This window comes from Triturus cristatus, chromosome 4_1 (assembly GCF_964204655.1).
Source record: "Triturus cristatus chromosome 4_1, aTriCri1.1, whole genome shotgun sequence".
Lineage (NCBI taxonomy): Eukaryota > Metazoa > Chordata > Amphibia > Caudata > Salamandridae > Triturus > Triturus cristatus.
This window is the reverse complement of record NC_140585.1, coordinates 1,201,144,235-1,201,430,721: the sequence shown is the minus strand read 5'-3', so window position 1 is coordinate 1,201,430,721 and position 286,487 is coordinate 1,201,144,235. Positions and strand designations below refer to the sequence as shown.

At 45.9% G+C, this 286,487-nt stretch overlaps 1 protein-coding gene across 1 annotated transcript; it reads left to right on the top strand.

Annotated features, from left to right (window-relative positions):
• The first annotated feature begins 74,749 nt into the window (after window positions 1-74,749).
• LOC146856383 (retinol dehydrogenase 16-like) lies at window positions 74,750-203,061 on the top strand. The gene is made up of 5 exons (XM_085654499.1): window positions 74,750-75,017; window positions 165,740-166,066; window positions 187,197-187,455; window positions 187,845-188,008; window positions 201,595-203,061. The coding sequence occupies exons 2-5, from the start codon at window positions 165,754-165,756 to the stop codon at window positions 201,810-201,812; spliced, it is 954 nt and encodes a 317-aa protein (XP_085510625.1). The 5' UTR covers window positions 74,750-75,017; window positions 165,740-165,753; the 3' UTR covers window positions 201,813-203,061.
• Window positions 203,062-286,487: the final 83,426 nt, after the last annotated feature.

Here is a 286,487-nt window from a genome sequence, read left to right as displayed (position 1 = left end):
GGCAATACGAGGACAGGTCCCTTGGTGGGCGGCCGGGCTTTAAGAAAAGGACAATTTCGGCCTGCTATTCTAGGGCTTCATGGATCGCACCAAGTAGATGCGGGCCAAGCGCGGCAACATGTAAGCGGAGGAATTCCACAGGGAACCCATTGGGGCCTGGGGCTTGACCAGGGTGCAACACATTGACTGCAGCAGACAATTAGTCCAATGTAATGGGAGCGTCTAATTGATCCCTCATCTGGACAGATAATCACTGAGGGGGAATATCTAACCGGAACTCTGCGATGATATTGCCGGATGACCTGTTCTCTCTGGGTATACAGCATGGAGAAGTGACGTACAAACTCTCCCAGTACCTCCATGGGTGTAGCTCAGAAGGCACCGTCCTCACCCTGAATGGCAGGGACCAAAGCCGGGCCCAGCCTGGCTTGACACAATCTATGCAGCATTTTGCTTGACTTATCCCCCCACTGGTAAATCCGATATTGGGACGCCAGCCAGATCTCTGTGGCCTCTTCCGTCAGATGTTGATGCAGCTGCTGCTGCACCAGAGACCGACTCCTCTGAAGGGTCGGGGTGGGCGCCAACGAGTATTCCCTTTCCAGGGAAACACACCGGGCCTCTAATTCGTGCCTCTGAGCGGCACGTTTACGCTTATCGTTAGTTCTATAACTAATGACTATCCCTCTAATGGTAGGTTGTAGGGCCTCCCACATGGTAACTCTGGAGGAGGTGGACTCAGTATTCAAAGAGAAATACTCCTGGATCCGTGCATGAAGGCACTCTTGGTACTCAGGGTTACGTAGATGCCATGGGGACATCCGCCAGCGAAAAGGGGGCTGCTGGAACTTCAGAAGGAGTGTCACCTGGACAGGCGAATTATCCAACAACCCTCTAGGGAGGTGTGCGACCGGGAGAACCTATGGATATAGCTCCGTGGCGTGAACAAGTAGTCTAATCTAGACAAAGAGCCATGGACCCCCGACACGTATGTAAAGCCCATCTCAGCTGAATGGTATTCCCACCAAAGGTCGACCCAACCCAGTACCCGGGCCAGCGATGACAATTTGGAGGTGCCTACGGGGGGACCCACCCCTAGTCCCGTCTCCTATCAATTGGTGCCATAATGTCATTCCAGTTGCCACCCAGTGCAACCAGACCCTCTGGAAGCTCGCCCCATACCAGAGTCAAAACCTCAACGAACATAGCCCCAAGAGGTGGAGGAGCATAGACACTGCCCAACATGAGTTGTTCACCATAGAGCAGTGGTTCCCAAACTTTTGACTCCCTGAGGACCCCCATTGAGTCACCACTGGGAGCCGGGAACCCCCAAGCAATTTGTATGATTTAAATCTCAAACATTAAAACAGTGATTCGAAAACAAACACGTGTGCACACAAAACAAATACTCAAAAATACTAAGGATTTTAGTATTTTATATTGAAAATTTGCAAAAAACAAGAAAGTTAGTTCTGCATCTCTGTGACTAACTTTTAAATGGTTTGTTTTATTTTGCAGTACAAGGCTCCTGCCAGGGCCAGACTGGAAACCTAAAGCAGCCCTGGCAAATGTTTTCAGACCAGTCCCCATACAGTGCACACCAAGTGCAGTGAGTGAGCCTAATCACTACAAAGGGGGTTTTGGGAGGCTCTCCCCACAAGATAATTTAGGAAACAATGGTGCATTCTACAACAAATTTATCATAATATATTGAATTGTATCAGCTTTTAAAGAATAGTAAATGATGACCTTACTATGCACCAGGATACGACCAGCTTTGTTGGGGTTCTTCAATGATTCCCTTATCACCCTCCAACAGTGCCTCTCATCTCTCCATAGCCCCTCTATCAAATGTATTTCATTTGTTTTATAGCATCTATCATACCATTGTACAATGTCAGAGCACTTTACATCACACACATATGGGGCAGATTTACAAGCCCCTTATGCCACGGGTGTATCACATAAAGTGACGCACCAGTGGCGCATTTTAGAGCCCCATATTTCCAATGGTAGGAAGAGCCACCCTGCGTGACTTTTCCTGGTCTTGTAAATATTGCCCATTTGCACACAGCACTTTGTGTGAAAGGGGCGGTCCATGGGTGTTGCTGTGGGTGTTCCCACGCAGCACCCATGAAACCAGACACATTTCCTGATTTACTAGAAATCGTAAATCTGGAAATGTCTGAATGCTATGCCTCCCAGTGGAGGCATAGGGAGGCGCAACAAGGAGAAATGTATTTATTTCTCCTCGTTTTGTTCCTCTTTGTATGAGTGTTGCATTCTGCAGCATCCATGGAAAGAGGAAATCGCCTCTGGTGATTGTTTATGTACAGGAAGGTGTCCCTTCCTGCACATAAACAATCAGTAAAACAATGACGTTTTGCAAGTTCTATGTGTGTTAATGCAGCACACTTAAAAGTTGAAAAACGCCGTTTCTGATTGTTTTTGTGCAGGAAGGGAACCCTTCAACAATCTCTCCACGATGCAGGCATCCTTGCACCATGGTGCAAGGGTGCCTGTGCAGGCGCATGGCAGTAGTTTGTGCCCCAGCGCAGGGGGAAGCACAGAGATGCAACATATTGTTGTAAATGTCGCATCCCTGTGCTTTGAAAGTGACTCAGTGCGGCGCAGCCAAATGGCTTGCGGCACACTGAGTCACTTTCCTTGTAAATCTGCCCCATAGAGACAATGATTCATACGTGTAAATCAGTGTATAGAAAATGTTACATAAGGCAAATGCGACTACAAGGTGTAGGATTCACATGTCATTCATAATGGTAGGCATTTTTAAAGAGTTCTTGGTCTGGAGAAGCACAAACTCAGGATTCAGAACATAACACAGTAGTTAGCATTGACTTTAACAATAAAAATGTATTTCCACCCAAAAAAAACGTTTTAGCAGCATCAGGATAATGAAAGACTTAGAAAAAACATATGTTTCTAACTTGTATCATGCAGTTTGCAAGCAGCTCTTTGACAATTAATAGGTCACTGTGCTAGATTACGACTGTCACTTATGAACTGCACAGTAACAAAATAATATCTGTGACAAAAGCAGTAACCCACTAACCTATGCACATAAAACACTTTTTTAAATGCATGGTACACGTTCTTTGCAGTAGGTATATTAAACCTCTGTGCTACATTAGATAAGTTAAATGCTGCCACCGGACAAAACTCATCTCTCCAGCAGGTACATTAATCACTGACGCTACCTTGACACTTTTATTGTTGCTGGAAAACTGCTAATTCTACAAGGAACTTTATTGTGCTTTTAAAATTGCTGCCTGAGGACCCCCTGGGAATGTGTCACAGACCCCTGGGGGTCCGCGGACCACAGTTTGGGAAACACTGCCATAGAGTGTCTCCATCAGGAAGACGTACCTACCCCCGGGGTCAGCACAAACTTTGTTATGAATGAAAGGGACTCAGGCTTGAATAAGGATGGCTGTGCCACGAGAACCCCTGGTAAAACAGGAATGAAACACTTGCCGGAATCCAAACCTGCCAAGGCAGGGGGTCTTATTACCCAGAAGGTGAGTCTCCTGCAGGAAGAGAATATCAGCCCCATATCATTTGGCCTGCCTGAGGATTGCCCCCCTTTTCGGGGCCTTATTACCCAGTAGTTGAGACTCCTGCAGGAAGAGAATTTCAGCCCCATATCGTTTGGCCTACCTGAGGATTGCCCCCCTTTTCACCTTGTTGAACAACCCCTGGATGTTCCACGTCACTATCGTCAATTCACCTATAGAAGAAGCCATAGGCAAGGAAGCCATATGTCTACTCTGGGTCTAAGAGCAATAATCTACCAAATAGGGAGTGGGATGTGTCTCCGCGTGTCTAAAACACAATTAACATAAATTTACAAAACAGAACTCTTCCCTCCCAACATCCCCCCTCCCCCCACCCGATACTGCCAATAACAAGGAGCACCTGTCGCAGTGAGGGGAACCTCAAGACCCAAACCACAGACCCCAAAGCCCCCCCTCCAATGGATCCCAACCCCCTCATAGAACACGAACCTTGGGGAGCGAGAGACAATGCAGGCCAGCCACCACTTTTAACATCGAACCTCATTTATTGTATACTGATAAGAGTAGATCCAACCACTGGAAATGCAGTCATGTATTTGTAGAAATATCACCGGCCAGGAGTCTTTCCAGAGGCCTGCACAGGACTAGAGGAACGGTGCTCTGAGCCAGAGCGATACCGTCTTTTGGACTTCGTCCTGCGCGATTGACTCTGCTGCGAGCCCACCGAGGCGTTTGTGTACAGGGGATGCGGGGAGTGCAGCTTTAAGTGTTGCCGCTCATCAGTCCACGCAAAAGCCGCTTCAGGTGAGTAAAAAAAAAAAGGGTTTTAGAGTTATAAATCACATGGAGCCTTGCCGGGTAGAGTAGAATGTAAGAGATGTTCAGTTCGCGTAGCCTCCGTTTTGCTGCGGTGAAAGACTGTCTTTGCTGCTGCACCAGACGGGTGTAGTACGGGAATATCATTATGGGCCTGGATTCAAAGACAAGCTTATCCCATGCCTGTCCGCATAGTTTAACAACTTGGCGATGACCGGCTGCGGACTTCCCCCGGGGGGCGGCTTCGTTGTGAGCGCCCGATGGGCCCTCTCGACAACAAAACACGCCGAAATCTTTTCCACCGGTAGCAGATCCTTGAGCCAAGAGGTGAGGAAGTGATTCATGGAACTGCCCATGAAGTACTCTGGAAAGCCAACGAAACAGAGGTTATTGCGCCTAGCGCGACCTTCTACGTCTTCGACCCTTGTCGCCAGCTCTTGGGAGATCAAAGTCAGTTTATTGACTTGATGTTGGAGGGTCTGCACGGTATCTTCCACGGACGGCACACGCGACTCGGCCTCAGTAATTCGATCAACAGCCTTGCGCAGATCCTCCCGCAGAAATGAGACCTCAGTACCCACTGCGCCAATCTTGGCCTTCACCGAGTCCCTTGAATCAGTAATGGCCATCAGTAAGGCTGCATTATCTGGAAGGGAGCCCGACGAAGGCCCCCCACTTGCAGACGTCGCAAACTGGTCCAGGGTGCTCTGTTTCGGGCCTGTGGCACCCGGCTTATCCTTCCCCATTTCGGAATCCGCAGGTAACAGTTCTTATCTCCTCTGGGGAAAGAAAACTTGATCCGGCGGGTATTCTGGATAGCTAGGGCACCGAACCGCCACCTCGGGAACCTCTCCAAGTGGCGCCTCACCGCCAGTCCTCACAGATTCCTTCCACCGCCAAGTTGCATGCCACACTGAATCTAATCCAGCCGCTTCCGCAACCAGCCGTAGACAGCCAAGCTCGCCCCTCTAACGGGACCTAGCTCCCCGGACCACCAGCGTACGGGGCACACCTGATATTCAGCGTCTATGAGCTGCGCCTCCTTCAGCAACAGAGATTATCTTGTGTAGCGTGTTGCTCATCTTCCCATGACTCCACACTGAGAAAGTTCTCTTTCAGGGCCTCCGCCCAGAGCACGAACCAGTAGCGCAAGCCAAAGTGGCGGCAGGCTTATGTGTTAATTGGCCCCAAGGACCCAGGTCCAGGCCCCAAACAGCCGATGGATTCCACTGCGCAGGCGAGTCCCCTTTGCATTATTACATGGCCTGGTTCCCAAATTGTCCAGCAGAGGACATGTCCAATGGCCGGCGTAATGGCTCGAGTGGCTGCTCAATCCAAGTTTAACAGGTGGGCACTGCCGCCCCACACCAACAACAGCAGGGCCTCCTGTGCGACCCAGCCGTGAGCGAATGGCTGCGCCTCAGCACCCAACGCCCAGACGCCCCACCCGGGAGAGACCTCGCGCCACGGCACCAGGGGGCTCCACGGACACAGACCACAACACCGCTACCCCCCGCCCGAGACCCCAAAGCAGACGGCACCCCACACCAACCAACACCCGGGCCAGAGCAGGCCCCACGGCCGTGGCCAAGAATCCAGCCGGGCTCTCGAAGCCCCTCCCCAGCCAGAGCACCAGCCGGCGACTGGACTGCTACACAGGGAGGCCCCGAGAGGGAGAGGACGCGACAGCCGGCCCCCCCCCGCCAAGCCCCCCCCCACCCGGGACAGGACAGGCCCAGGCCCCGGATGCGAACACGGCCTCTCGGATTCAACCACCGGGAAGGGGAGGCCGAGCTCCGGCTGCTACGCTCCACTCCTGATCTACGCTCTGCCCTCGGTCGAGCCACCAAAGAGTCTTTTAGGGCTCCGCTGCCTCGGCCGCCTTCTCCTCCGTCCTGCACACCGCTGGTGGCCTAGAAATGGGTCGAGTGGGGTAGGATAATTTCGGATTTAGGAGGCGGGTACGGGAGCTTCCTCAAGCTGCGTCCGCCATGCTTTCTGGCCAAGCCATGCCCCCTTTGCAGGCCCGTTTTATCTTGTACAATTTTGACAACAACTTAGAAGGAGAAAGCTTGTAGGTTATTGTGAACACTTAGCTTCTTTTCAAAGGTAGCAAGCATGACTGGAAGAAACACAAAGCAAGGATTTAAAACATAATGCAGTGTTTTTGTTTGTCTATATGAATAAGGCTTTATTATTAGCCATAGAAATCGTTTTAGCAGCCTTATAATTACAACAGATTGAAAAGAAACAATAAGATTCTAAACCCACATCTTGCAGTTTGCATTCAGATTCTTGATGTCTGTTTATAGCTCAGTGTGCTATAGTAGAAAGATTGCAACTTATAATGTGCAAGTAATAAAAGCATCTTTGTGTCAGAAGCAGAAATCCACTTACCTATCTACATAAAATAACAAGCATTGGCATAGCCAATAGGTCTCGCTTTCGGGACCTTATAAGTATTTAGTTATGCAGCACAATATTCTTGGTGCAACAACTTCAACTGTTGCATGGCCAAACACTTATAAGGTCCCAAAGGCGAGACCTATTGGCTATGCCAATGCTTGTTTTCTGTTTAGTTACAGATCAAATCTGGATTAGTAACTTAAAATAAAATGCACCACAACTTTCTTTTCCTTAAAAGCCGGATGGGGAGTAGACACTAGAGGGGATGGTTAGAAGCAATACAGAGTAGGGCAAGGGGACACCTAACCTACACAGAACTAGTAATTAAGACCGGGAGGGCGAGTGACACAGAAGCAACACAAGTGAGAGCGGGAGGGAGTTGAGGCAACACAGGGGGAGGGACAAGCACACAGATGACAGAACAAGGTCTGGTGGCTTAGCTGACTAATGCATCCACGGATGTATGACGTTACAACGCATACATTTACATCGCGGTACATTACATCGCGGTTTTTACAACGCAAGTCGTTACAACGACTTGCGTTGGAGGGCGCTGGACTTAGGAGTAGTATAATTTACTATTCCAACTCCAGTCTACGTACAGTAGGGAAGGTGTTGGATAGTAAATTATACTATTCCTTGTCCTAGAGCGCCATCCAGCGCAAGTCGTTGTAACGACTTGCGTTGTAAAAACCGCGATGTAATGGCATCGCGATGTAATCCCCGCGTTGTAAACGATGTTTCCCTTCTACGGTTGATTAAATGAGTACTATTGAGTTGGGTAACAATAAACACTTACTATTCAGTGCCGTGCTTCTGTCTAAGTGCTTCTAAGAGCAGTGTCTCGACTCTGGGCAGCAGGGGAAGCTGTGGGAGTCACTATCACAGGTTCGAGAGGGAGCACCGCAGGCGGCCTATAACGAGTCTTACAACACAAAACCCTGCCTTGTTCAGTGTAACTCATCTCAGGCTCCTTATAAGTTTACTTGCTACTGTCATAAATAAATCGCACTATGGGCTTGATTTAGAACGTGACAAGGAGGCGACCCAGCACTTTTGCTGCCTTTATTCTTAGCACTGAACACCTGGCTACAAGTGCACTCCTCACTGGGCACCAACCGTCACAGTCCCACTCACTTTGAACCGCTTTCTATGTACATCCGTCTCATTACTAGTGCAAACACAAAAGTTTCACATTTTTAAAGCATGTGAATGGATGACAGGCAGCAACACAGGATTGGGGGTATGGGGGTGGGGGGCGGGGTGGTACGACATGAAGGGTGGAAGCGACACGGGTTGACCAGAAGCAACACGAGGGCATGGGTGGAAAGGGAAGAAGCAGAGGGCCAGCATAGGGTGAGAGAATAACGACAAAGAGCAATATGGGGAGGGGGGGGACTGAAATAAGCAATGGGCAAGACAGAAACAGGCATTTCATGTAAGCACATTACTGCGAGCGCATCACGAGGGGCAATGGGGAGAAGTGCAAAGGGGAGAATAATCGACGAGGAGAGAGATCAGAACAAAGTGCGGAAAGAAAAGTACACCAGGGAGACCGCTGGAAAACAGGCGCAATCCCTTAGCGTAGGGTGAGAGAATAACGACAAAGAGCAATATGGGGGGGGGACTGAAATAAGCAATGGGCAAGGCAGAAACAGGCATGTTATGTAAGCACATTACTGCGAGCGCATCACGAGGGGCAATGGGGAGAAGTGCAAAGGGGAGAATAATCGACGAGGAGAGAGATCAGAACAAAGTGCGGAAAGAAAAGTACACCAGCGAGACCGCTGGAAAACAGGCGCACTCCCGGAGTGCTTAACCCCTTCAGTGCCCATGACGAGCTGGACTCGTCATGGGCCGCGGTGGCGCTGTGCCCATGACGAGTCCAGCTCGTCATAGACCCCGCCCGCTAATGCAACGGCCGGCACTGGGCGGGGAAAGGGGCGGGCACTGAAGGGGTTAAACAACAAGCATTGGCCGCACGCGAGCCTCGCGCTTAAAGTTAAAAAAAAAACAAGACAAGTCCGGCGTGAGCGTGGCGCGCGCGCGCTTGGGGGCGGGGGAGCGCATTCCAGGCGGGGGAGCGGACCCTTTGAAGTGCTCCCAAAAAGCAGATTGCATGGCGGCACGATGCGCATGATTGTGCGCGTACTAGCCATGCAATCCGCTTTTTGGGAGCACTTTTCAAACCCGCTTACAATAGTCTCGCTTTGCGATCGCTTACGCGATAGCAAGGCAAGACCTAAAAATCTGTCATCTGCATGTTAGCGTTGTGCTTTGCAGGAGACACATTAACCCTTTATGCCATTTTATGAACCGAAACTGTAACAAGACAAAACACAGAACTCTCCAGCACATGTATTAACCACCAGAGTTACCTTACCATTATTATTATTCCATGAGATGTACTGGCAAACAAAGCTCTCTGCAGCACATGCCTTAACCCCATATTCTAAAATGCAACCTTTGCAACCAATTAAGCTGGAACAAATTTATTGTCACGTTTCTCCATTTTGCCAATTTCTTTGTGGCAGAGTCTTTTTGTTTCTTTCAAAAATGGTTTTGAGGTTGATTGTCAGACTGCTTTTCATGACTCTGCTCCCTGTGACTCCAACCACTTTTAGTTGCCACACCTTCAACCCAATTTATGGTTTCCCGGAGTAAAGTTTTTCTAATTCCATTAATGCTTCAAACCGAAGAGTGATCCTTACATCCAGTGAGTGAGACTATGTTCTAGGTTGTGAGACTCATTCTCAGTGAATATGATAGTAGAGGTGGGCAAGCCACTGAAAGCTTGAGCCAGACTCGAGCCGGGAAGCCTGGTTCTAACTAAGCTCAAGGCCCTGATAGAACCTCGAGACCATAACGAGCTAAGCTTTCCTGTGTCTTCTGCCAGCCTCCTTTCCGGTACCCCTGGATTTGGCATTAGGTACAGAGCTCCTGACTTTGAAACTGGGTTCAAGTCTCTGTTTTGGCTCAACATTCTGTGATTATGGGCAAATCACTTAATCTCACCATGCCAATAAGCAATGAATATGACCTTGTGTAATGTAATTGGCGCACATGTAAAGCGCTCCAATGTCAAGTCAAGTCAAATAGCTTTATTTCGATAACAAATATCATTAAAATATCAGACAATCCTTTATAAAAAATGGAATTTGAGCAAATAAAAGTTATCATAATCTGTTACATGGTGTCTACTCGGCCAGAACGTGATAACACATAGTTACATCACTTAAGAATAAAAAAATTATTGCCAAGACTATGTAGCACAGATCAAAGGGATTCAATAGTAAAAATATTTAATTTTGAATAAAAACAGGAATTTTAAATATGTGGGTAAAACAGTGGTACCCAATATAACTTATATAAGTGACAGTGCATAAAAATTAGTTCTTGCAATGTTTGGTCAATCAACTTGTGCTCAGATATATTCTCCATGGGGCCTGTGATATAAGATTAAATCGCCCTTTGCAAGGCTTTATGCCTAATTATCCAGGCACAGCTTAGGAACTTAGCCACTCCGCTAACAAATAGTGTTCTTACATCAGACTTCAAAATGCGTAAAGCAGCACGATGGTCTCGGGAGCCCAATTGTCTGCAGATTCGTTTTAGCCATTTAGACCTTGCTGTTTCGTACGCTGGGCATGCAAACATAATGTGGGCAACACTCTACATCTGTGCCCCTCAGCAAGTACAATCTTCTGTTGTCTGTTTTGAGGAGCACCATTTTGCGGTTAGTTCATGGACCAGAAGCGATCCAAGCCTAAATTGGATATAGAGCGCCCTATCTCGTGGTATCTGCATTATATCCAGATATGGTTCGAGACATCTACGCTGCTTGTGCTGGTAAAATTCTTCCGATAGCCTTCCCACATTTGGATTACTAAGCTCCCGGGTATCGATCCAGTCCCAATAGATGCGTTTAAGCTCTGCCTTAATAGGGGGATTTTGGTTATCCTAGAATTCCTTAAGGCCAAGAGCTGTCATTGATTTCCTGATGTTAGTTATCCAATTAACCCTTTGGTTGACATCTAAGCTCATTACCTCAGTGAGTGCTATGGCATATTTAGTGAGTTCAGGAATCCGCCTAAGGCAGGCCCAAAAAAGCAGTGGGGCAGCTTACCAATATCACTAAATGAATGCCTGCCCATCCCATACATCAAAGGTGTTAGTAGGAAATTCCGGGGGAGCATCACCAGATCCCTCAAGAACTTGTGCTCTGATCTGCAGATCTCATCAACGTTGTCAACTCCCCATAGCTCGGCTCCATAAAGGGCCGAGCTAACTGCCTTCGCGTCATAAACCGTGAGTGCCGGGGCAACTGGCCTGCTTTGCGATGAGTGATGTTCTTTGCCTAGAACCCCGACCGCACATTTATGATTCAAGAGCATTTTGTCAAGGTAGGACCTCCAATGCATTATTTCTGAGTGTCGAATACCAAGATAGTCAAACGTACTGACTCTCTCCAAGTGGGTCCCATCTAAAGTGAGATTGTTTCTGAACAATTTGTGGGGGTTAAATGTCATAAACTTGGTATTAGAGGTGTTGATGACCAGTCCCCGGGCATTACAGAAAGATTGAAATCTTTTCAATAATTTTTGCAGCCCGGCTGGGGTCTTAGAGACCAGCAGTGTGTCACCGGCAAACAGGAGAGTTGGTACCTTGTCACCCCGCCAGGGCCGGGGCATCAGCTGGAACTTCTTGCAAGAAGCTGACCACCCCATTCACATATAAGGAGAACAGGGTGGGTGCCATGACCCAGCCCTGGCGGACTCCCCCGTTAACTGGAATCCTTTCCGTCAACTGACCTTGGAACCCCCATCTCACCTGTGCATAGTTGCCCTTGTGAAGCCAGATCAGTAGGTTGAGGATTAGGGGAAGGATGCCCATATCTCCTAGTATTTGCCACAACCTTTTCCTGATAACCAGGTCAAAGGCAGTCTTTAAATCAATAAAAGCGAAATAAAGACTGCCTCTGCCGATCACAACGACTTTCCAATATATAGGGAGCTGCCTGAATACCTGGTCGACTGTTCCAGTGTTGGCCCTAAATCCCGCCTGATATTGAGAGAGGACCTCTTCGTCCTCAGCCCAAGATTGAATCCTCTGTAGCAGGACTCTGCCAACTACCTTCTGGATTGCGTCAATCAGACTAATTGGTCTGTAGTTCGCAGGGTCCTCTCGGGCACCCTTTTTAAAAATCGTGACCACCTCCGCACCCTTCCAAGATTCTGGTACTGGGCAACCATTAGAGATGGAGTTAATTGAAAGCAAGATGTACCGTGCCCAGTTTCAGGGGTCTGCTAGGGACAAGTCTCCTGGGAGGCTGTCTGGTCCAGGGGCTTTGGCGGGGACTATCCTCCTTATGGCAGCTTCTACTTCAACCAGCGTGAAGGGTTCTGTGTTATTACCATCAGAGAGAGTATGGAGATGATCGCATGGCCCTTCCAGGCAAACATCATCAGTCCCGGAGTAGAGTTTCTCAAAGTGATCGTGCCAATCTTGGCTTGAAATATGGTTGGGATTAGATCTGAATCCATCTGGTCCGCCTGTCTAACAAGGTTCCAGAACAAATTGGTGTCCCTTGCTATGCTAGCATCCTTCAGATCCTGCCAGTGAGACTCATCCCACTTCAGCTTTGCTTGAAGCAGAGCCGCTCTATACCCTTTTCTTGCGATTTTGATCAAAGGGCAGTTCTTGCTTCTAATTGCTATGGCTAGTGCCTGCCTCTTGTGCCTGCAATCCTTAGAATACCATGACTGCTGACTCTTTGGTTGCACACCAGGTTTACTACGTTTATTAGGTGCTTGAAAATATACACCTAGCTGTTAAATTGTGCGCGAATGGATTGCAGGGACGTCTAAGTCTATAATTGCCTCCTGTAGCTCTAAAGTGTTCTTGCTCAGGACTTGCCTGATTCCATCTATTTTTGAGTCTTGTACGAAAACCTTACGCCATTTAAGGAAACTTCTACAATTTGAGGGGACCTCCTCTTTAGTCAGAGATAGCGTGTGAGTGCTCGGAGAAAGATAGGGGAGGACCCCTGGGATCTTCATGTTCACACAAAGGGGGTTGTGGTCGCTATCAGTGGTAGTGCCCATTACCATGTCTATCATATTTTCCCATAGCCTTACGTCAAATAGGATGTACTCAATGCGAGAAGGGCAGCTAGCTCTATTGTAAGTGTTTGCCCCCTGGGCATCTGATAAAGTTCTACCATTGGCTGCCCTCAGGCCAAACTCCAAGGTAAGTGCGTTGAGTTGGATTGCATTCTGAGACCATCTTTTAACGGGAGGTATACTTAGTGGGGGAACAGCCTATTTTCTGTGATCTTCCTCAACCCCCAACATGTCCTCTGAGCTTAGAGGCTCAAAGGTACAGTTAAAATATCCTGCAACCACAACTCTAGAGTGGGACGGGCAACTGAATAAACCTTGTTTCAATAGCGTGACAATGGGTGATGGTTTGCCCCCTACGGTCCCCCTTATGTAGACATTAAACAAGTCAAGAGTTTGTCCCCCCCCCCCCGGGTCCCTTAATAGTGAGCCTCAAGATGTCAGGGCTCGCACTTTGTTGAAAAGTGATTCTGCAGCCCAAAGCGATGTTAACCCAAATAATCAAACCTCCCGAGGGGCGTCCTCTCCCCATGGTGGTGGCAGGTGAGTAGAAACCAATATAACCTGATGGGACCAAGCTCCAAGTTTCCTGGAGAATACAAATGTCAAAGCCCTCTATCAGTTCGTTCCAGTGGGGCAATGACAATTTGCTGCTGAGCCCTGCAACGTTCCAGGAAATAATCTTTAGCTGTTGGTGTAAAGCCGGAACAAGGATTGCGTCTCTGTTGGGATGTGTTGGCAGGGCGACACTGGGACAGGAGGCAAAACAAGGGGATCTGGAAGTGTGGAGGGATTAACCTCCTGAGCCCTCAAAGTATCAATAGGGTGGTAGCTTTGGCCAGCAATTCCAGAGCTAGTTGTCAATGGCTCGGGACCAATACGCAGGAGTAAGGTGTTTTGGAGACTATGTTTAGTCATTAGAGGGATAATGTGTAGTTCCTGATGTAGTTGCAATCTGTGTTGCAGTCAATCGATGGCTTCCATGGGGGTCCCGCCCCTTAGGGCCATCGATGGTTGCTTATCATGTGGCCTGGCTACTGTAATTATTGGAAACCGCCTGAATTGTATAGATGAGGAGCCCGGAGGGCAAGTACGATACTCCAGTGCAAGAAGATTTTCAGCCAAATCGGCCTTAGACAGAGTAAGCTCAATGCAGTCCAGGGGTTGGGGGAGGGACGTGCATCTCCGGGCACTAACAATGTCTTCTGGTATGACTGAGCGGCAGCCCCTAACGTGGCGGATCCAGTGTATGGATTTGTTGGTTAAGGAGTCTTCATTTTCGGGGCCACCCGTTAGATCTAACTTGGGGACATTAACCATAAAAATGTTTTGCGCCTGTGGGAGAGGGGGGTTTACTGGGTAGCTCCTCTGAAGGTGATCTTTTGCAAGGGGGCGCATGACCAGTGGTAAGCTAGGAGGTCTAGTGCAGTTTGTAAGGACCTGAGAGGGGACTTGATTTGGGTGTTTTTTAGACGTGTTGGCTTTGAGATAGTCTGCCTGATTTGACTTAGAGGTTGGAGGGACATGCTTAAATGTTGCTAAGGGGGATGAAGAACGCCCATTTCCTTTTGGGCCTCTTTCTTTATGAGTAAGTATGCATGCCCGGTGGTCTTGTGGGCATTGTTCGTGCAGGGGATATGCAGGCTGCTTATGGGGTATGTCCTTCGAAGATAGGAGTTTGACCGTGACAATACGTTCTTCGATCATATGTCTCATGGTTCCTATCTCCAGCCTGAGGGAGCTGACAAGCTGAAAAATGTCATGTGACGGTGGAATTTGCTCTTCAATAATCTCAATAGGGGTTGTAAGAGATGGTTGGGACATCTGATCCCCAGAGGCGTCGGGCATATCTGCCCAAGCTGCAAACCTATTTAAACAAGGGTTGGGTGGACCAGTTTGACTCTCATCAATACTAATAGGGAAATTTGAAGGGTGAGAACAAGAGTTCTTCACCTGTCCTGCTGTAAGCTCCACTGATGTATCTTTGCTATGTGTTGGAACTCCCTTCCGGGAGGGCTTCCGTAACATTGTGGGAATAATAGTTGAGCGGAGGGGGCTAGTGCTTTGGGGGGGGGGGGGGTTGGTCGTTAGTGTGGGGAACTGTTGGTTCTGCTTCAATGATGCCTTCACATTCACTAATGAGGGTGTCTATTGTATCCATCACGCAGTTGTTAGCAGCATGTTTGTGGGCTTTCCTTGAAGTTTTCCCCTTTCCTGCCACCCCTCGTTAGGGCCATTTCCCGCCCCTGTTCCCTCCATCGTTTTCCTTTTACCCATGTTTTAACCTGTGTATAGTTATGTATAGCTCGCTGCTTATAGTGACCCAAGAGATAACTATTGCCCCGAGGTCCAAAATCAAACATTACGTTTGCAGAGGTTAGTTAATAGTACCGGGGGCTCGGCTTAGAGTTTATAGTCATAGAGTCTTACTGATATCTTGGTTCTACAAAGAATCTCTGCGGAAATCGTTAGTGCTTAGCACAGTACCTTGTCGGGTTGCAAGTGACTCTGCGTTGCTGCTCTGGAGTTGGGTGAAAGAGAGTTGGCCCTACCCTGCCTCTTCCTAGCAATGACGGGCAAGGACGGACCCGCCCTTGGCCTGGGCTTCGCTCGTGCGCGTCCCGCTCTGTGGCGGTCTTGGAGTGTTTTTAAGCGTGAAGCTGCGGGCTGGCTCCTCCCTACAGGGAGAGCAAAGGATGCTGGTAACTGGAGTCCCCAGGCAGTTGGCAAACAGAAAAGCGCATCCCGCGTTGCGGGGGTCTTGGAGCGCTTTTAAGCGTGAGGCTGCGTGCTTGCTCCTCCCTCTAGGGAGAGCAAAGGATGCTGGTAAATGGAGTCCCCAGACAGCTGGCAAACAGAAAAGCATGTCCCGCGCTGCGGGGGTCTTGGAACGCTTTTAAGAGCGAGGCTGCGGGCTTGCTCCTCCCTCCAGGGAGAGCAAAGGATGCTGGTAACTGGAGTTCCCAGGCGGCTGGCAAACAGAAAAGCGCGTCTCACGCTGCGGGGGACTTGGAGCGCTTTTAAGCGCGAGGCTGCGGGCTTGCTCCTCCCTCCAGGGAGAGCAAAGGATGCTGGTAACTGGAGTCCCCAGGCGGCTGGCAAACAGAAAAGTGCTCCAATGCCTTCGGGTTGAGTTCACACGAAATAAAAAGGCACAGAGAGGTAAAAACAAAGGTAATACAAAAAGATACCCATTTTTACAAAGTGAAACCACCAAACACTTATCTTCATTATCGTGTGTACAAAAGTAGGAACTACTTCTATGGTTACCCCCACTTTTTCCTGGTGCTAAGCTGTATTATGACTAGTCTGAATGGGATCATGCTAATCAGGACCCCAGTCTATCTGCCTTCTCCCTAAATTGTTGTGTTGAGTACTTAGGTACACTCAAGATTGGATACTGGGATACCCTTATCAGTCCCTAGTATGGGGTACTAAGGTAAACAGGGCATAGGTACCCCAGATGTCTCCCATTGGCTGATGCATGCATTATGCCACCAATAGGAGACCATGCAAAATAGATCTACAGGCCTACCATTGCAGCCTGTGTAAGTTGGTGCTTGCACCACTTACTTAAGATATAGGTTTACTATATCTAAGGGTCACTGCACTTAAAACCTATGTCAGCCCTAAAGCTCTCCTTTGCAATCCTGAAGGCAGGGTGCTTGGTTCTGAGTGAGAGGGTTCCCCTGCATGAGCAGGACACCCCTGCAGCCTACGGAGTCCATTCTCCAGCCCCGACCCGTACAGGTAAGAGCGTGGGGACGGGTGAGGGGGGATTTCGACGAACGATGACCCGGGCAAACTAATTATTTATTTAATTTTCATCTGTCGAAATACCCCTCACCCAGCCCCACCGCTCTTACTTGTAAGGGCCGCGGCTGCCATTCTCCCGGGTTTTCAGTGAAGCAGCCATATACTATATAGAGGGGCACTGCGTAATAACACGATGATGATCTCGAAAATGGCTGTAATGAATCCTATCATGTTTGGTATCAAATATGTTGGAATTATACCCTCACACCGTAAACAGTGTGGGAGGTATGATTCCAAGCACTGAGAGAGCCCTCTGTTAGGCTCTCGGTGTTCCTGGTACCAGTCTTCTAGGCCAGGACAGCACAAAATGGTTGCTGCCAACCAGAGACACATTTCTGCCCTCCTGCTGCTGAGCCAAGCTCAGGCAGAGGAAGGTGGAACAATAGGCATCCTATCACAGGGAGGTGTGACCACCTCTCAGACAGGATTTAATGTATTGGGACCGGGTGGGTGCGCTTGCCAGAAAGTCTGAATGAGGGGCACACTTGGTGTCCTTGTGCATAGTCCAGTTCAAACCAGTTCTGGGAACCGTTGGCTCTCGCTTTGGCATGAAACTAGACAAAGGACATGGGAGTAGCCTCCCCCCTATCCAGACCCTCCCCTAGGAGGGTACCTTTAATCTACCCAACCCTTTCCCTGGGGTACTTGAGGGCTTACCTGGGTGTAGGTCCCTAGATTCATCATGGGATAAGATTCAGATCAGACACCACTGCACTTCTACCGTCTGGGCCCTCTGGACTTCTCTTGACTTTGTTTGGGCCTGACTTCCTCTCCCTTCCAACCTGCTGCATCGTATGTGCCTGTGCATCATACAGGAACCTTCCAAGGCCTGTGAAGCATCAAAGACAACCAAAGTAATCTCCCTTGGAGTGAAGGAGTCACTCCCCTGTATTTGCAGGCACCGCAACTAAGTTGACCGGTTTACCAATCCTGAGCTCCTCCGGAATCCGTGGGTTCTGCAACACAACTCCCGAGGCCTACTCTACCCTCTCACCAAGTTTGAGGCCGGTATCCCTTGTGGGGGTTATAATAACCAAACCCATGTGCACCGCGTCCAACTTGCAGTTGCAAAGGCTTCTTGGCTTCTATGCAAGAAGATCTTCGGGCTTCAAGTAGCCCCAATCTCTAGCATCTCTAGTGACCGGAATCTTCAGCCACACCCCATCCTGTGCATCACGGCCTGCATCTTTTGGTGAGCTGTTTGAGGTCCTCTCGCAACTCCAGTGCTTCCGGCCTGTGGATCCACTTGAAGGTCACACTTATTTCTTTTGGGCTCCCCTGGTTGCTTGGGGCCTGCCATGACTCCCCTGCCTATGGTGAGTCCCCTGGACCTTGCTGGTCCCGATATTGCACCTTCTTGGATTCCAGCTTGGCTGGCCTTTGCCAAGGCTTGTAGGTGGTCCCGCCGGACTCCAACCCCTCAGCACTCGACATCCTTTGTGGGATAGCGTGCCCAGGTCCTGGTCTTCTTCAGCATGGCCTGGTCCTCACAGCTGCAGAGTCAAGGTCATCGTCATCTTCCATCTTCCCTGAAGCACCCGACATCAGAGGACATTTGTCTTCCAGGTCTCTTGGTCACTCCTGAGTGACATAGACTCTGTCTCCTCTGCTTTTAGATACTCCTCTTCAAGAATCCACGTTTGGATTCCCATGGACACTTTCTTCTCTTCCAGCAGCGGCACTTTCCTGAAGTCCTCCATTGGGTTCGACAGTGGCTTCCGACACCACTTCACACGTATGCGCCTGGCTTCCCTGGTGTAGGTAACTTGGGTATTAGGGTATCCACGGGTGGGGTGGCTCTCAAACCTTCTATCTTCCAAGGGGTTTCTTCAGGGTCCACTGGGAAGGGTCCTTAACCTTTAAAAATCCAACCGTGACTTGCACATAGAGTTGTACGGAGCATGCAGTCGTGTTTCCACACTGCACACGCTCTCCGTGGGGTCCCTATCTACTCACCTTGGGTGGTTCCTTGGGGTCCCAGCACTTCTACGTATAGAAGTATATGGTTTGGTCCCCCCCTATGGTCACAGTGTATTTTGTGATATTTACCGTGTTTCTTTCCTAAAGTATTGTGTGCATTGTGTTTATCTCCATGTTGGAGATACTGGAACGTACCAGAGAGTATTATATAATAATACATATTTTTATAAATACTTGGTGTGGTTCTTTTTCACTTAATTTATACTATAAGATTGCATTCTGGTAAAAGAAGCTGCTTTACACTCCTTCTGGACTAAGCCTGAAGGCTGCTCTCCACAGCTACCACTTAGAGAGCTTTCTAAGGTTGTCTAAGACCTCTTAAATCACCATAAGGGTTGTCTGGACTGGTGCAAGGTGCCCACTTACATTAGTGGACATCATATACCAGGACAGCTCCTCACATCTCGTGTATGAAAGCACTTTCAAATATGTGAGTTTAGCATACCAGTTGGGCCAAAACCTAGAGTGTGTGTGTGTGTATATATATATATATATATGTATGTGATCAAGGACACTGTGGTGTCCGAAACGCGTCATAAATGGCTTTGAAGAACAAATAAAGACCCATTTGCCAATCATCATTGGAGTCCGGATCTTTCTCATCGCCGGCTGTAAGTTGAGAAAGTAAACACTGTGGTTGTATGTATGTGTATATATATATATATATATATATATATATATATATATTACCTACTGGCGGTCGCCAGTAGGTAGTTATAGTTAGGACCACGTTTCCATAGGAAAACCTCAACATTCTATTTTGAATAACTTTGGCGCCGGTCGACGAATCCTCGCGAATTTCTCAAAATAGGTGGGGCGCTACGCTCCGCTCCTACCCTGAAAGTCTCGGGGGGATTCGTCAAGCGGGGGCTGAGATAAAAGGGGGGTCCCAAAACGCGTTTTTCCCATGCATTTTTCCATAGGACCTTTAGAACGAGCTACAGCCCGAACGGCTGAACAGAATTACTAGAAATTTGGCAGAGAGGTAGTCCCTAGGTCAAGGAAGTGCCTTTTGTAGGTTTGGTGTAAATCTGTTCAGTAGATTCTGAGAAAATAGCCTTTAAATCAATATATATATCTGAGCCCGCTTACGGTACGCTTACCGTACGCTTACCGTACGCTTACCGTAAGCTTACGGTGGCGTGCGCAAGCGCGATTCTGATTGGCTCTTAGATCTTAGTAAACATTCGAATCGGCCGAAACCAGGAAGCGGCGTCCGCCATTTTGTCTCTCGCACTGAGTGTTGTTTATCAAACATGATGGCCAAAAACATGTTACGGGGCTGTTTTGACAACTCCCTCCCACATAGTCATGTTGAGGGAGTCCCCAAACATCCCCCAAGAGCAAAAACGGTTTTATTTTTTTTTCGGCAATTTCGCGGGGTACGCTTACCGTACGCTTACCGTACGCTTACCGTAAGCTTACCGTACGCTTACGGTAAAAAAATAAAAATAAAAAAAACACTATCCACACTTACCCCACCCCCTGTGCTTTTGGTGGCCGCAGGCCACCAAATGTGCAGGGCTTATTAATAGAGAAAAAAAACGTAATTTTGGCAACATGAAATTATAAAATCGAAATAAAAAAAACACTATCCACATTGACCTCACCCCCTGTGCTTTTGGTGGCCGAAGGCCACCAAATGTAAAGGGCTTATTAAAGTTGATAAAAACCGTGCACGGAACGAACTGCGTTAAGTGGGCGCGCACGCCACAAATGGCGTAAAGTAACTTAGCATTTAAAAAACCGTACAAATTCACTGAAAAAACCATAGGTTTCACACACGTTATAGTTAGGAAATAGCATTTAAAAAACCTTGCTAATTCACTGAAAAAACCATAGGTTTCACACATGTTATAGTTAGCTGGACATTTTACTGATAAAAAACCAATGAAATTCCCCCGTTATAGTTACTGTAGGCAACTATAACTCACGCGACCGTAATCCTCTGCTGATGACATATGTGTCTTTATGAAAAAAAAATATTTGTAATATATGTATAGCTAAAATTTAATGGAAGAAGATATGGGCAAATAAGTGTCTAAATACAGTATTAGCATCAGCAGAGGATTACGGTCGCGTGAGTTATAGTTGCCTACAGTAACTATAACGGGGGAATTTCATTGGTTTTTTATCAGTAAAATGTCCAGCTAACTATAACATGTGTGAAACCTATGGTTTTTTCAGTGAATATATATATATATATATATATATATATATATATATATATATATATATATATATATATATATATATATATATATATATATATATATATATATATACTTGAAGATGAAGGATCACAAGAAAACAACAGCCAGCCAGGGCAAAAATCGGGATCCCAAAGGATACAATGAGTCACAAAGAAATAAAATATCCAAGAAAGAAGTGACTCAAACAAATAGATTCACCAAAGAAAAAAATATATTTCCACTACAACGTTTCAGCTTCCGCCTTCCTCAGGTAGTACAAGATGGTTTGCTCTGTGGCTGCACAGATGACACAGCTGAATTTTCAAAAAGCATCATGAGTGAAGATTCAATTTGGAATGTGGAATCAATGCAGTCCTGAGAGCTCTTGAGATATGCAGGATTTAGGTTGTGTTGTCAGTAATGTTCAGACCATCTGGATGCAGTGATTTTAAACGGTACATCCAGAAGTTTTCCCTGGAGTCCAGTAGTTCTTCCTTTGTAACATGTTCCACGGGAAAAATCTTCAAATCTGATAGTGAATGATCCACAAGGTTGAAATGATTGGCTACAGGCTGGTCAATTTTCTTATTAATTATTGCAGATTTGTGGTTCCTAAATCGTGTACGGAGGTCATTCACTGTTTGGCCTACATATTGTTTTTTACAGGTTTGCCGTTGGCACTGAATCACATAAATAATGCATGTTGAGCGACATGTAAGATGCTGCCTTATTGCATAGGACCTTCTCGTAACAGAACTAGTTACAAATGATGTTTGTAAAAGATATTCACACGTGATGCACCTTTTAGAGTCACAGCAATGAACCACTGCATTTGTTACAGCTTGCTTGAGTTCAGCTCTCACAATAAGAGATCGCAAATTTGGAGCTCTGCGGTAAGCAATGACTGGTGGTTTTGGAAAAACCTTTTGCAATTTTTCACAAGTGGACAGTAAGGGAAATGTTTTTTGCATTATATTTCTGTAGTTAGGAGCTGATGGATGATAGTCAACTACAAATGGAGTTCTGTCACTTTTGTTTCTGCCGTTGGTATGCCAAATAAGTGCTTCTCTGGGTAACTGCAAAGAATTGTCAATTTGTTGCTGTATGATATGCAGAGGATAGCCTCGCCTTATAAATAATGTAGCAAGCTCCTGTAGATGGTCTTTACAGGTTTTCTCATTGCTGCAGATGCGTCTTATTCTGAGTGCTTGGCTGTAGATGATGCTCAGTTTAGTGTGGTGTGGGTGACATGAAGTCCAGTTTAGATACAAATGAGCATCTGTAGGCTTGTGGTACAGATCAGTTGTAATTTTGTTTTCATGAATGGTGAGTAGCACATCCAGAAAAGGGAGATGAAGTTTCTGTTTAGTATTGCTGCTGGTAAATTTGATGGTAGGATGGATATTGTTGATATAAGCTGTAAATTGTTCCAATGTTCTACTTCCTGCATTCCATATTATAAATTTGTCATCAATGTATCGTAGCCATACCAGTGGCTATATATCACTGAATTAGGAATTAGCATTTAAAAAACCTTAGAAATTCACTGAAAAAACCATAGGTTTCAGGGGTGTTATAGTTAACAGGACATTTCACTCGTACAAAACCATTGAAATTCCTCCGTTATAGTTAGTTCTACTAACTATAACTCATGCGCCCGCAATCCACTGCTGATGATGTCACATATTACATCATTCATGACATGATTTACTACATTTCATTAAACTATTTATTTTTAGATATTTTTTTATTTAAATTACATTATACATTACATTATAAAACATACTTTCTCAGAATGAATAACTTTAGTTTAAATACTTTGCAAATAGGCAATAGACTTTTAAGTACAGTAGTTACAGTTGTTGCAATGCGCAACACAATTTCAGACACAATGCAACATTGAGCTCGATGTGAATTTCTAGTTAAATGGAATTAGTTACTTTATGGATTACTTTTCTAACCACAGGACTGGATCCTAGATTCAGTCCTGGGACATCTCCTGTAAACAGTTGAGTAAAAGCGTTTTGGTGACACTAGTGATTTTTAAGGAATATTATTGTATTTTAAAAGTTCACACTTAGAAACTTTTTCACATAGAATCACCAATGTTATCCTATGGGAGGAAATTCACTTAGCAGGTAAGTAGTGTTATTGTTACTTTTTCTTACTCAGTGGTGGATCCTGGATCCAGCACTGGTGCATCTCCTGTAAACAGTTGAAAGAATGCGTTTAAGTCATACAGGCGATTTTTTAGGAATATTTTTAGCTTGTGAAAATAGACACTTACTTTTCAGGTGAAAACCAGACAATGGATTCCTATGGAAGGAAATACAAGTTACTGGTAAGTACGGTTAGGATTACTTTTCAGGATCAGTGCTGCGCTAAAAGATGCAGCACTGGGTTCTCTCCTGATAACAGGTGAGTAAATCGGAATTCGTTGTTCGGATGATTTTAGGTGAATGTTTAAAAGTTCCAAAACTCCACACTTAGAAGAATTTCCAAGTAAAACCAGTCAATGTTAGCCTATGGAAGGAAATACAAGTTACTGGTAAGTATGGTTAGAATTACTTTTCAGGATCAGTATTGGGCTCAAAGATGCAGCACTGAGGTCTCTCCTGATAACAGGTGAGTAAATCGGAATTTGTAGTACATCCAGTAAGCGCCACAGAGCTGCGTAGCAGAGAGATGTAAAAAGGGGCACGACCTGCACCACCTCTTTGCAACACAGCGCAGTGGCGCTTCCTGGAAGTACCTGGTGGGCTACCATGGTCCCTCAGGTTTGAAATGGATTTTTTTCCCCAACTTAAAACGCCACAGGGCGTGTTTGCACACATCACATCAGGCCATGTCCCCTCCCTTCACCACTGTGTAAACGCGACCTGTCTAAGTTGAGAGATTAAGTCCCCTTCAATCCTAAGGGTCCCTAGGGTCAAACTAGCCCACTAGGTACATCCAGTAAGCACCACAGAGCTGCGTTGCAGAGAGGTGTAAAAAGGGGCGTGGCCGCTGAACACCTGTCTGCAACGCAGTTCCCTGGCGCATACTGGAGATACCTGTTGGGCTATTTGGCCTGTTGAAAACTAAAACAGCGATATGATTAAGCATTCACTAAAGACATGAATTCTCTCTAGTTAAAACATGTTTCTTGTCTTATGTTGACTAAAGTCTGGACTCCATTTTGTATTGTCATGTTTCCACGTGCTTTGCACGAGAAGAGTCCTACCTTTTCGCTAGTTGCTCTTGTAATCTGCCTAGTAACAGTCTATAAATAGCTCCTTTGTCCGTCTGGCGCATGCCCAGACTTGACCACATCTGTTATCAGTTAGTCCTTGTTTGACCATGTTTTCGCGGGCTCAGGAAATTGTTAACTCCGCCCACATATTGATCCTGTATCGAAAATGTCCATAAATGGTAATGAATTTTGCTCTATGTTGTATCCACCCACTTATGAGCCCCTCTGTTGTGTATAAAAGGGGACCACGTACGCAAGTTCTTTGTGCTACTCTATGCAATACTGAAGAGTGTTGTGTGGGTTGTAGGACCACCCTTAAGGGTTAATAAACTCTGTCTTTGTATTTGCAGTTTCCGTGCCAACTTCCTTCTAGCTTTTGTTACAGGAGAGCGAACCCTTGTATTTTGCGGGCCTAGCTGGGGCCTGTACTCATCAATTGGCGCCCGTCACGTGGGGCTCATCGGCGACTCGGATGCTCGAAGGACTGGTCGTGACGAAGGTGAGGAATTTGGCCGGGGATGTGATCACTGCCAGCGGCGTCTTTTAGTCCTGGCATCCCGAGGTTTCTTCCTTCCCTTCCGAGCTGACCATCTGGGTGGCGCCGGTCCTCGACTGAGACCTCTTCTGTTGGTTTGCCGTGTGATAGCCGTTTGGGCGAATTTTGGAACTTGGCAGTTGGAATCTGGACACTCTTGATTGGTAAGAACCGTTGTACGGTACTTGCTCCGAGTTTTGAAGCCTGGGTTGGCTATTTGAGTTTGATTTGTGATGACCGGTCATATTTTGTATTGATTACTGTGAGAATATATGCGTTGCAACACATATAGGCAGGTAATGTGGAGATATTTCTCCAGAGTTGTTTAAATCTGAACGGCGCAAAGTTTAAGTGCCATTTTTTTGATAATACTGCATATTTTGCATTATTTTTGAGCATGCCTGCTTTTAGCGCACTCCGTAAGTGGTGCTGCTGCTTTGGAAACCGGTTAAATCTTGAGGAATCTGCTCCAGCCCCCCCAGAGGGGACTCCTAATAGGGATATGTATGTGAAGCATGGTCTTTCCTCTATAATGTACAGCACAGTGTGGAGGAAATACACCAAAAAGGATCCTGAGTTACGATGGCCTTTGTATGGATCGTTTGATATGCGTAAGATTGAGTATGTGGAACAGTGTATGTGTAAACGGCGTGCTCGACAAGACATGTTTGAATGTATACGGTTATGGGTGAAGGAAGTGCGTGAGCGAGAGAAACGTGAGAAAGCGTTGATTGATAAAGAGCAACGGAAAAATGATCATGTGAGAGCACAGGAAGCGAAGCGTCGGGAGGAAAGAGAACTGGCGGAGAGACAAGAGAAAGAGCGTAGGTTGCAAGTCTCGGGTCAATATGCTGTCCGTCAGCCACTTTATCCTGTCCTTACTAATCTCGAAGATGATTTTCATTTATTAGATCGCTCTCCGCCCCCTTATGTTGGTGCGTCTGCCCCGAGGTCACAGGATTCTGGATCGGTTTCGGATAAGGTAGACACGCGGTCCATGTTATCAACTGATCGTATGGGTGAGCTTCGGAAAATTTATTTTCGCGCGCTTAAAGGCAAGCTATCTCTTACTGAATTATTGGAATTTTTGGACAATTGGCAGGATAGAGAAAAGTTGTATTTTGTTGAAACTTTTTCTCATGAAGTGATTACTGCCTTTCGGAAATATTCTGATGTTTTTGAGCCTGATGAGGTAGTATCAGATTCTAAAGCATTACGTAACGGTGTCTTTTCTCCCTCCAAGGTACCCGATGCGGTTCGACGGCTGTTTACATTGCGGGACGCGATGCTTGAACTTAAAGAGAAAGCACGCCAAAAGACAGGGGAGAAGGAGCAATCGGATTCACACGTCAGCGGAAAACAATCGTCTATCTCCCATTCAGATAAGAGCGAACTAGTGCATGCTAAACCGATGCGAGAGGCGGCACCTTTGTATGTTCCTCCTAAAGGAGCAGGAACTAGTTCAGACATGTCTTCCGCCGATGCTAGGGGATATTTTGTGTATAATTGGGTTTATACTCCCTGGCATAGGACTGATGTTATGGCATTAAAGAATGCATTGCCTGACCCCCGCAAGAATCCAGCGGCCTTTTACGAAGAGGTCGAAGGGGCCTTGAATTCTTGTACTATGACTTTAGCGGATATAGATTTATTCTTTGGGCTTATTTTACCACCGGATATGTGGCGATCTGTGCGGAAGGTGGATGATCAAGCCGTTTTCAAGGCCAAGTGGTCTGAGATTGAGGATGAGGATAGGGAGAGAAAGCCCGCGCAAAAACCGCCCCAGCTTATTTTAGATCTCCCTGCCGCTATCTTTACCAAGTTGAAAACGATTGACTGGAATATGTTAGCCTCATGTAAACAGAAGGTTGATGAATCAGTTTCAGACTTCTTTACGCGCTTTGAGGAAACATTTCATGATTTCAGTGGTCAGTCGCTTACGGATGATACGGGTCGACACCTTTTTGTTGATAAATATGTGGCGAATTTATTACCGGGAATAGCAGCTCGATTAAAGGCGAGTGAAAGTTCCTGGTCCACCTCGTCTCCGGCATCCCTCCTGACTATGGCTCAGTATTATGACCGTCAGGAACAAGAAGCTAAGGGGAATGAGGAGAAGAAATCGAAAGATTTGAAAACTAAGGTGATGCTAGCACAAGTGTATGGTCCGCCTCGTCGGGGTGTCGAAAGAGGTAGAGGAGGATTCTATGGTCCCCCTTCGGGTCGGTCAGATGTTAATAGAAATCAATGTGCGTATTGTAAACAGCTGGGTCATTGGGACAGAGATTGTCCGGTACTATATGCACCCCGTCAGGGACGTGGTCAGGGACCGCCGAGAGGTAGAGGGGGCTTTTCGAATTTCAGAGGGAATTCCAATGATCGTGCTCGATTTGAACCTAACGTGCAGCAACGAGACAGACCTAATGTATTTGATCGGCAAAATCAGTATCAAATGGCTGGGAATGATCGTTCTGGGTACCATGATTCGCAGCATGCGTAGGATTGCGTTGGATGGGGGTTGGAATCAGTTGAAGTGCCGGTTGATCAGAGGGGTCCTTATGTTTCAGCAAATGTTCTGGGTTCTACTGATCGGTTCCTAGTTGATACAGGAGCTACTCGCAGTGCACTGTCCAAACAATTGGTTCCGAGGGCTCCCCCATCTGGCTTAATGGTTACATCGGTAGGGTTTGATGGTACACTCTCTCGAAAACCTCTATCCCGACCCCTTGCATTTCGTGTTGAACACCTTTCTGCACCTTGTCCGTTTTTGCTTGCCCCGAACACGCCTGACAACATTATGGGTCTTGATATGCTTAAGCACTTCCGAGCTACGATCCGCTGCTCCCCTACTGGAGTACGTGTGATATTAAACGATAATCCCCTTATGACAGAACGGGTGTGTGTGGTTGCAGAGGATACTGTATTAGCTTCTCTCCCTCGTACTTTGTGGGCCACTTCGGATACTGATGTGGGACAGATGGTGATTCCGCCTGTCCACATTAGTGTCCAGGAGGGTGCGGTATTACCACGCCTCCCTCAGTATCGTATTTCCCAGGAGGGGGAGGAGGCACTCATACAGATTGTACAGGATTTGATTAAGGTGGGAGTAGTGGAGGAAGTTCCCTACAACGTCTGCAACAGTCCTATTTTACCCATTTTGAAGAAAGATACCGATACTAGGGTTTATCGTTTTATTATTGACTTAAGGGAGGTGAATAAGATAGTGATACCTCAGTATCCAGTGGTTTCTGATATCACGACGTTACTTACTCTGGTCCCGCCAACGGCGACCACATTTTCAGTTATCGATTTGAAAAATGCTTTCTTCTCGATTCCTATTCATCCTGATAGCCGGTACCTCTTCGGCTTCACTTTGAATAATAGGTCCTATAGATTTTGTAGAGTCCCTCAGGGTTATACAGAGAGTCCTAGTATTTATAGTCAAGCATTGAAAAGACAATTGGATTCCTTTGTTCTGCCTGATGGTGTCGCCCTTATACAATATGTCGACGACATCTTGTTGGCAGCCGACACTCCTGAGCTGTGTGAGACGTGTACGTTATCCTTGCTTTCCTTTTTGGCGTCTCACAATCACAAAGTGTCGAAGAAGAAATTGCAATTCTGTAGACAAAAGGTGACTTATTAGGGTCACCTTTTGTCTAAGGAGGGGCGTGCACTCACACCAGATCGTATTCAAGCAATTCTGGACACGCCAGTACCTTCCACACAGAAGGATGTGCGTGCATTTTTGGGTCTTGCTTCTTTCTGTAGGCAGTGGATATTGGGGTTCTCACACATAGCTAAGCCATTGTTAGCACTTCTGACAAAAGATACCCCAATTCCTCTTCCCTGGTCAAATGAGTGTGAAATTGCCTTTCAGCAATTGCGACAAGCCCTTTGCTCAGCACCAGTGTTAGGGACCCCTGATTATACGAAGCCCTTTACATTGTATGTACATGAGAGAGATGGATGTGCATTATCAGTTTTAGTGCAGATGCACGGCGACAAGCAGCGCCCTTGTGCATATTTTTCGGCTGTACTTGATCCTGTTGCCCGAGCATTGCCTGGTTGTTTTCGCTCGGTTGCGGCGACAGCTGTGTCAATACGCCAAAGCGAGGGAATTGTGTTATCTCATAAGCTGTTGGTATTAGTCCCCCATGCTGTTGATGCTCTGCTTAATCAGACAAAGACGCAGCACTTGACCAGTGCTCGTTTAACGGGATATGAGTTGACGCTTTTGGCTCCTCATATTACGATAAAGAGGTGTGCAACGTTAAATCCAGCCACATTGTTGCCGTTCCCGGAAACTCAGTCTGAAGCACGAAAAGCACATGACTGTATTCTTGTGACTGAGGAACAGACAAAGGGTCGTATTGATCTCCAGGATACGCCCTTTACAGATGTAGATGGAGAACTGTGGGTGGACGGATCATGCCTGAAGCTACCAGATGGTACGACCTCAGCAGCGTATGCAATTACCACATTACAAACAATAGTGGAGACAGCACGCATACCGCAGAAATCAGCTCAGGCAGCGGAACTGATAGCATTAACACGAGCATGTGAGCTCAGTACAGGATTGTGTGTGAATGTTTATACAGATAGCCGCTATGCTTTCGGAGTAGCGCACGATTTCGGCCTACTCTGGAAGGAGAGAGGGTTTCTAACGTCACATGGAGCACAAATAATGTATGGGGAGTTAGTTCACAACCTTTTGACTGCATTAACATATCCAAAGAAGATTGCTATAGTTAAATGTAGTGCCCATAAAAAGGTGGTTGATAAAGTTGGAGAAGGGAATGCTTTGGCAGACCGGGTGGCACGAGAGACGGCGATGCAGCCTGACTCTACTGCAATGTATGTTGTGAAGTCACAAGCAGAAAGATGGCACGATGCTAGGAGAGAAGTGCTGGAGATACAGAGGACCGCTTCCGATAAGGAACGGGAGCAATGGTCCAATGATGGAGAATTAGATGATGAAGGGTGTTGGAGAAGTAATCAGATGGATAAATGGAAGTTACCCACAGCTTTTGTACAACCTATGGTTCAGATGGCACATGGACTAGCGCATGTCGGAGCTTCCGCAATTGTCAAATTACTCACACGAGTTTGGGAGCATCCGGAGATCGCTAGTACAGCAAAGAGGGTAGTGCAGACTTGCATGATTTGCCTGAGGTATAACCCAGGAAAGGGTACACGAACTCCAGCAGGAGGATTTGCAACACCTACTGCACCCTTTGAGGTTTTGCAGATGGATTACATTCAGCTTGAGCGCTGTAACAATCTGAAGTATGTTCTAGTAGTGGTTTGTGCCTTCAGCAAATGGGTTGAGGCATACCCTACGAAAGACAATACTGCAATGACTACAGCCAAGATGCTATTGAAGGAGTTCTTCCCTCGATATGGTGTTTGTAGATTGTTGTGGAGTGATAACGGACCTCATTTTGTAGCAGACATTATCAAGTATGTCCTGAAAGGACTGGGAATCACCCAAAAGTTCCATGCAGTGTTTCACCCTCAGTCTGCAGGATTGGTTGAGAAATATAACGGTACTTTGAAGCTTAAGATCGCTAAGATCCAAGCTTCGACTTCTTTGACTTGGCCAGACGCTTTACCGCTGGCATTATTGTCAATTAGATCGATACCGCATTCTCGGACCGGTCTCACACCCTACGAGATCGTGTTTGGACGCCCAATGAATATTTGGGGTCCACCGAAACCAAAGTCAGTGTATGATGTACCTTGTGTAATGATGAATGATTATCTGACACAGTTAACGGATAATTTGGTTTCTATTCATCAACAGGCTCGAGAAGCGCTCCCTGATCGGTCCACAGGTGAAGGACATAACCTCCGGCCTGGAGACCATGTTATGATCAAGGTGTTTGAAAGGACGAACAGTCTGGAGCCGAGATGGGTTGGTCCTGAGCAGGTCTTGCTCGCAACAAGGACAGCTGTGCGAGTCTCCAATCGGAAGAACTGGATCCACTCCTTGCACTGTCGTAAAGTACCGCCTGGATTAGTGGAGCCTGCTGTATTGACCGACCATCGAGAAATCCTGACTGCAGAGACAAGCCGTGCTGTGGAACCGAACGACACTGAGGAGCTCTTCCCGGACCAAGCGATTCCTGGAGGCAGAAGGTATCATCTCAGACCAAGGAAGTGATTTCTTTCTGTATCAGGACACGTTGTCAGAACGGCCCTTAGGTTAGTGAAACGGAGAGCCAATGAGGCAAGGGGGGGGGATCAGCCCTGCATTAGTGTAGTGACACCCGTCTTGGCCCGCTGGTGAAGAAATCAACGGCTGCCTAAGGGGAAGAGTCCTGACAACCTTTTAGTTTCAGGAAGATATTGACTTTTGCTATAAAATGGAGAAGAAGAAGATTTTTTGTGCGACAAGCTTTATTATCATTGTAGCTATTGTTGGTATAACCACGTGGTTTGTTGAGGATGTAACTCCTGCCCGTGAGTTGCTTGTTTTGACCACTCCAGTGCCTGAGGAGCACTACTTTTACACCCTTCCGTATCAAGAACTGAAGCATCGTCAGTCTTATTTGAATAATACTTTTATCCAGATGTTGCATCATACCCATGTTGCTACAAATGCTACGAACTGTTGGATATGTGGTATGATGCCAGCTCATCAGAAGAAAGGAGGAACGCCGTTCATACCTCTTCCTTTCTCTCATAATGGCTCTTGTAGAGCATGGTACACTTTGCTTTTTGCCACACGGAAACCTACAGTGGGACGACTGCTTTTTAGACTTAACAGGGAATGTCATCAAGATAAAGAAGGCTATCCACAAGCGAATGGGACAATATGGAAGTGGGAAGAATATCGACCAGACAATGAATCAATCCCCTACATCTTCACGAACACCAGAGACACTGCTGGGAATGAACAATTTGTGATTCAAGTTGCACAAGCTCAAGCGGATCTGTGTGTTCAGAGTGTGGGTCATATTCCTGTTGGTGTTAGTGACTGTATTATTGTTTTGAATATAGATGGATTGAATAATAGTACTTTCTTAGCTTCCCATAATACATATTTCGTATGTGGGAATAAAGGTTATTATCGCTTACCAGCCGGCTGGTCCGGAGTATGTTATGTAGCGTTCTTATTACCCCCTGTATTCTTAGCACCTGCATCCTATCATAAAGACTTGAAGTTATTGGATAATGTAACTGTAAAAAGGTATAAACGTACTTTATCTATTGATGATGTTGACCAAACTGACACTAGCTTACAGCAGTATGTCGATTTTAACTTAGGATTGTTTTTCTTTGTTGGAGCTGCCTTAAATAGTAGGAAGGTTCGACGATTAACAAGAGTTGTAGAGGCTGTAACGAATCAAACCGCTGCTGCTCTTGGGAATCTTACGGAAGAATTGCAAATCACTAGAATTGTTGCGTTACAGAATCGTATGGTATTATATGTTATGTTAGCAGACAGAGGTGGAGCATGTAGAATCATCGGAAGTAGTTGTTGTGTATTTATTCCTGACCACACGCCATCAGTTTATAACGCTATTAATAAATTGCATAAAATCGCAGCTGAAATTCATACAGAAAATGGCACTTGGACCTTTTCTGGATGGTTTTGGACATTGATCACTACATGGGGATGGAAAGTTTTGACTGGTCTTTGTATTATTGTAGCAGTTCTGTTTTCCTGTTGCATCTGTGTTCAGTGTGGTCCTTTACTCTGTTCTTTATGTGTATCATTCTGTATTCCTGATAAGAAAGCTATTGCCAATGTCACCTATCAGAAACATTTACACAAAGAGGTGGAAGAGATTATGAAAATTGACATATATGATGATTATCCCAACAAGCCGAATGTCTTCAGTAAATGCTGAAAGGGTCGTCTGTTGAAAACTAAAACAGCGATATGATTAAGCATTCACTAAAGACATGAATTCTCTCTAGTTAAAACATGTTTCTTGTCTTATGTTGACTAAAGTCTGGACTCCATTTTGTATTGTCATGTTTCCACGTGCTTTGCACGAGAAGAGTCCTACCTTTTCGCTAGTTGCTCTTGTAATCTGCCTAGTAACAGTCTATAAATAGCTCCTTTGTCCGTCTGGCGCATGCCCAGACTTGACCACATCTGTTATCAGTTAGTCCTTGTTTGACCATGTTTTCGCGGGCTCAGGAAATTGTTAACTCCGCCCACATATTGATCCTGTATCGAAAATGTCCATAAATGGTAATGAATTTTGCTCTATGTTGTATCCACCCACTTATGAGCCCCTCTGTTGTGTATAAAAGGGGACCACGTACGCAAGTTCTTTGTGCTACCCTATGTAATACTGAAGAGTGTTGTGTGGGTTGTAGGACCACCCTTAAGGGTTAATAAACTCTGTCTTTGTATTTGCAGTTTCCGTGCCAACTTCCTTCTAGCTTTTGTTACAGGGGAGCGAACCCTTGTATTTTGCGGGCGTAGCTGGGGCCTGTACTCATCAGGCCCTCAGGGACCCTCAGTATTGAAAGAGAATTAATTCTCCAACATAAAACGCGCCACAGGGCGCGTTTGCAGTCGTGAAGGAAGGGGGCGTGGCCTGAGGTGATATGTCTGCAAACCCACCCTATGGTGCGTTTTAAGTTAGAGAATTAATTCCTCCTCAATCCTGTGGGTCCTTGGGGGCCAACTAGCCCACCTGGCACCTCCAATATGCGCCAGGAGGCTGCGTTGCAGAGAGGTGTTTAGAGGCCAAACCCCTTTTTACAACACAGCTCCGTGGCGCTTACTGGAGGTACCTGGTGGGCTAGTTGGCCCCCAGGGACCCTCAATATTGACAAGGAATTAATTCCCCAACTTAAACCGCGCCACAGGGCGTGTTTGCACACATGTGAACTCAGGCCCCGCCCCCTCCCTTCACCACTGTGCAAACGGGCCCCGTGGCGCGTTTTAAGTTGGGTGATTAACTCCCCTTGAATACTGAGGGTCCCTGGGGTGCAACTAGCCCACCAGCTACCTCCAGTAAGCGCCACAGAGCTGCATTGCAGAGAGGTGTAGAAAGGGGCGTGGCCTCAGAACACCTCTCTGCAACGCAGCTCCCTGGCATATACTGGAGGTACCTGGTGGGCTAGTTGGCCCCCAGGGACCCCCAGTATTCAAGGGGAATTTGTTCCCCCGCTGCAAACACGCCAGGGGGTGCCCCTCTGTGTAGCCCCCCCTCTTTTTCTAATTTTTTGGCCCTGGGGACCCCATCCCCCAGGACCTGCCCCCAATTTATTTTGTAATAATAAATCATTGGGAAGGGGGCCGCGTGGCCCCCCTCCTGAGGCCATAATCTGCCCCAGGGACCCCATCCCACAGGACATGGGCGTTTTTTTAAAAAAAAATTATTTGGAGGGGGGCTGCCTTGCCCCCCTCCTGTGGCCACTTATGGCCCGGGAACCCCATCCCCCGGGGACGGCCCTATTTATTTAAAAAAAAAATAATCATTTTGGGGAGGGGGCCGCGTGGACCCCCTCCCGGATCACTAATAGCCCTGGGGACCCCATCCCCCGGGGCTGGCCCACTCCATTGGGGACCGTGGGGGGGGGGGGGGGTCCCCAATCCCCCCATGGTCCCAGCCGGCTCCCCGCATCCTGCGGGAGCAGGCATTGCTTTTCCACATGGGGAGCAGCTAACATGCTGCTCCCCATGTGGAAAAGCAATCTGCTTTGCTATTTGGAAGAGAGAGCAGTTTGCAATGACAGAGTGGGAGCCGCGAGGCTCCCGCCCTGTCATTGGAAACGGCAGTGTCCCGGGGGTGGGCACCCCGGGACACTGCAGGAGCCGTCCCTGGGGGGTGGCGGTCCCCAGGGCCATCAAGGGATCCAGGAGGGGGGCCGCGCGGCCACCCTCCCACCTGTTTCAAAGCCCCGTGGTGTGGTGGTCCATATGCAACGTTAATTACAACTTTAGAGACTAGTTAGGTTACACAACACTGCCCTGTGCATATTACACTCCAAGGCGCATATCGCATAGCACGCGCTAGTGCCTGTGCTATCTCGCGCTCTCCAATGAATCTGTCATTGCGCACAATGTATTGCATATTATATTTCACGCCCCGGTTCATCTTATATCACACTTTTTGGTGCATAGTTTATACCATATACTATATCTAGTTTTCATTTTCAATCGTGCTCTCAGGACTATGTTCTATATACCACTGCGTCCACCGACCCTTTTCACGGGCATTACATTTTGCGATGGGGGGGTGGAGGGTCAGGGGTGTTTCTGCCAAGTGAGCCCAGAGTCACAGTCACAAACGTCCTCTTCTTCCTGAATAAAAGTGAGATTATGCTGCATACTTGTTCATATTTTAAGTAGTTGGCACAGACACACATTTTAAAAACAATAACGTTCCTAATACCCACCTTCTCTGAACAGTTAGCTTGCTGCCCCATCCACCTCCTCCCTATCCTCTGTTGTCTGAATCCATGGACTAGTCTCCTCCCTCCTGCCATACATGGTCTGATGTGCTGCTGATGGAGCAGGGTTTTTTCTTTAAAACCGCAAACCTGTTTCATTTTCGCATGTTATAACTAAAAGTACTACTGATTAATTATTAAGTATAAAAAGTTTGTCAAATGACGTCTAATCAACCTTATTAACAAGAGAATTACATGTGGGAATGCTATTGCATGGCTACAATAATAAGTGAACTAAGTTGGTGAGCAAACTGACAGAAATCAATGTTGCTTATGTGATGTTATGGTGTTTGCGCTTTTAATTAATATGCATTAATGGCTTTTGATGTCGCAAATGGCTAGATAAATACACACACATAAGGGTATTAGCAGGGGAATAACACTGTATAATCATTTCTGTGCAGTAATTCTGTTTTATGTTTATTTTTGCTTAAGTTGTCCAATGTGGCCTACCCGAAAATGGCTACCATCTACAGCCTGCACTCGAGTAGATGGAAATTTACAAAAAGGCTTCGCTCTGCCTGTGACCTTGCACCTCCGATGAATTGAAAAGCCATAAACATGATGACAAGTCCAGGAACTCAGCCAAGTGCCCCTGGAAGATGGAAATGTTGCATATGAACTTATGATGAACCCACTATTGAAACAAATTCACCTAGTAGAGACATCCGTAGATGTATCGAATTAGTCATGGACGTTCAATTCTGCTATTCATTATTTGGGACAATCTAGGTGTGAGAAAATCTCGCACAATATCGAAAATGTACCAAGATGACATTATTTCCGCCATTCATCCGTTCTGAACAAAGAATTGTAACTTTATAGAATGTAAATTTTAGTATAAATGATAGTAGGCTAGAGAGGTCTAGCGCCACTTCTTCCCGAGCTGATGATCCGAGGTCCCTATGCTGATGGAGAGGACGACGACTCTACATGACGGCAGGAAACTCTAATTCTTCTACAGAGGACCGGTTCTGACTTAGGATCTGACATTTAGACAGAATAGGTAAATATGAGAGAAATGAATTTTGCATTTAATTGGCCTTTCCTATAATTTTAGATAAAATGAACAATCTGTTTGAATTTCTGTCTCGGGTGGTTATTTCTTGTCACGTTTATTGAATTTATTTGCATATTGTATGAAATATTCTCGTTAGATTTACAAGCAACTCAGCAGATGCCATTGACCTTAAAGTACAGGCAGATTGGATAGAGTTCATGAAAGGGGTTTCTCCTTTACAGGGCATGGATAGAGTGATTTAGGGTGAAAGTTGGTGTAATGGGCCCCACCAGCGTGTGATGTGTGTATGCATGTGTGACTGTGAAATCATTCCGTCCGTGGAAGTAGAGGGGATTCAGAAGCTCTGATCTGCACCACTGCCACTGCCCTCCATTTAGCATGATGTACCAGTCCACTCCTCCTGCCCTCCATTGCCCAATTCTATGCCCAATCATTGACCTCCTGCATAGCCTCTGTGCTTAGCTTGCTGCCCCTATTCTCCTTCCCCCTGCCCTCCGATGTCTTTGTGCATGCCCCTGCTCCATCCTTTTCGCCCACCATGTTCCATGGACTCGCCACACCTATCTACTCTGAGTGTTCTGTTGAGCTGCCACTCCCCTCCCACCTGCCTAGCATTGTCAGATGACTGTAATCTGTCCCTGCCACCTCCACCCTTTCCTCCTGTCCTCCATGGTCCATTTTACTACCACACCCTTCTGCCCTCCCTTGTCTGTTGTGCTGCAACTGCTCCTCCTGCCTGCCCCGCGTGGTCCGTTGTGAGGCCCCTTCCTCTGAACTCTCTTGTCTGTGCCCAGGTCCTGACCCTCCCTTCTATCCTCCATGGTCCTTTGTGCATGCCCCAGCACCCTCCTTCTTGCCCATCATAGCCATTGTGCTGCCACTAACCCTCCCGCTTGCCATGCATGGTCTTCTGTGCTGCTACGGCCCCTCCCACCTTCCCTGTGTGGTCAGCTAGCTGCCCCTGACCCACTCCCACCTTCCTTCCATGGTGTGTCTTGTTTTTAGTGCCCATCCTGCCTGACCTCCATGGTCATCTTGCTGCTCCTGCCCTGCCCCCAGCCCTCTGTTTCCATGTGCAGACCCCTATTCCCTCCCTCCTGGCTTGTCTGTTCCATTGTAATGCCCCTGATCCGTCCCTCCTGCCCTTTATGGTCTGTTATGCTGCAGCTTTCTCTCCTGTTGTCCATTATGGTCAGCTAGCTACCATTGCCTCTTTCCCCTCTGTTCTTTGTTGTCCATGTGCATAGTCCTGTCCCCTCCCTATTGCTTTATATGGATTGTTGTGCTGCACTCCCGTCCCGCATGCCCTGTGTGGTGTATTGTGCTGCTGCAAACCCTGATGCCTGCCCTGTAGGGTCAGTTTGGTGCACCTCTCCATGTCCCTAATGTCCTCTGTTATCCGAGTCTATGTCCCTACCCCAATTCCTCCTGCCTACCATGATCCAATGTACCATACTTGCGAACATTTTGAACTTGGTAAGAAGGAGATTTTGTAAAAAAAACTGGGGTATTGATTTTCCCCTTTGAGTTACATTGAAAAAGAGGAGATTGTAGACAGGAGACAGATCAAATAAAGCCCATTTGAGCTTAAAAACATTGGACGTTTCATGGCTGAAACGGGTCTGTTGGCATGTATGGTTGTACTACCACTGCCTCTTCCTTCTGCCCACAATGGTCTATTATATTGGCACAGCCTCTCTTGCCAGTCCTGTATTGTTGGTTTGTTGCCCCTACCCCCTTTCCACTGCCCTCCATAGTCTGTTGTGCTGCCACTGCCCTTCCTGCCTGCCCAGTGTGGTCAAATTGTTGCCTCTGCACTCTCCTACCTGCCTTCAATTTTCAGAGTCCGTGGCCCTGGCCTCTGCCTCTCAACAGTATCCCAGTGAACAACTAGATTGCTACATTCTATATTTATTACAAAAGTGTGGAACGCCTGACGTCATCTTGATGTAATCAAAACTGTAATACCTAGAGCATTTCCTTTAGAAATTACATATATGAGAGGGTCTTATTTGCATCAAAATTATGGTTAGTGCTCTAAAAAACTAAAATGAGGACATATTTTCTGAGTTTTCAAATAGCGACAAAGAACTTTTAAATTATTTGTAATCTTTATGTTTTTTTATCCAGTTGACCACTTGATTAAATGTTGCACTGAGGAGAGAGGATGTGGTGTTACTTCCAGAGCTGCAGACTTTGCAACTGGTGAACCAGGTTGGAGTTTCTGCTTCAGCTCGGCATTCTGTGATTCTGGTCAAATCACTTAATCTCCCCATGTCTACAACCAAGATGAATTTGATCTTGTGTGATGTAACCAATGCTCATGTAAAGCACTCCAATACCTGAGAAGTCTACACTATATAAAACTGCAAATACACTAAAAATAAGGGTTTTGCACACTACTGTCATTGGGCTACATGTGGGCTACATCTGGGTGATATTTGGGCTGCATTTGGGCTCTTTTGTCTCTGGTGGCCATCTTAGGAGATTTATTTGTTATGAAGTTTCCTAATTTCCTCACTTACTAAAGTCTCCTCAGTAGGAAATGCTTTCAGTTTTTTACTTTGATTCCATCAAGAAGGTATTCAGATATGTCACACATTTGCCATAAATTCTGAATGTTAGCACTCTAGTTGCTCGTTAGATCACTGTAGTAAAGCTACTGCTCACCGCGGAAGTCTGCTGCTGGTATTCAAAGTGCATGTTTCAGTCTGCATGTCAGAATTGTTTTATGAAATAGAAGAGGATTTGAGAAGTCAAAATGTGCCCTGATTTTTCTTTCTGCAGCACTAATCATAATTTCTACGGCAAAATGAACCCCCTCATTTTGTTCCTTTGTAAATTAAATGTTTTAAGTGTTACCACTTTATTCCAATCAAGATGGCTTCAGGTGTGCCATACTTTTGTCATAAGTAAGACTGTTAGCTCTCTAGTTGTTCGTTAGAACACTCTGGGACATTCTGTCATTAGGCTATACTTGGGCTACATCTGGGTGATATTTGGGCTACATTTGGGCTCTTTTGTCTCTGGTGGCCATCTTGGGAGATTTATTTGTTATGAAGTTTCCTAATTTCCTCATTTACTGCAGTCTCCTCAGTAGGAAATACTTTCAGTTTTTTACTTTGGTTCTATCAAGAAGGCATTCAGATATGTCACACATTTGCCATAAATTCTGAATGTTAGCACTCTAGTTGCTCGTTAGATCACTGTAGTAAAGCTACTGCTCACCGCGGAAGTCTGCTGCAGGTATTCAAAGTGCATGTTTCAGTCTGCATGTCAGAATTTTTTTATGAAATAGAAGAGGATTTGAGAAGTCAAAATGTGCCCTGATTTTTCTTTCTGCAGCACTAATCATAATTTCTAAGGCAAAATGAAACCCCTCATTTTGTTCCTTTGTAAATTAAATGTTTTAAGTGTTACCACTTTATTCCAATCAAGATGGCTTCAGGTGTGCCATACTTTTGTCATAAGTAAGACTGTTAGCTCTCTAGTTGTTCGTTAGAACACTCTGGGACATTCTGTCATTAGGCTATACTTGGGCTACATCTGGGTGATATTTGGGCTACATTTGGGCTCTTTTGTCTCTGGTGGCCATCTTGGGAGATTTATTTGTTATGAAGTTTCCTAATTTCCTCATTTACTGCAGTCTCCTCAGTAGGAAATACTTTCAGTTTTTTACTTTGGTTCTATCAAGAAGGCATTCAGATGTGTCACACATTTGCCATAAATTCTGAATGTTAGCACTCTAGTTGCTCATTAGATCACTGTAGTAAAGCTACTGCTCACCAGGGAAGTCTGCTGCTGGTATTCAAAGTGCATGTTTCAGTCTGCATGTCAGAATTTTTTTATGAAATAGAAGAGGATTTAAGAAGTCAAAATGTGCCCTAATTTTTCTTTCTGCAGCACTAATCATAATTTCTATGGCAAAATGAACCCCCTCATTTTGTTCCTTTGTAAATTAAATGTTTTAAGTGTTACCACTTTATTCCAATCAAGATGGCTTCAGGTGTGCCATACTTTTGTCATAAGTAAGACTATTAGCGCTCTAGTTGTTCGTTAGAACACTCTGGGACATTCTGTCATTGGGCTATTCTTGGGCTACATCTGGGTGATATTTGGGCTACATTTGGGCTCTTTTGTCTCTGGTGGCCATTTTGGGAGACTTATTTGTTATGAAGTTTCCTAATTTCCTCATTTACTACAGTCTACTCAGTAGGAAATACTTTCAGTTTTTTACTTTGATTCCATCAAGAAGGCATTCAGATGTGTCACACATTTGCCATAAATTCAGAATGTTAGCACTCTAGTTGCTTATTAGATCACTGTAGTAAATCTACTGCTCACCAGGGAAGTCTGCTGCTGGTTTTGAAAGTGCATGTTTCAGTCTGCATGTCAGAATTTTTTAATGAAATAGAAGAGGATTTGAGAAGTCACTCAAAATGTGCCCTAATTTTTTTTTCTGCAGCACTAATCATACTTTCTATGGCAAAATGAACCCCCTCATTTCATTTTGTTCCTTTTTAAATTAAATGTTTTAAGAGTTACCACTTTATTCCAATTAAGATGGCTTCAGGTGTGCAATACGTTTGTCATAAGTAGGACTGTTAGCGCTCTAGATGTTCTTTAGAACACTCTGGGAAGCTACAGTAGAACACAAAGGAATCAACTAACAGTCTCTGCCCTTGTTGGATGTACATGTTTTACTGAGAATGTCAGACTTCATTCTCACATGACTGAGAAAGATAATGTGAATTTACAGAAAATATGCTCTCAGTTTAGCTTATAGAATACCTTCCAAACCTCTGTGGGAAAAGCATGAGAAAATAGTTTTCTCTGAAACATGATTCATGATATCACAGCAGAAGGCTTTTTCACATTGTAAAATCACCTTAGAACACACCACAATTCCGAAAATGAGTATGGTACCATCAACAAATGATATATAATGTAACTAAAGTCTTAAAACCTTCTATTAACTGCAATGCTTTTTAATTAGGTGCTATCATGTATATTGGTCCCAAGATGGCAGCCAACACTTCTTGGATGAAGTACTGACAGCCAATCAGATCTCACGATGAGATGTGTGGTTAGGCTCCGCCCAGATATATATGTGATTTCACTTTTGATTTTCTCAGGAACTACTGAACGGATTTACACCATTTAAGCAAAAGGCACGACTCTGAACCAAGGTCTACCTTTCAGCAAAATTTGGTGTAATTCCGTTCAGCAGTTAGGGCTGTATCTGCGGCTAAAGGTCCGATGGGAAAATGCATGGGGAAAACACGTGCATATGTGTGCGTGTAGAGAGAGGTAGAGAGGTAGAGAGGTAGAGGTAGAGAGGTAGAGGTAGAGAGGTAGAGGTAGAGCGGTAGAGAGTAGTAGAGAGAGAGGTAGAGAGTAAAGAGTGAGTAGTAGAGAGAGTAGCAGAGAGTGAGAAGTAGAGAGTAGTAGAGTGAGTAGTAGAGAGTGAGTAGTAGAGAGTAATAGAGGGGGTAGAAGAGAGTAGTGGAGTGTGGGTAGTAGAGAGGAGTAGAGAGTAGTACAGAGTGAGTAGTAGAGTGAGTAGTAGATAGTAGTAAAGAGTGAGTAGTAGAGAGTAAGTAGTAGAGAGTGAGTAGCAGAGAGAGAGAGAAGTAGAGAGTGAGTAGTAGAGTGAGTAGTAGAGAGTGAGTAGTAGAGAGTTAGTAGTAGAGTGAGTAGTAGAGAGTAGTAGAGAGAGAGTAGTAGAGAGTGAGTAGTAGAGAGAGAGAGTAGTAGGGAGTAGTGGAGAGTGAGTAGTAGAGAGTGAGTGGTAGAGGGTAGTGGAGTAGTGGAGAGTGAGTAGTAGAGAGTAGTAGAGAGTGAGTAGTAGGAAGTATTAGAGAGTGAGTAGTAGAGAGTGAGTAGTAGAGAGAGAGTAGTAGATAGTGAGTAGTAGAGTAGTAGAGAGTGAGTAGTAGAGAGTGAGTAGTAGAGAGTGAGTAGTAGAGGGTAGAGGAGTAGTGGAGACTGAGTAGTAGAGAATAGTAGAGAGTGAGTAGTAGAGTGAGTAGTAGGGAGTAGTAGAGAGTGAGTAGTAGAGAGTAGTAGAGAGTGAATAGTAGTAGGGAGTAGTGGAGAGTGAGTAGTAGAGAGTGAGTAGTAGAGGGTAGTGGAGTGGTGGAGACTGAGTAGTAGAGAGTGAGTAGTGGAGTGAGTAGTAGAGAGAGTAGTAGAGAGTGAGTAGTATAAAGAGTAGAGAGTAGTAGAGTAGTAGAGAGTGAGTAGTGGAGAGTGAGTAGAGAGTAGTAGAGAGCGAGTAGTAGAGAGTGAGTAGTAGAGAGTAGTAGAGAGTCAGTGGTAGAGAGTAGTAGAGAGTGAGTAGTAGAGAGAGTAGTAGAGTGAGTAGTAGAGAGTAGTAGAGAGTGGTTGTAGAGAGTAGTAGAGTGAGTAGTAGAGAGAGAGAGCAGTTGAGAGTAGTAGAGTGAGTAGTAGAGTAGTAGAGAGAGTAGTAGCGAGTAGTAGAGAGCGAGTAGTAAAGAGTGAGTAGTGGAGAGTGAGTAGTAGAGTAGTAGAGATTAGTAGAGAGAGAGTAGTAGAGAGTAGTAGAGTAGTAGAGACTAGTAGAGTGAGTTGTAGAGAGTAGTAGAGTGAGTAGTAGAGAGTAGTAGAGAGTGAGTAGTAGAGAGTAGTAGAGTGAGTAGTAGAGAGTAGTAGAGAGTGAGTAGTAGAGAGAGTAGTAGAGAGAGTAGTAGAGAGTAGTAGAGAGTGAGTAGTAGAGAGAGTAGTAGAGAGTAGTAGAGTAGTAGAGAGTGAGTAGTGGAGAGTGAGTAGAGAGTAGTAGAGAGCGAGTAGTAGAGAGTGAGTAGTAGAGAGTAGTAGAGAGTCAGTGGTAGAGAGTAGTAGAGAGTGAGTAGTAGAGAGAGTAGTAGAGGGAGTAGTAGAGAGTGAGTAGTAGAGAGTAGTAGAGAGTGGTTGTAGAGAGTAGTAGAGTGAGTAGTAGAGAGAGAGAGCAGTTGAGAGTAGTAGAGTGAGTAGTAGAGTAGTAGAGAGAGTAGTAGCGAGTAGTAGAGAGCGAGTAGTAAAGAGTGAGTAGTGGAGAGTGAGTTGTAGAGTAGTAGAGATTAGTAGAGAGAGAGTAGTAGAGAGTAGTAGAGTAGTAGAGACTAGTAGAGTGAGTTGTAGAGAGTAGTAGAGTGAGTAGTAGAGAGTAGTAGAGAGTGAGTAGTAGAGAGTAGTAGCGTGAGTAGTAGAGAGTAGTAGAGAGTGAGTAGTAGAGAGAGTAGTAGAGAGAGTAGTAGAGAGAGTAGTAGAGAGTAGTAGAGTAGTAGAGAGTGAGTAGTGGAGAGTGAGTAGTAGAGAGTAGTAGAGACTGAGTACTAGAGACTGAGTAGTAGAGAGTCACTAGTAGAGAGTGAGTAGTAGAGAGCGTAGTAGAGTGAGTAGTAGAAAGTAGTAGAGTGAGTAGTAGAGAGGGAGTAGTAAAGAGTAGTAGAGAGTGAGTAGTAGAGTAGTAGAGAGTGTGTGGTAGAGAGTCGTAGAGTGAGTAGTAGAGTAGTAGAGAGTTAGTAGAGAGTAGTAGAGAGTGAGTAGTAGAGAGTGAGTAGTAGAGAGTAGTTGTAGAGAGTAGTAGAGTGAGTAGTAGAGAGAGAGTAGTAGAGAGTATTAGAGTGAGTAGTAGAGAGAGTAGTAGAGAGTAGTAGAGAGAGGAGTAGAGAGTGAGTAGTGGAGAGTGAGTAGTAGAGTAGTAGAGAGTGAGTGGTAGAGAGAGTAGTAGAGAGTAGTAGAGAGTAGTAGAGTGAGTTGTAGAGAGTAGTAGAGTGAGTAGTAGAGAGTGAGTAGTAGAGAGTGAGTAGTAGAGTAGTAGAGAGTGAGTAGTAGAGTAGTAGAGAGTGAGTGGTAGAGAGTAGTAGAGTGAGTAGTAGAGAGTAGTAGAGAGTGAGTAGTAGAGAGAGTAGTAGAGAGTAGTAGAGTAGTAGAGAGTGAGTAGTAGAGAGAGTAGTAGAGAGTAGTAGAGAGTGAGTAGTAGAGAGTGAGTAGTAGAGAGTAGTAGAGAGTAGTAGAGAGTGAGTAGTAGAGAGTGAGTAGTGGAGAGTGTGTAGTAGAGAGTAGTAGAGACTGAGTAGTAGAGACTCAGTAGTAGAGAGTCACTAGTAGAGAGTGAGTAGTAGAGTGAGTAGTAGAGAGTAGTAGAGTGAGTAGTAGAGAGGGAGTAGTAAAGAGTAGTAGAGAGTGAGTAGTAGAGAGTGTGTGGTAGAGAGTAGTAGAGTGAGTAGTAGAGTAGTAGAGAGTTAGTAGAGAGTAGTAGAGAGTGAGTAGTAGAGAGTGAGTAGTAGAGAGTAGTAGCGAGTGAGTAGTAGAGAGTCAGTAGTTTAATATAAAAGGAACACAATGAGGGGGTTAATTTTGCCATAGAAATTATGATTAGTGCTGAAAAAAGATACATTAGGGCACATTTTGATTGACTTCTCAAATCCTCTTCTATTTCATTAAAAAATTCTGACATGCAGACTGAAACATGCACTTTCAATACCAGCAGCAGACTTCCCTGGTGAGCATTAGCTTTACTACAGCGATCTAATAAGCAACTAGAGTGCTAACATTCCGAATTTATGGCAAATGTGTGACACATCTGAATGCATTCTTGATGGAATCAAAGTAAAAAACGGAAAGTATTTCCTACTGAGGAGACTGAAGTAAATGAGGAAATTAGGAAACTTCATAACAAATAAGTCTCCTGTGGGAATCTCCTTTGCATATAATAAGGACACTTGACTCAGGAGATTCATCAGGAACTTGCAGGTTTATTCCAAGGTATAACAGGACCCATCCAATACCAAAGCCAGCTCTCACCATAACAGCTTCTCACTCAACAGCTCCTGCTGTTGGAACCCACTTTAAATCATTACATTCTCTCACCTTGGTAACACATAGAGCATTCCCATGTCATAATAATGAGCTAGAAGAGCTAGGTGTCACAGGCCAAGTATCACCATGACACCCAGGATACCACACACCTCCCCCGTTAACAAACCCAAAAAAAAACATAAATTAAATGCATGAGTTAGTCCACGTGTTCACAACATGTATGCAAGGGAAGATAACTTTTACTATAAAGGAAAACAACAGATCAAGAAATATAATCTTTCAAATATTCTGGCTTCCGTTGAACTCTAGAGGTCTTGCGTGGAGACTCAGATAAGACAACTCCAGAGGATTTGCGTGGAGAGTCAGATAAGACAATATCATCTCTTGAAATATTCTCTCGATCCACATTTAAATCAGAACACACAAAGATTCTTCCTAAATTCCAAATCTTATGGTCATTGGTTCTTACTGCATTATTAAACACTTTAACAACATGAATAGGCTTAGAGAATCTCACTTTAGAACCTGGAAGCCTAACAACGACATTATCTCCAACCTTAACTTCTGTACGTTTAGTAGACTTTCTTGCATCAAAATTTGCCTTCCTACTTAGACATTTGTTCTCTTCTCTTTTCTTCCATCCTTCAGTGTTCTTTTTGAATGATGAACTACAAACAGAATCTCCCAAACGTCGAACCTATGAGTGTTCAACTTGAGTACAAGGAGCCCTCCCTTTAAAAAGAACAAAGGGAGACTGACCCGTTGAACTGTGTGGAGTCATCCTATAATCTTCAATTTTCTTCAAGACTTGTTCTTTCCAGTTTTTTCCAGAGCTCTTTGCTAAAGAGATTGTCTCCTTAATCACCCTATTGAACCTCTCAACCATTCCATTTGTTTCAGGGTGATATAGTGAACATTGTTTATGCTTTATACCTCTATCCTTTAGAAACGTTTCCATTTCTTTTGAGACCAACTGCACCCCTTTGTCTGTTAAGATCGACTCTGGGAATCCCTCTCTAGCCATGAGGTTTTCAAGAAATCTAATTACATGAATAGTTTCTATACCAGATGTAAACTGTAGCTCAGGCCACCTTGAAAATAAATCCAAAAGCACCAAAATAAAATGTTGTTGCCCGTTGGAATAAATGGGACCCACAATACCCAGAGCTACTTCTTTACAAGGCCCACTGGGAAGTTCCCTGATAATCATAGGTTGAACTCTAACCAGTTTTGACTTTTCACTAGTGGCACAAACCAAGCAATTTCTAATAACCCTTTCAACTTGTAGGTCCATACCAGGCCACCAATAAGCAGAACGAAGCCTCTCTTTGGTCCTGGACATACCTGAGTGCAATTCGTGAGCTATATCCACCAAAACTTTCCTGATCTCCAAAGGGGGTATCAACCGTGTCCCATGTAACAAAATACCATAACATACCCAACTCATCTTTCACACCCCAAAATTTTATAGCTTCAATTGACTCAGCATTTTTCTTTTTCCATCCATTCTGAAATAAACACATTACTTCAGACAATACAGGATCCTGAGATAACTTAATCCGCCATTGATCCTCATCAATTATACCAGCATTGACCAAACACACATGTGAGTCATTCTCAACTATTAACAAAAGGGGGAGGACAGAAGGGCTTTTACAAGAGGTCCAGCATACATGCCCCGGATAGACTATATTTAGAAAGGGTATGCAGTTCCTTAAGGGGATGGTTTGTTAGTGAGGTCAATTCTCAAATCCGTCGATATTGATTGGACTCAAAGAACCTATAGGTAGGGAAGGGAAGTTCCCATATTCGGAACTAACAAGCTAGGTGTCATGCTTCATCATCTGGGCCTGCGCCTCGTCGGGCCGGCGGTGCAATGCCCGACGGGCACCCGTGAAGGGGCTCTTTAGCGGAGATCTTTTGTTCCTTGCCATTGAGTGCATGGGAGTGAGGGGCCTGAAGCAGTGTAGATGAGTAGAGTGAGTTTAAAAAGGTTGGATAGTCTGTTGAATGTGTTTATTTAGGACAGCTGTCCACCTCATTAAAAAGTTAGAGGAAGATGGACAGTTAGTGTGACTTGTATTTGTCTCTAACTGTCTCCTACTCTAGTGGTCGACATGTTTCATGCCCTCATGGCATTTCGTCAGGACCTGTGTGTGTTTCTATCTACAGTGTACAGAGGGTGATACTATCACTATCTGGGTCTGGCACCACTAAGGTGTGCCAATCATCGCAGTGGAGCAACCTGCGGAGAAGGGAATATCAAAATTCATATCAGAATCATATTTGCTTATGTTCAAGGTTGCAACTGTGCATACCTCAAGCCAACCAAACCATCGTGAGGTATATGACATCAGTCTAGTTCTGTGCCCGTTATTGTTTATGTCAGAGTGCAGGTGAACACCTGAGTGGATGATCAAGACTAGGGGTGGAGTCATTCATTAGACCCTTAAGTGGTAGACATCTCATCACCAATTTAATTCATCGCATAGGAGAATAAGTAGCAAATGATTTTGTTAAGGTGAAACTCACCTAGAGCGACAGGTATTAGTGCTTCAATCAGCTCTTGGCGGTATCACAGGCTAGCCCATTAGCTATCTGTGAAGTGAAATAAACGTAAATCCACGTGTTAAACAGCAAAGGATTTGGCTATTCAGGTATAGGATGCTGTTCCTAACATGGAATATCTTGTTGTAGTGTGAGGTTGTGTATGGAACAAGGAGTACTAGGCATCCAAACGTTCTCTTAGTTAATAAAGAAGAAAATTAAAAAGCGGTTGTTATAGCTTTAAGATGCCTTGTCTGAGCTATACTACGGTACAGTGGTTGCATGTCCCAAGGTAGCCTGATTGGTAATGCCAGGAGTTATAGTCATGTAATATGTGGAAATATGGATTTTTCTGGTCAGTTATGTCCCCTATCTTGGACCCCAACGGTTCTATGTGCATGTTACAAGTACATGTATGTTCCCTCCAGTTCCAGTTATGAAGACGCAAATACATGTGCGTCCACCGTTAACATGTCCTCCGTCAGATCCGCCATGAATAGGCCGGATATTCCATTCCTAAGTATGAAAGGCCACCGGCTTTATATGGTTCACTTATGCCATTTTACAGTCCAGGCAAGTAGGCCCTGATTCTGTCATCAAACTTTTCTTGCTTTCTGCCTCTGAAGCTCCAGTCTGAGCCTGCATCTGTGACCATGAACTTTGTCTCATTCTCTGCGCGGCTCACGAAGCCTGACATCAGCCTGCTGTCTGCCAAAAACTGTATTTCACCTTCGAAGTTATCTGCTCCGTTCCCTGCCCGATGCATTCCTGTCTAGTAGTTTAAGTAAACATTCTTCCAGCTACCGAGCAAAGGCCCGGCTTCTCCGTCTTCATGCAAGTAATTCATAGCCCTGTTATTATGGAAGATTCCGCCCTCGCATCTAGTATAGACACTTAGACGCTTGTACACGCACTAACAGTCAGTATAGTCAGTATAGAATAAGATTCTACTCGAAGAGACCTCTCTTTTGGATAACATAGTTCTTTAAACATAGGATGTTAGATATGATTTGGGATTAGGTTGACTTGACCCTCCAGACTTCTGTCGCCACATGTAGAGCTAAATGTCAAGTCCCCTTCACCCCCTAGTTGCACGTCAATTACACGTCATGCTGCTGTGCGCGCATATCTGCCAAGTATTTCTGCTGACATTGCGAAATTCTTTCATGTAACCACCCTCTTATGACATCACATCTGATGACGTTCTTTAAATCACTCCCAGTTACGCCTATTTTTGCTACGTACGAATATATTATCACCACTATCAATTGTTACGCCTCTTGTATTTGCTTCACTGTAATGCCTATTGTATAAAAGTAATTGATTGTCAATAACGTATGTACTTCACTTCCTGAACCTTCGTGGTGATGGAACCTGGAGCAACCGATTATAATCGACCACTGGAATAAAGCCCATTCCTAACCTCTAATACCACGGATTCTGCCTCTTATTTACTGAGCTATTTTATTATGTTTCTGTATCAAATTAAGTCCCGGTAATTAAATTATTTACCACAGAATGGCGCCCGAACAGGGACACTTTCTCATCTCACGCGCCGGCGGTGCGTTGCAGGCCCGGTCTCCTGCCACAGCTGGACGGACAACAACGCGTACCAGCAGGATTTCCTGTATCTCCCTCCGGTCAAGCGGGGGCGACTGAGGCTGCGATCAACACCCAGACGAGGCGGTGAGAAGTGCGAAGTATCCCGACCAGAGCCTAGCTGAGAGAGCAAGATCCGAGGTATACAGAGGCCCACCAGTTTCCGAAGTCCCAAGTCGAGTCCAGTGTCCGAAGTGTTCGAGTCGAGTCCAGTCCGGTTCAAGTTCAGTTCAGTTTCCGAGGCCTTCCGTTTCCGAGCTACCCGGTGAGTACCATTACTGGGGAGGCGTTCTGGCGTGCACATAAGTTGTGCCGGTCCAGACGGGTTTGGGTACACAAATCCGGTCTGCACTGTTCCAGCAGTGTATCTGTACTGTTTAGCAGTATATCTAGTATATCAAGTATATAAATTCAGAATAATTCAGTTCAAGTCGAGTATTATGTTTAGTGATTAAGTTTTCCTTAGATCGTCATCATCATTGTTGCTCAGTTTAAATGTTAAATGTTAAATGTTTTTTAGTACGTTCTGCATATTGTGGTATGAATGACTGTTCATTATTGTGATTACTGTATTAAGTTTGTTCAAGATCAAGTATCAGATCAGTTCTCAATATGCCGCTCTTTTCGAAATTAAGACAGATCACAACTAGAAAAGGGGTACTCGAAGAAGCCGTTCCTATTCCTCCTAGGGACACTCCAGGGTACTTCATGTATCATAAACATGGCTTAGATGCTATATTATTTCTTGATTTATGGGTAGACTACACTAAGGAATTACCAGAAAGTCAGAGGTGGCCCGCGGCTGGGACCTGGGATGCAGAGTGCATCGTGAAAGTAGAGGAAGAATTATGGAAAAAGAAAGCTAGACAATCACAGAAAGACGCCATTGAATTATGGCGTAAAGAATCGTATAGACGTACAGAAAAAGCACGTAGACAGGAAGAGAAGAGTAAAGAGAATTCAAATGAAGTCCGAGAAAATCTATTAATTGAAGAAGGTGCACGAGTGAAATCAGAACAAGTAGACAGACAAAGACATGCCCTTATGAATGGTATGTATCCCCTTCTGGCAGAAGGATTACCTAAGGCTACTCCAGAGATACCAAAAGACTTACCAACCCCATTATTTCCAATAAAGGTACATCCCAAGGGGCATCCTAGAACCGCAGAAGATGTTTTTCTTTCCTCATATTTAGATGACGCAGCTCCCGAGTATGCTAATCCCGCCCCACATAGACCGCCGGCCAGGGAGGTTCAACGCCAAGATCCAGTACCCGTATCCCTACAGCAACAAGTTCTGACACAAGTTCCGGCAAGCACATCTGTTTCCACATCTGTTCCTACAGCTACTTCTATAGCTGTATCCACACCTATAGTTGCTGTATCACGTTCAACGAATCCTTTCACACCCGATACCCCAGATGGGGCTACGGGAGGCGCTACCAATATCTTTTCTACGCCACCCAGAATAAATAAACTTACTTTTCAAGAATCTGCACATTCACGTACCCCCAAACTCATAAATGCCCGTACGCTTAAGGAACTTCTTATAGATTGTAGATATGACCCTGTGCCCGGAAAAGAGGACAAAATGACCCTGGCATCATTACGTATCAGACGAGCCGCGGTGTATTTAGGGAAGTTACCAGGAATGACTGCGCATCTAGATAATATATACCATTTTGTCCAAACAGGGCGAGATTCTGAATGTATTAACAGAGCTATGGAATACCAGAAAGTGGAGATACAGGGGGAACTGTTACGTTTCCTTATAAATTGTGTGATCCGAAATCAAGACCGACCGGGGGTAGACCCGGAAGCAATGCAAATTCTTACCAGATGGAGCCAGAATATATCAGAAGGGAGACATGATAAGCAAAACTGTATAATAGCCATGTGCCGAAAGATCCGTAAAGAAATAGAACGCCTACACGAAGAAAGGTTAGCGGTAGACCAGTTCGAACAAAGCGAGGAAGAAGGATCAGGACTGCCCACAGGACAGTCAGAAACTATAGCCTATGTAGGTAGAGGAAGATCTTGTAATAGTACTAGATGTCTTACTGACCCGATACGTCCGATATGTCTAGAAAATAACAGGAATTTCCAAACACCAATAATAAATATAAGGTCTAACGAGCACTCATTCCAAGCAGCTGACAAATTACTCCGAGAACGAAGGGGTTATCATTTTCTCGATTCTATGGATGAACAAGAATTAGCCAGGTCAGCTGTCCATTGGGTTGACAGTCCCGGGAAGTATAGTGATGATACAATAACACACACATTTTTGAATCTCACCCCAGATGAACAGCGTTTAGCTGGGATTTATATGATCCAACAACTTCTTATACTATATAAAAGCCAACATTCAGATCCTGGTCCCTTACCTGATATATTGACTGAATTACTCACGAATAGATGGAGAGGTTCAGGTACTAAGCTAATTAAAGAAATACTAGAATCAAGAAAGCAGTACATTCTTTTTGTATGCCCAGAACATGTCTCATTGCCCATCAAGGAAAGAACCACGTATTACATGGACAGACAGAATCCCTTACGAGAAGTGCACCCAATAAAAGGCGAGGACAATGAGTTTAAACGCGTATTTGTATATACGCCCATATCGAAAATAGAATTGTTAGAAATGAAGAAAGTGGTACCCAGTCATGACAAAGACCCAGCGGGTTTCCACCGAGAAATTAAAGACATGTTACTCATGGGAGAGTATACCTATCCCGACATTATGACCATATTAAAGGTATTGATGCCTGCTGGCATTTATGAAAAACTCAAGGAAAAAGAGTGGGAGGTGGGAGACCAAAAGATAGACTGGACAGCATTAGAAAATGAAGAAAAGGCCCGAGGTCCAGGTTCGGGGCTTGGGGACAAAACTAAAGCACTACCAGGTTTACTAGTACAGGTACTGCCACGCTTATTAACCACGAAAAAGGAAGACTGGGGTGCAATTTCAGCCTGTAAACAAAAGCAAGATGAAGACACTAGTGATTTCTATGCACGATTTGAAAAATGTTTTGGTATAAATAGTGGCATAAAAGCAAGTAGCGAATCATACCCACATCTGTTTGTGACAAAATTAGTTGAAAATTCCTTGCCCCAAGTGAAGAATAGAGTATTAAAATTCGAGAGTACCTGGCAAGGTAACACTCCATCACAAATGTTACAAATGTTACAGTATCATCACAATAGAATTAGAGAGGAACAAGATCATGAACAAAGACGCATGAAAGACACGAAAATGAAAATGCTAGTCTCCCAGACAGTTCCAGCTGAAGGACATAAAAGGGGTACGACACATTCCGGTGATTCAGCAGGACCTGTAAAAGGGACATGCAACTATTGTAAACAACTAGGTCATTATGTACACGATTGTCCAGTCCTGAAGCGTAATATCGCCACAGGTATTACAAAAGAAAGATCACGGCCACTTAGACAGGATCAGAATGAACAAGGAGCCTTGCAGCATGCACAGTCCATGCCAGCTCCACAACAGTCTATACAGTTTGTGCCAGCCGCACCAGCGTTGCCTGTTGCTGCCACGCAAACCACGACACGACAGCTGTACCAGACCGCACAGTATGACTATCCTGATTATCAACGATACGCATGAACCAGCCTAGAGAGGGAAGTTGACTTACCCCTTATCGAGATCCCTGTAGATCAAGAAGGACCTTATGTACATAGTGAATTATTAGGCCAAGACCGAAAATTTTTACTCGATACAGGGGCAAGTCGAACAACTATAAAACGTAGTGAAGTTCCAGGGGTACCCCTCTCAGGCTCACAGAATATTTCCCTTGGTTTTTCAGGAAAACCTATTGTTAATGAAGTGTCACAGCCTCTTCCACTTACGATAGGACCTTTGACCCGAACTACAGATTTATTGCTTACTAAATCATGTCCAGAAAACCTGTTAGGAATAAAGACATTGAAAGCTCTAGGAGCTATAATATGTTGTTCTCCGGAAGGAGTAAGATTGTTTTTACGTGATTTTAAAGGTCATTATGTGTCTAGAGACATGGATCCCCGATTGCAGACTTTACCTACACATCTATGGGCACAAGGCCCTACTGATGTTGGTTGCATGAATATTACACCATATCGAGTTACACTAAAGGCAGGAGTGGTACTACCACGAATGCGACAATACAAGTTACCACCAGATGCTGTAGTGGCTTTACTGCAAATCATTGACGAACTCATTGCCCAAGGAGTGGTTGTAGAAACAGACTCCAATGTATGTAATTCACCGATAATTCCGATTCTTAAACGAACAGATCCGAAGGCCCCGCCAGTATATCGATTGGTTATTGATCTGCGCGAATTAAACAAATGCATTGTGCCACAATTCCCTGTGGTCCCAGATATCTCATCATTACTGACAGCTATTGATTCCGAAGCAACATTCTTTACTGTAATTGATCTCAAGAATGCCTTTTTCAGCGTCCCAATAGATCCGGAAAGCCAATATTTGTTCGGATTTAGTTTAAATGGACGTAGCTTCAAATTCTCACGCGCACCTCAAGGATTTACAGAAAGCCCCAGCATCTATAGCCAAGCACTGAAACGAGAACTCGACAGTATCCACATGCCAGTTAACACTGCCTTGCTTCAATATGTCGATGATCTGCTGATCACCGCTAGAAGCGAACCCGAATGTGAGAAAGCATCACTGACAGTTTTACAATTTCTAGCCGAAAAGGGGCACAAGGTGTCCCCTTCTAAGCTGCAATTCTGTGTCCAGCGAGTTGTTTATCTTGGACACTCGCTGTCCAAGGAGGGAAGGCAGCTTACACCCGACCGCATTCAGTTAATAGCTAACATGCCAATACCCAAGACACAAAAGGAGGTACGGGCTTTCATAGGCCTCACTTCATATTGTAGGCAGTGGATCCCTCAGTATGCATTTCTAGCAAAACCACTCATTCAGTTGACAACACAGGAGGCAGCCACATCGACTGTTCTCCCTTGGACTCAGGAACATACACAAGCTTTTGAAAGCTTAAAGAAAGCTCTATGCCAAGCACCTGTTTTAGCAACACCATGTTACAGTAAACAGTTTACACTCTTTGTTACAGAACGCGAAGGTACTGCCTTGTCAGTACTCACACAGGAACAAGCAGGAGCACACAAACCATGTGCTTATTTTTCTAGTACATTAGATCCCGTAGCTCAGGCTCTGCCTGCGTGTCTGAAATCAGTGGCAGCGACAGCTTTAGCAATCAGACAAAGCGATGCCATAGTGTTAGGACATCCATTGACAGTTCAAGTACCACATGCAGTAGAGGTTCTTGTGAATAGAACGCAAACACAACATTTGACTATAGCAAGACTTACAGGGTACGAACTAACACTGTTTCAGCCACATATAGAAATCAGACGCTGTAACACATTGAATCCTGCCACACTTTTACCTGTAATCGGAACAGACCCACTAGCCCATGACTGTATTGATGTTATTACAATTACGACGAAACCCAGACAAGACTTGACCGATGTCCCATTGTCAGACCCAGACCTGACGTTGTATGTAGATGGTTCATGTATGAGAAAAGGTACAGGAGAACTAGTGGCCGCTTACGCAGTCACAACAGACACTGAAATCATTGAAACAAATTGCATAAATACCTTGTCCGCTCAAGCAGCAGAGCTCGTCGCTCTGACACAAGCCTGTATTCAAGCCACAAATAAAAAAGTCAACATATACACTGATTCACGTTATGCATTCGGAGTCGTACATGACTTCGGCGTGCTGTGGCGAGAGAGAGGTTATTTAACTTCTCACGGTACCCACATTCAGCACGGACCCCTCATTCATGCCTTATTAGAGGCAATACATCTACCCACTACAATATCAATTATGAAATGTAAAGCTCATACGAAAGTTACTGATATCATTTCTCAAGGCAATGATTTAGCTGACAGAACAGCTAAACAGACTGCTCAAACTCAAACATCCGACATGACAAAGACAATAGTCCTGACGCCAACACATTGTATGACGGTTAAAGATCCCGCTCTTGACGTAATCGACATACAGACACATGCTACACCAGACGAAATAAAGAAATGGACTGAATTAGGAGGGATCCAAACCGATCAAGGATGGATGATGAAGGAAAAGTCTGTGTGGTTCCTTCCTGATTCAATGGTCCAAGTTATAATTAACACTGTACATAGTCCAGCACATCTAGGAGAAAAAGCTATGCTAGATAGCATTCAACACATTTGGTCCAATAAACATTTACGAGCAGCAGCCAAACAAAAAGTTCGTACCTGTATGATCTGTTGCCAGTTCAACCCAGGAAAAAGCGTTCCCGTAGAACAAGGTGGATTTCATCCTCCTGATCATCCTTTTGAAGTCCTCCAGATGGATTATATCCAGATGGAACGATGTAGAGGATTCAAATACGTTCTCGTAGTTGTTTGCGCTCTTTCCCGTTGGACGGAGGCATACCCGGTTTCAGATTACACTGCCCCGACTACTGCCAAACAGTTGGTTCGAGAATTCTTCCCACGATACGGTTTACCACGTGTTGTTCACTCAGATAACGGCCAGCCGTTCTCGTCCGAATTAATGAAACACGTTTCACTTTTGTTAGGCTATCAGTGGAAATTCCACTGTGTCCGACACCCCGAGGCAGCAGGTCTCGTAGAAAGACATAATCAGATCCTGAAAATAAGATTGTCCAAAATATGCAGAGAGAAAGGTGTCGACTGGGTAGTAGCATTACCAGTTGCACTCTTTTACATGAGAATGGTAGCACACTCTCGAACAGGGCTATCCCCGTATGAAGTGATCTTCGGCAGACCACCAAATATGTGGGGGACGCCCATACCACGCAAAATAACTGATATTGACTGTAATATGCTGACAGATTACTTGGCTTCCTTGATGTCTGCACTACAATCTTGTCGTTCACAGGTAGCTGCAGCTTTTCCTGACAACACTGAGGTGAAACCCCATGACGTAGTTCCGGGAGACTTGGTCCTCGTGAGGAACTTTGATCGAAAGACTCAGCTGGAACCTAGGTGGAAGTTGCCTCAACTGGTGTTGCTCACCACAAGGACAGCCGTGAAGATCGAGGGCAGGAAAGGCTGGATTCATTCAAGTCATATCAAGAAATTTCATGGACTACCAGCAGATGTGAATACCACACCTTGTGTGTCTTCACCCATTGACTCAAAACTCCCTCTTGTTGAACAAAGTAATTCTGAACATTATAAACTGAAACTTAGGTCCAATCAGTCGAGCAATTTGATTGTTTAAGTCCTCTCCAAGGTGAAGCGGTTGAATTGTCTCTGACATGTATCCCTTGGACCTGAATAGAGAAAACACCCGAAAAATGTTGAAACGACAGGCGTACTGTAAATCACTGCGTAGTCATTGCATAGTGACATTAATAATTTTGTTTTTCTTAAGTCTTTTAATAATTACTGCAAGTATATTGTTGCACATATATTATCCTATTTCTAGACATGTTTACAATGTTACTGCCGAACATTCTTTTAGTGAATTACCTCCGCTTGAGTTGTCTTATAGATTTGCGCTGCGCAATAACACGTTTATTAATATGTTACATCATTCCCATCAGGTTAGCAATGCTACAAATTGTTGGATATGTGGCCGACTCCCTCCCTATCAGAATTATAAAGGAATTCTACCTCTCTTTCCATACCCGTTCACACACAACGGCTCCTGTGGAGCATGGTTTAGCTTAATCAATTCCCTAGATTCGAATTCTGCAGTTTATCAAGATAACTGGGTATGGGGAAATTTGAATTTAGTTTTACTTAAGGTCTGCCACCCTAACAAGGAGGGATTTCCCCAGAGAACAGGAACTGATCTCGAAAATGAAGTGTATGGATTAGGTAATTTTACGCTTAATCTTATGATCCTAAATGTCGAATCCGAAGCTACTCCAATTTTGCCCGCTATGTCAATATTTCCAGTAAAGGGTGAATTATGTGTAAGAAAGAATGGTTCCATACATATGGGCCATAGTAGATGCACCACTGTAGTAGAATTTAGTGATCAAGGCAAGTCTACATTTAGAGCTTCCCGCCATTCCTATTTCATATGTGGTCAGACGGCATATGTACGTTTGCCTCTAGATTGGGATGGTACCTGCTACATTGGATTTCTTTTGCCGCCTGTTTTTCTAGCTCCTCCTGATTATCACAGAAATACTCATTTAGTATATAATAGAGTAAGGAGAGATCTCCCGATAGTCGATTACACTGAAACAGCATGGGAAAAATACACAGATTTCAATAAAGGTCTCTTTCCCTATATAGGTACAGTTACTAATAGTAAGCTGATACGTAGATTAACCAGAACCCTTGAACCAGTAGTGAACGAAACTATTTCCGCCTTAGGCAATTTAACAGAAGAACAGTCTGCCATGCGGATTGTTGTGCTTCAAAATCGTCTTGTCCTTGACGTCATCCTGGCCGATAGGGGCGGAGCTTGTAGGGTCATCGGATCAAGTTGTTGCATTTTCATACCAGAAAATTCGCCATCTGTATATAAAGCCATAACTCGCCTTCATAAGATTGTAAGCCAGATACACCAGAATCCAGGCACCTGGACTTGGTCCGGTTGGTTTTGGAGTGTATTATCTACCTTTGGATGGAAGGTCCTATCCTTCCTAGGTATTGGCTTTCTCATACTATTCAGTTGCTGTCTATGCCTACAATGTGGACCAGCGATTTGTGGTCTGTGTGCCACATCGTGTGTCCCATCACCAAGATTTCATTCGTCCCAGAAGAAAAAAGAAGAACAAATGATGCTATATGAACAGATCAACGGATTGATGAAGATTGATATCTCTTGACGGGCAAGTAGGGGACAAGGAGGGAATGTGGAAATATGGATTTTTCTGGTCAGTTATGTCCCCTATCTTGGACCCCAACGGTTCTATGTGCATGTTACAAGTACATGTATGTTCCCTCCAGTTCCAGTTATGAAGACGCAAATACATGTGCGTCCACCGTTAACATGTCCTCCGTCAGATCCGCCATGAATAGGCCGGATATTCCATTCCTAAGTATGAAAGGCCACCGGCTTTATATGGTTCACTTATGCCATTTTACAGTCCAGGCAAGTAGGCCCTGATTCTGTCATCAAACTTTTCTTGCTTTCTGCCTCTGAAGCTCCAGTCTGAGCCTGCATCTGTGACCATGAACTTTGTCTCATTCTCTGCGCGGCTCACGAAGCCTGACATCAGCCTGCTGTCTGCCAAAAACTGTATTTCACCTTCGAAGTTATCTGCTCCGTTCCCTGCCCGATGCATTCCTGTCTAGTAGTTTAAGTAAACATTCTTCCAGCTACCGAGCAAAGGCCCGGCTTCTCCGTCTTCATGCAAGTAATTCATAGCCCTGTTATTATGGAAGATTCCGCCCTCGCATCTAGTATAGACACTTAGACGCTTGTACACGCACTAACAGTCAGTATAGTCAGTATAGAATAAGATTCTACTCGAAGAGACCTCTCTTTTGGATAACATAGTTCTTTAAACATAGGATGTTAGATATGATTTGGGATTAGGTTGACTTGACCCTCCAGACTTCTGTCGCCACATGTAGAGCTAAATGTCAAGTCCCCTTCACCCCCTAGTTGCACGTCAATTACACGTCATGCTGCTGTGCGCGCATATCTGCCAAGTATTTCTGCTGACATTGCGAAATTCTTTCATGTAACCACCCTCTTATGACATCACATCTGATGACGTTCTTTAAATCACTCCCAGTTACGCCTATTTTTGCTACGTACGAATATATTATCACCACTATCAATTGTTACGCCTCTTGTATTTGCTTCACTGTAATGCCTATTGTATAAAAGTAATTGATTGTCAATAATGTATGTACTTCACTTCCTGAACCTTCGTGGTGATGGAACCTGGAGCAACCGATTATAATCGACCACTGGAATAAAGCCCATTCCGAACCTCTAATACCACGGATTCTGCCTCTTATTTACTGAGCTATTTTATTATGTTTCTGTATCAAATTAAGTCCCGGTAATTAAATTATTTACCACAAGGGTATTGCCAAGTATTGTGGCCATTGCTAGTGGCTGAGCAGAGGCACAACTAGCGTGCATTAACACATAGCGAGCCAAACAGACCGCTTAAGAATCTTGTTACAAAGGATAATCGGGAGCCCTATTTTATCGAGTACTTATTTAAACCTCATTAGGAAATTTGGAGTACGTTCGTGTGTCAGCAATTCGATAAACTTATTGTAAACACACCTCTCTCTAGAATCATTATTAAACCCCACACAAATATATGTTGGATAAATCTAGTGTTAGATGGTCTCTAGTACCATTAATTAACCCATAAACATATATGAATCTAATGTTAGGTTGTTATATTCAGTATTGCAGCGTCGTCGCTTGCAGCCAATTGATACTCACAGTTTCATGTTGCCTGAGGTGGTTCGTAACCTACCCGTCACCGCCAGTGCTGGAAACAACACAAGTGTCTTTCAACTTCCTTTATGTAGTAAAGGGCTCTGATCTGGATTGGTCTGGAATTCATGATCATGTGATCGGGTTAGAACTCCAAGTTGTCAGAGTTACTACGGTGGGTGCCATTTTGTAGTGGGTTTTCTTAAGTAAGAATGACTATCTATGTCAGGTGTTGGGGTCTTATGATGGTGATAATGTGGGATATATTGTATTATTGAAAAAGGTCAGTAGGTGTATATCGACCACTGTTGCCAGGGATATTCATGGACTATGTAAGTCCGGTTAGAACTCCAAGTTTTCAGAGTTACGGTGGGCGCTATTTTGTAGTGGGTTTTCTTAAGTAAGAATGACTATCTAAGTCAGGTGTTGGAGTCTTATGATGGTGATAATGTGAGATATATTGTATTACTGAAAAAGGGTCAGTATGTGTATATCGACCACTGTTGCCAGGGATACTCATGGACTATGTAAGTCCGGTTAGAACTCCAAGTTGCCAGAGTTACGGTGGGCGCCATTTTGTAGTGAGTTTACTTAAGTAAGAATGACTATCTATGTCAGGTGTTGGAGTCTTATGATGGTGATAATGTGGGATATATATCAATGTTAATAGTTGTATTATGAACAAATTAGGTAGGAGATTGAAAAAGGGTCAGTAAGTGTATATCGACCGTTACCAGGGATACTCATGGACTATGTAAGTCCCCTTAAAAAGTTGCTTCTGAGTGTATGGGGGTCCAAATATCTTAAGGTATTCGTGTGAAATTTACCTTAGGCTAACCCACGGGATGTCATCATTAAGCCCAAGGGAGTCTGAGGACAGACAGTGTATCCATCTCTGTTCAATTCTGAACAGGGCTCGTTGTGTGATGTTAGAGTGAGTTTCAAGGACCAACCACCTCAATGATTCTGGGGTGTGCTTGTGTTCCTTATAGTGTGTATACAGCCTGGTTGTCGTTTTCATGCACCGTATGTTACTTTTGGGCTCTGTTATTCGTATCCTGACTGCCCTTTGAGTCATACCTACGTATTCAAGGCCACAAGGGCATGTCACAAGGTAGATGCAATTTGTGGTGTTGCAGTTTGTGTGTCGTCTAAGTTCCCAGGTGAAATTGTCTCTCAAGGTCACTTCTTTGGTATTTGTTGTATGTCCACAAGTGGTACAATTACCACAAGGGGAGTGGCCTTTGACTGGTGGGAGGCCCCATAATGTACTTTGTGTTACCCTGGCCTCCTTCAATGGTCTGGTGTGTATCAGTATGTCTTTTAGATTCTGAGTTCTTTTAAATGCAAATCTAGGCCTAGGTATGGTTAAATCTCCGGTATTTAATATACCCCAGTGTTTGTTGAACACTTTCTTAAGGGAAGATGATGTTGGTGTGTATGAAGTAACACACGTCAGAGTGTCTGTCTGTTCTTTAGTCACTACCTGGAGTAGTGCTTCCCGAGGATTGTTCCTAGCCCTCTTCATTGACTTTTTGATCTCTTTTGAGGGGTAACCACGTTGTTCTAGGTTATCAGCCAATGTTTGCGCCTCTTTTTTGAAGTCTTTCAGTGTACTACAATTTCTCCTGATCCTCAGGAATTGACCTACTGGTAAGTTGTTCTTTAGGGTGCCAGGGTGATGGTTACTCTACAGGAGCAAGCTGTTCCTATCCGTAGGTTTCCTAAACAGTGTCGTGCTCAGCTCCGAGTTGTCCAGTCTTACCATCAGATCTAAAAATGGTAATTCAGTCGCTGACACTGTATGTGTAAATTTCAGATATGGGTTCTTGGTGTTAATCCATGAGCAAAATGCTTCACATAAGGATCTCTCTCCCTTCCAGAGGATGAAAATGTAATCGATGAACCTCCTCCATAGTATGAGGTGTTCTCTGAAGGGGTTTTCTGGGCTCATGATGACCTCTGACTCAAATGAGGCTATGTAGAGGCAGGCCACACTCGACGCGAAGGTACTTCCCATGGAAGTACCCTGGGATTGATGGTATAGTTTCTTCTGGTACTCAAAGTAATTTTCAGTGAGTGCGAGAGATGCGCATTCCATGATAAAGGACACTGGTGTTGGTGATGTCCACTCCTCTCTTAACAGGGCCGTCTCCATGACTGTTAGGGTCGCTTGTTGAGGTATATTTGTATATAAAGCCTCCACATCTAGAGTGACCAAGAGGTTTATCTCTTCCGTGGTTTCTGTCTCATCTAAAATGCAGAGGATGTCAGTCATATCTCTAACATATGAGGGTGTTTGTTTCACTAAGGGTTGTAAAAAGTGATCACAAAACCTCGAAAGTGGCTCAAGGTTGGTGTAGTTCCTTTGTGAATTTTGGGCAGCGTATAAAAATACGGTGTCCTTGGATTTTTTGTGGACAGGAACTCTGCCTCATTCCTTGTGATCCAGCCGTTGTTCTCGGCCTCGACCACCATAGTGGTGATGGTGGTCCTTAGTCTGTCAGTCGGGTCCAATGTGATCGGGGATGTAATATCTCCAGTCAGCCAATTGTCTCTGACATTCCTTGTCATAGTCCACAGTGGATTGTATGACAGTTGCACCTCCCTTATCTGCCTGTTTAATAGTTATACTATTGTGTGTCGCAAGGGCCCTTGCTGCAGACTTCTCAGCATTGGAGAGGTTATGGAATGTGTCAGTGGGACGTATTGTAACCATTTCTTTCTTGACTGCCTTTTCAAAAGTCAATACTTCTGGGGGGACCATGTTATTCGTTGGAGTGAAGGTAGATGGATTGCGTAACCCAGAGTCCTCACTCTCAATGGGAGTATGGTCATGAAAATATGCTCTTAGGCGTATCTTCCTAAAGAATTGTTGTATTTCACAAGTTTCCTGAAATTTGTCCACCCTAGGGGTAGGGACAAAGCCCAAACCTTTTTTCAGGGCCCTCTGTTCAGTCTCTGTGAGGGTACGGTCTGAGAGGTTAACTACTAATTCCTCTGACCTCGTATCTTGCTCCTTGTGTCCATCATGTGTGGAGGCTGGTCCTGCCACATTCTCAACCCAATCATCTGTGTTTTCTTCCTCACCAGAACCCTCTACAAGCCTAGGAAGAGCATCAGCTACGGTGTTCTCAATACCAGGGATGTATTTTATTTCAAAATCATACACTTGGAGAGCTATGACCCACTTACTAATTCTGCCGGAAACTTGGTCGATACCTTTTTTTAAAAATATTTCACATAGGGGTTTGTGATCTGATTTAACCAAAAATTTGGTACCCCACAAAAATTTCTTTAACTTCCTGATGGCCCAAAATACTGCAAGAGCCTCGCGCTCAATTACAGAGTAGCGTGATTCTCTATCCTTAAGACCTCTAGAAATGAAACTCATGGTTTCCAATCCATTTCACTCTCCTGTTGTAACACTGCCCCCAACCCTTTGACACTTGCATCCGTAGTTACTACAGAAATCCTAGAAGGATTAAAACCTTTAAGGTTAGGTGCATTACAGAGTTTTTTCTTAAGCCCAACAAATTCCTCATCACACTCCTGAGACCAATTGAATTCCACACTTTTCTTCAAAAGTGCCCTCATACTCGAGCAATGTTCCGCAAATCCCTCAACAAATTTATTATAATACTCCGCCATGCCAAAAAACTTCATAACTTCCTCTCTAGATGACGGACGTGGCATACGAGAAATTGTGTTAACCAAGTCAGGTTTTGGAGAGATACCTGCACCTGAAATCGTGTGTCCTAAATAATGAATAGAAGAGGTTTCAAAGCGACACTTCTCTAACTTTATGGTTAGATTGGCATCCTCAAGTTTGTTTAAAACATCAAAAAGAAACTTCCTATGCTCCTTGTGATCCTTTGCAAAAACCAAAATGTCATCCTGATAGACACAAACCCCATCACACCCCTCAAGAACTCTCTCCATAGCACGTTGAAATACAGATGCCGCTGACACTAGGCCAAACGGCATCCTAACAAATCTGAATGTTCCGAAAGGCGTGATAAATGAAGTCAGGTCTCTGGAAGGCGTCTCCAGCTCAATTTGGTGGTATGCAGAAGCTAAATCAATTGTGCTAAAAACTTTGGCACCACCTAGTAGTGTGAGTAACTCCGAGATATTAGGTAGTGGATACTTGTCTACAATCACCCATTTATTTAGTTGTCTCAAGTCCACACATAAGCGTAGAGACCCATTCGCCTTGCGTGCAGCGACAACCGGAGCAAGCCATTCAGTGTTGGTAACCTCTTCAATTATTCCACCATCTTTAAGTTTCTCTAATTCTTTCCTCATCTCCTCTCTCACTGCTAGAGGTACACTCCTAACTTTACATGAAGAAGGTTGAAAGTTAGGACGTAAAGGAATGCTCAATTTAAAATCTTTAAGACATCCTAATTCCTCTCTAAGTACCTTTGGAAATTTACTTTTAATATCACTGACAACATCCCCATCAGAATTGAGATGAACAGTTTGAATATGTTGCTTAAGAATGATTGGAGAGGAACTCCCTGGGTCCAACATGACCCCTAAATCCGCTTGTTGGAATCAGCTAATAATACCGTCACCATTCTTGGAGACATACACCTTCCCCGATACATATCGTCCACAGTATTCAATTAAACCTACAAAATACCCACACAGTGGTATGGTTTCTCCCCCATAAGCCAAAGGGCGTATATCTGGTTTAAGTAAATTAACTTTCCCAGCAAGCTTTGTGTGATAGAATGTTTTCGAAACAATAGTGATTTTGGCCCCTGAATCAAAAAGTACTCTTGTAGATTCACCCTCAACTTGTATTATATCCAAAGGACAAGATCTTTGCTCGCCAGACTTATTTTGTTGTACATCCGATTGAATCTGAACTACTATTTGACCACACACAAAGTCCTCTTCCTGAACCTCTGTCTCAACAGTTCTGACATTGCTGGCAGAATTTTCTGTTTTACAAACAACTGAAAGATGACCCTTGCGCTTACATTTGGCACAAATTGCCTTTAGTGCAGGACATTTTTTATCATTCGCATAATGCATAAGTTTATCACACCTAAAACATTTCGGAACAAAAGATTTAGATTTACCTTTAACAGCGTCATCACCTTTCGACAGATTTTTACTTGGAATGCCTTCCTTAACAGTTTGAATAGAGACTTGCACATCCTTCTTTAATGTGTCAACACATTTTAAAGAGTGTTCGATCCTTTTTGCCACTTGTAACACCTCATCTAAGGAAGGTTCATCTCTTAACCACAGTTCTTTGCGAACTTTCTCCAAGTTACATCCTAACATAAACTGATCTCTTATTCTCTCATCTAAAAGTTGTTCAAATTTACAAGAAGACGCAAGCTTCCTTAGTTGAGTAATATACACTTCTACTGATTCCCCATCATTTTGAAGCCTTTTAGTGAACTGATATCTCTCAAGTATTGTGCTAACTTTTGGTAGGTAATGATTATCTAATTTTTTAATACAAACTTCATATTCATTTAGACCCCTGCTTTCAGCAGCAGAAAGATCAGCTAGATGGTCAAAAACATCTTGTTCCTCCGACCCGAGACAATGTAAAAGGAGAGCGGTTCTTCTCTCTGCACCAAGATTCACGCCACAGACCTTAGCATATAGCTCAAATACCTTCTTCCACTTCTTCCACTTGATAGTGGGCTCACCAGGTTCAGATAAGAAGAAGGAAGGAGCAGTCACATTCTGCATAATTAAATACTAAATAATAACCCACTCCAGACCACAAAAAAAAAAAGTTAATTCTAGAGCACACTAGAGCTGTTCCAACTTAAACGCAAACCTCACTAACACTATTAAATATAATGTGAAGAATAAACTAGAATGCTTCCTTCACATAGACCCAGATTTGCTGAATGAAGTTACAATCATACACTATGGAATGAACATAACAACCTTCCCACTTAAACTTGTCAATCGTAGAAGAATACATTCTCAAAAATGAACAGTAGATGGCAGTGTCAGGTAACAAGAGAGAAAAAGAAAAAAAACTTGTTAAAAGCTTCACTGTTCTCATTCTGTAGTATTGACCAAAATTCATGCGACAATATGAGTAAATGTAACTCCGAACAGGAGAATCTGTAACTGTAAAATTAAGGAAATGACCAAATAGTAACCTGTCATTTATGAATAAATCCGAAAAGTCAAGTTAGAAGAAAAAAAAATAACGAGCCAGTAACTTCCTTAAATGTGAGCGAGTCAGAGTAACTAAAGGGAAGTGAACAATTGATGTTCCTTGAAAGCTGCCTCTATATTTTACCATAGTGTGCGTATCACTGATGTGGGACGCACAGTTGAGAGATAGAATGAATTGGAATAATTATTCCCAAATGTGCGTGTCATTGATGAAGAAGGATAATGCACGCAAATGGTAATTCACAATTGAATTGATGCGCTCTGTGTCTATTTTAGCGTGTGCGTATCACGGATGCAAAACTCAACTTGAAACGCACTGGAACAAACTAGTGATGCTTCTTTTTAGAGTTGCTGGGCAACGCTTCCACTTCCTTCTTTAAATGCGTCACCAACGAGGCGTGTGCGTATCACGGAGGTGAAACGCACAAACTCTTCCGGTGCTGTGGCTGCCTGGCAACGTTGTTTTCCGGTGCCGCGGCTGCCTGGCAACGCTCCATGCCTTTCCTCGATCCTCGCACCAGAACAATGGTGAAGACTGAGGCACGGGGCAACACCCACACGCAGCGAAGCCCTCGTAGTCAGTAGAAAACACCGCGTGACGGTAGGCAACGGTTTTAGCCTCAAATAATGCGCTTCCGCCTAAAGTCTAGCGCGGTCAAGAAAGTATGAAAAATAAGCGCACTAGCATGAATGTCACACAGCTTCATGTGCTGGTAGCAGTTGACAGCTCCATTACATTTTTAGACGAGAAAAAAAACTATTATAAGAGGGGCGAGCCCGTGACGATCCATAACCTAATTACCATATTATAAATATTCACGGTGAGAGCTCCCAGCCCCCAAATCTGAATTCACAGTACCTTGTAAAATAATCAAAGCAGAGCGTTGTGGATGTTGGGTCCTCCTTTGGTCCAGCTGCCGACTTCGCCAATGTGGGAATCTCCTTTGCATATAATAAGGACACTTGACTCAGGAGATTCATCAGGAACTTGCAGGTTTATTCCAAGGTATAACAGGACCCATCCAATACCACAGCCAGCTCTCACCATTACAGCTTCTCACTCAACAGCTCACTTTAAATCATTACATTCTCTCACCTTGGTAACACATAGAACATTCCCATGTCATGACTAACCTGCTGGCCTTCCGCAAAGCGATCAAAACATTTCTATTCTCCCCATCTTAATCTCCTACAGCCCGTTCCTTTCCTTCTCCCCCCTCAGGTTATTGTTATAGTTCAGCGCCGGGACGCCTCGTTGCTGGGGCAGCTGTTCGCGCTCAATAAAACGTTATAACATAACATAACATAACAAAGAGCTAGAAGAGCTAGGTGTCACAGGCAAAGCATCACCATGACACCCAGGATACCACATCTCCCAAGATGGCCACCAGAGACAAAAGAGCCCAAATGTAGCACAAATATCACCCAGATGTAGCCCAAGTATAGCCCAATGACACAATGTCCCAGAGTGTTCTAAATAACAACTAGAGCGCTAACAGTCTTACTTATGACAAAAGTATGGCACACCTGAAGCCATCTTGATTGGAATAAAGTGGTAACACTTAAAACATTTAATTTGCAAAGAAACAAAATGAGAAGGTTCATTTTGTAAATAGAAATTATGATTAATGCTGCAGAAAGAAAAACTGGTGCACATTTTGACTTCTCAAATCCTCTTCTATTTCATTAAATAATTCTGACATGCAGACTGAAACATGCACTTTGAATACCAGCAGCAGACTTCCCTGGTGAGCAGTAGCTTTACTACAGTGATATAATGAGCAACTAGAGTGCTACCATTCAGAATTTATGGCAAATGTGTGATACATCTGAATGCCTTCTTGATGGAACCAAGTAAACAAGCATTGAAAATGCAATAGGGTTTGCCCTCGTTTAAGTTAAAGCAATTCTGTTTGTAAATAGGTGGCTTTTTAGCTTTGCTTGTATTAGTGTTTTTCAAACTTTCATGTACATAACATGCATATGTATGCATATATGTATATGTATGCATGCATTTATATTTGTATTTATATAGATATGCAGATTATATATATGTTTATATATGTATGTATATATATACATATACATATATAAATGCATATGCATATATATGTATATATATACATGTATATATGTGTGCCTGTAGAGAGAGGTAGAGAGAGGTAGAGAGGTAGAGGTGTAGAGGTAGAGGTAGAGAGGTAGAGAGGTAGAGTGAGGTAGAGAGGTAGAGAGTGGAGAGTAAGTAATAGAGAGTAGAGAGTGAGTAGTAGAGAGTAGTAGAGAGAGTAGCAGAGAGTGAGTAGTAGAGAGTGAGTAGTAGAGAGAAGTAGAGAGTGAGTAGTAGAGAGTAATAGAGAGTAGTAGAGAGTGAGTAGTAGAGAATCAGTAGTCGAGAGTGAGTAGTAGAGAGTAGTAGAGAGTGAGTAGTAGAGAGAGAGTAGTAGAGAGTGAGTAGTAGAGTAGTAGAGAGTGAGTGGTAAAGAGTAATAGAGAGTAGTAGAGTGAGTAGGAGAGAGTAGTAGAGAGTGAGTAGTAGAGAGTGTAGAGAGTGAGTAGTAGAGAGTAGTAGAGAGCGAGTAGTAGAGTGAGTAGTAGACAGTGAATAGTAGAGAGTGAGTAGTAGAGAGTGAATAGTAGAGAGTAGTAGAGTGAGTAGTAGAGAGGGAGTATTAGAGATTAGTAGAGAGTAGTAGTAGAGAGTGAGTAGTAGAGAGTGAGTAGTAGAGAGTAGTAGAGAGAGAGTAGTAGAGCGTGAGTAGTAGAGAGCAGTGAAGTAGTAGTGAGTGAGTAGTAGAGAGTAGTAGATAGTGAGTATTAGAGAGAAGTAGAGTGAGTAGGAGATAGTAGAGAGTGAGTAGTAGAGAGTAGTACAGTGAGTAGTAGAAAGTGAGTAGGAGAGAGAGAGTAGTAGAGAGTAGTAGAGAGTGAGTAGTAGAGTAGTAGAGAGTGAGAGGTAGAGTAGTAGAGAGTATTAGAGAGTGAGTAGTAGAGAGCGAGTAGTAGAGAGTAGTCAGTCAGTGTCAGTCAGTCAGTGTCAGTGTCAGTCAGTCAGTGTCAGTCAGTCAGTGTCAGTCAATCAGTGTCAGTCAGTCAGTGTCAGTCAGTCAGTCAGTGTCAGTCAATCAGTGTCAGTCATTGTCAGTCAGTCAGTGTCAGTCAATCAGTGTTAGTCAGTGTCAATGTCAGTCAGTGTCAGTGTCAGTCAATCAGTGTCAGTCAGTGTCAATCTGTCAGTGTCAGTCAGTCAGTGTCAGCTAGAGCAGCTCTGCTGACCTGGTTCTCTGGCGCTAAAGCAGCTCTGCTGACCTTGTTCTCTCCCACTAAAGCAGCTCTGCTGACCTGGTTTCTCTGGCTGTAAAGCAGCTCTGCTGACCTGGTTCTCTGGCTCTAGAGCAGCTCTGCTGACCTGGTTCTCTGGCTCTACAGCAGCTCTGCTGACCTGGTTCTCGTCCTCTAGAGCAGCTCTGCTGACCTGGTTCTCTGGCTCTAAAGCAGCTCTGCTGACCTGGTTCTCTGGCTCTAGAGCAGCTCTGCTGACCTGGTTCTCTGGCTCTAAAGCAGCTCTGCTGACCTGGTTCTCTCCCTCTAAATCAGCTCTGCTGACCTGGTTCTCTGGCTCCAGAGCAGCTCTGCTGACCTGGTTCTCTGCCTCTAGAGCAACTCTGGTTCTCTGGCTCTAGAGCAGCTCTGCTGACCTGGTTCTATGGCTCTAAAGCAGCTCCGGGGACAAGCTGTGTCTAAAGGAATGGGCATGGCCAACATTAAAGTGAAAGCGAGGGATGGGCACTTTTACAAAAAAAAATCTGTTTTTTCAACTTGACAAACAGATGCTTTTTTTGTCAAAGCGCCCCATACCCCACTTTCACTTTGTCGGCCACGCTCCTTTCTTTAGACGCAGCCTGTCTAAAGAGATGGGTGGGGCCACCATGAATGTGAAAGCGCCGCATTGGCGCTAGTAATTTGTAATGCAATAGGTCGCACATTTGCGAGAGTTTAAGCTATTGCATTGCCAATAGCTCAAACTCTCGTAAATCCGAGACCTATTGCATTGCAAATGCTTGTTATTATTTGTTTGGTGTTCTGCTGGTGTGAGCAGTACAAGGGAGTGACCCTGTAATTTTATTGCCAGGCTAGTGTGCTACAAAATGGTAAAAACTGGTCAAGTAGAACATTCTTTGCTCTCTTGCCTGTCTGTATGTGTGTCTTGGTGCGAGTGTGTATGTATTTGTGTCTGTAAGTCTGTATAAGTGCATGTGTCTGCCTCTCTGCATGTCTGTAATTCTGTCTGCCTGTGTATCTGCGTGTCTCAGTGAGATTGTGAATGAGTGTGTGTGGTTTGCGAGCGTGTGCGGCTGCTTCGCTGCATGTGTGTCTGCCTGTGTGTGTCTGCGTGTGGGGGAGACTGTTTAACTGCCAAATGGTCCTTTCAGAGCACAGCCGCGGGATCTTCCTTTGTTTTTCCAAATCTGGAGCACACAGCACCCGGGGCTGCCAACGCGGACCTCCTTGTGCAATAAGTTGTAATAATTTCATCGAAAAGCCTGGGCAGCTGTTTGATTTACGTTCAGTCCGTCGTGCCTTGTTTACCTTTCCCCCCGTAGCGCCTTGTTTACCTCCACCCCCCCCCCCACGAGCTCAAGCAAAACACTTAAAAGATCCCAAACGTGAGACCTATTGGCTATGCCAATGTTTGTTTTAACCAACTCAAAGGTACTCCTCCTCTCGACACCAGGAGATGAGAGGCCGATTTTGACCAATCTGGACCATACAGACTGCTGTGGGTGTCCAACTCGTAGTTAATCAGCAGGACACTGCAGACAAGGGCAAAACAAGCATTTGCAATGCAATAGGTCTCGCATTTATAAGAGTTTGAGCTATTGGCATTGTAAAATTACAATGCCTTTTATTTATGTTTTGGTTTTAAAACAAATAAAAGGCATTGTCATTTACAATGTCAGTAGCATAAACTCGCATAAAAGCAGTGCGTGGAGTGCAGCAGTGTCGTGCAGCATGCAGCAGTGAGTAATGCAGCAGTGTGCAGCAGTGTGCGGCGTGCAGCAGTGTGCGGCGTGCAGCAGTGTGTGGCGTGCAGCAGTGTTTCGTGTAGCATTGTGCGGCGTGCAGCAGTGTGTGGCGTGCAGCAGTGTTTCGTGTAGCAGTGTGCGGCGTGCAGCAGTGTTTCGTGTAGCATTGTGCGGCGTGCAGCAGTGTGTGGCGTGCAGCAGTGTTTCGTGTAGCAGTGTGCGGCGTGCAGCAGTGTGCGGCGTGCAGCAGTGTTTCGTGTAGCATTGTGCGGCGTGCAGCAGTGTGTGGCGTGCAGCAGTGTTTCGTGTAGCATTGTGCAGCGTGCGGCAGTGTGTGGCGTGCAGCAGTGTGTGGTGTGCAGCAGTGTGTGGCCTGCAGCAGTGTGTGGCGTGCAGCAGTGTGAGGCGTGCAGCAGTGTGAGGCGTGCAGCAGTGTGAGGCGTGCAGCAGTGTTTCGTGTAGTAGTGTGAGGCATGCAGCACTGTGTGGCGTGCAGCGGCATGCAGCAGTGTGCAGCGTGCAGCAGTGTCGTGCAGCATGCAGCAGTGAGTAATGCAGCAGTGTGCAGCAGTGTGTGGCGTGCAGCAGTGTGTGCCATGCAGCAGTGTGTGGCGTGCAGCAGTGTTTCGTGTAGCATTGTGTGGCGTGCAGCAGTGTGCGGCGTGCAGCAGTGTGCGGCGTGCAGCAGTGTGCAGCGTGCAGCAGTGTGTGGCATGCAGCAGTGTGTTGCGTGCAGCAGTGTGAGGCGTGCAGCAGTGTGAGGCGTGCAGCATGGTGTAATGCAGCAGTGTGTAATGCAGCAGTGTGTAATGCAGCAGCACACGTGGGTGAGTGTGAGAGGATGGCATTAAAGTGCTGCGGGAGAAGACGGCTCACCTGGCAGTGCGTAGACAGTGCCTTTACGCTTTGCGCCCTCTCTGCAGGTTCCGTTCACGGTCACGAGCTCCGGGTTTAGAGCGAGTGCGTGATCTTCTGGGAGCCCCATGACCGGGCAGTGAGAGAGACTCACTGTTCACCCAAGTTATTCACAAGCGCAGTTAGCGCACTCGAGGTGTCGGCGGTCGATGTGAGATGGACTGAAGCCCAGCCATCGCCTGGTTACACCATCTACTATGGGCAACAAGATGTATGTAGTCTTTTAAGTGATGAAATGCCGACTGGAATTTGCGCCGGACTCTCTGGGGTTCAAGTTTGGGGGGGGGGCGGGGGGGGGGTGGGCTCAGAGCGCTGCCGCTGCCATGGAAAGAGTTAATGTGCGCACAAAAGCGGTATCCGAATTTAGATGGGAGGCTCTTATCACCGGCAAACGAAGCTTCAAGTCTGTAACTTAGAAATAATAGAAGAAAACAAGCGGCCGTGCGGCCGCGAAAGTGATCGCGATCAAACATCAAAGCGGCCGTGAAAGTGAGGTCAGGCGAGACCTAAAAGGGGGGTTGAGGCACTAATGGTATTTTTCAGCCATGCACGGGCTCCTTGGCTGGAGCAATGTCTCTAGTGGTCAGTGGACAGTGCGGTGCGGAAACACAGCGACTGCTCTCAGGCTTTACCAGTTGGTATTTTTACGGCTGAAAGCGCAAACCCCATCAGTGGAAAAGAACAGCTGTGGCACGGCCCGACCTTCTCTCACTGAGGGTGCTCGGCTTGCAGCGCTTGCTTAGAACTAACACGCAGTGCGCTCACTTTGAGACAGATCTGCAGTCACAGGAATGTAGCAGTCTCTCGTGGGACTGCCATGCTCTGCAGCCTCCCCCTGGGGAGTGCAGCAGCCACGCAGCTCTATAAGGGCCACATTGGTAATGCCAGCAGATTTGAGTAAATCCCTTCAATGCGTGCACTACGGACGGAAATAAAACATGCTCGGGTACCTGATGCCACCATCATAACAGTCATATCCACTGTAAAAATATCGACAACTCGAAGTAAAAACGATAACTGTATCAAGTATATTTGTATGTAAACCCACGTGTGCACATCTGTATTAAACTTGCAATCACCTGCATAGAATATCTCCAAAGGGAAAAAAAAGTTCCTCCCCTGTATCCATTTCCCTCCCAATGAAGAGCGCCAGCGTAGAGACCCGTTCAACTTGGGGATGTGTAACTCTCCACGGTGACCCTGCCGACCAGGAACCCCTCACAGCACTCTTGAGAGATGCATGCCCCAAGTGAAGGAAGATGGTCAGACACAAACATAAACAGCCCTGGAAACAACAAAAAGCCTCAGTGGTCGCTGCAGCTGCCACAAATATGGCGGCTGTAGAAGAAATGGGGATGAGTGGCATGTGTGGAGACAAGCCTTTGTCAGGCAGGTGACAAATGTGGAGGAGGAGAGGGGAGGGAGAAGTATCTACGGAGGGGAGTCTGGGCTGTCCGTGTGCTGCATCTGAAGGGTGGTGGGTGGAGAAAGTCTCTTTGCTGGGACCATCTCACCTAAGAGTCAGCTGTAGGACTGAAATATTCCTCTGCTCCGATCTAAAATGTGAAGGCCCTCTCCTCAAAATATGGCTGAATGGGGTTGACCCTAGCCCACCAATGGCTGAAGGGTGATGGCCCGCACCCTCTTTGTCAGCATGCTTTTGATGTGCCGCTCTGACAGACTGTCTTCAGCTACACCTAAAAACAACATTTTCCGAAAATAGAAAAAGAATCATTGGTTATTCACCGTATTGCCTTCCGTAACCACCAGACCATCAAACAGAAATAAGTTGCAAAATACAGGCACTTCTTTGATTTCCTACATGATGCACGGCTGCATGATGCACTAGAAGGATGGGCACTACTTCCCTTCCCAAACCATACCTGTACGATAATAAAGCAGGCAACAAACTTGTGGAAGGAGATTGGGAACAGGGGAAGGTTTTGTATTGTAAGTAGAGCAAATACAATGCCCGTCTGCTCCTCGCCGCGGTGCTTCTAAGATAAAAAAAAATGCAAAATTGTCGAGTAAAATTTCCCCACAATGCCTTTCGCAATAGAAATCTACTTGAAACAGGAATGTTGTACACAAAAAAATGGCCCAGCAGTGTGAGAAGAAGACACGCATATTCATTCATCAGTTTCTTTACTCCACCGAGGGAGCATTTCTAGGACAGGATCTGACAATTTTCCTGAGACATTTCTGTTCCAACCAAATGTCACATGTGACAAGGCTACATAAGTGGCTTAGATGTAAGGAAATTGGTAAACACGCAAGCTATAGGTAGCCAATTCATCGTGATCTAAGTCAGATTCTGGTGTAATACAAATGAGGTGCACCCCTATGTATCGTCCTTTAGTTGCAGGAAGTGAAATGAATGTCTGTGAGAGAGGGCTGAGAGGAGAGCTGTGACACCCATGCCCAGCAGCAGTGGAGATGTTGTGGCATGACCTTTAGAGCTGCCGACTTTGGACCTGGAGAAGCCGGTTCGAGTCTCGGCATGGTAAAACCGTGAATTAAAAAAAATTAAACAAATAAATAAGAGGAAGCGCGGCCTACATTATTTAATGTAAATTAAAAATAAAACAACGAGTTATGCGAGGCTGTGAAAATAAAGCTGCGGCCACCATGGTTTGTATTGCCCGTGTTGTTTACATTAAAGCTTGTGCTGTGCTGAAACCTTAAGCACGGCCGACAAAGAGCAGATTTGTGCTGGAGTTTGAGGGAGGGACAGGAGCACCCAAAAACTACACGTGCCAAAAACAGGCTCATCGGTAACAACCACTGGAAAGGAGTGGATTCCACTCCAACGGGTGAATATTTTAGGCTCACGTGTGTTTTCATGTTGGGGGTTGGGGGAGGGGGGCAAACAAGCAACAAGCAAGAAGGGGGTGGCAAATGGTGTGCACTTTGATGTCCTCAGTGGCCGCGCGGCTCACTGAGGACATCAAAGCAAGTGATCAGGCAGTGCTTTTCAGGCTGCCAAATGGTGCGCGCGCCTGGCGCACATGCACTGTATTTGGCGGCCTGAAAAGCCACTGTTTGCACTTCCAAAACTCGCTTACTATAAGTCTCGCCAGAGCAGCGCTAAAGCGCTGTCTCAGGCGAGACCTAAAAAAGCACGAAACGTGCCTTCAGAAGTGAAAAATGCGTAACCCTTTGAGATGCGCAGAACTGATATCTGTCGACATGGTCCAAAGGTTCTACGTGAAGGGTGATGCCCCCCCCCCCCCCTCCTCCCCCCGCCCTTCCTGAGCCACAGTAATTCTAAGAGCTGGTTCATAGCAACAGCCCTGCCTCGAAGTGGCCTCCCAGTCCCTCTCCTCCGCTCATATGGCCCCGCCTGCGAGGCTCGCTCACATTGCCAGCAGCCCCCCTTGTTCTACACCGGAAGCCTCTGGTAGCTGTTCTCTGTGCCGGAAAAGCGAGGCGAGTAAACATAAATATGACTTATTCATTTTATTAAACGCGCAGTGCGTTGCTTGTAAGCGAGATGTGGCTTTATTTCCGACTCCAGGGCAGCCGATTTTGGAACTGTGCCACCCGGCATCGGCTCAACGTCGTGTGAATGTGGGCAAATCACAGACCTAAAATTTGACCTCGCGAAACCAAGATCTGAAGAGGGGAGGCATGACCGATTCTAGGGCCTTTAGGGCCTGGGCTGGATGGGAATCCCCTCTAATTTGCATACAGTTTAACCTGAAATTACATCACAGGAAACATTACAGGAAGTGCCATCAATCGGCTGTTGTTGAAGCGACTTGGCAAGACGCGACTTTACTAATGTAGATATCAGTCAAACAATAAAAGCCTAAATTATGGTACATATGAATAGTTATGTTTTAAAATTAATTTAAGAATAAATACTTTATATTAGTCACACTGGGAGGAAAGGCTTGGCCTAAGTCTCTCCAAAACATTTATCTTTAATCACATTTTAACAAATTGGTTCCAGAAAAGTGCATTATATATGTATGTATGGCGAATTTATATAGTGCAAACCTAGCTGAATGGCTGCAAAGCGCTGTACAGGGTAGAAACCAAAGAGAAAGTCAACATTTGAGTATTTAGCGGTTTCTTAAACTGGTGCTGGTTGGGGCTGTCCGTATGGATTTGGGGATATGTTCTAAATGCTTGGTGCATAGATAGGAAAGGCCGTTTAACTTTTTTGTTTCTTATTAACACTTCTTCCATCTCAAGATGTCCTTGCTGTGAGTGTATTGAGAGCCTCTGGAGATAGGGCGCTTGTCGTTCCAGTAGGCAGGGCTGACAGTCTTATGCATGTAGCATTTCTATGGTGGGAAACAAGTCAAAAGTCAGCAGAGTTCTGTACAGGGTAAAAGAAAAGCTTAAAGTCAAAGAGTAATAGGGGAAAGTAGCTGGTTTGCTGACTGATAGTTAATGATTTGTGATGGCTTTGTAGATGATGCAGCTGGCTTCGAAGATGGTACAGGCTGGCAAGGGGAGCCTGTGGAGTTCCATGAGGGTGGAACAATGTTATCATATTTCTTCTGCCCCTAGTTGGTGTGCTGCGGCATGCAGAATGCCTTTAGGGGGGCCAATGTGCATAGAAGTTCCAAGATGGTTTGCACGTTACCCAACGCAATTAAACAAATCATCCAAGTCACTGTAATAATCCACATTTGTAATAATCCACATTTGTAAAGCGCGAACAATTACCCGTAAGGGTCTCTAGGCGCTGGGGGCCGTTGGGAAGATTAAGCAAGCTATTGCCCAGAGTCACATGGTGCTGGGTTAATCTGCCGCCGGCGCTGGGGATCGAACCGTGATTCCCAGATTCCGGGGTCAGTCGCCCTGGCCGCGGCGCCACACCTCTTCCCCCCATGTAAAATACTAGAAACTACCAGAATGTAGTCTAAAAAGGTTTGAAGTCATGTGCCCTATGCCACGGCCACATGACACCAATCAATGCCCTCTGAAGCCTTTAAAAGTTGTGATACTAATTATTTGTATATATTTTCATTGTGTCAGAGTACATTTCCTTTAGTAAATTAGCCTCTTCGGTGCTCATGACGTCTCCCGGCCGTCATGCGGTCACGATGGGGGTGTGCGGGCGACGGCTGGGAGACATCATGCCACGCCCGAGATCGGAATGTCCAGCACAGCGGGAGCGCTGCGGCGGAAATTCCGCCGCAGCGAAGAGGTTAGCATGACGCAGATTCAATTAACAGTTTTGAGCTACATCTCCTTTCACATGCATGTGATGATTTCTCCAAATTTTGCATGACCCCTACAAAGCTCACATCTCAAATGCAATTAAATGATGCAGCGAGCCTTCCTCACTAATGTGGGCGGCTCCTCCACTGCTCGCCAAACAGTTCAAAAAGGAAAAACAAAACAATAATAACGCAACGTTCTTATAATTTTATTTTTCCTACTGCAGTGGTTCAGTTCGTTTCCTGCGGGCGGGGCTGGCCTCCTTGAGGGCAGAGCACTGCAGGGAGAGGAGTGATAGAACTCTCCAAGTTCGCATTATGGTTTGATCAGGCGTCTTGGGTCATCCAAACTGTCATGCACACTTGGCATGTCCTCTACTGGCTGTATTGTACAGCCTGGGTGGAGAACATGCTAGGCTCTCAGTCCCCATGTGAGCGCCGAATCACAGCGATCAGACCAATCACAATGCTGCATTGCAGCATTGTGATTGGCCCAGGGGAGCCTGGGAGACCAAATGCTTCCTGCTGCAAACTCCAGGAGAATGATGATGAGGACGGAGGAGAGGTGGTGGCCGGCTGTGCTCAGGTAAGTGTTTATTTTGTCCTTTTCATCCCCTACCCCCACAGCAGCTACTGCTTACAAACCGATTCATTCCGTTGGATCTCGCAGTGCTGCACAGGAAGGGGGTGGGCCTCTAGGTTTGTGTCTGGTCAGTATTTTACCATTATAGCTAGTATTGTCATGTCTAATACAAAGCAAAAGAGCAAACATAGCAATGGAACTGCATGTGGTATACTGGGAAAGTTATGTGTCTTGAAACAAGCAATCTTGGTTCTCCTACTTGACCAAATTGTTTGATCTTGGGCAAACCATGTTCTCCCCGTGTTTTTAACTCCTTATCTGCCATTATCTCATGGGTTGACTGGCCACTATCTTAAAGTAAATATTTTAGGGTGAGTGCTGCTAGTTCCAGGGTGTTCCATTGTCAGTTTTTACATTCTTCCATTTTAGCAACTCTAAAGGTAAACATTTAAATTAAGTGGCCTGTGTAGGTCACTTCCTTTGGTCGAAGTCCTCCATCCCAGTTACCATTTTAGAAAATGCTGGCCCCTTGCAACTCTGTACAGGAGAGTCAGTGGTAAGACATGCCACTGTGCTGGGCTGCTCCTGGCTTCAGAGTGAAACAGGTTTTTTATATTCCATTTGATTACACTGCTTGTCTGTATCAGTTCCTTGGCAAGCGTGGAAAGTTAGACATTTGGCATCTTGCAGGAGCTCACTACTGTATGCTGGGTAAACATCTAAAAAAAAAGATTAAGCCAGACACTTGCCTTCCTACTTTGGTGGGCTTCACAAGACTGGACCATGGCTGTGATGTCCAGGGGAGTATAGGCCTCTTCTAACTTGCAGTTGTGGATTATGCATGTGAGGCCTAGGAGAGCAGGCCAGTGGTTTGGCAATGGTTCCATGGGTCCTGGTTAAGGCAAGGTAAATGGACCCCTCTTCCCTTCCCCCAATCCATAGGATTGATGTATAATACTTCCCGAATTTAGATAAATATGGTTCAAGACACCCCTAGGCTCCAGTGCAGTTGTACCTGCTGCACCAATGATACCTAAGTCCACAAGAGAGACCTCATCCCATGAGCCTTGTAGCCATAGTCCTGTAAAAGACAGCCATAATTAGGGTACATTATGGGCCTAACAGCCAAGAGTTCTACTTTCATTGCACCTGCTGCACTATTACCTATGCCTCTGCAAGTGGTCTCACACTCATGGTCCTGCGATGTGTGGCCTTGCAGCGGAGGAACATGGTTGAGAGACTCAGGGAAGGAGAACGTGTGGTGTATCAGTGGTGCATTGATTCCTTGCGCAAGCAAGGTAAATTGTTCCTCCCCATTTCCTCCAGCCACTGAATGGACAGTGAAATACAGCCATAATTTGGGTGCATTGGCCCCAAAACGCCACAAGGCAATAGTGGCACTGCACTTGCTATGCTACTGAAAGCTACGACCCTCAGAGCCATAGTCCAGTGCTGGGTGTCCCAGGAAAAAAGGCTCCCATTTTTGGGCATCTGAGCACTGGACTATGGCTATAACGCCTAGGTGCAGCTCTGTGTCATGGCTCTGAAGGGCATGAGAGAAGGGACCAGAGGCATAGTATGGACTCTGATGCGAGTAAATAATGCTGGACCGTAAAACACAGTAATAATCTGGGTGCATTGGGTCTCTGCCATCCAGGAACCCTGGTGGCACAGCCACCTGCTGCACCATTGATAGCTACACTCATAAGAGAGGCTCCCATGTTCTCACAGCCATGGTCCAGTGCTTCACAGCTCATGGGCAGGCGCCCCCTTCCCTGGGCATCCAACCATGGCTGAGAGGCCCAGAGGAGAATCTGTTCTCAGCCTCACAGTGCTGAAACATGCCTGTGAGGCCCATGAAGGAAAGGACATTTGCATACTAATGGTTACATGGGCCCTGGTGCAAAGGAAAAGCCTTTCCTCAATCTTGTCCACTGCCTACATAGTAAAATACAGTCTAATACGGGTACATTGGGCACCTAACCCTCCTGGGCCCAGTACCAGGTGTTGGGGGAGGAAGTCCAGCTCCCTTAGGCCTCGCAGCACTGGACCATGGCTATGAGACCTAGGGTAGGACCCCCTCGCCACTGTCCTGGGCCTGGCAACCATAGTCTAGAGCTGTGAGGCCCAGGAGAGAGGAGCCCAGCATAAGGGAGCCCTCTTCCCTGGGTCTCACAACAATGATCTAGCAATGAAGCCCAGTTGATGGGCATTCCCTCCTCTTGACATTCTCGCCCCCATGAACTGGGGCTGTGGGGTCCAGGGGAGTGTGTAGGAGCTTTCTCCTGGGCCTCACATCTTTGGCTAGTGCTGTGAGGCCACGGGGCTGTTGGTGCATTCCACTGTGTCCCTAGCCATGGTCTAGTAATACTAGGCCCAGGGGAGTGTGGTCCCATCCCCTGGGCCTCACGGCTACTGTTTAGTGTGACAAGGCCCATGAGAGGAGGCCCCACTGACCCGAGCCTCACATCCATGGTCTAGTGCTGCAAGGTCCAGGGGGGAAGAGTCCTCACCACTAAGCCATGCATGAAGGACCCATCACTGTGAGTCCTAAGAGAGCGGGGGCCCATCCCCTGGACCCCACATCCATGCTCTAGCAGGCTGTAGTATGGTGGTAAATTTCCCATTTTCATTTCACAGGACACCTTTTGCCTTCAAAGACACATTGTGCATATGGAGACACATAGTGTTCGCAGAAACATCAGAAGTTTCTTAGGGGGCAATGGAACTACAAGTCACATAGAAGATTTCTCGGACTTCCTTTTAAATCTCTGCCTCTGACACAGGTGATCCTAAAATAATTCAGCCATAGATTGTGTTTATTGATTGTGATTTCTATTCACGCTATATTTGAGTTCTGATCCCTTTACCACATCCTGGAAGAAGCCTTAACTACTTTCTATTGCACATTTTGAGCAACAAGTTTAGAAAATGAACCCTGGTATCCATATGGAATGAAATTCTTAAGCTTTGAAACACCAGACATAAATATCATTTTCTAGCATGGATGCTGTCCATTAAGAAACCACTGCCACAGAACCTTCTCCAGTGGGTATGTTTTAGCCAGGGAACAAGGATATTTGACATCTAATCTCCGCTTTACCACTGCACCTAAATATGATGGAAATAAACACTATGACTAGAATGACAATTCCCTGGAAAGGGCACTCCTTTGGCCTTGCCGAAGGTATTACTGATACCCCAGTTGGGGCTTAGTGGACTAGTTGGAAATGTGGAACAAGAAGAGGGGAAACAACCTTAACAACGCAGTTGTTACATAGCGTTCCGTAACAACGTGGTTGTTACAACGATCCATTGTTACAACGCAATGCCATTACATCGCAAGTCAATAGATCGACTTGCACTATATGGCGCTCCAACACCTTCCCTACTGTTGCGCATGGTGGAGTTGGAATAGTAAATTATACTATTCCTAATGTTGGAGCGCCGTCTAGTGCAAGTCGACCTAATGACTTGCGATGTAATGGCATCGCGTTGTAACAACGGGTCGTTGTAGAGACCTCGTGGTTACGGAACGCGATGTAACAATCGGGTTGTAGCATGCTATATTCCAAGGAAACACATTTTTAATCCCTGCCTCCCATGTGGACAAATTGTGTGCTCTTGGGCAATCACTTTTCTGAACTTATTGCTCTGCTTTTGTTTGGGCAAGATTGGAAGTAGTTTGATCCCATTTAATGATTACAAAATTAACTGAACATTACCTGGGAGGGAAGAAGTGCCCAGTCACATGATATATTCATCTAAATGTAATACAGTGGAAAACATATAGTTAGGGCCACTGAAATTATAGAATTATGTGGCCATGGCGTTTTTAGCATAATTATGGATTTTTCACATAATCCATCATATGCTAAATATTCTACAGATTTTCCTCCCAAAAATGTTTGTAGCTCATATGGTTCACATGTTACTAAAAACACAGCAACATGCGTTGCCCTGTAGTGAAAGGCTCTTTTCAAAGGTTGACTGGTCATCACTTATTGGTTGCTTATTGCTATGTGTGGGTGTTAAATTGATACTAATGAGGGGCAGGCAACCTATGCACTGGCAGTATTAACAAGTGTACACGTGAGAAAATTATGAAGTAATTCTATCACAAAACGTGGCACATTATGGTACATAATTTGCCTTTTCTTACTGCATAATGTAGTGTACCCTTCTGCCTGATTTGGCCGTCCCCTGCTGCATAATTACATTGGCCCTGTGTATAGCCTTTGCACCAAGTAAAAGTGCATTGCAGTCTTGGTTCGACCGATTTATTCAACTGTTTAATCCTGGGCAAATAAAAATCTCTGTGACTCGTCCACAGGTTTAACAGTGTGACCGCACTTTGAAACAGCCTTAATGGAAGAAATAGACGCCAAGGGCATACTCCCAGGACAAGTCCTGATTATAGATTTCATTGACTCATTTAAGGCGGTTTGCATCCCAGTAGCTGAAGGTGCTCCTGAAACTGCTTGTGCAGGAGCCGTCCTGTGCAGCAAAGACTCCCTACCAGCTGCCCACAAGCACCTCTTTCACAGCTCATCAAGGGCTAAAAGAGAGTTTCTTGTCATTTGAAAGAGTTAAATGTGCGGACAGTGAGTGTCCTGCACTGCCTTAGTGTGGTCAGTGCGAGACTGGAGCACCAAATACAGAGTGATTAGCCAGGGACAGGCCCTTTGTTGCTTGAGCATCACACTTATGGTGTAGAGCTGCGAAGCCCAGGGAATGGGGTGGCCCTTCTCTGTGCCTTTCAGTCATGACACAGGGCTGCAGGGGCCAGAGAAGTGGGTCCCTTCACTTATTCTGGCCAGAGCTACACATGGCCTTGCAGCGCTACACCATTGCTGTGAGGTCCAGGGCAGGGGTGCTTCACAGATGCTGAGCCCCAAGTTGACCTGCTGGGCGTGCGGCCCTGGGCAGTTGCTCATGCTGCCCATTCCTAGTGCTGGTCTGGTCGGAGGGGCACGACGATCCCATTAATTTTTTATTTTAAAAAAACACAGCTCCCCTTCTTTTTGTGAAAAGACAACTCTCTCGAGAGACGCTTAATTCTGATAGTTTAAATGCTTCAGTCGAAGTGTAAGGCGGGGAGTCTCCTGTGCTGTGAAACATGAATAGATTCTTCCTTGAGTGCGGAGACTGCCTTACAACTTCAGGGCCCTTATACTTTTTGAGTGGTAGTGCAAGGGAGTTTAAAAGGTGAGCTGTGATTTTAAGGGACTGTTATAAAATAAAAATAGCACAACATACATACAGTCTGGATAGTACTAAACACTATATTTCAGAAGCATCTTTTCATCTTAAACATTTGTGTGCATTTTGTAGCAGCCTATCTTATACTGTGTGTAACCCAAATTTAAAATAATGACATATATTCACAGTGTTCTCTGTCACAGGCTGGGACCTCGCAGCACTAAATATACACATCACTATTTTCCACTGCACCAGGCAATATTCAGTTCTTTTGCTCTCTGGTTACACATACAGATCTCTGCAGTGCATTAACTAATAGAGGTTTCATAATGTTCTATAGTGGATTTCCCACTGATTAACTTAACTTGTGTTTATTTTTCATTTAAGCTGCATGCTATGTTATATGTAAGTTACCTGAAGGGAAAAGACCAAAGAAAGTACAGAATATTTTGTTTTTAACCACACTTTTGAGTACTATCTCCACGCTAACTGACCCACTACATTGCGAGCAGCATCACAGTTCCCATATATGAGGATTGTCGTGTGTTATGTGATATAGCTGTGCGACCTTACCATGTACTACACTAGCAAAACGGTCTTGGGTCCAGTCACACTTATTTGTAAAAAACCTTTAGCTCAACCATGGGTAGCTGTAGCTATAAGCAGCAATTTTTAAATAAAGGAACCAGTGTAAAGCATTTAGAAACACCAAGCAATGGAATAAGAAAGTCATGTAACATGAAAGAAATCCAACACTATTGATAAAAATGATATTTTTATGAATTTTTGAACACCACTATGAACAAAATCCACCGGAGGTTCTAGAGACATAGATTTTTAAGTAAAACATACATTTCAGCTTTATAGTCCAAAGCACAAACAAGCATAGTTAACCATAAAGTTTAGAAACTTTTGAAAAGTTTGAAGGAGTTGTGTTCCGCTACTCCAACAACCAAACCCGACAGGGAGAAGGCAGGGAGGCCACTGAGGAGTATTTGGACTATTACCTAGTCAGCAAAGCAGTCTCAAGTCCAGTTCCACACTTTCCAGCAAGACCACCATAGACTTCAATTGAACAGTCCTGATGCTGGGGATGCAGGATGCTGAAAAATGCTCTGGGTGCTGAGCAGTTGATGGGGGTGTCCTTGCTGTTATTCCTCGGTCCACGGGTAAGGTGGCACTACTTTGGCCACAGGGGTCGGTGTCCCTCGAAGTCCTCTGTGAGACAGTAGAAGGCCAGTTGCATCTGGGCTACCGTTCTCTGTACACAGCAGATGCAACACAATCCTTCGGTGACAGCTGGTATTCATCTTTGACGACCAATCTGGGATCAAACAACACTTCTGGGTCCAGCAGACTCTATGCAACTTTTGGCCATTGAGGTTCGGTCTCTTTAATTGCCCAATGATGGTCAGGAGTGATTAGAAGAATTGGGCAACTGCCTTGACAGAGTGGGTTTCTTCAACTTTAATGGTCCTGGTGCTGGTTCTAGGCGCTCAGCCAACCAACCTTTGGAGTCACTTCTTTGGTCTGTGACTCGGAAGTGCCTTATCCACAAGCCAGAAACCATAGGCAAGCCCTCTCTTAGCTAGTCCAAGGAGCAGTACTTCTTTGGTTCTTTCTGCAGTTCCATTGTGATCTGAGGTTCAGGGTGCCAGGTGTGCCATATTTATGCCCACAAGGTGCCCTGAGGGAATGATGTATTCACTAGCCAATGGTCTACCAGGAACGCTCCAGCCCTGAGACGACTTCCGGCTATGTGTGGCATCTAAAAATCCCAGAGTGAACTATGCTGCTCACTCTTAAAATGTCTGAACCCTTCCTTGGATGTTAGAAGCTTGGTAGCCCTCCATAGAAGTGTGGCTACCTGTTGGCTACACACCCACGGGAAACCGGTTTGGCACTGGTTTCTCCTCTCTGTTCCTACTGTTAGCCTGTCTACTTGAACAAAGGGGCAGCCACACAGTAGTGTGATAGGCATTTGCCCACCAAACACTACTTCACCTTTGAAGCTCACCTTTTGGGTCAACACCCTGTGTGGCTTCCTGCAAGGGGGGGGGAACAAACAAGTTACTTATCTTAGTAATGCCTTGTCTGGTAGAGACTCCATCTAGGCAGGGATTTCTTACCTTAGAATTATCCCCAGACTGGATCTGGAAATGTTTTCCTGAGCAGTACCCCTGTGCGCCTGTAGGGGTGTAGTTTGGCTCTACATAGTATCGTCATCTGCGCCGGAAGTTACGTGTGCGGTGCTTATACAGGCGCCACCACAGCGTGCTGACACCAGTTACTTTTTGCGACTTTCTACACAAGGAACGCAGAGCCACGAAGTACACTGACCGCTGCTGTTGAAAAACCAGGGCCCTGAAAGAAGAACAGCCATGTCCCTAGAAATCCATTCACAGAGCAGGGAGGATGGGCTGGCTGGTAAGGAATCTGCAGCTAGATATAGTCCCTACCAGATAAGGCATTACAGAAGGTAAGTAACTTGTTCATCTGATAGAGAATTCTAGCTGCAGATTCCTTACCTTAGAATAGATACTCAAGCTGTACCTCCCTGGAGATGGGTATGTGAAACAGTTTCACAGTAGAAAGATCCGCAGCAATGAACAAGCTAAGTGCCTGCCCTGATGGACTTGACTGTCCAGGCAGTAATGCTTCATGAACATGTGTAGAAAAGCCCACGTTGCTGCCTGGCAGATATCCAGGACAGGAACTCTGCATGCTAATGCAGTGGTTGCAGCCTTAGCTCTGGGCTGACCATGTGAACCCTCAGGGCGTTGCTTCTTGGCCAATGCATTGCAGATCGTAATGCAGAGCACGATCTATTGGGAGATAGTCAATTTCTGCACAGCCTTTGCCTTCTTCACTCTAACATACCCGCAAAGAGTTGGTCGCCAACCCTGAACTCTCTAGTGCAGTCAAGGTAGAACAACAATTATATTTTTGGGTTCAGATGGAGACGTCACTCCTCCTCAAAGGGAGCACACATGAGAAAAGTGAGTATTAGATTAAGGTCCTACTGAGGCATGATGAAGGGCAACGGTGGAAACATGTATTGCAAATCTTTCAATAACCAACTTACAACCGGAGATTTGAAAAGGGACTGCTGATTTGGCAAACGCAGAAAGGCTGAGAAGGCAGAAAGATAGCCCTTCAAGGTGCACAAAGCAGAATCCTGCTGGGCAAGAGAAAGGATAAAGAGAAGGGACAGAGAGAGGGGAGCAGAAAGAGGGTCAACCTGTTTCTCTGCACACCGTCCCACAAACCTACCCCAATGGCAGGTGTATACAGTCTTGGTGGAGGGACACCTGGCTGCCAGGGTAAAATTGCAGACTTTGGACGTAAGATCAAAAGCTGTCAACTGCTGCTGCCCAATCCCATCACATGAAGGCAGAGCGTTGACAGGTTTGGGTGGGGAACCCTTTCTTCTGCTGCAAAAGAAGATCCTCCTGAAGGAGCAGCCTCACCAAAGGGCTGATGGCCATGCTCAACAGTCGGGATAGCAAACTCATTGAACCCAGCCTAGAACCACAAGGATGACTTGGGCGTGATCATTCCTGATGTTCTTGAGAACTCTGGGCAGGAGTGGTATTTGCAAAAAGGAGTACAAGAGGCCTGAGCTCCACTTGAGATAAAAAGCATCTCGGAGCAAGAGCCACCTTGGAAACTCCAGCGTGCAGAGCTGCTGACATTGCGCATTCTCAGCAATGTCAAACAGATCTCACAAAGGCTTACCCCACTGCTGAAAGAGACCTTCCACCACCTGTGGATGGAGACATCATTTGTGATCCGCTAGGTATCTTCGACTGAGTTTTTCACCCATGGAATTCCCAGAGCCCACCAGGTGTTGAACCACCAGAGATATGCCCTGACATTCCAGCCATGGCCAGCGATGCAGTGCCACTTGACAAAAGATTCACAACCCCATCCACCCTGTTTTATGCAGTAACTCATGGCTGCGTTGTTGTCCGTGAACACCTGCACTGGCCTTCCCCTGATGGAGGGTTGAAAGGCTTTAATGCCAGCCGGATCAGCTGGAGCTACAGCAGATTGATTTGGAGTCCGGATTCCGCCAGAGACCAGGTGCATCTGATCTCCACCTCTCCCAGATGGCCGCCGTATCCCAAGAGTGATGCATTTGTCACTCCGTTAGATATGGTTGGGGCAGGGAGAGGGGTCTGCTGCTGAACCAATCACGATTCGTTAACCACCACTGCAGTTCTTTTGCAGTTTCCTCTGAGATCCGGACCATGTTGGAGAGATTTCCCCGATGCTGCGCCCACTGGAACTTCAGGTTCCACTGCAGAGACCATATTTGTCAGTGGGCATATTTCACAAGCAGGAGGCCATGAGGCCCAGCAGACTGAGAGTCAGTCTTACTGAAATCCAGGGTGGAAGTTAAAACATCGTTATTCTACCGTGCATATCCTGAACTCGCCGTTCAGAAACAGCTCTGATGAAAGGGAGCATATGAGAGGGAGTCAGGTGTGACTTCGGCACATTGGTAGTGAACCCCAGCGAGTGTAAGATGTCCACCGTGGTCTGGAGCTGGGAGACGACAGCCTGGGGCGAGCCCACCTTCAACAGCTAGTCACTGAGATAGGGGAACACTGGCACCCATGATGTATGCAGAAGAGCTCCAACCACTGTCATCACCTTTGTGAACACCCGAGGGGCATTGGTAAGGCCAAATGAGAGCTGTAAGTGCTCGTCACCTACTGTGAACCATAGGTAACACCTGTGGGCCGGCAGGCGGAGAATGTATGTGTACTTTAGCCTAATATTATTGTCCAGTCTTCTGGGCACACAGAACTTTGGCAAGCGTGTGAATTTTGAACTTCTTCTTTTTGAGGAAGAAATTGAGAGAAATTGAGAGGGTGCAGGTCTAGGATAGGACTAATTCCCTCATCCTACTTGGGCACCAGAAAGTAGTGAGAATAACAATATCCTACTTCTGGAGTTGGCACTCTCTCTATCGCTCCCTTGGCCAAGGGAGCCATCACTTCTTGGTGGTGTAAGGAGAGATGGTCCTGCTAGAGTCTAGCGGTGGCTCTCCACTAAGGTGGAGAAGTGTTGCCCTACTACTCTCTGATCAGTGCAAAAATGAGAAATAAAATGATAATAACACAATGTAATTATCATTTTTTTTCCTCACTTGCTCCGTTCAGTTGCATTTTAGGTGTGGGGCTGAGCTGTTGTCACAGCCAGCAGGGGAGGAGTGGCAGGCACTTTCTAAGTGTGCATGACAGTTTGGCCTTCATGGGCCGGCCAGACAGTCATGCGCATTAAGCATTTCTCCACCCTGCTGTATTGCACAGCCTGGGATGAGATCATGCACAGGCTCTCACTCCATGTCTGAGCACCGAACCAGGGCACTCAGACCAATAATGATACTGCTGTCATGCTGGTGACAGCAGCGTCCTGATTGGCTAGGCGAGTCTGGGAACCTTAGTGCTTCCTGCTTCATCGACAGAAGAAAGATGGAAGAGAGGTGGTGGCAGGTATGTCAAATTGTATTTTTTTTAATCCCCCCAGTACTATTCATTAGCTGCCGTCACTGCATCAGCCTGTCACGTGCAGGTAGCAGGGGTGATGGGGAGGTCACAAAGAGAAGGGAGTAGCTCCTTTGGACAATCTGAAGAACGCAGCAGTCCGTCTGGTGTTTTTGACCTACAGTGGGGCAGGTGATGGCGTATCCTTCCTCCCTCAGGGTGTTGATGATGGTAAGAGGACAAGGCACCTGTGAAGCCTTACCACTGGTGAATTATTCACTATAGAAATGTTAAATAAAATAGCTAATAAAATCATTTCCATAAAATGTTGTTATAGTCTTGCTTTATACTCTGTAAGCCTCTTGACTCTGGTAGCAGTTTAAGCATCTCAATCTTATGGACAGTCCTCTGGATGTGGACTGGTTTGCCACACATAATTTCTGCTGGCAGTGCTTTTATGATTCATGAGTGAAACTGCACTGTGGAGAGAAACTCACCAATGTTGAATTATATAAGAAATGTCACACAGACATAAACAGTAATCATACTGATCAAACATCTACCCGACTTCTGTTGAAGCTGTAGCAAATTTGTTTTGTGAGAGCAGGGGCATTACACAAGCCCCTGTGGTGCAGGGGGCCCCAGCATTTCAGGATCCCCAGTAATTCAGGATCCCCATAATCCTTCAGGGAGAGGCCCTTCCACCTCAAAACCAAATATCTGTGAAATATGGGAGACTCTGGCCCTTGTTCACATTCCACAGGGGGATCCTAACATTATAAGTTGCATCACTAAATGAGAGCACTCGAAATGTATTTGCCAGTGGCTACCCTCTGATATTTTTATGCCAGGAACGTGCAGATGCAGCCTAACAAGGAGTGGGCCATCAAACTTGTTACAATCAATGATGCAACAGATACCACAAAAGATACTCAACTCGCACCTACCAGCAAAACGAACATACTTAAAATAAACGTGGGCCCAGCCAAGGTGGCTGAATTAACACACAAATGAAAGGAACACCCGGTATAAAATTTCACCAAATTGAAAATGCAAAACTTTTGATAATCTGCTGCCAGAAGAAACATCATGCTCCATAAGTAATACAACAAAGTGCATGAGAGAAGGCACGACTTTTTTCATTTTTAAATCAATTTTTAAAACACTAAATGCAAAAATGCCCATTCATGAAAATAAACAAAAAAGGTGGTGCATCAGAAGCCCTCATTGCCCACTGATGGACAGAAAAAAAACCACTGGAACTTGAGAGGGCTAGTTGGCGATATAGATGCTGGAAGTGGAAGTCTTGAGTTCGGAAGTGGAATGAGCAACACCACTGCAGTGAAAGACTTGGTGGGGGGGGGGGTTGAAAAGTTAGGGGCACTCGCACTTCATAAAGGGCAAAGCTTGTTCATTTGCAGCTAGACACCCACATAATTAAAGAATGGCAGGCATGGGGCGGGTTTTAAAAAACAAAAAAGAAAATCTTGAGCTTTTGCTTTCTCCATTTAAAGTACATGGTGGGTACGTTATTTGGCAGAAACGAGTTAGGCATTGCCTATCATGTACTAATGACATACTTTATGGTTTTAGGTGGCCTGTGAAGAATAAGAAATGGGGGCCTGTTAGGGGGACATTTCAAGGCCGGTTTTTTCTTTTTTCATTGCCGGTGCCCAGCACCTGAATGACCTGGTGTTAAAACCCTGTTCTAGTCCCCCTCCCTCCTTCTCCATGGCCGAGTGACCAAACTTGCCTGACAAATTAACTGGCAGCTGTCCTTAATTCAAGACTGTTGCTTGCTTAATCAATGAGGTATGTGTGCTGTAGATCACGTCCTGAGAGCAAGCCTCCTGTGCACCTCAGCCCTTTCCCAACTCCTCACAGAATGGGGTGGGCCATGAAGACTTGTTAACTTCCCACCCCACCCTGTGACGAGTTAGGAAATGGGTGGGGTGCAGTGGTACATAGTGAAGCCCCACTGATTGACAAGCAGCCTTGGAAACCCAGGGCGTAAGCTTAAAGCACCCAGTCTGCATCCAGTCAGCAAGTTTAAAAAGAACAATTGATGGACAGAATGCAGAACAATATCATACATTCACCCCAGTACACAGATCTGGGCGTTAATCCATCATTTTTCTGCTCACCATGCCATTCCAGTTTGGACCCAGCCATATGCACATCTGTCTTGACCCTGTACCCAATGGGAAAAGTCCAGACCGAACTACCAGGCCAGGTCCTCCCTGGACAGGAAACAAGCATCCTAGGACTGGTTTCGGGCTTTCAGCCATCATCAGCCAGGATAGCTTGTCTCCAATGGCATGGAGAGCACGTGACCCACGTCTGGGGATACCCGTCCCACTCGGGGTGACAAATGCAAACAGAACAATTGATGGACAGAATGCAGAACAATGTCATACATTCACCCCAGTACAGAGATCTGGGTCTAAATCCAGTCAGCTAGACTGCAGTGCGTCATCGCGGGAAGTGCCTTACAGTCTTGTTGGCCACTGGACGCCAGGGCTGTAATCAGGTAAGTCCTATGAATCCTGCGATGGCCGGCAAATGCATTCTAGCACATGTGCCGATCAAAAGTGCCTGGTTGTGCCAGACGTTCGCGCATAGCGAGTGTCACATTCTCTGAACATTAAGTGAATTAAACATTTTTTTAAAATACTTGGTAACATTTCAGGCAGGAATTGAAGCAGGGGCTTAGCCCTGTCGCCCTAATTAAGTAACTGCCCCAGCCTATAATCCTAATTTTGTGACAGCGAATGCGGTCTTACAAATCGATGATTTTTTGCTGGAGGTACAAAGTATCTTTACCCCAGTCCGGAATAGCCTCTAAAAGTGATTCCACATTCATTTTTCAACCCTCAACGATTGTCAGTCTAGCCTGAAAGGAGCCAATGTCATTTCGCAAGGATTGTACTTCTGAATTTGTTGCAGTAACCGTGGAGGACATGTGTGCAATAGAGTCTTTAATCTCACTCAGTTCATTTAGGAGATTGGTGAGAGTAGACTCCAGGAAAGTCAGAGCTGACGAGGAAGAAAAAAGTTACTTACCTGTAACTGCAGTTATCCAGTATTGGTATGTTTCATAGATTCACATGCATGAATCATTCCCTATCGTCGAAGTGGGAGTCCCACGGTACATATAACAAAGTAGTAAACAGTAAATTTTATAGGCTATCATGGAGGTAATCATGCATTCAATAGCCCATCAGCCTCCTTTTACAAAACAAAAACCTCAAAACACAACCAATCAGCAGCCAGCACCCTCTAGTACCTTCCTGAATCCCTCAGATTTTTCAGCACAAGTGTAGTTAGTACTGTAATGCAGAGGAGCCTCTCCGGGGAGGAGGGTGGGTTGCATGTGAATCTATGAAAGATACCAATACTGGATTACTGCAATTACAGGTAAGTAAATTTTTTCTTATCTAGTATTTGGGTATCTTTCATAGATTCACATGCCTGAATCAGAATAGTAAGCAGTTCTGTATGTATATATATATATATATATCTATTACCTACTGGCAGTCGCCAGTAGGTACTTATAACTTATATTTGGGACCTATTTTCCATAGGAAATCCGCAACATTCTATTTGGAATAACGTTGGTGCCGATTGACGAATCTTGGCGAAATTTCCAAACTTTTGGCCAGCTCCGGTCCGCTCCTATCCTGAAAATTTCACGGTGATTCGTCAAGTGGGGGCTGAGAATAAAGGGGGGTCCCAACACGCGTTTTCCGCATGCATTTTCCCATAGGACCTGTTGACGCAGCTACAGCCCGAACTGCTGAACGGAATTACACCAAATTTGGCAAAGAGGTAGTCCTCAGTTCAGACTCGTGCCTTTTGCTTAAATGGTGTAAATCCGTTCAGTAGTTCCTGCGAAAATTAGAGTTAAAAAGATCGATATATCTGGGTGGAGCCTAACCACACATCTCATCGTGTGATCTGATTGGCTGTCAGTACTTCATCCAAGAAGTGTTGGCAGCCATCTCGGAACCAATATACATGATAGCACCTCATTAAAAAGCATTGCAGTCAATAGAAGGTTTTAAGACATTAGTTACATTATAAATCATTTGTTGATGGTATCATACTCATTTTAGGAATTGTGGTGTGTTCTAAGGTGATTTTACCATTTGAATAAGCCTTCTGCTGTGATATCATGAATCATGTTTGAGAGAAAACTATTTTCTCATGCTTTTCCCACAGAGGTTCGGAAGGTGATCTATAAGCTAAACTGAGAGCATATTTTCTTTAAATTCACATTATCTTTCTCAGTCATGTGAGAATGTAGTCTGACATTCTCAGTAAAACATGTACATCCAACAAGGGCAGAGACTGTCAGTTGATTCATTTGTATTCTACTGCAGCTTCCCAGAGTGTTCTAAAGAACAACTAGAGCGCTAACAGTCCTACTTATGACAAACATATTCCACACCTGAAGCCATCGTGATTGGAATAAAGTGGTAACTCTTAAAACATTTAATTTAAAAAGGAACAAAATGAGGGGGTTCATTTTGCCATAGAAAGTATGATTAGTGCTGCAGAAAGAAAAATTAGGGCACATTTTGACTTCTCAAATCCTCTTCTATTTCATAAAAAAATTCTGACATGCAGACTGAAACATGCACTTTGAATACCAGCAGCAGACTTCCCTGGTGAGCAGTAGCTTTACTACAGTGATCTAGTGAGCAACTAGAGTGCTAACATTCAGAATTTATGGCAAATGTGTGACACATCTGAATGCCTTCTTGATGGAACCAAAGTAAAAAACTGAAAGTATTTCCTACTGAGGAGACTGCAGTAAATGAGGAAATTAGGAAACTTCATAACAAATAAATCTCCCAAGATGGCCACCAGTGACAAAAGAGCCCAAATGTAGTCCACATATCACCCAGATGTAGCCCAAGTATAGCCCAATGACAGAATGTCCCATAGTGTTCTAACGAACAACTAGAGCGCTAACAGTCTTACTTATGACAAAAGTATGGCACACCTGAAGCCATCTTGAATGAAATAAAGTGGTAACACCTAAAACATTTAATTTACAAAGGAACACAATGAGGGGATTCATTTTGCCATAGAAATTATGATTAGTGCTGAAGAAAGAAAAATTAGGGCACTTTTTGAGTGACTTCTCAAATCCTCTTCTATTTCATTAAAAAATTCTGATATGCAGACTGAAACATGCACTTTTAATACCAGCAGCAGACTTCCGTGGTGAGCAGTAGCTTTACTACAGTGATCTAATGAGCAACTAGAGTGCTAACATTCAGAATTTATGGCAAATGTGTGACATATCTGAATACCTTCTTGATGGAATCAAAGTAAAAAACTGAAAGCATTTCCTACTGAGGAGACTGCAGTAAATGAGAAAATTAGGAAACTTCATAACAAATAAATCTCCCAAGATGGCCAACAGTGACAAAAGAGCCCAAATGTAGCCCAAATATCACCCAGATGTAGCCCAAGTATAGCCCAATGACAGAATGTCCCAGAGTGTTCTAACGAACAACTAGAGCGCTAACAGTCTTACTTATGACAAAAGTATGGCACACCTGAAGCCATCTTGAATGAAATAAAGTGGTAACACTTAAAACATTTAATTGACAAAGGAACACAATGAGGGGATTCATTTTGCCATAGAAATTATGATTAGTGCTGAAGAAAGAAAAATTAGGGCACTTTTTGAGTGACTTCTCAAATCCTCTTCTATTTCATTAAAAAATTCTGATATGCAGACTGAAACATGCACTTTTAATACCAGCAGCAGACTTCCGTGGTGAGCAGTAGCTTTACTACAGTGATCTAATGAGCAACTAGAGTGCTAACATTCAGAATTTATGGCAAATGTGTGACATATCTGAATACCTTCTTGATGGAATCAAAGTAAAAAACTGAAAGCATTTCCTACTGAGGAGACTGCAGTAAATGAGGAAATTAGGAAACTTCATAACAAATAAATCTCCCAAGATGGCCACCAGACACAAAAGAGCCTAAATGCAGCACAAATATCACCCAGATGTAGCCCAGATGTAGCCCAATGACAGAATGTCCCAGAGTGTTCTAACGAACAACTAGAGCGCTAACAGTCTTACTTATGACAAAAGTATGGCACACCTGAAGCCATATTGAATGAAATAAAGTGGTAACACTTAAAACATTTAATTTACAAAGGAACACAATGAGGGGATTCATTTTGCCATAGAAATTATGATTAGTGCTGAAGAAAGAAAAATTAGGGCACTTTTTGAGTGACTTCTCAAATCCTCTTCTATTTCATTAAACAATTCTGATATGCAGACTGAAACATGCACTTTTAATACCAGCAGCAGACTTCCGTGGTGAGCAGTAGCTTTACTACAGTGATCTAATGAGCAACTAGAGTGCTAACATTCAGAATTTATGGCAAATGTGTGACATATCTGAATACCTTCTTGATGGAATCAAAGTAAAAAACTCAAAGCATTTCCTACTGAGGAGACTGCGGTAAATGAGGAAATTAGGAAACTTCATAACAAATAAATCTCCCAAGATGGCCACCAGACACAAAAGAGCCTAAATGCAGCACAAATATCACCCAGATGTAGCCCACATGTAGCCCAATGACAGAAGTGAGCAAAACACTTATCTTTTGTGTATTTGCAGTTTTATATAGTGCAGACTTGTCAGGTATTGGAATGCTTTACATGAGCATTGGTTACGTCACACAAGATCAAATTTATTTTGGTTGTAGACATGGGGAGATTAAGTGATTTGACCACAATCACAGAATGTTGAGCTGAAGCAGAAACTCCAATCTGGTTCCCCAGTTGCAAAGTCTGCAGCTCTGGAAGTAACACCACATCCTCTCGCCAAGGTGCCATATTTAATCAATTGTTTAACTGGATACAAAAACATAAAGATTACAAATAATTTAAAAGTTCTTTGTCGCTATTTGAAAACTCAGAAAATATGTCCTCATTTTAGTTTTTTAGAGCACTAACCATAATTTTGATGCAAATAAGACCCTCTCATATATGTAATTTCTAAAGGAAATACTCTAGGTATTACAGTTTTGATTACATCAAGATGACGTCAGGCGTTCCACACTTTTGTAATAAATATAGAATGTTAGCAATCTAGTTGTTCATTGGGATACTGTTGAGAGGCAGAGGCCAGGGGCACGGACTCTGAAAATTGAAGGGAGGTAGGAGAGTGCAGAGGCAACAATTTGACCACACTGGGCAGGCAGGAAGGGCAGTGGCAGCACAACAGACTATGGAGGGCAGTGGAAAGGGGGGAAGGGGCAACAAACCAACAATACAAGACTGGCAAGAGAGGCTGTGGCAATATAATAGACCATTGTGGGCAGAAGGAAGAGGCAGTGGTAGTACAACCATACATGCCAACAGACCCGTTTCAGCCAGGAAACGTCCAATGTTTTTAAGCTCAAATGGGCTTTATTTGATCTGTCTCCTGTCTACAATCTCCTCTTTTTCAATGTAACTCAAAGGGGAAAATCAATACCCCAGTTTTTTTTCCAAAATCTCCCTCTTACCAAGTTCAAAATGTTCGCAAGTATGGTACATTGAATCATGGTAGGCAGGAGGAATTGGGGTTGGAACATGGACTCGGATAACAGAGGACAGGAGGGACATGGAAAAGTGCACCAAACTGACCCTACAGGGCAGGCATCAGGGTTTGCAGCAGCACAATACACCACACAGCGCATGCTGGACGGGAGTTCAGCACAACAATCCATAGAAAGCAATAGGGAGGGGACAGGACCATCCACATGGACAACAGAGAACAGATGGGAAAGAGGCAATGGTAGCTAGCTGACCATAATGGACACACAGAAGAGAAAGCTGCAGCATAACAGACCATAAAGGGCAGGAGGGATGGATCAGGGGCATTACAATGGAACAGACAAGACAGGAGGGAGGGAATAGGGGGTCTGCACATGGAAACAGAGGTCTGGGGGCAAGGCGGCAGGGCAGGAGCAGCAAGATGACCATGGAGGTCAGGCAGGATGGGCACTAGAAACAAGACACACCATGGAGAGCAACAATGAGACTATGGTGGCATACACACAGACCATGGAGGGAAGGTGGGAGGGGGTCAGGGGCAGCTAGCTGACCACACAGGGAAGGTGGGAGGGGCCATGGCAGCACAGAAGACCATGCATGGCAAGCGGGAGGGTTAGTGGCAACACAATGGCTATGATGGGCAAGAAGGAGGGTGCAGGGGCATGCACAAAGGACCATGGAGGATAGAAGGGAGGGTCAGGACCTGGGCACAGACAAGAGAGTTCAGGGGAAGGGGCCTCACAACAGACCGCGCTGGGCAGGCAGGAGGAGCAGTTGCAGCACAACAGATCAGGGAGGGCAGAAGGGTGTGGCAGTAAAATGGACCATGGAGGACAGGAGGAAGGGGATAGGGGCATGGCATGTGGACAGGCAGGGTGGAGGTGGCAGGGACAGGTTACAGTCATCTGACAATGATAGGCAGGTGGGAGGGGAGTGGCAGCTCAACAGAACACTCAGAGTAGATAGGAGTGGCAGGTCCATGGAACATAGTGGGCAAAAATGATGGAGCAGGGGCATGCACAAAGACATCGGAGGGCAGGGGGAAGGAGAATAGGGGCAGCAAGCTAAGCACAGAGGCTAAGCAGGAGGTCAATGATGGGCCATAGAATTGGGCAATGGAGGCAGAAGGACTGGACTGGTACATCATGCTAAATGGAGGGCAGTGGCAGCTCATCAGACCATGCATGGCAAGAGGGAGGAGGCTAGTCCATGGATTCAGACAACAGAGGATAGGGAGGAGGTGGATGGGGCAGCAAGCTAACTGTTCACAGAAGGTGGGTATTAGGAACTTTATTGTTTTTAAAATGTGTGTCTGTGCGAACTACTTAAAATATGAACAAGTATGCAGCATAATCTCACTTTTATTCAGGAAGAAGAGGACGTTTGTGACTGTGACTCCGGGCTCACTTGGCAGAAACACCCCTTGACTCTCCACCCCATCGCAAAATGTAATGCCTGTGAAAAGGGTTGGTGGACGCAGTGTTATATAGAACATAGTCCTAAGAGCACGATTGAAAATGAAAACTAGATGTAGTATATGGTATAAACTATGCACCAAAAAGTGTGATATAAGATGAACCGGGGCGTGAAATATAATATGCAATACATTGTGCGCAATGACAGATTCATTGGAGAGCGCGAGATAGCACAGGCACTAGCGCGTGCTATGCGATATGCGCCTTGGAGTGTAATATGCACAGGGCAGTGTTGTGTAAAATAATTGATGCTAACTTTGTCTGATTCAGTCCTAAACTTTGAGGAATCCACACTCATGTAGAGTCCACCAAGTACTGTTGATGCCAGGAAAATGACTGAATAGGGTGAGTCACAGATGTATGTATTTCTGCTGCTTTTTAATAGGCTCTCCACACTGGTGAGTAGACACTTTAGCTCACAGTGGGGATCCACCATTACGTTGTTTTATAAGTTCTGATGTATTTTGCGACACATCACCACTTGCAATCAAGCTAAAAGAGTGTGAGTCACACTGAAGGTTTTTTCCACTAATTGTTTCACACAATATGTCCCCATGTATATGTTTGACCATACCTCTTTCTCTTTTCAGGTAGCTCCTGACATTAAACAGGTATTGTGTTTAAACATAACACTGAGGTTATGATTAACCCAAACTAGATTAGTTTGTCAAATGTAGATAGTTTTTCTTAAAGGTCCTGACGAATCGCGAGTATATTTGCTCAAGGCGAGAAACATGTTGTCCGACTTCTTATAACCACATGCCACCTTAATACGAGACAGTATACTCTAACAAGTGCCATGTCTACACGCTTTTAATTTAGGGTAGGAGACCATCTGAATAAAATCAAATTTCACCAGGCACTCCTGACCTTATTTTAACCACACTAATATACATCTACATTAACCAGGCCCCACACCCGCACTTCACCACACGGCAGTTGGATAAAAGATCTCCGCTAAAGTGACCCTTTTTAGGGAGCCCGTTGGGCATTGAACTGCCGGCCCGACGAGGAGCAGCCCAAATGATGAAGCATGACACCTGCAAGGGTGTGTGAGGGCATTTAAATCCAACATATGGATTTTCCACCATGCTCACATGGTGTACTAAACTGGAATTAACCTTTGTGTCGACTCTACTCCATTTCTGAGGAACTATAGGAACATCCTTTGTAATCATTGCACTAAGGGCCCCTGTTCTTACTGGACCTCCCATTCCTGTGTGAATGGAAAAAGGCCTCTCTTGTCCCTCTTTTTGTATTCTAGTCTCTAAAGTTGTAATATAAAATATGTGCTGGGGAGTGTAACGTTGCATATGCACTGTGACAAAGATATGGATCCCAGATTGTATGGCATAGCGCTGTGCGTTATAACATACACATCGAGGAAGGCACGTTAGATGGGGCAATATAATCCGTGCGAAGGCAAGTGTGGCATGACATATTCACGGGGTGGTGTTACAGTGCACATGGGCTAGAGAGTGTCATAGCATACGCACTTGCTGGTGGAATACAACACAGAGGTGTGAGGCAATCGGCGGGCACTGGTGGGTTTAACACAGCATTGGGCTCAGCCAGGAGCACGCTGTGACTCTCAAGTGAGGTTTGTCTCCTTTCGAGAGAGTAAAATAAAAAGTATTACACATCCGGCGGTGGATGTGTTTTTTATTAACCGTGAGGGGGGTTTCTTGCATAGTTTGGTCGAATTTTTGTCGAATCCCCTGTGAATGGCTTGGTGTGCGTGTATATTAAATGTGCCCGTCAATAGCTACCCATGTTTGTATAAATAAACGACAAGGGTGTCTACTTGGAGAGTACCCACCGGCGGGGGCGCCGGGATTAGGTACGGTAGGGCGTCAGACACGTCAGAGCTTCACTAGCGGTGTAAATACATTCCATGTGGATTCATTCTATGCATAGTCGCCTTTTAATGAATATCACGCAAATCGTCATGGTGATAGGTACATACGGTTTGTCCAGCATGTCCTAGGTGTTTCTATAAATATATATATTTTTAAAATAATAAAAAACAAAGGCCGGCCCCGGGAGATGGGGTCCCCGGAGCCATAAGTGGCCTGAGGAGGGGGGCAACGCAGCCCCCTCCTAAAGAATTTAAATAAAAAAAGGCCATGACCCGGGGGTTGGGGTCCCCGGGGCCGATTAAGGCCTTGGGAGGGCCAAATTTATTTTTTTCAACAAAATAAATTAGGGTGCAGGCCCTGGGGGATGGGGTACCCAGGGCCAGTAAATTAGAAAAAGAAGGGGGGCCATACAGCCCTCCTCCTTAAAAAAATAAAATAAATAAAAGACCGGCATCGCGCTGGAGGCCACGCCCCCTCCTTGCAGCACTCTGCAAACGCGCCCCCTGGCCAGTTGTAAGTTGGGGAATTAATTCCCCTTCAATACTGAGGGTCCCTGAGGGCCAACTAGCCCAACAGGTATCTCCAGTGTGCGCCAGGGAGCTGCGTTGCAGACAGGTGTTCTGAGGCCACGCCCCTTTTTACACCTCTATGCAACGCAGCTCTGTGGCGCTTACTGGAGGTACCTAGTGGGCTAGTTTGACCCTAGGAACCCTTAGGTTTCAAGGGGACTTAATCTCTCAACTCAAAACGGCCACAGGGCGCGTTTACACAGTGGGGAAGGAAGGGGACGGGGCCTGAGGTGACGTGTGCAAACATGCCCTATGGCGCGTTTTAAGTTGGGGAAATAATTCCCCTTCAATCCTGAGGGCCCGTGGGGGCTAACTAGCCCACCAGGTGCTTCCAGTAAGCGCCACTGAGCTGCGTTGCAGAGAGGTGGTCCAGGCCGTGCCACTTTTTACACCTCTCTGCAACGCAGCTCTGTGGCGCATACAGGAGGTACCTAGTGGGCTAGTGGGACCCTAGGGACCCTAAGGATTCAAATTAACTTAATCTCCCAACTAAAAACGGCCACAGGGCGTGTTTACACAGTGGTGAAGGGAGGGGATGGGGCCTGAGTTAACGTGTGCAAACAAGCCCTGTGGCACGTTTTAAGTTGGGGAAATAATTCCCCTTCAATCCTGAGGGTCCCTGGGGGCTAACTAGCCCACCAGGTGCTTCCAGTAAGCGCCACTGAGCTGCGTTGCAGAGAGGTGGTCCAGGCCGTGCCACTTTTTACACCTCTCTGCAACGCAGCTCTGTGGCGCATACTGGAGGTACCTAGTGGGCTAGTTGGACCCTAGGGACCCTCAGGATTCAAATGAACTTAATCTCCCAACTAAAAACGGCCACAGGGCGTGTTTACACAGTGGTGATGGGAGGGGACGGGGCCTGAGTTAACGTGTGCAAACAAGCCCTGTGGCGCATTTTAAGTTGGGGAAATAATTCCCATTCAATCCTGAGGGACCCTGGGGGCCAACTAGCCCACCAGGTGCTTCAAGTAAGCACCACTCCACTGCGTTGCGGAGAGGTGGTCTAGGCCGTGCCCCTTTTTAGCTCTCGCCTTGCTATCGCGTAAGCGATCGCACAGCGAGACTATAGTAAGGGGAATTTAAAAGTGCTCCGAAAAGCGGATTGCATGGCGAGCACGCGCACAATCACGTGCATCGTGCCGCCATGCAATTCGTTTGGCATCGCACTTCAAAGGGTTACCTCCCCCGCCTGGAATGCGCTCCCCCGTCAAGCGTGCGCGCGCCACGCTCCGCCGGGCTTGTCTTGTTTACAAATGCCGCTTTTTTCTTTCCGGCTGCACATTCTCTCCTGTTCTCTGGTGAGCTCTGCTGGAAAGAGAGTTAACTACTTGGGCGGGCCTATCGCGATCACTTTCAATTCACTCTCTCACCCATTTGCTTTTTCTGCTCCTCCCATCCCATCCACGGATCCCATGTTGCTTTCGCCCATATGCGGCCGCGTGTTGCTTCTGCTCCTCCCACACAGCCCAAGGTATTGTTTTCTCTTTCAGCTCCTGGCATATTTGTAATTAATTATTTATAGGCTGAGCTGTGACATCAAAGAGCATTTTTCTTTCCGGCAGCACATTCTCTCCTGTTCTCTGGTGATCTCCGCTGGGCTCATCTGCTGGAAGGAGAGTTAACTACTTGGGTGGGCCTGACTTTTAGTACCTAGAGGTCATTGGTAACATCACAGCGCTATCAAACAGTTCAGGGCCATTGGTGTCAAGGGATTTGATGACGCAGAACTTTAAAGGAATACTCAAGGTACTTAGCTCCCTTTGTTCTTACTTTAAAGTTACAATTGCTGATCTCGCTTTGTTCTGACTTCTGGAGGAGTCACTACGTTCCCTGGCCAATAATTTTCAGTTTTTTCGCAGATATGATGCACTCCACAAAGAATGTCATGGCCATTTATGCGAAACTCCCCAGTCAGGCGCCTGTAGCTCAAAGGCCATGCCTAGCCTTTTGCCAAGAGACATGGTGTTGCAAGACTGATAAACTTTCAGGAAGCACTAATACCCTGGTTCTTCCAAGTCTAACTGCCTCTATTTAACATCCATCTTGTTCTGTTTTCCTGCTGCCTTGTTATTTTTAGGCATTGGGAGATTAAGGGATTCACCCAGAATCACAGGCTTTTGAGCTGACGCCGAGATTCGTCCCTGGTTCCCCTGTACCAAAGTCAGCAGCTCTGATATAACCCCACATCGATCCTCTCCCTTACCTTTTCCTCATCTATAAAGTGGTTCGTGACCACTAAAACGTTTTTTTATATTTACCAAACCCATTTTATAGTTATCCCCCTACTCGCTTCTTCTCGCCATCTGCTTTTCCTTTATCTCACTCTCTCTCATCCCTTTGCTTCTCCCTACCTCCCTCCATCACACTTCCTGGTTTCTTTTTTCATATCCCTTTATGCTAAATTCCATCTCTAAACAAACTTCTAAACACCTCTAGCAAAACACTTCTCGTGCTACTAGTACTGCTTTGTGTTCTCTTACGAAGCACCATTGTCGAGGGCAGTAGTGATGCCAGCTCCTTCCTCCTCCCAACACGTATGCCTGTGAGTTCGTTTTACCGTATATTAGTTTTTGTTCTGCTCTGGTAGCTGTCATCATACACTGTGCTGCTTGATGAGTGGAATTAAAGTCGAAAGAAAAGTTTTCGTCGGTCGATTTCAATAGTGGGATTATTTTTATTCTTACAGTCATGTCAGTCAAAGAAATACATTTTCTCTCTTTATTCTGCAGACGTTTGGAGGCCCTGCTCTTTACTATCTGCGTAGTTTAAATTGATTTTGACAAATAAACCTTTCTCTAAAATACATAATTTCTTCACCTATTTCTGTCATCACGTGGTCCATTAGTTCATTTCTTTTTTCATATTGAAGCAATTTCATCTCTTTATAGTTTTCTTTTCAAAAACGATACCAGACACGAATCCGGATTTCTCTTTTGGAAACCTCCCAAACTTTGTAGGATCGTTTTCACTTATTTCTAAAGCCCGACCAAGCTTTGTCAATTTATGCGTCCTATTCCCGTTTCTACTGTGTACTGTTTGTGAGAGCCACACCTCACCACACCAGAGGCACAATACAATGGCTTCTATTTGGGATTTCCACTCTATTTTGTGCTCGTGAAAAAAACCCTGCAGCAACAGAGTCTGGTAGTAAGTCTCCATGGTGTCATTTTTGTTTGTTTTAGTATGTTACACTGTCAGTATTTCTGTAGTGCATTATACTATGGTTGCATTTCAGAGCTTTCTTGATCTGTGTGCCTTTTCGCCTGGTTCTGTTTTTTCCATTATTCCACTGTGAATTGCCTTTTGGTTTTGTATGGGGAGCAGAGAAATGTGTAGCTTTGTCATGTTTTGTTTTTTGGTTAATGAGAAAGTAAAATATTTTTTCCCCTGCTCAAGATTTTGTAATGTGTTACGTGTATGGATGGATGTGCCTAATGGCTTTGCCATTTGTAGGTCTTGTTACAGAGGGCCACCAATATGGTCTGGTACGGCCTATCGCCCCCTCCTCCCCCCACTGTGACAAAAAAACAGTATAACCTTTTGTTTGGAATAGGGGGTCGTTGACCCCCGATCGTATTTATTAACAAACGCACAAGGTTATATATACAATAACGCAGAAATGCCAAGACAGGATTCGGTACATTTGTTTCATTCCTAGCTTTAACAAAACTCTAATACATAAATGTTCCTATCCTAGTCTAAACACATTGCTGATCACATTTCTGCGTATTTCTTTGGGCCTACGGCAAGGTCAAACGCTGGCCCCTCCCCCTTTAATCCAGATTGTCCCGCGCACCCCAACCGGAGTGCGCATGCGCAGGGGGCCCAGCTGACCCGGAAGTACTTACCCCCAGGCAACCCCCATACATTCAAGACTTACTCCATAAAGGGGCCATGCAGACAGCGCAGCTTACTTACGCCCGCGTGCGGGGTGGCCAACCAGCAAATGGAAAGCGTAACCCCCCCTTTGTCCCCGCACCGTTCCAACCAACCGGTTGTAACTGCCCCTGGAGTCTGGTGAGAGCCACATGTCCCTCCCCTCTGGGCGCCCCACTTCATAAGGAGCCCCAAAAGATTAGTCAATTTAGTCTGTCCAACCTATGACCTTACCGCACAGGCCTGCATAGTAGACCGACTATCAGGCCCCCCCAAAACCCAAGGTCATACTTACCAGTGAGCTCGCTCGAGCCACGCTAAAATGTTGCCCAAGAATATCTCATTGCCCAAACGCGACAGGTGCACCCCATCTTGCACATAGCATACGTCCCCTTTAATGCACCCATGGGCAATTACCTGCAATCTGGGGATCCTAAACAGCTTTTCTATCTTATTATTAATCCTCTGGGCCGAGTGATTGAGAGCCTTCACCGATACCCCTCCCCGCCACTGAAGCCTTGGTATCATGTGTGACCACACAATAACCATACCAGGGCAGTGCCTGGCCAGCCATGCCGACTCTGACAGCACCGTTTCCAGTAGGACCCTCCTATTCAAGTTCACCAAGTCGTTACCCCCCAGATGTAGAATTATAGCATCGGGAGGGGTGTCCAAGGAAGCGAGCATGTGACCTATCCGTTCTCTGAACCTGTCAAAACGCAGCCCACCGTGGCCAAAAAAGGAAACCCTGACACCTAACTGCTTTGCGCGCGCTGCCCCATTACCTGCCCTGAAGAAACTCCCTAACCGAGAAACATATGAATTACCAAAAACACACGCATGACGTTCCAACTTTGCATCCGGGGAAATCGCTGTTGTCTTGTCTGTGTCCCGCTCTTGGTGGGGCGTCGCTGTCTCTCTTCCTGTGTGACAGGCCGAGGGAACTGGCGGTAGAACGAGAAAAATAGCGCCATCAGTACTATTGTCGCAAAAAGTCATAACATATCAACTCGCACATAGCGCCTAAAACAGTTGGAGGCCCACCGCCCAATCCTCCGCACATCCTCTTCCTCAAGACCCCGCGCGACCGCCTCGGTGGCGGCACCTATTCTGAAGGAATGTGTCCCAAAACTACTGGGGTCCAGCCCCGCCCTGCCTATTGCCCTATCTAAAACTCGTTTACATTGGAACTTTGTCAGTGGATCCCCCCCGTGTGCATTAGTAATGGCCCCCCCCTATCACTCGGTCTGTATGGCATGAAAGCCTCCATATGAAAAACCGGGCAGCAGGGGTTGCCCGGTGCCCGTCTGAGAAACATCACTTGCCCCCTCCCTTCCTGATCTGTCTTTGATCGCCGAATTGTAACCTGCAATGCCCCGTTATGGAAGTGTATGTCACCCAGCTGTAAGCCACCCCCCAGGTCCCTTTTGTTCTTAGCCACCAATTCCCCTATTCGAAAGGCCCCATAGAAAGCCAAGCTAAAGGCTGCCCTGAATAATAAACATTCCGTTACATTGGCGCAAGTCTGCTCTAGCGCTGCCAGGACTGATGCCAAGGTAGTCAACCCTATCGGGCGCCTAGTGTCGGGCGCAGAACCCTGTAACCGCTGCCAACCCTTCAATGCCTTGCGCACTACGAATGCCTGAGTAGGATCCCGCCTGCCGCCCATCTGTGCAAAAAATGAAATGGCTGCCATGTGTCTCCTAGCCGACCCCACTGACTTCCCTTCGTCCCGCAGGGCTTGCAAATAAGAGCACACCCCGGCTGAATCCGCCCAATGCGTCCCACCCTGTTCTGTCAAGAAATTACAGTATGCCCCAAACGCCCCTTCATATGCCTTTCTTGTTCCTGGCGCTAGGATCGCTGCCACCAAGTCCGGTAAGTGAGGGCACCAATCTGCAAGAGCTGTTCGGGGAAAGGCGTTGGGCGTGGTGCTGCTCCCGGGAGATGAGCTCTGAAAACCTGCATCTTGAAACGAGACAGAGCATCAGCAGCGTGGTTAAATACCCCCGGGACATGTTTCGCCCTAAACTGAAGATTCAACTGCAGGCATTTCAAAACTATCTCCTTAATTAAACGCAAGATCATCTTACATTTTGCTGACTGGTTGTTTATGCATTCCACCACTGCCATGTTGTCAGACCAGAAAACAACTGCTTTGTTGCGCAGTTGCTCCGGCCAGACGCACAATGCCACCCAAATGGGGAACAATTCCAGGAAACCAATGTTAGTGGTGAGTCCATTGTCCACCCACCATGCTGGCCAACGCTGTGCCACCCACTGAGTGCCCAGAATGGCGCCAAACCCCTCACTGCCCGCGGAGTCTGTCATTAAACCCAACTCTGCGCAAGAAGTGACTGGGCCGGGCCACAGGACAGAGCCATTGAAGTCCCGCAGGAATGCCAGCCAAATACGCATGTCCTGCTTGACCTCACTGCTCAATCTGGTGTGGTGGTGTTTCTGCTTAAGGCCTGACATTGCCTGTGCAATGGATCTTGAAAAGGGACGTGCCATTGGTATAATGCGTAATGCAAAATTTAACTGCCCTACAATCTGTTGTAGCTGGTGCAACGTTACCCTTTTAGCTTCCAGACATTGCCTCAGTGCATCCCGCGCTCCCTGGTGGCCCCAGAAAGAGGAAGTCATCTAGGTAATGCAGCACATGCCTATGCCCTGTCACTTGTCTGAAAGACCACTCTAAGAACGTACTAAACATTTCAAAATAGGCGCACGACACCGAACACCCCATTGGCATGCACATGTCCATGAAAAACTTGCCCTCAAACTGGAAGCCCAGGAGGTGAAAATCGCTCGGGTGAACGGGCAGCAGCCTGAAAGCAGATTCTATGTCAGATTTTGCCATCATTGCCCCCGGTCCCAGTCCCCTCAACATTTCAATTGGCTGATCAATAGATGCATAACGCACAGAGCAGAAATCCTCATCAATGGAGTCATTCACAGACTGCCCCCTTGGCGCTGATAAATTGTGAATTAGCCTAAATTCTCCTGGTTCCTTTTTAGGGACTACCCCCAGGGGGGAACACACAAAGTTATGCACGGGAATCTTGTCAAAGGGCCCAGCCACTCTGCCCAATCTACATTCTTTTTCAATCTTGGCTGCCGCCACCCCAGCGTTCTGAGTAACCGACAATTGGTTCCTGCAAAACGAGGGACCCACAAAATCCGCCACAGGGATTCTAAACCCCTCTCTGAAACCCCCTATTAACGCCCTTGCTGAGGTCGTGCACTTATATCTGTTTAACCAGGGTATCATTGCGTGGAGGATAATGGGTGACCTAGCTCTGCTGGAAACCCCTTCCATCTGATTTTTTGGCCCCCCTATCCCTCTGTTTTTTAAGACATTTTGCCTCACCATTCCCTGAGTTGCAACAGAAACTGCACGCATGCCTAAATCTGCATGTCCCTGGTGCCCTGACGCAGGTGCGCCTGTTGAAATCCCAGCAGCATCCCTTCTTCCCCGCCCCCCCGCCTGGTGCAGCTGGGGGGGACGCCCGAAAGGGCTGTGGTTTTGGCGGGTCACTTGCAGCCTCAGCTGTAAGGCCGCCCAAATGATCCAACCAGGATATCCCCTCCACCTGATTCCATTTTAGCGTTGGATCAGATGCCCTGATGCGCCTGAATTTTTTGTCATAATCCAACCACCCTGTGCCTCCTTTTGTTGCCTGCGCCGTGCTGATCCTAGACATATAACAAGCCATTGCGGGCGCTTCCTATGGGAAACGCTCTGTCATCACAGCCATGTAAATATTGTAAGCTAGCATCCAATGCCTGATGTTCTCCTCAACCCTGTACTTCAACATTTCATTCGCCCATTCACGCGCGGGCATATAATCCTTCTTCCTCTTCATCTCCTCCCTCTCAACCTCATCTATCAAGAGTGAAAAAATGTCAATGTATGTCCCCTTCCAAATTCTCTCCTTAACCTCCTGCGACAAGTGGCGTGAGAGAGATTCGTAAGATGTGCGTGCCTCGCCCATGCCCAACAATGGCAACGTCTGTGGCTTACCATGCGAAGGTCCCGTGGTGTCCTTGGGGGCCCCGGCCGCCGGCACTTCCTTAAGCTTGGCTTGATCGATAAGCTGTCTTGCCTTTTCCAATGCGTCCGCCCCGACCATACCCGCTGCACTCACATTCAACCCCATGCCCCCAAGCCAGGGAAGCACGGCTGCTAGGCTGGAGACAAAATCGGTAGGAAGTGTTGGTACCCCCCCGGGTGCGGGGGGAACAGGTAACGAGACATTAGGCACCTCTGGCACTGGTACCGCCGGTGCGGGGATAGGATTTGCAGGTGCTGGTGGCGGGATAACGGGCGTCGCAGGGACCAAGGGAACAGGCCCACCTACCGGAACTACAGAAGAAGGCTCGCCCCCCGGTGTGTTGGGAGACGCGGGTACTACAGGCAAAATTGGGGCCCCACCATTCCCAGGGACAACCTGCGGCACTTTCTTTGCCCTACTCTTTTTTGGCACGGGGGGAAAGCTTCTCTTGGGGGTAAAGCGTCCCTGCGTGACCTCCCCGACGGCCCCTCCTGCGCATCCAGCCTCTCTGCCAGCTGCGCCATGGTGTTATCCATTTCCCCAATCTTCCTCATCAGGGCGTCCAAAACAGTTGCGATACCCGGGCGCCGCTCGCAACGCTTAGCCTTAGGAGGCATGACTACCCTGCAACCTGTTACCACTGTTACCGCTGTTTTGATGGAGGAACATATCGGCCACAGCACCCACGTTACCGGAGCCTCAATACTGGCTAACCCAGCAAGGCAGGTGAGCTACAGGCTCTAACCCGCTTGGCTCCCAGCAGCGCCGGGATGCATGCCCCTGCACGTGTCCTCAGGCACCCTCTGCGTAGGCCCCCACGTCCTCGTGCACTGCTCCTGGTCTCGGCCGACACTCCAGATGATTAGGCACCTTGGCAAACGCTGGGCTGCCCCTTCACGATCAGCGTTGCTGTTCCTGGGTTGTTTGGGAAACACTCGTCGCTTTCCTGTTAAAACAAAGTAAGAAATCAATGTTCTGCCCGATGGCCAGGACAAAACGCTGCAGAGATCTCCACCCCGCACGCGCTGCACGCGTGTTAATGGAGGCGCTCTTCCACGATGCTCAGGCGATCTAATGGACAGCACGGAAACCCCCCCACACTTTTGGTGGTGGCGGCGCCGCCAACGATGTTCAGGCGATCTATTGGGAGTAAAAGAAAACCATGAAACCCCCCCCCCCCCGACGGGGAGGATGCCCAAGACGCGACCTCCACGTTTGACGCGCCTTTCCTTTTGCGATCTCGCTCGTCTAAAAAACAAACTTCCGGCTCCCTACAGGACTAAGCTCCGGCGATCTAATGGGGACAAAGCAACAAGATCAAAAAACCTCCCGCGGGAGGATGCAGCCGACGCGACCTCCGTTAAGGATATCCGCTCCCCCAATATAGACCTCCGCTCTACAAACCGAGCTATTGAAAGCTCCGTGTGACGCGCCCAAGCGACCTCTGTGTACCGGCAAGTGCACTAATGCCAACTCATCGACTCCAGGACCACGCCGCAACTCCAGCCGCCCTGCGACTCCGCTGCCTTAAACCCGCGAGGATCCCACACGAAGATCACCGTTGATGACGATGAGCACCGGTCCACCACTGCTGCGTTGGAAGCACCGACCTGTAGAACAAAGAAAAAAGGATTAGCTGTCCTCCCTCGGGAGGGGGCACACGCGACGGGTGTGCTGCCGAGGGGAGCAAGAGATCGCCCTTCGCGCTCCCCCCAGCTTTAAAGGTCCCGGAGAGTCTCCCACGCCCCGGAAGTGATCCGATCACTTCCGGGGCGCGGGGGAGCCTCTCTTCCGGGGCACGGCCCCTAACCAAGGCGGGGCCAAGGAGGGGGCAGGATACGGGGGCACGGCCGACCACCATAATGGCGGCGGGGCCGATGCTGGCCCCGCCTTCCTCCTTCGCCAAGCCTCTGATGAGCGTACATTTTAGGCTCCTTTTTAGCAGGCCGTATAATTTGCTCTGCACTTTGAATATCGCCCACGTTTATTATATTGTACACCTGCCTGCTGTTCTGTGCTGGTAAAACTAACTTAAAGCGGCCTCGAACACACCCATTCCCCATTACCTCCCATGGCCTTTATGCACCGGGTGAATTGAGGTGAGCAGGTGGTACAGCACAGAAAGTGGTTTCACATCTGATGTCCTGACTCACACCACAGGCTCATTGCACGTGCGCACTGATCTCTTGCATTTGAAAACACAATTGTTTTTCCTTTAATAATGTATTTCACAATGCACACGACAAAAGCCAGACAAAGTTATGGTGGCCATTCAAGTGCTTAAACAAGAAAGTGTGATGCCGAGACTTACAGATACTGGCTGCCAACGGGTCCGCGTCTCCTGGTGATGCGAGGGTGTCCTTTCCACTGTCCATTTCCGAGGAGAAGGCACCAAAACACACGTGCTTGCATACAGGCCTACTTGTGACAAATGTAACAAGCATTTGCAATGCAACAGGGCTCGCATTTGCAAGAGTGTAAGCTATTGGCATTGTAAATGACAATGCCTTTTATTTATGTTTTGGAAACCAACACGTAAATAAAAGGCACTGACATTTACAATGCCAATAGCTCAGACTCTCACAACTGCGAGCCCTATTGCATTGCAAATGCTTGTTACATCTCTCTGCAACGCAGCTCTGTGGCGCTTACTGGAGGTACCTAGTGGTCTAGTTGGACCCTAGGGACCCTCAGGATTCAAGGGGACTTAATCTCCCAACTTAAAACGGCCACAGGGCGTGTTTACACAGAAGGGAAGTGAGGGGACGGGGCCTGAGGTGACGTGTGCAAACACGCCCTGTGACGCGTTTTAAGAGGTAGTTTTAATCCCCTGCCCTATTATATACTAGGGGTTTACAGAGGAGGTCATGCTGATCACAGGGGGACCCCAACGCATAGTGTTCCCTAGTGTATGTAGGTGTTTGCACTGTATTCTGAGTGTCTTTTAACATAGCACTGGCTCTAGGACTGGTTAGTCAGACTCAGTTACCACCAGTATCCATCTGAAAAAGTTGAGGGTACAGGATGATTTTGCAACAAGTCTTCTTTCTGCTCTTCTGTTTGTTCTTTCTGCACGTTATCCTTCTTCCTGCACTTTTTTTCGTCTTTGAGGACTTCTGTTGCTTCTTTCTGCATTTCTTTTTTTTCTTTCTGTGCGTTTTTTCTTCTTTCTTCACATGTCCTATCTCTGTAGGCATAGTTAGAAATTAGCATTTAAAAAACCTTTGAAATTCACTGAAAAAACCATAGGTTTCAGGCACGTTATAGTTAGGAATTAGCATTTAAAAAACCTTAGAAATTCACTGAAAAAACCATAGGTTTCAGGGGCGTTATAGTTAGCTGGACTTTTCACTCGTACAAAACCATTGAAATTCCCCCGTTATAGTTAGTTCAGCTCACTATAACTCGCGCGCCCGCAATGCACTGCTGATGATGTCACATATTACATCACTCATGACATGGTCAGTGACATCACTCATGACATCACTGATGACATCTCAAATGACATCACTAATGACATAACTGATGACATCATCCTTGTGATAGAGTGGCAGACCTCCTCTTCCCCTAATATAACCTTTGATACACACATTCAAAAATAGAAACTACAATGTTCAAAACAATGGACATACCAATACCAGTTACAACAACCTATTCAGTAATTCTAAGATCCACATACACATCCACTCATTCACCAACAGTCCTATACAGTCACTCATACATGTACTCACTCATCATATGTACTCACACACCTATACATCCTGTTACACAACACCACTCATCCATAGAGTTACTCACACACATAGTCACTCATGCTAATAAAGAATCAAACATCCATTTACTTGCATATACAGTTATACACACACCACCACACTTACTTCTACAGAAACTTACACATACTTAGTCTTTTAAACAATCACTTATAGAAACACATACTTATTCATACAGGAACTCTTTCAATCTCTCACTCTCACATATACTCACTTATATACACCAATAGTCACATATACTAGTTTAAAACATATGTAGTTACTCATAAAGACACTATTGAGACAGTCTATCACTCACTAACACACCCATGCACACACTCATCCACCCATACAGTCCTGCACACATGCTGTCTTCAACACATACAAACAGTGAGTCACTCATTCATGCACCTATGCACTACGTGATACCCCCCACCGAACCATACAGACACTCAGACACTCATAAAACCAACTAATAACCTATATAGACACTCATGTAGCTACTCACCAACCCATGCAGCCACTTATACACAAAGTGAGAGATTGATACAGATATTTACACATTTAAACAATACTCACTAAGCCATGTATTCACTAAGATACACTTAATCAGTCAGTTATACAATCAATTTTTCAAAAACAAATCATCCATTTAGACACTTATATACCCATTTATTCTTCCATCGACCTTGAGATATACATATATAAAACATATGTAATTTTCAGAAAAACACACATTCACTGGATGATGTCATCAGTGATGTCATTTGAGATGTCATCAGTGATGTCATGAGTGATGTCACTGACCATGTCATGAGTGATGTAATATGTGACGTCATCAGCAGTGCATTGCGGGCGCGCGAGTTATAGTTAGCTGAACTAACTATAACGGGGGAATTCCAGTGGTTTGTACGAGTGAAAAGTCCAGCTAACTATAACGCCCCTGAAACCTATGGTTTTTTCAGTGAATTTCTAAGGTTTTTTAAATGCTAATTCCTAACTATAACGTGCCTGAAACCTATGGTTATTTCAGTGAATATATATATATATATATCCCCAAAACTCGGTACCTCCTTCCGAAGTGCTGGGACCCTAGGAGGGTGGCGTACACGCCGGCAGAGCGTGCCGGCAAACGTAATCCAAAGCAACAAGATGAATATCGTACGCACTCAGGATAAGAAGCAGGACAATAGTTTGATTAATCCAAGTTTAATCCACAACGCGTTTCGACTGCTGACAGTCTTGATCACGTGAAACGAACACTCCAGAAAAGGTAGCTAATAAAGTTACACACGAGTACAAAACATAAACATAGAAAAAGGACATGTCAGTGGTGGCCATGATGAAGCAGCATAAAAAATCATAATTAAATACATAAAATGATAGTGTGCATAGATAATTTACACATCCTAATAAACCATATAGAGTAATCTTACAAATGAAACATTCCTAAGCGTAATAATACAAGTCCCGATTCCGTTGTATTAATCTTTCATTACGTAAAGTGAAGGGCACAGGACTAGAGCATGTCCACAATAGAAGAAAAACAAGTTAACACCAATGGTGGCCATGTGGTCAAGGTGAAATTGTCTAATGCTGAATAAAATACTACGTGCAAAAAATATATATACACATAATCACAATGCGTAAAAATGATGGAAAATAGCCTGGTTATGCTGTTAGTACAGGTTCAGCATTGCAAAATACCAGAATCAATCTATCTTATATGTGGAACACACAGGGTTAAAAATTATATATGTCCCACAATGTGTATGCAAGAGAAGAACAGTGAAAGTACAAATAAGGATGCCCAATTGCGTAAGTATAGCATAATAAACAACAATGTTCTCAAATGCAATATGATAGTGCTATGCATCAATTCAGAGCTGAACGCTAGGAGCTAAACAATGTCTCAAAGGTCTAATATAGGAATACAAGTGAAATTCATCATTATTATCACAGTAACAGTTCTATCCACTAGACACAGTCGAGACAACTCAAAATGTCCTGGAATGTATACACAAGGCTGTAAAAAAACAGTTTATATATCAAAAACTGTTTTACCACGAGGAACCGGAATCCCATGTCAAATACATAGGCAAAATTATTTCCCAACAGGTCACATATGAGTCCTGTACTCGTAAGCTCTAGTGGCCAGTGCCTTTACCAATTACCCCCGTATGACACATATCCTAGATAATAATGATGGGATGATATGTACAACAAGACAGTCATAGCATATGTCAGGCTCTCGTTAATGTGTCGGGCCACACACAATACAATGGATAGAATCAAAATGACTCGTGTTGCAATATTAAAATGCTACCAAAATAGCTACTTAAGTGAAATTGCATTCAGCATTAGGCAATTTCACCTTGACCACATGGCCACAATTTGTATTAACTTGTTTTTCTTCTATTGTGGACATGCTCTAATCCTGTGCCCTTCCCTTTACGTAATGAAGGATTAATACAACGGAATCGGGACTTGCATTATTACGCTTAAGAATGTTTCATTTGTAAGATTACTCTATATGGTTTATTAGGATGTGTAAATTATCTGTGCACACTATCATTTTATTTATTTAATTATGATTTTTTGTGCTGCTTCATCATGGCCGCCACTGACACTGACATGTCCTCTTTCTATGTTTATGTTTTGTACTTGTGTATAACTTTATTAGCTACCTTTTCTGGTGTGTTCATTTCACGTAATCAAGACTGTCGGCAGTCGAAACGCGTTGTGGATTAAACTTGGATTAATCAAACTATTGTCCTGCTTCTTATCCTGAGAGCGTACGATATTCATCTTGTTGCTTTGGAGATATATATATATATATATATATATCCTACCAAACAAGGGTGCCTGCTAAGGAAAGGCCCACGACAGGTAAGTCAATCACCAACAATCGTTATTGAGGATAGCGATGCGAAGACACAGCACCAGTCCACAATTAACAGTCCAGCCCTACGCGTTTCGTGTATTCCAACACTTCATCTGGGGCTCTGGGCTTGAAGGGAAGGTACGGAGATTTTTTCGGCACCAATTTCAATCAATTAAACCCCGCCTTCATGGGCGTAGCCACCACCGTGGTCTATTGGTACTCGTAGTGCAGAGTCTTACTTCAGTGAGTTACCCGTGCCTTGTCTTCAAATATCAAAATTAATATATATATATATTCACTGAAAAAACCATAGGTTTCAGGAGCGTTATAGTTAGCTGGACTTTTCACTCGTACAAAACCATTGAAATTCCCCCGTTATAGCTAGTTCAGCTAACTATAACTCGCGCGCCCGCAATGCACTGCTGATGACGTCATATATTACATCACTCATGACATGGTCAGTGACATCACTCATGACATCACTGATGACATCTCAAATGACATCATCCAGTGAATGTGTGTTTTTCTGAAAATTAAATATGTTTTATATATGTATATCTCAAGGTCGATGGAAGGATAAATGGGTATATAAGTGTCTAAATGAATGATTTGTTTTTGAAAAATTGATTGTATAACTGACTGATTAAGTGTATCTTAGTGAATACATGGCTTAGTGAGTAATGTTTAAATATGGAAATATCTGTATCAGTCTCTCACTTTGTGTATAAGTGGCTGCATGGGTTGTGAGTAGGGCTCCCGGTTTTATGGTATTTATTTTTTTGATATTTCCGTCTATATTTCCCCATATTTATTTTTTGCTAATTTTATCTGTATTTATCCATATTTATTTGGGGTTTTGTGGAAAAATTAAGCTGAAATTAGTATATTTCCACATGTATGTAACTGGTAAATAGGCACTCATGCTTGAATGCCTACCAGGTTTCAATGCTGTAAACACCTGCAAAAGATAAATCTGCAAATTTCAGTATCAGCCTTGTACATACCTACTTCTGTTAAAGCCTCTTTACTAAACTTCCTTTTCTTTTTTAGCCCCCTTATCTATCAATCTACACAGCCATTGGCCTGGCAGTCATGGCAGACAGTAACTCAGAAGCAACCCAATTTCCGTTTTTATCCACATTTCAAAATAAATACAGACAAGAAAATAAATGTTTTCTGTCTGTATTTATCTGTAAAAATCAGTAAAAATGGAAAACAGGGAGCCTTAGTTGTGAGTAGCCACATGAGTGTCTATATAGGTTATTAGTTGGTTTTTTAAGTATCAGTATGAGTGTCTGAGTGTCTGTATGGTTCGGTGGGGGGTATTACGTAGTGCATAGATGCATGAATGAGTGACTCACTGTTTGTATGTGTTGAAGACAGCATGTGTGCATGACTGTATGGGTGGATAAGTGTGTGTATGGGTGTGTTAGTGAGTGAATGACTGTCTCAATAGTGTCTTTATGAGTAACTACATATGTTTTAAACTAGTATATGTGACTATTGGTGTATATAAGTGAGTATATGTGAGAGTGAGAGATTGGAAGAGTTCCTGTATGAATAAGTATGTGTTTCTATAAGTGATTGTTTAAAAGACTAAGTATGTGTAAGTTTCTGTAGAAGTAAGTGTGGTGGTGTGTGTATAACTGTATATGCAAGTAAATGGATGTTTGATTCTTTATTAGCATGAGTGACTATGTGTGTGAGTTACTCTATGGATGAGTGGCGTTGTGTAACAAGATGTATAGGTGTATGAGTAGATATGATGAGTGAGTACATGTATGAGTGACTGTATAGGACTGTTGGTGAATGAGTGGTGGTGTATGTAGATCTTAGAATTACTGAATAGGTTGTTGTAACTGGTATTGGTATGTCCATTGTTTTGAAGATTTTAGTTTCTATTTTTGAATATGTGTATCAAAGGTTATATTAGGGTGAGATGAGGTTTGCCACTCTATCACAAGGATGATGTCATCGGTGATGTTATTTGAGATGTCATCAGTGATCTCATGAGTGATGTCACTGACCATGTCATGAGTGATGTAATATGTGATGTCATCAGCCGTGCATTACGGGCGCGCGAGTTATAGTTAGCTGAACTAACTATACCGGGGGAATTTCAATGGTTTTGTGTGAGTGAAAAGTCCAGCTAACTATAACGCCCCTGAAACCGATGGTTTTTTCAGTGAATTTATAAGGTTTTTTAAATGCTAATTCCTAACTATAACGTGCCTAAAACCTATGTTTTTTTCAGTGAATTTCAAAGGTTTTTTAAATGCTAATTTCTAACTATGCCTACAGAGATAGGACATGTGAAGAAAGAAGAAAAAACTCACAGAAAGAAAAAAAAGAGATGCAGAAAGAAGCAACAGAAGTCCTCAAAGACGAAGAAAAGTGCAGGAAGAAGGATAACGTGCAGAAAGAACAAACAGAAGAGCAGAAAGAAGCCTTGTTGCAAAATCATCATGTACCCTCAACTTTTTCAGATGGATACTGGTGGTAACTGAGTCTGACTAACCACTCCTAGAACCAGTGCTCTGTTAAAAGACACTTAGAATACAAGTGAAAACACCTACATACACTAGGGAACACTATGCGTTGGGGTCCCCCTGTGATTAGCATGACCTCCTCTGTAAGCCCCTAGTATATAATAGGGCAGGGGGATTAAAACTACCTTTTAAAACGCGACACAGGGCTTGTTTGCACACGTCACCTCAGGCCCCGTCCCCTCCCTTCCCCACTGTGTAAACACGCCCTGTGGCCATTTTAAGTTGGGAGATTAAGTCCCCTTGAATCCTGAGGGTCCCTAGGGGCAACATACCCCACTAGGTACGTCCAGTAAGCACCATTGCAGAGAGGTGTAAAAAGGGGCACGGCCTGCACCACCTCTCTGCAACGCAGCTCAGTGGCGCTTACTGGAAGCACCTGGTGGGCTAGTTGGCCCCCAGGGTCCCTCAGGATTGAAAGGGAATTATTTCCCCAACTTAAAACGCGCCACAGGGCGTGTTTGCACACGTCAACTCAGGGCCCGTCCCCTCCCTTCACCACTGTGTATACGCGCCCTGTGGCCGTTCTAAGTTGAGAGATTAAGTCCCCTTGAATCCTAAGGGTCCTTAGGGTCAAACTAGCCCACTAGGTACCTCCAGTAAGCGTCACAGAGCTGCGTTGCAGAGAGGTGTAAAAAGGGGCGTGGCCTAAGAACACCTGTCTGCAACGCAGCTCCCTGGCACATACTGGAGATACCTGTTGGGCTAGTTGGCCCTCAGGGACCCTATGTATTGAAGGGGAATTAATTCCCCAACTTATAACTCGCCAGGGGGCGCGTTGCAGAGTGCTGCAAGGAGGGGGCGTGGACTACGGCGCGATGCCGGTCTTCAATTTATTTTATTTTTTTAAGAATGAGGGCTGTGTGGCCCTCCTTCTTTTTCTAATTTATTGGCCCTGGGGAACCCATTCCCCTAGGCCTGCCCCCTAATTTTTTGGAAGTGGGCCGCGTGGCCCCCCTCCCAAGGCCTTAATCGACCCCGGGGACCCCAACCGGGGGGGCATGGCCTTTTTAAAAAAAAAATCTTTAGGAGGGGGGCTGCGTTGCCCCCCTCCTCAGGCCACTTATGGCCCCGGGGACCGCATCCCCCGGGGCCGACTTTTGTTTTTTATTATTAAAAAAAATATATATATTTATAGAAACACCTAGGACATGCTGGACAAACCATACGTACCTATCACCATGACGATTTGCGTAATATTCATTAAAAGGCGACTATGCATACAATGAATCCACGTGGAATGTATTTACACCGCTAGTGAAGCTCTGACGTCCTACCGTGCCTAATCCCTGCGCCTCCGCCGGTGGGTACTCTCCAAGTAGACAACCTTAATAAAACACACATCCACCGCCAGATGTGTAATAATTTTTATTTTACTCTCTGGAATTGAGACGAACCTCACTTGAGAGTCACAGCGTGCTCCTGGCTGAGCCCAATGCTGTGTTACACCCACCAGTGCCCGCCGAGTGCCACACACCTCTGTGATGTATTCCACCAGCTAGTGCGTATGCTATGACACTCTCTAGCCCATGTGCACTGTAACACCACCCGGTGAATAAGTCATGCCACACTTGCCTTCGCACGGGTTATATTGCCCCATCTAACGTGCCTTCCTCGATGCCTATGTTATAACGCACAGCGCTATGCCATACATATTACAATCTGGGATCCATATCTTTGTCACAGGGAATATGCAACTTTTGTTGGGGTGCTCAAATTGTATTTATTTTCACTGATTATACTTAAAGGTGATGAGATATGTTGATGCTCAGTTTTTTCTTTATTTTTGATGAACCACATTTCTTAGTGCTCTATTCTATTAGAGGGGTTCACATTCTTACTGTGAGGTGTCATACAGGGGCTATATTTTCTTATTAGTATTGAACCACATTAGTGCTCAAATTGTTTTTGAGGTGTTCATTTCTATTTTGAATTTTCTGGAGATTAGTTGCTCCAGTGTTTGGACTTTTAGATGTGTATTGTTGCGGAGCCACATCGGTGCTCATTTTTGAGGTGCTCCATTCTTTTCAGGTTTAATGATAAAGAGCCGTAGTGTGCTCAGTTATATTCATGCTCAGTTTTATGTGAGGAGTCTTAGTGCTTCTCAATTTTTGGATTTCTTGGTGGTATTCGGTTTTATGAAGAGCCGTGTAAGTGCTCATTGTGCTCTGTGTGGTTGAAGCTTATTTATGATTAACTACTTAGTTACTCTATCGCTTAGAGGTGTTCAAATTTATTGTGGAGTTGTGAGCCGCAGATTATTCATTGATATGAACCACGTAAGTGCTCTAATGTTTTAGAGGAGTTCATATTTCATTTATTAATTCTTGTATCTCAACCTTTATTGCCCTATATCTTTTGGAGTGTTCAGTTTACTTGGTTGCTTATGATGAATCCATCCACTTCTATTCTTGTGGATTTTGTTATGTGTTGACCTTTACCATATTGATTTATTTTCCATTTCCATCATTTTCAGGTGATGGTACTGTCTTTCGTACTTTCACCATTTGATCTTTTATCCTCTTCCACTTACTTTGCGAAGAGGGTTTACTTTGTATGTGCTGTATGTTCTATCACCTACTTTCCTTCTTTCCGTTGTTTCCGTACGTCTCTTATTTCTGTCAAAGGGGGAGATGTGTTGCATTCGTTTGTGCTGTATGTTCTATTTCACATCTGTCTCTTATTTCTGTCAAGGAGGGAGATGTGTTACATCCTGCTTCTCCTCCTTCTCTGTCCTTCTTTAGTGTTTGTTCTAAGCTGCTCAGCCTGTATCTATGATGTCATTTAGAATTCCTTTGTGTATGTTTGATTCTATGGTCAGTTATATCTGAGGCTGAGCAGCAGGGCAGCTGCTCCCGGTGGGGCCTTAACTGGGGCCTTTACTGAATTACATCCTTACTTGTATCCTGTACTTTAATTCTTGATTACTAAGAATAAACTTACATCTGAAAGCAGCAACACAATGATTCATCTTTTATTTTTATGAAATGTTACAACTCCCCAGCACATATTTTATATTACAACTTTAGAGACTAGTTGGGTTACACAACACTGCCCTGTGCATATTACACTCCAAGGCGCATATCGCATAGCACGCGCTAGTGCCTGTGCTATCTCGCGCTCTCCAATGAATCTGTCATTGCGCACAATGTATTGCATATTATATTTCACGCCCCGGTTCATCTTATATTACACTTTTTGGTGCATTGTTTATACCATACACAATATATAGTTTTCATTTTCAATCGTGCTTTCAGGACTATGTTCTATATAACACTACATTCACCTACCCTTTTCACGGGCATTACATTTTGTGATGTGGAGTGGAGGGTCAGGGGTTGTTTCTGCCAAGTGAGCCCGGAGTCACAGTCACAAACGTCCTCTTCTTCCTGAATAAAAGTGAGATTATGCTGCATACTTGTTCATATTTTAAGTAGTTCTCACAGACACACATTTTAAAAACAATAAAGTTCCCAATACCCACCTTCTCTGAACAGTTACCTTGCTGCCCCATCCACCTCCTCCCTATCCTCTGTTCTCTGAATCCATGGACTAGCCTCCTCCCTCCTGCCATGCATGATCTGATGTGCTGCCACTGATCTCCATTTAGCATGATGTACCAGTCCACTCCTCCTGCCCTCCATTGCCCAATTCTATGCCCCATCATTGACCTCCTGCTTAGCCTCTGTGCTTAGCTTGCTGCCCCTATTCTCCTTCCCCCTGCCCTCCGATTTCTTTGTGCATGCCCCTGTACCCTCCTTCTTGCCCATCATAGCCATTGTGCTGCCACTAACCCTCCTGCTTGCCATACATGTTCTTCTGTGCTGCCACGGCCCCTCCCACCCCCCCTGTGTGGTCAGCTAGCTGCTCCTGACCCCCTCCCACCTTCCCTCCATGGTCTGTGTGTATGCCATCATAGTCTCACTGTTGCTCTCCATGGTGTGTCTTGCTTCTAGTGCCCATCCTGCCTGACCTCCATTGTCATCTTGCTGCTCCTGCCCTGCCCCCTTGCCCCCAGCCCTCTGTTTCCATGTGCAGACCCCTATTCCCTCCCTCCTGGCTTGTCTGTTCCATTGTAATGCCCCTGATCCGTCCCTCCTGCCCTTTATGGTCTGTTATGCTGCAGCTTTCTCTCCTGTCTGTCCATTATGGTCAACTAGCTACCATTGCCTCTTTCCACTCTGTTCTCTGTTGTCCATGTGCATGGTCCTGTCCCCTCCCTTTTGCTTTATAAGGATTGTTGTGCTGCACTCCCGTCCAGCATGCGCTGTGTGGTGTATTGTGCTGCTGCAAACCCTGATGCCTGCCCTGTAGGGTCAGTTTGGTGCACCTCTCCATGTGCCTCCTGTCCTCTGTTATCCGAGTCCATGTCCCTACCCCAATTCCTCCTGCCTTCAATGATTTAACCATACTTGCGAACATTTTGAACTTGGTAAAAGGGAGATTTTTTTTAAAAAACTGGGGTATTGATTTTCCCCTTTGAGTTACATTGAAAAAGAGGAGACTGTAGACAGGAGACAGATCAAATAAAGCTCATTTGGGCTTTAAAACGTTGGACGTTTCCTGGCTGAATCGGGTCTGTTGGCATGTATGGTTGTACTACCACTGCCTCTTCCTTCTGCCCACAATGGTCTATTATATTGCCACAGCCTCTCTTGCCAGTCCTGTATTGTTGGTTTGTTGCCCCAGCCCCCCTTTCCACTGCCCTCCATAGTCTGTTGTGCTGGGACTGCCCTTCCTGCCCGCCCAGTGTGGTCAAATTGTTGCCTCTGCACCCTCCTACCTGCCTTCAATGTTCAGAGTCCGTGCCCCTGGCCTCTGCCTCTCAACAGTATCCTAATGAACAACTAGATTGTTAACATACTAAATTTATTACAAAAGTGTGGAACGTCTGACGTTATCTTGATGTAATCAAAACTGTAATACCTAGTGCATTTCCTTTAGAAATTACATATATGAGAGGGTCTTATTTGCATCAAAATTATGGTTAGTGCTCTAAAAAACTAAAATGAGGACATATTTTCTGAGTTTTCAAATAGCGACAAAGCACTTTTAATTTATTTGTTATCTTCATGTTTTTTAATCCAGTTGACCACTTGATTAAATGTTGCACTTAGGGGAGAGGATGTGGTGTTACTTCCAGAGCTGCAGACTTTGCAACTGGGGAACCAGGTTGGAGTTTCTGCTTCAGCTCGGCATTCTGTGATTCTGGTCAAATCACTTAATCTCCCTATGTCTACAACCAAAATGAATTTGTTCTTGTGTGATGTAACCAATGCTCATGTAAAACACTCCAATACCTGACAAGTCTTCACTATATAAAACTGCAAAAACACAAAAAATAAGTGTTTTGCACACTTCTGTCATTGGGCTACATGTGGGCTACATCTGGGTGATATTTTGGCTACATTTGGGCTCTTTTGTCTCTTGTGGCCATCTTGGGAGACTTATTTGTTATGAAGTTTCCTAATTTCCTCATTTACTGCAGTCTCCTTAGTAGGAAATACTTTCAGTTTTTTACTTTGGTTCCAATCAAGAAGGCATTCATATGTGTCACAAATTTGCCATAAATTCTGAATGTTAGCACTCTAGTTGCTCATTAAATCACTGTAGTAAAGCTACTGCTCACCAGGGAAGTCTGCTGCTGGTATTCAAAGTGCTTGTTTCAGTCTCCATGTCAGAATTTTTTAATGAAAAAGAAGAGGATTTGAGAAGTCAAAATGTGCCCTAATTTTTCTTTCTGCAGCACTAATCATAATTTCTATGGCAAAATGAACCCCCTCATTTTGTTCCTTTGCAAATAAATGTTTTAAGTGTTACCACTGTATTCCAATCAAGATGGCTTCAGGTGTGCCATACTTTTGTCATAAGTAGGACTGTTAGCGCTGTAGCTGTTCGTTAGAACACTAGGACATTCTGTCATTGGGCTATACGTGGGCTACATCTGGGTGATATTTGTGCTACATTTGGGCTCTTTTGTCTCTGGTGGCCATCTTGGGAGACTTATTTGTTATGAAGTTTCCTAATTTTCTCATTTACTACAGTCTCCTCAGTAGGAAATACTTTCAGTTTTTTACTTTGATTCCATCAAGAAGGCATTCAGATGTATCACACATTTGCCATAAATTCGAAATGTTAGCACTCTAGTTGCTTATTAGATCACTGTAGTAAAGCTACTGCACACCAGGGAAGTCTGCTGCTGGTATTGAAAGTGCATGTTTCAGTCTGCATGTCAGAATCTTTTTATGAAATAGAAGAGGATTTGGGAAGTCAATCAAAATGTTCCCTAATTTATCTTTTTTCAGCAATAATCATAATTTATATGGCAAAATGAACCCCCTCATTATGTTCGTTTTAAATTAAACTACTGACTCTCTACTACTCACTCGCTACTACTCTCTACTACTCACTCTCTACTACTCACTTTCTACTACTCTCCTCTACAACTCTCTACTACTCACTCTCTACTACTCACTCTACTACTCTCTACCACTCGCTCTCTACTACTCACTCTCTACTACTCTTTCTCTACTACTCACTCTACTACTCTCTACTACTCACTCTCTACTACTCTCTCTCTACTACTCACTCTCAACTATTGACTCTCTACTACTCACTCTACTACTCTGTACTACTTACTCTCCACTACTCACTCTCTACTACTCAGTCTCTACTACTCAGTCTCTACTACTCACTCTCTACTACTTGCTTTCTACTACTCGCTCTCTACTAGTCTCTACTACTCACTCTCTACTACTCACTCTCCTACTCATCTCTACTACCCTCTACTACTCAGTCTCCACTACTCCACTATCCTCTACTACTCCCTACTACTCTCTCTCTACTACTCACTCTCTACTACTCTCTACCATTCACTCTCTACTACTCTCTCTCTACTACTCACTCTACTAGTCACTCTCTACTACTCTCTCTCTACTACTCTCTACTACTCACTCTACTACTCTCTCTCTACTACTCACTCCCTACTACTATCTACTATTCACTCTACTACTCACTCTCTACTACTCTCTACTACTCACTCTACTACTCTCTCTCTGCTACTCACTCTACTACTCTACTACTCACTCTCCACTACTCTCTACTTCTCTCTGCTACTCACTCTACTACCCACTCTCTACTTCTCACTCTCTACTACTCTCTACTACTTGCTTTCTACTACTCGATCTCTACTTGTCTCTACTACTCACTCTACTACTCACTCTCTACTACTCCCTACTACTCACTCCCCTACTCATCTCTACTACTCAGTCTCTACTACTCCACTACCCTCTACTACTCTACTACTCACTCTCTACTACTCTCTACTACTCACTCTACTACTCTCTCTCTGCTACTCACTCTACTACTCTACTACTCACTCTCCACTACTCTCTACTTCTCTCTGCTACTCACTCTACTACCCACTCTCTACTTCTCACTCTCTACTACTCTCTACTACTTGCTTTCTACTACTCGATCTCTACTTGTCTCTACTACTCACTCTACTACTCACTCTCTACTACTCCCTACTACTCACTCCCCTACTCATCTCTACTACTCAGTCTCTACTACTCCACTACCCTCTACTACTCTACTACTCCCTACTACTCTCTCTCTACTACTCTCTCTACTACTCACTCTCTACTACTCTCTCTACTACTCTCTCTACTTCTCACTCTACTAGTCACTCTACTAGTCACTCTCTACTACTCACTCTCCACTACCCTCTACTACTCACTCTCTACTACTCACTCTCCACTACTCCCTACTACTCTCTCTCTATTACTCACTCTCTACTACTCTCTCTCTACTACTCTCTACTATTCACTCTACTACTCACTCTCTACTACTCTCTCTCTGCTACTCACTCTTTACTACTCACTCTCTACTACTCTCTACTACTCACTCTCTACTACTCTCTACTACTCACTCTCTACTACTCTCTACTACTCACTCTCTACTACTCTACTTCTCACTCTCTACTACCCACTCTCTACTACTCACTCTACTACTCTCTACTACTCACTCTCTGCTACTCTCTACTACTCCCTCTCTCCCTCTCTCTGTCTCTACCTCTCTCTCTACTACTCTCTACCTCTCTACATCTACCTCTCTACCTCTACCTCTCTACCTCTACACCTCTACCTCTCTACCTCTCTCTAAACGCACACATATGCACATATATATGCATGCATATGCATTTATATATATGTATGTGTATATATATACATACATATAAACATATATATAATCTGCGTATCTATATAAATACAAATATGAATGCATGCATACATATACATATATGCATACATATGCATGTTATGTACATGAAAGTTTGAAAAACACTCATAAAAGCAAAGCTAAAAAGACACCTAATTACAAATAGAATTGTGTTAACTTAAACGAGGGCGAGACATATTGCATTTTTAATGCTTGTTTACTTTGGTTCCATCAAGAAGGCATTCAGATGTGACAACATTTGCCATAAATTCTGAATGTTAGCACTCTAGTTGCTCATTAGATAACTGTAGTAAAGCTACTGCTCACCAGGGAAGTCTGCTGCTGGTATTCAAAGTGCATTTTTCAGTCTGCATGTCAGAATTTTTTAATGAAATAGAAGAGGATTTGAGTAGTCACTCAAAATGTGCCCTAATTTTTTTTCTGCAGCACTAATCATACTTTCTATGGCAAAATGAACCCCCTCATTGTGTTCCTTTTTAAATTAAATGTTTTAAGAGTTACCACTTTATTCCAATCAAGATGGCTTCAGGTGTGCCATACGTTTGTCATAAGTAGGACTGTTAGCGCTCTAGTTGTTCTTTAGAACACTCTGGGAAGCTGCAGTAGAACACAAAGGAATCAACTGACAGTCTCTGCCCTTGTTGGATGTACGTTTTACTGAGAATGTCAGACTTCATTCTCACATGACTGAGAAAGATAATGTGAATTTACAGAAAATGTGCTCTCAGGTTAGCTTATAGATCACCTTCCAAACCTCTGTGGAAAAAGCATGAGAAAATATTTTTCTCTAAAACATGATTCATGATATCCCAGCAGAAGGCTTTTTCCCATGGTAAAATCACCTTAGAACACACCACAATTCCTAAAATGAGTATGGTACCATCAACAAATGATTTATAATGTAACTAAAGTCTTAAAACCTTCAATTAAATGCAGTGCTTTTTAATGAGGTGCTATCATGTATATTGGTCCCAAGATGGCTGCCAACACTTCTTGGATGAAGTGCTGACAGCCAATTAGATCTCACGATGAGATGTGTGGTTAGGCTCCGCCCAAATATATATGTGATTTAGATTTTCTCAGGAACTTCTGAACAGATTGACACCATTTAAGCAAAAGGCACGAGTCTGAACTGAGGACTACCTCTGTGCCAAATTTGGTGTAATTCCGTTCAGCAGGTCGGGCTGTAGCTGCGGCTAAAGGTCCTATGGGAAATTGCATGGGGAAACACATTTTGGGACCCCCCTTTTTTCTCGGCCCCCGCTACACGAATCATCCCGAGACTTTCAGGATAGGAGTGGACCGGAGCTGGCCAAAAGTTTTGAAAATTTCGCGAAGATTCGTCAATCGGCGCCAAAGTTATTGGGAATAGAATGTTGCGGATTTCCTATTAAAAATAGTCCCTAACTATAACTACCTACTGGCGACCGCCTGTAGGTAATGTATATATATATATATAAATATAGACATATATATGCATATAAATGTATGTAAATGACGCGAATGGTGGGTTTTCGTGAGAGTTAGCGGCGTCACTCCATTTCTGGTTTTCGTTTCCACCGCAGCAACTGCGGAACAGAGCGGAGGACGGGAGGACGCTGTGAACCGGTTACGGCCCTGTTCTCTGCTGACATACCGCCGGCTCTAAGCGTCTCTGTGTTTGTCCGGCGGTGGGGGCTCCGGCTCCCGCAGTATCACAGTGGTGTTGCAGTGATATTACCGGCAACTGGCAACCGGCAACTGGCAGTAGAACCCGGTCAAGTTGGGAGCTGAAACTCGTGGAGCTCGTGGAGCCTTTGCCGCAGTTGACTTTGCCGCGGTTGCCGACTATCACTGTTCACCCGCTTGCAGTCTCAAGCCTCAAGTAACCTGGAGAAAGCAGTAAGTGGGCCGCGACAAGCTATTTCTTGCTGACTCCCTGCTAACTTTTAGACCCTGAGGAGTAGCGAGACAACGATTATTTTGCGGTGGAAGGGGGCGTACCTTGTGAGTTACTGCCTCCGCTGCCTCTGTGACTATCCCACGGCTGATGCTGCTGTCTTGCCACACTGACTTACACTGCCACCTTGACTCACAGAGCTAACGGCAGAGGAAGGACACGAGTCAAGAGCGGGCACGGCATCTTAGGTGGGTCAGGCAGTGAGGCCTTTTGCTGCTTAATTCCTGGGTTCTTCCTGTTGGTTACCTTCTTGCTCGGGTCTGCTGCGGGTTTGCTACAGGACTGCTGACACCAGAATCCTTCGCTCCCTTGCTTCTTGCTCCTTTAGCGCATAGGAACCCATGCAACCATAAGAGCTATAAGTAGGACCAAGGGGGGCCAGGCTATTAAAATATTGGGGTCACACTTACTCACCTACCGCTGTGAGGAGAACAGCCACCGCTAGTTTGCTCAGCCTTGCCCAGCACTTAGCCACAGGGGGACCACAACTACAACTCCCCAACTCTGCCTCGGATGATACGGCTCGCAACACTGGAACGAGTTGTGTGGCTGGCAGAAACTCCGCACACCGTCAAGGCGTCCTGTGTCCTGTGGAGTGCTGAGCTTATGCAACATTACGTGTGTGAGGGGGCTCAAGGTGAGGTGATTGTTGACAGGGAGGCTGAGTGGAGAACACTGGGGGCCCGCTGCACGAAAGACAAAAGAGGCGCATTATTTAATTAAGGACTCGAAGTGCCAGGAATTCTTTTTGTTGTACATACTTCCCCCCGGGATAGAGCAACGCCTCCCCTATTGACGCTACTTATTCCACCACTACGCGTGCGGGGGAAGGGCAGGGCCCTCTGTGGCCCTCCAGGGCCGGAGAGGCCGGGCTGGGCCATTCCTCTTTCGCCTGTGGTTCCAGAACTGTACTACATCTGCCATCTGCCACAGTAAGTACTGTGGGGGATATCACTAATACGTCTGCTCGGGGAACAAGGAGCAATACAATGGCCAGTAGAGGGTTGGTTACTGGCACTTTAGACAATTTTATCATTAGAGCAAACTCAGTAATGTACCAGGGTATTATCCTTATGGAGCGCAGAGTGTCTCAGGACCTAGCAATGGATAAACAATCTTCCTTTGCCACTTTGCCAATGCTCGGACGCCTGTGCACGACAATCATACCAATACCACCTGCGTCTCAGCCCTGGTACATGCTCCTCAGGACGATGGCCACATTTCTCCAACTATAGGCTCCCCAATTCTAGAGGCAACTGTGGCAACTGTGGTACCAGAGGTTTCATCTTTGCATACCTCGCACGTGAATTTACCGGCAAATCCAACGAGGGGGAATCAAAGAGCGGCAAAATGCAAGAGGGAGCAGGTTGCCTCCAAAGTGATTTGCCACAGGAAGACCAGAACAGCGAAGGCCCGGACTGGCAGTGTTACATCCTTAAAACCTAAGGGAGGTCCTACCTTGAACGTCTCGATTGGCTCGGGCACTGACTTATCCCTGTCACCTCCAGCTTCAAAAGGACCCATGACTCCGGAGCATGTTCAGTGCATGGGGGAGGCTAAGTGGGAGGACGATATCCTCTTAGAGAGACTGGGGTCCTTACTAAAGATAGCGCTTGATCCGTTAGTTCAGAGACTAGCTCGCATGGAATCTCAGGTCTCCCAGCTACAACAGACTATGGCTGGGAATGGGGTAAAAAGAAAGGAAAAAATGCAGTCGGCGGATACAGCCCAAACCAGTTCTGTGTCCATTGGGGTCGCGAGTCTTGCTCATTCTCCTACCGCCGGGCCTCACATGACAGCTGTGGTCGCAGGAGTTGGTGCTGCGGCAGTACCGGCAGTCAATTTGAGTACATCCACCTCAGATGCGATATCACCAGAGGAGGGAAGAGTCTCTACCTAATTTTACATGCCAGGTTGCGAAAAGAATTGATTTACCGCCTGAAACCAGTCCGTATGTGGTGGTATTGACAGGTATTCCTGAAATTAGCAACTCAGGTCAGGAATCATTCATGTCCTTAAAAAATAAAGTGACCCAGTGGCTCAATCATAATAGGCCCCCACCGTACAATGTTAAAAGTGAAGTACTGATGGTACGTAGGATAGCTTGGGTGGGACGTAGTAGAAAAACTATCCCAGGCGATTGTGTTCTGGTTAACTTTAGGAACCCCCGCACAGTAGAACACATTTGCAATTGGACTGACGACAGTGTAGGCTCAAGGATCAAACCCTATCCCCTGTCCTTCTTTTACCCTCGACCTGTAACGCCAGTTTGCGCATCGGATTGGTCACTGGTGATGCAAAGGCGGGGTCAAAAGGCGAACAGGGGCGGTCACAGAGACCTAATCACCCAAAACTACCCTGTGACCCACAATAGGTTTAGTTCCCTTGAAATGGTGGACTGACTTCATGCAGATAGGGAACTGAGGGTGGGCAATTCCCAGACTATGGACCCTAAAAAGACCACTGAAAGTGTAGAGGAATTTGAGGGTGGTCCACAAAGTGCGTTTTCAATTATTCAGACCTGGGTACCTAAAACGGTAGAGGGGCCTGTGACTCAAGAAAGTGTGGTGCTACAGCACCAAGCTCAACCTGATTGTGGGGCACAAAGCGTAGGTGAGACACTAGGAAGTGCTGCAGTAACCAAAGCAGCCACGGCACTGACATCAATTAAAATACTGTCCTGGAACGTGGCGGGTATAACAAACAAGCTACATTGCACAGGGTGGGGTGCCCTGGTAGACCAGATGGATTTATGCTTGTTCCAGGAGACATGGGCCAGGGAGGAACACTCAAGAGTGGGATGCGCCACTTGTCATGTACCTGCAAGGTGGGGAGGGAAAGGAAGACCTTCTGGGGGACTGGCCATATGGGTTGCTCTTCACTTGGGTTGCGTGGTGGAAAATATGCCCACTCATTCAGAGGATGTGCAGTGTTTAGTGCTAAAGGGGCCCAATGGGTATGGACTGGCGGTTGTGAATGTTTACTCGTGGCCAGTTTGGATAGGGCTTGAGTCATCCACAATTGACGATTTATCCCAATTCTTGAGTACATTGCCAGGGATTCTAGGCTTTTGGTGGCAGGGGATGTGAATTGCCAATATGAGCCTTTCTTTGGAAGTAGTGAAGGTGCGTTTATGGGAGAGGACGACTACTGGGCGATCCCCCAATGCCAGTACCCACGCCCTAAGGTGTGGTCCCCATTGGCTACTCAGATTACCGCCCTTGCACTAAATAATTCCCTTAGGGCTTGTAATGGCCGTTCAGCGTCAGATAGCCCATCAGTATGCACCTATAACAAGAAGGGGCAAGAGTCCCGAATCGATTACATCATGGTAGAAACCCGGATGTGGTCGATGCTCATTGATTTTAGGGTAGTTGAGAGGGTTGATAGCGACCACAATGCTTTACGCCTGGAGTTGGTGAATCCAGGGCAACAAGAAACAGATTCACTTAATGTAGGAGGAGATGGTGAGGGTACTGCTCTGATCTTATTAAGCAACAGGCGTAGGGTAAAGTGGGGGAGAATAGTAGGTTCGGAAGAGAACTTAGCTAAAATCTACAACATAGTTCTATCACGACTCCTGGAGTTCGAAACTCTAATCTCCCAAGATGCTTCCAGTGACTTCAATGGAGAACTTAGTATAATCCATTCAGAATTGGCCGATAATCTGGCTGAAGTCTTCTACCCTCAGGCACCCATGAGAAGGCCCAGACAACCTGCCTCATCCTCGTATAACTCAGCATGCAGGAGAGCAAAGAGCAATCTTGTTATAGCAATCAAGGCAGGGCACAGCAAAATGGCGATTTGAGATCGCAGATTGCAGTACAAGGAGGTTATGGGGCATGCAAGAAAAGAATGGGACATGGAAAGGTGGATGAACCTAAAGTTAGCCCTGGACTCAAAAGATGCGCGCATATTTTGGTCACTTGTTAACCATGGTTCGGGTGACCCAAAATCTGCCATAGAACCGAATATTGCGGCATCAGCATGGGAGGCCCATTTTAGACGTTTATATGGGGGGGAAGCCGCGTTGTGTAGTTTGTTCGACTCACAATTCCCAGAAGATCAGCAGGAGCCCCTGGAGTTTACCATGGGGGAGGTGATAAACGCAATAGGCAAACTCTCAGTGGGAAAGGCCCCGGGACTTGATAAATTACCGGGGGATCTTTTTAGACATCAACCTGAAATCTGGGGCCCCTATCTCCTTGTTGTATTTAACGCTATCTTGAGAGGCATGGAAATTCCCAGTACTTGGCTGGGGGCAGAGATAGTCCCGATATTTAAGAAGGGGTCACCTCTGCTCCCAGTCAACTACAGGCCAATCAGCTTAATTGATGTTCAACAAAAAATATTTGCAAGATTGGTCCTGGATCATTTCTTGACGTGGATGGAGGATCACGACGTACTGAGCCCCTTCCAGGCGGGATTCAGAAGGAATACGTCCACTATGGACCAAATTTTCCGACTGATCCTATTGTACTGGAAGACGGTAAAGGTAGAGGGTGGCAGCCTCCACATGGTCTTCGTGGACCTCCGGTCCGCGTTTGACCTAGTTCCTAGGGGGAAACTGTGGGCTGTCCTTCAGGATCTGGGCCTCCCGCATCAGATTTTAGTGCTACTCATAAGATTGCATGAGGGGAACTTCGCCCAGGTTCGCTGTGGCAAGAATGGGACGCTGTCACCAAGGTTCCCCGTTGGCAGGGGGGTGAGGCAGGGTTGTGTCTTAGCACCGACCCTGTTCTGCCTTTATGTCAATGGGGTCATCTCACATCTGGACAGTGTCCCCAATAATGATGCACCAAGGCTGGCTGGTAGGAGGGTCCCGGCGATCATGTTCGCGGACGACACCCTCCTACTCTCCAAATCTCCCATGGGGATCGAGAGGATACTGAACGGCTTTGGGGACTTCTGTCGGAGCAGAGGCCTTGAGATAAACACTGACAAGACAAAATTCATGATCTTTAACCCGCCAGTGTATACCCTCGCAAATCCATCACTGGGCAATGTATGTCTGGAAAGGGTTACGACCTTCCAGTACCTGGGTGTTACTATTCATGTAATCCAAAAGAGGGACAAGACAAGGGGGGCTAGTTTAATGAGGTCCAGTGTACAAGCCCCAAGGACTGTAGACTAGACAGGGTACAAAGTTCCTCTGGTACATAGAAGAGATCACTCGGGAGATAAAGGTGAGTGTGGGAAGGTCAATCCTTCATTCATACCCGGGAGTGGCCGGGGAGTGACTTGGGAAGTTCCCTTGGTTGAACTAGAGCTCTCACACACGCAGCAAGCTAGGTGTCATGCTTCATCATATGAGCTCTGCCCCTCGTCAAGACGGCGCTGCAATCCTTGACGGGCACCCCAACCGGGGCTCTTTATCGGGGATCTTTTGTTCCAGCCGGTTGGTGCTTGGGGGTGAGGGGCCTAGTGCGTGTAGATGTGCGACGGAGTGAGTTAAAACGGGTCAGTTAGTCCTTGTCAGTATTTATTCAGAAGGTAAACTACCCGATTAAAATGGTGTAGAGTGGCTGTGTACTAGAGAAGGTGTCTAGTCATGAAGCTCTACTCTAAAGATCAACATGTTTCATGCCTTGTGTGTCAGGAGGATCTAGGCACTTCTTCAGGATCAAAACAACTATCTACACTGCGTGGTAAGGTGCATTCTACATACCACGTCTTCAGGTTCGTGACCTGTGGAAAAAGGTGAGGATAAGTGAAAACACAGGATCTAAAAATTATCTAAGGATATCTCTTCTTACTGTTAACAAAGATTACAGTGGGGTGGTGAAAAGAACACGCTATTGGAGTAACAAGTGCTCGTAGGTAGGTCAACTCTAATTACTGTAGCGTGCGGTGCCTATTTGGACCAAGTGTGAAGTCTAAAGAATATAAAATTGTGAAGTTAAAAACTAACTGGTGAGTAATATTTTAACACTCATGGTCAAGGAATTAGCGACAACGAACTCACCTAGTGGGTTGCTAGAGTTTGCTAGCAACAGTCCTGGCGGTGGCTAGAGGACACCAGTATGGTCCTGTAAGAATAAAATGTAAGAGAATACAAGGGGTCAAAAGGACCTGGTCGGTAACGTGGGTAAAATAGGCAGATGGCCAAACCAAAACTATTAATAGTAATAGTAAGGTGATGAGAAGCGCCACTGGGGTACTCGGTAGAGACTCGACCGTGTAAGGCAAGACCCACTCACAACCAAACAATGACCGGAACCTAAAAGGTGGCAGGCGGTCTGGTCGGGGAGAAGGGTACGGAAAATTACAGCCGGAGGATAAACTCACCAGGGATGCCCAAGAAATGCTCTCAGGAGCGGCACAAGCTGACAGGAATCAAGAGATTAAAGGTGTACTCACCCGCGTCGATTCACGCTAAGCCGCAGCACCTACCCAAAACCGCCAGGAACCGGGGTGGTGACCGGGTGTGGACATCGCGGGAAGATATACTCCATGATTCTTGATTCGCAACGTCAAAGACGTGTGGTGCGTGCGTAGCGCGTCACCACGGTGCTCACGTATGACGTGTAAGGTCAGGTGATGTCAACAACAACTCTGGCGGGCATGTTGGTAAAGGGATAGGTAATCTCACATAGCGTTCGGTACTGTGGCCATGCGAGTAAAATTGTATAAGGGATTACAATGAAGGGCACATGGATTCTTACAAGGTAAATGCAGAAGGGCCAAACATCAAGGGATATATATGTGCAATGTATACCTATTGAACCTAGTATCGTAAGTCTAGTAAGTAAGGGATATATAATTGATATGTCTGTGTATCAGAAAAGGTACAGGGCCAGTGATGTGGTATCAGAGGGAGGGCCAGCACACAAGGAATGGCCCATGGTCTCTAAGGTACGTTAAATCATGCCAACACTAGCTAGGTAAAGGGTTCGACTAGGTGTTGGGTGCTTAAGATATTGAACTCCATGGGATATCATCATTGAGACCCTCAGTATGGCTTGATAATCTATGTACCCATCTCTGTTCGATCCTGAACAACGATGGTTTGGAAATGTGTAGATGAGATTCCAATACAATCCAGTGTATAGAATCAGGGGAATGATGAGTCTCGGTGAAGTGTCTATACAGTCTAGTAGTGACTCGTTGGCACCGTATGTTACTTCTATGTTCGATGATGCGAGTTTTAACCAGTCGCATGGTCATCCCTATGTATTGTAAACCACACGGACAGGTAATCAGGTAGATACAGTGTCTGGTATTACAGTTGGTGTTGTTTGGATACACCACTTGAAGTTGGATCGTAAGGTCACTTCCTTTGTAATTGTCGTGTATTTGCAGGCTGTGCAAGTGCCGCAGGGATAATGTCTCTTGACAGGTGGTAGGCCCCATAGAGTGGTTTGTGCCAAATCAACATGGGTCCTAGGTCTCGTATGGATCAGAATGTCTCTCAGACTACAGGTTCTGGTGTATGCAAATCTAGGTTTAGGTATCTGTAAGTCTCCTGTGTTCAAAATGTCCCAATGTTTCAAAATGATCTTCTTGGTTGGGGCAGAAGTGGCTGTGTAAGAGGTGACACATGTAATTAAGTCTACGGGTGGTTTAGAGTAAACTTCTAGTAACGATTCCCTAGGGTTATTTCTAGCTCTCTTCATAGAGTCATTGATCACTTTGGTAGGATAGCCTCTAGTCTTTAGATTGGTAGCTAGAGTAGCGGATTCTTTTCTATAGTCCGCGGTGGATGTACAATTGCGTCTAATGCACAAGAACTGTCCAAAAGGCAGGTTATCTTTGAGGGCCCTAGGATGATGGCTCTGGTATAAGAGTAAGCTGTTACGATCAGTAGGTTTCCTATACAAGCTAGTGGAGAGCTCCACCTCAGATAGCCTAATGTTCAGGTCAAGAAATGCAACATTAGTGTCTGAAACAGTGTGTGAAAATTTCAGAAAGATGTTTTGTTGGTTAATCCAATCTACAAAGGCCATACATGTATCGATGGTGCCATGCCAGACAAAATTCATGATCTTTAACCCGCCAGTGTATACCCGCGCAAATCCATCACTGGGCAATGTATGTCTGGAAAGGGTTACGACCTTCCAGTACCTGGGTGTTACTATTCATGAAAATTTGTCATGGGGTCCGCAAAAGGCCAAATCCCACATGAGACTTTCACAGCTGTCGGGTGCTATCTCAAAGGTTTCCAACTCATCATGCTTTAGACCAGTGAGTCCTGCCCTGGAGGTCTATAAGACGCAAGCAAGGGCAGCTGCTCTCTATGGGGGTGAGCTTTGGGGTCACTGTGCTGCCCCTGAAATCACTAAAGTTGAGTCTAAATTTGCAAGGCGATTACTGTCGCTTCCTCAGAGTACTCCATCAATACCGCTGAGGTTAGACCTGGGACTGACGCCTATTGAAAACGAGCTAGCAGTAAAGCCCCTAAGGTTCTGGCACAGACTATGGACCACTCCAGATCTTCTAAACTATAGGGACGAACTTAAACCGATCCTTAGTTTTAATTGTGTAAGCAAAATCCCCTGGCTTGCGTTCATTAAGCGTGAACTTCTAAATCTAGGACTACAACCCATGTGGGAAGATCCAGAGAGGGCATGTGGCCGGATATCACGAAAGATGTTTACCAAAATTTACAAAGGGCATAAGCTGGAACTTTTAATCACGGCCCCTAATGCAGGTTCCCTCACTAACTCTTTTTTAGAATTAAAAAATTCTTACCATTTCGAGGACTTCATGGATGTTGTCTTCCCGATTTTAGCGCGCAAACTTTTTATCCAATGGCGACATGGCACTTTACCCCTCAAGGCCGTCACAAGCAAGTGGACGGCCTCTTCTAATTAGTCTTGCCCGGGCTGCAGCTGTGACTTAGAGGATGAGCTTCATGTTCTCTTCTTTTGCCCAGCATATACCAAATCAAGAAAATATTGGTTGATACCATTGTGCAGAAACCTGGGTTTTAAACATTGTCTGAATGCTTTTAGAATTTTTAAAACCAGTACATCGAGCCCTATTGTTTTTGCACTTTCTAAATTTTTGCTAGCTATGTGGTGCAAGCGGCGTAAATTAATTGATATTGATTGCTAGCTTTAATGTTAATGAAATGAGTGTTTGTAACCTAACGTATTTTTAAATATTGTATAGATGAAAGGGTATTCTTGCCTGTACGAAAATATTGCCATGTGTATATAAATGAATTTTAAATGTTATTTGCCTTCCCTTTCCCCCTTCTTCCCTTTTGTGTTTTATTCTGTACTCTTTTATGGCCAAATTGGCCGAAATAAAGAATTTTTAATTGATTGATTGAAATGTATATAGCAAACAAATGATGGACTGAATGCTGACAATGCAAACATTCTCCCCCAGTCAAAATATCTGGGTTAAATCCATCGTTCTTTTGCCCACTACGCCACCCCAGTTTGGACTCAGCCATATGCAAATCAGTCTTGACCCTGTGCCCCATGGGAAGAGTCCAGACCGAACGGCCAAGCCAGGTCCTCCCAGGACCGGAAACAAGCATCCTGGGACCGGTTTCAGGGTATGTCACCCTTCTTCAGCCAGGCTAGCTTGAATCCAGTGGCACAGTGAGCAAGTGACCCACGTCTGGGCATACCCATCCCACTAAGGGCAAAAAGTGTTACAGCAAACAGATGATGGACGGAATGCTGACAATGCAAACGTTCTCCCCCAGCCAAAAGATCTGGGTTAAATACATCGTTCTTTTACCCACTACGCCACCCCAGTTAGGACCCAGCCATATGCAAATCAGTCTTGACCCTGTGCCCCATGGGAGTTGTCCAGACCGAACTGCCAAGCCAGGTCCTCCCTGGACCAGAAACAAGCATCCTGGGACCGGTTTCAGGGTATGTTGCCCTTCTTCAGCCAGGCTAGCTTGAAACCAGTGGCACAGTGAGCAAGGGACCCATGTCTGGGCATATCCATCCCACTTAGGGCAAAAAGTGTTACAGCAAACAAATGATGGACGGAATGCTGACAATGTAAACATTCTCCCCAGTCAAAAGATCTGAGTTGAATCCATCATTCATTTGCCCACTACGCCACCCCAGTTTGGACCCAGCCATATGCAAATAAGTCTTAACCCTGTGCCCCATGGGAACAGTCCAGGCCGAACTGCCAAGCTAGGTCCTCCCTGGACTGGAAACAAGCATCCTGGGACTGGTTTCAGGGTATGTCACCCTTCTTCAGCCAGGCTAGCTTGAATCCAGTGGCACTTTGAGCAAGGGACCTGCGTCTGGGCATACCCATATCGCTTAGGGCGAAAAGTGTTACAGCAAACAAATGATGGACAGAATGCTGACAATGCAAACTTCTCCCCCAGGCAAAAGATCTGGGTTAAATCCATCGTTCTTTTGCCCACTACACCACCCCAGTTTGGACCTAGCCATATGCAAATCAGTCTTGACCCTGTGCCCCATGGGAATAGTCCAGACCAAACTGCCAAGCCAGGTCCTCCCTGGCCCGGAAACAAACATCCTGGGACCGGTTTCAGGGTATGTCACCCTTCTTCAGCCAGGCTAGCTTGAATCCAGTGGCACAGTGAGTAAGGGACCCACGTCTGGGCATACCCATCCCACTTAGGGCGAAATGTGTTACAGCAAACAAATGATGGACGGAATGCTGACAATGCAAACATTCTCCCCCAGTCAAAAGATCTGGGTTAAATCCATCGTTTTTTTGCCCACTACGCCACCCCAGTTTGGACCCAGCCAATGCATTTGTCACCCCGTGTGGGACGGGTATGCCCAGACATGGGTCCCGTGCTCTCCATGCCACTAGATTCAAGCTATCCTGGCTGAAGATGGGTGAAACCTCAAAACCGATCTTAGGATGCTTGTTTCCAGTCTAGGGAGGACCTGGCTTGGCAGGTCGGGCTGGACGGTTCCCATGAGGCACAAGGTCAAGACTGATTTGCATATGACTGGGTTAAAACTGGAATGGCATGGTGAGCAAAAAAACTGTGGATTTAGGCCCAGATCTCTGTACTGGGGTGAATGTATGACATTGTTCTGCATTCTGTCCATCAACTGTTGTTTTTGCATTTTTCACCCCAAGTGGGACGGGTATGCCCAGTTGTGGGTCCTGTGATCTCCATGCCACTGGAATCAAGCTATCCTGGCTGAAGAGGGTTGAAACCCCGAAACCGGTCCTAGGATGCTTGTTTCCAGTCCGGGAAGGACCTGGCTTGGCAGTTCGGGCTGGTCTGTTCCCATGAGGCACAGGGTCAAGACTGATTTGCATATGGCTGGGTTCAAACTGGAATGGCATGGTGAGCAAAAAAACGATGGGTTTAGGCCCAGATCTCTGTACTGGGGTGAATGTATGACATTGTTCTGCATTCTGTCCATCAACTGTTGTTTTTGCATATAAATGTATATATACATCTTTCTAGCAGGCACTTAAGTGAATGGTGGGTAGTGCTAAAATAATCCTCAAAGCATTGCTAATATTAAAAATGCCGTGAATATTAAACAATGTTATAATGCATAGATTACTGGTATTACTTAAGGAAAAAAGCATAAACAGACATACAAATATACATATATAAAAATCAGTAACCTCCTTCTAATTAGTCCTCCGTTTAAAGAGGCCACCTTTACTGGAATAGGTTCCGTAGTACTGCCTGTCCCACGGATGTGTCGGCACGCTGTGAAGAATCCAGGCAGTAATGCTGCGTGTTTTCAACATTGCAGCTCTGCAGATCTTTTCAAGTGGTACTCCGGCAAATAGAGCAGTGATGTGGAAACTGCCCTGGTGGAGTGCGCTTTTACAGTCCTTGATAATGGCTTGCCAGCCTTGTCATGACAAAATTGTATTGCGCTCGCTATCCATCTGGCGATAGTAGCCCTTAGAGGCTGCAACGTTCCGGCGGCTTTGACCATAAACTACGAATAACTGATCTGAATTGCGTATAGCTTTAGTCCGTTGCAAGTAGAATTTAAGACATTTCTTTATGTCTAGAGCGTGGAGCATTCTTTCTGCAGGCGTCGAAGGGTTAGGGAAGAAAGTTCTCAGGATCACAGGTGCATTCAAATGGAACTGAGAGGGAATCTTCGTGATGAATTTAGGGTTCGTTCTAAGAATGACCATTTCATCAGTGAAGCGTAAGAAAGGAAGGGATATGGTAAAAGCCTGTATTTCACTAACCCTTCTTGTTGATGTGAGTGCTAAAAGAAGTGCGACTTTCCATGTTAAGTACTTCATGTCCTCCTTGTGAATAGGCTCAAAGGGCTGCTTTAGCAATTGGATAATACCACATTTAGTTGCCACTATGAGGGTGGGGCTCTGATGGGTGGGAAAGTTCGAAATAGCCCTTTCATAAATTGCTTTACAATTCTTGAGGACCATAAGGGCGGACATTTAGGTGATTGCCTGTATCTAGATATAGCAGCGAGGTGAACTTTAGCCGATGAGTGTGCCAGGGGGCTTACCTGACACTTACTAAGCCACGGAATCCAGCGACATCTCACGCGGTAGGACGCTTGACCGGAGTGCTTCTGTTGGGGTGTCTCCCTCACCAGCGGATTAACGCAGCCGCGAGGGGAAACCACAATCCCCAGGAGCCCTTGCTCCCTACGTCATTTCCGCCGCTAGCGCGCCCGGAGGCGCTTGAAAAGCTGCAGCTCCCTCGGTGGAGCGGGGGGCTTACCTGACACTTACTAAGCCACGGAATCCAGCGACATCTCACGCGGTAGGACGCCTGACCGGAGTGCTTCTGTTGGGGTGTCTCCCTCACCAGCGGATTAACGCAGCCGCGAGGGGAAACCACAATCCCCAGGAGCCCTTGCTCCCTACGTCATTTCCGCCACTAGCGCGCCCGGAGGCGCTTGAAAAGCTGCAGCTCCCTCGGTGAAGCGGGGGGCTTACCTGACACTTACTAAGCCACGGAATCCAGCGACATCTCACGCGGTAGGACGCCTGACCGGAGTGCTTCTGTTGGGGTGTCTCCCTCACCAGCGGATTAACGCAGCCGCGAGGGGAAACCACAATCCCCAGGAGCCCTTGCTCCCTACGTCATTTCCGCCGCTAGCGCGCCCGGAGGCGCTTGAAAAGCTGCAGCTCCCTCGGTGGAGCGGGGGGCTTACCTGACACTTACTAAGCCACGGAATCCAGCGACATCTCACGCGGTAGGACGCCTGACCGGAGTGCTTCTGTTGGGGTGTCTCCCTCACCAGCGGATTAACGCAGCCGCGAGGGGAAACCACAATCCCCAGGAGCCCTTGCTCCCTACGTCATTTCCGCCGCTAGCGCGCCCGGAGGCGCTTGAAAAGTTGCAGCTCCCTCGGTGGAGCGGGGGGCTTACCTGACACTTACTAAGCCACGGAATCCAGCGACATCTCACGCGGTAGGACGCCTGACCGGAGTGCTTCTGTTGGGGTGTCTCCCTCACCAGCGGGTTAACGCAGCCGCGAGGGGAAACCACAATCCCCAGGAGCCCTTGCTCCCTACGTCATTTCCGCCGCTAGCGCGCCCGGAGGCGCTTGAAAAGCTGCAGCTCCCTCCGCGTCGCTGGCGACGCCGGGCTGAGCCCGGGCAGAGGGCGGGCCGTCTGTGGCCGTCCGGGGCCAACGGAGGCCGGGCTGGGCCACCCCCCTAAGTGGACCTTATTTGGACTTCGCTAAAGACACCGATGTAAGTTACTGTGACATTTATATTCGCTGAGACTATTGGCACCTTGCTGCATGCGGTGGATTCTGACGTGTTGTATTACGCTGACTAGGTCTGTGCCCTGCGCATGCTATATAAAGTGCTCTCGTGGTGTGCAGTTGGCCCTCGCACTCTGCACTTTAGGGACCCAGGATTACAGGATTTGCTCTCACATAGAATCCTTATTAATTAGCGTTCAATTTAAGGTGTTTTATCTGTGGTATATAATTATTTTTTATCTTATATCCAATGTTTATATTGGTGGTATCATTTCATAGTAAGTGCTATTTTAACTGGTAGTTATTGTTTTCCTTGTTATCTTTTATCTTAAGGCAGCATGTCTAAGTCAACTGGGACTCCTCGTCCAACTGTGTCTACACTCGATAACTATTTAGTTAAAGTTGTAGACAAGATCAACAAGGAACGTAGACTATCCCTAGGTTTGACCAGTAACTGTGGCACTGAGATTACGAGCCAATTAGTCTCTGTTGAGATCCATTCTTCTGATGATAGCCAAGTATTGGCTCCTATAGTTTCCCCAGCGAGGGTGGGTGTATGCGCAATTGAGTCAACTCAGGTTCCCCTGCCCGATACCGATTTGTTCAAGGTATCTGATATTAGTGAGTCTCCTAATGTTACTGTTGTCTCGATCCCTGTAGTCCCCAAAATGCATAGAGTGTTAAGATCAGGGTCACACCTTAACAGATTTGTTCCACCTAAAAAGGGGGGCCGCAAAAGTAAAAAGAATACGGTTTCTAATGCAGGCTCCCCTGAGCATACCTGTTTAAATAATGGTGATAACCCTACTCACATGATATTAGCCCCAGATCAGCTCGAGTTGTTAATTGGTATGATCGACAGCAAGTTAGATAAAATTATCATACCTCTTTTAGATAAACTTGAGGCTGTATCCAGGGAATTGAACAGACTGGGTGAACTGGTGCAATCCGGACTTAACTCCTATAATAGCCCTCAACCGCTCGTTGCGGTAGGTGGGACTGCGGGTTTACCGGGTAAACATGTGCAACAACCCAAAGATTTATCAACTACTGGACAGATATGTGCGGGTTCTACTTTTCCCTCACAGCCAACGAGAAGGATCAATACTACTACTAATGAACGGCAGGGCTTTGTTGGTAATTTAACACGACCCGTTCTTGGGGATATATCTAGTACTATTCCAGCTAAGCCTTCCTGCCCTAATGGTACCTCTCCTAACACAGTTATCCATGATCCGGGGAACACGAATAGGACTTTAGGAAGGGGGAGGTTTAATAATTGTGGCCTCCCCCAACCTAATCTGCCACCTGATTGCGCACCTTATGTGGCAGTTTTGACCAACGTGCCACCCATCAGAGAGGACGGGCCCTACCGTTCTGTGGAATCACATGATTCCCTCAAAAACAAAATCGTGGCATGGCTTAACCGTGAATGCGGCTTTCCTGTGGCTATGGCGGACCAGATTTTGGTTACTACCAGAACCAATTGGATCGGAATGTCCCCTTAAAAACATTCCCGGTGATTATGTCATTATCAATTTTAGTACCCCCCACCTTGCAACGACAGCTCTGATTCGTGTTACGTCCCGCCCCAGCACTGACCAGGGTATCTTACTCCGTCCCCTTGGCTTTTTCTATAGTCAATATATTGAGCACTTCTCAGCGCACTTGGGGGGAGGGAGATTGCGGGGAGAAGAGGGGTTTAGTTCGACAAACAGCCAGGTTGTTACTGTTAACCGTTTTCAATGCTTGAGCAGGTTGGACCAAAATGACTGACAGGAGATGGGTGCCGTCTTAGGGTCAACAGAAGACCCCATATCAATGGATAAGACGGGCCTCCCCGCCGTCTGCACGGAACCCCGAATAGAGGTGGGTGGGGTACCCCCGGAACCCCCGGGGAACCAAGACTTGTTGGCTAGAGGCCTTAATATATGTGTACCAGGGCTGGAGGTGGAAATTCCTGTAGTCTGTACGCCCATGGGAGAGGAGGGAGATACATCAGGTAACCCTGTGTCAGATAAGGAGACTTTCAACATTGTCTCCTCCCAACAGGGTAGCAACTGTACGAACTTGGGGACAGGTATCCATGCCTCATCTGGTTGTTATATTGTAAGTTGGAATATTGCTGGAATTAGATCGAAAGCAGATAGTCTGGGGTGGGTGGAATTTTTGGATCTTTTTGACATTATCTGTTTACAGGAAACTTGGTGTACTGATTTCAAAGGCTATAGTGCTTTTAATTCATACCAGCTTCCCGCTATTGGCTCAGCATCGGGAAGAGCTAAGGGGGGTTTACTTGTCTTGATCTCAGTTAAAGCCCCTTTATCGGTCATTAAATATGTTCAAGTCGGGGCTTACTCCCAGATTTTATGGCTGCATATAAGTGGAGGTAGGAACATTCTTTTAATCAATTTTTATAATAATCGTTTTACCGATTTCAGGGATCAGCCGGTTAAAGATCTTTCAAAGGCACTGGAAGACTTTTTCAAGGACTCCAACGAAGTCTTTGACATGATCTTCGCAGGGGATTTCAATATTACCACCTGTCCTTTCTCAGAGGTCAATGTTGGCGGATTGGTGGACGCTCATGAGGACGGGATTCTCCATTTCCAACGCAATTATTATGGAGACGCCCTAAATAACTTCCTTGCCTCATATAACATGTATATCATGGCCAATGAGAAAAACGCTAAGGGGGATATTTGTCCTACCTTCATAGGCCGGGGAACGAATTCAGTAATAGATTTTATTTGTATTTCCCCGGGTCTTGAGGCCTGGATTACGGCCCCAAAAGTAATAGATATTCAACTTAGTGACCATAACTGCCTGGTAGTAAAGGCTAAGTTGTGGGAAAAGGATGATGTTAGTATCCCGGGCCGCATTGTTAATAGTATTGAGGCTGAGCGCCCCAACGGCACAAGACTCAGATGGAAGGGGGATAAGGCAGACATTACGTCTGATTTTATTATAACCAGTTGCCTGGTAGATATTATCGCGATCCTAGAAGATAATTTAGGTACCTCTTGCTCTATTGAGCATTTTATTAGTATTAACGCGGCCATCAACCTAAAACTTACAGGTACATGCAAACATAAGGAGGATCGACCACGGGGTTGGTTCAACTCAACTTGCACCTCGGCCTTGAGGGAGCTGAAATCTGCTCTATCAGTTAAACCTAGAGATAAGGGTCTGGTTGTAGATTTAAGAGCCAGATACAAAGAAACCTTTAAAAATAGGAAAATGGAACTCCGGCAGGAGGCTTGGGACAATTTGACTAAGGCAGCTGAATTGAATAACTGTTCCCTGTTCTGGAATACTGTCAATTCTCCATTTCTTAAAGATGATGACAAAATTCCGGAATTAACTTCCTATGTCATACAGGCAGACTGGATCTCGCATTTTTCTAACATTTTCCAGTTAGATGGTGCATCTAAAGTTCCAGGGAATCAATGGCCGCATATCCCATTAAATTTTACGGTACAAGAGGTTTTAGATAGTATACGGGACAGTAAAGGGGGGAAAGCACAAGGCCCAGACGGGGTCCCAATTGATGTGTATAAATTGGTCCCAGAAATATGGGGGCCTCTGCTTACCAATATTTTTAATGCAGCTGTCAGTAACGAGATGCCCCCGACCTGGGAAGAATCCATCCTAATTCCAATTTTCAAGAAAGGCAATCGTGGGGAAGCCAAGAATTATCGACCAATCTCCCTGTTGGATTCTTCTGTAAAAGTTATGAGCCGAGTGCTCTTGGTGAGATTGGAGGAATGGGCAGAGGAAAATGGTATTTTAGCCGAGAGCCAGTTTGGCTTTAGGAAGGGTCGTGGTACGATCGAGCAATGTTTAAATTTAGAACTGCTCGTCGGTAAATACACCTTGGCTAAGACCGGCACTATTTACCTCTGCTTTGCGGATCTAAGTAGTGCCTTTGATCTGGTGGACCACGGCATTCTCTGGGAAAAGTTGCTAGAAATGGGGGCCCCGGAGGGTATCGTTTTCTTTTTAGCCCGCCTATATACCAAATTAAGAGCATGTGTCCGTTTTGGTTTACAAGGTGAATGTACACCCATGTTTAAGATTGGGCGTGGAATACGCCAGGGTTGTGTGCTAGCCCCATTGCTTTTTATACTTTTTATTAACGAGATTGATTCCTTTCTTAAATCTTTGGCAGTGGATGCTCCCAAAATCAATAACGAATATGTCCCCGTGTTACTTTACGCGGATGACGCGGTTTTAATTTCACGTACACCATACGGTCTTCAACAGCTGCTGGATGGTTTTATGCAATTCATTAAAAGCAGAAAGTTAGTTTTAAACAAATCCAAAACTTATGTAATGGAATGTGGCCGTAGGATTGGAAAGAAACAGCCCTCCTTTTTTATAGAGGGTCAAAAGGTTCAGGCTGTTGATAACTTTTCATATTTGGGGGTTACCTTTTCAAATAAAAACACCTGGGTAAATGAACATAAGAATGTACGGTCTAAAATGGCCAGGAGCGCTTTTGGAATTTTCACTATAGCTACTAAATTGGGAGACAGGCGGGTAAACGACATGCTGAAAATTTTCCAATCACGGTGTGTCTCAATCGCCTTGTACGGAGCCGGTATATGGGGCTACGCCCCGGCAGGTTCTCTTCACGTTGAGGAGAACGTATTTCTGAAGAAACTTTTTTGCCTGCCAAGCTCTGTTTCCAATGCCCTAGTGCATAATGAATTGGGTATTTACCATCTTTCCGATTTGATTCTCCTTAGACCCTTGATCCTATGGCGCTCCATTTGGATTAAAGAAGAGACTTCTTTGTGTAGAGCTATCATTTCTGACTGTCTTACTATGGACCACTTTACAAGGATCCCATGGTTGAAGTATGTTATTGATAACTTCTGGGAGATCTTCAACATTTATATTGTTGTGGATCACCATGGGGCAGATGTGTTGTCTAAATCTGATCTCAAGCAGTGTCTCTTACACCAGGCCGCTATTAAGAGACACCAGAACAGCTCCAATCTTTCATCTTATATTTTCTATCATGATTTAAATGAAGCTGTGGGCTTTCAACCATATCTGTCTCAAGTAACCTGGAAGGCACATCGATTTGTGTTGACTAGACTTAGAATGGGAGTTGTCCACAACCTTGTTGCCTTCCCCTCTTTGAATTTACATCCAGTCGGTCCATGTCCATGTGATAACTCTACTTCCCAAAGCACTGTGCACTTTCTTCTGCTTTGCCAGTTGTATAAACATCTCCGGATAGCTTATCTGAAACCCTTGTTTTTAAAATTTGAGGTCAGAACAATACGTGACTGTATGTGTTTACTTTTTAACTTACATCATCCGGTAGTGTGTTTTTATACGGCTACTTTTCTTCTTAAATCTATTAATGCTAGGAAAAGTATGCTTTTTTAACTATTTTATGTTGTTGAATTTTTCCGCCTCTGTATTTTAATAATTTTGTCTTTTAATGTTGTGCTTTTATGAACTTTTTCTATGTTCGAATAAAGCCTTATGAAATGAAATGAGTGTGCCAGTCCAGAATTTGCTAAGGAAAGCAAATAAGGCAAAATTTCTTCTGAAGCAGAGAGAAAGGATGCACTTTATTACGCCTGCACCATAGACAAAAACGCTTCCACTTCAGTCTGTATGTATTATTGGTGCTGTCAGCCCGAGGATCTAGCAATTATGTCCTTACATTCTTGTGCAATGGTCAGATCATTAAATTCGAAGAATTCAGGAGCCACGCATGTAGCTGCAGAGTAGCTGGCTCCGGATGACATATTTGGCCTTGGTTCCTGGTCAACAGTGTTGGCAAAAGGCGGATGGGTTGAGCTTCCAACAACAGAAGAAGGTCCGTGTACCAATGTTGTCTGGGCCACTTTGGGGCTATCAGTAAAATGATCTAGTGTTCCCATTTCATTTTCGTGAGGACCCTGGGTATCAGAGGAATGGCAGGAAAAGCATATGCATAGATTCCTGACCATCGCATTAAAAGAGCATTCCCCCGAGAGTTTAGGAGAGGGAATCTACTAGCGAAGAATCAGCATTTGGAAGTTGATCTGGGTCGCAAACAGATCTAGCGCTGGTTTTCTCCAGACTGCAAATATTCTGTCCAGTTGGTTCTGTTCCAGTTCCCACTTGTGACAACTGCCGTTTGTCCTGCTCAAAGCATCCGCCAAGGTATTCCGGAGGCCTGGAACATGCTCCGCTGTCAGGGAAATTTGGGGAAGCGTCAACCAGTTCCATAACTGTTGGGCGTCCTGTGAAAAGAGATAGGGATTTGGTGCCTCCCTGCTTGTTGATATAGAACATGCTTGTGGTGTTGTCCATGCGGATCAACACCAATGATCCCTGTATTCGAGGAAGGAAAGCCTTAAGAGAGAGAAAGATGGCTTTCAACTCCAACCTGTTTATGTGCATTTGACGTTGAGCAACGGACCACTTTCCGTGAACTTGCAGGTCCTATAAGTGTCCTCCCCAGCCTTCCATAGAAGCATCTGTGGTTACTATGCAATCTGGAATAAACGGGAGAGAGGATAGGCCCTGGGACAGATGTGATTTTTGTGCCCACTACTGGAAAGCTGTTCTGAATGGTGTTCAAGCTGGCTCACAACAATGTCATTGTCTGACTTGGAAGGACAGAAGATTTTTGGTAATTTATTGAGAGCCGCAGTTTGGGGAACAGGGTTAGGCAATCGTCTGTTGCAGCTTTTACTAGAGCTGATGGGGCCTTCAGCAGCCAATCGTCTAAATATGGGAATACCTGATGACCTTTGTTCCAGAAGGCTGCTACCACAGGAGCCAGAAACTTCCTGAAAATTCGTGGAGCTGATTTGAAGCCAAATGGAAGGACTCGGATTTGATAGTGGGTACCAGCCACTGTGAACCGTAGGAACTTTCTGTGCTTTGGATATATAGGGACATGAAAATACGCGTCTTCTAGATTCAATGAAGTCGTCGCTGTTGAGGCGTCGTAGGATGTCGAAAAGCGTGGCGATCCTGAATGTTAGACTTTTTAGGAATTTGTTCAATTTCCTGAGGTCTAAGATAGGCCTCCATTCCCCCGTTTTTTTGCGAATAAGAAAGAAGCGGGAGTAGAAACCTTTCCTTCTCTGAGGAAAAGGGACCTTTTCTATTGCCCCTTTCTGGAGCATGATCTTTGCTTCCTTTTTGAGTAAGTGAAGACGAGGGGGGTGCGATCCCATGGGAGAGGTATTGGGAGGCACTTGGGTAAATTCCAAAGTGTGGCCATAAGAGATGAGATCTAGGACCCACTTGTCTGATGTGATGTTGCGCCGCTGTTGGATATAATTGGAAATTTTCGCACCGGTTGGGGAGAAAGGAGATGCAACCGGTACCCTGTTGTAATCACTGCTTGCAACCGGAGTCGCGGGCTTGAGACCCTGGATTTCACCTGGAGCCGTGTCTAGATAAACCAGCCATTATTGGTTAGTGGTAGGATTGCTGCTGGTATCCTTGGCGATATTGTGGCTGGTAGGACTGGTAAGTCTGGACACGCTGGTAATTTCCTCTGTATCCAGAAAAAACACGGCCTCGAGCTCCCCGAAACGGGACCTTTTGGTACTGAAGGGTACCTAGTGCTTTGGCAGTATCTGTATCCTTTTTAATTGCGGTAAGCGCCTCATCAATGTGACTACTTAACAGGTTATCGCCATCGTAGGCCATATCAAGAATTTTCAACTGTACTTCTGGGCGGAAGCTTGTTGCTCTTACCCACCCCAGGTGCCTTAGAACGGCCGCATCCGCTAGCTGACGGAAACTGGTAGTGGCAATGTCCATTGCAATGTTTATGATTTCTGCCACTGCTCTTTCGCCTTCCGCAAGAATCTTATAGAACTCTTGTTTGTTTTCTTCTGGGATAAGGTCTTTCATTGTCCCCATATCGGACCACATTTGCCTATCATACCTGCCCAATATGGCTAAAGCGTTAGAGGCTCGGACTGAGATTGCTGCCATTGAGGAAAATCTTTTCCCAATGGAGTCAAGACGCCGACCATCCTTATCCGGTGGAGATGTGATGGGAGTAGACGATTCTTTGATCTTCTCTGGGCTGCCTGCGAGATCATAGAGTCAGGCTTGGGATGACCCGTGAGACACGAAGGATAGTCCTCTGGAGCCCTATATTTTTTATCCAGTCTCGGTAGCACAGGAACCACCAAAGCTGGCGTCTTCATTACTTTGACACCCTCTTGCCAGATGTGATAATTTATAGGTATTGACCTGACTGCCTTTCTCGACTGCTCTTTAAAATCGTACAGAAATAAGTCTGATTGTTGTACAATTGTGGGCAATTGGAATCTGGTAGTGACTCTGTCCATAATATTGTGGAAACCTCCAATATCCTCCGGAGGCGAGTCTGAAAGACGATGAGGTGGGGGGGGCACAGTGTTGGTGCTGTATAATCATCCCATTCATCAGTGGGCGGAGGAGGATCATGGATTTTTCCCTCCTCAGGTTCTTCCTCAGAGGTGGTAGGATCCTCTCTGGGAGGCAGAGGAATTATGGGACGTGGTGTTAACCTGGGTGTGGCAGGAGGTGGTGGTGGTGGCAGTGTTTGAGGAGCTACAGGCAGAGGTGGGGGCACTGTGACATTGTCCTCTTGAGAGGGAAACCTCCATTTATAGTCTGCCAACATATTTTGCAGGTCCAGTACTAATGTCGTAGGAAGTTGAGCAGGTTGTTGTTTAGGGTGTTCAAAATATCTGTATTGTTGATACTGAGCATGAGGGACCAGATAGTACTGATAATATTGTTCCTCATCGTCATAGTCATTGTCCTCTTCTTGATATTTGACTTTGATCTCAGAAGGGCTATGTGCTGTTCCAAATTGGCCTTCATCCTCATCAGAATCCCCACATCTAAAAGAGGACTTGGAGGTAGCGGCGAACTTTTTGGTGTTCCCAAATTCCATCTGTGTAGATTGCAGGAACGGAGTTGATGAACCTGCAAACAAAATTGGAATTTCCATCAATGGTGCCGTCATCGACAGTAAAAATTTCGCCGTTGTCGGAGGTACAGCTGTAGACGGTGGGATTGCCATAGTCGGTGGGTTTGCCGTAGTCGGTGGGATTGCCGTCAACGATACAGTTGCCTTGTTGACATTGGAGGGGCCATCGACGATGGAGGAGTCCTCGACAATGAGTCGTCATCGAGGTCTTTGCCGCCGCCGATGATGAGATCTTCATCTGTGGTGCCCTCGTAGATGGAAACCTTGATACTCACCGTCGATGTAGTTAACATCGTCGACGGTCTTGACAACGATAGAGTCACTGTCAACGTTGTTGAAGAAGTAATAGGCGTCGACAGTGAACTTGATGTCAATGAAGATCTGTAACTGACTTTACCTCTAGAACGGCTTGAAGATTCTGGTTTTCCTTTGGATGTCCCTGAAGAATGAGGAGACCCAACCTCTGAGGAGACCTTAGGCTGTTTTTCCTGCATTTAAGATTCTTTGGTCAGATGAGAGACTTTTGAATGTTTCTTTCTCGCTTCAGGCTGACACTCAGGCGACCTGGGCCTCTTGTGAAACTTGGAGGACTTGTCGCTCTCAACATCCGATGAAGCACTCTGCTTCTTTTTCAGCCACAATAAAAGTCTTCCTTCTCTATCTTAGAGTTTTAGTTGGGAAAGTGCGGCATATTTTATATTGCCTTGTCTCATGGTTGGGATAGAGACAATAAATGCAGTCTTTGTGGGCATCATCCACATGCACTCTTTTCTTTTCGCAGGATTTACAAGGTCTAAATGATCCTTTTTTATCAGACATTCTTCTTAAAGGTTTAAGGAATAAAACGTATCTGAAAAAGCTGAAGAACTGAGCAGAGCTCAGGGAGACTCCCTTACACAACGAAGTGCGGTGAAAATCTGAGGGATTCATCCTCTCTTGGGAAGGTTCTAGAGGGTGCTGGCTGCTGATTGGTTGTGTTTTGAGTTTGGTCTTTTTTGCAAAAGGAGGCTGATGGGGTATTGAATGCATGGTTACCTCCATAATAGCCTATGGAATTTACTGTTTACTACTTTGTTATATATACCGTGGGACTCCCACTTCGATGATGGGGAATGATTCAGGCATGTGAATCTATGAAAGATACCCCAATACTGGATAATCTGTAGAAGATCCTTGGCCACATTAACAATAGCCATAGCCTCTGGAAATGTAAGTTGGCGCGAAGATTTGGATTTTGACAAGAAAGGAGGCATGTAGAGATCAGGTGAGGCTCAAGGGTGGAACCGTACAAGAAGCTGGTAGAACACAGGACTTTGGAGATGAAGCGGTGCTTCCATTGGCCACAGAGCGTTCAAAAGAGAACAATCCATTCTTTAATAGGAAGGGCATTGCTGCTTATGAGAGTGATACAAGAAGGTTGACTCAGAAGCACAATGCTGTGCTTACATATCCTAGGATGCTGAATTTATGACGGTATTTGTGACCAACCTTTACTTCTTGTCAATCACATTCCTTCACAAACCATTAACAAAGTATCCGCATTCCTACCTTGGTGGGCGATCTACAGTGCACTATGTGGAATTCCTTTCTCAAGTGCTAGAGATACAATGGGGGATTGGACTTTTTTTGCTTAATTTCATCATTATGGTCCACCTCCTGTGTTTGAAGACATTTGCACAGAAAAATATAATTAGGTGAGACAATCTTCTGATGAGTTGCTCTGGAATGTTCTGTAGTCTATAACGTGACAGGCTCTTTAACTATTTTGAAGTACGATTTCTATGCCTCAATCCACCTATTCATTTTTATATATATTTATATATTCTTCCTTTCTTCTCAGTTGCCAAATTCGCTGACCAACACTCCAAGTATGCAGATTTCACCAGGCTTTTCCCCTTCCAACCACTTTTAGCTCAAGTTCGTGTTTATGAGGCTATTTCCTGGAAGGAGGTACTGGCAACCATGACGGATTCAAGAGACTGACAGGAATATTCTTAATTAGGCTGTTGTGCCATCCCTTGGCCAGCCGGTAATGCCCCTTGCTGCATGACGGCCTCTAAAGGATCTTATTACTGTAAAATGAAATGACCTCCTCCTGAACTCTGAGCGAATGCTGGGCCAGGAAACTGAAGTGAGCGCTCTCTGGATAGGTGGCTCCATCCGTCACTGCGTGACACGAACGAATGACGAATCCTCCACCCATACAGGTCACACAGCAACAGTACCGCTGCACCTGTACAATGGGACTGCGCCTCCAGCCAAACAAACCACACCAGGCTGTCAGAGTTGACAGACGACCCTCGGCTTCCCTGGGAGGGTTAGAGGTGAGCCGCCATCCTCGCCAGTGCCAAAGTTCAAATGCCTGCTATGCACACAATCACTCACTTACACACCCACACAACCACTCACACATTCATGCAGCCACTCACCCACCCACTCAGAGGACCACTCACACCCGCTCACAGGCCCATACAGCCACTCCCACACCCACATACACTCCCATGCAACCACTCACCCACCCATTCACACAACTGCAGCCACTCACTCACTTAGGGACCCACAAAACCACTCACAGACCTACACAGCCAGTCACAAACCCACTAACTTACACACCCACACAAACACCCACACATCCATACAGCCACTCACCCACCCACTCTGAGACCCAGAAACCATTCACACACCCATACAGCCACTAACACACCCACTCAGAGACCTAGAAAATCACTCATACACCCATTTACACACTCATGCACCCACATACACATCCGCTCAGAGTCCCAGAGAACCACTCGCACACCATCACACAGACCCACACAGCTAGTCACACATTAACTGACACACCCACCACACACTGGCACACCCACTTACACACCCACACAACCAGGTTACAGGGACATTACAGTTAAGAAACAGCATTAAAAAACTGTAGAAATTCACTGAAAAAACAAAGGTTACAGGAACATTATAGTTAAAAAATAGCAACAAAAAGCCATAGAAATTCGCTGAAAAAAACAAAGATTACAGGGACATTATAGTTAGGAAATAGAGTTTAAAAAACTCTTAGAAATTCACAAAAAAAGCAAAGGTTACAGGGTTGTTATAGCTAGGTTCAGATTTTACACACACAAAACCATAGCTATTCAGCAGTTATAGTTATCTCAAGTAACTATAATTTGTGCCCTATGGTAACTATAACTCACTCCCTCGCCATGCACTGCTAATTACCCCACATATTACATTGCTCATGATATCTTCTATGACATCATTGATAATATCTCTGCAACATTTACAGTGAAAACTTTGATGAGAAAACTGTGCATGACGGGAAAGCAAGTTATTACCCATTAACCAGATACATGTTTTCAAATATATTGTATTCAGCATCCTCTGTGCATTACAAACCAAGGGTCACATAAAGAACCCTCGCTGTTGCTATAGTGTCAAGTGACCACAACATGAAAGAACACAATCTGCAGGTTATTTTTCCCACAATGGAAGCAGGAACATTTTCCTTCAGTCACCTGCAGGACATTATTGTATCAGCTTTGTCACAAAGTGGGCCTCATGTATCATTAGACCTTTGGTCAACCCAGCTTCACCCAGAACCCTTTCCATCCAGTAAGTCTCTCGCTGATTTCTGTCCTCACATTCCACTTGGATCATAGATGGGAAATAAAGCAAGGCCCTGCCACCCACAATATTGGTTCCACTTTAATGAGTTTTTTTCCATCAAGATTTGTCAGCTAGTATCGGAATTTGCCTAGTACCAGGACGGTAAGTTCCAATTCTATTAAGGACACGGAGGCGAGGATTATGCTTATCTCTCTCTTCGCTTTATTCTTATCAAAACACAGCAGCCAGAGAGATTTCACAGTAATCATTGAACATTAACCACAGAAAAAACTACAACTCCCTACAACCAGGGAGGCATTCTGGAATGTAGTCCATCAACTGTTTCCATAAACCATTATACAAAGTCCTCTGTCTGCCTCCTCCCTTCCTCTTTCTTCGCGCAAGTCACGCCATCTCATCATTGGTCCTGTTTAGATCCGTCATTCCCTGAAAGAACCAAGCAACGAGATCAGTAATTGGTAACATTTGGAAGCATGCGATGCAACAGCAACATATCAAAGAACAGTCAGACCGAGAAGCAAAAAGCCTTTAGCAAACCATTAATAAGGAAACTGGTTACTTACTACCATACGGGCGGGTTCGCACCAAAGGTGCCCCGGGCGGGATAATCCTCGCCTCCGTGTCCTTAATAGAATTGGAACTTACCGTCATGGTACTAGGCAAATTCCAATTCTATGTCAGGACCGGAGGCTTCGGATTATGCTAGTTCAAAGCTTACTAACCACTAACTGTGCCACATTAAGTACCGGTTTAAAATAAAACCTCTTGAAGGCAGAGTCCGAAGACCAGTCCACCGCACGCATTAAATCCTCCAGACGCGCACCCAGCGCAAAAGCTTTCGAGGCCATAGCACCTCTGGTAGAGTGGGCACCAAACTGCTTCGTGTCAACACCAGCCTCTTGCATAACCCACCGCACCCACCTAGCTATGGTGGGAGAAGAGATCGCTTTGTGTGGCTTCTTGAGAGCTATCAAGAGATGACGCTCGCCCGGGAGGGCGGATTTCCTGCGTTAAGTCCTCGTATGCTTTCAGGCAGTCCACCACACATAACTTCAGTGAGTCCCGAAAGCCGGGTACAAAATCGTTCGTGTATGAGACTTAGTTCTGCGACCTATCGTAAACACAACCCCGTCCGGGGAAAAAGTTTGCGCCGAGATGTCCAGGGTGCAAACATCTGAAACTCTCCTTCAGGAAATCAAGCATAAAAGCATAGCGAGCTTGGAAGATAGTTCTTTCAAAGATAGGTATCTATTTGGTTGCCATGAAAGAAACAAATTCAATACCCTGTTAACGTCCCAAAGGACGGAATAGCGAGGCTCTGGGGGTAACCATAATCTTACACCCCGTAGAAGTCTGCAAACCATCGGATGTTCCCCAATTGGTGCTCCGTCCAAAGGAACGTGACCGGCCGAAACCGCGGACCTGATCGCGTTAATGGAGCGATATGCTAAACCTTCTGACGCCAGATCGGCGAAGAAGTTTAAGAGGGGAACGATTCCTGCGACCACGGGATCCAGACCCCGTCGAAGACACCAACGAACCCATCTTGTCCACGCAGATCGGTAACGTTTCGTGGTGCTGTCTGCCCAAGCCTTTGACTGGAGGGCCTCAGCCTGTCCCGAAAGTCCCGGCAGCGACCACCGTCTCCTGAAAGCCGCCACGCCATGAGTCGGAGTGTCCCCTGTGTGACTAGATGATGAGGGTCCCCGTCCGGGAGCCGAAGAAGTTGAGGATACAGGGGGAGTAGGATTGGAGAATCCCAGAAAAGTTCCAGAAGAACCGGAAACCACACTTGAGATCTCCAAAGGGGAGCTACCAGGGTTACCACCGCACACTGCCGGCGGATCTGGGCCGTCGTTCTCGTTATCATTGAAAACGGGGGAAACGCATATCCGCGCTCCGCCCTCCAGTCCTGAAGGAAGGCATCCGTGGCAAGAGCCATCGGATCCGGTCTCCAACTGAAGAATCTTGGAACCTGATTGTCCAAGCGGGAGGCAAAGAGATCCGCTGAAAACTGCTCCCAGAGAGTGTTCAACCATCGGAAAACCGGAGGGTCCAGCTTCCTTAGGCTGGAATTGTAGAGATGTCTGGAATGCCAGTCCGCGACCCGATTGTGCTGGCCCGGGAGATACTCCGCCATCACCGATAGGTGGTGATCGAGGCAGAACCCCCAAAAGTCCTTCGCCAGGTTGGCCAATGCCCGAGAACGGGGCCCTCCCAACCGATTGACATATCGGACTGCGGAGATGTTGTCCATCTTCAATAGGACGCAAGACTGCACTCTGTCTTTGGTCCAACAGTGTACCGCGAAAGAACCCGCTAGTAGTTATAAGCAATTGATATGAAAATCATGCTCGTCTGGCGACCAAACACCCCCGGTGGAAAAATCCCCGCATCGAGCGCCCCAACCCAATCTGCTGGCGTCGGACTCGATGACCAATTCCGGAACGGAGCCGAAAATAGCGCGACCTACATATGGGTGATCCCCCAAGAAAGCAGCACCACATGATCGTACGACCGACCCCTCCTGAGATGGTACGCCTTGAGACGTTGCAGGGCCCGACAGTGTAAGGGACCTGGAAAAATCACCTGGATCAAGGACGACAGAAGGCCCACAAGTATGGCCAAGTGACGTAGGGAGATAGTCGGCTTGGACGCAGTCCGGCGGAGCTCGTGACGAATTTTCGCCATCTTCCGTGACGGAAGACTCAGAGTCGTTTGAACAGAGTCCACCACAAAACCAAGAAAGGTGACGGACTGCGAAGGTTGAAGAATCGACTTCGCTGCGTTGATAACAAACCCTAGATCCTGTAAAAGGGACACGGTCTGTTGGAGTTGAAGCAACAGGATTTGAGGAGACTGGGCCATCATAAGAAGGTCATCTAAATAGACGATCATGAGAATACCCCACGCTTGGAGAAACTCCACCGCAGGGTGAAGCACCACGGTGCCGAGGAAAGTCCGAATGGAAGGGCCGTGAACTCGTACACCAGACCCCCCCAACAAAACTGCAAGGACCGTCAGTGGGGCGGATGAATGGGGATTACCAAATAGGCGTCTTTTAAATCCAGACGCGCCATCCAATCGGATGGTCGCAGCAGATCGCACAGCAGATGGATTCCCTCCATCTTGAAATGGCAATACACTAACCAAGCGTTGAATTCCTTGAGATTGATTACGGGTCGTCGACCCCCGTCGGCTTTGTCTACCAGGAATATATTGCTGAGAAAATCATGTGGGTGTAAAGTTGAGCGACTAATGGCTCCCTTGCGGAGCAACTAGAAATCCACTTCGTCGATCAACTGTGCGTCTTGGGGGCTGAATTGTAGCGGGCGAGGCCGCGTCTCCTGACGAGGGTTGTCTAGAAATTCCACATGAAAGCCCCGAACAGTCTGAAGGATCCATGCATCGGAAGTTAACGCTGCCCAAGCGCCCTGGAAGCACGCCAGTCGCCCCCCTATGCGAATCTGATCTGAGGGAAGGACACTTACCGTTTGAATTTCCACCGCCGGAATTAGATTTGAAACCTCCACGGCCTCTGAAACGCTGTCCTCGCGTTGGATAAAAGTTGTTGTAGTTCGCGGTCGAATTATATTGGCCACGGCCAGAGCCTTGTCCCCTTGAAGGGTTTTGTTGGAACCCACGGCCAGACGAGCGGCCCCTGCCTCGACCGGTCCCGCGGAAAACCCGCTGGGTAAACACTCTCTTAATACTGGATTGGGCCTTGTCCAACGAGGTAAAAGTAGACACAAATTTACCCAGTTCCTTAACGAATGGTTCACCAAAGAGGCCCTCTGGGACCACTGCCCCAGCTTCCGAAGAAGCTAGATCCCCAAGCTTGGGATCTAATTTGATCAACAACGAGCGGCGACGCTCGGTTGAAAGAGCGCAATTCGTGTTCCCCATAAAAATGATGGCGCGTTGGGCCCAATTAGATAGGACTTCTGGTGAGATTGTCGAACCTGTCACTTTAGCCTCCTCGGCCATGTCCAAGATTTTAGCCATTGGACCGATGGCATCAAGGAGTTTGTCCTGACAGGACCGCCAAGACCTATCAATGCCCTTCCGAGGGTCTTTCACATATTTCGCCAAAAAAGTGGCCCTTTTGGAGTCTAATTCTGGCGTAAACGCAATCTTATCCAGCAAAGAGGGTCTCGGACACTCCGCTCTCAAACAACTCCGTACCTCCTTCTCAAGAGGTTTGCGGAGGCGGTTCGCAAGGAAACTAACAACCTTATCTCCTAGGACCCAAGCCGAGGACTGGGGATGCATGATATCGTCGGGATTCAGCATGTCTGCATCCTCCTCCGGCGCCGCCGAAGAGGCAGTCAGAGTCGGACGCCAAGGACGAGATGACCCCGCTTCCTCATCGGTATCTCCCTGGGTGTCTTTGTCCGTTGCAGGGGATGGGGGGTCCGGGACATCCTGGGGCGGCCCTCCGATGGAGTGAGGGGAACAGACGAGGCCGCCTTCGCTAAAAACGCCGTCTTAAGGCGCGCAAAGGCATCTACATCCACACCGTCTGGACGCTGCTTCTTGGGGGGTGGAGGGGGCGTCCTCATGACTTTCGCCGGGGACCGGCGCAGTGCCCCCACGGGCCGCCGCCAACCTGTTACATTCCTGCACTATTCTGTCCGAGAGGCGTTGCTCCATAGGCCCCACTACCTCATTAACCACCCAGTAAATTGAATCATCAACAGCGTCAAAGAAATCATCACCATAAGGTAGGTACTCCTGGACCTCTTCCTCATAATATTCAGCCTAACCAACCATTGCGACAAAGGTAAGTACTCAAAGGGAACTACAAACTTAAAGTGTCTGCGAACAACACAACCACAAGAATACACCCAAACTCGCAGGTAAAAAACTTTTAGGGGCAGGCCGGAGGCTGCAAGAATTAGGGTAGCCCAAAGGGTTACAAATAGGGCCGCACCACAACCCACAACGTGCGCAAACCGTCAGGAACAAAACCTGACCGGGTGTCTGCCCCCCAGCGCATTGTACTAACAGAGTTGGTGCCCAGAGTCGTGTATGTTGTCCGCGCAATGCGTGGGATTTGGCAAGGTGCTTACTGCACTGACAAGCGCGTTCAACGTGGTTACAATACCGCACTACAGACCCCCGCTGGGGCGTTCAAAGATATGCAGGCATACAATCCGCTTTGCGGACGTCCCGGTGAGGCAGAGTATGGGGGCAAGGCTCGGTGACCGTTACTCTCGCAGCGCGCTCCTCATCTGAGAGCAACGAGACGGACGAGTCCCCCGGCTGCAAATGACGCCTCACCAGCAGGGAAACCGGCCGCGTAAGGAGCGAGAAACGTTCCCGCGGCCGGCAAGGGCTCTGAAAGGCAATACAATCCCCTTTGTTAACACAAGGAAAACAATGCGCAATAATGATATTAACACCTTAGAAAAATATTACCATACGTATAAATATTGTTAGAGGTCGTGCTTCCTGTACTCTTATTATAGGTAAAATACAGGAAAACTCCAAGTCCCAGAATGCTTAGAGCCTTGTATGCCTTCCCATATAGCCTTGCACCAGCTCACGTGACTCCAACCGGCATATAGGCTGCCTGCTCCTTACCAACAATGCTTGGCCTCACTTCCTGGATTGGGACCACGCCCCTGTTTCCCGTTTGGAGCTTCCCTGGATCGGATCGTCGTTTGTCGAGTGTTCACGAGTTGGTGGAATCCTTTTTGGCGGATCATTTCCATGTGAAGATGCAGAACCGTGAGTGCGCTGCATATTGATTTAGTTCATGCCTCCTCTACATACTGAAGAACTTCTTTCAGTGCTGGTGGGGAGCGTGTCCTCAACTGGCGCCATGAAACTTTATTGAGACAATTTTGTATTACATTGACGATATCAGTAGCGCTGGCTCATCGCTGCATTATTTTTGAATCTGTAGCGTGAATAACGCTGCGTAGGACTCTTGCCTGTTTTGTTTCTGCCGGGAGCGTTGTTTTGCCCTTAACCCCCTCAGCGCAGGAACGCGCTGTGACTTTCCCAAAGATCCTTCCCGCTGACTATCAGTTTAGAGGTGATTCTACAGCCTTTCAAATTTTATTTTGATTTACGAAGAGTCCAAACCTTTTTTGGGACAGACGGACTTGCTTAATACTTTAACAACCCAGGGACTCACATGAAGAAAGGACTTTGCTGTACATTGGAGATCTCTCTTGTTTATGAACTCGCCACACAGCGCCTTGTACAAACGTGGCAGGTGTGACACAGCCAACACCCGCCATTCAGTTCGCCTCCTGTCCTCATTTCCTGGGTGAATCAAAGGAGCAGGGGCTTCTTATTTTGAATCGTCTGTCAGTTCCTAAGTTCTATGTGTGAGTATGAGGAGGTATACAAGGTTCTAAATACTATTGGAGGGTGGAGGGTCTCGGGGAATCCTCTTACACTTGTCTTGTTGCTTTTGTCTTCTTGTAGGAACCCTGACGCCTATACCGGACATCCCTGTAGAAAACCCGGTGGTCCTTTCCGGTCTCTTCGCCCTCTAGGGGGTCCAAGTCTTCCTATAGTGTGTTATTCCCTACAGGAAGTTGGACCCTGTGAGAGCGAAGGGGCTCTCTCTTCGCTCCTGTGGATCTCGGACTCTCTGTCGTGGACTCAGAACCGGACAGAAGGCCAAGCCCACGTATCTTTCACATCCCCTGAGCGAAGATGGAGCAAGGCGCATCTTTTAATGCGACTAGGGTAGAACCCTTGCGCCTTGATAACCCTGACATTACCATGTCTGAATTAGTAAATACAGTAGTTACTTTACAGGCAGAACTTAAGGCATTACGAGGGGAGAATCAGCGGTTGGCCACAGAGTTAGCCATAGTAAAAACACACACATCAGTGGAGTCCGTAGGGTCAGGTACATTTCCCAAACATAAGCGCAGTTATATCCAACCAAGTCATTTCCACTTTCCGACCTCAGATGGATCTGTGCCTCCTGTTTCCCAGGCGGCCCCAGTTAATGTATCTGTTCTCACTCCACCTCATACTCCTTTGGCCATGCCAGAACGGTTTAACGGGGATAGCACTAAATATGCAGTCTTCATGAACCAGTGCCATCTCCAGTTCCTGTGTCGAGCTGCGGCATTCCCTGATGATGCGGCCAAAGTGGCCTTCATCATTTCATATCTGAGTGGAAACGCCGCGCTTTGGGCGGTTCCATTAGTGGAGAATGACGATCCAGTTCTTTACAATTTAGCACACTTTAAAGAAAGAATGCGGAGTTTATTTGCGCGACATTCTTATATGCAGGCCAGCGATAATGAGTTACTGAACTTGAAACAAGGTTCAAAGGATCTCCTTTCGTACATAACCACGTTCAACCGGTTAGTAACTGAGACACAGTGGCCTGAAGATAAACGTACTTCATTATTTTATAGGGGTTTACGAGACGAATTAAAAGACATTCTGTCACAGATTGTAGACCCTCCCGAAGATTGTTCCTCCTTCATTGATTTAGTGGTCAAGTTGGACCACAGACTGGCAGAAAGGAAGGGAGAGAAGTCAAAAGGGGAATGCCCCCGTCTTTTTCTTTCCAGGTCTGACAAAAAAGACCCTAAAGAGTCGAGTGAACCAATGCAGATTGGTGGGGTTAGAGGCCCTCTAACGGCTGAAGAACGTGAAAAAAGAAGGCGTTTGAAGTTATGCCTTTATTGTGGTAAAGGTGGGCATTTTGCCCGAGAATGCCCCGTGAAGCCTAAAAAATTAGGTGGTATTAACGTGAACAAATCAGAGGGAGTACCGGTTCCGGAAAACTGAAAGACTTGGGAAATTTAGAGATCGATTTCCCAAGTCCTTCGGTCTCCCAGATCTCGTCATCTGTCTCCACCCACGTGCCTCTTGTACCAAAGCATTTCATTATTTCTGTGGTTTTCATGTTGCCCTCTCAACGGAGAAAATCTATGGATATTCTGCTGGATTCCGGGGCTACTGGAAATTTTTTAGATATAACTGTAGCCAAAGCCTTGGGACTACAATTTATCACAAAACCTCATCCTGAAAGGGTTCGAGCTGTAGACGGATCTGAATTGTCATCAGGCTTGATTAAACATCAGACCCCAGATATCATCATGGTATGTGACAATGGCCATTCTGAAACGATCTCTTTTGATCTCATAGACACTCCCACGTTTGGGGCCATTTTAGGAGTGCCATGGTTACAACAACACAACCCTCACATAGACTGGGTAGCTAGAACAGTAACGTTACGGTCTTCCTATTGCACACTGCATTGTTATAGAGAAACGGCGCTTTGGCAAACGCCTTTATGTTGTGCTACAGAGTTCTCATATGCCACGAACCTGCCTGCAGAATATCAGGAATTTTCTAGTGTATTTGATGAAGTGAAAGCGACCGCTTTACCTCCACATCGCGCATATGATTGTAGGATTGATTTAATCCCTGGAGCGGAACTGCCCGTCAGTCGAATATACGCATTGACTGAACCAGAAACCAAATATCTTCATGACTACTTACAGGAGATGTTGAAGAAAGGTTTTATTAGACATTCCACCTCCCCTGTCTCGTCGCCCCTTTTTTTTATTCCCAAACGAGAGGGAGGCTTGAGAGCATGCCTGGATTACCGTGCGTTAAACAAAGCTACGGTAAAAAACAAATACCCTCTTCCACTCATTTCCACTCTCTTAGATCAAGTACGTAAGGCGAAGATTTTCACCAAATTAGATCTAAGAGGGGCGTACCATTTGATCAGAGTAAGAGAGGGAGATGAGTGGAAAACAGCATTTCGTACGAAATTCAGGTTGTACGAATATTGTGTTATGCCGTTTGGCCTATGTAATGCTCCAGCAGCTTTCCAATTTTTTGTGAATGAGATCTTGCGAGACTACTTAGATCTCTTTGTTATCGTCTACATTGACGATATTTTAATATATTCACAAAACGAGCAAGAACACGTAGAGCATGTAAGGCTTATACTGCAACGCTTACAGGAACACCAGTTATTTGCCAAATTGGACAAATGTTTGTTTCACACCAGAAAGGTAGACTTCTTGGGGTTTGTTATCTCGCCTGATGGGATTCATATGGATCCAGCTAAGGTCTCTGCTATCACCAATTGGAAAAGCCCCAAGACAGTGAAAGAAATCCAATCCTTTTTAGGATTCGCTAATTTCTATAGAAGATTTATTCACCATTTCTCAGAATTAGTGTCTCCTATCACTAGACTGCTAAAGAAAGGAGTGCAGTTTGAGTGGGATAAAACAGCTGAAACAGCCTTTCAGGCTTTAAAAGACAGATTCACCTCTGCCCCCATAATTCGCCATGCCGATGAGACCTTACCCTATTTCGTGGAAGCTGATGCCTCACAGTATGCTGTGGGGGGAGTATTGTCGCAGCGCGACAAAAGTTCAGGTGCTCTCCATCCTGTTGCTTATTTTTCTAAGACTCTCTCCCAAGCAGAACAGAATTATACTATTGGAGAACGGGAATTGTTAGCCATAAAAATGGCTTTCCAAGAGTGGAGGCATTATTTATTAGGCTCTCCCCATACCATCACAATTTATTCTGATCATCGGAATCTGCAATTCTTTAGATCAGCTAGAGCCTGCACATCCTGGCAACGACAAGACTCGTCAACTATGCCAAAGGTGGTTCTGGTGGAAAGATATGCATCACGACATCTCTGCATTTTGCAAAGCTTGTTCCACCTGTGCACGTCAAAAATCTATGCATTGTGCTCCCGCTGGTCTCTTACACCCTTTACCTGTCCCTGAGTGCCCTTGGTCCACTATCAGCATGGATTTTATCACAGACTTGCCGATAAGCAGGGGTTATACAACTATTCTGGTGGTGGTGGATATGCTATCAAAAATGGCCCATTTCATTCCTCTTAAGAGACTACCCCGCGCCACTGACCTCATTGACATCTTCATAGACAATGTGGTGAAATTACACGGTTTGCCCTCAGTTATAGTGTCAGATAGAGGCCCTCAATTCATCTCTAAATTTTGGCAAGGTCTTTGTAAAACTTTACAGATAGATCACCGTCTGTCATCAGCGTATCATCCGCAAACGGATGGACAAACGGAGAGGACAAACCAAACTCTTGAACAATTTTTGAGATGTTTATTGAGTACTATAACCAGCGAATGGAGTCAGGCTCTTCCCTTAGCGGAATTCGCTTACAATAATTCTACGCATTCCGCCTCCAAAGTGTCTCCTTTTTTCTTTGTAACAGGACAACACCCCAAATTCCTCCCTGTCTCACTTCCCCCCGAAATGTTGAACATTCCTGCAGTACACGAACACCACAAGAACCTTAAAGCCATATGGGAACAAGCTACCAGGGAATTACTTGACGCCAAACATCAGATGAAGGAACAGGCAGACAGACATAGGCGCCAGGCTCCTGTCTACTCTGAGGGCGATCAAGTATGGTTATCCACAAAGAACCTCAGGTTAACAGGACCGCGTAAATTCTGGCCCAGGTATATAGGACCTTTCCCTATACTTAGGATTATAAATCCAGTAACCCTGAAATTAGACCTCCCACCAGATTTGCATATACATCCCGTTTTTCACATTTCTCTCCTCAAACCCTTCATCCCTCCCTCTAGTCCGGAGCCTCCGCCTCCTCCCATCACTGTAAATGGTGAGCAGGAGTTTGAAGTCAGACGCATTGTTGATTCCCGCAGACATCAAGGAAAGTTACAATACCTAATAGACTGGGTGGGGTATGCTCCGGAGGATAGAACCTGGGAACCAGCAGAGAATGTACATGCCCCAGTTTTAATTAGGAGATTTCATGTCTTGCATCCCAACAAACCCAGACCTGTGATTAGACCGTTAGGGGGGAGAACTGTTAGAGGTCGTGCTTCCTGTACTCTTATTATAGGTAAAATACAGGAAAACTCCAAGTCCCAGAATGCTTAGAGCCTTGTATGCCTTCCCATATAGCCTTGCACCAGCTCACGTGACTCCAACCGGCATATAGGCTGCCTGCTCCTTACCAACAATGCTTGGCCTCACTTCCTGGATTGGGACCACGCCCCTGTTTCCCGTTTGGAGCTTCCCTGGATCGGATCGTCGTTTGTCGAGTGTTCACGAGTTGGTGGAATCCTTTTTGGCGGATCATTTCCATGTGAAGATGCAGAACCGTGAGTGCGCTGCATATTGATTTAGTTCATGCCTCCTCTACATACTGAAGAACTTCTTTCAGTGCTGGTGGGGAGCGTGTCCTCAACTGGCGCCATGAAACTTTATTGAGACAATTTTGTATTACATTGACGATATCAGTAGCGCTGGCTCATCGCTGCATTATTTTTGAATCTGTAGCGTGAATAACGCTGCGTAGGACTCTTGCCTGTTTTGTTTCTGCCGGGAGCGTTGTTTTGCCCTTAACCCCCTCAGCGCAGGAACGCGCTGTGACTTTCCCAAAGATCCTTCCCGCTGACTATCAGTTTAGAGGTGATTCTACAGCCTTTCAAATTTTATTTTGATTTACGAAGAGTCCAAACCTTTTTTGGGACAGACGGACTTGCTTAATACTTTAACAACCCAGGGACTCACATGAAGAAAGGACTTTGCTGTACATTGGAGATCTCTCTTGTTTATGAACTCGCCACACAGCGCCTTGTACAAACGTGGCAGGTGTGACACAGCCAACACCCGCCATTCAGTTCGCCTCCTGTCCTCATTTCCTGGGTGAATCAAAGGAGCAGGGGCTTCTTATTTTGAATCGTCTGTCAGTTCCTAAGTTCTATGTGTGAGTATGAGGAGGTATACAAGGTTCTAAATACTATTGGAGGGTGGAGGGTCTCGGGGAATCCTCTTACACTTGTCTTGTTGCTTTTGTCTTCTTGTAGGAACCCTGACTCCTATACCGGACATCCCTGTAGAAAACCCGGTGGTCCTTTCCGGTCTCTTCGCCCTCTAGGGGGTCCAAGTCTTCCTATAGTGTGTTATTCCCTACAGGAAGTTGGACCCTGTGAGAGCGAAGGGGCTCTCTCTTCGCTCCTGTGGATCTCGGACTCTCTGTCGTGGACTCAGAACCGGACAAATATGACAAGAAGAAGATAAAGAGCACTTAACTGGAGGAAGGGAGGAGGCAGACAGAGGACTTTGTATAATGGTTTATGGAAACAGTTGATGGACTACATTCCACAATGCCTCCCTGGTTGTAGGGAGTTGTAGTTTTTTCTGTGGTTAATGTTCAATGATTACTGTGAAATCTCTCTGGCTGCTGTGTTTTGATAAGAATAAAGTGAAGAGAGAGATAAGCATAATCTGAAGCCTCCGGTCATGACATAGAATTTGAATACAAAATACAATTGCTTCAGGGGTTATCGGATATGCAACAAAAAATACTGGTGTTTGAGCTCCAAAGATTGATATTTTGGTTTAACCTGGTCTTAGGTTGGTTTTGTGGGTGAGTACACTTGTTTACCTTACTCACATCTGACTTTTGTGTGTATTCACTTTGAAAATGCTACAGGATTTTTTTTTGCTAACTGAGAATGTTCTCCATGAAACAAATGTAGAATTTAAGAGTGATGATTAAAACAGAAATGCTGGAAAATGTACTTAATTTCTGCTCTAGCATTTTTATCAATAAGATGCAAGAGGTTAGGACTGTAACTGATTTAAAAGTTGCGAGATGAAGATCCCGCCCACATTTTTAAGTATTTCTTTCATCTTCATTTTCTTTACCACAGCCAGAAGGCTGACAATGTGGCTGTACCTGGCGGCACTGCTTTCCCTGTATGTTTTCATCCGTTGGTACCGAGAGAGGCAGACTTTCCCAAACCTTACAGATAAATATGTGCTGATCACCGGCTGCGACTCCGGCTTCGGGAGCCTGTTGGCACGGCAGCTGGACCGCCGTGGTCTGCATGTGCTGGCCGCATGTCTGACGCAGAAGGGGGAGGAGCAGCTGAAAGAGGCCACGTCCCAGAGGCTACGGACGGTAATTCTGGACGTCACTAACAGCGAAAGTGTGACCACCATGGCCCATTGGGTGAAACAGCAAGTGGGAGACAGAGGTGAGCACAGAACCACTAGTTCCATACTTATCAACCTCTTCCCTGAAAAATATAGGGAAGTCAGCCGTTTAATAGAATGATCAAAGTAAGGTACACTGGGAATTAACATTATTTCACAGGTCGATGTAGATTCGAAAAACGAGTGACTCAACTCAAGTTTGTGGAGGCTTTTTGTTTGTCAGGATGGTGAATATAAGTAAAAGGAGTTTGTATTTGTCTCATCTGTGCAGATTGATGCATCTTCTTTATCTATTTAGAGTCAAAAGCAAAGAGCTCATAAATTAGGCACTGAATGGTAGGTGAACCTTATATTTCTTGTGTTTTATGTTCCAACTTGCTACACTCCAAGTGAGATCCACGAAGAGTTGGGCACTGAATAATTCAACAAAATGTCTTAAGGGGAAATAAACTCAGCTACCCTCTTTTCACATGTTCATATCAAGCCTTGTCTTCCTACTGAATTTCCAGAATCTGTTCCCTAAACCTGCATACAACGAAAACGATTGCCTAAGAATGCCAAGGATTTGTGATGCAAAAGACCCACGAACTTCTCTCCTGGCACTTACCAACCATTGCCTGATGGTTCTGTATTTATTTGTATAGAGAATTTTATTGGACCAAACAAGCATGCCAATGCTAGCATTTAATAAATCACTCGCTGGATGTTAATATCTACCCCTAGCATCAACTACAGGGCGCTCAGTTCTACTATGCGTGTGTCCCTTAGCACTGAATACCTCAGCTGAAAAACCATGCCTACGACTGGAAAGTAAACCTGAGGCTTCATCATTGAATTATGGTTACCAAAGCAGTGCAGTCCTTGTTGACGGCTAACAAACTCAACAGTGTGCTTGCCCCCAGTTTTCTGAGAGTAAGATCAAACTCAAAAAACTTATGGCACCAAATTGAAGGAGACCCTGCGCGTTGATTAAATTATTTTTGAAGAAATATCCCTGCATACTACGTGCTCATACAGTTCCCTGGCATAAATAGACAAGAGTGTTTGCATGACATCAGTCGGAACAGATGTATGCAAGTGAAGTTCGCAAGTTAGTAAGTGATTTAACTTATTGATAATGAGGAGAAACAACTCCATCTGACAAATATCGTTTGCCATTCATATGTGTGCTAACAATCTGGGTGTCCTACTCGACCCCATCATCCAACAAGCACTTGCAATGCAATAGGTCTCACACTTTGAGAGAGTTTAAGCTATTGGCATTGTAAATCGCAATGCCTTTTACATATCTGTTGGGATAATTAACAGATAAATGAAAGGCATTGTCATTTGAAATGCCAATAGCTCGAACTCTTGTAAAAGCGAGACCTATTGCATTTCAAAGAAGCGGCTGCCATTGTCCCGGGCTGCTTGGAAAGTGAAAGTGCGCATGGCATGCTGAACGTTGCAGGAAAGCATGTCGTACCTGCAGTCGGAGAAACTTATTAAAGAAAATAGTGCTTACAGACTAAATAAGACATAACCTTTAGCAACAGAAGTAAAAGGGCCAGTGCTCATGGGAGGTTACAAATAAAGACAACGTGGTACTAAGGAGGGACTAACAAGCCTATTAACGAATCAGAAGCCAGGATTTACAAAGAAGGACAATGACACAATCCAATGACAAATATGCGCGGAGAGTGGGTGGTGCTTTAAGTACATACTCGAATACAGAATACAGCATGCAGCAGAGCAGCGCATGCGCTGCCAAGGCTCAACCTAAACATGTAAAATTGGACTCTGTATGCCAAGGACTGCCGGTTACTCCAAGTTTTGAGTGAAATAAATTGTAATCCTGCTTCCTCACAGAGATATAGAGCAGTATAGTAAATTCTGTTATCTCAAGGTGGGGCTAATGGAGACCTTATTATGGAGTCCAATATGTTTTACCAGCTCTGCTATGCAATTAACTAGCAGTTTCATAAAGTTTACGAAAACCGTAAGCAAGCTAGTAGAAGACATTAGACATTTAAGTTCAATGATAATCACACACTAAGATTCCGATGTTTTACTTGCTGCAAAAGAGGGTAGTTGGGGAGGTCTTACATTTCAAATGGAACTCTTCCCTTTCGAAGATGTTATTTGTTGTAAGACAGTCTCAGTATATACATTGTTTTTAATTTTTTTCTTAATATGTAACAATATTATTCACATGGTTGATATTAACTGTTCAATATTGTATTAATTCATTAAATTCGAAGGCATTTGTGGAAAATAGATGATGCTGTTAAAGAATTGATGATTAGCCTAGACAGTCCAGCCCGAACTGCCAAACCAGGTCCTCCCTTGACTGGAAACAAGCATCCTAAGACCGGTTTCGGGGTTTCACCCCTCTTCAGCCAGGATAGCTTGATTCCAGTGGCATGGAGAGCACGGGACCCACGTCTGGGCATACTTGTCCCACTCGGGGTGTCCAATGCAAAAACAACAGTTGATGGACAGAATGCAGAACAATGTTATACATTCACCCCAGTACAGAGATCTAGGCCTAAATCCATCGTTTTTTTGCTCACCATGCCATTCCAGTTTGAACCCAGCCATATGCAAATCAGTCTTGACCCTGTGCCTCATGGGAACAGTCCAGCCCGAACTGCCAAGCCAGTTCCTCCCTGGACTGGAAACAAGCATCCTAAGACCGGTTTCGGGGTTTCACCCCTCTTCAGCCAGGATAGCTTGATTTCAGTGGCATGGAGAGCACGGGACCCACGTCTGGGCATACCCGTCCCACTCGGGGTGTCAAATGCAAAAACGACAGTTGATGGACAGAATGCAGAACAATGTCATACATTCACCCCAGTACAGAGATCTGGGACTAAATCCATCGTTTTTTTGCTCACCATGCCATTCCAGTTTGAACCCAGCCATATGCAAATCAGTCTTTACACTGTGCTTCATGGGAACAGTCCAGCCTGAACTGCCAAGCCAGGTCCTCCCTGGACTGGAAACAAGCATCCTACGACCGGTTTCGGGGTTTCACCCCTCTTCAGCCAGGATAGCTTGATTCCAGTGGCATGAAGAGCACAGGACCCACGTCTGGGCATACTTGTCCCACTCGGGGTGACCAATGCAAAAACAACAGTTGATGGACAGAATGCAGAACTGTGTCATACATTCACCCCAGTACAGAGATCTAGGCCTAAATCCATCGTTTTTTTGCTCACCATGCCATTCCAGTTTGAACCCAGCCATATGCAAATCAGTCTTGACCCTGTGCCTCATGGGAACAGTCCAGCCCGAACTGCCAAGCCAGTTCCTCCCTGGACTGGAAACAAGCATCCTAAGACCGGTTTCGGGGTTTCACCCCTCTTCAGCTAGGATAGCTTGATTCCAGTGGCATGGAGAGCACAGGACCCACGTCTGGGCATACCCGTCCCACTCGGGGTGACAAATGCAAAAACAACAGTTGATGGACAGAATGCAGAACAATGTCATACACTCACCCCAGTACAGAGATCTGGGCCTAAATCCATCGTTTTTTGCTCACCATGCCATTCCAGTTTGAACCCAGCCATATGCAAATCAGTCTTGACCCTATGCCTCATGGGAACAGTCCAGCCCGAACTGCCAACCCAGGTCCTCCCTGGAATGGAAACAAGCATCCTAGGACCGGTTTCGTAATGATGGATTTAAACCAGCTCTCTTGACGGGGGGTGAATGTTTTGATTTGTTCTGCATTCCGTCCATCAATTGTGTGTCTTTTGCCTTTAAATCAATGACATTGCTGTGGAAACGAAGCAAGTCAAGTATAGTTAACTACCAAAGTTTTTTTTTTAATCTGGAAAGAGCAGCACAGTATTCCTAATTACAGGAAAAACACCACAGACCTAACTTGCAGCATAAGAACAAAAATGTGTATGTGTCTGTGGAGTAGTGAAGCCCCATTTACCCAGCTCAAGTGGCGAGGTCTGGACCTGGGTGCCAGGGGCAGGAATATTGGGTACCACTAAAACATTATTAACTACTATTTATGGGTGTCTTCTGTCTGCAGCTCTGCAGACAAAAAGCTCATAAATAACACTGTTAGGAAATACCATGAAAGAGGTTTGGAAGGTGGGCTTAAATGTACAGGGAAGGAAACAAAAATGTAAATAAAAATAATGATGACATGCAGACAACAGGGGAAAATACAGAGGGGTGAGCAAATAAAAAAAAATGAGAGAGAAAGATCAGCAAAAAGTAAGGGTAAGGCAAAAGAAGGGTACGTAAGATCAAAAATGAAAGAACTGGAGGGTGAAAGGAAGAATAGAATGATAAAATGAGGAAGAAAATGTAAAATGTAGCATAAAAGGGTTAATGGATAGGGTGAAAAGCTGGATAGATGGGTATGTGTGTATATATATATATATATATATATATATATATATATATATATATATATATATATCGATGGGTGGATGCTTGAAAGGATGAATATAGATATTTGAATGGGTGGAATGTTGAATGGGTGGATGGAAAGGTGATGGGATGGCCAGATGAGTGGATGACTAGATGAAAAGGTGAAAGGGCGGATGGATAGATAGATGTATTGACACTGTGAAAGGCTGAAGGGAAATCTCTCAATAAGGGTAGGTTTGCTTGCTTCACGTGCTCAGTGCGCTTAGAGGTATAGCTCAAGTGGGGTGTGTTATAATTTTCTAGCTACTTCCCTTTGTGTGTGCGATGTGATTAACACCAGGATAGCCACTGGTGAACAGCTGAGGGCTGCATGAAAATGCACGGTTCTTTAAGGAGTTTGCAAACACATTTTGGCATATATTGACGCCGGCCACCAAATGTTTAAATAAAAAAAACACAACTCAGGCTCATAGAAAGATGGAGCATAAAGCGCTAGTGCTTACAAAGAACATGATTAAAGTCTATACAGGCCAGATTTGTGTGTACTGCTTATGATTAGGCAAATACGTAACAATTTGAAAAAAATAACGCAGACATTTTATATGAGCAGGAGCAGGTTGTAAACATATTACCGCAACAACCGCTGAATGTGAACAAGCTGTGACATCAGCACACTGCGCAACAACATTGTTGTTAGTCAGCTGCCATGTGCAATGTTCTTAAATATGACAGGCTGTCCTCCTATAGAATGTGCGCCATGACAGCTTATTCGGAACATAGTAAAAACTGTACTGCGTGGTTCCCAGACAAGGTGCTGTGATACTATCTGTTAGCCAATTTTAAGCATTCTGTGAAAAATGTTGATAGTAGAACAGTGTGAGACTCCTTCCAGACATGGTTGGAGTCAATATTTAAAGTGGATCCCTGCAGTTTCATGAGTCACTGGATGTGCACACCAGGGTCAGTAAGTACATGTTGATGCACAAATTAGCAAATGTGCCTCCATTACTACTCACACAGGTATGTGAATGGGATAACCCCATGCTTTATTAATGCTTTGTGATGTCTGGTAACAACCTTTTATCCACTGCGTATGCCAGATAACGTCTGCATCGAGCAGTTGAACTGTTACTAGCCCGTGCTATGAAACGGGGAAAAACATTTTTTTAAAGAGGCGTATTCTGTGCCTTTCGCCCCACTAATTTAGACATCCATTAAGTTAGGCCGATTTTATAATTGTTCTATTAGGTCAGCTTTGGAAAGTGAAATTACGCATGAATGAACGTCCGCGATGTGTTCAAAGAAAGCCAGATAAATATAAAAAAGCAGATTGCATACAGCGAACGCACACATTAACAAAAGCTGGCATGGACAAAAATATGTAACAGGCTGCTTTTGTATCTAAGATGTAGAGCTTACCTCCTACGCAATAAAGAAAGTAGTAAACGAAGCGCTGCAGGGCATGTGTAACATATTTAAAACAAGCATTGAAGATGCAATAGGTCTCGCTTTTGATTAAGTTACAGCCATTTGCTTTGCTAATGGTATTGTATAGCGAAGCAAATGGCTTTAACTTAATGAAAGGTGAGACCTATTGCATTATAACTGCTAGTGCTGAGCACGGGCAAGACCCAGTCCACTTAAACCCCTGCTACAACCATTTGTGAGAGGACTCCGTTATGTGGCGTGAGTGAGACTGATTCCCGTATGCCTGTGTGTGACTGGTTCACACTTCCCAAGTTCACATGAGTTACTAAGAGTAATCCCTCGAGTGCTCAGTGTCTCCAAATGTTTTCCGAGGTTTCATTGCTTGGCTGCTACCACGTCACCCCTGTATGAGTGTCAGGCGTGCAACACCCATTGGACTCAAAGGGCTTCATGTTGTTTCACCCCTTCTAAGAGCCGCTGCAGCTCCACTCTGCCTATTGCTTAAAGATTCAGCCACCCCGAAATTCTTTCTTAAAAGCCGTTCTGATCGTGCATAAAACACGGACACGATAACCAACGTGTTTTCTAATAACCGAGTGGCATATTAACGTTTACACCAAAGCGAATTAATCACCGAAGGGCTCATCAACGCTTTTAACAACGTGAACTAATCCAAAAGTATTCACGTATCTCTACAGCATTAACAAACACACGGCCACCACTTGCAATTTTATAATCATAGCACGCTATGAAACTTTATTGATAACTAACATAATGATTAACATTATGAATGAATCGCGACCATTTCAAGCCACTTGTTGATATGTCTAGCATGTTAAAAAAGACGAATATTTCCTCATTATTATTTATGATGTTTGTCCTAGGACTGATCCCTGATGAAGGGTATATGAAAAACCTGAAATGCATTGGATGAATTAAACAGTCCATATATCTTGAAAAACCAAAGAAATTGGAATATTGAGATATAATGTATGAAGATTAAATATACATGAACTGATATCTCCAAAAATTTGTTTTTTCATCTTCTTAAACTCAGAAGCCTATTCATATAGGACACAGTAGTGCCCAAAGGGGGACACACCCAGCGTGGGTAGTGCAACCATTTTTTTCCTTTTGGGACGGCCCATCGGGACTGGATCTCACGGCTTCTTTATATAACAGCCTCATAAAGATAAGAAATTGCTTCACAACATCCGTGAAGCAGGCGGTCCAGTCCGGATGGGCCGGACCAAAAGGCGAAAGGGCAGCGGCTAAAACCCCTCATTTCCAATGGCGGGCCACCATTTAGCATAAACGGTGACGCCAGCCAATGGAAATGAGGGGTGGGGCTTTAAGCCCTCTTCTCAAACTCCTTGTTAACCATAAATCTCGCCGAGCGAGCAGCGCATGCGTGCGCTGGAACACTAGGAGAGACCTAAAAATGGTTAGCATGTGGTCTAATCTGTGTTTAAAGATACATTTGATGTAGCTTGGGATAATATGGTCAACTTTGACATAAAACTCGCAGACCCATTGGCTTTTCTCAATTTTTTTGATGATCTAGCTTGGTAAATGTACATATTTATGTACATGCGACATTTATAGAAATCAATCTAAAGTAGACATTCTTTACTATGAATCCTGGCCCAGAAGTCGAAAACTTTTGCTCCTTAGTCACTGTTAAAACAAACAACCATTAGTGGAAATTGAACTAATCATCTTTCAATAGGAAAGCAGAGAGCCAGCCATTGAAGCACACACAAAGTAATACAAACGCCAAATGTTTGCAGTCTGGCTGATATGGTACCCATTCCAAGAATTACACGCATAGCCACTGACTGATAATCAGCTGGTGAGAAACTTTGTATTCTCTGGCACAGACTCCAGGAAAGTCACAGAGCAAATGGGCAAATTAAACCAAAATGCGGTGGGGCACCCTTGCCCTCATGCTTCGTGACTGCAGAGTTAAAGGAAGAACACACAACCACCAATGAGCCAAACTGTCGGCGATTAACAGCGCATCTGACAAGAATGGCAGAAAACGTGGAAGATATCAAGTTTAAAAAATGTGCACTAGAACTCTAGACTGAACGCTGCCAAACACTAATTCCCTAATAAAGGTACAGTGATGAAACCCCTTACTAGCGATCTGCAGATTAAAGTGCAGTTACCTGCTTGTGAGTGCCCCCCTGTTACGATACCAAGGGCATTAATCATGCATACACCCTAAGCTGAAGAACTACGCTTGCAAGGCACACAGATGAATGAGTACACTGTATGAATCGAGCACAGCCCGTACTCTGCGGCATGTTGCACAGCTCCGCACAAGTAGCGGGCTCGTTCGAACTAAGATCGGGGGTTCAACAGCTAGCCACATGTAAATAGAAATTAGCGTTTGACACCGGGAAGGTGAACGTGTTCAATCGGCACAGCACTCAAAACGTTCAGCTCGTCACCCTTTAATTAATGTTTACTGCATGAAAGTGAGGTGCAACCATTTTAAGTAAACCTCAGTCACAAAAAAACACGGTTTATTTCACAATTAATGGACATTCTACCAGTTTGTTGTGGGAGTGATGTTTAGTGAGAGTGGTTCAAGAAAGCAGGAACTAGTCGTTGCCAATGCCACAAAGTGTGACCAGCATCGGTTGTGTCATACTAAGCTCGGCCTTTCGACTAGTGCCATGACCAGTGAAAAGCCACCAAGACTGACGACTATGTGGCATGGGCTTCAGACATGAGTAAACGATGGACTGCCACGTGGGATGTGCTGTTGGGATCTGAACTCATCTCAGGACTGATTTAAAAGTCTGAGGGGTATTACCCCCAGGTCCCTCCTGTCCTCGTCCCCTTCATACTAACAAGTGAGATAATCTATCTCACGACAGAAAAAAGAAACGCAGGAATGCTGGTACACCCCTCCCCCTCCTCACTGGGAGTACATAAGGGTACAGTACCCAGCATGCCTCCTGTTCTTTTTTCTGTCTTTCGACAGTTTGAAGTGGACCAGGAGCCTGGGGGCTCCTGGGGCTTACCTGTTGCTGGGCTTCGGGTTTGTGCTGGATGTTCTTGGTTTCTCCTCCTGCCGGGCTTGAGGGGTGCCATGTGGACGCTTCCTGTCGGGTCGAGGATTCTTCCCTCTGCTGGCGGTGTCCTGGCTGCGTCCTCCGTGTTGCTGGGCATGTCGGAGGCGTAGCGGTTCCTGTTTGTTCCCCGGGAGTGCAGCGGCCCCCGTGTGGCTGGGGCGCTTCCTGCCGGGGTTTGCCTGACTTCCTGGGTTTGGGCAGGAAGTCAGGCGTTTTCGTGATGGCGGCTGGCGGCTGACGGCGGTGGCGCTTGCCGGTCCTCTATGTAAGTACAGCATAGCGGTTCTTTTTTCTTGTTTCTACTTCCATTCTGGATTTTGACCCTGCTGTATTTGCTGGACTTTGGTTTTTGGCCGTTTTGAGTGGGTTCTCCTGCTGACGTTCCCCTCGCAGTTGGTCTACGTCTCCTCCTGCCCGGCTGGGCTCCCTGACATCTGGCTTGGGTGTTCTCTGTTCCTGCGCCCTCCTGCGGTCTGGTCCTGTGGAGGACTTGCGGTGCCTGGTTGTTCTACGGCTTCCGTCATGGGCAAACACGCCCGGAAGAGCAGGCCTGTGGAGGTTTCCTCTTCTGCCTCGACTTCATCTACCTCTTCTCCACGTTCCAGGCATTGTTCCCGTGGGGGTGATGTCCGGCTGAGGCGGCTCATTAGGGAAACTCTGTTGGATATGGGGGGTGCTCCCCAGTCCAAGTCTTCTGGTCGGGCTCCGCCTCCTGCTGCGTCGTCTTCTTCTGCTTCGGAGGATGAATGGATGGGGAGCGATGGGCTGAAGGGCAAGTATGTCGACAAGGACATGTTGCCGGACTTGTTGGGTCATGTGAAGTCTAATATGGGGTTTCCTGCTGATGATGCTCCGTGTACTTCTGGGAGTTCCCTGCTTAGGCAGTTCCAGTGCTCTGCTCCTGTGGTCATGCCGGTTCATTCCTGTGTTCGGGAGGTGCTTGACCGGGAGTGGAAGGATCCAGACCGCATTTTGCTCCCTCGCTTCATGGCGAAGCTCTATCCTCTTCAGGATATGGCTAAGGATTTGCCGGACTCTGTTCCTGTGGATTCTTTTGTGGCCAGTCTCGTTGGGCGCACTTCTTTAGCTGAGGACGCTGTTGTGCGGGATCCTGTGGACAAGCGGGTGGACGCTTCCTTGAGGAAGGTGTACTCTGGTTCCCATCTGGCGCTCAGGGCTGGCATTTACGGGACTTATGTGGCACAGTCTCTACTTTCGGACTCAAAGTCCTTGTATAGTTCTATGGATGATGCTACGGACTGTTCCGGTCTTCTATCTCGTGTGGAGCGGCAGGTTGAGTTTCTGTCTGACATTTCGTTCGACGTCGTGCGTGCCTCGGCCCTTTCTGGGGGTGCTTGTGTGGCTGCTCGTCGTAACTTGGTTCTCAAGGACTGGAAGACTGATTCTGCCCAGAAGTCTGCTGCTCTGCGTTTGCCCTTTCAGGGTTCTATGCTGTTTGGTGAGGAGTTGGAGGGTCGGTTGCATCGGCTGTTTAAGGAGAGGAAGCATTTTTCCTCTTTTAAACAACATTCTACGGTGCCTGCTTTCTCTAAGCCTAAGCCGTTCTTCCGTCCTTCCTCTCACAGACAATTTACTAGGGGCAGGGGCCGTTTTCAGTCTGGGAAGGGTCATGACAAGAGAGCGAAGTCTCCTCCTGCGAAGCCCCGTTCCTGACTGTCAGGGGGCGGCCGGCGCCGGATCCTTGGTCGGCGGTCGGCTCCGGTTCTTTCTTCCTGCCTGGATGTCCTCCTGTTCAGACTTGTGGGGGCCGGACATTGTCCGTTTGGGGTACCTCTTGGAGTTTTCGGCTCCTCCTCCGGACTCGGGGGTCCGTCCGACTCCCTGGCCGTCATGTCCGTCCAAGCGGGTGGAGCTGTCTCTAGGGGTCAGGTCACTGCTGGACAAGGGGGCGGTTCAGTTGGTTCCTCTGGGGGAGAGGGGTCGGGGGTTTTATTCCATCATTTTTCTGGTTCCCAAGGTGACTGGGGGGTTTCGTCTTGTTCTGGATCTCAAAGCCCTGAACGTGTCTGTGCTGCGGGTTCCGTTCAAGATGGAGACTCTTCAGCGGGTGATTCCCCTGGTTCTCCGGGGTCATTACATGTGCACTCTGGACCTTCAGGATGCCTATTATCATGTTCCGGTTCACCCTCTCTCCAATCGGTTCCTGAGGTTTTGTCTTCTGGGTGTCCATTATCAGTTCCAGGTTCTGCCTTTCGGCTTTGGTCTGCCCCCAGGGTGTTTACCAAGGTGGTGGCACCCTTGGTGGCTTACTTGCATCTTCAGGGGGTGATGGTTTACCCTTCTCTGGACGATTGGCTCATTCATGCTCCCTCCGCGGTTCAGTTGTTGAAGGATCAGGGGTTGGTGTGTGCGGCCTTGGGGGCCCATGGGTTCCTGTTGAATCTCCCCAAATGTCAGCTTCTGCCGTCTCAGGATCTGACTTTCATCGGTGCTCGTTTCCGCACGGATCTGAATCGTGTCTTCCTGCCGGTTGCCCGGGCGGTGACCTTGTGTTCCCTGGCTCGTCGGTTTCTGGGGGGTCGGTCCTTCCCGGTACGTCTTTGGTTGCGCCTTCTGGGTCTGATGGCGGCTACGGTGTTCACTGTGCCTTGGGCTCGTTTCCATCTTCGGCCTCTTTGGTCTTACCTGTTGGCCCGGTGGGATCCTTTGTCTCTGGATTTGTCTCTTTTCGTTCTGGTGTCTCTGTCGATCCTTCCTGCTCTGCGTTGGTGGACCTGGTCGGCCAGTCTGGACAGGGGCTTGCCTCTGCAGTCTCCTCTTCCTTTGGTCCTTACCACGGATGCCAGTGCGTTGGGTTGGGGGGCGACTTTGGGGTCGGAGTTCCTTCAGGGTCGTTGGTCTCTGCTGGAGGGTCGCCGGTCCTCGAACTGGCGGGAGTTGTCTACTGTGTATCGGGCTGTCATGGGGTTTCGGCGCCTCCTGTTGCACCACCATGTGTTGGTTTGGTCGGACAACACTGTGACCGTGGCCTACTTGAATCATCAGGGGGGGATCCGGTCTCGTTCCCTGAACGCGGTGGTTTCCCCGTTGTTTTGCTGGGCGGAGGGCCATCTCTTGTCTCTGGCGGCTGTGCATGTCCGGGGAGTGGACAATGGGATGTCGGATGCTCTCAGTCGGTTTTTTCCGGCCTCCCTGGAGTTGGCCTTGACTCCGGTGGCCTTTCGTTTGGTGTGCGTGAGGTTTGGTCGTCCCTTTCTGGACCTCTTCGCTTCCCGGCTCAATGCTCTGCTTCCCCGCTTCTTCTCTCGGGTTCCTCAGGAGGGGTCTTGGGGGGTGGATGCCCTGACGCTGCCTTGGCCTTCTCGCCTCCTGTATGCCTTTCCTCCCATTGCTCTGATCTCTCGGTTTCTGGCTCGGCTGTTGCTGGAGGATCGGGAGGTGGTGGTGCCCTTCTGGCCCCGCAGGTCGTGGTTTCCCGCTCTGAAGTTGTTGGCGGTTCAGGGTCCTTGGTTCTTCCCGTTCCCCCCCTGTCTCCCGTGCGGTCCTATCCGATGTTGTCCCTCTGGCGGCTTCGGCTGTCGGTTTGGATGTTGAGAGGCAGGGGTGGAGGAATAGGGGTCTCCCGGAGCATTTAGCTTTGGCTGTTCAGCGGTCCCGGCGGCCTTCTACTCTTCTGCCCTATGGGAGGCATTGGGGGAACTTTGAGCGTTGGTGTCTCGGGCTGGCGTTGTCTCCCTTGGTTTGTCCTTTGCCTGATGTTCTTCAGTTCCTTTGGGTTGGGTTTGAGAAGGGTTTGTCTGTCTCGACTCTGCGGGCCCAGTGGGCTGCTATTCGGGCTTTCCGTGCCCCTTGGGGGAATCTGATTGATGTGGACGACCTGGTTTCTCGTTTGTTGCGTGGTTTTTCAATCTCACGTGCTGTGGTTCGACCTTCCTTTCCTCTTTGGGACCTCCCTTTGGTTTTGTGGTCATTGGTGGCTGCGCCTTTTGAGCCTTTGGAAGAGGTTGATTTGAAGTTTGTCACTTCTAAGGTTGTTTTTTTGGTGGCTATTACTTCTGCTCGTCGCCTGGGGGAGCTGGGGGCTCTGATGGCTCGGGAGCCTTTTCTTTCTTTTTCTGAGGATGGGGTTGTTCTTCGTTTGGATTCCTCTTTTGTTCCCAAGGTTTCCTCTCAATTTCATCGTTCTCAGGAGTTGGTCTTGCCTGCTCTGTGTTCTGCTCCGGTGGATGAGGACGACCTCCCCTGGTCCTTGCTGGATGTCTGCCGGGCCTTGAAGGTCTATGTGGATCGTACCTGTCCCTTTCGGCGTTCTGACTCCCTGTTTGTGTCCTTTGGGGTGGTCTCCAGGGGTTGCCGTGGTACCATTTCCTCCATTGGTCGTTGGTTGAAGCAAGTTATAATGTTGGCCTATTCCCTTGCGGGCTCTCCTCCTCCGGCTGGGGTTCAGGGGCGTTCTACGCGGGGGGTGGCTGCTTCCTGGGCGGAGGTTCGTGGTGTGTCTCTTTCTGAGATTTGTCGGGCCGCTACTTGGGCCTCTGCTAATACCTTTGTTCGGCATTACCGGATTCAGAATGTTCTGGGGGATGATGCGAACTTTGGTTTGGGGGTCCTTCGGGCTGTGTGCTCCTGATTTCCTCTTTTGTGTCTTTGCAACTGTGCTGTTTCTAATAAATTGCTGGGTTTGCTATTGCTCTGTGTCCTGGTGGTTTGTTGGGAGATGATGGCCGGTTGCTGCTTGGGTATTCTCACTTGTTAGTATGAAGTGGACGAGGACAGGAGGGACCTGGGGGTAATGTCCTATTACTTACCGGTAATCTTCATTACTCCGGGTCCCGTTGTCCTCGTCCCCTTCATACCATCCCACCCGGGCTTTCCGGCCCTCATCTGGGGCTTGGTGGTTCAGGAGGCATGCTGGGTACTGTACCCTTATGTACTCCCAGTGAGGAGGGGGGAGGGGTGTACCAGCATTCCTGCTTTTCTTTTTTCTGTCGTGAGATAGATTATCTCACTTGTTAGTATGAAGGGGACGAGGACAACGGGACCCGGAGCAATGAAGATTACCGGTAAGTAATAGGACATTACTACTACTTGAAGTAAGGAAGCACACCCCCATCACACTGAAGCAACCAAGCAACGCCCCCTTCCCCACATGCAGGTTTTTCTTTTTTCCAAGGCGGTGGCCTAGTGATCAAAGAAATTATTTACTCAAGCACCACACCTCCTGGCATGCGCCAGTAGGTTTCTTCACAGCTTCAGCTGCCAAACTGGGATTATAGATTAGTTGTAAATGTATTCCCATAGTTTTCAGTTAGAACGAAATAAACGATCAAGTGACATCCCAAATGCAATAGTTGCTCGATGCAGCACTGGGCTACTTCTAGCACTGATTGAAATGATCGATGCTAAATTAATGTTTAGTAAAACACAGCGCTGCACCATCAAGCCGCGTGACGCATAAGCAGCCGACTGCTGGTTTTACATCATGCACAGCTAATCCATATAGAGAGGACACATCTAGTCACGAAAATGTACATCTTTTTAATAAGCAACTGGCAGTCCAAATAGAAGGCAGAAGCATAAAAGGGAATGAATAGCTACTCACTAAAGGCTTGAAGATCACGCCACTTACAATGTGCACGAGAGCCTGTGTAAATGGTTTCCTGGTGTGAAAACGTCAAAATGCTGTTTAAAACTACTTCTGAAGTCAACCCGAAGCACCAGGTGTGCTCCTCGAAGCAGCTAATCAGCAAGTCGTGGGAGACATTTGAAGCAAGTCGCCACCTAGTGTAACTTGCTCGAAGTCCCTTTAATAGTGACATCTGCAAGCAAGATTAATCCGCCTATGTTTTAACGGTGCGTCTTTGCAGACAATTGTTGGTAACATTTTATTAACCAAAATAAAAAAAATTAACAAGCATCGCGGCACCAACGCTTTACTTTTAATGTTAAAAGTAAAGCGCGGGTGCCGCGATTATATCAAAAGTAAAGAAATAGAAAAAAAAATCTATTTCTTTACTTTTGCTATAATCGCAGCACCCGCGCTTTACTTTTAATGTTAAATGTAAAGCGCGGTTGCCGTGATTATAGCAAAAGTAAAGAAATAGATGTTTTTTCTATTTCTTTACTTTTGGTATAATCGCCGCACCCGCGCTTTACTTATAACATTAAAAGTAAAGCGCGGGTGCCTCGATTATACCAAAAGTAAAGAAAACACGCTACAAGACATGCTTTAGTAGGTGACTTTTCAAATGCGTGAATGCAAGCTTGTCGCCAGCCAGCAGCACTTTGTAAACTCACCTACTAAAGTCTCTCCGAGCAGCGCATGCGCGCTGACTCAGCGAGACCTAAACAACGTCACTGGCGCGATGCAGCAAAATGCAAAAGTGAAACTGATATATATAACACCTAATTCACCGCCATGAGCAAAAGAAACGCCTTGCGCGTGCACATCTCCTGTCCGGGCAGGCACGGAGAGAGGGAGGGAACAAACATGCCTCCCTTGCAATCAGAAGCCTGTATTCTGGATGCGCACCAATTAAAAGCATGGGTGGTGCTTCCATCCCGCTTCCAAAACAAAATCGACGACGATAGTCTCGCAAGCGAGCAGCGCATGCGCTGCGTCGCTAGGCGAGACCTAAAAATCGGCCTTCACTCTTCAACTGCACTACTCCATGGAACTCAAAGCCTAAAACAAGGTTACTGGGCAATTCAGTGAACTTGCAGCATTATCTGGCTTAGGTGGTTTTAGGTACAAATGCAATAACTGCAATAGAGATGATCCAGTTGCTTTTAGGTTCCAGAGGCCCGCAAAACTGGCCAAACAAAGGTAGGGTGTTAGTGGGATTGTTCTGTAGTGCTTATACCCACTCGTGTCTACCTATACTCACAGATTTAAAACTCCCCAAGGGCTGTGAAACTATGCAGGAGTATTTTTGGATTATGTGTTAGATATACTGGATGAGTGCTTCAAATCTCGATACCAAAAAGAACAAGCATTTGCAATGCAATAGGTCTTGCAGTTGTGAGAGTTTGAGCTATTGGCATTGTAAATGGCAATGCTTTTTATTTACGGGTTGGTTTTTAAAACATAAATAAAAGGCATTGTTATTTATAATGCCAATAGCTTAAACTCTCGCAAATGTGAGACCTATTGCATTGCAAATGCTTGTTAAATATTGGTTTAACAATGTCAACTAGAAACAAGGGTAGCAAACGCTTTTTCCCTCTTCTATCACTCCACTATCCTTCTCAATCCAATTAACTGACTAACATATACACCACTCAAATTATTTTCATATTTTCACTATACTAATTCACCAGCAATCCTTTATGGATTTCGAAGAAGTGTGCCACTCGCCGAAAAGCGCTTTGATGCTTCGTCAGGGGTAGTAAGCGCTATATAAATGTTACAATCAAATACCTATTGCAGTGCAGATGCTTGTTGCTACTGGTAAATAAGTCTGCCTTCCGTGTTCAAATTCGGCAGGTCAAATCTGCTTGAATTCACTGGGGGGAGAGCGGGTCCGGTATTACTCACGCATGCGGAGTTTGGAGCAGTAAGCAAAAACATCCGCATATTATTCCACATTAAAGACAAAAAACGCGGAAGAGGTGCTATTTATCACAGTCAATAAGTTTCAAACCTAGGAAGTTGTTTTTTTGGGGGTGGGATAAATACAAACAAGTGCGTGAGGAGTAAACAGTTCCAACTAACGTGCATACATCTGTCCTCGCGTTGTTGAATTAATAAAGCTAGTGGCTGAAGAGAGCAGGGTCTGTTGGAAACTATGTTCCCAATCGGCTTTAACTTTACACATAGTTCTTGTTGTCTCACCTCCAAATTCGCTGACCCCACCCCTATTCCACTCATCATAGTTCCCATACAATGTTAAGCGCGTCACCCTATGAATGAAACAAATGTATAAAGCACCATAGCAGCCCGAAGACGTCCTGGTGCTAGAACGGAAGGCCCGGAACGCAGGCTTGAAAACACAAGGAGGCAGGACCAGTGCTGGGTGAAAAGCCAAGACTAACTTTTTTACTTTATTTACAATAGCATGAAAACCCCGCGAAAATGACAGTACAGGAGAGGGAAAGAAACCTACAGAAAACAACGTAGATTTCTTCTGTTAGTATTCAAATAAATAGCGCCTTTCCAGAGTGACACTGGCCCATGCCGCAGTGCCTACACTTGTCGGGTGACTGGCCGTTTAAGTATGACACTGGGAATGTACAGGAAGTGCTTAACAACTGGTTTTCTTGGAGCTATTTTTGGCGCTCCTCTTTGCTATGCTATTATGTTCCTGGAACAGACTGAGCACACACGATCTTTGTATGTTCAATACTCTCGTTACGAGAGTCCCAAAACATTATTTTTATCAGCACAGGACACCCATGCCAAGCACTGACATCACTGCACCAAGCTTCCAAGGGTTGCAAAACCACAGTGAAGGAAGGAGGGGGTGGGGGAGGGAGATTCCAGCAGGTGGAATGTTTAGTTCTAAATATAAAGAGAACTTTTCAACCATTTGGTATTAAATTGGTCCCGCTCTGTTTTACCCAGGCACTCCACACCAGTGCTTAGCTAGTAATTATTCAGAAAAAGTAAATGAAAAGTTGGGTATTAGCACACAAAAAAAGGACGCACAAACATTTGTGCACATGCCCCCTCCCTCCCCCCCTTATTTCCGGCAGCTGGTAAATTGGATTCCAAAGACACACTCCGTGTTGGAGGCTGAAATTTGCCCCAAGGTATTCTGTGCCCGAATGTACACCTAAAGAATGAATACATGTAATGATCTCTGAAGGGTAGAGGGCCGACTGGGTGGGCCTTGACAGGATTTGCAGGTCACAGCTGATGTCAGCAGCGAACACCGTCGTGCAGTACATATATAACATTGTTTTTTTCACATATTAGTCCGAGGACTATAAAAGTGGGAGAAAAGTGCAAGTACAGTGTAACATTTTAATTTGTTGGTGGCTGTACTCAGTGCCTTCCAATGAACTGCTTGCTGTCACGTTCTCCGATTTTCATGGAGACTGCGTGGGCTTTGCTGGGCTGTGCAATGTAACAAAAGGGGGCATGCATTAAACAAACCTGCACAGTCTCTCCTGCCTTTCACATCGCTCATCCCTGGCCTGTGCAAGTCACGAGGGCAAAAGATCCCTCACGGCCACTGTATTCATCCAGACTCCCCTTCACCTGCCTAGTCAAGGCACAATCACTCTTGCCTCTATGTTGCCCCAGTGGAGCAACATGCATAACGCATTAGTCATCGTCTGTGACGGGCCTTAATAAAAATCACTTGTAAACAAAATATGTCTGTACGTTAAGGCCTGGAAAGCATATACGTGTTTTGCGACTATATGGAACAAGAACACAGCGTGAAAGAAGGGGTCAGATTCGCGACAAACTCAATATAGACGCAAATCACATACGTCAAATTCGGATAACTAATAAAGTTGTGGTCTGGAAGTAAGATATATGATAACGTTTCGGTAGCCATAGGTGACTGTGATGCTTAGGTGAACAAAAGGAAGTGGGCAGTTGGTACGGAAGACTAGCTTTCAGTGCCACAAGGGTCCCTTCTTCAAAGGTTATTAGCGCTCAGCTTGAGGCTTATGTCTTTCCGACAGCTGACAAGCTAACTTCTATCACCTCACGAACAACAAGCGTCTATCACTTCTGAACTTCTTTTGTTGGTCAATGAAACAGAACATTTCTCGAGCCAGTGGAAAATTTTACCCTGGAGGAACTAGCCCCAAAGTGGGGTGCGGGGTTAGAGAAAACTGGCAAAAATGCATCATTGGCGGGTCGCCAAATTGGGGCATTTGAGGGATTATCCCTAAGGCGCCTAGAGAGAGAGAGAGAGGACGGCAGGTGTCCGCCAAAGGGCTCCTTCTGTCTTTGCTGAAAAAAAGCCATCAGTGAGTGACTAAAGCACCACGGAAGGAAAGCACAAGAGCAGCCACCTTTCTTACAGACGGAACACGGCTATAATAAACTTTCGATGGGAATAAACAAAAGGCCACCATCACTGCCTGCATTCTGCCGGCCGACATCTATCTAATGCCAAAAAAAACACGGGCCTACTTGGTGTTCCTGCTCATAGGACTGCTTCGCCGAAAATATTTACTTAGTAGGTCAGACAGACATGTGCAAGATCAAATATCCCAAAACCAAGCATTTGTTTGTATGCAACATGTTATGTTACCTGTGTGTCCTTTCTGAAAACTGTGGTAACTTCAATGAAATCATGTAACTTTACTGTATGTTTGGCAACTTTACATGCGTTTCTCGATACATTTGTAAACCCTGTTTTGTATTTGTATTGTTAGTTAAAAAGGGGGCTCTGTTAGTCTCAGCAGGAGCAGGGAATTACACTGGGTCCTGGTCCTCTCACCCCAGCACCACTTACCTGTGAGCGCAGGTAGCGATTGAGGCACTCTTCGCACACTGCCTTCTTGCAGCAGGGTAGAGGCTTCAGCTGCCGGTCCTCCAGGCAGACCCGGCAGCAGGCGAGCACCAGCCATCCCAGCCCCTGCTCCGGGTATAGGGGACTCCCCGACTCCAGCAGACCAGGGAAGAAGGGGTCGGCGGGGGACAGCGGCGGCAGCGGGTCTTGGCCATCCTGGCGCCCAGGGAGGTAATTTTCCACACAGTAAACGCTGCACAGCACCAGTCTTTTGGGCTCAGCAGGCGGCAGCTGCTCCTCTGCAGGGTGGTAATCGGTAGTCTCCGGCGATGGGGGGGCAGGGTCTGGGGCACCCGGCTGCGTGGCCCCTTCAGACTCACCCTACTCCCCACTGCCCTTCCTCCAGTGCTTCTGCCGTCTCCACTGCTGCTTATTGTGGTGCCTCCGCCGACGCTCGGACCCCAACTCCCCGCTGCCCTGCTCCTCTTCACCCTGTGTCTCAGAGGAGGGGATCTCTGTCGCTCCTTCCTCCTCTCCACCCGGCTCTGCTCCACCAGCCTCCTCCCCCTGGGGCGCCTCACCGCCAGTGCCCACCATCCTCAGAGTCGGTTCAGAGTTCTCCATGGCCGGGGGCCTCCTCGGCCTCCCCACATGCAGTCACCGCCACGCTTCTGGGTGCCAAAGTAACAGTCTCCGGCTCCGCTGGAAGCTGAGAAAGCGTCAAGGCTGCATTTATAAATCAGCCTCCGTGATTACAGCGGTCTCACGCGCCGAGCTCGCAAAACAATTATTTGCACCTTTCTTTCACCGCAGTGGAGCACTCTCGAGCACATCAGCCCTCGCGAGCATTGACAAATTGCGGCTGTTAATTTACCACGCGCGCTTCAAAATGTCTAAAACGCATCATAGCGAGAAACGCGCGTCAGACAATTTCTTGTCTTTATGGGGCCATGTGTTTGAAACACACGGCCCCATAAAGATAAAAAAGCTTTCGCGACGCACAGAAGGCAGACGAGCCCGTCCAAATGGGACGGCTCAAAAAGCTGAGCAAAAACGTCACCAACAGCTCTTTTCCAATGGATGGCCACCGTTTAGCATAAACGGTGACGCCAGCCAATGGAAAAGAGGGGCGGGGCTTAATGCCCTTTACAGAAATACCCTAAATCATTCAATCTCGCCAGCGAGACTGCGCATGTGCGCAGCCTACATCAGGCGAGACCTAAAAAACAGTGGTGTCCCAGCTGAGAATGTGAAAAGTGGAACAGCCAAATAATCAACTCTTAACAAAAATATGATTGTATAATAAATGTGAATCACTGAATGCCCTGAGTGAAATTATCCAGATAGCTTCAGGCGAAAAACTCTATTGAAGTAGTCTGATACCCAAAAACGAAACAAGCCAAGTTCTTGTCAAACGGTCATGTCTGTAGTATAATTCCCCTAAACAACAAAAATAAATTAGTCAGTCAAAGTACCAATCAATCTTTGTAATGGGCTCAGCACTGTCAAAATGGTACATGGACATCACCTAAAATCCATACACAAAAGAATGACAATACACATTTGCAAACAGTGCTGAATGCTGCTGCATGGAGGTTGGAATCTTGTGTATTAACATGATGGCACCGAAATGTCTTTAAAATAGATCCCAACCCTATATAACAGAAATAAACTTGTGCAAAGTCAGCAAGGCATAAAGATACCTGGAGTTCACTGTGTGAGCTAAGGTGGTCGCATTCTTCTGTTTATGTTGGGAGAGACAGACACAGAGAAAGGAAATGCAAGAGAGCCATCCCACAAGTGATCAAGAGTGAGAGATTGAGGCTGTTGGTGTGTGTTTACATATGTAGAGCTAGAAAAATGGCTTCTGAAATGTACTCACTTGTTATTTCTTCGTCTTTGTTTAGGACTTTGGGGTCTGGTGAACAATGCTGGGATTGCAACACCAATAGCGCCCAATGAGTGGCTGACTAAACAGGATTTCCAGCGGGTGCTGGATGTGAACTTGCTGGGGTTGATCGATGTGACACTGAGTTTGACGCCGCTGGTGAGGAAGGCACACGGCAGGATCATCAATGTCTCCAGCATCGTCGGGAGGATCCCCATCAGTGGTGGCGGCTACTCCATATCCAAATTCGGAGTAGAGGCCTTTTCAGACAGCTTGAGGTCTGGAACCTGAATGCAGTCTTAAACTGACTAGGATTACAGTGTTAGTTCCATCAGCCAAATTGGTTGCAGAGGGAATATATTATGGCCCACTGAATAAGGGCATGATAGCATTTCCATATTACTATGATAGTGGATAAAATTTGAAGAATGAGAGGTCCAATCAGGATCTAAGAAAGATGATGAGAATTTGAGGAGCTGGCATTCAGAGCTTAAAGGGCACAAGGGATGGATATATAATTGGTTTATTGAGGGAGGTAGGGAGAGCTAGATGTTGGGTAGACTAAACTGTGAAACTCAGTTGCTGAGGTCTCGAGAGCAAGTCTGGCTGTGAAATAGAAAAGGTTTACCCACCAAAAAATAATGCTGAAACTTTTTGTGTATTTCAGGCGGGAGCTGAATCCCTTTGGAGTGAAGGTTGTCATGATAGAGCCAGGCTTCTTCAAGACAGCAGTCACCGACTGTCAAATTCTTCAGAATAACGTCACCCAGGCCTGGGAGAAGGCCTCATCTGAGGTTAAGATGAGCTATGGGCAGCAGTACTTTGATGATGGTGAGTTTTTTTTTTTTTAACAACAAATTTTATTAGGGTTTTCGTTGGAAAGTTGGGCGATAGCCCTACAGTGACCTGAAGGAGAAAAAGGATTATCATCACGAAAATACCAAACATGCAGGTGGTACAACTGAGACAGTTCTCGATCTCAAGACATGAATACATAGCATATTGGCATAGGGATCCATTAACAGACCATGCGGGAAAGGCCAATCAAGTGGCATTCGGGAATTTGGGGCACCACTCAAGAGTCTGCCGGTGCCAGGGGGGAAGCTCGATTCCTCGATATGACGCCCATCGAGTCCATATTTTCCGATGTTTTGCAGGGCATCCACGAGCTAGAAATACTGCCATCTCGGCCCCCATACATCTATCAAGTTCGGTCTTCTATTTGCCCAGGGTTGGGGGAGATGTTGCTTTCCATAATTGTGCGATGTCCCTTTTGGCGATAGTGAGAGCCAAAAACAGTACATGCTGCTTGTACTTATTACCCCCAATGCCGTCTGTGCTGTGTAAGAGGAAGAGTCGCAGGTCAAGCAGGAGCTTCCACGAACGCACCTCACTAAGGCAAGACCGAATTCTACGCCAAAAGGGTTGCAACGCTGTGCAATTCCAGACTGTGTGCAAGAATGTCCCATCCTCCCGGTCACACTGCATACATGTAGGGGACCGGATAACACCCATCCGCCAGAGTCTGGTCTGTGTATAATAAGCCCGGTGCAGGTATTTAAACTGTATCAGGCGGTATCGTGTGGAAACCACCGCGTTCCGCGGGCTAGCGATAGCTTTGGCCCAGTCGTTGTCCTTCAGGTCTGGAATGTCGACATGCCACGCCAACTGCGTCTTGTCAAGTGTTGTCCGTGTGTGAGTCGTCAGTGTCTGGTATATTTGCCTAATCTTGTGGAGGCCAAGGTCGCCCATTAGTAGGCGGCCTTCCAAAGGGTGGAATTCTGTAAGGGTCTCGAGCGTGAGGATTAGAGGAGTGAATGCATGAAGAAGTTGGAGAAATTTATAGAATTGCGATTTATGTAGGTCAAATCCCGCCTGTGGTTGCTGAAAGGATTTCAGTGTAGTACCCCGCATCACATCACCCAAGGTCGAGATCCCCACTAGATCCCATCCCCGGAACCCCTTCAGGGCAGCCACAGGGCGGAGGTATGTACCCTGCCATAGTGGGGTCATCTTGGTAAGCTTCCCGTTCCAACCCATCTGTCGAACTTTAGCACGCCACAGCTGTATCACGAATTTACCGGCAGGAGGCATGAAATCTAGATGTGTGGCACTGTAGAGGAGGTGAAGAAGAGGAGCCCGTTCAATCGCCACATGCTCGATCGCGTATGCCGGGTCTGTGGGAGAGTTATACCACCATTCATTTACCACGAGTATATGGGATGCCACATAGTAAGAGTAAATGTCCGCTGCTGCTATCCTCCCACAGTATGTGGATTGCACACATGTGCGGAGAACGACCCTCACTGCGCCACCGTTCCAGAGGAATTTGTTTTGTATGGCGTCAACATGTGCGAACCAAGAGCGTAGAACAGGATAAGGGAAGTTTTTAAGGCAATACAAAATCCGAGGTAGCGACACCATCTTAAAGATGGCCGAGCACCCATATATGATCAGGGCCAGACTGGGGAACCAAAACCGCCCCTGGTAAAGTACTCGGCCGGCCCCCCCCGGGGCTTGGGGGTGCCGCCGAGCTCTTTGCCAGGGTCGGTTTTCGGCCGTTTTTGTTACAGGGCCGTTTTTGCAGCATAGCTGCAAAATCGGCCCTGTAACAAAAACAACTGCCAGTCCGGCCCTGTATATGATGGTGAGATTTTAAACAAATATTGGGACATCACAGGTGGAGAAAAGGAGCTTGGATGTCTGGGAGGCTCCCTCAGCACCGAGATACTTTTGGGGCATCATTTAGTCTGTTTCCTTTGACGATGAGCTTGGGCAATGTGACGACTTTAAATAAAGTCAATCTGGGTCTTTTTGGGGGGGTCATTAGAGTAAAAAGAGACTCGGCCAAAGCCAAGGATCGCGTCTTTACACATCAATCAGCCATCACCTCTACATTTGCTAAATTCATTGTTTCCCGTCACCATGTAGTGCAGGGAGCATTACTAAATAAGACTGCAATCTGTAGAGGCTGTGACAAAGTGTTCATTCTCTATTAATCATTTCCCTTCAGAGTCAGAATATCTCACTCAATGTCTATCCTCAACAGCCTAGTAAAGCAAATGAAACATTTTCCATCTGAAAGTATTTGTCTCCTTAGCCTGCCTTGATGAGGAGATTCCTTTCACAGCCCTTTTCCTCTAGCAGCAAGCCACCATCATTTTGGGTAGTCCATATTCTATTGGACTGTCCCACTCTAAGACCTCAATCATTGCAGAACTGCCACAGTCTTTCGAAGGTAGATTCAATACAGCTCAATGTGGTACAATCTTACTTATGAAGGCTAATCTTACTTACAAAAAGGCAGTTTCACTTTTAAACTTTGGTGACTACAGGTGGACAGACCTTTAATTCCTTGTGTCATGTTACCCTGGGATTTTAGGTGTCGTGTGATATGGCACCCCACATTGGGGATCATGTTGTGTTACTCTGAAGTTTTAGAAGGTCACACCTGCTAGATTTGTTGAGCCCCAAACACAATTTGAGTCTATACTATATTCCCTTGGTGCACAGCTTGATGTATTTAAAATCTATTGTAATTTATGCTTAGTCATACCTGTATACCAAGTGACCTCAAAGCAGAGCTCTGATTGTCAGCATCTCTTCCCCGCAACCATTAAGTCTGCTTTCTCCATCCCAATTTATAGGCTCTTGTATTCTTTGTTCATGCATTATTGTCTATGGAGCTAGTGTGGGCTACTTTCCACTCGGGTCCTATATTAGTTACACCAGGATGAAGACAATATTCGTTCTTTTGTACCTTTCTGATTCTGCTAGCAAGGGACTTGCATAAGGTAAACCTGCAAGCGTATTTCTAGCTTCTAGTAGCAGAGAATGTAACAATCCTCCTTTGGAAATCGTTAACCTAACAACAGAAAGTCTGTTAGCACATACAAACGCTGCTAGCCTGTAGAAGAAATGAAGCTAAGAAAACTCATGTTAATAGAAGCGTGCATATAGTTCTTGAACACTCAAATTCTTACAGTGCACAATAACGATATTAACATGCACAGGCCTGTGATGCATGTAGAATTACCCAATATGCAGAAACTGTGCACTTATACGACACTTGGTTCCCCCAGGACAGTTTCTAGTAGGATTTTTGTTCTAAAAGTAAGTGATTATATGAAATCAAATAGGGAATATGAGCTTGATTTAGAGCTTGATGACAGGTTACTCCATCGAAAATGCAACAGAGTACCCTGTCCACCAAACGTAGGGTCTGCCCACCTCATATACAGACATGCAGACAATAAAATTTCCACCACCAAATTCCCAATTGGCTCTATTGATGAAAAGCTTCCTGTGATGGCCCGACACAGTAGAGGCCATCAGAGGAAGGGCTTCACCCCACCCACCCAGTTTATGGTGGAAAGTGTGATGTCCTTTTTTAGGTCTCACCTGGCGAACGCAGTGCGAAAGCGCTGTCGCCAGCGAGATCTATTGTTGCGGACTTGCCTCGGAAGTGGAACAGGAGATGGGCACGCGCAGGCTTTTTGCGGATTGGAGCTGGTGCACACGCACGTACAGCCACGCGGTGTGCACATCTCCTGTCCCCCTTCCGTCCTCGCAAGCCTCATGCAGCGTTACTTTCACTCCCCCCCACCCCCCCTCGGCTCCACGGAGACAGCTTTTCACATTGGTCTCTGTAATAAAAGCACGCGTCAATGGCTGCTGAAAGTGTCAAACGTAACAGGGGTCCATGACCGAGGCTATGTTAGCCTCCCGTTGCCCATCAACGCGAGCTGAAGTAACTGCTCCTCTCCGACAATCACAGCACACCTTGGCAGCATTCACAAGTACCCACAACACCCCTGATCAGCAGCAGCATCTCTGGGGTTCTTACCTCCGAGTCCTCTCCAAACCGCGCAAGAGCAGCTAGGAATTTAAACTCAGCTGCCATGTGTCCTCGCCTTGGGCGCCCTGTCGGTCCCCTCCCTGGGCCGTACGAGCTGCACAGCACCCATTCGAGTACAGCGAAGTATGCAGCCTCAGGCGCCGCCACTGGGCACGAGCTGCAGGCCACGCCGATGTGCACGCTCACGGTGCGCCTACAACGTGCGTATGGCGCTCCCCCACTTTCCCTTGTTCAATACTGTAGTTCGATAGCCTCGTCTCCTGAATCCGTGAAACACCTCTTTCCCCAAACGTTCCCTTCACTTTCCTTTCCCGTCAAGTCGTTCGCTGAATTTGTTGTTGCCACTGTGCTTAGAAGCATTTTTCATGCCATTAAGCGCTATGCCGATAAATACTTAAGTAAATAATTACTTTAGCAACCAAAGTGACAGAAAATGTATGACATTAACAACTAACACCGAAACTTGAAGTTGCATGCAGGAAATAAACCTCTGTATATATCTGTAACGCTGTTATTCTTTTGTCGAAGAAGGACATAGCTTGAGAAGTGCCGAGTCATAAACCCTTGCAACAACACGTGGCTGCTCTTGTGGAAAGGGGTTGCCAGCACCAGAATTGTAAGCAAGGTTCATCAGCAAGGAACGTTCAGGCAGTATGTGACAAAGGCAGCTGTTTTCTCTCTGTGGAATGCCACATGTCTCTTTAATGCCAAACGAATGAAAGGAGGGTTTTGTGCTCAAGAATGCAGGAAATGTCGCAGTTCTGCAGCGCGTAAAAAGACACTTAACCAGTTTTCACTCTTTCAAACTTGTGACGTTATTATTAAATACTACCAAGGGCTTGCCCTGGGCGTGCGAATTATCACTGACCAGTGGCAAAATAAATAATGAAAGATGTATGCCCTTACGTTATCTGCCTGGCCAGTGGCAGCCCTGCTTCCTGTAGCTTAAAAGCACTGTAATACTAGGCTATTATCTTCTGTTTTTGCTCACAGTTATCAAAACACATTATGATAACTGATTTTGTAAAGCACACTGCTCTTCAAATACAACATTTCAGCCGTATGTGCTACCCAACCACGGACGTGATGAACGAAACAGTTTTACAGTTGCAAAGTCTGTGATGTGCAAAGTTGGAAATATCTTTGCGATTTGCATAGCACACATCAGTGGGAGCAGTACAGTTTGTACATTAGCCACAGTACAAAGGTGAGGTAGGGTCGCAAAGCAGTCCTTGTGCAAGAAACAGCAAATGCTTTGAGACTCGACATTTGTTCATCTGGCCTCAAAAGTCCTAGGGCCTGTTGCATGAAGGATCCGGTGGCAAAGTGGATTTATGTACTAATCTGAAAAATTTACATTTAGTAGAATTTACAGAAATCCGGTGAATGAGGAAGGATTCCCTCTCTGAATCTTACTGAGTAGCTGTGAATGCAGTGCTGGAGGCCTACGAGGAACAGACAGCCATTGACAACATTCTGTAAAGGCAGACCCTGTCCCTTATAGGGACGGAGCTGCAATCAAAATATAAACAAGCGTTTGCAATGCAATAGGTCTCGCAGTTGTGCGAGTTTGAGCTATTGGCATTATAAATGACAATGCCTTTTATTTACGTGTTGGTTTTTAAAACATAAATAAAAGGCATTGTCATTTACCATGCCAATAGCTTAAACTCTCGGAAATGCGAGACCTATTGTCACAGCCTGGAAAAACCTGGAGGTGAGGGACAGAAAACAAAAATAATTACTCCACACCCTGATAGAAAACTCCCAGTGTTTGAGTCACTGTTTTTTTATTTCTCAAAAACAAACTCATACATTGGGAATTTATTTTGTAAGTACAATTTTTTTTAACAGTTTGATGGACAACCGACAAAAATCAACGGTGGCCCTCCATGAAACTTTTTGTACCTTGAAGGGAACCACTGTGATGACGGGTCCTTTCATCATACAGAGATGAACACGGGCTGAGGTTAGCTCTAAATTTGGGTTACGAGTGGCAGAAGTAATATCCTCACTGATCTAGACGGACTGTACTCCATCCGTCAACCTCTAAATCATCCCCTCTGTTTCTAAATCATCAGAAGACTCTTTCACTGGAGTTTTATTGTTTCTATATATGTCTTTAAGAAAAATAGTGAATGCTTTAAGTGCAAACACAGTTTAAGCCTTTTTACTGCATTAAATCAGATACCAGTTTTTCATTAATTACCATTAAGTTTTTGCTGAAGCAATGAAACATTGGCTGTATTAATGCTCCTGAACTTTTCTGTTTAATACTCCTGAATAAGGGCCTGATTTAGGCTCCGGTGAATGGAATGCCATCCGAAAGTGTGGCAGAGAACTTTGCTACCATGATGGACGGTAGTCGATCCTATATATAGAGATGTCTGTCAGCCCGGTGGTCCTCTCGGTAAGCTGAAAGGGACCCCGTCACATCGGTTCCCTTCATGGTTCAAAACGTTTGGTGGACGTTCACAATCAGATTTGACAGCAGCCCAACAAACTTTTAAGATTCTTTGTTTTACATGACCAAACTCTCATAGTGGGAGTTTTTTTTAACTGAAAAACAAAAAACGAATGACCCCCCACACCAGGGGAGTTTTTTCCCAGGGTGTTGGGGAGGAGCCAATATCTTGTTTTACTGTTCTTCAATACCAGGCTTTTCCTGAATAGACTGGGCGGTGTGAGGGCTTTACTTCAACTTCTCCTACTCTGTTGAACCATCAGAGGTAACTTTCTGTTGATGGAGCCAATGGGGGCTCACTTGAGGAATAGCTGACGGTGCTCCTGACTCTAATTAGGGTGGACGGAACATCATTTGGATGGCTAGGATACTCATTCGTGTTTGCAATGTAGTACCCTGTCCATCAAACTCTATATCACCCCCTTTGTGTCTAAGGGTAACTATACAGCATCGCATAAGGCAAGTAGTATGGGCTTCGGACCCTGCTCTACCAAAGCTCTTCCAATTAGAACTCAAATGGGTGAGGCACATAATAAAATCATTTTTTTACTTACTGGTAATCTTCCTTACCCTTAAGACTCCTCCTCATTACAGTAAAACGGACTGAGACTTCCCTGCCTCTGACAGGCACTACCAAATCCTTTATTTATTTCTACACAAAACCTGTAGTATCATACTGAAGGACCCTCCCTATTTCCACACTTCCTGTAAATACCAAGCAGATAATTGTGTAGGAAGGGACGGAGAGAACTTACTATAATGAGGAGGACTCCTAAGGGAATATTACCCATAAGTAAAAAATGTATTACCCCCACGCAGTCCACCTCATTATAGTGAAAATGGACTGACGATATACACAAGCAATAATCTGAACTGACACAATTATATGCTGTATCAAAAATATTTCCTTTATTTTATGGCTGTTTTCAGAACAGAAAAAACAAAATTGTCAGTAAACAAGTCGAGCTTATAATGGGAAAGAAAAGTATGAGAACTGACCCATGTTGCAGCCCAACACATTTCCTGAACCGAGAATCCCCCAGCCTCAGCTCACGACGCTGCCACAGCCCTAGTTGAGCATGCCATTACTTGTCCAGAAACCACCTTACCCATTGATTCATAAGCTTGGGAAATAGATTGCCTGACCCACTTGCTAACAGTAGGTATAGAAACCTTATTAGCAAAAGTAGTGGAGCCATAGGATTCAAAAAGGGATTGAGAAACTCTTAATCAAGGTATATTGAAAGGGCACTCCTGACATCCAAAGGAGAAGGAACATTATCTCTTATCTCAAAAACTGTCAAAAGAATCTCCAGAGAAGAATGAAAAATGGATTGGAGCTATGGTCTGAACTTTGGATCAGGTCGAAGAACCACACTATCTGGAAAAACTTTTAAATAGGGAAAATATGTCAAAAGGGAATTCAACTCCCCCAATCTCCTAGCAGACGTGATGTCAACAAGAAAAGCCACCTTTTTCGAAATCAGAGAGATGTAAGCAACTTCTAATGGTTCAAAAGAAGGCTTAACCAAGCCCTCCAAAACAGTGGAGAGATCTCAAGATGGAACCGAAGGGGATACCACCGGCTTGCAACGCCGGAAGCTCTTAAAAAGTTTCTGGACAAAGGGGAGAATAGGTTGCAAATTACCTTTCGATTCTCGACAAGATTTAATAGCAGCCCATGGAGATGATTAAGTGGAGGGAGTAAATCCTTTTGCAAAGCCATCATGGAGGAAATCCAATATTTTAAAGGGATTCCCTGATCCTGGATCCAACCCATAAACTACACACCCAGAAGAAAAATTATTTCAATCCTTGGCATACGCATGAAGAGTAGAGTCCTTTTTCAAGGCCTGAATATCTACAGCAACATCACTAGAACAGCTTAGGTTTTGCAATGCTTCCCTCTTCAATTTCCAAACCGTCAGATGGTGTTGATAAATGGGCTGCAGAATCAGAAACTGAGGAGGACTTGAACTGTAAGGAAGAGCCAATGAAGGAAGAAGGGCCAACTCCGACAGAGGCAGAAACCAAATTCGACATGGCCAAAACAAGGCAATCAGGATCACTGTTGCGGATTCCCTCTGAATCCTCAGAAGCAGCTTTCAGAGGAGAGGAAACAGAGGATGGTATACATTGTTTCCTTGGCACAAGGTATTGATAGTGCGCCCACCCCCTAATCCTCCGGGCAAACAGAATTGAGGGAGTCTCCGGAGAGTAATCTCCGGCGATACAAACAGGTCTAGCATTGGGTGACCAATTCTGTCTATCACCCACTAAAAAGCCTGTTGACTGAGATGGAAATTGATTGAGGAATGAATGTTCCAACTCAGACTGTCTGCCTGAAAATTGGTTACTTCTAAACCAACAAGGGGACACTGTTCCTAGAGCAGGGTGCAAAAAGTCACCCATGCGTCAGGGTGCAAAAAGTGAAAAAACATAGAGGAGAGGAAAAAGAAGACTTCCTAGGTGAAGAGGGCCCACACATGCAATGGAAGACCACTTATTTGTCCTCTGATGCCCTCACACACCCTTTTTCAAGAGGTGTCATGCTTCATCATCGGCCGTTTGCTCCTCGTAGGGCCGGCGCTGCAATTCCCTACGGGTCCCCCGAAGGGTCTCTTTTTCGGAGATCTTTTTGAGGACTGCCGGACGATGCAGGCGGGTGTGTGGGGTGTGGGTCAAATGAGGGTAGAGAGTGCGTGCCAAGTGAAAAAAGAGTTAATAAAGGGTAAATATGCAGCGAAAATTTAAATTGTATACCCTTAGCAGACAAAACTGCTAAATAAAATCTTGCCCTAGAGGCACTTTATGCCCGGGGGTCAAGAGTCATCGGTCAACATGTTTCGCGCCTGTGTCGCCATAGAGGTCGTTGGCGCTTCTTCAGGACCAGAGTGGTAAAATATGAAGTGCACGTGAAACAGATTGGATTAAAATACCCTCTAAAACAGTCAGGGCAGGGCAGTAACCTGTATACCCAAAGTGCGGCTACAGCTGCATGATGGAAACTGCTCCTGATCGCTACCCTCTAAAACAGTCAGGGCAGGGCAGTAACCTGTATACCCAAAGTGCGGCTACAGCTGCATGATGGAAACTGCTCCTGATCGCTACCCTCTAAAACAGTCAGGGCAGGGCAGTAACCTGTATACCCAAAGTGCGGCTACAGCTGCATGATGGAAACTGCTCCTGATCGCTACCCTCTAAAACAGCCAGGGCAGGGCAGTAACCTGTATACCCAAAGTGCGGCTACAGCTGCATGATGGAAACTGCTCCTGATCGCTACCTGTCATAAATCACCCATAGTCCAACTGTTACAAAAAAAAAAAAAAAAAAAAGTTGGTGAAGCAAGAAATGGTTGTGAGGTAAACAGTTTGATTACTCTGGACAAAACGCTGATGGGGAGCAGTTCGGCGCAAAAAATTAGTGGCCTGTAAACCGTCCTTCCTCAGCAGCACCTGGGATGTACATAGCCTTCAGAGAGTAAATAAATACAATTTAATTCAAGCTATTTTTCATGTTTCTCCGGAGATTGTTTTTGAGATTAGAGATAATTTTCCTTCTCTTTAAGAGAGTATAATTTGGCCTACAATGCCAATAATGCCAAGGTTTGAGACTTTTTTACCCTCCTCTCAGTTGATGTAAAATGTCACCACCTGATTGTCTGTTCCGATCAAGACAGCCTTTCCTAACAACGCAGGTGCAAAATGACAAAGGGCTCTCCCTATGACACCAGCTCCCTCCAATTGGACAAATGGTGGAACTCTGTATCCGGCCAGCTGCCCTGTGCCTCCTCGTTCTCCAAAACTGCCCCCAATCCCACTGACTGGCATTCATCATCAGAACTATGGGTAGCGGATCTATCATGTGAATGCCTTAATCTAAATTGGAAGGTAACAGCCACCACTGCAACTTCCAGGTTATCAGGGGTGACACTGGATCAACTGTTCGCAGTTGATTGTTTCTGGTGACAAGTGGCGGAAAACATGATGAAGCAAAGGTTTAAAATGGAGGCGTGAGCAGGGGACTACTGCCGTGCAATAAGCCATCAAAACCTGCACCCTCAACCAGTCCCTGGCCGATGCTGATGACTTTTGATACAGATGGGAGAAAGCCAAATAGAGAGAATTCTTCCTACCTTGAGAAAGAAACATTATTGCCAGATCCATGTCGAACACCGCTGCTATGAATTGCTTCTGTTGAGTTGGTGTCAGGCATGATTTCTCCTTGTTCAAAACGAATCCAGAGAACATCAGGGTTGTCCTTATTACTTTAAATTCCTGATGAGCCTTAGGAAGAGAAGAGGTCACAATTAGCCAATCATCAAGATATAGATATATATATGCATATCTTGTAAATGAAAATGGGCTACCACAGGTGCCAGTGCCTTTGTAAATATTTTCGGTGAAGATGCGAGACCCAAAGGAAGAACTTGGAATTCAAAATATTCGTTGTTCACTGCAAAATTAAGGTACCGCCGGCTTTCGCAATGCACTGGGATGTGAAAATAAGTGTCCTATAAATCTAGAGTCATTAAATAATCCCCTTCTGAAATCAAAGGGATTATCTGTTGAAGTGTTACCATCTTGAAGGGGATTTTGTGAAAGCATCTGTTGAGATTCATTAGATCCAAAAATGGGTGGAACTTGCCCCCTGGTTTCGGCACTAGGAACAGTATAGAGTAGAAACCCAACTATTGTTCTGCTGGAGCCACTAGAGTAAAGGCCCTTTCCTTTTTGAAATAGAGACCGAAGTCCGTCTATGAGTGCTGCTCTTCTTGCCACATCTTTCGGTATGGGGTGTTCCTGAAATGTGGCTCTGGAGGATGAGACAGAAACTGTAGCCTGTATCCTTGTAGAACAATGTCCAGAACCCACTTGTCCTTGACCAGTTGCTGCCATTGATCCAAAAAGTGGCTTATTCTTCCTCCCACTGTAATTGATTGATTGTCATTTACTGTGCTTCTGGGACTATTGTGACTGCAACAACTGGGGTCCGGATTTTCCTGCTGCAGTTCCCAGACCTCGCGCCCGACCTCGAAAGGGCGATTTACTAGAAAATGTCTGTACTCAACATTTCTGAACGAATCACGTCTTAACATTGAAAGACTGCAAGACCTTCTTCTCCTCTGCTGTTTTTTCTTTATCAATTGATCCAACTGCGAGGAAAACAGCTTGTCCCTGGTAAAAGGCAAACAAAGAACCAAAGATTTGTGGTCTTCCTCTAATTTCCATGACAGTAGCCACAATTGTCAATGACTTACAATTAAAGCCCAAGCCTTCGTCGCCCATAAAAAAAATTAAGGAGCATCTGACAGAAACTGGGTCAGTACCTCCATATTGGCTAAAATGACTGTTGAATCATTTTGATCTTTCGGCAATCATATAACAACTGAAAATCCTTGAGAAGTGTCTATGCTGCATATGCAGCATATGTCGCAGTATGACGGGCAAAATTGGAAGCTTCATAGGAGCTTTTTAGGGTGCTTCCACTTTTTATCCACCAGATCAGGCAAAGATGCCTCCTCAGACGCTAATGAAGCAGGGGTCACCATTCTTGCCAAAAAAGTATTCACCTTTGGGAATTGAGGAAACATTTCTTCAAATACACTTGAAGGATATCTCTTTGCCAGAAAGCGTGGAAAGCTAGTTTTATTGATCTCTTTCCTTTGTTTGAAATACTCGGATTCAATAACCTCATGTACTGACAAATCTTCGATCTCTGAAGTTTTGTATTGCGCAAAAAACTCCTCATTTTGCCCCTCCTTCTGGTCAATCCCCCAACATATCCCCGATTTGCTTCAGCATATTCTGGAAAGCAATGCTCTGCACATATCTCCCTCTCTGAGAGGAGTCTGACTCCTCCTGCTCCTCTTGCAGGCATTTTACTCATTTTGCTGGGGGCTGCGCCAAAGCTGAGGCTACTGCCTCCTCAATGAAAGCTTCTAACTAAGTCCTTGAAACTGAGCTCATACTCTTCTCTTCTGCCATGGCTGCTCCCGACGTGCCTGGCGAGCTGCTCCCCCATCATTACAAGAGTCGTGCTGAGCAACAACTTCCAATTTATGGCAGAACCTAGCAACTTGTTCTTGCCTCACAAGACCAGAACGAGAGCTAATTTCTCTGTGCATGCCACTATCCTGCGCCCCACCTCTCCCCCCCAGGGCACCATAAGGTAGTGAGACAGGATTCACACTGAATCCGTTCCTCAGCTCAGCAGAACATGCATGTGACTACCCCGCCCCACCTATAGCACCTGAGCGGGGCCACATGCACTGCTGCAGCACAGTCCGGAGGCCACTAGAAACTATAAGTCTTGACATTGCTCCTTACCGCTTTCAATGTCTTGGGATGCTGACCTATTATTCCGATTCATGGCTGTAGATGGACGTGTTGGTCTTCTGACGCTGTAGCGTCTCAGCCGACAGAAGGCAAAACAGGAAGTGCGGGAAGAGGGTGGGTCCATAAGTGGGATGCTACACGTTTTGCGTAGAAATAAAGAAACAATTTAGTAGTGTGTATGAGGCAGGGAAGCCTCAGTCTGTTTTTACTATAACGAGGAGGACTGCATGGGGGTAGTGCCTCCACACGACATAAACAATAAATATTAGATTTATCTTTGGAAGGAGCGCAGAAGACATCTTGAGTATGTATCTCAAGATACTTTTCAGATAGCACTGGTGATGAACGACTTCTTTCTGTAATTTAAACTTACTTTTTTTTTGTATCTTTGCCATGACTGAGGTCCTTGCTGTGATGATTAAACCAAATCATAAAAAATAAAATAAATAAATAAAAATTTGAAAAATAAACGGCCTGGTGTCTTGTCTGAGGGCCACCACCTCTCCTTCTACATTGTGTCCTACTGTCTGTTAATTTGAATCTCAAGCCCCCTCTCCCTTTAATAGGCCTCTGTAGAAACTGAGCAATGTCCAGATAGGCTGTCGGCTCCAAGAGGCCTATAGTGCTAGGACGGCATCAGTCACGCCACTTTTGGCCAAACGCTGCGAAAATAAAATTCAATTGAATGTAGAATTTTGAGTATCCGTTTTAGTATATAAGTGTATTCTGATCACATTCTTTACTTCTTCCTGTCCAGTTTACAAGAAGATAAATACAACAACAGCGATCTCCAGCGCCAACCTGTCTCTGGTGACTGATTGCATGGAGCACGGTCTCACAGCGCTACACCCACGCACACGCTATTCTGCTGGCTGGGACTCCAAGCTCATCTATCTTCCTTTGTCCTACATGCCATCTGTAGTGACAGACGCTCTGATGACACTCTATGCTCCGAAACCACCAAGGGGAAGCTGAGTTTGCCGAATACATGTGGATTGCCTTGACACATAAGTGCAACCTTTGATATAGCCAAAAAAGGCACTGTAAAACAGAAATATCCTCTTTGTATAGGCACTTAATATTGGAGGTTTGTCTGCAATTAAGAACTTCTAGTTGTGAAGATGTTGTAACTGACGCATTTAGAGATTCCATCAAGAGCCTTTAAATTAGTCCTTAAAATATTTCAAATTGAAAATAGTATAATGTTCTAAAATTATATCCACTATGTTTTAGAAAAGAAAAACAAAAAAAGGACATCATACATATTAAAAACATTAAATACAGATTCTTAATTCTAAACCATTGAATGTTTGAAAATTCGACTACGTCCCTTCAAAAACTTCTAGGGCCCAATTTAGAGTTTGGTAGAAGGGGTGCTTCATTGCAACGTGACCGAATACCCTGTCTGCCAAATTCATGGTCTGTCTGCCCAATTTTGAGTCTGATGGAACACCAGGTTTACTGTCCTTCAATGGCCAGAGAGAATGCTTGACATTTTGGGAAAGCCATTCAACCACTCACCATATTAAGAGTGGGCAGTTAAGTGACTTTTTCTTTTACTGACAGTCACTGTTAGGAATATTGGTGGTGAGGGACAGTAAACATTAAAGAAATTGCCCCCACATCATGGAAAAAAACTCCCACGGTGTTGGGTCCATAATTCTTTACTTTTTTAAGAACAAACTCCCAGTCTGGGAGTTTTTTTTTTTAAAAGTAAATTCGTAAAAATCTGGTGCAATGACGAACGCACCCCAAACTTTTATATGGGTATGTATGGACCCTCATTACCACGGTTCATACAAACCAGGGAGTTCACCGCAGGGCCAGCTGTGAACTCTAAATGTAGTAGGCAAAGAAAAAGCCTGGTGGGGAATAGAAATATCCTCTGCCACCATGACTGCCTTTTCTCCACTCCCCAAATGCTAAAATAATCCCTTAGTACACTTGCTTTCAACACTGTACTCAGAATTTATACCTGTGCTTTGGGATGTTTGAACTTAGAATAAATACTGGGTGAAATTAATCGCAGCACAATCAAATAAAATGGCAATTGGCACTAGTCTTGATGCTGTCCTGTGTATGGTTAAAAAAAGTCTACATTTAGAGATTGTTTCTGAAAGATGCTGCTAAATACCCTGTTGAAAGGATTGTGATATTTCATCCACAAAGCCTATTTGTCATGACTCTTCCTCCTGAAGTTTTAATAAAAAAAATACAAAACTGATGAGATTTGCACTGTTTTCAAAATATCTTAATCCCACTCACAAAAGAAATACTGCAATTTTGCACTTCCCTACTTGTGCCAAATAGCTCCACCTCCAGTTAAAGCCAGGAACTGGCCAATATTCCAAGTCATCTTGTTCATCTGTATGTGGGAGGCCAGGATATCTTGGAATGGTTTGTGAGCTTTGTGGTCACTTGTAAGGGGTAGGCCTCAAATGAGGAATCTAAGGCAGCTGCATTAACGGGGAGCTTGCCTTTGGAAAGATAGCCATCAGTGTAAGGATGCCTTTGGCAGACCAGGTGGTCTACAAGTGGATGAAGGAAGCTCTGATTAGATGGTCTGGAATAAAGTCAGCTAAGTACTTCCAGAGGTTCCAGGACTGCAAGAGAGTGGGTAGTATTTGGTTTGAAACATAAACTCATGATGTTTTACAGAATTAGAATGAGTGGGTGAGAGGGATGGAGTTCAAGGATTTTTATTCCTTGAACCAGTTGATGGTGACAGAGGGACTCAAGGAGGAGTGCTCTGGTCCATTTGGCAATATCTGCTGGGGCAAGATAAACTTACAATATATTTGACAAATGGTTAGTCAAAAGGGTTTACAAGGGTTAGAACAGCATGGTTCTAAGTCACTCTACAGACTGGTTCCAAACCTGACGGTAAGGGCCAGGGTACTTGTGAAGGGGCACAGCATTATGCCACTAGGTACCCTGAGGTTGTAACTCTGAGAAGCATGACTGCATAGTGGTAGCAATACCTCTCCTGGAGATCTTTTCTAGGGTCATATTTCCAAGAACGATAATTTCTGATCAGGCAACCAACTTTATCTCCTCATACATGAGAGAGATGTGAAAGCATGGTCCTGTGGCATACCACTTCTCCACAGTGCTCCACAGACAAACAAATAGTTTGATAGACTGGTTTAAAAAGACACTGAAGAGCATGATGGGAACGCTGCCAGAGAACCTAAGGAGGAAGTGGGATCTTCTTCTGCCATGTCTCTTGTTCGCTTACCACAAAACTTGCTTACCTCAGAAGGTCCCTTTGAGCTTCTGTATGGAGACTCAGTGGGTGGTCCACTCTCCATAGTCAAACAACTGTAGGAAGGAACATAAGAGACTCCCAGAAGGATGTGGTGGTCTATGTGATTGGCTAAAGGAGGTTGATAGTTCAATACATGAGTCAAGCGAAGAAAAACCTTGAGGCGAGCTAAGCACTCATGAAGGACTGTTATAACCAGAAGTCTACCCTATCTGGGTACCAACAGGGCCAAGATGTGTTGGTGCTGAAGCCTTTGTGTCTGTGGGCTTTGGAGTACAGATGGTTTGGGTCATACAAGGTAGATCAGATTTCTGAGATTAACTACTTGGTGGATCCAGATACCATAAAGAACCCAAGAGAGTGTTCCATGTGAGTAGGCTTAAACCATACATCTAGCAGGATAACACAGTAAATGGAATTCCTGATCTGCTGCATAGTGACTTGAATGATGGCACTGTTGGACGGTTTCACTTAGCCCCTGAGTTAAAGCCTGCACAGCAGATAGTGTCAAGAGGTGCTGGGACCAACCACTTTTTGAGGGCTCCAGAATTTATGCCTGTCTGTATCCATTACATAGACACAGGTGATAGTTTGCCAGTGAAGAACAGAATGTACCAAATATCAGGCCACGTTCAGGGATGCATAAAGGCAAAGGCTGCCAAGATGTTGGATCTGGGGGCCATTGAGAAATCTCGTAGTCCTTGGTCTAGTCCTTCGATACAAGTGCCTAAGCAAGGTTCTACTGACTTGCTGGTCTCTATGGACTACCGAGTCCTTGATGTGATGACAATGTATAATGCCCATTCAATTCCAAAAGCGGATGAACTTGTGCATTGGTTATATGCTGCAAAGTACTTGAACACTTTGGATCTGACCACTGGGTAATGGCAGATCTGCTTAGCACCAGGTGCCAAGGAAAAAATGGCATTATCTATGTCAAAGGGATTGGTTAAGTTTAATGTAATTCCCTTTAGGTTAAGGAATGCTCTTGCCAGTTTCCAGCACCTGGTATGCCAATCATCTGGCACAGCTGGAGGATTTCTGTGTGGCATACCAAGGTGAAATTATGTTGTTTAGCAATTCATGGCCGTACCACCTGAGGCACAGAAGATATAGGTTGGCTAGGAAACAGGAGGTGAAACTGACCATCAAGACTACTAAGTGTCAGGTGGAGTTTGCCCATTAGATGCAAGGATCCAATTGGTGATGTCGTGGGAGGTACCCACTAACCAGATTGGTGTGGAGGCCAAAGAAACTATGTGGCGAACTGTGGAAGTATGGTTGCCCCATTGACTTTGCTGACCTTGCGCTGTGCAAATGCCATAGGTTCTTTTATGCATACTTTATAAGAGTGCCCCCACTTGGACGATGATCATTCAGACACTCTATTTTAGCGGTGACACACCAGCTCCACCCATGATTTATTTTGCTGAGGATTTCAAACAATGTGGATATTCAACAGCATAAACTTGCCCTGTAAGGTTTATAACACCTAGGGGTAGTGGAGAGGCTACTATGGCTGGGGTCTGCAGAAGGAGACCCTGGAGGCAGACAGACCAATGTGGTATGAGAAAGGTATCGCCATATATGCTGTGTACTGTCTTTTACCCGCTGCATACTTGGGTGTCTTTGAACTCTTGAATTCAATGTAACACTGTGCATTTTTCTCAGATTTATGTGGCCCATGGTGCTTGTTGCACGTGACTGGGATGCCTTCTTTGGTTTGTGTATTAAACAAAATATATATATGCATTTCCATTAAAAAAAATACTTCTGGGAAGACTGGGGGCGGCGTTGCAGGAATAAGCATCTGTGGCCATTTTTAAAGCAGGCAGAATTAGAGGAAACAGCATGAGATTTGACTCACGACTGCCATCTTGAAGTATTATTAAAATAAGAACGAACAAAACGAGATCTGTCACGGGAGCCATCTAGAAGTCAGGCAGACTTCATAGTCATGAGTAGAAGACAACATTTTGAAGTCATGCAAATGTAAAACATAGAAAAAAGCAAGGAGATAATCAACGGTGGAATAAAATAACAAAGAAAATACGTAGAAGTAGAAAGTGATACAGGAGACAACATTTTACACATGAAAGATTTTCATATACAAGAATAGGAGTGTGTTTCATTTGCAATATTCTTTGAACTGCTGTCTTAGACATACCCTCTTAACAAACATTTGCGCATGAATGGGAAAAGTGGAGAAGGAGATTTCAGCACGTCCTCAAAGCAACTTGCAAAAAACATACTGTTAGTCAAGCAAAAGACTTCTTAGTTAAGTTAGTAGGATAAGAAGTTGAGAACCTAATATTAACATCCCCTGAACAAGAAACAAGTGATTACATATGTTTGACCAAATGTCTAAATGAAAGTTCGACCCACAAAGTAACAAATAATTTGAAAGATACGTATTCATCATGGCTTGTCAAGATGAAGAAAAGTCCACAGACAATTGTTCAACAGCGTTAAGGAAACTGGTAACATTTTGTGAGTTTAACAAATTTAGTAATGAGGAATCAATGCGTTTAAGAAATATTGAAGGTGTAATTCAGTATTATTCAGAAACAAATTACTGGAGAAAACTTTTGATTTTCCGACCATTTTACAAATGGCATATATAGAAGCAAGAGCAAAGACAAATGCAGTCAGCAATGGAAGGGATTAACAAAAGTGATGGAACAAAAATGCCAAATGACAAAGAAATACACAAGTAAAGAAGAAAAATGTGACAACCTTAAGCAAGAAAAAAATGTGTTATAAGTGTGTCCTACAATTTCTACAAATTTAGCATTGGAGCAGTGATGTTGTGAGTGTGGAAAAATCATTCTACTAAGGTTTGCAAATCAAGACCAGACTATGGGTGAAGTTTGAAGTTGGAAAAAAGTAAGAAGAAGTGGTAAGAGATAAAAAAGGCAGATAGAAAGTCACTATTGTGACTGTGATGGAAGACATGAAAAAGAAGAATATGTAATTGAACAACTACATCTGATGCTAGAACCGTATGAGAGAGAGTGAAAAAAATGCAAATATGTTTCATGAGGACTTTTCAAGTAGCAGTGTCAGCATTGCCATTTTTAGTGGCTCTGGTACTGCGCTGCCCGTTTGGTTAAACAAAGTACAGTAAAACAAGTTGCTCCCATGAACAGTTCTACACCATCAACCAGCTTTAGAGGCTGATTCTAGGCAAGGCAATAGCTTAGTACACTAACTAGACATCGCCGAAGTAACACGAGTCTGTTGAGGACCCTGTTTGTGCCTATTCACAAATGTATGTCAAAACCAAAAGACAAATAACAACTATGAGTTGTGGCACCTAATGGGTTGTTTTGGAGGATGCTTACATCGTTATCCGTCTTTTTTTAAATAAAGAAATATTTATTGTGGTGTTTTCACTCATCTTAACTCCTTCATCTTAACTCCTTATCTTCCTTTTTTACCTGTCCCTTCGTATGAGGTAGTATCTGTTTCAAGCTCTCAAAACCTGCATCTCCTAATCGCTCATTCTGCCTTTTTAATAGGCTATCCTTTTACTAGTTCACTACTTATAACTCTGTGATTATGCAATTCCCAGTTTATGCAACTCTGTGTTTCTTTTTTTCACCACCGGTTCACTTACAGTACTAATATTGGCAATAAGACTGAGTGAACACAAATTTCTTATTTCCTTCAACCTCTTTCTAGGACACCTTAATCTTCAATAACATTGAAAGGTCTCCGATGCTAAACTTATTCTGACGCTCTCACTCTCTGTAAGTTTAGGAGTAAAAATGTGTGTCTGTTCTATGACGAGATCACAGCACTATCCTCCTAAATCTCATAGCTGCGTCATGCAATTTAATATTAATTTCGAGGCAAAAAAAAGAAGCAGTTCGAGTTTAGAGTCTATCTTCTTCAGTAAAATAGAGCCAAGCGAATCTTTGGTCATTCCAAGAGAGCTGGACCAGTGCCGGATTTTCATGATATTCAACTAAGATTAATTTACGTATAGCACATCTATATGGATACATTCTAAATTGATTCAAGATAGAATTCAGTTATCTACTCAGTTATTATCCAAACGATTTAGTAAAGCTCAGCTATTCTGGGTCAACACTGACCTCTCCCTGAAATGCACATCAATAGCAACTTGTTCATGTTTTAAAGCTAACTGTCCTCACTAGCCAGTTTAGATTACATAACAACGAACTATTCCAGGCTTCCTTTGCCACAGCTGATAATTTTGCACCAAATGGCAGTTGTTCCCTACTATAGTCTGCCAGGATCCATTGCGGATTTTCACATTACATAAATTGACAGACAAAAAATCCAAATGTAACTTATTTACATAGTCCATGGTGATCCTCAATATCTGGAAGCAGTTCCACCGTAATGTCGTTTTACAAAAAGCGAGAAAGTAATTAATCAAGAAAAGCACAATACAATTTTATGTATCATTTGCTGATTGTTCTTCTGGATTAACTATGTATTCACCGTAGAAATACTGATGGCAGAAAAGGCAAAAATAGTTGTTACAACCTTCTACATAAAGGAATTGCCACCCGGGGACTACCTGTACACAAAAATAAAAGTATGTCAATCAATGGAAACATTCTGTACAAAGTAGTCATCTATTTAAGCTGTTTGAAATGTGTGAACACTGTTCCATGAACTGAATAAATCTGGTTACAACCTTCTTGTACTAACCCTTTACGCACAATGTGATGGCTTGGCAGTAACTACGTATCTTGAATTCACTGAGCTGTTGGCGTGGTCACCATCTGCGTTTAATTTAAGGGGTGGGCAGGTGCATAATGTATGTGCAAATATGCCAGGTTATATTAACACAGCCTGCAGTTTTTTGACAAGGCAACAGAGTCCAGCTGGCTAAAAAGTCCAAATATGGTATCAGTATAAAATTTTAGGGACATTAACTTTCCTTTATAAAACAGGGATGGATCACTAAAATATGTTTGGCAGTAGGCTTACTCATAATTGTTGATCACAGTAGATGCATGATCTCATTTGCTAAAAGCAATTTTCTCTCCCTAAAAGGAAGTTGGTTTAAAACTTTATTCACCTTCAACTTAAATGACAAACGGCAAAGAAGTGTTCCAAAGCTCATGGATTTCAAAGGAGCCTAAAGCAGTGGGTGGGAATCCTTCCCCTTGAATTCCTCATTGTGACTGTTGTGGTAGAGTATCTCTTTCCATATATTGAATTTCAGAGTGAGTTCTTGAGTGTTTTTTAGTTTATTGCACATATTTGAAAATTAAGTTTCCACTGCACTTGGTTGCACTGTTAATTATACTCCATTCTGATCTGCAATTGTGAGGCTGATCATGGGCATTTGAACAGAGAGCAATATGTGTTGAACTTGGCAAGATCCTGGAAGTTAGGGAATTTTCCTAGAGCAACTTTGGTGCCTTAGGCTATTAATGGAATTCACTTCACCTTGGCTCCAATTAGTACTAGATGAAGTGAAGGATTGCTGATCATCTTTTCCAGTGAAAGATTGCTGATCCTCTTTTCCAGGGTCCTCAGGGCAAAGCACAGGCAGCTATCATTTGGTTTTAATGATAAGAGGTGACAATGAAATCCTTCTCTGTAGCAAAGTAAATGCCCAAGTATATATAACATGGCGCTTTCTCAAATTTGTTGTTGCTTTAATGCCTGGAGCCAAGTTTTTTTTGTTTGCTGTGAGTGGAATACTTTATTGGCATAGAGCTTTTTGGGACGTAGTGGCAGAGACGCCAATATTAACTCTCATTCGCAGTCACTACAGACGGAGCGGTCAGCGCTCTAGTATCTAAAAGCAAAGGTTTATTTCACGTCCCGGATAATATCCGGTTCACACGCGATCCCGGATCTTTGTTTACATGAGACGCGTACTCTGCGTGCATTATGTACAGCACAGTTAGCGTAGTAGTGGGAAAGAGCACGAGGTGTATATAACGGCGGTAGCACGTCCGGGTTACTTCCGATTTGGACATAAACCTGAAAAGTTGTTGTGCTGAAGGAGCGTACTCGCTTAGGTAAGTGTTACTAGATCCCCAGATGTAGGTTGCTTTGTTTAGCCACTGTTGGTGGGTTGAGCTTCAGAATACTTGGTTGACAGTATAGTAAACCATCTCATTATATTTACAGAAATATTTTCTTGTCATTTGGGGCCATACTCGATTGACTACCTCTTTACTGTAGATGATTCGTCTTACCTTATACAAGGTAAGGTACTTCGATAGTGCATAACCGTGTGATGTTGCAATACAGAGAGAGTTCCTATTCTTTGGTGAGGAGTTAATGATTACACATTTACTTTTTTAAGGTTAACAGCAGTCCGGGTGCATTGAATAATCAGACACAGCTTGTTTTTACACTTATTGACCAGCCGGGTCGGAAGTACAACCGGCAGAGAGATCAGAGCCATATTCTTTCTTTTTCCACAGTAATTTTGGCTTATGTACACGTGAGAACTATACTATATTCTGAAACGGTGTGATTTGTCTAAAGGTGTCGTGATCCCGCTGGTTTCCTCTCCTCAGGATGACGCTGATGCTCTAGGGGGTCCACCTCCCATCTGCCCCTAGTCCGGCGGATGTGTAATACACTCAGACGGAGGAGGCAGGTGAGCGAGGGAAGGAAGGATAGGGACGGCTGGGAGGGAGATCTGAAAGACAGACAGACACACAATGAGTGATGGCCTTCTCTACCACTTCCCCTGGGTCCCCCTTGTGTGATAGCTCTCTTACCTGACGTCTCCGCCCGCCTAGTTGTTGGGGAGTTCGTGAATGGTCCTCTACACCTATCTTCCAGACACTGGAATAGGTGGGGAAGGGTGCGTGGCCTTGCCAGGCGACCAAGAACGGAGAGTTAGGAGTGAATTGTCTAGGTATCACCTAGGGTCGGTGAACGCTTCGTCGCTTCCTGGCTGAACGGATGAGGCCATCCAGAACCGTTACGTCACGGAACTGTGGCGTCCCTACTGGGTCGTTCAGTCTCTAGGAACGGGGTTCCGGTCTAGTCGGGTGTCGGCGCTGCAACTCTAGGCTCCCCAGAATATCGAGCCGAGGAGCGCGATACTCAGGGAGGGAGGAGGCCCGGAATCCGTGGGCAGAGCTGGTGCGCTACTACTCTATGCTCCCGGTGCAGCCCGGAGCAGAGGAGCGAAACCCCAAGCGATGAAGCCCGGAAATCCGTGGGCGATACCTGCGACGTTTCGCTACTACTCGATGTTCCAGGAGGAGCCGGGAGCAGAGGAGCGGAACCCCAGGCGATGAAGCCCGGAAATCCAAGGGCGATGTCTGTGGCGAAGCGCTCCCCCTCCGTGCCTGAGGTAGAGCCTGGAGCCGAGGAGCGAACGCCACTCAGCAACCTGCGAGTAATACTCGCCGGGTTCTGGGCAGGGAACACGGAGGTCGAGTTGGCGTTGCTGAAGACTCTGCAGTCTGGGTACGTAGTTCTCGCCGATGAGAACCGTCCGCGCGTACCTTCGAAAACGGGATACTTCCGAGAATATTCGGCGCCACTCTCCCAGGAGTGGTCGCTTTTCTGCGTTTCCGGCTGCGTGATCTGCTGCGTGCTCTGTCACGTGGGACGGGTACAACCGGGAGTTCTGGGAGATGCAGTTCTTGATCCTGCCGGGCTGTTCGGCCATTGTCCGGGAGAAGGAAAGACGCGGCACTCAGCGCATCCCGAGTGCGGATCATGACAGCACATCCCAACTCACCCCTCACGAGGCGCTGAGAGCGGGTCCAGGTTTACCCGGACACCGGCGATGGAACGCCGCCACCAGGCGAGCAGCATGGATAGACGAAGCGGGCTCCCAGGAGTTCTCCTCCGGCCCGTACCCCTTCCAAGCCAGGAGATACCAGAGCTTGCCTCGAACCCGTTTGGAGTCCAGCACGCGTTGCACCACGTACTCGCGTTCATGGTGAACCCGTACGGGAGCAGGGAGCTTCCGCACGGGGCTGAGTGAGGGTTTGAGCAAGGAGACATGGAAGACAGGGTGAATGCGTAAATGGGCTGGGAGTTTCAACTGTACCGATACAGGGTTAACGTGTCTTACCACGGGATAGGGGCCTATGAACTTCGGGTTAAAGATGCTGGGTCGTTTGAATCTAATGTTCTTCGTGGACAGCCATACTCTATCCCCCTTGTGGTACACTGGATTGGGCCTGCGATGTTTGTCGGCGTGGTGTTTGTATCGTGTTTTAGCCATTCGCAGGTTCTCTCGGGTCTTAGTGAGGGTTAAGCGAATTGTGGAAAGCCTGTTCTGTACATCCGGAACGCTGAGATCAGTGTGAGGGAGCTGGAATGGGGTGAAACGTGGATGGTACCCTGAGGAAAGAAAGAAGGGGGTTTGTTGTGTGGAGGTATGTACGGAGTCGTTATAGGCTACCTCGGCGACCCACAACCAGTCCACCCATGCGTTAGATGCCTTGTCCACGTAACACCGGAGATATTGTTTCAGAGTCTGGTTGAGCCTCTCAGTCTGTCCGTCGGTCTGTGGATGGAAGCTCGTGGACAAGGATGACTGAATTCCCAGTTCGGCACACCAGACCTTCCAGAAACGCGCCGTGAACTGCAACCCTCTGTCTGACACTATGCCGAGAGGAAGGCCATGGAGCCGTACCACGTTCACCAACAGGAGCCTCGCCAGTGCACCGGCTGTAGGTACCTGTTTACATGCCATAAAGTGTCCCATTTTGGTAAGGTAGTCTATCACCACCACTATGGCGGTACAGTTCTGGTCTTTGGGCAATCCAACGATGAAGTCCACCGAGATTCTCTCCCACGGAGTCTGGGGTGTTGGAAGAGGACGCAAGAGGCCTTGTTGTTTGCGATGATCCGACTTCATTTGTGAGCAGACGTCACAGCGTTTGACCCATAGCAGAATGTCTGGTCTCACTGACGGCCACCAGAACAGTCTCAGGACTTTCTCAAGGGTTTTCGTTCCTCCCATATGCCCGGCACAGGGCAGTTCGTGGCACCAATGGAAGACGAGTTTCCGTAGTGGGAGCGTGGGGATCAGCAGTCTGGAGCCACACATGGGGACGCCGTGTCGTAGGCGCCATTCCTTGTGTCCTTTTAACCATGAGATCCAAGAGAACGTGGCGACCCCGCGCTTCACTGCGCTCAGAAAGGTTTTGGTTGCCGTTCCTCCGACCACTTGACTCGGGGACAGGATAGCCCTTTTGGGTTCCACTGCCTGGATGTTGGTCGTATCTTGTCTGGAGAGGGCATCGGCCTTTTGATTCTGCGAGCCAGGCTGGTAGGTGACGAGAAAGTGGTATTCAGCGAAGAATAGCATCCATCTGCGTTGCCGGGGAGAGAGATGTCGAGCCGATCGCAGAAACTGGAGGTTTCTGTGGTCCGTGAAGACAGTGATTTGATGCTGAGCTCCCATCAGCCAGTGTCGCCATTCAACAAACGCCTCCCGGATAGCAAGAAGTTCTTTCTCGGACACAGAGTAATTGAGTTCGGCGGGGTTCAGCTTCCGGGGCATGTAGGCCACGGGGTGGAGGTGGCCGGTGTCTGTATGGCGTTGGGACAGGACTGCTCCCAAGGCGACATCAGACGCATCCGCCTCCACTATGAAGGGGAGCTCGGGTTTGGCGTGTCTCAGGATAGGAGCGGACGTGAAGGCCGTCTTGAGCTGTTCGAAAGACCTTTGTGCGTCGGGTGACCAGTGGAACGGCACGTTCTTTCGCGTCAGCCTGGTGAGGGGCGAAACCAGGTGAGAGAAGTGGTGAATGAACCGACGGTAAAAATTCGCAAAGCCAAGGAAACTTTGGACGTCCTTGACCGACCGTGGTTGGGGCCATTGTTCCACCGCTTGCACCTTTCGGATGGACATAACCTGTCCAGTGGGGGTCAGGTGGACTCCGAGGAATTCCACGGTTGTAACATGAAACTCACATTTGGTGAGTTTACAAAAGAGGCGGTGTGTTTTCAAAGCTTGTAGCACGAGCCCCACATGGACAACATGCTCCTCCTGAGTAGCTGAAAATATCAGGATGTCGTCAATGTACACCACGACAAACCTATCCAGAAAGTCTCGTAGCACCTCATTGAGGAAGAACTGGAAGGCTGCCGGGGCGTTGCAAAGCCCAAAGGGCATCACTAGATATTCGAAGAGTCCAAATCGTGTTTTGAAGGCGGTTTTCCACTCATCGCCTTCTCTCATTCTCACCAAATGGTACGCCCCTCGGAGGTCCAACTTGGTGTAGAGTCGTGCCTCGCGTATTTGCTCCAACAGTACCGGAATCAGTGGTAAGGGGTATCTATTCTTTATCGTCAGAGCGTTGAGGGCGCGGTAGTCGATGCAACATCGCAGCTCGCCATTGGCCTTCAGGATAAAGAAGAGTGGCGACGCTGCGGGTGACCGGGAGGGACGTATGAATCCCAACCCTAGGTAGGTGTCCAGATACTCCTTAAGATGGATTGTTTCCGGCCCGGTGAGAGCGTATATCCTGCCACACGGGACAACCGCGCCCGGCACTAAATCGATGCGGCAGTCGTACTCCCGGTGCGGGGGCAGCTCTTCTGCCATTTGAACGTTGAACACCTCTTTATAGGGTAGGTACCAGGTTGGGAGTGTCACATCTTTCTCTGCGGCAGTGGCTACATGTTGAGCGGTGGTTCTGACCGTGTCCGGGTGGGGGGTAGAGTGGATGCACCGGAGTCGGCATGAGGCGGATCGGAACAAGATGGTATTGGTGGACCATTCAATAGTCGGTTTGTGTTTTCTTAACCAAGGTAAAATGAGTTTGCATCGGGGAGCTTGAATGATGTTCAATTGCAGCCACTCACCATGATCCCTTCCAATGGTTATCCAGAGAAACGGGGTAACGTATCGTATGGGCCCCGACTCCAGTTCCTTCCCGTCGACCGCAAAAACGAGTTCGGGCTGTTCCTTTGGTGTCAACCGGATCCCGTGTCTTTCCGCTTCCTGTTTGTCCAGAAAGCATCCCGTAGCCCCGGAGTCTATCATGGCTCTTATGGTTTGAGTCTGCTGGTTTATCACCGCTTCCAGCGAGATGAAGAAGTGATCTGGTTCTCGAGAGTTGTCGGATTCCATAGAAGGGATGGAGTGTTGGCTTGAAGGCTTCCCTTCCAGGTCCTTCAAGCTTTGAAGTTTCCCGCTGTTCCTTCTTCTGTTGCCAGAGCCGCTTGTCCGGTGCGTGGTCTGCTCGTCTTGGGTCTAACCGGACATTCTTGAAGAAAGTGCCCCTTTTTTCCACAGTATAAACAGAGGCCCTGTTTGCGGCGATGATCACGTTCGCTCGGGGTCAGTGAGGCTCTCACCGTCCCGATTTCCATGGGGTCCGACTTGGGGGCCACATGGTCTGGGGCTCGGGCGTGTTCATAGGAGGACGTTGTCCTGTCTCTCCATTTCTGTTCCCCTTTTCGTTCTCTGAGACGATGTTCCAAACGGGCTGCCAATTCCACCATTGCTGAGCAGGTCTGGGGTTGGGGGTCAATTTGGGCTATGACGTCTTTTAATTCGTCCGTGAGCCCTCGGTAGAATATGGCTGACTGCTTGGATTCAGGCCAGTCGGTTTGTGCCACCAACCGACAAAAGCTGTTGAGATAGCCTATGAAGTCGTTGGGGTTTTGCCGGAGGTTCAACAGGTCGCGGTCGGCCGAGAAGGTATCTGCTCGTCGGTCGAAGGTTCTCTCAAAAGCACTGCGTAAGGCGTCCCAATCGTACAACAGGGCTTCATCTCGACGGACTATGGGTACCGCCCATCGTTCCGCATCTCCTGCTAAGTAGGAAATCAGAAAGGCCACCCTGGCTTGGTTGGTGAGGAAGAGTTTCGGCTTACAGTGGAAATGTAACAGTACCTGGGTCATGAAGACTTGCACCTTTTGTATGTCTCCATGAAACCGTTCAGGAGGGGCCAATGGGACGTGTGCGGGCATTTCTACCACTAACTGCGGGGTCGGCGGCGGGAAAGGGGCCCCTGCATCGAAGGGGTTCCTCTGGAGCCGATCTATCCGTGCATGTAGTGCGGCTGTGTCAGAACGAGACGCAGCTAGCTCTGCTTGTACTAGGGCGAGCGCGGCAACCACGTCTTCTAAGGTGGCCATGGCCTATTCAGCGTGATCGGGAGGAGAAAATTTCGTGGGCCGAATATTCTGTCGTAATCCCGCTGGTTTCCTCTCCTCAGGATGACGCTGATGCTCTAGGGGGTCCACCTCCCATCTGCCCCTAGTCCGGCGGATGTGTAATACACTCGGACGGAGGAGGCAGGTGAGCGAGGGAAGGAAGGATAGGGACGGCTGGGAGGGAGATCTGAAAGACAGACAGACACACAATGAGTGATGGCCTTCTCTACCACTTCCCCTGGGTCCCCCTTGTGTGATAGCTCTCTTACCTGACGTCTCCGCCCGCCTAGTTGTTGGGGAGTTCGTGAATGGTCCTCTACACCTATCTTCCAGACACTGGAATAGGTGGGGAAGGGTGCGTGGCCTTGCCAGGCGACCAAGAACGGAGAGTTAGGAGTGAATTGTCTAGGTATCACCTAGGGTCGGTGAACGCTTCGTCGCTTCCTGGCTGAACGGATGAGGCCATCCAGAACCGTTACGTCACGGAACTGTGGCGTCCCTACTGGGTCGTTCAGTCTCTAGGAACGGGTTCCGGTCTGGTCGGGTGTCGGCGCTGCAACTCTAGGCTCCCCAGAATATCGAGCCGAGGAGCGCGATACTCAGGGAGGGAGGAGGCCCGGAATCCGTGGGCAGAGCTGGTGCGCTACTACTCTATGCTCCCGGTGCAGCCCGGAGCAGAGGAGCGAAACCCCAAGCGATGAAGCCCGGAAATCCGTGGGCGATACCTGCGGCGTTGCGCTACTACTCGATGCTCCAGGAGGAGCCGGGAGCAGAGGAGCGGAACCCCAGGCGATGAAGCCCGGAAATCCGAGGGCGATGTCTGTGGCGAAGCGCTCCCCCTCCGTGCCTGAGGTAGAGCCTGGAGCCGAGGAGCGAACGCCACTCAGCAACCTGCGAGGAATACTCGCCGGGTTCTGGGCAGGGAACACGGAGGTCGAGTTGGCGTTGCTGAAGACTCTGCAGTCTGGGTACGTAGTTCTCGCCGATGAGAACCGTCTGCGCGTACCTTCGAAAACGGGATACTTCCGAGAATATTCGGCGCCACTCTCCCAGGAGTGGTCGCTTTTCTGCGTTTCCGGCTGCGTGATCTGCTGCGTGCTCTGTCACGTGGGACGGGTACAACCGGGAGTTCTGGGAGATGCAGTTCTTGATCCTGCCGGGCTGTTCGGCCATTGTCCGGGAGAAGGAAAGACGCGGCACTCAGCGCATCCCGAGTGCGGATCATGACAAAAGGATTAGGATATATGTACTGAAGATCCTTACAGGTAGGGGGCATGGCCCTTATAGAAAGGGATACTATGGAACCTCGTGCACTTGCATGTGTAGGCAACCGTTTAGACAGACCACTACTGCACAAACCACTACTGAATAGCTGTTTAAGTGCACACCATAATGCTGGGACTCACTCTCACTTTGATTAGTCCAGGTTATGTTCACTATGATTCGCTCCCCGTCATGCATTATATAACGCAAGGGCGTTTAGCACCCGACGGGTAGTATTACCCTTCACTTTCTCCTCCTGGTTACGGGAGGCTGTTGGATTGGGCACGTGTTGGGTTTCCACTTTTGGTGAAAAGTGTTTCACCACTACTACTTGTTTATCATATTGTCCTTAGCCCTGAAGAAGTGGCGGGGTTAGCCCCGAACGACTAAACACGTGTTGACTGGACATTCGTTGGTTTAAAGAAAATACAAAAAAAGAACACAAGAACTTGTATCTGTTGTTTATGATACCACCTGTACTCAACGTCAATTTGAGTGTTATACTTGCGCTTGGGCATGGGATAAGACTCCCCTTAAAAACACAGTAGACTGCAACAGGGTTGCTGCACTACTTCTCTTGGACCTCTCAGCTGCCTTCCACGCAGTTGACCATGGCATTCTAACCCAAAGACTCTATGAAGCTGGCATAGAGGGGACTGCCCTCGACTGGATCACATTGTACCTTCAAAACAGAATAAATGTAATCCAGTCTCCACCTTTCTCATCCAAACCATACTTCACAAAAGGAGGGGTCCCTCAAGGCTCTATTATCTCACCAATGCTTTTCAACATCTACATGAAGCCATTTCGGGCAATCATCAATAAATTCCAGCTCATATGCTATAACTATGTAGATGATACACAAATACTCCTTAAACTGGAAAGTCCCAAAGACATTGGAGATTCACACATCTTCAGTTGCCTCAGAGCCGTTGATCAGTGGATGACATAGAGCCATCTCAAATTGAATGCTTCCAAAATGGTAAAACTTGCATGTGGTGACTGTAAAAATGATGACCCACTTGTGCCTGGTCTGACGATCTGGGTCAACCTCCTAAAATATCTGAGGCATTAAGAAACCTTGGAATTACCATGGCCTCCAATGTATCAATGAATGCCCAAATGGGCAAATTAGCAAGATCAAGCTTCATTACTATGAAAACTCGGCGACGCATCTTTCCCCACCTGGGATTCTTTCCCGACGTGATTTCCACACAAGGTCCAAGCCACTATCTCTCTCGTACTGTCTAAACTTGATTATCCCAATGGCATCTACCACGGATCATCTTTATCAACTATGAAAAGATTACAACGTATTCAGAACTATGCTGCCAGACTTCCCCTCCATGAACAGCCAAAAGCCCACATCTCCCCTGCCTTGAGGGCCATACATTGGTTACCGGTTGCCATAAGATCCACAGTCAAGCTGCTTTGTATCACCCTCAAAGGAATACATGGAACAAGACCACTTTTCATCAGAAATAAAATCACCTGATACATTCAACAAAGGAACCTTCACTCCAGATTGGCATCTCACCTCAAAATCCCACCATACAAGAAAACAAGCATTGGCATAGCCAATAGGTCTCGCCTTTGGGACATTATAAGTGTTAAGCCATGCAACAGTTGATGTTGTTGCACCAAGGATATTGTTCTGCATAACTAAATACTTATAAGGTCCAAAAAGCGAGACCTATTGGCTATGCCAGTGCTTGTTTAGGTCTCGCTAGCATAGCTGTGCACATGCGCAGCTCGCTCGGCGAGATTTAATATCTTTGAGGAGCTTCAGTAAAGGGCTTTAAGCCCCGCCCCTCTTTTCCATTGGCTGCCGTCACCGTTTATGCTAAACGGTGGACAGCCATTGGAAAAGAGCTCTGTAAATTGCCTACCTTTGGCTTTTTTGGACGGCCCACTTGGATGGGCTCTCCTGCTTTCCTCATGGCTAAAACAAGCATTGGCATAGCCAATAGGTCTCGCCTTTGGGACGTTATAAGTGTTAAGCCATGCAACAGTTGATGTTGTTGCACCAAGGATATTGTTCTGCATAACTAAATACTTATAAGGTCCAAAAAGCGAGACCTATTGGCTATGCCAGTGCTTGTTTAGGTCTCGCTAGCATAGCTGTGCACATGCGCAGCTCGCTCGGCGAGATTTAATGTCTTTGAGGAGCTTCAGTAAAGGGCTTTAAGCCCCGCCCCTCTTTTCCATTGGCTGCCGTCACCGTTTATGCTAAACGGTGGACAGCCATTGGAAAAGAGCTCTGTAAATTGCCTACCTTTGGCTTTTTTGGACGGCCCACTTGGATGGGCTCTCCTGCTTTCCTCATGGCTAAAAGGTATCTTATCTTTATGGGGCCATGTGTTTAAACATATGGCCCCATAAAGACAAGAGATCCTCTTTCACTTTCGGGACCGCGCCGCGCTTGTTTTGAGTTTGAATTGAAGGTGGGGTGGGGGGGGCGCTCATCTGCCGTCTCTGTAAGCTGTGGTACAAAGAGCGTCTGTAGACGCCGCTTTGGGAGGGAGATGATTCCATACTAAACCATTGGTGGATGCACACATCTGGGCGGAAAAGAAAAAGTAGGTGTCACAACAAGATCAGGGACACGGAATCAGAAGAGCTAAATTGTGTAAATGATACCATATATTCAGACAATATAAATGTTGTCAACTTATCAAGCCATGTTTTGAGTGATTGTGAAATAAATGTATTAAGCAAGGGATTGAACTTTTGTCCAAGTGCTATGCCCAATTTTACATCTCTACATATAAGTTGTTTTAAATTTGTCAGAAAAGTTAAATTATTTAAATTTTTCCAAGAGAAACAAAAGTTGGAGACTTGTGCGAAATTAGATGTCAACACAGAAGTTATGCCCTCAATTAGAGATATTAAGGATGTACAGTTGCTGTTATCAATAGAGGAGTGGGAAGATACTCCCACATTACAAACTGTAGCAACAGATCTTGAATTAGATACATTCGCAAGTATTGATAGCGGTTTAAGACAAAAATCAAGATTTACTCCTCAAATGTCAGGGCACAACTCTATTGACAAATTTCAACAGAATGTTTTTGGTGATTTGTATAAATTGAAAGACAAGGTTTCTGCAAAAAGATCATATCGTGCACAAAATTTCTCGATGGAAGAGAAAAAAGCATTGCTTAATCTTAAAAACGATCACTCCCTTATCATCCGAGAAGCTGACAAGAGATGCAACGTAGTTTTAATGAACAAATCGGATTACATGGCTGAGATAGATAGGCAACTGTCTGACACAACAACATATATTCATTTAGACAGTAACCCGCTACACACCACCAAGGAAACAGTACGGAACAAACTAATGTACTGGAAGGACAGGTGTCTTATTTCAGATACTGAATTTAGATATTTGTATAATGACACTCCTACCATTCCCTGCATATATTGCCTACCCAAAATACACAAGGGGGGGCCTTTTTCCCGGGGAGACCCATCATTTCTGGTATTGGGTCCCCCACGGAGAGGGTCTCGGAATACATTGACACGTTTTTACAGCCCCATGTTTTGAATTTACCATCATTTATTAAAGACACAACAGATGTTTTGAGCAAAATCTCTGATGTTGAATGGGTGGAGGGTCATTATTTAGTGACACTTGATGTTTGTTCTCTTTACACAAGCATACCAGGGGATCTGGGACTAAAGGCAGTACAACATTTCTATATGACAAAATAATGCTTTTCGGATAACATTCGACTGATTTACATTATTGCCGGTCATGGGTGACTTTATATGAGTATTGCCCTTTGGTTCTGGGCGTGTGGGCGTATACTGGTGGCTCCTAAAATTGGGCAAATCAGTAAATAAATTGTGTGATTCAGTCTTCCTTTATTTGTCGATATTTGGCTAGGATTGCCAGTATTGTGTTTTTTTAAGAACTGTAAGGACTTACGTTGGACTATTACATACTACTAATTTGCGTCTTAACATACATTTTATAGTCGCGAAGTGGTTGTCTGAATAGAAACAATATATATATACAACCAGTGTGTGACTTTCAAAAGAGTTACAAACAAGGACTCTTTAACAGAGAGGACGTAATACGGTCCTGGTGTGAATAATCCCTGTATACAAAGAAAAATTGGGAATTTACAATTCCATATTGATGGTGACTTGACTTACGGATATGTGACTGAAAAATTATATCGGGTAAGAATTGGTTCACATTTAGGAGGCGATACTAGCGAATATAGTGACTTTAAATCTGAACTCTTTCTTATGGTTTTTTATAAAGTTATTTTTACTTTGAATGTACTAAATATGCACTGTTATGGTTTTACTTGCAGAACCTATGAAGCGGGTTCATAACAAAACCCTTGATATCTTTTACGAGAGATCCACTGTTCACGTAAAAAAACAATAATTTATCGAGGTGAGATCTATGTTTCTCACTATTGGGAATATTTATCACAGAATATGTTTTTAGAATATAGTCCCATTAATTCTAATGATATATCTTTCTTGGATGACTATCTAATCTATCTACGTCACAATTTTTGGTGCAGCTTAAACTTTGTAAACTGAATCTATAAATTGGTGGTTGTGATCATATGATAGATGCTATTTTTAGTCACGGGTGTCCCCAAAAGATTTCACTTTTGTATATATGTCAATCCAGTTGCAATCGTTTTTATAACATATGTGAATATATGACTAAGAAAAGATTGCTGATTGTTGTATATAATATTTGCAGCCTTGAAAAAGCCCTGCGGGCAAAACGCGCGCCGGCTGCTGTTTGAATTGGGGTTAAAATATCAACTAATGACATCTCAACGAAGAATTGGACTGTGATTTGTAGTCTTTCGTAATTTATATGGTTTGATGGACATGATAATTTAAGTGTAAATGCTGTTACATTATTACGGAACTGTGTGACTACACTCTGGTGTGCTACATTGCCCATAAAAGTGGATTTGATTTTTTGGACTACTTGTAGTTACAAAGAATATTATAATACTTTGAGTGGATAAGTATTTGGCAGTATATTAGCACCTATTATTGTGGCCATAAAATGTATTGATTTAAACTTACATCATATGTGTACATATAATGATGTGCAGATCATTTTAGCATATCCACCTATTCTCTTTTTGTAAATGTATTATTTTGCTGATCTTGCACTCATTCTACAATAACTGCTTGACTTGTTAAAACATTGTAAGTTTATTTTGTGATACATCGTTCTGGAAAAAAATAACCGCAAACTGTATAAATTCATGGCGAGCTTTAAAGACAATAGGGACGCCCTAATAGAAGATCTATTTAATGATGACACAACAAAAGGACAGGCCAGTACTAGACCACCTAATAAAGAAGGTATGAGACTAAAATTCATTAGATTAGAAAGATTAAAACGCCAAGAACTCTCTAGGTGGTGGGACGCAACAGTTCTACGCAAATATATAGAAAAAGGGCAGGTCCCTAGTGGTCTACGGATTCTAGTTTTTCCTTCATTTGAGGATCTGGACAAAGGCACCTTAAAGAGTGGGAAAAGTTATTGCTAAATTCATCAGTGGGTATGATGGACATCCTGATCAGGGATGCAGAACTTGAACGTAGTAAAATTCTAGTAGAAATCACAAGTCTGGAAAAAGAGCTACAAGATCTTAACCTACCAGAAGCAATGGAACAGAATCTAGTAGCTCTAAAGGAAGAGTTACGAAAACATCAGTTATATTTAAAAGACAAAAAATCCCAGAAGATTAGGAGAGATGAAAGAGACTACCAAAATGGAAGAGTTTACACTTTGGCAAAAAAGTTTGATAATATCAGGACTGGCAACAACATGGAAGTTTCAGAACATTTTCCTCAGCCAACTGATATAGCTAGTACCTCAGACACGTCCAGCATTAGTAGTGCAACTAGTGTTGAATCACTTAACATGCATTCTGCCTCCATTCATTTTAAACTGTTTTCGTTTTGGCACATACATTGCTTACTTGTGGGAATAGCACGGGGAGAAATTGATGTTTGTGTTTTAAAAACTGTGAGAATTTTGTTTACGCTGCTCATACGAGGGAATTGTTAGGGGGGAGAATTTTTGATTTCTATGCTTATAACGGCGGGAATTTTGTCCTACTTACTGTAGAACTTGCCTTCCGATCGTGCCTTGGTCACGGGGCATTCGCCTGGGACACGCTCGTCTGGTATTCTTAGCGGCCATCTTGAGTGCGATGCGCGTTTTTCGCGGTCAGCACTCTAGATGTTGCACGCTGTTCCCTCGGCCCAGGCAGTCTTTTTAAAGCCGATCAGTCCTGCGGCGCACTTGCTTCAGTAAGGCTGCATTCTGCCTCCATTCATTTTAAACTGTTTTCGTTTTGGCACATACATTGCTTACTTGTGGGAATAGCACGGGGAGAAATTGATGTTTGTGTTTTAAAAACTGTGAGAATTTTGTTTACGCTGCTCATACGAGGGAATTGTTAGGGGGGAGAATTTTTAGATTTCTATGCTTATAACGGCGGGAATTTTGTCCTACTTACTGTAGAACTTGCCTTCCGATCGTGCCTTGGTCACGGGGCATTCGCCTGGGACACGCTCGTCTGGTATTCTTAGCGGCCATCTTGAGTGCGACGCGCGTTTTTCGCGGTCAGCACTCTAGATGTTGCACGGTGTTCCCTCGGCCCAGGCAGTCTTTTTAAAGCCGATCAGTCCTGCGGCGCACTTGCTTCAGTAAGGCTGCATTCTGCCTCCATTCATTTTAAACTGTTTTCGTTTTGGCACATACATTGCTTACTTGTGGGAATAGCACGGGGAGAAATTGATGTTTGTGTTTTAAAAACTGTGAGAATTTTGTTTACGCTGCTCATACGAGGGAATTGTTAGGGGGGAGAATTTTTGATTTCTATGCTTATAACGGCGGGAATTTTGTCCTACTTACTGTAGAACTTGCCTTCCGATCGTGCCTTGGTCACGGGGCATTCGCCTGGGACACGCTCGTCTGGTATTCTTAGCGGCCATCTTGAGTGCGACGCGCGTTTTTCGCGGTCAGCACTCTAGATGTTGCACGCTGTTCCCTCGGCCCAGCCATGCCCTTTAAGTGGACGGCCTGACAGGAAGCGCAGCGGACGAGCGCAGCGGGCACGCCGACAGCGCACTGTCAGGGCACAGGGCATGTCACTCTGCTCGTTCATCCTCTGAGGCGTCCTGTCCCCTGAGTTACGCGGCCGATATGCTAAAATCCTTTCAGCCCCCCCGCTGCTCTGAGGAAAATATCTGCTCCAATCTCCCCTCCTTCGATTATGTCTGCGGCGGATGCGCGTTTCACTTTACCACGGAACGCGTTTTAATGGACTCAGGTGCTGCTCCTTTCAGCCCCGGTTCCATTAGCGCCTGCCTCATCAATGCCAGATCCGTGAAGAAGCACCATTTGGATGTGTTTGACCTGATCATTGATAATAATCTGGATATCCTGTTTGTCACTGAGACTTGGCTTGATGCCTCATCAAATCCTCTAGTTAATATGGCTACTCCTACAGGATTTAAAGTCCATCGATTGGATCGTGGTTTAGGCAGAGGTGGCGGTGTGGCCATCTGGTATAGGGAAAATTGGACCTTCCGAAGTGAAATTTCCACTCTTTGGGGTAACTGCGAGGCATTGCATTTCAGCTTGCAACTCTCAGCCCACTTCACCCTTGGCGGCTCTTTAATTTACCGACCCCCTGGCTCAGCTGCGAACTTCTTAGCTCTTTGCAGTGAGGCGTTAGCTGAGCGTGCTTTGAGATTTTCAAAATACATTTTTCTTGGGGATGTCAATATCCACCTCGATTGCAGTAAAGAGGTGGATTCAGCTGCTTTTCTTGATTCTTTACATCTCGCTAACTTATCCCAAATGGTCGTATTCCCTACTCACCAGGGCGGTCACACACTTGATATGATCTGTACTAACTTCCCTATTTCTGTTCTTAAGCCGCATCCTGTGTCATGGTCAGATCATTTTCCCATCTTTTTCACCTGGGCACTACATGAAGCTGGGAGACTAACCAGCTGTTACCGGCCGCCTCTTTCATTGAAGATGGCTTCCACCCAGCTTAGCCTCACGCTTGCTGCGTCTCGACCCACTTTCGGCTCAGCTCTAGAGGCCAATCTCATTCAATTCAATGAGTGGATCACAGGTGCTGTTACCTCAGTCTCGGCGGCTGGCCAACCCAGGCTGAGAAGAGAGTCCCCCTCTAAGCCTTGGTTCACCCCTTTGTTACGGAGTCTTAAACACAACTGCAAAGTTGCAGAAAGGACCTGGCGTGCCCGTGGCTATCTGCTCCATGACAAATTGCTTCTCAGATCTGAGCAAAAACATTATTACAGAGCAATTGGGGAGGCCAAGGGCTTGTACTTTGCTACGCGCATTGAACGAGCCAATAACAACGCCAAGGAGATTTTCGCCATAGTGCAGTCCTTCCTTGCCCCGAGTGCTCAGGTAGCTGTAGCTCCAACAACGGACACCTGGTGTAACACCCTGGCTTCCTTCTTCAAGGATAAGATCATTAGTATCCAGGAGACATTTCGGCCTCTGATGAAGTCGCCCAGCACTGAGCTGGTTTCCACCTTGCCTAAGATCTCTCCACTTTCCCGCCTTTCTGATTTTTGTCCCATTGAGTTAGTTGACTCTCTTAAAATCCTTAAAGCCCTCAAGTCTGGCTCTCCGCACGATCCTTGTGCCGCCCGATTACTTTCCGACCTGGCAGATACCATCAGCCCCGAGGTCAACCATTTGGTCAACCAATCACTTAGGGAAGCTTCTGTTCCCTTGGCTTGGAAACATGCTCTAATTCTGCCACTTCTTAAAAAACCCTCCCTTGACCCTCTGCTCCCAGAGAACTATCGGCCTATTTCACTCTTGCCTAGTTTGGCCAAAGTGTGTGAGAAGGCAGTCACATTTCAACTGACCAACCATGTTGAGGCGGCTGGCGTGCTTCATTCGGCGCAGTCTGGATTCCGGGCCTCCTACAGCACCGAATCCGCTCTGCTGGAGGTCTCGGAGTCGATTCGTGAGTGTCTGGACGCCGGCGGGAGAGCAGCACTTATACTGCTGGATCTCTCTGCGGCGTTCGACACGGTGCCCCACGCCAAGCTCCTCGACCGCCTCCTGGACATTGGAGTGTCTGGGAATGCGTTGCTCTGGATCAGGTCTTTCCTGGAGGGCAGGCTTCAGCAGGTCTGGCTCCCTCCGTGCACTTCGGTTCCCCTGAATGTCAACACGGGGGTACCTCAGGGGTCGTCACTTAGCCCTCTGCTTTTTAATATCTATGTGACTCCACTGGTTTTTCTGGCGGAGTCTCTGGGGGCTAAAGTGATGGCCTACGCTGACGATACCCAGCTGCTTTTTACCTGGAGCAAAGCAGATAACTCGGTGGTTAAACCTCACCAGTGTCTGTCCTCGGTATTTCAGTGGCTGGCTAATGCACAGCTAAAATGCAACGAGGCTAAGTCAGAAGTCCTGCTGTTCGGCTCCTTCCCCCCTGACTTTAGAACTAGACTTTGGCCCGTGGGCTTTCCATGCCCCCCAGCGATCATTGGAGCCGTTAAAAACCTCGGCGTTTGGTTTGATGACAACCTGAACTTCGCCTCACATATAAAAAAACTTACCGGAACATGTTTTGGGCTTCTGCGGAGCCTGAGGAAGTTTCTTCCCTTGCTTCCTGACAGGGCTAGAGAAACGGTGGTGCGTGCTTTGCTCTTATCCCGTTTAGATTATGCCAATGCCCTTCTGGTAGGAAGCCCTGGTTACCTTGTATCGAAACTACAGGTGGTCCAGAATTCTGCAGCCAGACTTCTGGGCGGACTCTCCTCACGGCAAAGTGCCCGGGACCAACTGCGGGCACTCCACTGGCTTCCCGTTCAGTCTCGCCTTAACTTCAAAATGCTGTCTATTGTACAAAAAGCCCTCTATGGTTTCGGCCCCAAGTATCTTCAGGCCAGATTCTCCTTTTACATTCCTAGGAGACAGTTGAGGTCTGCTTCTTTGCTGCTTATGCAGACCCCTAAATTTGAGCGGGCCCGCTTGGGGGGCAACTCCTTCGCCCGTAGAGCTTGCCTGGCCTGGAACGCTCTTCCCCTGTCTTTGAGGGCCATTCGTGATCCTCTCTTGTTCAGGAAATCCCTGAAGACCTTGCTGTTTTGATGAATGTCCTGGGATGGTTGCCTTTTCTGCTGTCAGCGCCGGGACACTCCTGAGTATCTGTGCGCTCAATAAATTCAAATAACACAACATAACATAACATAACATAACATGCAGGCACAAACAGGAGGTGCAACATCTGATCCGTTTTTTTTTAGAACTACAACGTTTCAGAAAAGGGAACAACAGGCATTCAAAAGAGATATGGGCCTAAAAAGACAAGGAGGGGCAAACCTAGATCTGGCCGGAAAAGAAAAAGTAGGTGTCACAACAAGATCAGGGACACGGAATCAGAAGAGCTAAATTGTGTAAATGATACTGTATATTCAGACAATATAAATGTTGTCAATTTATCAAGCCATGTTTTGAGTGTTTGTGAAATAAATGTATTAAGCAAGGGATTGAACTTTTGTCCAAGTGCTATGCCCAATTTTACATCTCTCCATATAAGTTGTTTTAAATTTGTCAGAAAAGTAAAATTATTAACATTTTTCCAAGAGAAACAAAAGTTGGAGACTTGTACGAAATTAGATATCAATACATAAGTTATGCCCTCAATTAGAGATATTAAGGATGTACAGTTGCTGTTATTAATAGATACTCCCACATTACAAACTGTGGCAACAGATCTTGAATTAGATACATTCGCAAGGATTGATAGCGGTTTAAGACAAAAATCAAGATTTACTCCTCAAATGTCAGGGCTCAACTTTATTGAAAAATTTCAACAGAATGTTTTTGGTGATTTGTATAAATTGGAAGACAAGGTTTGTGCAAAAAGATCATATCGTGCACAAAATTTCTCGATGGAAGAAAAAAAAGCATTGCTTAATCTTAAAAACGATCACTCCCTTGTCATCTGAGAAGCTGACAAGAGATGCAACGTAGTTTTAATGAACAAATCGGATTACATGGCTGAGATAGAGAGGCAACTGTCTGACACAACAACTTATATTTATTTAGACAGTAACCCGCTACACACCACCAAGGAAACAGTACGGAACAAACTAATGCACTGGAAGGACAGGTGTCTTGTTTCAGATACTGAATTTAGATATTTGTATAATGACACTCCTACCATTCCCTGCATATATTGCCTACCCAAAATACACAAGGGGGGGCCTTTCCCCCGGGGAGACCCATCATTTCTGGTATTGGGTCCCCCACGGAGAGGGTCTCGGAATACATTGACACGTTTTTACAGCCCCAAGTTGGGAATTTACCATCATTTATTAAAGACACAACAGATGTTTTGAGCAAAATCTCTGATGTTGAATGGATGGAGGGTCATTATTTAGTGACACTTGATGTTTGTTCTCTTTATACATGCATCCCAGGGGATCTGGGACTAAAGGCAGTACAACATTTCTTAGATTCCAGACCAATACAGTTATATGAACACACTGTGATGTTAGTAGAACTCATTGAAATGGTCCTGAACAACAACATTTTTGTACATAATGGAGAGTGGTATCGCCAAGTCAGAGGAGTGGCAATGGGGGCTAAATTTTCGCCTTCATTTGCCAACCTCTATATGGGCTACTTTGAGTTGATTCACCTTTGCAACAAGGGTCCCAGTACCCTAATGGAAAATATACTGTTTCTAGGAAGGTATATAGATGACATCCTAATGTTCTGGGCTGGGACAAAGGAGACATTAGAAGAGTTTTTCCTTTTTATCAATGACAATCCTTTTAATTTGACCTTTACCAAAGTACAAAGTACCTCTCAGATCAATTTTCTAGACATCACTATTGTAGTTGACAAAGACAGACTACAGTCTGTACCTTTTAGAAAAGAAACTGCATGTAATGCGGTACTTCACGCCAATAGTGCACATCCTCCCTCACAAATAAGATCTATTCCACTAGGGGAGATGATAAGAAGTAAAAGAAATTGCAGTGATACCAATAGACTGAATGAGGAGCTCAACACTGTAGAGAAGAGATTCATGGCTAGAGGCTATAACACTACGGATATCAAAAGGGCACGTAATACAATCAATAAGACAGACAGAGTACGTCTATTAGCAGGACATTCTAGAAAGAAAAATAAAACACGTGCTAATAGGACTATCAGGTTCATTACACCATATTCCATCGTAAGTACTGAGTTATTCAAAATATTAAACAAACATTGGCATTTGCTAATAGATGACAAAAAGATATTGGGAGTAATGGGACCTAAACCAAACATTACATTCGAAAGAGGTAAAACTCTTAGACAATCCTTATGTCCCAGCTTCATTCCAGCAGCCACTAACAGTACTTGGTTATCAGGTAGACCTAAAGGTTTTTTCAAATGTGGTACCTGCAATGTCTGCTCTTTTGCAATGAATAGAACAATGACTTTCAAATATGACACAGAAAGAATCCATACAGTAAATGATTTTATCAATTGCAATACTAAATTTGTAATTTATTGCATTATATGCATTTGTGGGAAAATATATATATGGAGTAGTATAAGGCCTCTAAAAGAGAGGATACAGGAACATATAAGGGCCATACGAAATAATAATGCCCAGTATCTCTTGGCCTTTCATTTCAACACGATGCATAAGCTGACAGAGTTGGTCACAATATGCTTTCATGGTTTGGAAGTAGTGCTCCCGAACCTAAGAGGTGGTAATAGAACTACCAAACTACGGCAAATGGAATGTAAATGGATTATTTCTTTGAGGGCTGTAGAACATGGAATTAACATTGACAGAGAGATTTTTGAATTTCTGTAATACAACGTATTGTACCCAGATAATCCTTGCACCCATGAATCTTGGTGATGGAAAATAACCTGATATGTTCTCTGTATACTAATATACTTACTCTGTACACCTGTCATTTTGTCCAAATTCACCAATGGTTTCGGACTAATAATTGCTATTAGCCACGACATTGGTATCATTACAAAAGAATTTTTCTTTTTCTCTTTTTTCTTTTCCTTGTTAAGAATTGATAAACATAAGGCTGCTGCCTTATAGTGATTATGACTGTGATTACTTCACCACCTATATGAGAATGGCCTGAGCCTTTTGAGATTTTGCGCTCAGGTGAATGATTTTGAATTGGTTTCGAAAAAAGGTTTTATTTTTTTTAAATACTATGATAAGACGTAACAATCTTCCTTTCAATCACGTGATAATGGCAACTATACGAAATTAATCCGTTTTTGAGGCGATACTAGTCCTTTCTTCATAATGATTATTTCACAAGTACCTTGATATATTGGATGGCGATATTTAAGTTTGTATTGGGATTCTTTGTTGCATAAGACACACTGGCAACCACTCTGAAATGGGAATCCATATTTTGGGCTTTCCATTGAAACGTGTTAAAACATGACCGTTTCATTCTCAACTAAACATCTAATAATCATAAGATCGGTAATCATGCACTATAAATGGGATAAATCCCGTTATTTTTATATATTTAAAATGAACAGAAAATTAAAAAGGTAAAAAGAGTACTAATTCTATAACCTAAAATGAGATGGAAGCGTTTTGATCTAGAATTCCAATATGGCCGCTGAATTTAAAACGAACTCAGGAATGGGACCAAACTAGTCCTCTCTCGATGACTACCTTTTTGGACACGTCTCGTATACTGGATGGCGATATTTAAGTTAGTATTGGGATTCTTTGTTGCATAAGACACACTGGCAACCACTCTGAAATGGGAATCCATATTTTGCGTTTTCCATTGAAACGTGTTAAAACATGACCGTTTCACTCTTAATTAAACATCCAATAATCATAAGATCGGTAACCATGTACTATAAATTGGAAAAATTCAGTTATTTTTTATATACTTAAAATGAACAGAAAATTAAAAAGGTAAAAAGAGTACTAATTCCATAACTTAAAACGAGATTGAAGTGCTTTGATCTAGAATTCCGATATGGCCGCTGAATTTGAAACGAACTCAGGAATGGGACCAAACTAATCCTCTCTCGATGACTACCTTTTTGGACACGTCTCGTCTTAAACGTAATGGCGGGGACGCAATGGATGCTACACGCCAAAATGTAATGATGTTATGCTGTCGGACTGGTAGACAGTAGGTGAGTGTTATATGACAAAATAATGCTTTTCGGATAACATTCGATTGATTTACATTTTTGCCGGTCATGGGTGACTTTATATGAGTATTGCCCTTTGGTTCTGGGCGTGTGGCCGTATACTGGTGGCTCCTAAAATTGGGCAAATCAGTAAATAAATTGTGTGATTCAGTCTTCCTTTATTTGTCGATATTTGGCTAAGATTGCCAGTGTTGTGTTTTTTTAAGAACTGTAAGGACTTGCGTTGGACTATTACATACTACTAATTTGCGTCTTAACATACATTTTATAGTCGCAAAGTGGTTGTCTGAATAGAAACAATATATATATATATATAACCAGTGTGTGACTTTCAAAAGAGTTACAAACAAGGACTCTTTCTTTATTCAAACAGAGAGGACGTAATACGGTCCTGGTGTGAATAATCCCTGTATACAAAGAAAAATTGGGAATTTATAATTCCATATTGATGGTGACTTGATTTACGGATATGTGACTGAAAAATTATATCGGGTAAGAATTGGTTCACATTTAGGAGGCGATACTAGCGAATATAGTGACTTTAGGTCTGAACTCTTTCTTATGGTTTTCTATAAAGTTATTTTTACTTTAAATGTACTAAATATGCACTATTATGGTTTTACTTGCAGAACCCATGAAGCAGGTTCATAACAAAACCCTTGATATCTTTTACGAGAGATCCACTGTTCACGTAAAAAACAATAATTTATCGAGGTGAGATCTATGTTTCTCACTATTGGGAATAATTATCACAGAATATGTTTTTAGAATATAGTCCCATTAATTCTAATGATATATCTTTCTTGGATGACTATCTAATCTGTCTACGTCACAATTTTCAGTGCAGCTTAAACTTTGTAAACTGAATCTATAAATTGGTGGTTGTGATCATATGATAGATGCTATTTTTAGTCACGGGTGTCCCCAAAAGATTTCACTTTTGTATATATGTCAATCCAGTTGCAATCGTTTTTATAACATATGTGAATATATGACTAAGAAAAGAGTGCTGATTGTTGTATATAATATTTGCAGCCTTGAAAAAGCCCTGCGGGCGAAACGCGCGTCGGCTGCTGTTTGAATTGGGATTAAAATATCAACTAATGACATCTCAACGAAGAATTGGACTGTGATTTGTAGTCTTTCGTAATTTATATGGTTTGATGGACATGATAATTTAAGTGTAAATGCTGTTACATTATTACGGAACTGTGTGACTACACTCTGGTGTGCTACATTGCCCTTAAAAGTGCACACCTCCTGTGACCTTGGCTAAGTTAGACATATACGGATATTTACAGATATTCAATGCTAAAAACATTAAAAATTACACATCAATGCCTCTGGTTAATGCGACCTCAAAAGAAAAGACAGGGTTCAAGGTGAACAATAGGAAAGTTAGAAAACGAGCCGTGTCAGCTGCTCAGCACTGAGTATTGAACCGTGCCCAGCCCCCACTTCCATCTGTAACGCCTGGTCTCACCCATTCTCTGCCCCTCTTCCCTTGGGGGCTGTTTGCAGCATGGTGGCTGCACGCGCCAGACAGCTGTCCCGCAGATGAGCCCCTACAAATCAAGTGCGCCAACACCGCCTTGGCCCCTCGATCCTAATGTTCCCACGTCTCCAAAGCCCCTGACCGGCCCTCTCGTGACACATTAACGGTTTTTGGGGCCCTAGGATTTGTTCCCATAGGACCCCTTCTGTGCATTTTACAAGACACAAGACTTTTGTTCAAAAGAGCGCCTTGTTTATAGACGGCGAATTCTGTGCATCTGCCGCAATAAGCGTCCTTAGAGCCCCTCCGCGGGTCCCTTTGAAGTCCAGAGCGTGCAGATCATTTGCAGGGGGGGGGGGGGGGGGGTGGCTAATGATCACAGGGCACCGGGTTAAGGACAAGTCAGTTGGTACAGGCTGCTAATTAATTTGTTGCACGCGTCACCCTCCTCCCCCCAGTCGGACGACCTACCCCGACTGATTCAGATACTCTCTGACCCCAGAGATGGAGCGCCGAAGTCCTACCCAACGTTTTGTAGTGCTTGTGCAGTGTGTGCGTGATGTATGTATACATGTGCTTGCGGTTGGGGTGCGTGTCTGTCCATATGCAGGTTTGTGTATACACAAAAAATCTGCAAAGAGAATATTATTGTGCATTTTACCAAAAAAGAGAACAGTTCATGTTTTTCTGATGAAATAGAGAAAGAACGACTGGCAGCAGGCAGTTGCAGAGACAGCAGGGAGCAAAGAGAGAGACAAGGGGTGGCTGACAGAGACAGGGAGAGGAGAGACTGGCAGCATGAGGGAGAGACAACAGAGGCAGAGAGAGAGATGTAGAGAGTGAAGGGGACAGGGAGAGTGGTTGACAAAGCGACACAGACAGAGAGGGGAGAGAGATTAGAGAGAGCCGCAGAAAGCTTCCAGGAGGGACCGACAGAACAATGCCATAGGGGATGGGGGCAAAAGGGAAAGAACAGGCAAGTGACATTGAATGTAGGTTGTTTCATTGCCATCTTTCATTCCTCCAATGGCCATTTTCTCTATTTTCAGGTTTCTTTACTCCATGTATTCTGTTCCCTCTTCCCTCGCTCTTCACCTGCTTTCTGTCCAGGCCAAACTTCCATTTTCTCTCCGTTCAGTTTCTCTTCCAGCCTCTACCCTCCTTTCTGTTTACTACTTCTTCCTCTTTTTCGTAACCTCTCATCATCCCTACTCCCGTTTTTAGGTCTCGGCTGGCGTTGGAGCACGCATGCGCTCCTCGCCTCGAGACTTATAGTAAACAAGTTACTTTTGAGAAGAGGACTCAAGCCCCGCCCCTCCTTTCCATTGGGTAGCGTCAGTGTTTATGGTAAACGCTGGCTTCCCATTGGAAAGGATGGTTTGTAGTTGCCTCCCTTTGGCTCTCTACTACTCACTCTCTGCTACTCTCTATTCACTCTCTACTAACTCTCTACTACTCACTCTCTACTACTCTCTACTACTCTACTCTCTATCTACTACTCTCTCTACTACTCTCTACTACTCACTCTCTACTATTCTCTACTCACTCTCTACTACTCACTCTATTACTTTCTACTACTCACTCTCTACCACTCTACTCACTCTCTACTACTCTCTACTACTCACTCTACTACTTACTCCCTATTACTCGCTACTACTCACTCTCTACTACTCTACTCTCTACTCATTCTCTACTACTCTCTACTCACTCTCTACTACTCACTCTCTACGATTCGCTCTGCTACTCTCTACTACTCACTCTACTACTCACTCGCTGCTACTCTCTACTCACTCTCTACTATTCACTCTACTACTCTCTACTACTCACTCTCTACTACTCTCTACTACGCACTCTCTATTACTCTCTACTACTCACTCTCTGCCACTCACTCTACTACTCATTCTACTACTCTACTACTCTCTACTCACTCTACTACTCTCTCTAAGTACTCTATACTACTCTCTACTACTCACTACTCACTCTCTACTAATCACTCTCTACTACTCTACTACTCTCTACTACTCACTCTCTACTACTCTCTACTCACTCTCTACTACTCACTCTATTACTCTCTACTACTCTCTACTACTCTCTCTACTACTCACTCCCTACTATTCTCTACTACTCACTCTCTACTACTCTACTCACTCTCTACTACTCCCTCTCTACTACTCTCTACTCACTCTCTACTACTCTCTCTCTACTACTCACTCTACTACTCTACTCACTCTCTACTACTCTCTCTAACTACTCTATACTACTCTCTACTACTCACTCTACTACTCTCTATGCACTCTCTACTACTCACTCTCTACTACTCTACTACTCACTCTCTACTACTCTCTAGTACTCACTCTATACTACTCTCTAGTACTTACTTTATACTACTCACTCTCTACTACTCTACTACTCACTCTCTACTACTCTCTACTACTCACTCTCGACTACTCATTCTCTACTACTCTCTACTCTCTGCTAATCACTCTCTACTACTCACTCTCTACTACTCTCTACTACCCACTCTCTACTACTCACTCTCTATTACTCACTCTCTACTCTCTACTACTCACTCTTTACTCTCTACAACTCACTCTCTGCTCTCTACCTCTTACCTCTCTTTACCTCCCGTGCTACCTCTCGCTCTACCTCTCTCTCTACTACTCTCTACCGCACATATATGCACATATATATATGTATATATATGCATATGCATTTATATATGTATGTATATATATATATATATATATATATATATATATATATGCATACAGACATACATATATAAACATATATATATACAAATGTAAACGCATGCATACATATACATATATGCATACATATGCATGTTATGTATATGAAAGTTTGAAGGACACTAATAAAAGCAAAGCTAAAAAGCCCCCTGATTACAAACAGAATTGCTTTAACTTAAACGAGGGCAAGACCTATTGCATTTTCAATGCTTGTTATCATTAGCTCACCCAGACACAGCATACTGGGGAACAAACCAGGAAATACACTTTCATACGACAGTGAAACGCCTACCTAACAAAAATACCCCTGCAAACCATTGTAGGAAGGCTCCAATTCGTTGCACATGTATCGCTCTGAAATCTATAATTTCTTCTGATTATTGTAAACGTCAATAGGCGAATGCTTAAACACAAGGCTTATTTCCGGGTGTCTTTTACATTCTCAGTGAAATGAAGCCTATCTTAAGGGTTCTTCCACTGATTCAGATCTTGTGTCCAAGTAAATGGAGAGGGAAGTTTGAGTAAATGGCTTGCCGACTTCTAGTCATGAGACTGAAAGGTCTCAAAGGAAGTTGCAGGCAGACATGTGCCCCCGGGTATCGTTGTTCTAACTAGATGAAGTCCCATAAATTGGGGATCCAATTGGAGTAACTGTTCTAGTACAGAGCTGGCCTGGGTGGGTTCTAACTCTCGTGAACCTCAGATAACTGGAACTTGTTCTTTATACTGAGACAATGAGTCTGGGTGTGGTTTCTAGGTTAGGTCATCAGTGTAGTTTCTACCAGTACTGCAGATCCCCGTTTAAAAACCCTGATGTGGGTTCAACTGTGGATGCATAAAGCAGGCTCTAGACAAGGTGTCCTACGGTGGGTTCTAAATTGGATACCTTCCTCAAGTCAAAACCCCAGTCTTGGCCTCAAAGAAGGATTGTGAGTGCCAGGCTGGCTCCATTAATACCTTCCCTCGCTTAAGAAAACTAGTTTTGAGGTTTCTTCTTGGTTCAGATGGCCAAGACCTGGAACTCGCTCCTGGCAAGAAAAAGGATGATCTACAGCCACTTGGATTTGTAGATGGCAGAATAGTTTGTGCTGTTCCTTAACAGATAACCTGTTCACACTGTTCACTCTGGTGGGACTACCTCTCCCAGAGTGCTGAGGGGCAAGTAGGAGGTCCCTGTCACCATCGCAACTGTGAGGTCTTGGAGAGATGCATAAAGAGATCTGCAGCTACCAAGGGCAGACCTGTCCTGCGCCCACCGGTGACAGAAGGACACGGGGCAGGGCCACGCCCCTTGGCTCTGTAGCAAAGCTATGCATTCCAGTTTGTCCAGGGCCAACCACTGATCTAAAGGTACTCTTTTTTGTGTTTGAGCCCTTTTCTTCCTTCCTCCTTCTTGTTTGGATTTCGATACGTGACTCCAGCTTTTTGTTCGGTACTGACTCTTAACCTTACACAAGAGTTGAGCATCCCCCATTTCACAAAATTAGAAGTAAAGCTCTCCTTGTGGTGGTTCCTCTTTTTGATTCTACATTTCCAAAGTACAATTGGTGTTGTTCAAGTTAATTTCTGTGTTTGATTTTTTCTTTTTGTAATTTATGTTGTTGTTGCTCAGCAATGCAAAAAGGAAAGCCCAGGATAGGGTCCATGGTAATTCTCTTACCAAAAAACTGTCCCCTGGAGCAACCTGTAATGATGCCTTGGACAGGATTGATATTTTGTTATCAGAATGTCAAGTTATTACCCATAACCCTTCTTCTCCTTCATCCACCATCCCCAATGTCCCATTCCCTGAGCCACCTGAGGTCTCACCTACTCCCCCACCAAGAAAACAAATTCCTAAAAGCATTCTACAAATTTTTAGCAAAACTCGCAGGAGTACTGGTACATGCATTGCCACAGGCACCAAATGTAGAGTAAGCAATACAGAGCTACTTTCATGTACTCTAGAGGAGTCCTCTGATGCACAGGTTGTAGACCAGTTTGAGAGCCATAACAGGTATGCTGTTCTTTCTGTAGCAGAGGACACAGTAGAGGGCAGAGATACGCCCGAGTCGGATGTTACAAACAATGAAGATTTGTCCCCATTTTGCAGCCTAAAGGGCATAATTGAGGGCCTCAAGAAGGCGGCAGCTACTCTGAGAAAGGTGGTAAGAGATTTGATGTGGAGTGTGATTAAAGATAAGGCTATGAGTGCAGTTACCCAGGCAAAGGCATTAGTAGGAGATTGTGAGGAGTCCCTGAAAGTTAATGTTCAGCGAGACGCTCCCTCTCTACCCCCGGTGGCACCCGAATGTGTACCGGTTGTTGTATAAAGCCACTGGGCTGCACAACTACGGCACCTAGTGGAGTGGAGCCGTGTCAGAGAAGCACTAGCTTTTCCAAGATCATGCGATAGCGGGCACTTCTTTGATGAAGATTCCTTTCCTTCGGAAGGCCCAGCGTCCCCCCAACCTCTACGCCTCTCAGGTGACCCGCACTACAATGCTGGTCTGGGATCAGATGAACAGATAACATGGGCTGACGACTTTTCTTTCCCCGCTCACCCCTCTTTTTGGTAACTCTGACTTTGGGCCAGGGATGGGTGAGACCTCCTTTCCCCATTGGAGAACCACCGGCTACCGCGCGCTAGGCACTCTCTATGACGCTGACGGGGTCATGGCTTTCGCACAGCTACGCACTGATTATGGTCTCCCTGAATCTGAGCGCTTGCATTACCTACAGCTGCGACACTGGGCCTCCCACCCAGACATCAAATCACAGGCCCATAGACTTCTTACCCATTATGAGAGATGGCTGATCACCCGTTCCTCAGATAATAAGTTAATTTCAGATCTGTATACAATGCTTCTATCCCGCTACACTCATGCCTTCCATGCAGTGCGGGCCAGATGGGAAAGGGACCTGGGTCACACTCTCACTAACAAGGAATGGGAGGGGATCCGCTATAGGGCGCGACACACTGCGACTCACATAGGTCTTACTGAAACCTTTACTAAACTTGCGTATTATTGGTATTACACTCCAGAGCGCATGCACCACTTCGACTGCGCATATAGACCGGACTTCTGGCGAGGGTGTGGGAAGGTGGGTACACTTGTCCATCTACTATGGGAATGTGAACATCTGACATCCAACTGGACTCAAGTACTCGACGACATTGACAAATATTTAGACACTGACCTGCCTCAGTTTCAGGAGTATGTGCTTCTGGGCGTTCCTAACCCGCTCACTTGTCCTCTGAAATCTATGAGGGGGAAGCAAATAGCGCTTGCGCTGGGCACCGCTATGGAAAACATTCTCACACGTTGGAAGTCTACGCGTGTCCCAACTCTCCCCGGGTGGTTTTACCGCCTGTGGCATATATCAGGCATGAGAAAGATCTCGCTCACTATGGCTGGCAAAGGCTTGGGCTTTGGCGAATTATGGCAACCTTTCTAGCTCTTCCGGCACAGGACTTTGGGGAATTAACATGCCTGAGTTACTTACGCCTACTGCATTTGGCACAGTCGAATACTCTCACGGATTAGCCTTGCAGGCTAGACTCCCGCATACTTATAGATGAGATGATGGGCTGGGGGGGGGGGGGGGAGCGGGGGAAAGCGCTATCCTATTTCCTTCATTCTCCTTTCTTTCTACTTCTGGGTTAGGGCGGGGGGCTGTATTTTTGCTCTCATTTCTCTGGAGAGTTTATTTGTATTTTCATATGCCAACCACCTGCACTGGAGCCCTGTGTGGGCCACTTGGTTGCAGTGCTTATCTTCTAGTATACAATGCTTGGCATTTACTTCAATAAAAAGATTTAAACCATAAAGCCACTGGACCCCCCCCCACTGTTTTCACTCTACTCCCTAGCCAATCTTTATTTAATTTTACAGGAGGTTCTACTTGGCCAAGCGATAAATCAACTGTATATTAAGGTGCTCCACAGGGTGGAGGTGTGGGACGATAGTTTGATAGAGAGAAGGTTGTGTTAGGTGAGGGTTATTCCTTGACATGAGATCTGCCCAACCTTATGTAAAAGGGGGTAGATAACAAAGTTTTTTTTCACTAGTAAAAGTGGGGAAAGAAGCTGCAATTTTTATTGTACAGCTCCCCAAACTTCCCATTGGCAGATGGGAAGATCACGACTTACTCAAAAACAAAGTTATTTACTGACTAGGGAAACACCCCATTGCTACTCTATCATAAGGGATGATATTGAACAGGTGGAAAGGATAACTACTTCAGGGATGATGAATGCTATGGTAAAAGTCTGTTTTTTCCATAGAGCCATAGTATATGGCCTAATGGCCATAGAGTTTCGCTCAATCCCGTTTGCCAATACTTCCATTATAATTAAATATCGAATGAGTTTGGATGAGTGCACCCAGATTGGTTGCTCTGCCTGCAAGGGGGAGGGAGGGCGGAGAGTTATGGCAAGGGGGACTGTTGGTAGTCAGAGATAACTGCAGGAAGAGGGTGTGTCTCATCTGGAGGAACATGTAATGATAGCTGGCTCCACTCAGAGGCAACCACTATCTAGGCCCCATCTCTTCTCCCGTTAAACACCAGGTAGTCCAGGCCCTAAACATTACAGTGCTTGACCCACTAGGCGCCCAAGGAAATAGCTGTGGAGTTTTGAGGTGGGAGGCCAGCGCCAGCACTATTGATACTCAGGAGGTTGGTAGTAATGTATTTATGGATCAAAGTCCGAAATCTAATCCTACCCAGGGCAGCTTACCATTTTGGTGTGGAATGTTACTGCAATTGCCCGGATGCTCTAGGAGCAAGAATGGGGCAACCTTGTAGATTCCCATGATGTGTGCTTGTTCTAAGAAACTTGGACCCCCTACATAAGAGTGTGTACACTTCCTACTGTATAAATGTGGTCAAGAAAGGGAAAGGGAAACGGAGACCATCGGGGAGCCTAGTGATCTGGGTCAAAGCCGCACTCCAATGCAAAATTAAAATTGTTTCAGTTGACTCCTTGGACATCTTGGCAATTGACCTGGCTTTGCGCTCTGGTTTGAAATTCAGAGTGTTTAATGTATATAAAAGAGTGGAGCCCGGCATAGAGGAAACTAATACTATAGAGGCTCTTGACCGAGTTCACACAGAATACACGGACAGTAACCCCCTTTAATTGTACATTTGAGCCTTATGCATCTACCCCATTAGATCTGCAGCAGAGTGTTATAGAATATGGAAAATTCCCCAGCTAGAGTTACCTACTGTTAGATGGACAAAAAAGGAGCCCATGTGTTGACCCCAACACTTCTCAAAATCTCAAAATACGAGAGAAGAACCCCTATTAGAAAGATAACCTCTCAAGACCACAGAAAAGAAACAGTAAATTATAACATTCTTTTGTTTTTTATTATAAAAATATAAAGTTGTAGATACATTTTTCTTTTCTTGAATAAATCATTTCATTTTTTGTTCAAAAGTATTCACAGATAGCCAGCTATTCATCAGGCTAGAATCGACGAAGCAGTACAAATTACAAAGACACAATAACATTTAAACAATAACAATCAGTGCAGTGTATATAAAAGTGAACAGTTCCATAAGAACATACATAGTAATCACATGTATGTTCTTATGGAACTGTTCACTTTTATATACACTGCACTGATTGTTATTGTTTAAATGTTATTGTGTCTTTGTAATTTGTACTGCTTCGTCGATTCTAGCCTGATGAATAGCTGGCTATTTGTGAATACTTTTTTTTTTTTTTTTTTAATAAAACCTTTATTTTCAATAGTCTGGACACAGCTTTTCAGCCGACAACCCGGAGGTTCGGCAGCTTCGGTAAAGAGGAACAGAGATGCGTCCACAGTACATTGAAGGAGGAGTGCAAAGATTCCATTTTTAAAAAACACAAAACACACAACAACCCCCAGCAAGGCAAGAACACTAAATGCCCATGGTGATAGCCCCCCAGGGGAGGCAGAACCCCAATCATCTACCATTTACAGTACCGTGAAAAGAGGAAGAAGGGGGACAGCAGAGGCCAAAGAAGTCCATTAACCATACTGAGCTGGAAAGAAGGTTAGGAGGAAAGCTGTTCCTCGGGGGGATCCAGAACAGGGGCAAGGCAAATTCCCCCCCTGTATTGGTTCCACCGCCCCCAGATGGCGTGCCACTTCCGAGGGCGGCCTCTAGCGCAATATACCGTCTTCTCCCTTAGCATACTCCAGTCCATATTTTCTTTCCACACGGTCAATGTGGGGGGGCCCACGGATCCCCACAATCGCGCTATATCTCTCTTAGCGACCATGTTACCCAGAGTCACCCATTGGGTCTGCGCCGCATTATGATCAGTGGGCCCCCAGACATTCAGGAGACAACACCGCGCTTCCGGCTGCATAGCAATGCCCGTCACCTCCCCCATCACTGCATGGACTCTCCGCCAGAATTCCATGATGACACCACATTCCCAAATGATATGCAGGAAAGTACCCACCATACCACATCCCCTCCTGCATAGGCCGTCCTCCGAGAATCCCATGTGAACCAGCCTTGGCCCCGTCACGTACACTCGATGCAGTATTTTAAGCTGCACCAGCCTCAGACGCGACGGGATCGCAACCTCCTTAGGAGAGGAAACAGCAGACTGCCAGTCCTCGTCATCCAACTCGAGGCCATCCCTAGACCACTGGTCCCTCAACCCCAGAAGCATATCCGCCCGGACGTTGATCAGTTTCTTATAGATGAGCGAGATCGTGCTTTCGGGCATATGACCATCAAGGACCCGGTCCTCCAAAGGAGAGGACTCAGGCACCTTCTCACCCTCTATGAGGACTGATCGGAGGGCGTGACGCACCTGAATATAGCGGAAAAACTCAGATGGCCCCAGCTCATACTCCTTCTGCAACTCTTCAAAGGACTTCACCCTCCCCTTAATCAGGACATCTCCGACCCTGGAGATGCCGATCAAGTCCCATTTGTCAAATCCTTTTGTGTGCCAAAGCCTACCCAATCTCTCAGATTCAAACAGCGGGGTAGCGAGGGTGAGCCTATCCTTCCAGCCCAGCGAGTCAGTTGCCATCTTCCACACCCGCACCGCCACACCAGTGGGCCCCGTGAGGGACGAGTCCAAGGACCGCGAATACAACGCCCTGTAATAGTTACCACCACGCAGCAACCACCTGTCCATGGCATACCCAGGGCTGAGGGCCGGGCCATAAAACCCATGGTTAATCGCACTCAGCTGGGTGGCCCAATAGTACCGTCGGATGTCTGGAAGCGCAATACCCCCGTCGTACCATGGGAGCGTCAACTTTGCAATAGCTATTCGCGGCCGCCCGTCCCACAGCAACGCTCGTTGGAGGCCTTCGACCTCCCGAAAGTAGTTGGCCGGTACCCAATCCAAACTATTCTGCAGTGCGTAGAGGAACCGGGGAAGAGACATCATTTTGAACAGGGCCGCACGCCCAACGAGGGAGAGCGGCAGCCTCCGCCAGCCCTCCACGTCCCGCCTCAGGCGCGCTAGGGGGGGGAGCAGGTTCCTCTCATATCGCACGGCAGAATCCATGGAGATAAAGATCCCCAGGTACACGAAGCCCTGCTGAGCAACCTGGATCGAACAAGTTCGAGGGATCGGTGGAACCTCGCCACTAAGAACATATAAATACGATTTACTCCAGTTGATAACGAGACCCGAGTTCCTACCGAAAGATGTGAGTACGTCACAGACCACTATAAGTGATTTCTTGGGTGAGGCAAGATACAACAGGATGTCATCAGCATAGAGCGATATACGGTCCTCGTGCTCAGGCGACCATCTAAGTCCCCGTACATCCGGGTGCCAGCGTATCCACGCAGCCAGCGGCTCGAGGGCGAACAACAATGGCGACAGGGGACAACCTTGCCGAGTACCCCTCCCAAGCTGAAACGGAGTCGACGCCCGGCCATTTACCACCACACTCGCAAGAGGGCCCTCATACAGCAACCTCACCCAGCTCACAAAACCGTGGCCAAAGCCGAACTTGGTCAACACGGCCCACAAATATGCCCATTCCACCGTGTCAAAGGCCATCGTGGCATCGAGAGACGCCACAATAGCTGGTTCACGCAGCGTACCCGCCCTGGCGATTACACCATGAAGGCGCCGAAGATTTAACGCTGTGTTACGGTGCGGGATGAATCCGGATTGATCCGGATGGACCAAGTCACCGAGTACCCTAATCAACCGGGCCGCCAGGATTTTAGCCAGAATTTTCGGCTCTGCGTTAAGGAGTGAGATAGGCCTATATGAGGCGCACTTATCTCGGGGTTTGCCCTCTTTGAGTATAACCACAATCGTCGCCAGTCGCTGATCCAACGGGAGGGCCCCACTCCCCCGCGCCTCCACGAACATGGCGCGCAGGTGAGGGGCAACGCTATCCGGAAATAGCTTGTACAGGTCGACCGGCAAGCCATTCGGACCCGAGGCCTTGCCCGAGTTCAACGCGCGGATAGCCCCCGCCACCTCATCGACCGTTATGTCACCATCTAGATCGTCCCTATCTATATCAGAGAGACAGGGCAATGCAATATCACGCAGGAGGTCACGCGAGTCCTCGGGCGGCCTGTCCGACACTGAGGCATAAACCATACGGAAATAGTCCGAGAAACACTGCACAATCCTCTCAGGTTCCACAATCACCTCTCCCCCCTCTCCCGTCAACTCCGGCACTACTCTATTGACCCGTTCTTTTTTGTCCAGCCAAGCCAGGAGTTTCCCGGCCTTGTCACCAACATCATACAGACGGCCCTGCTGTTCCCTACCGAGGGTCTTAGCGGCATTCGTCACCAGGTCCTTATACTCGGATTGCTTCAAGCACAGCTCATGCAGTGAGGCCTCTGTAACCTCCTCCTCCAGCGCTCCCTCCAAAGCCGCGATCTCCTCCTCAACCTGCAAAACCTCGCCATCTCTCCGCCGCTTGACAGCCACTACAAGGGAGAGGGCTTCCCCTCGCAGCACGGTCTTAAATGCTTCCCACAGCGACACTGCCGAGTCCACGGATCCCTGATTGTCCTTGAAAAAATGATCTACCGTCTTTACCAGCGCGCTGCGCAGCTTGGGGTCTCGGAAATACCAAGGGTTGATAGGGGCCACCCTTCACCCTCCCTCTCGACCCAGATCCAGCCTGACCCACACCGGCGAATGGTCAGATATACCACGCGCCATGTGCCTGGCCTCAGACACCAATGAGGCATGCGCAGCCAGAGTGAGTAGGTAGTCAATCCTAGAAAGGCTACCATGCGCCCCGGAGTGGAAAGTGTATTGGCTCTGTGTGGGGTGCCGGAGCCTCCAGCAGTCTATCAGGCCAAGCGTATCTAGAAAGTCTGGAAGCCACTTCTGAGCCCCCCCCGTGTCTCTGGGCGGGTATCTATCCAACAGGCCGGAGCCAACAGCGTTGAAATCACCCCCCACTACAAGAATACCCCCCGGGAGATCCAGCAGGGCCCTACCCAGATCTGTGAACGTGGAGGCCTGCAGGGCCGGCGGGACATAAACCGAAACTAAAACCAAAGTTCTTCCTTCCCACCGCCCCGCCACCGCCACCGCCACAAACCTCCCCCTATCATCAACAATGGTGGAGTCCACCTCAAATGGTAGCGAGGCTCTGACTAGGATGCCCACACCCCTGGACCCAGAGGAGAATCCCGAATGAGCTATGAATTTATAACCCTTCCTATTCAGGGCATAGCACGTATTACCTATGAGATGCGTCTCCTGCAGCAGGGCGACATCCGGCAATGATCGTTTCAAGAATTGCAAAACAATCCCACGCTTAATGCGATCCCCCAAACCATTCACATTCCAGCTTATAACACTTAGACCCCTACCCCCCATCCCCAAACGTAAAGAGGCCCACCCCACACCCGAAGAGCCCCCATGGAACAGTACTGGAAATAATCACTATGCCTTGCTGAAACAAACCCCCCAACAACAACCCCAAAATCCCGGAAACCCCCCCCACCCTGCAACCCTGCTGCAGCTTACAAAGCCCCCCCAACTTGCAGTGTGCCTGTCGCCCTACCAAACCCAAAATCTACAAAAAGTACCCTAAGGGAGGAAAGAGCTCCCCTCGTCCTCCCACAACCTCCGTATTTACTGCAAGTCATTATCTAAAGTCAATCTGAGTCAGTCCGGTTCCGAATACATCAACCTTGTTCATCCCGGCCACTGTCCCCGTCTACGGCAGTGTCCTCTTCCGTGTGTCGTCGAGCCAGAGCGTCCAGCCATTCATCCGCCATGGCAGGCGACTCAAAGAAGAATGTTCGGTCTTCAAACACCACACGTAGTCTGGCAGGGAAGAGCATGGCGTATTTCAGATCCCTCTCCCGAAGCCTCCTCTTCACCCCCAGGAAGCCCTGCCGCTGCCTCTGTACCTGCTGGGTGAAGTCAGGATAGAGATTCACCGACGCGTTCTGGAAGGGGACCGGGCCCGTTGCCCTCGAGGCCTGCAGGATAGCGTCCCGGTCTCGAAAATGAAAGAGCCGGGCAACGATCGGCCTCGGTGTGGCTCCCACCTTGGGCCCCCACCAGGCACTCTATGGGCCCGCTCAACTGCGAAGAACTTCCCTAGGCCCTTAGGCTGCAGATGAATGAGCACCAAGTCCTCCACGAGCAGGTCCACTGAAATCTCGTCCGAGGACTCCGGGACCCCGATAACGCGCACGTTGTTGCGCCTGACCCGGCTCTCGAAGTCCTCCAGCCGACGGGCTGCGAGATCATGCTCGGTCCGCAACTTACGGACCTCGGTCTGCAGGTCCGAGACATCATCGGCGAGGCCCGTGGTCTTGATGTCCAGGGATTTGACCCGTTCGTTTGTTTTGCCCAAATCCGCGCGGATCAGATTAACATCCACCAAGATGGTATCCACTTTGTGCGCCAGGGCATCAAACTGTCTCCCAATCGAAGTCTGCAGCCCGTCAAGTGCACCCATGACATCCTGCAGTGAGAGCTCCGGGGCCAAGGGTGAGGCAGCCTTCTGTGTATCCGGGGACTGGCTCGGTGCACCCGGTGACCCCTTCTGCTGGGCATAGCGGTCCATGTTATTGGCTTGAGTGTAGGCTCCCCGCCTGGTGGCCTTGGGCTTCGGCCGATCCACCTCTGCTTTGCCCGACATGGTGGGCTCGAGCAAGTCGGGTCAAACAGAACTGCCCTCTCTCAGCGAGAGAGAGCAGGAGTGCTCCGTCTTACGATGGGTCGCCAGTGTGGCATGCAGAGCGTCCAAATGATAATAAGGCAGACGCGAGCACTTCCTGGGCTGGGCAGACAAAGGGCGAGAAAGTAAAAGTGAAAGGATAGGGACCTCCGTCCGGCAGTTCACACCTCGCCTGGCCGCTGTTGTTCAATTAGAGGTCGGACATCCTGCCAACTCGAGCCCCTGGCATCCCTCGGAGATGGGCCTCAATCTTCCGCCATGCATAACTCCGGTTCCCGGTGGGCGATTCGACCTCGGGTGGCATCGATCGCCTCCCTGACAAGTCATCTACACGATGCCATGCATACAAACAGGATTATATACAGGATAGACGACGGAGGGCACGAGGGTCTCGGGAGCTCAAAGCTCACGCGGCCATCTTGGTCAAGCGCTAGGCTCCTCCCCTCATTTGTGAATACTTTTGAACAAAAAGTGAAATGATTTATTCAAGAAAAGAAAAATGTATCTACAACTTTATATTTTTATAATAAAAAACAAAAGAATGTTATAATTTACTGTTTCTCTTCTGTGGTCTTGAGAGGTTATCTTTCTAATAGGGGTTCTTCTCTCGTATTTTGAATTGTGTATTCCCTGCTACTTTACCCCGCTATTCTTGAGTACAGTGACCCTCTGATGTTTTCATTGACCACCAACACTTCAGCATGACCTGAGGACCACAAGTGGTAGGACAAATTCCGGTCGTAATGGTGGAATTACTTTTAAAAGACCTTGCCACTCAAGTCAATATGACTATATGACTATTGTCTGGTTAATCACAGACTCTGGCATATTGTATGAGATGAAAGTGGTGGAAAGATTTGACAGCGACCACAAAGCCTTGAGCTAATCATTATCTAGCTCCAGAGAGTTAGAAGCTTCCGACAGGGGCTGCAGAGATCTAGGGATGTTGTCCCAAACCAATGATTTAAGAATGATAAGATGGGTTTGGTTGGAGTAAAATTCCAGGGCCCTTAAAATTGTTAAGAGCAAAGTATCCAAGGAGTTGGCTGTGCTGTCTAAACTCTCTAAAGTAGATAGACCAGAGAATTTGAAAACTCTGCACAAGGTACTCTACAAGCAGATTAGGGAAACCTTGGGCCAAGCTACAAAAGGGGTCGGGGGGGAGGGAGGGGAGGGGAGCCAAAATTGGGGTGAAAAAGCGGCCCAATGTAGAAGAGTGGGACAATCAGGAATGTAGAAATCCTAATGGCGAGCTCCTACAGACAGCAAAATCCAAGTCTCACCCGATTTGGTGGGGTGTAGAGACAAGAAAAGACAGGTACTTGATCATGCTAAGAGGCAATGGGAATGGACGCTATGGTCCTCTCTACATAGAGCCCTGGTAGACAAAGATAATAAGTTATTTTGGAAGAAATGGCTCTATGTTTGAATGGCCCAAACTGCCCTAGAGTTCACTGTTTAGCCAGATGAGTGAGTGTCCCATTTTGGGAGTTTGAACGCTCAAGGAAGCACCAAGAGGAGAATTAGGAGGACAGTGGCTCACTGGATAAGCCTCAATCGAGCAAGTTTGAAAGCCTTGTGATTTCCCTTAAAGAAACCTATGCAGCGATTGGCTCCTGTATTCCAGCCAGAGCCCCTGGTCCAGACAGAATCCCAAATGATTTATATAGGGAAGACCCAAAAGTGGGGGTGCTTACATCAACTTGTATCTAATGCCATTCTTTTGGGCATGGGAATCCCCGTGTCCTGGAACTCGACTGAGATTTTACCAATTTTCAAGAGGGGAGGGCAAGGGAGATCTAGAAAGCTAGAAAGATTCCTTGCAGAAAATATTCTGCAAGTAGATTTTGTCCCGTCTCCAAGAATGGATTTTAGAAGAGAATATTCTGTCTGATTTACAAGCTAGGTTTCATGCCAATATCAGTACTCTGGACCAGGTGTTTCAATTCATTTTTATCTACTGGGAAGAAGTCTTAGTAAAAGAGGGTAAGCTGGACGTAGCGTTTGTAGACCTGCATACATCTTTTGACCTGGTGCAATGGGGCAAACTCTGAAAGGTGCTGGCAGAGGTGGGGATTCCAATAAATGTATAAATGTATTGGATATCCTGATGCAATTGCATGTAGCTGTTAAGGCCCATGTTCGGTGGGGAGAAGAGGGTCAGCTATATGATCAGACATGGAGTCAGACAGGGGTGCATCTTAGCACCCACCCTATTTTCGCTATTATAAACTGGGTAGTAGGGTACCTCAACAGAGATGGGTGTAATGACCCAAAAGTTGGAGGGAGAAGGGTCTCAGCCCTTCTCTATGCCAATGATATGTTATTGATATTTAAGTCTCCACAAGGGCTTCAACAGTTGTTGAATGATTTTAAATCTTTTTGCGATGAGCGAGGTTTGGAGTTAAATGATTAAAAAATAAAGTATGTGGTCTCCTCCAATGGTCCCTTAAAGACACCTAAAAGACATATGCTTGTTGGGGAATGCACAATTGAATTGGTTTCAACTTTCGATTATTTCGGGATTCGCTAAACCCTGAATTTGTGCTGGACCCCTCATATAGAGACAGCACAACTTTCATTAATCCAGCAAACCACCCACATAACTAAGATTCATGAAAGATCTGTGTCAAGAAAAGTGGCCCCAGCACTAGAAATCTATAATACAAAAGGCCCTTGGTTCAGCTATTCTCGAGTAGAACTGTGGGCAGGTGGGATCACTGACTCTCTGTCTGTGATCGAACATCGTTTTATAATATCCTTTCTTAATCTTCCCGCAAGTTTCCCTCTGACCCTAATCTTTCTCAATTTGACCCACAGAAAGATCACTCGAAAGATGAAGTGCAAGCTTCTAATGTTTTGGTACAGTGTATGGATGACTGAAGTGCTTACCCCTCATCGAGTGGGACTTAGGGACCTTATTGCATTGCCCAAGGCCAGTAAAATCCCTTGGTTTTGGTCCCTTAGGGAACTTCCTAGGCCAGTCAGTCAAAACCACTTTATTCGATTATTAAAAATCATAAAAGTATGCTGTACAGACACAAAGATACAAAAGACAAATGATAACAAATATGCATAAAAATATACAATTTCATTTATAAAGATAAAATTCAGGAATTACCATGACCATTTAGATAATCAATACAGATTCAGGAGTCAACTGTTAGAGGGGATCAACATCATGGACAATTCTTAGTCTGACCCTCCTCTCTCTGACAGCTGCTACTAAAAAACTAGCAACACAGAACATAATTAATGGAGACTCTAACAAGTTTAAAAAATATAGAGCTGGCTTACACTGGTTGAAATTCATACTTTTTAAGAGAGGAATAATAAACCTTTTCCTGGCATGTTTAAAAAATGTGCAAAAAAACAAGAAGTGCGTGATGTCTTGAGGGGAAAAGTCGTCGCACTTGCAAGGTGCGACGTCTTCTAATCTTCTCCAACCCTCCACGTCCCAGAGAACCATATGTAATTGGTTGAACCGTAATTTGGTTAACAACCATCTGTGGAAAGAGTTAGAGACTATTGTTAGATAGGGTGGGATCCCCGAAGACGGAGTCAGAAAAACATGCGCCCTGACCGATGGTTTACAGATTTCAAAACCCTCTCGCTCTGCCTCTTTTAGTTTCTTGAAGTTAGATTTTACCCACTCTAGATCTGCCTTACATAGGGATTCGGGGTTAGAGAAAATATCTGGTCTCCCCACGTATGCAGCTAGCGTCTCAATGTTAGACAGCCACTGGATTTTATTTCTATGATCTAAACTTAGGCAGTCCTTTAAGATTTTATGATTGAGCGAGAGGTTCGGATTTAGCCATGTTTTTATCCATAGTAATAATGGTGCTAATTTGATGATGTCTGTTATGTAGCCAATCCCAAGTTCCAAGTGAACTAAATAGGAAGCTGTAGATTGTGGGAGGCCAAGAAGAGAGCGCAAAAATGTGTTTTCCTCCGTCTGAATCACATCATGCTTAATATAGACCCAGATTGATGCCCCATACCTAACAATAGAAATAGTTTTGGCCTTGTAAATGGTTAAAATGGCCTCTACTGGTTTCCCACCCAGCCTTTTTGCGAAGCCCAATACTGCCCCACCAGAGTTTCTCGCAGAGTTTACTTTTAATAAAAGCTGGGGGGACCAGGAACTATTGTCATCGAAGACTACTCCTAAGTAGGTGAATACTTTCACTCGTGAGATTTCTTCTCCCCCACAAAAAAAGGGCTTAACCTTATTTTTTGCCCGGCCCAGTGACATCACGTGAGATTTGTTGTTATTAACGACCAGGTCCAGGTTTTTCATGAACTCCCCAAACGAGTCCAACAGTTTCTGCAGGGCCAAGGGGGTCCTGGCCAGGAGAACAGCATCGTCCGCGTATAGGAGGACCGGAATCGGGGTACTTCCCATACGCGGAATATCCAACGTTGCTAACATCAGGCTATGTTCCAGGGCGTTAATATATAATGTAAATAGCATAGGGGCTAAAATACATCCCTGTCTCACCCCTCTGCTAGATTTAAAACTGGAGGTACATTTCCCCTCAGCCGTCATCCTAATGGAGGCGTTGAGGTCTTTATGGAGCTCAGCTAAAAAGTACACGAGCGACCTATCAAGCCCCAATTCCAGCAGCATTGTCCACAGCTTAGACCTATTAACAAGGTCAAAAGCTGTGGACAAGTCCATAAAACCCAAATAAATTGAGCCACTAGCCGCCTTGGTATACTTGGCTGTAATTAGGAGAAGGTTCAGGCATTGATCCTCTGTACTCCGCCCAGCTCTAAAGCCGTATTGGGCGTCTGACAGGATGTTATTGTTTGAGGCCCACCCCGTTATCCTAGCTAGAATAACTTTCCCCAAGATCTTTATGGAGGAATCCAGCAAGGATATTGGCCTGTAACATCTCGGGTCTGCCCTTTGACCTTTCTTAAAGATCGGAATAATAACCGACCGAGACCATGATTTTGGAAAACCAACGCAAGCCGCGTTATTAAAAACATTAGTCAATATATTGGCCCAAAACAAAGGATTGGCCTTGTACATATCGGTTGGCACTCCGTCTGGACCAGGGGCCTTCTTTCCAGCTGAGTCTTCAATTGCCTTAAAGACCTCTCCTATATGAAACCTAACTGGCGTAGAGGTGGGTACCAGGACTTGACCCATAAAAGGTTCTATATCGAGGTGACTACCATATATAGCTTCGAAGTGGGTCAACCAAGCCTCCTCTGCAATATTAGTTTCCAACACATTGTTCTTAATGTTAGAAAATAAGGGCGTATTAATAATTGACCAAAATTTTGCACTATCCTTTAAGGTAGCTTTATCCATAAGATCCGCCCAGGCATTATGTTTAATTTCTTTTTTCCTGTCCTCCAGTATTTTCTTGTAATTTCTTCTAAGCTGAGACACCAGAGATTTATTCCTCGGGCGTGCCTGAAGAGCTTTTTTAAGGCAATTGAAGGACTTGGTACATTTATGATCAAACCAGCCATTGGCTGGACTATTAATTGCAGAACTGTAGTTACGAGTTAATTCGTTTGCCACTTTAAGACAAGTGGATTCGAACGAGGAGATAACTTGCTTCCCCAATGCTTGTTGATCTCCACAAATTTCCAAATCTGTAGCCGCCTCAGTAGTAATAGTATTAAAAAACTCCTCTGGGATTATCTTGCTCCAGTTTAACCTCCTTCCCTGGTCTTTTGTCCTCACTTCGACAACCATCAAGGAGGGTATAGATGTATTTAAAAAAGAGAAACCATCAAACAATTCAAATGTCACAGGGTTATGGTCACTAAAAGTTGACTGTATAGCGTTATAAAATACTACATAATTTAAAAGGCAAGGAGAAAGAAAGATGTAGTCAATTATTGTGTTACTATCTCTACCTTTAAATGTTGGAACCCGTGTCCTTTGGTCGGAGAAACATGGTTCATACAATTCATTTTCAGATAAAAGTTTCTCCAGTGCTTCCCCTTTTTTTGAATGCTCAAAGTGTTGTGGGGTAGTATATTCTGGCCCATCAATATCAGTTAACAAACAATCATGACTACATAAGTGCACATTAAAATCACCTAAGAAGATAAAATGACAAAAAGTGGTTTGCTTTTGAACATAACTTTTCAAAAAATCTGACAACCAAATCAAATGAAAATTCGGCGAATCCTCTTGCTGAGAGTTATAACAGTTTACTAACAATAATTTCATACTGTTAGCAAATTTAAATTCCAGAACAAGAAAATTATTCGATATACAAGGTATCCTAGTAGCTGACCCTCTTACATTCACCGATACCAAAACCATTAAACCCCCTATAGCCCTCCCGGACGATGATTTTTTTGCACGGACAAAATGGGACGTAAAGCCGTCCAGCCAAAAGTCACAGTCAATTTCCCAGGTCTCTTGAAAAGCCATGATATCATAGTCCCTCAAGAAATGTAACCAGGAGGGATTATCTCTCTTAGAACGCAAGCCCGCCACATTCCATGTTAACATCTTAAGGTTAGCCCCCTTTGAGTTCCTATTTGACAATGGTCTACAATTGTTACCAGCTGGATTCATGGGTACTTGAACATTTTCCTGAGGCTCCGAACCGGCGCAAGGCTTATCCCTAGAGCCCTCGGTAGCCTCTTGTCAATCACACAAATCCAAAGAAGAAAATACCTCAAAGCGATTTCGAGAAGGGACAGTGGGCCCTAAGTTAAAAAAGTTATCATTTACTGGGCCCTGGTCGGGAAATGGCATTGGAGTAGACAATGGTCTATAAGTTCTCAAGTTTAGGCTATGTGAGGGAACACTGGGGGGAAGATTATAAAAGAAACCAAGAGGACGCGCCTTGATGCTGTTTGCATCTTGTGCCAATGAAGCAGCCCTCAATAAGACTGTAGCCACGTGCTGTGGATGTCTAAAATTAACTATTATACAATCACCAACACAGGATTTTTTCGAAGGCCCAATCCAACTCACTCGTCTAGTGCTTAGGATTTCATTATCAAAATTTAACGGAAATCCACACTTTCTATGCAACCAGGATACAGTTTTAGATTTGAGGGAATCATGAGATTCCTTGTGCATAGGGGTTGATTGGCTATCCTGGGGGGGTACATTAGTTAAGATCACAGCGTAAGGGGAACATGCCGGGGGTAGATTTATAAACCTATTTTTCTTTGTCTCCTGGGTATTCAATGACGCAACCAACCCCGTGGAGGCCAATGTGGCAGTTCTTTGTGCAAAGGTGGGCTCTGAAAGAACTGGCACAGAGGTAATGGCAGGCTGGTGGGGATGATGCAGGTTAGCTACACTGGCTACATTCTCCTGCCCAACTACTCCTATCGATTTGATGTTGCTATCTAGCGATTTTAGATGTTTAGAAAGCAAGCCTCCCAGCTTCTTGACCTCTTCGGTCATAGTGTCTAATTTCCGAACTAGGGGTTGCACTAACTGGTTTAACTTGGCATCGATTATATCCTCCATGGAGCGTAATAATACGGACAATTGATCCGGGTGTGTTAAGCTATTGCCTGCAATACTATTTACAAAAGAATTCGAGGTCTCATCAAGATTAGCCTGTACTGATTCGCTAATCTCAACCCTTGTTCTGGGCTTAACTCCCCCCCTTTTATTATGCTGCTTTCTGCAGTTCCTCACTGGCCTAGCATCAGGGATTACTTCATCACAACTTTCCCCCGGAATGAATGTATTACAGACCGGCAGATCCTTATGAACTTGAGCTGTGACCAATAAGGCAGCTGGAGTAGCCTGCTCACTGCTGCCAGGGTCTGGCGGGCTCACTATAGAAGTATGGGGAAAAATAGGGCTCGGTAGAGGACTGTCCATTCCCAGAGAGGCTCTACGATCGCTATTTATTTTATTGACCTTTTTCACCAGGTAGTTGTCAAGAGGGCCTGACCCCAAGGTACATGGATCCTTCGAACCTGTAGGCATTGTGGAGGATAGTTGAGATATTATATGGTAACAACAATAAAATACAATATACCTCACAAACACCAACAGGGCAATATAGGGTAATAATAATTTACCTACGACGAAGGACACCTCTAATGCCAGATAAATCCGTACAAAGTACTAAGGGGATGGCCCAGCCCAGCCACGGCCAGTCCCGGACTGTCACAGACTGTCCCGCCCTTGTCCCGGGCTTCTCCCGGCACCGACCCGCGCGCGGACCCGCGATGCGGGGGCACAGCAGGAACTTATGCGCCTCCAGGCGCGAAACGAAGTCCGGCGTGTTCCGGGTCCGCCGCTAGGGCAGTAGGGAGTTGGAGTCCGGGGCCGGTGAATGAAAACAAGCTGCCAAGAACCATGCGAAGACCAGCGCCGCTGTAGGCACAGCCCCACCACAGGTAAGTAACGCTCAGGCACTCCGGGCCAGCAGAAGTCCTCCCGCTCTGTCAGGGGCACAGCAGGAACTTATGCGCCTCCAGGCGCGAAACGAAGTCCGGCGTGTTCCGGGTCCGCTGCTAGGGCAGTAGGGAGTTGGAGTCCGGGGCCGGTGAATGAAAACAAGCTGCCAAGAACCATGCGAAGACCAGCGCCGCTGTAGGCACAGCCCCACCACAGGTAAGTAACGCTCAGGCACTCCGGGCCAGCAGAAGTCCTCCCATTCCTAGGCAATTGGGGTTGGATGTTTATTGGACTGACCCAGAGGAGATGGCCTTGATCACGAAAGGTAGGGTTAGGGACATCTACTGGGAATTTACTAAGGTGGAGAACGTGTCCAATCCTATGGGATCACTTACTTAACAGTTTATAGACTTGGAATCCTATCCCCATTTTGAAGACACCATTGACGATATTGTCCCAGCACTGGCATGGAAATTGTTTCTCCAATTTAGGTATAAGACTCTTCCCACCAATTTTTACTGTAGCAAATGGCGTAACAATGTCCCTTTTGACGATATGTGCCTTGCATGTAAAGGAGGTCCTGAATCACTGGTCCACCTGCAATTCTTTTGCCCTCATTATGAAAATTTGAGGTCTAAGTGGATTATCTCCTGTGTAGGGTCATTGGTCCTAGTCACTTTTTGGAAGTGCTCGGAAAACTCAGCAGATATAATAGAAGAGGTATTTGGCTTAGCTAAATTTATGATGGCCCTGTGGATTAGATCATTAAAGTGTTCTGTGTAATACATCCAGCTCATTGTTTCTATCAATTGATGTTTTTATTACAAATGAAATGAACTGTTTTTACATGCATTTCATGTATGTAAGAGATTTTATGCTTTTAATGGAATACTGTATCCTCTTGTTTATTGACAAATTTTATATTTTAATGTTTGTTGTGACTGTTTGTATGTTTTTATATTTACCTTATAAGATCTTTGTGATCGAAAATAAAAGTTATGATGATGATAACCTGATCATGTAGACATAAGATTAGATGATGACAGTACATATGATCCAAAAGATTCACTCTGACATACAATTTTTCTGCAGCACTCTATTGCAAATAGGAGTTACAACATTGCGGCAACATGATTAGAGCACCTATCCAAAACTCACAAACAACAAGCAATTCCCATGTAAGCCAGACTACAAATCCACACCCTACCAACTAAGCACAACAATGAGGGTATATTCCAACCCAGCCATCTAGTGGATGGTACGTAACTACAAATGCATCTCACTCTTTGACACCATCTGCTTCACTCCATCCTTGAGCACAGCTACAAGTTCACTGTAACAGACTAGTAGCACACCTCTAAACCAAAGGCGCATCACCCAACGCTTTTCAAAAAGGCCACTGTAAACACACTCTATGCCAATCATGCACAACAAACGGGGTGTCTTCTTATTTGACAGCCCAGATACACTTTTGGGTCATGCCAAGTATATAAAGTGTAAAATGTATCTCTGCATGTGGTGCAAATTTAAGCTCAGATGTTTTAAAATGGTTTCAAGTTGATAGGTCATGGTGTAGATTCTGACTTCTGTGACCCGATATGGGTTCTAACTGCACAGCTTTCTCCAGAGACCTAGCGTAAGTGTTTGGCACAAAAGCGTAACTGCAGAACGTTTGTGTTCCTTTAATTTCAACAGTCTCTCACTATTTTGAGTCAGGCTGTCCTCACCACTCCCATATTCTGCACATACCAAGGAGCTTTGAGCATGTAGTGGACAGAATAGGAGCCTATTTCAAGAAACAGAGAAATGGGGCTTCGCTAGTCGTGCCTAATGGCCCATAGGCGTCAAGGAGATCTTAGCCTACCCAGTGTTAAACATTATTATGCGGACTTCAGCTTGCCCACCTGATCTATTTGTGGTCAATCAACAAGGATCCACTCCTGTGGGCTCTTATAGAATGTTGCTTTACACAGAGTGAGCCTGGCCTCTGGTTAGTATGTAAACATAGAGCGCCCTGGGCATTGACATGCAATCTCATGGTTCAGACAATGGTACACATCTGGATCAACTTGCAAAAACTACTGCGGTCATATGCTACAATGCATACACATGCTTCCATATGGAACAATGCTAGCATTGGTATAAGGGATCGACAGATTGTGTGGTAGGTGTGCCGTAAATCTAGTATCCTCACCTTAAAGCACTTGCTGCACTAGGGGGCTTTGAATTAGTTTGCCGCGCTAAGGGTAGAATATGGGCTACCTCTGACTCAACAGTGGAAATACGCGCAATTGACTTATTGCCTTATTAAGAAGTTGTGTAAACCTCCATGGGATCTCCCACCCTCCCCGATCTTTCAATATTTTAAACAGTGGGGAATGTTTAAAGTGTTGACATTTAAGTTATATAATCAGTTAGTGCAGTACTTACATGCTAAAACCCCTTCTAGCATCCCTGCGTACTAAGTGGCACACTGTGCTTCATACTGATTACCCTTAGGAGGACTGGGTAGAACTGGTGGCAAATCTGGAGAAGGGTGTGAGAGTATCCAGGATGAAGTTCTGTCTTATTAAATTACTGCAGGATAGATACTGGACTCCATATAAGTTATCGAGAGCTGGGTTTCTGCCTCACACAAAGGTGCTGTAGATGTGCCGAGCCTAGCTGTGACATGCTCCATATTCTCCTTGACTGTCTGGCACTGCGTACCTTTTGGTCCCAGTATGGTTCCATATTGGGCGACATGATTCGGATCCGCTCTCTATCATGTGACAATTAGCCTTCCTTATATGATACAGCATATCTTCCATCTCTAACTAATCATATGTATGGTCTATTGACTACTCCATGGACTACAACTAAGATCTGCATCTTGAGGCACTGGTGGTCACTGTAACCACCGCAACATGATGAATGACTTAGTGAAATGTACAAGATGGCCTCCTATAAAAGACCGATCTATACGGTCCAGGACACTCTAGACACTTTCTATTCTGTATGGTTATCTTTTTTGGAAGCAAGATGACCCGATGCAGGTTCCCCCTGACTGTGTTTAGTAGATCCCAGGGTTGATGGAGATCTGCCTTTCAGATAGGCGCCCTATCTCATTTCATATACACTCCATCACTGGTTTTCTACCCTCTAGATGTCCACCTCTCCCTTCTCCCTCCTCATGCAGGGGCTTCCATAGGTAGCCTTTGACAGCACACTACTACCCTCCCTTTCTCTGCCCCTTACACCATCTTCCAGAAGGAGCTTAAATGTGGCTTCCCAACTTATTGCGGTTGGTGGTAGATAATACTAGAGACATTATTTACTTTTTTTTCCTTTCTCTTTGACGATGCTTATAGTTTTCCACGCCGGTTCCTTCGGCTCTTTTAGCTGACGGGACTGCTAATGTACCACTCTCCATTGTGTTTCACTTTTACTTCCCATGACTCCTCAAGATAAGGAGTATGGCATTATTTTTGTTTGGACTTGTTTAATTCCTTATTATTGTTTTTCGTCTAGGGCATTGTGGTCTTTGATCCTTTAGAGTAATTGTTGTACTATGTGAGAGGATATTTGTTTACAGTCGTTGTGACGTCTCTCACTGATCCCAACATACGTACATGGACTTCTGTTGTCTTCTACTCGATATGTAGTTGCCAAAGCTTAATAAATAATTGCAACATAAAAACATGAAAGAGCTTGAAGTTCTGCAGTGGGAGTAGAAGGGAAAATATTGAAAGAGATTAATTATATTCAGGAGAGAAAACGAACGAGGAACAGCACCAAGTCGGAATTCCACTTATTTGGAGGTACTTGTTACATTTCAAATCTATTTTGTATTAAGAGATGTGTTGTCCCTGAGAAAATATCTAACGTCCTGAGTCAACAAGTGAAGAAGTATAATAAGATATGGGAACATATATAAAACTACTCAAAGGGCACTTCCCAAATGTGAAATTGTCATCCTTGTCTCAGGCCATTATAATTGTTTGCAGATGGTCAGAGCTGGGGAGAAGAAATGAAGACAGGGAAATCACGAGGGTGAGCCGGGCAGCTCAATCTCAGGAATATCATATAGGTGGCTGGAGTTGCCGCACTCATGGAGGTCTGGGGGACGAGGGGTATAGTAGTTATGGTTTGCTGTGATTCCTTTTATGATAGACAAGTCTAATGTATCTGTCCATGTTGTATAAAACTTTGTTATGTATGACTATACTTAAAAACTCCTAATACAATGTTGAAATATAAAACAAGTGTGCGTGGGACCTTTCTCAAAACATCACTAGACACTGACTTGGAGACTGAAGCTCTTGATCCGTGGGGCAGGACTATGTCCCCCAGTGACTCTAACAGCCGGAAGCCCCCAACGCTGGTCCTTGCACCTGAAGGTGCCTATTGCTATCCAGGCAGTCTCCCACAACGTGGGACATGCCTGGGCTTGCCCGGGCAGGTGCCTGGGCGAAGACCTGGCCAAGAGCGGGCCTGTCTGCACCCATCAGAGGTCGACAGAGGCCGGGCTGGGACATATCTCTTGGCTCCTCCACAAGACTATGGTACTGCTTTTATATATTTTTCTCTTTTTTTAAAAAAAATGTTTGGCGCCCTGAAGAAGGCACTGTGTAGCCTGTGTGAGAGATTCTGTCCCACCTGCCCTGATCTTCTCAAAGAATTGCATATCTTGTCGATGGGGTGGGTTCACCAGCTGCTCTAAAGCAACAAGTCCCACAGTGTGGTGTAATAAACCCTTTTTTTCACCGTGACCCCCATCCTCTCCCAAAAGGTGTGCAAAAGTTTGAAAAATGGGCAACAGGAAGATGACCTCAGGCACAATAGGGGGGGGGGGCGTCAAACTACTATACACACTTTTCTGGTAAGGGCAGCAAGTGTTTTTTCTAAAGAGATAGCCCTGACAGAGAGAAGGCTATATCTGGAAATTGAGAAAATTACCCAGGAATCTATTCCCCTGGTTGATCTCGAGGCAGTAGGGGAAGCATCCAGATCTCACAAGAGAAAATCAATTTGATTTTTGCTCTCTACTATGAGTAATATGAATTAAAATGCTGGCACCAAGAAGATACAGAGAATGCTAAGGCACGGTCACACTGTTGCTGCTGAAAATCAGATGGATCCCATGTGGAAGCTGGTTGAGTCTGGTGGCTGGGTGCTTTTGTAGGCCTTCAGTAAATTTCAACCAAATGTATTTTCAATTTGAATGTGTGGTGTTATGACACCGACCTGAAATATATCATTGCACCTCCTCACCCATCTTCATCCACTCCAGAACGCACACAGCCACTGTCGACTGATTTTTTTTTTAAACTTGTTTTTATTGGCATTTGTTAGTACAGTTGTTACATATCAGTATTGGAGCGTGGCGTCATTAAGTACATTGTTCCAGTCAGGTGATATCCATCTTGACATGTAGAAATAACTTTACTGCAATTATATGCAATGTAACAGGTATTTGCCATATGAATAAACAAACCAGGGAGGGGGAGAGTAAACTAGGGGCAGTCATGGACTATCAAGGATAGGGCAGCCGGACCATCTCACATGTGGTCCGTTAGGTAACTGGTGAGACGACGCAGTGGGAACCCCTGGTCGGGGTACGACTATGCAGGCGGACATACGCCACTGTCGACTGATAATGCTTTCCCTGTCCTTAGACCAGGGAAATAGATAATTGATTCAAGGTTACATCAATACATGGGTACTGATCTGTCTCGCAAGTACAAAAGAAGCAGAGGACTACTTAAGGAGATTGCGGCAAAGGATGGGCTGGTGAAAGGAGCAGCTGAGTAACGTTAGCCTCTGTCCTCAGCTGGAAAACTGTGAAAACCATTAGACAGTGATACATTATCAAAGTCATCAGAATACCTTTCGTGTGTGGTTAAATTGATAGCACAATTTTATAGGTAGATGAACAAATGTAAGACGACATTTATGATCATTAAGTGCAAATACTTCACATTGATGGATGGAAGAACTGACTGACAAGCTTGTAGCTGGTAGGATGGTCACTTGATTGAATGCTGATCAGTGAAACATTCTTTGTTCTGCAGGTCATATGCCTGAATTGATACAAGGCAGACTTGTACTGCCATCCTTCAGAGGTAGGTAAATCAAGTACAATTAAACCCGGGAATATCAAATTGTACAGAAGACTTAAAAAGGGGTTGAAGTGCAAAGTGAAGCACTATTTGCAAAACAAGCTATTTCTGACTCCGGGGTAATTCGCATAGGTATTCTTCAGATTCTTGGGGTGATGGGTTAATCATAAATGAGTTTCGGAAATTCAACGTAATAGCCTACCCGCCTCAAAAACGTTTTTTATTTTAATGGTAATAATTAACACAATTTGGTTGTTATGAATTGCTATAAATTACTATAACTGGCTATAAATGGCTACAGATGAATTAATCTGCAGATGCCATCTCTAAAGCTTGCAGTGGGTTTATGAGGTCTGGGCAATGATTTTGCAGGAAATGTCCTGGAGCACAGTGTGTGGCATATTCATTATGATGCTTCTGGGCTGGGTAGGATGCTACAACTGGCGATGAGTAAGGGATTAGTGCGCTGAAGAAACAAATCTGCTCTCCCTGAGAGCTTGCCACGATACAGCAAACTGCTTGTGTGTGCCACATGTGTCCAAGTCGTTGATAAGCAATTCAATGTTGGCATGTGTGGAGTCAAAGTCCAGCTCAAGCCCATATATGGCCCTCAAAGATGTCGAAAGCCCTGTGGGGAAGCGCATTCAAAAAGTGCATGGATCGAGATTTCGATGACTTCTTAGATGCCCCAGCAGAAGTAGATGATAAGAAAATGATTACATATTAAAAGAACCTTGCCCGTTATGGACTAAAAGAAGTGCTGAAGAAATTCTCGCAGACTGATGCAATATTATACCGTCAGATTAAAGCATTAGGAATCAAGTTCAACTGGATGCCGAACGTCGACTATGAAAAGAAAATTTTCAATCAAGCGAGACAACAAGCTGGTTGAGTTTGTTTAGAGACCTGATGTGGTTATCAAACACTGCAAGTTTGGTGAATTTAATGATGAAGGAGCCATGCCCCTCAGAGTCAATGACGGTTGTCTTTCAGACTCTTTCATAAGATGCATGGTTAGAGAGATGCTCAGTTTAGATAAAGTACTAATGGCTGCAAGGGCCGATGAAATAGCATATCAACAAGCTGCTGATATGGAAGCTGGAACTGTGAGAAATTAATTAGCATTGGTCATACGAGCACAAGCACAACATAGATGCACAGTCAACGTCTCCAAAGAAGAAAAAGTTGTTTCCGATGTGGGTTTTTATTTTCCCATGAAGGTAAATGTCCAGCTATACGACAGATGTGTAAAGGTTGCAGGAAAGAAAACCACTTCTTAACAGTTTGCAAAGCGAGAGAGAAACCAAACATGTCATGGCGAGAATAGAAAATGGACGCCAGAAGGTTCCAGAAGCATTCTCACCACGACCACCAGGTCAAAGAACAGCCTCAGTTACAACAATTAGAAACCAGACAAAGTCGATCGTCGTCAAATTCTTCTTACAAAGTCTCTTCAACATTATTATCAAGCACCAGTGAAGGAAACGGATGTGCGAGGATATTGACCAAGGAATGACAGGCACTGCAAGGAAGAATTAAAGACAAAAGCAAACCACCAAACGAGACAACCAAATTCATTTTGCGACTGCCCCAAGATTACAATAAAAGTCAACGGCTGCCCCATAACCTCTATCATAGACAGTGGCGCGTTGATTAACATCATTTTTTGTAAACAGATTTTTATTAATTTGTAAAAAAAACATATAAAAGCATCACATACACCACACTGTAAGTATGTGCGAGTTCCATTGTACATCATAATGTAGGTACACAGCCAGTGCATGCCTACTCAATTTTGCCACTGCTGCTGACATGGGACTGATAGCTCTCAATTACAACCTCTAACCTCAATCTGAAGTGGAGAGTCAGATTCTGTCGTTGCTTCGTGAACTAGGAAGGCTCAAGACAATGAAACTGCAACTTCATAATAATGAGGACATTCTCCCAGTTGTCCAGCGGCACTACAGAGTCACTTTTCACTTGCAAGAAGTCATTGAGAAAGAACTAGAAACGTTGTTAAAGCATGATATCACTGAGCACTCCACCAGTCCTACACCATAGGTCTTGCCCATAGTGGTGGTGCCAACAAAGGACAGGGGAGGTGCAGTGTGCATTTATGTTGATATGCGGCAGACCAACAAAGCAATCAAGAGACAGAGAAAGACATCCTGGTCCACACATAGCGGACATGATCATGCAACTGAACGGTGCCAAAGGGATCTATCAATATTATTTGAAAGAGAACTGTGGGTATATCACTACTTTTTCGACTCATGTTGGTTTGTTCAGATACAAAAGGTTGAGGTTTGGAGTGTCGTCAGCTGCAGAAATATTTCAGCATGGTATACGTTGAATAATTGAACCTGTCACACATGCTTTTAATTGCAGTGATGACATACTGTTATTTGGGGCAACGTAAAGGGAGCTTGACAAGGCTCTCACACAAGTGTGACAATTACTTGCTGATGCAGGTTGTTAATCTGAATACACCAAAGTTCGAGTTTCACTAGACCAAACTTATATTCTCTCACGGGGAATGACTCCTGACCCCCACAAGATGTCACCATGCTGCGATCCTTCTTAGGCATGGCCAGTTATTGCTCAAGGTAAATTTGTGTCTTTGCTACTGTGAGTGCCCCATTGAGAGAATTGACAAAAGAAGATGGCTCCTTCCAGTGGTCTGCTGAATGTGATCAATGCTTCAAAACAATATAGAATGTGATTGAGAATGCAACGAGATGGCCTATTTTGACTCCAAATTACATAATGAGATCACAGTTGGTGCGCAATCCTTCACCAATATAATGTCATCCGAATCCTTGGAGACATTGTGGCCTATGCCATTTGAAGCCTATCTGATACAGAACGTGCCAATTTTCAGCCAGAGAAGGAGAGTCTGACTGTAGTGTGGGCCTGTGAACATTTTAATGTGTTTCCACACGGAAAATGTTTCATTATCATTACAGACCACCAAGCGCTGCTCACGTTTCTGGAAACCCGAAGACCAAGATGCCTCCTTGCATTGAGAGGTGGGGATTGCGACTGCAAGAGTACGACTATGCATGTGCACAAGCGGGGTAAAGATGAGAACCCTGCTGATTACATTTCATGAGTACCGTTACATCGGCACATTTCAACATCCAAAACGGCTGAGGAGCACATTAACTTCAGTGTGAGGTCCAGCACGCCAGCAGCCCTATACATTGAACAGATTATTACTGATACTAATGCCGATAAGAACACACTTATCCTCAAAGAGATAATTTCAACTCAATCATGGAAGAAGAATGCTCGACCTTTTGCTGACGAAGTTGAATTTCAGAAATTCAAAAAAGTACAGGGTGAACTGTTCATTATCAGGGAAAGTGTTGTCTTGAGAGGCTCCAGAATCTTCATACTGGAGAGCCTGGACAGAAAGTTATTGAACTAGCCTATGACGGTCAACATGGCACTGTAACCACCAAAAGAGCCCTAAGAGACCGGATGTGGTTCCCGTGCCTAGATGAGCGAGTTGAGAGGGAACTAAAAGAGTGCCATATTTGCAACTGCCTTTCCTCCAAAGTGACGCAGCACACATTCACAATGTCTTTACCTTCCTGCATATGCTTGGGAAACAGTTGCAATTGATTTCTTTGAGTCTTTAGGAAACGGATATCATCTCATGGTAATCCGGGGGGTGATTCTGCAAAAAGAATAATTAATGGGTACAATAAGGAGCACTGCTCTTCAGCTTGGAATATGAATTCATTTTGTAGTCAATAATTGTTTTTGGTTCTGCGGTCAGTGAGGGAACTTGGAGAAAGTAAATAAGGGGTCAAATGGCGACGGCATGAAGAGACCCTCGCGGTACTCTGGAATGGTAAAGAGCATCCTGGTGTAGGGAGGGGGGGGCACACTGCCAAACACCAGCCACAAGAGTGGAGAGAGCAATCTTGAGTGCCGGGGTGGGGTATGTCATGAGGTGGGAAGCACATAAGTGAGAGAATTTGACAGTGCGGAGGAGTTGCAGGGATATAGAGGAAGAAAGCAAGATTGCAGGGGTTATAAGTACACAAGATATTTCAGTGGGGGAGGCACACACGCCAAGAGAACAACATGGAGCTCAGGAGGAAGGGTGCTGCAAAAACACATGCAGTGTCACTGAGTGCTTAAGCAAAAAGAAAAAAGCAGTCCCCTAAAAGTGGAAACAAGAAAAGAGCCTGTGCTCCAAGGGGTCATTAAACAGAAAATGGACAAGGAAGGCTACTGTATAAGAAATAGGCAAAAGCGAGTGACAATAAAGTCAAACAATGGTCGAGCTTTAAACCCACTCTAAGCTCTTGGAAAGCTGACAATATATATTGTGCAATTAGACAGCGTGCTCTGTCTGGTAGTCTCAACCAAAAAATGAAATGATCAACTTTAATAAAAAATACCACAAATATATTTATGTAAGCTTGATTATATTTTTTGGGGCACAGAACAATATGAAAGAAAGGGAACTCAAAATAATCATTCGTATTTACTTTTGATTAATTGACTACTACATGTTGTACACCGAAGGGTAATGCAGGCCTTAAAGAGGAAATACAAATATTTACAGGACCCTTTTCCGAGTCTGGTTCCCTCTCGATAGCGCCCATGGAGAGCAATGTTTGCAGCTCCTGCAGAAGAATAGACAGGTGCTCCTCAGAAATTCTCTTTGACATGGGGTTAATGTTTGGCAGGCCAAAAAGACAAGGCAGGCCACAGCCAGACTAAATGATTTGTAGACCAATCAGTCAGACGTCATGGACCTCCACACTGAGGGGTAGTGTTGACTCCTGTCTCCACTGTGTTGGCTTGTGCCACTGTGGGTAAACTGAAGCAGTCTGGTTGCTGTTGCTGAGTTGAGTTGGGCCAATGGAACAACTGATGCCCTTGTTGAAATGCACAATGCCTGCCAGATCCATGTCCACAGCCTTGAAAGGACTGGTGTGATTGCTGTACTGGTTGAGAAGATTACTTTTGCATATATGACAACCCTCTGGAAGAGTCTCTGAACTTTGATTGGTGAGGTAAGTGCTTTGCAGGGGTCAACATACCCAAGGAGTGCTAAGTGGCTCTACTATCCTTAAAACTAACACTGATCCCACCTTACCAAAAAAAGCATAAGCCATCAAAAAGTATATCCATAGGAGAGAATTGTACATTCAGGAAAATCCTGTGGAGAGTTTCTACATTTGTCGATAAAGCACCACGCTGGTGCGGACTGCCCTCTCCTGGCAGTTGGTAGTATCTTGGCTTGCGTGGGTCATATTTGGCCGCATGCTGCCCATCATGAATTGTGAGCACCACATGTTATATTTTTTTGTTTAAATTTTTTTATTAGGGTTTTGCATACAACTTTCCACATTGAGTTTCAACTGATTTTACAGACTAATCGTTTCTATGCAACAATGTGATTTATCATTTCTGGGTACAATGGGTGGTTGCATTAATCACTTAGTCTTTGGAACCTCCCAATATTACTAATACCATATGTCTCCTACTGAAGCGTTCTGATAGACCGTCATGTAAGTCGTCGCAACTGTGCCTACTTATCATGTGTTATCTAGGGTCAACTCGGTCTCCCCTATACTGTCCGTGTAGCTCTTCCCTCATATCAGATATATTCGTCTATTTCGTGTAACTGGTGCATCGGTGTTTGAACTGCCGATGGGATCAACTTCGAACGGTGGGGAGGATAGGAAAAAGACCGTAGAAAGGAAGAAGAAACTGAACAGGGGTGAAGGGGGGGGGGGGAGAAGGTGTAGGGCGGGCAAGGATAAGCTACCGCGGTGAACTGTGCGTAGATTGAGTGCAGGTGCATTGGACGTGTTCTGGGGTAAGCTGGGGAGGGAGCGGGTCTATATGCGGGCGCGCCGTAAGGGCTGGGGATCTTCGTTCGCCTCTCCTGGTTAAGCGCCCTACTTATCTATTGAACTGAGTGGCGGGGGGAGTGGGAGCAGCGCGGGAAGCGGGTTGAGTCATGTCCTGTGCGTCCCCTTCTGTGCTCTTCTGTTTGAAGTGTATTAGGAGTTGTGCCCATTCCATGGATATTGGATGTTTGCGGGTGCCCCTCACCTCTTCCTCTCGCAGTGTCTCTTCCTCCGCCGCACCCCATTTAAGTAGTGCTCCCGTCCAGGCTGATTACGAGGGCCCCGCCGGCGCCCTCCAGTGCATAGCAATGTTCCTATTCGCGAGGAGAAAGGCTAAAGATGTGAACTTCCATTGTACTTTTGCGGTTTTCCTTTTTTGGGATATCCCCAGAGCGCACGCCTCCCACGTAGGGGCATTCGGGAGATTGGTTGTCGATTGAATTGTTTGGTGCACCCTATTCCAATATCTTTGTATTGGAGGGACAAGTCCAAAACATATGTTTGAAGTCTGCTTCTAACATTTGACAGCGGGGGCATCGGAATTACGTATCGGGGTAGAACCGGTGAAGCTTGTCCGGTGTAAGATACGCACGGTGTAGGATGTTGAACTGAATGTTTTTGAATCACGCGTTTCTGGATACCTTTTTTGGAAATTCCAGAGCCTTGCGCCACTCTGTGTCATGGAACACTCGGCCCGCATCGTCCTCCCATGCACCTCGTAGCCTGCCCAAGGAGACATCCGTCAATTCCCGGATCGCTTCCACGTGATTAGGTGCATACCTGCCCCCATGCGCAACACCGTATGTAACACTGGATGTGTCGGGGCTTCCCCATCCCGTAGTTTCCAGAGTTGACTACCACTTTCCAAAATTTGTCTGTGTCGTAGGAACTGTCCATGAGGGAGGTCATACCATTCGACCAGCTGGGCGTATGTCTTCAATTGTCCCTCATGGAATAACGCCTCCATCTCTGTGATGTCATGGTCGGTCCATACTCGGAGGGCTCCCGCGGTGTAGTACCTGCTTCTCTGGGGGAATCCCACCAGGGGAAGTAAGGGGGAATATAGTGGTTGTCCCTTGGATAAGCGGTGTATCCGCATCATGCATCTGCGGGCTATAACGACCTGCAACAGGTGCGTGCGAGCCGGTTTAGTACCTGGCAAGAGCATTCGTCTGATCGCGGGAAGGGGCATTCTGCCTCTCTCGGTGGTTGTCTCTCCCGTGTGTCTCTCCGCCGTCCAGTGGGACAACCATTGGAGCTGTGCCGCGAGGAAATATGATTCGAAGGACGGTGCACCCAGACCTCCGCCTGTTGTGGGTAGGTATAGCGTGCGTAACGCCACTCTATGGCGGCCGCCTCCCCAAATCAGGGTTGTTAATAGTGTATCTATCTCCCGGAAGAAGGATCTCGGTGGGATTATAGGAAGGTTCGCAAAGTAATAGAGCATTCTCGGCACCATAATCATTTTTGCTATAGCGACACGACCAATGGGTGCCAATGGCAACGTCTTCCAGAATCCCACCGCCGACCTCAGACCTGTCAGCGCCCTTCGGTGATTACCCTCGAAGAGGTCTTTGGGGGAGTGGTACAGACGCACTCCCAAGTATCTGGGGGCCGTCTCGTCCCACGACAGTGTCTAAGCGCCCGGCGTGATCACCCGAGGCTCTGTTTGGGCACCCAGTGGGAAAATTGACGATTTCTCCCAGTTTACTTTGAGTCCCGAGATCTCTCCGAACTCCCGCAACACTGTCCATATTGGTGTAAGGTCGTCCGATATGTCACTGATATATATGAGGAGATCGCCCGCGTAGAGCGACACGCAATGGGTTGTGTCTGCTATGGGAATCCCCCATGCCTCCCCCTCCCGTCGTAGTCTTATGGCTAAGGGTTCCATCGCCAAAGCGAAAAGGAGAGGGGAGAGGGGGCACCCTTGTCTGGTCTCTCGGGTCACCGGGAATGGAGCCGATATTAGTTTGCCGATTTGCATCCTGGAGATGAGATCTCTGTACAGGAGCTGGGTGTAGGCCAGTAGTGTGGGACCAACATTTATGCTCTGCAGGACCGCGAACAGGTAGGGCCACGACAAGGTATTGAACGCCTTCTAGGTCTAAAATCAGACATGCCGCTCGGGGCTATCGCTCTTTTGTTTGATCCTGGATATGAAATAAACGACGCAAATTATGCGAGGTGTTGCGTCGGGGAACGAACCCACATTGGTCGGGATGTACCAATGCTGGAAGTATTTGACTGTATCGTTCCGCTAAGATTTTCCCCAGGATCTTCCAGTCAGTATTTAGGAGCGTTATCGGTCGATAGGAAGCCGGGAGCGTGGGGTCTCTGTGTGGCTTCAAGAAGGTCACTAAGATCGATGTCCGCAGCGATTCCGGGAGTATTTTGTGGGCTAGCGCCTCCTCGTATATGGAGACCAGTCGGGGCGCCAGTTATGCCGCGAACGTACTATAGTACTCGAGTGGGAATCCGTCCGTGCCTGGTGCCTTCTTACACGCCAGCGATTTGATCGTGTGCTTTACGTCCGCGGGTTTGATCTTCTTGTCTAGTTCCTTCCTGTCTGCGGGGGGGATCTTGGACATGGGCGACCGGCTTAGGAAACTAACCAGATCCCTCGGCGGCCCGGCACGTGGGGACCGGTACAATGCCGTGTAGTATCCGTGAAAGATGTGCAGGATGTCTGCCTGAGAGAGTTTAAGCTGTCCATCTGAGGCCATGAGTTCTGTAATGAGGTGTGGTGTTGTGTCTTGTTTGACTAACCATGCCAGGAGTGATCCCGCTCTATTACCCTCCCGGTGTGTCTTCGCCGCATATGCCCGAAAGTTATATTTGCGCAGGTCTCGTAACGTTTCTGCATGGGAGGATTTTGCCGCCGCCAGTTGTGCCGGTGTGGCATTTCCCTGGTCTACACTCTTCTATATTTCCTCTAGTGTAGTCTCTGCCCTTTGCAGTGCCCTGTCCAACACTCTCCTGACCCCCACCACTTGTTGCATACAGTGTCCCCTGGCGCTCACCTTAAATGCGTCCCACTCTATAGATCTAGCGGAAGCTGTGTTGTCATTCCTTCTAAAGTGCTCCCCCATGAATTCCTCGTGGGTTTGGCAGAGTACCGGGTCTGTGAGGCACTCTTGGGGCAACCTCCACGTTGGGATTGGGGGGTGAGGCTGTCGCCATCTGAGGATCACAGTGTGTGCATCATGATCCAACACTATTCTACCTAGGAAGTCTGAGTCTTGTACTTTGGGCAAAAGCGAAGCGGAGCACAGGAACCTGTCTAGTCTGACTCTTAAATCATGCGGGATTGAATGAAAGGAATAGAGCTTTGTGGTGGGGTAGCGGGCCCTCCAGATATCTGTAACCCCCAACTATCTGCCCAGCTACGGAGGCATGCAGCTTGCTTATGTGCCGGTGAGTGTATCTGCGGGCAGCGTGATCTGTCGAGGTGCGGGTCTAGGGTGCAATTATAATCCCCTCCCAGTAGCCATGGGACTGACGTGTAGTGTGCCAGTGTGTTCGTGAGTCTGTCCCAGTATCGCTCCTGTTCCACGTTGGGGGCGTATATACTTCCTATTAGTAGTTGTTGGCCCTCCAGCAGCCCTATCAGTATTGCGAATCGACCTTCTTTGTCAATGAGTCTGGTTTGCTCTTTGAATGGTACCCCTGGTCTGATCCACACTAGCGTGCCCCTGGCAAACGCGGAGTATGTTGTGGCACATATTATGCCTCGCCATTTTTTCTGTAACCGGTCCACCTCCCCTGTCGTCAGGTGTGTCTCTTGTAAGATAGCGACTTGGGCCTGCTGTCTCTTACTATAGGCATAGATAGAGTACCTCTTGCGGGCCGTATGCATTCCCCGGATGTTCAATGTGATGAGTTTTATGTCTGTGTTAGGGGTTCTACACGACATGCTGTGAGAGGTTGGGTTTGTATGTTCCTGCTGTATCGTAGTCCCCACGTCCGCTGTACCCGCCCCGTCACCCGCCACCTACCGTCCTCCTGTGCACTGTGCCGTCCATGTCCGCTGCCTTGCCCTTTCAGGGATACTTGGGGGATAAACAAAAAGGGGAGGGGGTAAACTGCAACCAAAGGGAACAGTCCCAATACAAGGGGCGTATCGCATGAGGCGGTGTGCCTAAACTGATTTCCATGCTGAAACTTTAGTTCGTATCTGAGGGGTTGGTGACTTCGGTAGTTCCCAGCTCTCGCCCTTCCGGCTGCCCGTATATTGTTGATATCTATGAAGTTCCTGCCAGTGTCGTGGCTGCTTTTAGTCATCCGAGTCCGGTGGGAATGTTGTTTCCTGCTGCTATGGTTGCGCCTCGTCTAGAAAGACGCCATCTCGCATTGCCGGGCTCATAATCCAATCTGTACGTGCTTGTCCTTAGGGCAGGTCGTATCAGTTCCCTCGTTCATCTGGGTTGTTGATGACTCTTTATATGAGTGTGTCTGCAGTCTGGGGGGTCACCACAGGGGGGGTTGCCGAACCCTCCCGAGACCTGGGTGTAGCGCTTCTCTCATCGTCCGAGCTGAATAGGTGTGGACCCCTCTCTGTGTCCGATCCTCTCTCTTGGAGACTCAGGGTGGCTACCGCCTGTAGTGCTTTCCTGCGCTCTGCAATGATCTGCGCTAGGTCCGGTGAACTGGTAGTGGTAGTGCCGGATCGCGCACTGAGTTGTGTGAGGGAGACCCTTCGGGGTCAGCGTCCCGAGCGTCCGGGCGGTTTATCTGTTTGCTGGCTGGAGCTGTTTCTGGGACGCCGTGCGTGTTGTTCCACCCATGTTTCCGCTTCCCTCGGGTCCGTGAAAAAGTGTGTCTCACCTTCGTATATGATTTTGAGGCGGGCCGGAAAGAGGAGGGCGTATTGTATGTTCTTTATGCGCATGGAGCGTTTCACTGCCAGGAAGGGGGCCCGTTGTTGTTGGACCGCACGGGAGTAGTCCGGGAACAGCATGATCTGTTTGTCTTCTATTTGTAGTCGCCCTTGTTGTCTGGCTGCCCGTAGGATAGTGTCTCTATCTTGATAATGGAGGAGCTTCATCAAGAATGGGCGAGGAGGGAGGAGCCAAGATGGCGACCGGGACGGCAGCGTAGGCTCCCGGCTCTGTGAACCTCCGCACCCCGCACAGATATCCTGCACGAGATCCTTAGCCTGCGCTATCTACCCGTGTTGGTGAACGCGAGCGGCAACCGGCCGTGTGACCCCGAAGTTTCTGGCAGCGGTACCGCCGGAGAAATGTCCGTCTGAAGTTTGCGGCCTGTGCAGCCCTGGAGCCGGGACCTCGAGTGGACGCCGTGGCCGGGCGGCAGTGCAACAACAACGGCCTTTGGTGACTGGGTGGGGTCGGACTGCCGGAGTGGTGCGAATGTCGGACTGCGCTTCGCCGTGGTCGCTCCTACCACTAAGCGTAGCTGAACGAGTGCGTGCCCGAGGTGGCAACTCCAAGACTCTCCGGTGATTGCTTCAGCCTTCGCCGGTGAGCTGCCCGGACGCCGCCCGTAACTTGTCCCGATTCTTGCGGGCTGCTCCCGGATTTTCGCGGGCGCTGGTCCGTGGTGGGGACGACTGTGGCCCGTGACCACACACCGGACACATTGTTTGCCTGCCCTCGGAACCCAGTTACCAGTGCCATGGAACCCGAGGCGCTTGTGTCTGAGCCCCGGTCCCGATCTGGGATGGACCTACCCAGCGGCCATTTTGGTATGCCAGAGTCCACTATCCTGTACACCGGGTTGCAGCAGGATTGGGAGGGTGCGACTCTGAGGAGCGTAGCGGAGCGATCGCCGGGAGCTGTACTGGGGTACGGTGACCTTCTCGAGGCTCTCGGTGCCCTTCACTCCACCCTGATTCACGGCGCCTGGGTGTTGGGGAGCAAGCTCGATGGAGTGACATCAGCGTCGGAACAGTTGCCGCCTGCCTATCCCCAGGTACACTGGGACTTCTCACACCGCGCACGGGGGGACAGTGTCGTGGCCGCCCCTGTGAATAGTGCACGCCTGGACTCTCCGGACAGTATATTAACGTGCGATCAGCTGGCTGTGGATCTGGTCTGTTCCGGAGGTTCCGGACCTGAGTGGGGGGTGGTGGCCTTGTCCCGTGCGCGGCCTCCGACGACCCAGGCAACGTCCAAGCAACGGTCGCCCGCCCTGGCTGATTCCGCCTTCCTGGGCCTGGTGTGCAGTGTAAATCCTGGCTCGGCACTGGGAAAGACGACCCTCCCTAGAGCTGACTGTGTCGATCTTCAGAGCCCTCTACCCTACCTGTGTGTGTCGCTTCCTGAGTTTTATTGGACACTTCTCTTCCTGGTAACATTGGACATGGCACTGGGACGAGGGGTATGCATGGGTGGGTTTGCAAAGAGTGGCCAAGGATGATGCTGACCCTTCCGAGGTGGTCACCTACTAGGCGGGCGGGCTCGGGAGTTGTGTGCTCTCACGGCATAACTGTTAGTGTACCAAGTGCGTACTGCTCCTTACTCCTTTTTGACAGGGTCGATTTTGTGTTCTTTATTGTATGCTTTATGGGAAAACGTATGGTGCGGGAGGGAGAAACCGGGGGCGTGTTTTGCAGGCCCTCCTCCAGTTTATTAATACTCTCTCTACCCCCCCGTCTGGTGGGGGCTCCTTTCCCACTTTTTTCTCTGTTTCTTCTATATTTCGGGTCTGGTTCCGGGGCGACAGGCACACTGCTGGGGGGGGGGGGCCGTACTCATCTGCAGAGGTGCAGGGTGGGGGGTTGGGGGGGGGGATCCTTTAGTCTTTTCACCTCCTTTTTCTATGGCCTCCTTTTCTTCTCTTATTCTTCTTTGTCTTTTTCTGGGATCAGCATGGTAGTACTCCTTTGTTGTTAATCACTGCTGTTTCCGGAGTGCCATACTTTCCGTGGAGTTTCCTGGGTCTTGGGGCAGGGGGTTGCGGGCGCAAATGGCCGTGTCATTCCTCCACTTCCTGAACTTCCTGTTTCAGCGCCATTGCTTAAATAGACTGCTGTGTATTGTTTACGTTCATCGTTCTGCCTGCCATTTTTCGCTGCTGGGAAACTGTTTGGCGCCTGATCCTTCCATCCTTTTCTATTATAAAATGTAAACCTTTATTATCCTGGTCTCCTACTTGGGCTGTTCAGAGACTGAGAGTATGCTAGCGTCGAGATTTTGCTCCCCGAGGTACTGACTGTTATAGACCTGCTTTCTGTTATTCTGACTGTTTAGCGGCCGGCCCCGGGGGTTGTAGGCCCATATGTGTAATTGATTGAAATGTCAATAAAGGTTTAAAAAAAAAAAAAAAAAAAAAGAATGGGCGAGGAGGCATGCCAGGCTGTGGTCTGCGTGCTGGTACCCTGTGGGCCCTCTCCACCGAGAAGTAAGCGGTGAGATCTTGTGCCGGCGTGAAGGTTGTTATCCAGTCAGTGATGTATTTGATCGGGTTTGACCCTTCTATTCCTTCCGGCAGATTCATAATGCGGATATTGCTCCTTCTAGAGCGTCCTTCTAAATCGTCCGTCTTGGCTTCCAGCGCCTTTATCCGCGATTGAAGGTCTTTCAGTGGGTTGTGATGCTGTTGTACCTGCGGCTCTAGTGTCTGGATCGTTTGTTCGCTTTGCGCGACTTTGTCCGCCAATTTTCTGTGGTCGTCGTGCAGGAGGCCAAGGTCTGACGCCAGTTCACCAAACTTGCCCTCCAACGCCACTCTAGAGTGTTCAATGGCCGCTAGGACCTGGTCTAGTTTCCTAGATGTGGGGTCTTCATTGGTGGGTCCGTCCCTGAGTTGGGGTCCTGTAGAGGTCGAGGGGTTCGCCTTCTGTTGATTCGGGGCCTGCGGCGCCCCCGCTGTACGTTGACGACCCATGGTGGGGGGGGACCCTCACTACTCCGATAGTTGGTCACGTTCAGTGGTTCTCACCTCCGATTCGGCTGTTGTCCCTCTTCCTCTCCCTGTGGGGCCCTCTGTGGGGTTTCTCCCCGCTGGTCGGGCCCTCCTCCCCAGGGGCGAGCGTTCCGTTAGTGTCCCTCCCAGACCACCGTCTCGCCGGTGTTCCGACTCCGAGGGGTGATCTCAGGCCCCAGTTGGATCCTGTATGGGCAGGCGGAGTCCTCTTCCGCCGACTTCAGCAAGGGTAATCCAGTCCTCTGTGTGGGGGTGTGTCGCCCGTGATCGCTGGCACCAAGGAAACGGGGGCGGCCCTGCACCGTGAGCTAAGCGTCCCTCTGGGGTGTGGAGGGCCACTCCGGGGCCCCCGGCGCCGAGTGAGCCCCTCGTGGTCTGTCCGTGTCTGCGCTGTTAGTTGTGTGGACCCCACGCTTCCTGTATCCTCCTGAGCCTTGCTTTCCTCAGGTTATGTTGGGGTGTGAGCGATCTGATCGCGACCTCTCCGCGCCGCCCGCTGTCTGCTGTTGTTCGGAACGGGCGGCGATACGCGGTTCGGGGCACACCCTTCTTCTCCGTGAGAACTCTGGCCAAGAGCGCCGCCTGCACTCCGCAAAGCGTCCGCTGGTGTCCGCCTCAAGCGCCGTAAGGGGCCCAGAGCCGGTCCATCCCCAGGTGTTTCGAACTTCCCACCCGACTGCCGCTTAGTGGCCCTCGTCCCGTCTCCTACCGACCACCACACGCTTCGAGGGTTCCTTGTCGCCTCCACACTTCAGCCGCCTGGGTTGGGGCTCACCTGTTGATTTGCCAATCCTCCTGACTGTCTATGCCCTCATGTGGGACCGGGTGGGTGTCCCAGGACTCCGCTCACTCGAGAGAGGGGGGGGGGGGGGCGCCGATCTCCTGTCCCCCTGCGCGCGGCGACCCTCGGTCCTTCCGGACTACTTTCAGGGCGCCATTGCTGCCCCCATGTCTATGGGACTCCGGTGATGGTGGTGGTTTCGCTCTTCGGTGGGGCCGATTGCATTCCGAAGCTTCTGCGCTCGCCTCCGTCTCTTCGTAATGCTCCCGAAGTGACTCACAGAGCCGCCATCTTGTTCACTGTTGGCGGGCGAACTCCTGCGCGGAGTCTCCGGCGCCCCAGCGGCTCCGATCCCAGGGGTTCCGAGCCGACCGGAGTTGCCACCTCTGTCTCCGGGCTCGGCACAACGATTCCCCGGGCTGGTGAGAGCTCAGGGCAGGTAGTACTGGCTCGTGCACGGGCTGCCGAGCGGGAGCCTCAGGGAGAGGAGTCTGCCATCTTGGCTGGCTCGGCCACGCCCCCCGTCAGCACCACATGTTATATAATAAATAAATTAAAAAAACAAAAAGCCAGGTGGAAAACTCTGCTTTTTCACTCAGACTGTGTTGGGTGCAGGGTCCAGACATAGGCCACTGTAACTATTCCCCACTATGCACGGTCAAATAGCATAAAAAGTGTGGGTTTGCTGCCTTAGTACACAATCAAGAAGAGCCCAAAAATTCACTTAAAGGTTAAAATGATGTTATGATTGGCCCTGTTTATAACACCCAAACAAAGTGTAAAAAAAACCTCCTAAATTGAGTGGAAAAAAAACCTGTAAAAGTGCAGTTATAGTTACGAATTAAAACAAAAAAATACCCAGAATTGCGGTTAGGACCGTAATTCATAAGTACCACAACAGCCATGCAAACTATGATTCACAAACGAAATGCAAGGTTTATGAAGGTATAATAATTTTTTTAAATAAATAACAATATCTAAAAGCACAATGTAATTAAACAACACATACCTCAACGACTAACTTATACTACATTAATAGTTGTTTATTTTATAGTGTTTATGGTAATGTGTGATATGTGATCTCCTCTGTAAGATACATTTTTACATTTGTAATTACATCTGCCACATCAAGGGTGAGGTCATGAACATTGCATTTGGTGTTCAAGCTAATGTTTGCATGGGTGTTCTGCGAGGTATGAATTGCGGTTCTAACCACAACTTGCAAATTTCAGTGGTTTTCTGTTTTAATATGTAAGCATAACTGTACTTTGTGGTTTTTCAGTGCATTTCTGATTTTTTTAACCAACATTTAGGTGTTGTAAGCAAAGCGACCCATGACTCTACTTTAAACTTAGTTTTTTTTTAAAGAATATATCTAGTGTGTGTGTGTGTTCGTGTGTGTGCATACAGTTTCAAAAAGATAAGAACAGAAATGCTTACATATACCTCAATGTAGTGACTCCTGAAGTGTGGCAGCTACTGATGTTAATGTATTATAAACTTGATATAGCGGCTGTGACAAAGAGTTGTGCCCTCAAAGTGATGGCGTTTGGTAGACTTGAGTACTCATGAAATCGAAATGCTATTATTTTGATGGGATGTGAATGCAGATTGGAGCAGTGTAATTTTAGCTTCACCCTTACACGTCACAGAAACGTATTATACTGAAGTGCAATTATGCTTTATTATGTTCAGTGTGCCCTAACAACATTAATGAAAGAAAGTGGAGTATTCAACTGTATTTCGGAAATGCTTCATTTTAGAGTGTTAGAGATTTATAAACATGTGTGTATTAATTTTTCGCATAAAAAGGAAATCTAAGCTTTCATATATAGTTACACATATGTTTCGAGTTATGCCACATTTATTTGAAGTTATATTACACATGTAACCATGCTTTCTTGCTTAAGTTACTCTTATATGATTGCATTAATTTTGTGTCTGTTTTGTGCATACATATACCCAAATGTCGGATGCACATTTGTTTTGTTAACGTTAGTTTGACCAAATGCCTTAAACGTTTGGGCTTTAATGTTAAAACATCAACGTGAAAGTGTTGTTCGCTTCTCATGCTCTTTCCTTTGCAGGTGCAGTTTCAAGGCTTTGTTAGTTCGTGAAAGGCATATTGTGTGTTGTAGAGATATGTGAGGTATGAGAAGAAACCTTTGGCAAGAAGAAGATGCGTTAACAAAGTAAGAAGACCGACTCCCATGGCTGAAAAGGACACTCAAGTGTTGTTCCAACTGGAAGGTGGTAGAAGTGAAAGATGTAGCCAATTTCTACTGTGTGAAGGTGGAATTTTACTGGAGACAATGACATAGAATGCGTGTGTTAATTGGTGTTTGATTTGCTAGATAGGCATCAGATACTCTTAAGACTCTGAGAGGTACAGAACTCTGGCTATATTACTCATTTTGTAGCTTTATGCTATGTTTTCTCTTTTATGTGGAAAACTTTAACTGAGGTGTCCACTATGCTGACACCTTTCTTCCTCTCCTGATTAAATTAGGGCTTCCCTGACGCCTGGCTTAGTGTAGTATTAATTAGAAGACTTTAGATATCCTCATGTATGGACAGGAGAATCAATACTTGCAATCTAATCAGATTCTCTTTCTCATCTTCTGTATCGCTGCTACTGAATTTCTTGTATACTTCTTATTATTGAGGCTTAATTTTATCCGACGATTCAGACATGCATTGGTAATTTTATATTTCTACAATTTGATCCTGAGTCTAATTTATATCAGTCTGGCTTTGAGTTTGTAATACACCTTTTTTATCTTATCCATTGTTTTGGATCCTTATTAGGTAGTTGGAAGGACTACACCTTAAACTCGAAATTTGATTTGATGTTAACTACCTTTTACCTCTGAGGCAACTACAAAGGTCTATTGAACGAAGAGTGATGGTGAGAACGGCCCAGTGCCCTCTCAGATGGTAGCAAAGGATGGTTAGTTCCTGAAGTAGAAGGAGTTAGAAAATCCTATTTTCGATTAGCCCAGACTCTAGAGCCCATGTCTTGATTTGGAGCCATGGCGGAGTTCCAGCGGTTCGGGTAAGAGTTGTAACAGAGGAGGAGTGAGTATAGGGTTGTGTGTTGCAGTTGCTTGAATGTAGATTGCAGTGTTTTGCAGAGATGTTTTAAGTGTTGTGTTAATGTGGTGCTTAATGCAGAGAAGATGAAGGTTTTATCGAGTTTGACGTGGCCTAAGGTCCCGGTATAATACTAAGCAGTGTAGAAGACACTGTGGGCCTGATTACGATGTAGGTCAGAAACTAAACCGCCCGACTTCGTGTTGGATTCAGCTCTGACCGACCCGCGGTCGGCGGTTCCGCCCAACCGATAATGAGGCTTCCGAACACCGTTTGGAAGGACTCCGATTGATTTCAATGGGAGCCTGTGTTCCAACTGACAACACAGGCACCTATTGGTAAAATGGGTGTCTGCGGAACACCTTGCACCCTGTTGTGGACCCCCCATGGTGCCTGTCACACTGTGCATGGTTTTAAGGGGGGTTCCTTTGGGTACCCCCTTGACCCCAACCCGGAAGACTTAGGAAGAAGGGGGCATGCTAGGTGCCCCCAAAGTCAGTTTCCGACAGCCTTTTCATGTTGGACAGACCGAGTCAGAAAGGCTGTTGGATTTCGACATCGTAATCAGTCGGTTGGGAATGATGTCCATTGAGCTGTATGAATCTGCTCCGACTGACTCGGATTCTCCAAATGCCGGTCAGAACAGATTCTGAATGATTGAACGGTTCCCCTTCCAACCGCGAGCATCGTCATCGGTCGGTCGGAAATGTTTCCGACCGAGTAGGGAGGATGGGTTCCAATACGGGCTAGGAGAATCCGACTGTCGGTCGGAGGCTTTTCGACCGACATCGTAATCAGGCCCTATATTGTAATTGTCTGCTGAAATTCTGTGGTGCTTGTTGTGAGATGGCATAGTTGATATAGGGACATTGGTTTTGTGTGAGAGTGAGATGAGTGGTATGGTAGACCCTTTGCTCAGGGGGAAACTGTACCAATCAGAGTGAATCCCCACTGACCAATGATTCCTTTGAGTGTATGTCTGAATAGGGCGGTAAGACTTATTCTGAGTCATTTCTTGTGTGATTGAATACTGTAAATTCTTTAGAGGAGCAGACAAAGTTATTTGTTGAAGTTTCTTTGCATTTGTAGTGTGCATTTAGTGTTGAGAAGAGTGCATTTGTGAAGATTGGAAAGGAGGGTAAGCTGCTGCGAGATTGACATCACAGTGTGCCGTGCTGGGATTGGTTGTTTGGCGTAAAATTGCGCCGTTATTGGTTGCTTCATGTAATCAAGTGCTGAGCTGACATTGGTCAGTGATCTGAGGCAAGAAATTGGGTAAAGAATTCTTTCCTTTTTGGACACATATTGAGATTGAAAAAATTGACTGATTTGTTAAAAATATAAAGTGTTTTAAAATTTTACTAGATTTGGGGCCTCATGTAGGTAAATAAATTTTACCGTTTCTTAAATACCGAGCCGTACCGAATCGGTAAATTAGAATCGGTAAGTTATATGTAGGTAAAAATTCGGTAACAGTTACCGATTCGGTAACATTCGGTAATCACGATTCGGAATCCACCGAATCGGTAAATACCGAGGTGGTATTTACCGAATCGGAAAATACCGAGGTGGTATTTACCGAATCGGAAAATACCGAGGTGGTATTTACCGAATCGGAAAATACCGAATCGGTATGTACGGATTCGGCAAATAAAATCACATGACTTGACGAAACAGCTAATCCCGTGCAACCACAGCCCACCCAACCAGGAAGTGGCCACACCCAGGCAGGTGTACATAATTAGCCGACCCTGGAGAGTCTTGGAGTGCAGAGGAGAGGCAGGGAGCCGGTGCCTGTGCGAGCGGGAAAACGAACATCATGTCCAGCCAGAGAACACAGAGAGACGGAGGGGAAAGGAGGAGGAAGCTGAAATTTAGCCCCAAGGAACTCCAGGTGCTGGTGGAGGAGGTGGTGAAGCAGCACCAGAAGCTGTTCGGAAGGCAATCCCTGCAAGTGCCTGAGGCGGAAAAGCGCAACATATGGCTGGCCATCCAGGCCCAGGTGAATGCAGTGGGAGTGACCCACAGGGACATAGAGGTCCTAAAGAAGCGCTGGTATGACCTGAGGATTGTAACCAAGAGGAAGATGGGCGACATCCAGAAGGAGGCCAGCCAGACTGGAGGTGGAACCAACAGGGCACCTGCCCTCACCGAACTGGAGGAGCTGGTGGGGGCCACAATCGAGCAAGAGAGCGTCGTGGGTCTTGGGGACGCCGACAGCTCTGCCAGAGCCGCCACACAACAAGGTAAGACGAAAGCACAGCAATGTAGCACCCCCTATCCCTATCCCACATCCCCCATTGTGAAACGAGAATCACACTGCAGTCCACACGTGTCAGTGCAGACAGGCAATGCATTCCGGGAGATGTAGTCAGGGAAACACTAACCATGACGTAAATGTAACAGGGCAACAAGGCATGTCACGCACTCGAGGCACAAGGAGACAGAGGACATTTTGGAATGTGAAATGATTTATTGTGACGCTTTCAATGCAGCCCTTCGGGGACACTGAGCCAATGTTGTATTTCTGTCCACAGATGTGACATCATGCAAGACAGGGCATGCTGCAGGAGAGACGGCACACCGGCCACATATATCACCTCTAGCCAGCACAAGTACAGACCAGGGAGCAGGCCCACTGGCACCCGCAGCACCAACACAGGCAGCCTCGCCGCAGCCAGAGCCAGCATCACCTCGCCCAGAGCCAGCATCACCTCACCAAGAGCCAGCATCGCCACTCATGTTTGAGTCACCGGCCACATCTCCGCTTGCAGGTGTGAGAATGATGAGGCGTCCAGCAGCCAGGCTACGAGCCTTAGACACCTCGTCAGACGACAGCATGGGCCCTGACGAACTCACCATGTCCCAGGAAGGGAGCCATGCCACTGTGCCCCACACCTCACAGGCAGCACAGACGGGAGCAAGAGGGCGCCGCAGGTCGCGTGTCCAGAGTCCACCAGCACCCATTGACGGCCATGGTGTCTTCTTGGGTCTCGAGGGCCAAATGTTGAAGCAACAGCGCCTGCAAACAAAGGCAGTCATGTCAGTCCAGAGGCACATGCGGGTGATGAATACCACATTAGTCACCATGGACAATAACATCAGCGGCATGGCTGCGGGCATTCGGGACATGTCCCAGTCAATCCAGCAGTTGTGCAGCAAATTAGATGCTGACATCGAAGCACGGCGCCGGGAACGCCAGAGAAGGGACACTACCAACAGGGCACTCAACCGTCTGGCAACGGCGACTTCTCTACTGTGCCGGCGCTCTGTGACGATGCAGGAGGGCCTAACACAGTGCTGCAGCGACCTGTCTCGGGGGATGGTGCAGGTGACAAGTGCACTAGGGGTGCTATTGACTAGTCAGGCGTCGACAACTGCTGCAGGGGATGCTGCGGAGAGCATCGACACCAGCAGCAGGAGCAGCATCACACCCCCCGTCCCAGAAGCACGCAGGAGCAGCAGGCGGCTTGGGGTTGGCTCTAGTGAGGATGCACAGGCCGTGCCATCCACCACTGCAGCGCGTATGCGCAAACATTGATGTGGCCCTGCTTAGCCACTTCCCATTGGGTGACGTAACCCTGGACTTACTTCTTGTATAGATGGGATATTGCCAGATTGGCTTGTTCATGTGTTCATGGCGTGGTGCCACATTAAACTACGTCATGACTTCTCACAACTGGCTGTGTCCCCTTACTTACTCAGAAATAGTTGCATGTGATCTCTGCCCGTCTCTCTCTCCCATCTATTGCAGTTGGCACTCTAGCTGCGTTGCCCTGTGGCTGTCCTGACTCATCCTCGTTGTCCTCAAAATATGTTAGTTCCACATCTGTCCCTTTTTTCGTGGCAAGGTTGTGCAGCATTGCACAAGTGGCGATAATCTTGCAGCAGGTGATGGGTTTCTACTGGCGTGCGCCTCCGCTCTTGTGGAGGCAGCGGAACCTGCTCTTCAGTAGTCCAAACGTGCGCTCCACCACATTGCGTGTTGTTTTGTGTGCCACGTTGTATCGTCTCTCACTCTGGGTTGCTGGGTGTAGGTAGGGAGTGAGGATGAATGACCGGCATGCATATGCACTGTCGCCTAGATGAGTAAAAGGGTGACATCAGTAACATGCCTCTATACACTATGATTTGCAGGTTGCAAGGGGCGTCACTGTTACTTACCTAGCAGGTATCCCTCTCCGAATTCTCCTGCACTCAGTCGTGTGTAGATCCCACTATTCTGGAAGATGTAAGAGTCGTGGGTGCTTCCAGGAAACTTTGCAGCAATATCTGTGATGATGTTCCCTGCATCACAGATCACCTGCACATTGATGGAGTGGGTGGACTTCCTGTTCCTGTAGATGTGCTCTGTGTCAGCTGGTGGACAGATTGGGATGTGTGTACCATCAATACAGCCGATGACATGGGGGAACTGTGCCATGTGATAAAAGTCTGTTTTTGTTTTATGCAGTGCAGCCTGTGTGTTGGGGAAGCTGATGTAGTGGTGCATTCTCTGCATCATGGCATCCAGGAACTTCCTGAAGAAACGTGACAGGCAACTCTGGGATACCCCACCCACCGCAGCTATCACCACCTGATAACTGCCGGATGCCAGCAGATGTAGGCTGCAGAGCACCTGCACATGTGGGGGTATGGCGTGCGCCCTTCTTATTGGCTGGTCTAGGAGTGGGTGAAGGTCCCTGATTAAGTCCATGATGGTTTCGGGGTGTAGCCTGTACCTCTCATGTATCTCTGCATCAGTCAGCTGGAATAGTGTGATGCGCTGTCTGTAGATGCATTCCTCCCGTCGCCAAACCCTCAGTCCTGCTGCCTGTAGATGCAGGCGCCTTGCAATGACATACATAGCGGCCATGTTGTCCACGCTGTTGCATTTTGGGATTGCTAATCTGCACTGTTGATGGTTACCACCTGCTTTCAATCCGTGTTAATTACCGACTCTTATTTACCGATTTTCTTGGATTTCTTAATTACCGAGTGCTCCTACATGTCATTTTAATTTTTACCACTTCATATTTACCACTTCATATTTACCGATTCGTTAAGTATGTATTCGGTAAATCTGATTCGGTATTTTAGAATTCGGTAAATATGATTCGGTATTTACCGCCTCATATTTACCGAAAGGTGGTTTTTGGACTCCTACATCTCACTTGTCTGAATACCGGTCGGTAACGGCATATTTACCGAAAATCGGCCGTTACCGACCGGTATTTGGCTACCTACATGAGGCCCTTGGTGAGAGGAGTTGTGACAATATCCGTTAGAGAGGGACCAACCCAAGACACTGCAAGTTATTAAATGGTGATAAATGTAGGGTTCTATACCCGTATTTTGCTCAAACAATGGCACAAGATCACTGATAAAAAAGGTGCACTAACATTTCCACCCTATGGTACGCACATTCAATGTGAGAATAATTAGAAATTTGAGCAGGATTCTGTAAGAGATGCTTGGGAGCGTGCAGCTAATGCCAGAGAGAGAAAAAGACATCAGGGAAGAGCTAGACAGGCAGTGCGTACTCATGTTGACACAAGGTGGGATGCAGAAAAGAGGAGGTGGAGAACAGATATGAAAGAAGGAGCGAAATTGCACCCAGCATTAACAAATGAGGAAGTGACGCTAAGTAAGAATAGGAGATGGAAGGAGAAGAGGGACAAGATAAAGGAACCAGGAGAGAAAAATGAGGACAGTGATAGTGACACTAGTTATAGTCTTTTAGACGTGTTGTTGTCAGAACGCCCTCCTACAGGTAATGAGACCAAAAAAGTAAGGGGTGGGAGTGCAAATGTGAATGGAAATACTGGATTGGCTACAGCACCAGTAAATGTTAGCCCTAATGAAATGAAGGCTACTTCTATGAATACGAACCAGAACTTGATAGAAGGAATTTCAGGGACTTGTGCTCCTGGCAACTCCACAGCTCCTAATTCCCCAGATGCTCTTGCTGTCCCGGTCACCATTGGACCAGTGGTTCCTATACACTACCCTAGATTTACAGGAAATGAGATACACAAATTGGTTGTCCCTGCTAAGCAAAAGGTTAAAGAAAATACCCCTATAAATTGAAGGACCAGAAGATTCCTTCCTGTAATCCCAATTAAGGTGAGTAAGGTAAGGTAAGGTATGAATGCAGACCCAACGATGAATGAGACCAGATTTGGACCTTTAAAGTCATTTCAGGGATTACCTGATTTGGGTACACTCACATGGGTGCCACCCCTGAATGCGCATAGTAGCACACCCAGAAAGAAGGCAATATCTAAAGCCCCTGAGGTGCAACATAGTCTTAATGCTCAGTATTTAGATGAGTGGGTGAAAGCTCTTATTAGTATGTTGAGCGGGAGCACAGAATTAAGCCAGAGAACAATTCAGTCATCTCTGAGGGTAAATCCGGTGAGTGTTGGCAAATTAAAATTGGAGTTAGATAAAATGATGAGTGGCAGTCTTGAATAGGCATGGATAGATACTTACTAAGAAAATGAGAAAGGATGTTACCAGTTAGGCGAGACAGGTTTATGATAAATTACCAAAGACCACTCAGAAATATAAAGTAGATTTGGATCAGACAAAGGCCTTACAGAAAAGCTACTGACTCTGTTTTAGTGATAAGGGAATTGATTCAAATCATTCCGACTTGGAGTGCAGTAGACAAATGGGAAGGTAAATGGGCGGAAAAAAAGGTCTTAAGAGATTGATGGGGGAATTGTCTCCTCCTAGGGAGGTGACAATACAAGTTTCCCTTTACAAGAGGTACCCACTGGAGGTTATGTTCATGTACTTTGGATAAGGAGTGATCTTGTGTCATTTGTCAATGATTTCCACGATTAAGAGAGAAACCTGTCGAATGGTATAAAGAAGTTAAGCGATTTGTGAAAATCTTGAAAGTTTTGTGGACTAATTTGAATACCTTATTTGATGATGTGGTTCCCAGTGATTTGTGGACACAGTGTAAAATAGCCACAGCGTGGCCGGAGAGAGAACCAGCAAGGGACCCATTGACTAATGGTCCATCACCCATAGTAATGAGAAAGTACAACCAAATGATGACATTGCTGAAGTTTAAAGTGTCGCTCCAAAATATTGATTGGGTCAAGATTGACCACATGCCCCTCGAACCTAAAGAGACGATTCATGCATATTATGAGAGGTTGTTGCAGGTATTCAAGCAGTATAGCGGAATGGAAATGTTGGAGCCTAGGGACATGGGAGATTTTGTGTCTAGGTTTGTGACAGGATTGAGGCCTGAAATTGGCATGATGATTCAGGAGCATCTGATTTGTTGTCAGAATAAGTAGGTTGATGAGATT

Bases quoted from the DNA above. Each gene is read 5' to 3' on its own strand.
- LOC146856383 (XM_085654499.1), top strand. From the start codon at position 165,754: ATGTGGCTGTACCTGGCGGCACTGCTTTCCCTGTATGTTTTCATCCGT. The intron at 166,067-187,196 runs GTGAGCACAGAA...GTCTTTGTTTAG, and splicing joins ACAGCAAGTGGGAGACAGAG to GACTTTGGGGTCTGGTGAAC. The intron at 187,456-187,844 runs GTCTGGAACCTG...TGTGTATTTCAG, and splicing joins GCCTTTTCAGACAGCTTGAG to GCGGGAGCTGAATCCCTTTG.